Raw genomic sequence first — 284825 nt, 5'->3', positions numbered from 1 at the left:
ATTAACATGCATAATTGCGGATTCATAGGTGTATTTAACGTAGTACTCCCCCTCTCTCTCCCAAAGAATTAATTCTTAGAATTCGTGTCAATAAAAGTATCAATATTTATGATATAAAATGAGAATTTTATGATAAATCTAATGATACTAACTTGATACTATAAATTTTAGTATTTTTTTTTAAAAAAAAAAGTTAAAATTTGACTTAACATAACTCTAAAAAATTATTCTTTCGGGAACGGGGAAAGTACACGGACATATAATATTAGGCATATCTCGCGTAGATTGGAAACGAGATAAATATAGGTAAACCTCAAATGAAAAGGGGATCCCCACAAAATGAGCAGACCTCTCCTCCAGTATCTCATTCCGTTTTCGTATTTTTTCATAAATAAATAAATACATAAACGAGGCGAAATAAAAGTAGATAGAAACAGAACATGATGGAGCGGGATGAGATTTATTTCATTTGTTTTCATCCCTAATTAAAGATGAACTATGGATGTTTGATCTACATCCAACGGCCATGATGTTCAACCAAAAAACATGCACTTATTGTTTAGTTTCCCGACCAATGAATCTTTCGACACATGCATAAAGTATTAAATATAGATAAAAAACTAATTGAACAGTTTGGTTGTAAATCACAAGAAGAATCTTTTAAACCTAATTAGTTCATTAGTAATCATAATTACTATAGTAACTAACATGTGCTAATGACGGATTAATTATGTTTAATATAGAAACTCCTCTCTTCTTTTAATCTCCTTTCGCCACGAGATGAAATGAATTTAGGTGTCATGACACCACAGCCTTATCACCACAGCAGCTATTAGCCTATTATGCATCCCACAAATAATATGTTTGCACACATTAGACGTAGGGTATGCTTAGACCGGTATAAATATCATTGTCTCATGTGCTATCATCTATATCTGCACGCATTATGTTATAAAAATCATTATTGGTGAAAAAAAAAACACCCATACTACTGGATTAAAATCATGATAATAATACATAAGTAACTTCTCTTAGGCCTCAGTTATCTTGGAATGTGCCTAGAAATCATTTCAGCTTGATCAAGTCTATACAAATTAGTTAACCATTCTAGCTTGGAATCTTTGGACGAGATGGTTTTTGCACAACCGAAGGAGACCTTACACGGAGTTAACAAAACTGGGTCGCCGGTGGGACAAAGGCGAATTGTTTGGTGTCCGCCTAATAGCGCTTGTAGCCAACCTGCATTACACAACAAGTTGCCATCCTTTCCCTTCTAAGGATGGGGCAGGCTATATAGTATGTTGTTGCTGTGTCACTGCCTTCTAAGAAAAGCCATTTTTCTTTCCAAAGCAACAAAAAAGGGCCAATTTCGTACGAGTTGAAATAAAATCACATCTATGGAATGACGAGTCACATTTGTTTCACATGGATTTTGTCACGCGGAATCTCGGTCTTGTTTACATCCCGAAAATTTTTAATAAAAAGTTAATTAATTATATAGTTTGTATGTACTTTATTAGACGAATCTTTTAAAACTACTTAGTTTATGATTAAATAATAATTATTAAATATAAATAAAAGTATTACCGTAGTCGATGTGCGGGTCAGCAGCGGGTGGGACATCGCCTAAAAACTCGGGTCTTGTTTAGTTCCGAAAAGTGAAAAGTTTTTAGTACTGTAGTATTTTCGTTTGTTTGTGACAAATATTATACAATAATAAATTAACTAGGATCAAAAGATTCGTCTTGTGATTTACAGCTAAACTGTGTAATTAGTTTTTGTTTTCGTCTATATTTAATGTTTCATGCAGGTGCCACAAAATTCGATGTGACGGGAAATCTTGAAAACTTTTTGGTTTTTCAAGGTAAACTAAACAAGGCCTTGGTAACGAACAAAGTGGAGTGGCCGGGGCCACAAATTTTACGGTGGTGTGGCTCGACACGCGTGTCAGGGGACAGGGATAATTTTACACCGGCCAGCAGACACAGTACGTGGACATGGGTGTACAGATGTACACCCAATATTTTTGAGAAAAAATTAAGTCTTATGAATACACATGTATAATACGTATTTGATGCAAATAAGAGTTAAAAAGCCATGTCTTTTTTTCCTCCCGTGCACAATCTAGCTGGGTCGGCCTGCTAAGCCCAAAAAGAGAGCTTCACGGAGGGGAATCAGAGGGCAGAGACTAATAAGCACTGCCTCCGCCCGTCCAGTTCGTCGCCCTGTCTGCCAATTCGTAAAGAAAATCCCCTTCTGCGTCTGCGTGCCTCCGGCCGCTGTTGGGGAGAGGCTCGCCGCACTCCCCAGCAGTACGGTGAATCGTGAACCTTCTCACTCGGTGCCGTGAGAGGTTTGAGCTCCAACGGACAGTAGGCTCAACGGTAGGTGAAAACAGTGAATGCTCTCTCTCTCTTTATTAATGTCGGCGTGCTCCTTTTATAGGGCTCGGAAACCGACCTAAGACAGTTACAGATATGCCCCGTGACGGTGGGGGAATATTCCAGCATATTCGTACATCACAGTCTGCTGATCCCAAGTTACTTGCGTAATTTCACACTACAGGCTCTCCACGCGCTCCTCGTCCGGGGCTTCAGACTGTCGAACGATCGTATCCTTCGCCCGGCAGTCGATCCTTCGACTCTTCCGCGTCGAAGGTTCCGTGAGCTGGCTGAGTCGGAGGTTGCTCGGGTTGGCCACTTCGGAGGCCGCTCGGCTCAGATGCGCCGGAGGTTTATCTCCTCCGCCGCATCTCCCGAACATCCTTCGCCATAGGAAAGCTCGAAGGTTCCCCCCTTCTTCGTCCGCAGATCTCCGCCGGTGCTCCAGTCCCTGCATACGCTCAACATAGCGAGAGTCATGTCAACGTTAGCCTTTCTCAGGGTCCTCCGCATGCATCTGCACGGAGGTTTCCTGGGTGGAGGATAGCCTTAGACGCTACCAGGTCGGAGGTTACTCGGGTGAAGGATAACCTCAGACGCTACCAGGGGGAAGGATGCGGCCATTCCCCAACAGTTCCCCCCTTTTTGGGCTAATGGCACTCCTGCGGTCCATGTGCTAAAAAACACGCCACGCTGCGGAGGCTGCGAGCATGGTTGCTGCCTTCCCCCCTGGTGCGCAGGATGTGTTTGTTAGCGTCTTCGAAAAAATATTTCTTTTACCTAGCCATTTGTTTTGACAGGATCCTTCGATCATTGTTGTTTCTGATAGGCTGTTATCCTTCGCGCGTTAGAGTGCAAAGGGTATTATAGCCGTTGGAGTTAGCCGTTTGGGCTGGTGAATCGCAACGGTCAGGCCGAGTCCTCCGCTTTTAGCCGTTGGGCGCGGGGAATCGCAACGGCCGCGCGGTCGCAGCCCCCCCCCTATAAAAAGGGATGCTGGGGGGCTCTCAGCTCTCACCCCTGCCGCTCATTTCCTGCACATTTTCCTTCGCCACATTTGCTCGCACCGCTCGCGTGTGTTATTGCTGTGTTTAGTTCCTAAGTTTTGTCGGAGGATTTACGGTGGCTCATCTTCCTCCGCCGCGTCCTTCGAGGTCAGATTTTTCTGGTCCTTTGCGAAATTTTCTTAGTGTAAGGTCTGGGGGTTGGCTGCGGAGGTTTGAGGAGTGGATGCTTGAGGTGGCAGCAGCTCAAGACCTGGAGGAGACGTTGTCCGACGTCGAAGCTTCTGTTGGTGATCTGATCAGCGCGAAGGAGTTTGAGGAGATGGCTGCAATTACCTTTGAGTTTGGGGAGTCGACAGTGAGGACGGAGGATATCGCTGACATGGTTGAAGCGCGGTTTTTCAAGGATGGCCGTGCGAAGGCTCCTCCTGCGGGTCAGACGGTGCCTGCGCCTGAAGAGGGTTATGCTGTTGTATTCAGGGACTTTTTTACCTGCGGACTTCGGATGCCTCCGTACCATTTCCTTCGCGAGGTGATGGAGAGCTTCAACGTTGAGCTACAGCATTTCAGCCCCAATGGGATACTGACCCTTAGCAAGTTTTCATGGGCATGTGAATCCTACGGAGCCATGCCCCACATTGACACTTTTTGCTCATATTTCGAACTTCAGCGCCAGCCTAAGAAGGTGAAGGATGCCGAAGGTGTTGAGTGCATTGCGCAGTTTGGAAGCTGCGCGTTCATGCCGCGCCGCACAATGCCTGGGCCAAGGTGCGAGATCTCCTACTGCCAAAAGGGCAAGTGGGAGAAGGATTGGATGAGAGCCTGGTTCTACGTGAAGACCCCCGCTGCGTCGAGGACTTTGGATGATGGTAGCGTTGATAAGGTTTACCCTTACGCATCCTTGATGAAGGAGTTGAAGCCTGTCTCGAAGGTTGATCCTTCGAAACCGGTGTCGGAGGAGCAGCTTGAGGCGCGATTGGCCTGCGACAAGGCCTTTGCGCTGGCTTGCCGATACTCCGGAGGTCGGGACCTGGTCGAGGAGATGGTTGCAGCCGACTACTGGCCCCTTGGCCGCAGGACTGACGAGTTCACCATTGAAATGGTGCAAGTACCGGTCTTTGGTCCTCCGGAGGGGTTGCCGTTTCCTCGATTTGGCGCGGGTTTGCCGGAGGATGAGACGAAGGAATCTTTTCTTGACCGCGTGGAGGTTTCTGCTCGGAGGATAGTTGGAAAGATCTCAGAGAAGGAATACCTCCAGCGGAAGTCCGCACTTGGGACTATGCCGCGTTTCAATCGCGTTTTTGAAGAGTTGGGGATCGAGTATGAGGATTATGCCGTTCCTCCGGAGGTTCTGCTTGGCCTGGAGAAGAAGAAGGATTCATCCAAGGCCGTTGTCGCGGCGGAGGCTAAGAAAAGAAAGGGTTGTGGTGCTGTTAAGCAACTTGCGAAGAAGCGCAAGGCGGAGGTTGTGCTGGAGACTCCTTTGGAGTCTTCCTCTGCTCGCTCTTCTGCTGCCGAGTCTAACTCGGGGGCTTCTGTTCCTGCGGAGGTTGCTTCTGCTGGTGGAGTTCCTGAGGTTGAAGGCTCACGCGCGGTCTCTTCTGTACGCGCGCCTTTCGCGTCCCTTCTTGGGGAGGAATCTTCCGACGCGGAGGTCCCTGAGGCGAGTCCTGCGCGGGAGGCAAATCCTGCGGTGGCTGGGAGTCCTGCGCGGGAGGCTTTGGCTGGAGGAGGATCTCCGCCGAAGGGTGGGCAAGAGGAATCCAGTGATGAGGCAGAGTCTGTCTCTGTTCGAAGGATAAAGAGGGTGGAGGCTCCACCGCGTGCGGCTGGAGATGGTATAAACTCGTTGTACATGGGTAAAGATTTTATTTTTATTGATTCTTGTTTTTCTGCGTTTTTTGCTTGACTTGGTCTCATTTTTTTATTATTTTTCAGAGGATGTTTTTGCTGGGCTGGCTACCGCGGAGGAGTTAGCTAAAGGCGCCAGCGTTGCGCAGGAAGGACTTGCTGTTCCTCCGCGGCGTGAGCCCGCGCCTTCTGCGTTGGCAAGTAGGCCTTCGCCTGCTGACGTTATTGGTCCCGGTGAGTTTCTTCTTTTTTGTTCAACTAATTGGTTTGTTTTTTGGCATTTTATTCTAAGGTTTGTTTTTGTTTTGCGCAGGTGCTTCTGATCCTTCGATCACAGGTTGGACTGATGCCTTGCGCGAGGTTCATTCCTTGGTCGGAGGTTCGTTGTCTGGCCTCCGCCAAAGGTTTTTTGTTTCTTACGATGTTTTTTCTTACTTGTTTTTGCTTTACAGACCGTTTTCGTCAGAAGCTCCGCGGCATGGACTTTGACACGCTCCTTCGCGTGCAATATGAGCACCATAGCCTTGTACGTTTGTGATGTGTTATATTTTCCTTCGCCGTTTTTCGATCGGAGGTTGGTTGTAATTCTTATTTTTTGAGCAGGGTCATCACATGGCTGCCGCCTTGGAGGAGCGCTGCTCCCGGGAGGTTATTTGCCGGGACGAGGCTATTGGTGCTCTGAAGAAGGAGAACGAGACCTTGGAGGTTGAGAAGGCTCGCCTGACGGAGGAGGTTAAGGAGCTTTCTTCCGTCAGGCGGGAAATTGAGTCCCTGAGAAAGGAAAGGGATGACTACAAAACTGGGTCGGAGGTTCTAAAGAAGGAAAAAGAAGATGCTGAAGCTTCAGCGGCTGTCCTTCGCACGAGTGTCGCCAAGGCGGAGGTGGCTAGGGATTTGGCCATGCAGCGAGTCGAGAAGGCGGAGGACATTGCTGAACGCCTTCGCAAGGAGCTTGATGCTGAGCGGTTGTCTGCGGCTGAGTTGCAGACGCGCATGCAGAAGGCGGAAGCGGAGGCTGCAGCTATTGTTGAGCTCTATGCTGACTCGCTTGCGAAGTTCGGGGGTAGTACCTCTGCTCCTCCGCCCAACGGCGACGTTGGGGCTGGCCTAGCGTGGTTGAAGTCCCATATCCGCATGCTCCCTGACTTGGTCGGAGGAGCTGTTGATTTTGGGGCTTTGGCTGCGGTTAGCTCCTTCGCTCGACTTTTGCGGCGCGGAGGTTGTTCCCACGCCGGGGGGTTGCTAAGGTGGAGTTTGCCACGGTGGAGGATGTTGGCGAGGGCACCTCTAGCCTGCGCAAATCTGTCCGGAACTTCATCAGTTCGTTCTGGATTAGGTTTGGGCGGGCTGAGGCGAAGAAGATGGCGGAGGCTCGTCGCGCTGAGGTATTTTTGATTTGGTTTTTTCTTTTTGTATTTTGTTTTGCTGCTTTGCAATGTTACTTAAGATGGGTATTTTGTAGGAGATTGCGAAGAAGAAGGCTAAGGTTGACAAGGCCGGTCCTTCGCGTCCACCAAGCGAGGCGCATCCTCCGACCCAGGCTGAAGCGGAGGCTCGTGATGCTGGTGCCAAAGCTCCGGAGGGATCTGCTGCCAAGGTTCCAGAGCTGCCCGAGACTTCTGCTCCTCCTCCGCCTCAGGTGTGAGGCTTTTTAGTTTTTAGGTTTTTCTTAGTCTTTTTTGCGTCCAAGCATGTGACGCTTTTTTGTAACTAAGGCCGGAGGTTTTGCTTAATTTGTAAAGACTGTTGAAAATGTAATATATTGAGTTGTTTTCAGATAAGCCTTTGTTTTACACTTTGATCCTGCGCAGGTCTCTGGCGGAGGACCTGTGCAGGATCATTACATTACTCCCCTTTCAATTTTTTACAAAGGGATATATGTTTCTGGCGAATTGTGGGAGTACTGGCGAATTGCCTTCCCTAACATGAGGGTGGTGGATATGTTTGAGTTTGTTGGATATGACCTAGATGATGAACGATCTGAATTCGTCCGGTCGCTTGCGCGCCGAGGTTCATGGCCTCCGGCTTAGGTGGTTGTTTTTGCTTTATTTTTCGTTTATCGTAGGTTATGTGTATATTTCTTTGACAAGGTTTGTTGTTTTTACGCAGCCGCCATATCCTATCCTTCGCATCTTTGGTGAGAAGGATAGGGTACGCTGGGTGTCGGAGGTTTCCGAGGATTTGGCTGAGCCTTTTCTCCATGGTTATCCGGAGGTTCGAAAGCTTCGTAATACGTTTTGGTTTTATCCTTCGTAATACGTTTTGGTTTTGAAGTTGTTATTTTCTGCGCAGGTTGTGAGGTCTGCTCCGTTGGAAGATCTTCCTTCGAACTTTGTCGAAGGAAGTTACGTTACCCCGGTGACGTTCAAGCGTGGAGATCTGTATGCGAGGGGTTATCTAATTGACTGGTGGCGCCATAAGTATCCTACGCGTAGTATTGATGACTTAGTTGATTTCCTTGTTCGTGATTACTGCGATGATCTTAGGCTTTTTCCAGATTCGTATGTTAGAATTGTGCGAGGGTCTTAGAACCTTCGACGTTTGACGGTCGGAGGATGTTTCTCGTTTTTTGTTGTAAGCTTTTGTTATGTACATTGTATATGGTTAATAAAGATCAGACATTTTTACCACATGGTCTCCGCACCTTTTAACTTTATTTTTATTACAACCTTCGCGCTATAATGTTTATACATTGCAATGTCACGGTGGTGTTGATCCTAAGGATCTTTGTGTTGCTGTGGCCTGCTCGTGCTTGATGCTCGCTGTTGCGAAGGTGTTGTTGATTTTTTCTTTTGCAGAGGATAGTCGCTTATTGGCTTTGGAACCTTCGACGTTATAGGTGCGAAGGAGCCTCCGCTGAATTGTGCTACTTTTTCCCTTTGCTCGACTCCCATGGAGTGTTGTCGAGGAGAACCTTCGGGTATCTGAGTCGGAGGTTCTGAAGGGACGTTACGAGACTTCGTGCGATACCCTTCAGAGACCTCTGAGTCTGACTTCCATTGTTTCTGTTGTGGCTGTACACGACTTTGTGGTCGATGTTCATCACAACGCCGCAGTTCTAGTTTTACGAAGCTTCGTGCAATACAAACTTTTGTTGATGTTGTGAGGCTAACTCCTGCTTCCATGGTGGCCTGAGATTTTTGCTTTGTGATTGCTTGGTCTGCACTCGATGCTTGGGTCTTTGTATACTGATCCTGATTGAGGGTGGGGGAAAGGTGAGCCTGGTTTTATAGGCTTTCATGCATTTATTTTATGTACTCTGTTAGGTTGAAATTTATTATTGAGTTGTTGTGGTAGTTGGTTTTGTTGTACCTGACTGAGGGTTATTGAAGTTTTGTCTTATTTGCACGCTTTGCTTGTTGGGGGTCTGCTTAGAATAGCAGGATACCTTCGACCTTATTTTGGTGAAGGTTATGTGAATTTCGTTGAGGTTCATCTTGTAAATGTTAAGCCTCCGCTGCCTTTTGGCAAAAATAGTATGGTTCCTGATGCCTGATTGTCCTCAGGTCTTCGTCAGGTTTGAAGGTTTTGTTCCTTCTGGCCATGCTGTGATGCCTGAAGAGGACAGGACTTTTTCACTTTTTGGCCATGCTGTCCTTGCTGCCCGGCTCTTGGCTAGGTCTTCTGCTAAGGATTTGGTGTTTTTTTTTCACCTTTGAGGACATTCCAAGCTTTCTTAGCTTTTGGATGAAAGCTGTGGAGGGTCCTTGTGATCACGTGATGTTTTGTCGAATGCTACAGCCTCGTTGTTGGCTGTTTTTCGACTTTTGGGCTTTGGTTCTGGGGTGGATTCCTCTTTATATTTCAGAGGTTTTTACATAGGTTCTGCCTCGTTAAAAACCTCACCTCCTGGTAGGAGTACCCCTGTGAGGAAAAGAGTGCAGACCTTGGAATGCGAAAAAGTAGAGAAAAAGAAAACAAGCGTATTTAGGGATGTGGATGCCGCCGCTTATTTTGCAGGGGTCATCCTTACACTCAAATGTAAAATCTACGTAGATTGTCGATGTTCCACGTGTGGGTGGAGGTTCTACCTTCGAGGTCTTTCAGGTAGAAGGATCCCGACCTTCCCGCTTGTATTGCTGTATAAGGTCCTTCCCACTTGGGTTGCAATTTACCAGCGTTTGGGTGATCTCCTTTTTTCCTGAGCACCAGGTCCCCATTTTGTATGTCTTTTCGTACTACCTTGCGGTCTCTCCAATTCTTGGTTTCTTGTTGATACCTTGTAATGTTCTCCACTACCTCAAGTCTTATTGATTCTAAGGTTTCCTTGCAGTACTCTTCATCTTCAGCCAACTGCTGCTTCATGGAACGCAGGCTTTGGTGTTTGATTTCTTCGGGCAACATTGCCTCTTCCCCATACAAGAGCTTGAATGGAGTGAACCCAGTTGTTCTTGAAACTGTTGTGTTATGTGACCATACAACTCTTGGTAGTTCTTCAACCCATTTCCCCTTGCGTAGGTTGAGTAAGGTCTTGGAGATTGCGGAGAATATTGTTCTGTTTGCTCTCTCTACGGCCCCGTTTGACTCTGGGTGATAAACAGATGCGAAAGCAATTTTGGTTCCTATGTGGTGGCAGAATTCCTTGAAACTGTCTGAATCAAACTGCTTCCCGTTGTCAACTGTGAGCAAGCGTGGAACTCCGAATCTGCAGACTATGTTCTGCCAGAAAAATTTCCTGATTGTTTCAGAGGTTATGGTTGCCAATGGCTTAGCTTCGATCCATCTTGTGAAGTATTCGATGGCCACGACGGCGAATTTGTTTCCCCCCTGGGCAGTTGGCATTGGTCCTACCAGGTCCATTCCCCATCTCTGCAACGGCCATGATGCTGGTATGAGCTGAGTTAGTGCTGAAGGTCCTGACTGAATTGGTGAGAAGGTTTGGCAGGCTTTGCATGTCTTCACTATTTCTTCAGCATCTTTAATGTGAGTTGGCCAGTAGAAGCCTTGTCTTAATGCTTTAGCAGACAACGCGCGAGGTCCAATGTGAGACCCGCACATCCCAGAGTGTATCTCTTGCAGGAGTTCTCTGCCCTCGCTTTGTGATATGCATCTCAGCAAAGGTTGGACTACGCCTTTCTTGTACAGGATCCCGTCAATGGAGGTGTAATTCCTTGCTCTTGCCTCCATCCTCTTGGCTGTTGCTTCGTCATCTACAGCTGTCTCGCCTTTGAGGCAATCAGCTATTGCCTGCCTCCAATCTTCGCTTTCTGTCAGCAGGACTGAGCGAAAGGCTTTTGGCAACGATTCGGTTGCGGGTGTTGCAACAATCTGGTGGAAGGTTCCTTCTGGCAAGGGGGTGTTGTTGGCTGCTGCTTTCGCTAGCTCGTCTGCCTCGTAGTTTTCGGCTCTTGGAATGTACTGCAGAGTGAATCCCTTGAACCTTCTCTCCAGGCCTCTTACGACGGCCAGATATCTCGCCAGCTCCGGGTTGTGTGCTAGGTATTCCTTCTCCACTTGCCCTGCCACCACCTGGGAGTCTGTTTTGATGAGTAGGGTTTTTGCTCCCGAAGCCTTAGCTTTGTTCAGCCCGAGGATGAGACCTTCATACTCAGCTATGTTGTTTGTTGCTTTGAATTCGAGTCGTACAGCAAACTTTAGTTTGAGTCCAGATGGTGCGATTAGAACGGCTGCTGCTCCTGCTCCCGCTTGACCCCAGGCGCCATCTGTATACAGCGTCCACGGCTGATCGATTACCTTCTCCTCGTTTTTGTTCGAAGGTGTCCAATCTGCCATGAAGTCAGCCAGGGCTTGAGATTTGATGGAGGTTCTGGGGACATAGGTGATATCAAACTGTGATAGTTCGGCCGCCCATTTTCCTATACGTCCGGAAGCCTCTTTGTTCCTAAGGATATCACCCAATGGCTGTGAAGTGGGCACTTTAATCTCATGGCTTTGGAAGTAATGCTTGAGCTTCCTCGATGCACACAGGACCGCGTACGCGATTTTTTCTATTTCCGTGTAGTTCAGCTTTGCTCCTGACAGAGCTTCAGATACGTAGTAAACGGGTCTTTGCACCGTTCCCTTACTGTCGCTTGTCTCGTGCACCAGGACACCACTGACAGCGTGCTCGGAGGCAGCCACATACAGTAGTAGTGGGGTGTCTGGCTCAGGCACTGTTACCACCAGGTTGGTTGCAATGTAATTCTTGAGATGCCTGAAGGCCTCTGATTGTTCCGGACCCCATTCTGTTTTACCTTCTCCTCTCAGCACTTTGAAGAATGGGAGGCTCCGTTCTGCCGATCTTGATATGAATCTGTTGAGGGCTGCTATTCGACCAGTCAGTCTTTGCACTTCTTTCTTGTTTGAAGGTTCTGCCATTGACATGATTGCTTTTGTTTTGTCTGGGTTAGCTCTAATTCCTTCGGAGCTGATGATATATCCCAGCATTTTTCCCTTGCTGACCCCGAACACACACTTCTCCGGGTTAAGTTTCAGCCCGGCAGATCTAAGATTGACGAAGGTTTCCTGCAGGTCCTTGATATGATCTTCCTTGCGCTTACTCATGACGACAACATCGTCGACGTAGGCTATGATGTTTCTCTGTAGCTGACTTCCTAGAACCTTCCCCATCATTCTGGAGAAGGTTGCTCCAGCGTTTTTGAGACCTTCTGGCATTCTGGTGTAGCAATACGTGCCGAATGGGGTTGTGAAGCTTGCCTTTCCTTCGTCTTCTTTTTTGAGCCAAATTTGGTGGTAACCAGAGAAACAGTCCAGCAGTGAGAATCTCTGACAACCAGCTGCTTTGTCCACAGAGGTATCTATCCTTGGCAAGGGGAAGGAGTCTTTGACACAAGCTTTGTTGAGATCCGTAAAATCTATGCACATTCTCATTTTGCCATTTTTCTTGGGGACCAAGACCACATTTGCCAACCATTCCGGGTATATGACTTCTCTGATGACCTTTGCGTCCAGGAGTCTTTGTACCTCCGCCTTCGCGGCTAAGGTTCTTTCTTCAGACATTTTTCTCTGTCTCTGCTTCTTCGGCCTCATTCTCGGATCAATGTCTAGCGAATGCTCTATGATGTCTCTGCTGACTCCTTGCAGGTCAGTGGCACTCCAAGCGAAGATATCTTGGTTCTTTTGTAGCACGTCCAACAATTCGAGTTCCTCCTCTCTACCGAGGGTGGCTGAGATGGTGACCTTCTTATCTGGAACAGCTCCCTGCAGAGGGACACGTTTCGTTTCCTCCTGATCAGCCAGGTCTGTCTTCCCCCTTGGCATGTCTGGTGGCTGGGAAGCCTCTTGTTGCGTAGAGTCCACAGAGTTTATGTTCCGGAAGGACTTGTAGATTGCTTTCTCTATGTTCCTTGCCTCCTTTTGACTTCCGTGAACCGTGATCACTCTGTGCAAAGCCGGGATTTTCATGCACAGGTATCCCATATGGGCGGCCGCATTGAACTTGTTCAAGAACCCTCGCCCGAATATGGCGTTGTATGGGTAGTGCAGGTCTACCACGTCGAAGGTGACGTACTCTGTTCTTGCGTTCTCGGATGTGCCGAAGGATACGGGTAGGGCAACCTTCCCCAGGGCATGTATTTGCTTTCCTCCAAACCCGATCAAAGGTGATTCCGAAGGTTGGAGCTGGCTTCTGCTGAGCTTCATTTGGTCGAAGGTCCCGGCAAATATTATGTCTGCGGAACTTCCTGAATCCACTATGATCCTGCTTACTCCCCAACCCGCGACATTCGTTGTTATGACCAAGGCATCTGTGTGAGGGTAGCTTTCCAACCTTAGATCTTCCTCAGTGAAGGTTATTGGGGTTCTGGACCAATCAGTGCATCTCACTGGCCCTTGAACTGCAACGTTGTTGACGAGCCGGAGGTGATCCTTCTTCTGCTTCTTTGTCTGGAACTCCATTGAGGACCCCCCAGCTATTGGTAAGATCATTCCAATCGTGGGCAGGGGTGTATGAGGGCCGATCTGATTATCAGGGTGGGGTTCGGTTTTTGGTGGTGGTGGGGCTTGGAGTAGCTGTAGCTGGTTTGGGGGAGGAGGCAGTGACTGCTGGTGGGGTTGCGGGGTTTCGATGTACGTGATATGTGGAGGTCGTGGAGGGGCATAGTTTGGTGGAAGGTTGTGGTCCGCGGTTTGCTGGGCTGGGCGCCAAGCTGGTAGGAAGCTGGGATAGTAAGCGGAGGCTAGCGCGCTGGGCTGAAGTGGAGCTGGGTGCTGCTGGCTTGAACCTCCGACGTATGAATGGTAGAAGGTTTGAGGGAATGTGTGATTTACTTCCCGAGGTTGAGTAACTGGTATCGGAGGTTGCGGAGCTGACCTGCTCTTGATCCTCTCCTGAGTTTCTTTTGCATCTGGGCAATCTCTGGTGGAGTGACCCTTCTCCTCTCCATGGAAGAAACAATATTGTTTCCGTGGTCGCTGACTTTGATTTTTTCGCCATCCCGCATTTCGACCCCCTCTTCCGGCTTGATTGGGTATGCGTTCCGAGCTTCGCGCTTCCGCTGGTGGATGGTTATTTTCCGGCCTGTCATTTTTCGGTTGCTCGATATTCATCATCTGTCCACCAGCCTCTCGCTGTGGCCGGCGTTCATCCTGGCTGAGGTTCTTCTTCTGTGAGTTTCTATCATTGCTCTGCCTCTTCTGAGAGTTTTGGTCTTCCAACCTTTTGCGGTAGTCGTTGTCTGACCTGCAATACTTCTCAAACTCGTGGTACAGCTCGTGCATGGATGCTGGCTTTTCTCTGGCCAAATGAGCCGCGAAGGGCCCTATGCGAAGACCCTTGATGGCCGCTTCAATGGCAACCTCCTCCGGCACGCCGGGTGCTCTCGCCTTAGTCTGCACGAACCTTTGGAAGTACTCCCGCAGTGCCTCTCCCTGACTCTGGCGACACTGGAACAGGTCCGTGGAGGTTAGTGATTCAACTGCGAATCCCTGGAAATTCGCTAAAATCTTGTCTCGAAGGTTCTCCCATGAATAGATTGACCCGGGTCTCAGCATCGAGTACCATGCCAAGGCATCTCCCTCGGCTGCGATCACGAAGGATTTTGCCATCACAGTCTCGTTCCCTCCAGCTGAGGCCACGGCTGCCTCGAAACTCATCAGGAATTGGCGCGGATCGGCCTTTCCGCTGAATTTAGGGAGCGTGATAGGTTTGTAGGTCGTTGGCCAAGGCGAGGTCTGCAATCCTTCGGACAAAGGGGAACGAAGGTCCAACGTGCCCCGCAGCATGCCACCGTAGTTCGCCGGTTGCACATCTGATGTTGGGCCGGCGCCGGTCAGAGCAGCGGGCTGGATTGTCGGCTGAGGTGGAGGTTGCATGCTAAGGATTTCTGCCTGCAGGAGTGAAAGCTGCTGCCTGATCTCGGCCGCTTGCGTCGCGTCCACCGCTGCCTCTTGGCTGGCGGCGTAGGCGGCAGCGATCCGATCTCGCTCTTGCTGAAGGTTCTGCAATTGCGTTTGCAGCTGCTGGAGCTCTTGCGTGGCCGTGGGTTGCGCCGGGCCTGCGGCGGGAGGAGGTTCCTGGCGTGTTTCCGGCTGCTCGTTCTCTGGCTGCTCGCCCTCAGAACCTTCTCCCTCCACGGTCGCGTACGTGCTCCGCACGGCCCTCCTCGGCCTTCCTCTCCTGGAGGGCTCTGCCCGAGGTCTTGTGGTGCTTGCTCTCTTTCCAGCCATCGCAGGTTATACTTCGAGCCCCACGGTGGGCGCCAATGTTGGGGAGAGGCTCGCCGCACTCCCCAGCAGTACGGTGAATCGTGAACCTTCTCACTCGGTGCCGTGAGAGGTTTGAGCTCCAACGGACAGTAGGCTCAACGGTAGGTGAAAACAGTGAATGCTCTCTCTCTCTTTATTAATGTCGGCGTGCTCCTTTTATAGGGCTCGGAAACCGACCTAAGACAGTTACAGATATGCCCCGTGACGGTGGGGGAATATTCCAGCATATTCGTACATCACAGTCTGCTGATCCCAAGTTACTTGCGTAATTTCACACTACAGGCTCTCCACGCGCTCCTCGTCCGGGGCTTCAGACTGTCGAACGATCGTATCCTTCGCCCGGCAGTCGATCCTTCGACTCTTCCGCGTCGAAGGTTCCGTGAGCTGGCTGAGTCGGAGGTTGCTCGGGTTGGCCACTTCGGAGGCCGCTCGGCTCAGATGCGCCGGAGGTTTATCTCCTCCGCCGCATCTCCCGAACATCCTTCGCCATAGGAAAGCTCGAAGGTTCCCCCCTTCTTGGTCCGCAGATCTCCGCCGGTGCTCCAGTCCCTGCATACGCTCAACATAGCGAGAGTCATGTCAACGTTAGCCTTTCTCAGGGTCCTCCGCATGCATCTGCACGGAGGTTTCCTGGGTGGAGGATAGCCTTAGACGCTACCAGGTCGGAGGTTACTCGGGTGAAGGATAACCTCAGACGCTACCAGGGGGAAGGATGCGGCCATTCCCCAACAGCCGCCGCGGCGCCGCCTAGGGCTAGGGAAGACTAAATAGAGTTGTGCCTCTGTGTGTGCCGCCACCGGCATCCCGTCTGTAGTGTGTGCCGTTGTGGCGCTGCCTATCGCACCACCAGTTTCCGGTCGTCGTTGTGCCGCGGCGCCGGAGCAAGCAGCAACAGTTCAAACAGCAAGTTCAATACTACCACAGGTTAATGTTCTAGATATCTAGCTCTCAGTCGACAGTAATAGTTAAACAATGATCTGCTGATTTGTTTGTCAACATTCAGTCCTAAAGATTCATTAGCTTCTTTTGACAATGACAGCTTAGTAAAACTCGTAAAGATTTATTCCAAGGACTTCCCAAGCACTGACTTGAGGCGTCTAACGTATCAGTTTGATAGGTTTATTATTGATATGCGTGGCGATGAAAGATTTAGCAATGTCAAAAGTATTGCCGACCTTTCAGTTTTGCTTGTTGCAACAAATAAGCATGTCTTACACTCGTATGTCTACAAGCTTCTAAAATTAATCCTATTGCTACCCGTTGCAACTGCAAGTGTGGAAAGAGCATTTTCAGTGATGAACTTCATAAAGAACAAACTAAGAAATAACATGGTGGACTTGAATGATTGTCTGGTTATCTCTGTTGAGCAGCATTTTTTTCTATGTGTTGCTAATGAAGACATCATTTCTCGATTCCAAAAGCCGTCTCGTCGAATAAATTTGTAATATTCCTTTGTTAGTTGAAACTTTACAAATATTTTATGTATTATTAATTGATTTTACTAATGTACTCTGCTCTAGTAATGTTTGATTTAAATTGATGAATATTTAGCTTTATATATACCATAATAGTTTGGCTTTGATTAGTCTGTACATCCGATTTTCAATTTCTGCGTCCGCCACTGCCGGCCAGTGATGCGCGAGGGAGGGATTTGAGATTTGCTTTGTCGCCAGTCGTGAGTCGCTCGTGGCCCCACGCAGCCACGCTTGTTGTTTTTGTTTATTCCGGGCGTCGCCTTGCGCGCCAAACCACGTGGCCGGACCCCGGGCGCGCCGTTGCTGTTGCTGTTGCTGTACTGGGACATTCTTCATTGCTTTTTCTGCAGCCATGCTCGCAGCGCGAAAGCGTGCCGTGCCGTGCATGAGCGAGCGAGAACGGGACCAGCTGAGGTTGTTGGTAGTAGAGGTGACTGTGGGCACACACACACACACAAAAGGAACAGCACATTTATTTGTTTTTTCGTGGTTTCTGTCATGAGGAAATGCAAATTTCGTTAGGCCCAAGCACGAGAGGGACAGGAACTGGATGCGGAAAAGATCGTTAGGAATGGGGTCTCAAATCGTAAAAGACTTTTGGGGTGGGTGCATAGCGCCATAGCCTATAACATGACTGAATGACAGAATGAGGACATGACAATGACATGAGGTGCATGCCGGAATCGGGATCATAACTTTTTTACTTGATAAACCTCACCTAACTTTTATAAAAGTTCGCTTTTCCACTCTCAATTCTAAAATCGGACAAACCACCTCCCTCACATTTTCAAACCGTGCATTTTACCTTATTGGAGCAGTTTCAAAAGCAGTTTTGCTACGGGGAACGATGGTTTTGCTACAGTAGCGGTGATTTTGTCGTTTTCTTTTTTAATTATTTTGGCTGATTCTTTGAAAAATCATAGTAAATCACAAAAAAATCATAAAATGAAAAATCTATTTTTTTGGACTCCACATAAGTAGATTTATACAGTGAATATATAATATGGTATGCTTTAGCACAAAATTTTTGCTATAAAGGTTTTGTCTTTTTTTTATTTGGCTGAATCTTTGAAAAATCATAGTAAATCACAGAAAAATCATAGTAAATCATAGAAAAAACATAAAATAGAAAATATATTTTTTGGACTCCACATGTGTATATATACACAATGAACATATAATATCGATATGATTTAGTCCCGACAAAATAATTATAGAAGCTATATCTATGAATTATTTTAATTAATTACAAAAAAGCATAATCTAAAGCTACAACAAAAAATTGTATTAAAGCATATTATATTATATATATTTAATGTGTAGATATGCTCATGTGGAGTCTAACAAAGTTGGATTTTCAAATTTATGATTTTCTGTAATTTACTATAATTTTTCAAAGATTTAAACAAAATAAATTAAAAAAGAAAAAGACAAAACCTTTATAGCAAAAACTTTGTCCTAAAGCATACTATATTATACTATGTTCATTGTGTAGATCTACTTATGTGGAGTCCAACAAAATTAGATTTTATATTTTATGATTTTTCTGTGATTTACTATGATTTTTCAAAAATTCAGCCGAAATAATTAAAAAAGGAAAAAAAAATACAAAACCACTATCCCTGTTGCAAAACCGCCATTTACTATAGTAAAACTGTCTTCGAAACTACTTTAGGTAGATAAAATACATGATTTGAAATGGTAAGAGAGGTGGTTTGTCTAGTTTTAGAGTTGAGAGAGGAAAAGCTCACTTTCGTGAAAGTTGGAGGAGAAAAAGTAGATTTTTTTTTCTTTTACTTGCATCCGTTTGGCAAGGAGACGCATGCAGCCTCGTGTAGTCTGTTGTGTTGCATTGGTGTTCGGTGGCTGGCTGGACGTGCTATCATATTGACCACACCTTCCATCCACTTCTCAGTTCTCCTCTATCAACAAAGCACTGGTCATTTGTTGATCGCTAGCCCCTACTATATATAGCTAGCTAGCAATCCTAGAAGATAACAAGATAAGATACTGGCGATCTGATCCCTTCTTCATCCGTGCAAGTGCAAGTTTATCTTCAGTCAGTTTCATTCCCCAGAGATCGAAGTGACTTGTTATTACAAAATTTAAAAATAACAACGCTGCATTGCCAAGTCATAAGATGAAAGGAACAGGTATATAGGAATAGGCCTGAAATCATAAGATGCTCGCACTCCTAGCGACGATATAACAATTTTGCTCAATCATCGTTTACATTTAGATCATTGATATTTTTATTTTTATATATTTTTTAAAAAGAGCCATAGGAGACCAGCCATTGCAACAAAAAAAAAAAGGTTTGCAAATTGCGAGTTGCAACAATTATTGGATCATATTGCAGCCTCCTAGGAGTTTAGAATTCTTTAAAGAAAATCTTGAATAGTTTGTAATACTTGTAGTTTTGTGTCCATGATTTCTTCAAGGGCCACACATGCTTTGCACCTTGCGCCGAGGTAGACATGGGATTGACCCTCAGGCGTCAAAGAGTCAAGAAAACGGAGCAGCTGCCTAAAGTTAGGACTGCACCTGACCTTGCATTGTACTTTCACAGATCTTGAATTTGCTCTTAAGTCGCATCTGACCCCTAAACTTAATTAATATTTTTCACTGTCCTTTAAGGTTAGTGATAAAATAACTGGACAATTCCATTGGACTACATCACACAATATTCCCAATAACCAAAGCTATTTGAAATAAAATGAATTTCTGAGATCCTCATGGAAAACAACAAATCAACTCAGATTTTATGAATCTCATGGGAGGCTAAAAAAATTGTCGCAGTTGGTACATCAATTGGGCTTACCCATCCATGGTTCAATTTTGCATACACCAGACATGCTTACATATTGGTATCATAGTCTGCCAACATGCTTTGCTATGATAACAGATCCAAACCACCAAAAACATAATAAGCTTGAGAAATGTTCCATTATACACATTCAAGTCTGCCAACATGTTGCATTCACCTTTCAGTTAGCACAACCCTGATGCCCAAACCTGAACAAGTGACGCTCCTTAAGCTTTGAATTACATCACTGAAGACCAACTGAATTATTTGCACTATAATGTTCAGAAAGTCTACTTTGTGTTGAACCTTGAACCATATGAACTAGTAATACTGATCAATACCTGATGTTTCTTCACACTTGACTAAACATACTTTGCTTCTTGTGCCAAAGGACAACATCTTTGTAAGGCAAATCTCCCCCAAATATATCTAGAGCACTCCCAACAGTTACATCTACTCGACTTTTGCCTGCTTTCTTTATCCTCTCCAGGTCATCAATTGTTGACACACCCCCAGCATAAGTTACTGGGATCTATAGAGTCAAAGAAACAACTGTGAGCTTAGAAACATGAACAGAAAGACTAAAACATAAAGATATCTGCACAGAAATATATTAAAATTTCATTTGCTGATAATCTTCATGAGTTATCGCGCATGATAGTTTTTTGAACTCAATAGAAATAAGCATGGAAGGATGGCTAATCAACTTGACCGAGACCTGTAGAAAGACTAAAGAGAATTTAAATTATGACCACAGTCAAGTTAGTTTATTACTTTTGAAATATTTTTTTAAAATGAACACTTTTGAAATAATAATCACCATCACAAAATATTTGCTATAAAAAAGACAACAGGGGTATTTTTGCTTCCTATTTTGGTATAGTTTGCTGACAGCATAGCACAAGCTGTAAAATTAGTGAAGATTACAGCATGCAGTAAACAGTAGAAAAAATATATAAAGAACGAAAGGAAGATCCACAAAGAAAATCGGAAGTCCAAATTTAAAGTCTGTACGCACTGGTGAATGATGCCCCAATAGTTCCACAAGTTCCTCATCAATTCCTAACCTGTAATTCACATCCTAGCTTAAATCAGAATCAGGGTAATTGGACGATAGCAAATTTCACACTGCAGAGCAGGATTACCAACAAGATTTCAGCAGATAAGAAATCAAGTTTTGTTGAGTATTTAACATGGATGAATATGGAAATTAATTGGTTAATACAACGTTATAATCAATCCAAACAGAGAAATAGATCAAACTCTTGAACTACATTACACCCAAACAAAGAGCTAGGTTTTAGATCCCCTTGTACTATTACAATTAATAATGCCTTTTATTTATACTTCACTTTGTTGGTAGTTTATGTACCCCAACTTGCTAAGGCTTTTTTTGTTATTGTTGACACTCACAAAAAAGAGAGAGCACATGTAATATGTTTTTCATTTGTGTGCAGCAAATTAATTTCAATGGTAGGAGAAAATATATATCTATATAAAAAAGTTCAAAAAAGAAAGTATTTCTGAAATTCAAAATCTATATATAAAGACTGGTCCATCATATATATGTCAGAATAATTAGATGTGACAACTTGCAAAGCAATTTTGTCCCATATGGCCAATTCAACATTGCAATACGAATTTCCAACAGTAAAAGAAAGACTTGATAACAAGGAACGTGGTTGCACCTTTTGCCCTCCACATCAACACCATGAACCAAAAACTCATCTGCAAAGGCAGCGAGATATTCTAATGTTGGTTCATCCACAAACACATCACTGAACTTTTGCCACCTGTCAGTTACAATGGTATATCTGCCATCCTAACCAGGAACATATGGTTAGAAGATAATCAAAGATTGAAAGAGTGGAAAATAAGATGAAAAAGTGTCTGTAAAAGGAATATGCTTGTTTTCCTTCTCAGATTACAGTAAAGAAAATGCAATGAAGAGTAGCATTTGTGACCACAAAAAGAGTGCACACATAAGAATGCATCTACCACAGTTCAAATTAAATAGTTGAAATGCTTACATCACTCTATCTATTTCATTGCACTTTGCATATATTATTAGCATAGTTCAGCAAGTCACAACTCACAACCCCATACTGTTCACTTTGTTATTGATAATTTCAGTTTCACCAATGAAAAGAACCAAAACATGAATCTAGCATCATAAATGAAAATTAACATAATTGTCCTATGTACTTGGTACCTTTTTTCGACAGCTAAGGTCCAGCACAAGCTTCTGTTTCCCAACCAGCTTGACAAGTTTTCTTAGCCTTTCAGTGTTCATCTTGCCATCACTAAACACATACTACATAAAAAGACTTGAATACATGAGTTACAGATACTCAAATAATATACAAGGCAATCTGCAGTAAAAGCAAATTTCAGGCATGTTTGTGCAAAGAATAATATCCAACAATGATAACTATCAAACAAAGCAACAAATGCACAGGGGAGGGGGGGCTTTCACCTCCACATTAGAACAAGCTAGCTCAGGACTGTCATCGAAGGTTCTTAAGCAGAAGATACAGGTCTTATTAGCAGAGAATCATCAATACTAGCAGCTGAAAAGTGATAATATCATCTACTTGCACCAAAGTTCTAAGTGGCATCCAGAGATGGGGCTTACAGCAAGGATGGGCAACTAAGGGTATTGACCAAGCCATGGTAGGAATATTGACAAGCCCAATCTAGATTCTAGAATAGGGGCTGTCCAAGAATGGTGATAAAGTATTTCTTGACAGCAGCAATATGACTACAAACTTGCATGTCCATCGAGATGAAATTGAGGCAGCCAGGATGCTAATCACATTGGCATGAAGGAATAAACAAATTGTGGTGGTAGAAACTTGGACAAGAGAGTAGTAAGGAAGATGGGATGCATCAGCGACTGGAGATAGGATTTCTATAAATCTTGTCCTGACAAGATGCCAGCTTTTGTGGAAACAATGGTATCTTTAGACCAATGAAAGCAAATAGAAAATATAATGGAGATAGGCCCTAATTGTATCTTCACACACAAGTACAGATTAGCAAAAAAATATTTATACAATATGTCACATATAAAGAAAAAAGAGGACCAGATTTAGAGCATGAGCACGTACAGAGGTCACTATCACATGACTGGCCCCTTCATTAAGGTAAGACATTGCATTCTCCAAATTTATTCCACCTCCAAGTTGCAAACCACCTAGTATGATAGCCCACGTTTGTTGCAGTTTATCATGATGGCATCTCATGGCTTACAGCAGAAACAAACCATACTAAAGAAGAATCACTAGAAGATGTAACAGTCTCCATCACAAGAAGGCTGATGGCTGTGATGGTAGAGAATTAAACAAGCACAGGGCTGCGACTTTACCTTGTAATCTCACAGAAATTAGGGTTTCAATGAAGATAAGTGTAGCTGAACTGCTAAAGTACATTGAGTATCATCTAATACTACTAACAGCCTTTGAAAAAGCCTTCTACAAGGTGGGAGGCTAATTTGTTGATGTGTTAATCATCACCAGCCTAGCTTTATATCTACTTTTTATAGTAAAGGCCTATCAGAATGGCACTTAACAGAATGAACTTAATTGTTGTACAACAAGTACCACCTTTCTGTTCTGTAAATTTCATGATCCTCTACAAAGGTCGTATATTGACAAAATAAGTTCAACTGGTACATAATACAGTTTCTTGGACACCAAAAAACCGGTATGCATATGCAGAATCATCTTGTATCTAACTCTAACAAAACAAAAACCAGAGTCACCATAACAATTGAAAGACTGTGTCTATGTGCTTAAACTATTGCGTTGAATACAGATGATGAAATGAAATAAATATAATTTTTCATCTATCATCAGTCAGCTTATAGTGCTTTGTTAAAACCAAATTTACTTCCAGCTCTCATCAACAGGATAATTTTTGTAATTCTCAAAATTCTACCTGCTATTTCGATCTGCTATTTTTTAAAATAGAAACTTTGATTTTTATGCATTTTAGCATTTGCAACATCCAGAACACACAATAAGAGACAATGGGCAAACATTAAGTGCTACTACAAATAAGACTAATAAGAGCAAACAGCCAAACAACACAAGAGGCTAACCCAATGAGCAATCTCAGTTCATGCAGCAACTAGATAACAAATTCTCACCAGGATATGCACGTAGTGCCTCCAGTGCAGCAGCCTGGCTTGCAGGATCTGCGCCAAGCATTATAACATGTCCTCCAAGAAGTTCATCTTCCTTATAAAATTTTGCAAACTCTGCAGGAGATTTGTCTGATTCAAAGTTTGTCACAAGTTCCATGCCATCATTGGATGAATCCCGAAGAGTAGAGCCAACAATCTGTTTAACTTTCCCCTGAAGATTTTAAAACATTTCTCATAACATAAGCAGTTTTTTTTACTGCCACAGCCCACAGGTGTCTGAACTCTAAACTTAGATGACTACTGATTGCCACAATTTGGTAACTTTAGCACGAATAGTCCACAGCCCAACCACACCACAGGAAAGTAAAGAATATACGAGTCATAAAAATTAGCCATGGCATGACACAACTGGGGCACCAATTTACAATCATGTAGTAGTGTAGAGCTGACCACAGTATTTTTTTTTAATTTCACACGCATAAGTATAATATATCAGAACAAAGCAACAGGAACCATTTCTATGCACCTTGTGAATGTCGATGCATGGTCTGAAGCTAACGGCGGCGCACACAACGGCACGTCCTCCTGCCGTAACGCACAGCCAATTTATCTCAAGCCACAGACGACGGCAAAGCTAAAAGCAATACATAGTTACCTACCCGATGCGCCGCATTTCGCTGGGCGGACCGAAACCCATGAGCCCACCCAGCCGCGCCGCGCCGCCCACCGTGGAGACGGTACCCTCGCCGCCCATTTCGACGCCATCCTCCGTCACTGCGGTAGGAAGCGAATAGACATGAGCAGCAAAGCAAATTAGGAGCGCGAGCAAGTATGAGCCTCCAAGCCACCGATATGCAGACAGGAGCATATATGGATGAGATCATGAGAGACCATGCTTACCACCACAGGTGCCGCCGCCGACCAGCGGGATAGGGCAAGAGCGGCGGACCGGCTGTGGCGGTGGTGGTGGCGGTGGCGGTGGCGGCGGCGGCGCTTCAGTTTTCCGGTTCCGAGTAGTGGCGACTCCAAATTGTGGGACGATGTGTTAACTAATTTGAACGGTCATGATGCACCAGAAGATGGATCGGACGACTGAAACGTTTTTCACGGCTTTATTATTCTCGTGTCGCGGGGAAGAGAACTAGGCCTTGTTTAGTTCCAAAAAAATTTTGCAAAATTTTTCAGATTTCTTATCACATCGAATCTTTAGACACATGAATGAAGTACTAAATATAGATAAAAATAAAAACTAATTGCACAGTTTGGTCGGAATTGACGAGACAAATCTTTTGAGCCTAGTTAGTCCATGATTAGACAATATTTGTCAAATACAAACGAAAAAACTACAGTGTCCATTTTACAAAATATTTTGGAACTAAACAAAGCATCAGCACTAGCCCGCCCATTCAGAATCAGACTTCGCCTCACAACTCGACCTCGCCGCCGGCCGCCGCCGAAGGGAGCGGAGCAAGATGTTCTTCCACATCGTGCTGGAGCGGAACATGCAGCTGCACCCGCGGCACTTCGGGCCGCACCTCCGCGACAAGCTCGTCTCCAAGCTCATCAAGGATGTCGAGGGCACCTGCAGGTAGGGTTTCCCATCCCCTTCCTGAACCTGGCTAGGGCTACGGGGTGGAGGGCTTGGGCGGCGCTGAGATGGCATGCGGGTTTCTCTCGCTCTTGCCTTGCAGTGGGCGGCACGGGTTCGTTGTGGCGATCACGGGTGTGGAGGACATCGGCAAGGGGCTCATCCGAGAAGGCACGGGATACGTCACCTTCCCCGTCAAGTACCAGTGCGTCGTCTTCAGACCCTTCAAGGGCGAAATCCTCGAGGCTGTCGTCACCATGGTGAACAAGGTGGGGTGCCTACTTGCCTCCCGCTCCAGCCTGTACTTGCTTCGTTCGAATTGGATGTGAATTGTTGTGCTAAAAAGTGACAAGCTGGGTGGTTTGATGTTTAAACTTTGTGTGTTATTGACTCTGCAGATGGGTTTCTTTGCGGAGGCTGGGCCGGTGCAGATCTTTGTGTCCAACCATGTGAGTGATTTTGCTTGCTTGGAGCTGTTTCATAGTCTAAAATCTAAATGTTAAATGCTTAAAGAAGTTTCAGAATTGTTTCTGACCATTCTAGGAATTATAATATGCTTACTCACTCCTTTAGTCCTTCATCACTTTGATAAATATACATGGCTGACTTTTGTCACAGGATACGTGCATAAACATCTTGTTTTAAACAATTAATTAATGTCAATCAATACTGTTTTGTTGAGTAATGCTTTTTTCCTCTGCGCTATTCAATCGCAATGCAGTTGATTCCAGATGATATGGAGTTCCAATCGGGAGATGTGCCAAACTACACAACTTCTGATGGATCGGTATGCCTCTCTTCTATATAAAAGTAGTAGTTATGAGTCTTCTCATCATCTGTAACTAGTGCAGAAGTTTCTTCCTTTTTAAAATGCAATGACATTTAGGACAAGTTAATTAGTTAAAAAATGAAAAAAGAACATCATATATTTAAAAAAGGAGGGAGTAAACTTTTAAGCTCATCAAGTTTGCAGTAAACATAGACTATATTTCTGATGGATATTCATTGGATTATTGCTTTCTTATATGCTTTGCAAATTGTTTACTCTTGAGGATTTTGTGATATCTTGAAATAAGATTTTTTATGTTTTTTTATCCGTTTGCTACATCTGCATGTTACATCAATGTGTGGTTGCATTAACAATTATGGAGATATTTTGAAAAAGAGAGAGAGTAGTTGTGGCCTTGTGGGTATTGGGTATCATGGCGAGTCACAAACTAACTGTTCCTTTCAAAGCTCCTTGATGTAGCCATTTTGATGTGCTTATCTTAGTTGCTTGTTTGTTTACTCAGGTGAAAATTCAAAAAGAGAGTGAGGTGCGGCTGAAGATTATTGGTACTCGTGTCGATGCTACAGAGATTGTAAGCTTATTACTGTCTACATTGTTTACAGTAAAATCCAACTTTGAATGCTCTTTTTTTTTTTCCAACTTTTTGAGTATAGACCTGCAGATGGCAACCACATCACACGTTTTTTTGACAAGACGACAACATTGTGTGAACACACATAACATTTTGCAGTCGCTTTTCTAATATTCTTTTCTAAGATTATATGAACAACAAAGAACTTATGTCTAGTAAATAATAACTTTGATTAATGCCAGATTAATCAGCCATGAATGTCGGCATGCTTATTGTGCTGTTCTTTTGCCACGTAAAAATGTGATGTTCGTGTCCTGTATCTTAGTTTGGAACTGACTAGGCCTTAGATATAGCACTAGCCTAGAAGATTTTTGTATGCACTACATCTTCTTGTGCCAAGAACTTATTGTTTGTCCCTCGATAAAGCAGATTAGATAGCTGAAGAAAAGGGATATTTTCATTACAAAACTTCATTCTGCATTTGAATTCATACTTCGTGCCTTGTATCAGTTTAATGTTATACTTGTGCAATGTTCTAACGGTCCAATCTATGCTGTTGCAGTTTTGCATTGGTACAATAAAGGATGACTTTCTGGGTGTTATCAGCGATCCTGGTGCAGCTGTGTAAATGGTCTAAGAACCGAAATTGTACTCCAATGTTCTGACTTCTGAGTACTATAGCAGACTGCATGTGTAATCGGTGGTTTGTTAAAACCGTAATGGCTGTATGGACTGCATAACCTGTTGAGAATGATGTGCCTAGGACCTTGTTTAGCTTAACTAGTAAGCAACTCCAGCAATAGCCCTCAAATCAGAGCCCATATTTTTTGATTTGGGGCTTTCCTGCTTTTGTTTGATTTGTCTTGATTGCTTAGTTTTCTAGACTCGGCTCCAACCTGCCCTCTCCCCCACCGCGAGCCCTCAGCCTCAATGTCCTCTCCCCACTGCCTGCCCGGCTGCCCCGCAACCCACGTGCATATCCTCAACAACAAAAGTAGGATGGATCTTGCTAAAGGCCTTGTTTGATGCTCATGTATTCTTTGAATTTATGTGTGTTGGAGTGGTTTAGGTGTGTTTAGTTCCCCCAAAGAATACAAAATGCAAAATACCAACTACTTTGTAATGATGAAGTGTTTTTAAGTGGTGTTCAGTTTCATCCAAAATACAGAATTTCTTGTCCTCATTATGACCTCGTAAGGCTCTTTTGGGGTTTTTATTTGCCTCTTGATGCTAAAATCCAAAATAGAGAGTAGCCACCTCTTTGCTGAAATTTGTATAGTGTTTAGTTCTATCCAATTTAAATAAAAAATTTATTACCCTTATTGTGGCCACTTGAGGCTCTTTTGGTTTTTTTCTGGCCTCTTAATGCTAAAATCCAAAATAGAGAGTAGCCACCTTTTTACCAAAAAAATTATATGGTGTTTAACCCAAATTTTTTTAGAATAAAAGGGAAACTAAAACACCCCCTAAATTGTGTACAAAATCACTCGAGGAGATATATGGACATCCAAACAAAAGTCCTAAAGTTGTTCTAAACAACTATCACTATTGTAACATTTATGATTGTTCTAATGATTTGAATGCACAGTTATCATGAGTATCATTCACCCGAGCCATTTGTGCCTCCCAATGTTTTATCATAGCATTAGTCAAATACAAATAATTGATAGAATAACTCATACACAAATAGTTGTAGCTATCCTAACTAAAAAAGGAAGCTTTCATCAAGTTTATAGAAAAATATATTAACATCTAAAATATCATATATACATATACACCATTAAAATATATTTCATGGTGCATACAATGAATCTAAATTGACGTTGTAGATGTTTGTACAGTTTTCTATTAATTTGGTCAAAGTTAGAGACGTTTGACCTATGATAAACCTACTGTTCGCCTAAACAGCCGGTTTAAACACCGTGAAAACGCTACCCTGTTTTTGTTTAATCATCCGTCTAGCCCGTTTAATTGACCATTTAGCTCGTTTAATAGATTGTTTAGCTCGAATAATGGCTAAACGGTATATGACCGACTGTTTACCGTTTAGTGTACGTTTAGAAAAACATTAGATAGACCTAATACTATTTAGAATTTGGAACGGGTACGACAGAACTTGGGGACATAGTCGAGGCAATTCCCTTTCAAGGATATACACTGCCAAGGCAATTTCCTTTCAACAATATTCGCTTTCGCTCACATTTTGCCTAACTAGAAATTCCTAAAAAAAGCAATGCACGTGTATGAATGCGAGTAGTACGGGTGACACTCACGGCCTTAGAGCGATTTGTAATCGGCGACGCAGATGTCCTGGAGCATGTCGGGGTCGCCGGCGAGCAGCGGCATGGCGAGCGCCAGGAGGACGGCGTAGGCAGCGAGGAGAACGGCGAGGTGCTTGGAAGCCATGGTTCTCTACGTGATCGCTTTGTGACGGTGCAAGTGTGTGAGAAACGTCGATGGTTTGATGAGAAAATATGGGAGGCAGGGTGCTGGTATAGTGGTATTTATAGAGATCACACTCGATGCATGGAGCTGTTTCATTTAAGTCGATATATAAGTGCGATAAAACGGAGTAGGTAGCTTAGATGATGTACGCGTGAGCTTTTCTTTCGGTCTTTCACGCAGCGGTGATGTGAGTTGAGAGCGACAGTGATGAACACTCACATTAATTATGTAGTAGTGTAATTTCTCACGTCAAGTATGAATTGAAATCGTGACCGTACTTGTTTTATTTGTGCAAACTCTCTCACGCCTGCATTAATGTACTCTCGGCTCTCAGCTTATATATAAAAAGAAAAATGGTATCTTAATTCACTTGCTTTGTCCAAATTGTACCGTATTTTTTAGTAGCTTGTACACGTACTATTGTGTGCAGGATCACATATCTTTCCATTGCAGTATCTACTAGCGTGACTCGAGATACATGAAACTGGCTTTTAATTTAGGGCCGTTGCTACATTTCTGGTGCCTAAATTTTTAGGTAAGCATCTCCAACAGTTTGCTAAAATTTATTTGCCATATTTTAAGTTTTGGCAACTTGGTAAAAGATTTGACAAGTGAAAAAAATAACTATCTCCAATAGTTTGTCATTTAGACTTGCCAAATTAAAAGAAAAGAAGGCCCACACCCCAACTACCAACGCCCATCTATCTGTGGCCCGTGCCTGACGTCTAGACGTCGCCTCCGTGCGGCAGCAGATTTATTTAGCTTTCGAACACTTTGGACACTCTTTCACCTTGTTCAGTTCGCAAAATTTTTTGGATTTTGACACTGTAGCACTTTCGTTTTTATTTGACAAACATTGTCCAATTATAGAGTAACTGGACTTAAAAGATTCGTCTCGCGATTTACATATGAACTGTGCAATTAGTTTTTATTTTTATGTATATTTAATGCATTATACATGTGTCGTAAAATTCGATACGATAGAGAATCTTGAGAATTTTTGAAACTAAACAAGACAGCAGCACGCCAGCAGCAGCACGCCAGCAGCTCAGCAGCACGCCAGCAGCAGCACGTAGCTCAGCAGGGCAGCAGCACGCCAGCGGCTCAGCAGCAGGCAGCAGCAGCACGCCAGCAGCTCAGCAGCAGCAAGCACGGCAGCAGCTCGCAGCAACGAACGGCGCGGGGACGAGATACGTGGCGACTCCGCGCGTGTAGAAGTGCGTGTGCGGATGAGTAGGATAGCAAGTCCAGATTTTTGGCAAATATGTTTAGCAAACTGTTGGAGAGAGTTTTTATCATTAATTTGCCAAAATTTATGAGATAGCAAGTGTTTTAGCAAACTGTTGGAGATGCTCGTCAATTAAAAAGACAACTCACATGGGATAATTTGTATTTTTTCTACAGTCAAACAATAACCCAATTACATGTTGCATGAACAACAACAAAAAAAAGCACCTGAATACAATATAGGATAAGTGTTAATTTGTTGATGAATTCGACAACCAAAACTGTCTCATAAGCCATAACACTCTTAATAATTCCAGAGCTTAAATGCATGAGTGGATTAATAAGTAAATCTCAACCTATATCCTTTATACTTAAAAACTTAACCTCCACTAATAGACTTCTCTATGATTTCCTAAATCCACGCCAACCTGCCCCCTGGTAGCAACAAGCCACTTAATATAAATCGAACTACATCAAACCACACTAGATGCACCGGTGAAATGTCACGCAATTAAGCAGTTGCACCACATCCTTTTGTGCCATCACATGCCTTTTTTTCACTCTTCTAGTTTCGTGAGATATCACTACTACAAAACACACAATCCAATAATCCATGACGACATATCACTACCATACGATTTAAAAGCGATAGTGATATGGTAAGCAATGAGACCTTATCTTCTAGCTTTTTTATCTACATCTCGACATCATCTATGGCTTCTGATCTAGAAAGTTGCACTTGTCCGCCTTCTTCATCTAGACCTTCTTATTCTTCTTCAATTCCCAAGTCTTTACATTCATAGTCTTCACCAGAATCTGGATCATCCATGGCTTTCGGTTGGGTATTCATACTCATTGGCTTCATTGTCAGCATCAACATCCATGAATGGTGCTTCCACAAATCTCTCTCTCTCTCTCTCTCTCTCTCTCTCTCTCTCTCTGCCATGGTGCCACCCCCTTCTTCAACAATGGCACTAGACATATCTCTAAGCATGCTTTCTCATCAACCAAAACACGTAGTCTATTCTTCAGATCTTTCGTAGGAAAAAGCCAATGCAACCATCTTCAATAGTGCAGTGATCCTTTTAATGACCAACAACCTTTGGCAGTGATACCTTATTACGATCTATATATGATTGTTACTCCCTTACACCAACATAATGCATGTTTTTCCCATCATTTATAAGCTCTTGGTTGAAAAAGAACCCAATTCAATAACAACCAACATGCTCAACACATCCATCACAGAGACTACAAAATGTAATAAAACTAATTTAAGTCCTAAAATAGTACATCCATACTAACGAAGAACATTGCTTAAGCTAATCCCGATACATAAACATTACAAGTCTAAGCCATTTTAATAATCCCAAACACTAATCTAATTTAACCAATCTCCAATTAAACAATACACACTGCAAAAAAATCTAGCAAACCATTAATCAACTACAGCTACCCATTTCTTAATCCTAAAGATACCACATTGGACCCAATATCACCAATCCCAACTAAATCGAAAGGATTTAGGGTTCCCACCACCAGACGCTAGTACCCCAAGGCCAAGCTCCACCTCCGCCGTGCTCTAAGCTCAACTACTAGAAGGGGAATCATAGGTCATAGAGAGAGGATGGTGGCGACATGAAATGGAGGGCTGGAGTTAGGGTTATGAACGTGGTCAATTTGTTTTTGTATCTTACTACTAATTCAACAACTTGTCCACATGGGACAAGCTGACGTGGCACCACATACGAGAAAAATTGGATTGAAACCGGCCGGGCAAGTTGCAAATTAAAAGGAACGGTTTTCAGAGTTAATTGGAGAGGAACCAAAACTATTTTTGAGCGAGAAAATCAGACGATCACGAAAATTGCGGAGATTTCATCGGATGGCTAAATTAAACATGTCCGAATATCCATTCCGGAAATACAAACCACGTATAGAGAATTAATTTCTTTGGCAGTGTATATACTGTAGTATTTGGAAAGGTGCAAAGTGCAATAATTTGAGTCGCGCAGTAGTCTGCAAAGAATCGCCGATAGTTCACCACTTTATACGTACGCGACCACGACAACATTTACAAACGAATAAGGAATAATAAACACACGAATTTAGTTACCCAGAAAGCGCGCACACACACACGGCACGTGTGAAGAAGCCATAGCATCGATCGCGCTCGCACAGTCACACGCGCGCGCGCGCACACACACACCGATATTAATCATCACTGCCAAGATGACACATGCATGTATTTTTTTCCCAGCAAGTTCGTCGTCATCGCTCGCCTCAGTTAAACTCCGCCGATAGGCGTCTCCAGGATGACCGCGTGCGCGCCGGCGTGGAGCGACCCAGCGCAGAGCAGCTGCGTCGCCGTCGCGATGATGGTGAACGCCTCCAAGGTGCGCTGCGCACAGCAATTTCGTAGTCATCATTACACAAGCAAGGGAACTAACTGCAATGGATCAATTCGTAGGCGCCATTAATTATATGATCTGATTACCAGGCTGCCGGGCCTGACGCTGAGGCTGATCTCCTTGCAGGCGAGCCCCATGGCGAGGACGGTGAGCGTCCAGGTGACGAGGGAGGACGCCGCGGCGGACATCATGCTGGCGGGGTACCCCTGGCTGACGTCGTGCAGGCCGGCGAGCGAGGTGGCGATGCCCACGACGCCCGTGAGGAGCGCGAAGATGACGAAGAACCCCGTCGCCAGGTTGCCGATCGGGAAGTAGATCGGGAACAGCCGCACCGGCGGCCTCGCGCCCTTCACTGCACCAACACGCACGCATGCAGTCACTCACTACTACTGTTACACTCGCCGCGCCATGAACATTTGCTTGCGCGCGGCCGGCGACGTCGTACGTCGAAAACCAAAATACAGTGTGTCACTTACGCGAGTTCCTGCTCTCGTCGATGCTGTAGTTGATGGCCCAGCCGGCGATGACGGCGATGACGACGTACATGACGAGGTTGAGGAACAGGAGGGCGGACGCCATGGACCGGTGGGCGGCGGACGCCATGCCGCTGCCGGCTCTCGCTCGCGCTCGCGGACCGGCCGGCGGGAGGAGGGCAAGTTTGCTGGGGACAGTGCCGCTGTTGCGCTCTGGTTCTTGCGGTGCGTGTAGGCATCAGCGCGGCCCGTATATATGTATATCGCCTCCCGATTCGTGCGTGCTGGAAAGAGAAAGGATACGAGTAAGTACGAGGCTGCCAGCAGCATTTGGGCCGTTTCGTGGGTTGAAAGGCAAAGCAAAGGCAGCGGAGACGTCCGTCGCTTTTTTGCTATGTGCAAGGAACGCATCTCGTCTCCCGCTGCAGGTGGTGCATCGCAGATTCGCCCGCCGCCAGCTGCAATCCAATCCGCAGAAACAGGGCTATCCACGCACAACAGGTGTAAGTTTCGGTCTGCCTTGTTCTCGCGTATTCGTATCCATGGGTAGTAGGTACGGCTACTAGCCTACTCGGTAGCAGCCTAGCCCAAGCCCAAGCCCAAGCCCAATGCTTGCATGCCTCCATGAGACCATGATACATGGGGCATCATCAAATTTTAAACGCTTAACTTATGTATTAGTCCCTCCAAGGCTGCAACGAATCGACTTTTCCCCCTTAGATAGGGAAAAAAGAAAGTCGGTATCGTTTGAGGCTCTCAAGTTATGAACAGAATGCTAGGATAATTTGATTGGAACACACGATCGATGTTCTGTGAGCACTGAATATTGCTTCTTTGGTGCTGATTCTGGTCTAATAGCAATCATTGTACGCGACAAATCTATTGAATTATTACGAGTTCAGCTTATTCTTAAATCCATCTTTTGTAACCGACTAATAAAACTGTTTTTCTACTCTTTTCACACTATCCGTTGTAGTCTAGCTGGTTAGGATACTCGGCTCTCACCCGAGAGACCCGGGTTCGAGTCCCGGCAACGGAATTTTTCCTTCGCGCCCCTCTTTTTTGGCTGTATTTTTGTTAATCCTCCCCATATATTATATTTTTCTGTAACCCGACTGTGAAGGCGTAAAGCAAAAACTTCTACGTTCATTTTCAAATGCACTCGAGGGACAGTTAACAGTCGTATAGTTTCTGCACGCAACCTCAGAATGGAGCAGCTCAAAGGGTGGAATGGATGAATTATTTATTTCCACAATAGCTTCACCTCTAAATGACCAGTTTCAGTACTCTCTTTGCGCGCCCAATTTTTTATAATTCAATCATCAGACTGGCCACTCAAATACTGAGAACAACCGAGGATGGAGCTTGATACCTGATACACCTCTGGACAACACAACACTGCAAGCTGAGCTGACGATGGCGTGTAATTTATTCAGTGTTCAGACTAGCTACTATTCTCTCCGGAAGTCGTTTAGGACAACGGTATAGTCTCCGAATTCTAACTTTAACCTTTTGTTTTTATACATTAAAAAATTTGTATATATTATTTTATGAAAGTATTTTTTAATATAAATCTATTCATATGGTTTTCACATTTTCGATTCAACAACTTAAAATTATTTATAATTTATATTCTCAATGTTTGACTCAAACCTTGTCCAAAACGGTTTTCTTTCTAGGTATGGAGGGAGTACTCCTTTTAGTACCACTACAAGATTCCATGAGATGAGAGAGAGGCAGAGCTACTGCAGAGAGGCGTGTTCTTCCTAGCTGTAGATGCTTCCTAGATCCCTGCAGCTCTCTGGAACTGGAAGCTCTCACTCTCATGCTTCAGATGCTTGGTGAACCAGCTGGCCATGTCCTCTCGAGCTTCCTCCGCGGTCTTCACGGCGAACGGGTCACTGGAGTTGTATCTGCAGGCGAAACCATGGGGAACTCTCGGGAAAATCTTCACCATGTGGTCGATCTGCAACCACAGAATGAACGAATTTCACATGCATCAGGTATTGGACACCACTAGTCACACCACCAGCCAAGAGCTGATTGGCAGAAGTGCTAGTCAAAGTTGAAGCCAGACCAAATTAACCAGCCAGCTGAAACTGCAAACTCACCGCCTCGTTTTGCTCCAGGACACGCTGAAACTGTTGTACCAGCTGTGGCGGCGAACGCGTATCATATTCGCCTCCGAGTACCGCAATGTGGCATTTGATCTCTGTGCGTCAGATAAGCTCAAGTCAGAAAAATAAAAAGGTCCATCAAAAGTGTGGTGCATTTCTTTTCTACTACTCCCTTCATCCCAAATTGTAAGTCATTACAAGAATCTTCAGAGTCAAAGCATTTTCACGTTTGACCAAAATTATAGAGAAAAATACTAAGATTTATAACGTAAAGTGAGTATACTATAAAAATATAATTAAGAAAGAATCTAATGATACTTAGTTAGTACCATAATAATTATTATTTTATAATATAAATTTGATTAAACTTAGAAAAGTTTGACTCTTCAAGATTTTTGGAATGACTTAACAATTTGGGATGGAGGGAGTAGTACTGTAAGGCTGGAAGCGTACTCTTCATGTCATGGACAGTGACTAGGGAAGGATGAGAAATGACAACCGCTTGGATTTCATCCGTTTTCGCTAATTCGACAGCAACCTTGGCTGCAGAATGAGGGAAGAAGTGAGTCCATGTCATTTGGCTGAAAGCCAAAGAATGAATAACTGATGCATTTCCAGAAAACAATACACGGTCATGAGTTCATATGAAATTATGAATTAACTCACCACCCCAGCAGTAACCGCCGAACCCAACACTCTTCCCTTCCTTCGTCAGAGCAGCAATGAGCGGCTGGACCTTCTCAGCTGCGTCGGCCTGCAGAAGCAATGAACGAAGTGCAACATGAAGAATTAATTGCTGGGGTCACTGGGACAATGACTTATGCTCTTTAATTAAAAACAGTGATTAATTAAGGAGCCAAACCGGGGAGTGTGTCTTTATCCATTCCTCAAATGAGAACCCATCCTTGAAAGGATCGCGGTGCAGCAGATCGGGAACCACGACGTAGTAACCAAGAGCTGCGACTTGATCTGCTATTTGCCTGTTGTTGTAAACACACATGACACACACATAGAACTGTTGATTAACTTCCAATTTAAACAGAGGAACCACTCAAGTCAAGAAGCAAAATGATCATGATGCACACATGGTCGCACATCGTACCTTAGTTTCGGTGCCTCAAACCCTGCAACGAGGAGACCGAGATCAGCATTCGCAGTCGCTAAAGCTAGCTATCTACAGGGCGAGGGAGCACTGATGACTGACCGTAGTAGTCGGAGGCGAGGACGATGGCGCGGTGGGCGCGGCGTGAGCCGGTGAGGTAGGCCTCGACGCCGTGGAAGTCGGGCGCGGTCTGGCCCGCCTCGGCGCCCGTGACCGTCATGTCCGGCGGGTTGTCCAGGCACGACGTCGACGACGACGACGCTGCCCGCGCGGACGGGAGCACGAGCGGCGCGTTGGCTTCCTCGGCCGAGGCGAGCGCCGTGGAGGCGGCGAGGACGACGGCGAGCAGCAGCAGCAGCGACGACAACGACCCCTTGCCGGCGCGGGCCATGGCGATGGTTTCGGTGGCGGTTTCAGCTGTTCGCGGAAGTCCACGAGGCAGCTCGCGTCAGTGGCGTCGCGTGGTCTGGCGGAGATTGATTTGAGCGGGAGCCGGGTGGCTTGCTCTTTTTTTTTTTTAACTTCCATTACATCAAATGTTTAGAGCTCTCGTCACATCAAGTACTAAAGCTAAAAAATAATTTACAAGACGAATCTTTTAAATCTAATTAATCTATAATTAAATACTAATTATCAAATAAAATAAAAATACTATAATATCTATTAAACTTTAACCCTTCAACCAAACACCTCTAGCATGGTTATTGCCTAAACGACAAGGATCAGATCGGGCGCCGGGCGGGCCAAGAATCGTTTTCTGGTTAAACAAACAGCATGCTCACTATGCGTCACTGACACTCTTAAAAAAAACATAATAAACAACTAAGTTAAGTCTTAATATAGTACTACATCCACTCAACTTGAAGCATTGCTTAGCTAATACGACACATAAAAATTGCAGATCTAAGCCATTTTAATAAAACTGCACACTAATTAAACCAATCTCCAATTAAACAATGCATATTGCAAATGAAAAAGATATAACCAACCATTAATCAGTTGCAGCTACTCATTTCTTAATCCTAAAGCTATCACATCAGATCCAAGACCACCAATTAATCCCATCAAAAGGATTTTGTAACATCCCAGATTTTTACGTAAACCAAAAATACCAGCTTTTTATAATTTTTCATGTAATCGTGTGAAGCATATAGTTTTTAGGTCTAATTCGATCCTAACCCGATAACAAATCGTGGCATACATGTAGATTTGTTTATAGGCGAGTGCCCCTATTCGTGAGTCGGTTTGGAGTTTAGTCTTGTTTAGGGTTTTGAGTTTCTTTTGGAGTGCACAAATCCGTAGCAAAGTCTTCTCAAATCTCCGTTGAGCCTATCTCAAAGGCGAAGCGTATCCCTTCTCAACTTTTTCGTTGGAGTACGTCTCAAAACTCTATTGGATTTTATCCGATCTCTTTTGAACTCCTTTTGTTTTCATTCCATTGTGTTTAATAAGAATGGAAAAACCCTTTTCTAATTTCTTGGACCAACTCCTTTCTTCTCCCCTTCTTTCCACTTCTGGCCCAGTTGGCACCTCCCTTTTCTTTCGGCCCAGCCCCGGCCTCCAGCCCGCTCCCCTCCCCCGCCTCGCTCGGCCAGCGCAGACGCGGCCCAAGCAACCCCCGTCGGCCCAGCTCCTGTGCGCCCCCCTAGCCCTAAACCCTAGCGCGCTCCCAACCCCCGGCAAAGCCGCCGCCGCCGCTCGGTGGCAAGAGCACGAGCGCCCGCGCCCCCCCAGCTCCGTACCGCGCGCACCAGTGATGTCCGCCGCGTGTCCCGTCCCCGACACGGACATCGAGGATGGACGGCCATCCCCGAACCCTAGCCCTCGCGTGCCCTATAAAACGGGAGTCGCCTTGCCCCGCTCGCCACGGCGCCACCATCCTCGTCATCTCGCCCAGCCCCGTTCGCCACGGCGCCGCGCACGGACCCTGCCGTGGCCGCGCCGAGCCTCGTCCCCCCGCACCCACCACCGTCGAGCAAGAGCTCCGCGCCCTCGCCGAGCATCTGAGCCCCCAGAGCCATCCCGCCGACGCCGCTCTGCCTCCGCCCTGTTGCCGTCGCGACGCCACCGCTCTGTCAAGCCAAGGCCGAGTGCCACGTCCTCGACGCGCTCCAGCTCCAGGCCGCGAGCACCACCTCGTCGCACCCCACCGTTGCAGCAGGGTCGCGGCCGGGAGCAGCGCCACCATCGACGACCGAGCCCCGGCCGAACCCCGACGACCGTGGCCCGACCATGCCCCCGCGCACCTGCACCTCGGCATCAGCCGCGGCCGCGACCACGGCCGGCCGCGCAAACGCCACAGCACTGCCGAGCCCCCTTGGTGCCCCGTGACGCCAAGCACCGCCGCGCCTAGCCTCGACCACGACCGTGCCGCGTCGACCTCATCGAGCTCAGGGACCCTGGCACCGTTCTGCAGCACCATCGCCCACGACGCCGAGCCAGAGCTGCATCGTGATGTCGTCCTCGGCCACGCCACCGCTCCCGTCACCGTGAGCCGCCTCCGCGCCCACGACGACGCTCGGTGCTCCATCGAGCCGCGCCCATGGTGCCACCCTCGCCCGGCGACCTCGAAGCCCCAGCCCCGACGCCGACGCCGCCAAGCACCACCTCGCCCCCGACCCCGACGGAGCTCCCCATCGACCCCCGCACCCCGAGCATGACGACCACGACGACGCGCGGCTGCACGACTGACACGGCCACACCGCCGTCCTCTTCCTCGTCGCGACGCCAAGCAGCAGTAGGACCGCGGCCACGACCTCGCCCCGACGCACCTACGACCTCGACGCCGAGGCCCTTCACCAAGCATCGTGACCTCGTCCCATGAACACGTCCACGTCCGCGCTCAGGAGCCGCGACCACCGAGCGCGACGTCGAGCCCCGACGCGTCCCTGTCCTCACCACGGTCACCGCGTCAAGCTCCTGTCCATGTCTTCGCCAAGCCAAACCGCCGGTGAGCCACCAGTGCCCAATTCCCCTCCTTTTCCCCTTCCTGCGTTCACCTTGCTGAGACCGACCTTCGTGCCGTGTTCTTCCACTATCGTAGGGAAGCAGTGGCCTCGTTGTGCCTTTGCCGAAGATGTGACGCCTTCCCGATGCCTGCTGCACATCCCGACCAGCAGCAGGCTTGCAGCTGATCTACGCCCTTCCTCGTGTTCAGCAAGGTCGAACCTTGAACCTAGCCGACATCGTCTCCGACATCGGCAAAACCCTTGTCCTTTCTTGTATCTTTGTATAAACTTGTTATATGATTTATCTATGTCTATTTATGCCTGAGCCGTGCCTTCGTGCCGGTCTATTTATCCATCTGTTTATCTATCTCTGTAGGTCGCTATGGGAATGTGCTACTCCATTTTGTCTTTGTGTTGGTCGTGGCATTGTGGTTCCTTGTGCGTTGGTTCTTGAGTGTGTGTGTGTGTGTGTGTGTGCTGTCGTCTGTGAACCGTGCCTTCGAGCCGGTCGGGGAAATGGTAGTGTGTTTGATCATTTCGATCGTCGGATCGTCCCGCCGTGATCGTGATGCCGAGCGTAACTCATTTTCCTGTGTTTAGTTGACTCTCTAGTACTCGGATCGTTAGCGACCCTATTCGACCCACAGGCGTGGTCCCCATGGACTCGTCGTCGGTGCGCCTCCTACCCGCACTTGGCGAGCCACTCGTGACCTAGTTTAGTGGGAGGATTAGCGGACGATGATCGTGGGACTTACGAAAGCCAACTCGTTAGGTGGAGCTCATGGCCGCGAGTCGCCTCGCCATGGTCATCGGGCTTTACCTTGTTTCTCGCATGTTTATCTTATCCATCTCATATGCTTATGCCACCTAGACCCGGACATTTCCCTTAATTTCTGCGGTGACAACCGCATCGCCTGGAACTATAGGAATGACCCTGTGCCGATACAGAAGCACCTAGGTCGAGAAGTGTTATGAGTTGGAGTAGATCGTGGAGTCGTATCTATCCTTATCCAACCGTCATTCATTCCATGATGAGTTGGTTGAGAGAGTGCGGTCCTATTCTTCTCTCTTGCTATTAATCCTCATCGATCCAGTAAGATGTGGATTGATCCCCTTTTTCTTGGTTGATGTTTTGTTTTCATTCCCGCGATTCCCACCGTTGCTATGGCGAGTGGATCAATGGAAAGTGAAACCCGTGTCCCTTCTTGTCTTTTGGTTCTTCGTGCTTAAACTCTTGTATGCTTGTACCTATTCGACCGTAGCATTCTTTGGTTCTCGCGGTGACAACCGCACTGCTAAGAACCTTAGTGATGTCATAGTGCATTTAGTGCACCTAGGTTGTGGTACCCTACAAGTGGTTTGAGTACTCGTGTTCTTTGTGTGTCACTCTTTCTAATCCCCTGTCTCTTACCGTGGCGAGTGGATGGGAAGAAGTAGACGACTCCCCTTTTCTTCTCTCCTTGTTCCACCCTCTCTTGGCTCTCGTCAACTACAATGGCGTATGGATTGAGAGAGACCGGAACTTCTCGTGCTCGTAGTCTTTTCGATTCCCGTCGATATCTATGACACGGGTCGGAAGACTGTAAGCCATGGTGTTTACTTAGAATAAGTTTGGGTCTACGCCTTTGTTATTAAAGTCGTATAGGTTGCACAATCAACCCGGGAAGAATCGGCTAGGCTAAGACTCCAGCTTGTACTTAGTGAACAACCATTCTCATTTCTTTTAGCCCAGGGATCGGATATCCACCGAGAGGGCTAAGCCGTTTTCCGTTCGGTGCTCTTTTAGTGTAGTTGTTCTTCAGTGTTCTGTCGCCTTCGTCGTAGTCTTTCTAGGTCTAGTGGTCTGATTGTTTCGCCTTGTTTGACGTTTACGAGGTAGTTGCTTCGGTTAGCGTTGATTGGATCGGAACCAGTTGAAGGAAGGACATGTAGATACAAGAAAGACTTTGGATGAGAACAACTACAAGTGCTCTGAGGATCTTGGAAATATCACTCAACAGGTGCCACGTCCCACCCAACCTCGTAGAATCCTATTAGACATGCAATTTATAGATGCTAGTGCTTTACTTTTATGCAAATAAACTGTGATAGGTTGCATGGTAGAAATGCTTGTGAGCCATTGCCTTGTTGCAACCTATAACCCTCGCACACCCGTTGTTAGGTTAGATGCTTGCATACTACTTGCTACTGCTTCTACTATGCATTATATCTGTGATGTGCTGCAATGTGGGAGATTGGATGTGAGTGGATAAGGCATGTGGTGCTGATAACTAGAAAGAAATGGATAATGGATTTGGGGAGATCTTGGCGTGTGTCTTGGGTGTGTGGTGAGGGTCGAGTCGACCGAGCAGGATCTACGACGAGTCTTGGGACAAGTCTTGCCGGGGAACGCTACCTGGGCGTTCTCCATGAGAGATACCTGTGGCGGGTGCATGTGACAGGGAGAGGTCCCGGAGTGGAGTGTTTTCGTGGGACGAAGCACTGGGATGGGAGGTGTTGTTTAGCACGGGGTAGCCGGATGTCCCGTCGAGCGGGGCATCGGTTGGCCCCTCGTGAAGATGTCCTGTTCGGTTACCCTAAGGACTGACAGGTTCTGAGAACCGGTTCGTAGGAAGCCTTACACACCACTCACCTTATTATGGTGCGGGACGGATGTACGACCAGCTAGTGTGGTGCCACTACTACTAGGTTGATAGCGGATAGTGTAGGGAGGCACGGGCATGAGGACCCACACCCTCCTAAGACAGCGTAGTGACCCTTGGGGGCCCGGTACTATGCCTCACAGTCTCAGCATGCCAGTGGTACTCCGGTGTGGCCCCAGTCCTGAGTGGTAGGGTGGCATCGTGTTTAGTTGGAAGGCAGCCCGGTATCAGCCTAGACGAGCCGGATCGTCGACGATGGTGATCTTGTGGTTTGTGTAAACCTCTGCAGAGTTTGGTTGATCGATCGATACATATGCCGCCTTCTCGGCTATGGACCTTTCCTATGTTCCGCTTCGCTTGACTAGTGAGAGGAGTCCTTTCTACCTTCCCCTAGGTTTGTGTTGGATCCGGCGTTGGCCGTTGAGGCAAGGCACGAGCGGTCGTCGTACTTGCCGCCTAGAGAGTGAGAGTGTGGTGAGATGTGTGTGATGGGATGGATGAATGGATGTGTGGATGAGATGGATTAAAACTTGATGAATTATTATTATAAAATATTGATGAACTTGCATAGGAAAAACTACAACCATATATATAGGCCTCTTGATCTACCCCTTGCATTCCACTTACCACAAAGCTTACGCAAAAGCATAGGGTGGGAGCCAGTGGCCAGTACAAATCGTACTGAAAGTTGTTTAGCAGGTTTTGAACGAGGTCTATGATGATAACTATGGAGAATAGAAGGATTAGGTGGTCTCGTTCCTGCGCTCAAGTTTGGTTCAGAGATGAAGCTACGCCCGCTGATAAACTACGCCGACTCTGATGATTGCCCATGAAGGAGGGGCCTTCACCGCTAACGCGCTACATCGACTCTGATAAAAATCCTTGTGTGTTTCCACTAGAAAAACGATGTAATAGGCTTGTTAACCAAGAGTTGTAAAGTAAATGTGTTGTAATCTTGTTTTTCACGATTTATGACTATGATAACAGGTGATATATGATAATGTGATGGCTCAATTTCTGAATTATCACATTATAATTCGAATCTGTGGATTTTCCCCTTTGTGGAAAAATTTAGGTCGTTTCAGTTGGTATCAGAGCCATACTTGACCCTAGGACGAGACCATTAGTACCAAACACAAGTTTAGAAGCCAAACATTCTATCTTTTGTAGAGTTATAGATGCTAACACTTGTTTTCCCCCTCCGCCTTGAATTCTTCTTCTAACTGACCTCCCTGTTTCATAAAGTTGACCGTTGGAATCTTTTCCCATACTCGCTTACGCTAGATCGATAGTCATGTGAGACTATGAAGGTCTGTGAGTCACCTCAAGTCAACACTATGCATTAGGAGTTGTAATGTTGTTTGAGTGCTTGGATCTTATGTTGTTTCGTTTCTTCTACTTCTTGTTGTCTGAGTGTAGGTCATAGAACCTGTTTTATGCGAGAAAGACTCTGGATCCCGTCCAACATAGCCGGCTAAACCTAAGACCGTCCCGAAACTAGATAGGTGACCCCTGGCTAACAGAGCCGAAAAAGGGTGTAAAGCTGATGCATCATGTCTTGCCCATCTATTTCAAAACTGTTTTTGGCTTCCAACTAAACTTGTCTTCAAAGTTGCCCCTTGGGTTGAAAAATTTTCTCTCCTTTTGGTTAAAATATTCCCCACTTTTAACAAAAGCATCTCTATTTCAAATGGAAAAGTGTTTCAAAACTCTCTCAATATCTTCCCTTTTCACAAATAAAGCAATTTTAACTCCTTTCTCAACTCAATTTTATTCAAAAGCTATTTATGAAACAATTTAAAAACAAATCATCTTGCAAAAGGTGTGACAAAACCTCTTCCAAAAAAAATAAATAAATAAAATAAAAGTTTTGTTTTTTCATCAACAAAGTGGTTTTCAAACCAAAGAACTTTGGCTCAGTTTTGTTTTAAAGGTCTTTGATTTTATCTCAAGAGCCAAATTCCTTTTAAAATTCAACCTTGCCTTAAAAGAAAAAGGAATTTCCAGTGATTTATTAAACAAAAACCATTGCGAAAAGATTTTTGTTTGCGACCTTCCAAAAATTTAGCAAAAACAAAATGAACTTACAAGTTTTAAAAGAAAATGCTATTGTTGTTAAAGCTTTATCTTTCAAAAGAGAGAAATGATTTCTAATTATTTTCAAAACTAGTTTGTTTAATTCAAATAAAAGAGAGCAACACCTCATTTAGAAAACTAAAAGAGTTTCAAAGTCTCTTGATTTGAAATCTTTTACATCAAAAATCTTAAAATAATAATAATAAATAAATAAATAAATTTGGTTTTCAAAATTTGCGTTGATTTCAACCCTTTTCAAAAGCTCTTTTCAGTTTGAGCTCTCTTTAAAACCCCTTTCACTTTCTAAAACCGCTTTCACTCCATTTATGAAACCTGTTTTTCCGAAAAACATTCCATTCAAAAGCATTTTGCAAAAAGTGATGCATGAAAAATAGCTGTGAAAGCCAACAACCCTAGCTAACTTGAGCCTGCCCTACCCTTTGTTGACCGGATGCCACTCCTTGGAATAGTATCAAGCAAGCGAACAGGAAGGTTTGAGCACGATGATCTAGGCCAACTAACAATAGTCTCAACTTTGAAAGCTAGATGTTCATCAACCTGGTGCGATTCTTGGATACCCATCGCCTTGTTGTAAGAATTTGGATACCCAGCACCCGCGAGTGAGCCTTGGATACACCTGGAACATGACTCACTCCGTTTTTGGAAAAGGTTATTGGAGCGACCATACTGAAAGTGAAACAACTCAAAAGTAAGAAAAGCTTTGGGAACGACACCGCCTCTTCACCGACCGAGCAACGTCTTAATCTCGGGGACGAGATTCCTTTAAGGAGAGTGGACTGTAACATCCCAGATTTTTACGTAAACCAAAAATACGAGCTTTTTAAAATTTTTCATGTAATCGTGTGAAGCATATAGTTTTTAGGTCTAATTCGATCCTAACCCGCTAACAAATCGTGGCATACATGTAGATTTGTTTATAGGCGAGTGCCCCTGTTCGTGAGTCAGTTTGGAGTTTAGTCTTGTTTAGGGTTTTGAGTTTCTTTTGGAATGCACAAATCCGTATCAAAGTCTTCTCAAATCTCCGTTGAGCCTATCTCAAAGGCGAAGCGTATCCCTTCTCAACTTTTTCGTTGGAGTACGTCTCAAAACTCCATTGGATTTTATCTGATCTCTTTTGAACTCCTTTTGTTTTTATTCCATTGTGTTTAACCAAAAATGGAAAAACCCTTTTCTAATTTCTTGGACCAACTCCTTTCTTCTCCCATTCTTTCCACTTCTGGCCCAGTTGGCACCTCCCTTTTCTTTCGGCCCAGCCCCGGCCTCCAACCTGCTCCCCTCCCCCGCCTCGCTCGGCCCAGCGCAGACGCGGCCCAAGCAACCCCCGCCGGCCCAGCTCCTGTGCGCCCCCCTAGCCCTAAACCCTAGCGCGCTCCTAACCCCCGGCCAAGCCGCCGCCGCTCGGTGGCAAGACCACGAGCGCCCGCGCTCCCCTGCTCCGTACCGCGCGCACCCGTGATGTGCACCGCGTGTCCCGTCCCCGACACGGACGTCAAGGACGGACGGCCATCCCCGAACCCTAGCCCTCGCGTGCCCTATAAAATGGGAGCCGCTTTGCCCCGCTCGCCATGGCGCCGCCATCCTCGTCATCTCGCCCAGCCCCGTTCGCCACGGCACCGCGCACGGACCCTGTCGTGGCCGTGCCGAGCCTCGTCCCCCCGCACCCGCCGTCGAGCAGGAGCTCCGCGCCCTCGCCGAGCACCTGAGCCCCCAGAGCCATCTCGCCGACGCCGCTCTGCCTCCGCCCTGTTGCCGTCGCGACACCACCACTCTGTCAAGCCAAGGCCGAGCGCCACGTCCTCGACGCGCTCCTGCTCCAGGCCGCGAGCACCACCTCGTCGCACCCTACCGTTGCAGTAGGGTCGTGGCCGGGAGCAGCGCCACCATCGACGACCGAGCCCCGGCCGAACCGCGACGACCGCGGCACGACCTTGCCCCCATGCACCTGCACCTCGGCATCAGCCGCGGTTGCGACCACGGCCGGCCGCGCGAACGCCACAGCGCTGCTGAGCCACCTTGGTGCCCTGCGACGTCAAGCACCGCCGCGCCCAGCCTCGACCACGACCGTGCCGCGTCGACCTCATCGAGCTCAGGGACCCTAGCACCATTCTGCAGCACCATCGCCCACGACGCTGAGCTGGAGCTGCGTCGTGATGTCGTCCTCGGCCACGCCACCGCTCCGGTCACCATGAGACGCCTACGCACCCACGACGACGCTCGGTGCTCCATCAAGCCGTGCCCACGGTGCCACCCTCGCCCGGCGACCTCGAAGCCCCTGCCCCGACGCCGACGCCGCCAAGCACCACCTCACCCCCGACCCCGACGGAGCTCCCCATCGACCCTCGCTACGCGAGCATGACGACCACGACGACGCGCGGCTGCACGACTGACACGGCCGCACCGTCATCCTCTTCCTCGTCACGACGCCAAGCAGCAGTAGGACCGCGGCCACGACCTCGCCCCGACGCACCTACGACCTCGACGCCGAGGCCCTTCACCAAGCATCGTGACCTCGTCCCATGAACACGTCCACGTCCGCGCTCAGGAGCCGCGACCACCGAGCGCGACGTCGAGCCCCGACGCGTCCCTGTCCTCGCCACGGTCACCGCGTCAAGCTCCTGTCCATGTCTTCGCCAAGCCAAACCGCCGGTGAGCCACCAGTGCCCAATTCCCCTCCTTTTCCCCTTCCTGCGTTCACCTTGCTGAGACCGACCTTCGTGCCGTGTTCTTCCACTATCGCAGGGAAGCAGTGGCCTCGTTGTGCCTTTGCCGAAGATGTGACGCCTTCCCGATGCCTGCTGCACATCCCGACCAGCAGCAGGCTTGCAGCTGATCTACGCCCTTCCTCGTGTTCAGCAAGGTCGAACCTTGAACCTAGCCGACATCGTCTCCGACATCGGCAAAACCCTTGTCCTTTCTTGTATCTTTGTATAAACTTGTTATATGATTTATCTATGTCTATTTATGCCTGAGCCGTGCCTTCGTGCCGGTCTATTTATCCATCTGTTTATCTATCTCTGTAGGTCGCTATGGGAATGTGCTACTCCATTTTGTCTTTGTGTTGGTCGTGGCATTGTGGTTCCTTGTGCGTTGGTTCTTGAGTGTGTGTGTGTGTGTGTGTGTGCTGTCGTCTGTGAACCGTGCCTTCGAGCCGGTCGGGGAAATGGTAGTGTGTTTGATCATTTCGATCGTCGGATCGTCCCGCCGTGATCGTGATGCCGAGCGTAACTCATTTTCCTGTGTTTAGTTGACTCTCTAGTACTCGGATCGTTAGCGACCCTATTCGACCCACAGGCGTGGTCCCCATGGACTCGTCGTCGGTGCGCCTCCTACCCGCACTTGGCGAGCCACTCGTGACCTAGTTTAGTGGGAGGATTAGCGGACGATGATCGTGGGACTTACGAAAGCCAACTCGTTAGGTGGAGCTCATGGCCGCGAGTCGCCTCGCCATGGTCATCGGGCTTTACCTTGTTTCTCGCATGTTTATCTTATCCATCTCTTATGCCACCTAGACCCGGACATTTCCCTTAATTTCTGCGGTGACAACCGCATCGCCTGGAACTATAGGAATGACCCTGTGCCGATACAGAAGCACCTAGGTCGAGAAGTGTTATGAGTTGGAGTAGATCGTGGAGTCGTATCTATCCTTATCCAACCGTCATTCATTCCATGACGAGTTGGTTGAGAGAGTGCGGTCCTATTCTTCTCTCTTGCTATTAATCCTCGTCGATCCAGTAAGATGTGGATTGATCCCCTTTTGCTTGGTTGATGTTTTGTTTTCATTCTCGCGATTCCCACCGTTGCTATGGCGAGTGGATCAATGGAAAGTGAAACCTGTGTCCCTTCTTGTCTTTTGGTTCTTTGTGCTTAAACTCTTGTATGCTTGTACCTATTCGACCGTAGCATTTCTTTGGTTCTCGCAGTGACAACCGCACTGCTAAGAACCTTAGTGATGTCATAGTGCATTTAGTGCAACTAGGTTGTGGTACCCTACAAGTGGTTTGAGTACTCGTGTTCTTTGTGTGTCACTCTTTCTAATCCCCTGTCTCTTACCGTGGCGAGTGGATGGGAAGAAGTAGACGACTCCCCTTTTCTTCTCTCCTTGTTCTGTAACACCCTAGGTGTTAAGCATGCACTTAGTCTCACCAAAGCCATGCATAAGCATTCCATCAAGCATAAGCATCATGAGCATGACACTCTTGTCAAATTATGATTTGATGTGCTTCACTTCATGAGTTTAAATATGTTAAAAATATGATACTTGTTTCTAAAATAGTGAAATATTCAAATTAGGTTGCTTTAGGTGTAAGAAGAATTAAGAACATTTTTTGTGCAATTTTTGGAGCTATGGAAATTGAGAAATGGAAATTATACAAAAATATCCAAAAAGAATTTATTTAAAACCTAGAACTGAGTTTTAACTTGTAATTCAAATTCTGTTTGGAATTTGGTCTTGCTTGTTAAAGCAAAGTGGTAGAGTTTTTGTTTTGGAACAACTTTGTTTTTGGGAGCAAGAGGTGAAAATGATTTTAAATTGGTCCAAATGAATTTAGAAAGAATTTGGAGAAAAGAAATTTCAAAAAAAAAGGAAAGGGGGCAGGCGCTGCTGGGCCAACCCGCCTCCCTTCTGGCCCAGCTGGGCAGCGCGGCCCGCTCCCCCTCCCCTCTCTCCCGCGCGCGCGGCGCCCGCCTTGCTCCACCCGGCGCGGGCCACGTGGCGGCCGTACGCCGGCGTTGGACGCGCCGCGGCCGGCCTCCAACCCCCCTGGTCGGGACGCCGGCGCTGGCTCCCAGACCATTTCGCCCGTTCTGTCCCCCGCGCCCTCCTTCTCCTTCCTCCTCCGCTCGAACCGCGCCGCAGCAGCCGCTCCTCCACGCGCCATTGCCGGAGAGAGCTCCGCCGCTCGTCGCCGGCCACACCAGAGCATCAAGCTCGACGCCGAGAGCACCAGGGCACTCGCCGTCGCTAGGGTAAGCTCGTGCGAACGTTCTACCGAGGTGAGAGTCCGTCGAGCGTCGTGAATCGCTCGCCGGAGTTACCCTGAGCTCGCCGGAGTACTCCGCCGCGGCGGATCTAGCGTTTCCCTGCGTCTTTTCGCTCGTTCTCTGTTGCGCTAGGTCGGTAGGAAGGTGAGGAAGCTCGGAGAGGCGTTTGCGCACGCTCTACCGCGCCGGAGCAGCCTGGCCACGGCGAGCAGCGCCGCCGTGCCGCCATGCATGCTCGCCGGAGGTGTTCCGGCCGTCCTCTGGTCGATCCAAGGGTACCGCTGGGTGCGTCTTGCTGCGGGGAGCACGTTGGTGCTCACCCCGTGGCCGGAGACCTCACCGCCGGCGAGATCCGCTCGTCGGAGGTGAGCTCCCTCTCGGTCTCGCTGACTGGTGGGGTCGGGGACCCACTGTCAGTCGCAGGGGTACCCCGGTGGGTGTAGATCTGGGTGAGCGTAGCGTTTTTCGTCGGTTTTCTTGAAAAAGTGTTTTCCAGAAATTGATTTAAAGTTTGTAAAATCTATATCTTGAGTTCTACAGCTCCAAATTGAATGAAATAAATTTTGGTGTGCTCTATATTTCCAGATCTACAGTTTGATGTAATTGCATGTCATGTTGGAGCAACTTTTCTGTGTGAATATATTTTATCCATGATTTTGTTAAACTTGGAAAATGCATAGTAAATGAAATATGGCTCAGAAAAATGTGAAACTTGTTTTGCTGGCTCTGCATGTGTGTTTACTCACTGAGAAAATATTGTTACATATTATTTGGTGTATAAATGAATTTATGGTAATTTAAATGCTTGCATGGCAGTGCTTTATGATTTTTAATAATTAAATGGGTCATGCAATAAATCTGGAAAATTTTGTGGGTATTTCTTATGATATTAGATAAATTGTAAAAATATGAAATCTGTTGTTTGACACTTATATCACAGTAGGGTGATTATACTTGCCTTATTCATTAATCTTGTGATTTTTGTGGCTCAAAATAAGTAACCAAAAATTATGAAAAATTTACGGTAGACTTTATGATGAGCTAGTAGTCTCCTGTAATTTTTTTGGAATTTATTGATGAACAGAATTGCATGTGATTTTTAATGGGCTTAGAAATGAATAAAGAAAATTATGAATGGTTGTGTATGTGGGTTGAATGGACTAAGTTGGGTTTGGTGTATCTTTGAAGCATCATGTAGGTTGCTGATTTTATTTGAAAAATAATTATAGAAGAGATTGTAATAAATATTTGATTCAATTGTTTATTCTTGGATGATGTTGACTACCTTGTAATAAGCATGACCAAGTGCATTACCTATGCATCATAACATGACTCCTTTGGTACTCCCTCATGTAAGCATCCACTCGGGCATCTCGCACTCCCCTCATGAGCATGTATGCATCATACAGGCTCGCAGGAGAACGAGGTGGGAACCGAGGAACCCGAGGAGCTTCAGGAGCAGGAACCTCCGGAAGCACAGGAACCCGGAGAGGATTTGCAGGAGTGTCCGGATCACCGACCCAGCACGTTTGAGAAAGGCAAGCCCCGGAGCATTCTAAGTCTCCCTATTCTCGCTAACTTATATAAAGTGTTATACCTGTTCTACTGTATTGCATATTAAGTGATAGGAGTTGCCTGATACCGTTGCTGCATATGTACTCCTTGTTATCCCTGCTCGTTTATCTACCTTGTCCTATGTAGACAGGCGCGGAGTCTATGCTTAGCTTGCTTAGTCCGGTAGAAGTCGGGTGATGTCCTGTCACCTGCGAGATATAGGTGGATACCTGCTTGTTTAAGCAGTGGTTGCTTGGGGAAAGAAATAACCAAGTGTGGAATGTAATTGGAGACCGGGCAGGGTCTTATGGTGGGTTGACCATGGTGCCCCTGCCTGTGTCGATTAAGGACCGATCGTTGACGGCCCTCTTGTCATGTTGAACGCATGCCCCACACTTAGCTGGAAGGATAAGTCGTTCCGACCGCGAAGCCTGAACACTATCCGGGCCGGGAATCGAGCCGCCATGCGCTGTATTGGTGGTGGTTGAGGAGAACGACGAGGGCGCGGCGCGCAACCTTGGTATACCTTGGATACCTCGGTCGCCGGAACGGTCCTCGGGTACTGGCGGTGCCTGCCGAACCCGCGAATTGGTCCTGGATAGTGTAATACGGTGATCTGTAGCTCACTTGATCAGTGAGTGTGGTTTGTGTGGGGAATACCTCGCCAGCTGGTTAGAAATCGATTCGAATCGCCATCGCTCCTGGATAGTGAGCACTTGACATGAGCCCTGTCCTCGTAGTAAGGACTATGGAACACTTGGGTTATAATGAAACGGGTTTATGACTGCTGTGATGAGGTACTATCATAGTCTCATACTTGCTTGTAATAGCACAGGAGCAAACCTAGGTAATAGATAATGATACTTTCAACTTGAGCAGATTTAAAGAAGAAAAGATTTATGTAGGTTGGGTAATAAAACCTTGCGGTCTTTGCAAAATGGTTGTCAGCCACCCCACTAAATAGCCTTCATGATCCTTGATGAGTCTTTGTTTTAGGTTTATGACGGGTAAGTCTAGCTGAGTACCTTCTTGTACTCAGGGTTCTATTCCCATGTTGTTTTGCAGATGGTCAAATGTACTATGGTTATTGCATCCTCTGTCTGTACCCAGCTATGGGTGATGACTAGACCAAGGGCGATGGTCACTCCGTCTCTTCTTTTGCTTTTGTGGGAATGACCGAACTATGGCACTGTATTAGACTTATCGTGTGTGTTGTAATTTCAAACTATGAAGCTTCCGCTACTTGAAGAACTTGGTTTGTAATAACTTTAAGCACTCCGATGTATTTTATGAATGTTGAAATCTGGATGTGCTTGTGGATGGCGACCGCTAAACTTATTACGATCTTGGCTGTATATGTGATGTGTGGTTTGAAATCCTTCGAGATTTCACGGACTACCGGGATTATATGGGCTTAAGCGTGATAGTTCGACTATGCAAATGGTCACTATTAGGCTTAATCTCTTATAATTTGGTCGGTTCTGTTACAGCTGGCATCGGAGCAAGGTTTAGCGAGTTACTGTTCATAAGCACGTTCTAAACAAAATCTAAACCGGTCTGATGAAGGATTTTGGCAATTAATAAGGATCAAGGTGTTAAACTAAGTTTTGGGAAAATTATCTAGTGTGCCATGGTCATATCCTTTATGCCCAGTTAAGGACTCTAAGGTGGCTAGTTAAGTACTGACTTGGCGGTTAATGCATCATATTTTCATTTCGTCGCTCATACGGCGTGCAAATAGTATGAGTGCCATTCATTTGAGTGGTAATGTATGGATCAATTCTTCCTCTACGCCATGGTAAGTGGGAGTTGTGAGAGCATGATCGGATACACTGCCGGTCTAGGGAAGTGTTGTCAGGTGCTGTGTCATGCACACATGTTGGTGTGTCTTGGGAACAGTACCGCATGCTGGGAATTCCGTCCTGAGAGGCGATGCCGTCATTAGGGCGATGATGTGGGTAGTGACACGTCACATGCATGGACGGGTGTCTGTGTATGTGAAGTGTATAGTTTTAAATTTTGTTATGCACGACCATACTGTGGGTGGGCTGAAATGAGTTTTCTGCAGGTACCCTAACCACGTTCTTGCTTAGAACGCTAGTTACGTTATGGGAGAACGTTGTGTGCCACTGCGTATACCGCTTAGTGTTAACCTTTGTTTTCTAAGTTTGTGAGATCGTAAGTTCGTGCATGCATCATGTTCATTTCATATCATTGCTTACTTTCCCCCTTAATTTAATCTGTCCCAATTCTAAATAAAATAATTAAAGGTAATCCTCGCTCTTACCCACGGTATTCCATTTGCAGCAGATGGCACGCACTAGGCTCACAGCTCGCAAGTCCACTGGTGGGCGGGCCCCTCGCCGTCCGTTGGCAGCTAGGAGCTCGCGACATAAGAGCAAGTTCCTAGAGGAGTTTGGGATGCCCACTTTGCTTTGGACGGTGCTCAGTTCGATGGGGTATCCCGAAGGAAGGGAGCCTCGCTACTATTGGGATAAGGAGCCGCTTGGTGACGAGACCCTGGTGGGGATTGAGGCAGTTGTCCCTACCAGTGGAGGAGACCCTGCTTGGGGCGGCTGGGTGTACGAGTCCCGAGGTGTCACGCCTTTCCACGGTGCCAGCAGGGCAGCTTTCGCAGTTTTGAGGGACCTCATGGAGAGGTTTCCACAGGAGCTGGCCCACGCCTTCGCTCGGGTGTTTCCCCGGGGTGACCCTTACACTTCGGTGTGGGATCAGTCCGAGGTGAATGCTCTGGAGAGGAGTGCGGATGAGGACCAGCACAGTGACAGTGCAGCTATGAGTGCCATGTACGCGTTGATGAAGACCTATGGAGGCCTGGAGCGTTGTTTGGGTCGCTTTTCCGGGTCTCTTCTCACCGTCCAGGATGAGAAGCGTCGGTTGCAGCGTGAGTTTGACTCCGAGGATGAGAGGCTACAGGCAGAGTTGGCTCGTGTGACCAGAGAGAGAGACCAGGCAGTCCAGAAGAACAGTGAGCTGAGTCAGGACATGCTTGCAGTACGGGAGCAGAAGGACAGGGTGACTACTGCTCACAGGAACTGCGAGCGCATGCTAGTCCATGTGCTTGGACAGAGGAATGAAGCCTGGCACGAGGAGGACACTTTGAGGGCCCGACAGCTAGAGCTAGAGCAACACCTAGCTAATGCCGAGGAGTACAATGAGAACTTGCATGAGGAGATCCACCAGCTGCATAACCAGCTCCACCCTCACCACCTGCCTGGAGCAGCGGAGCTAGACTCTGAGGACGAGATGGACGCGGATCCCGAGATAGGAGCAGCTGCTAGTGGTGACGAGGATGAGGATGGCTCCGGCATGGACAGTGACCACAGCGAGTAGATGCTAGGGCTCTAGAGCTAGTCTTTCCTCTTTTGTGATGTATGTTGCGTGGCATGTCATGTACTTTTGGATCTGGGCTGTGTAGACTTTATGAGTTGATGCTGAAAGTCCAGTGTATGTATGCTGGCAAGTTGGATGTACGCGAACCTTGTTGCGTGAATGTTAAGTAATCTGTTAGTGATGTTGTGCGTGGATGATGAGTTGTTGTGCCTTTATTTATTGTGTGAATTTATTCCCTCAGTAAATTCAGTATGGCACGATTTTACACATTTTCTACCGATTGATGGCAACTCCTAACGATTGCTTATCATTGGCGTATGCAGATGGTACAAACACGTGGCGGGGGTGGCAGCAATCCGGGCCTTGGAGCAGGTACATCCGGAGGTGGGTCTCAACGGATTGAGGACAGAGCACCAACACCGCCACCACCACCGCCTCCCCCGTACACTGCGGATGTGTTTTTCGCGCAGTTTCTGGGAAGCCAACGCAACATGGAACAGATGCAGCGCAACATGGAAGAAGCTTTGCGCAACATAGCTGACAACACCCGTCGTGGAGATAATCAGGGTGGTCGGGAGGTCAACCAGTACAGTTCGTTCAAGGACTTCATGGATACCAAGCCACCAATCTTTAAGGAGGCCTTGGAACCACTCGAAGCAGATGAGTGGATCAACACTATGGAGCAGAAATTTCGTCTTCTCCGAATGACAGAAGAACTCAAGGCTGAGTATGCGGCACATCAGTTGCAAGGACCCGCTGGGATTTGGTGGTCCCATCACCGTACCACCTACCCAGAGGGGACACCAATCACCTGGAACCGCTTCACCACCGCTTTCTGGGGAAATTACATTCCTCCTGGTGTGGTTGAAATGAAGGTTGGGGAGTTCATGAGGCTGTCCCAAGGGACGAAATCTGTGAAAGAGTATCTACATGCCTTCAATAATCTTGCTCGCTATGCCCCCGAGTTTGTGAACACGGAGGCCAAGAAGATTGCTAGTTTCCAGAGGGGCTTGAATCCAAAGATGCTGAAGACCATGGGTACAGGGGCCAGGGCTACTTTCAATGCCTATATCAGTGACTGCCTGACCCAAGAGAACAATAACAACAACTACAGTGCATCCAAGTCACATAAAAGGGCTTTTGAAGCAGGATCATCCCAGTCCAGGGCACCAGTGGCAGGGCGACAGCAGTATCGTCCTCCTGCCCCGGGTGCTAGGTTCCGACCACCGCAGAGAAGGAACACCGGGCATCCAACACAGCAGAAGCCGTACAAGGTGGCGATAGCTCCTGCCAAGCCAAAGGCAATTCAAGCTGCAGCACCTGCCGTCAACAATGCGCCCAAGGGTCCATGTTATAACTGCCACAAGATGGGGCACTTTGCTAAGGAATGTCCCTACCCCAAGAGGCAGCAGCCAACATATCCAACTCGTGTGCATCATACCTCGATTGAGGAAATCCCGGAAGGAGAACCGGTAACAGCTCGTATGTTTTCTGTCAACCAACATCTTGCAGTTGTTTTGTTTGATTCTGGATCGTCGCATTCTTTCATGAGTCAAGCATTTGCACAAAAGCATAATCAACCAGTTACAGATCGGGGCTATGGCTACCGCATCAGCTCAGCAGGGGCAGATGTGTTGACCAATAGAGTGGTCCGAGGGGCAACCCTAGAGATAAGTGGCCGAGTCTTTCGGGTAAATCTAGTGGTCATGCCTGGGTTAGTTTTGGATGTTATCATGGGCATGAAATGGATGAGAGAATGGGATGCGGTCATAGATACTGGAAAGAGGATGTTATCTCTCAGAGAACCTCAGGGCAGTAACTCTTTTCAAGTACCTCTGCCCCGTCGTCTTGACTTTGCTAGCATCTCCTGTGCTACGCACGTGGTCCCTTTACCACAGATCCCAGTAGTCTGTGAGTTCCCCGATGTGTTTCCCGAGGAGTTACCAGGACTTCCCCCAGATAGGGAGGTAGAGTTTGTAATCGAGTTGATACCAGGTACAGCACCAATATCTAGAAGGCCGTACCGGATGCCACCAAACGAACTCGCAGAATTGAAGAAACAACTGAAGGAGTTACTAGAAAAAGGGTTCATCCGGCCCAGCTCGTCGGAATGGGGTTGTCCAGCGTTGTTTGTGAAAAAGAAGGATCAGTCGTTGCGCATGTGCGTGGACTATCGTCCACTCAATGCAGTGACAATCAAAAATAAGTATCCCTTGCCAAGGATTGACATCCTGTTTGATCAGTTATCCAAGGCAAGAGTGTTCTCTAAGATAGATTTGAGATCTGGGTATCACCAAATCAAGATTCGTCCGTAAGATATTCCGAAGACTGCTTTTTCCACCAGATATGGGTTGTACGAGTATCTTGTCATGTCCTTTGGGTTGACAAATGCTCCTGCATACTTTATGTATCTGATGAATTCAGTCTTTATGCCAGAATTGGACAAGTTTGTTGTGGTGTTTATCGATGATATTCTGGTATATTCAGAAAATGAGCAAGATCACGCCGAACATCTGAGAATCGTGCTGACACGATTACGAGAGCATCAGTTATATGCCAAGTTCAGCAAGTGTGAGTTCTGGTTGAAGGAAGTTCCGTTCCTAGGGCACATTTTGTTTGAAAAAGGGATTGCCGTAGATCCATCAAAAGTGCAGGAAGTCATGGACTGGAAGGCACCAACTTCTGTCTCGGAAGTTAGAAGTTTTCTTGGTCTGGCCGGGTATTATCGTCGTTTCATACCTGACTTCTCCAAGATTGCTAAGCCAATGACAAGTTTGCTACAAAAGGATCATAAGTTCGTCTGGACGGAAGGGTGTGAGTTAGCCTTCCGCACCTTGCGAAAGTTGCTAACCACTGCCCCCGTTCTGGCACAACCTAATATAGAGAAGCCTTTTGATGTGTTTTGTGACGCATCGAAGAGTGGCCTGGGGTGTGTGTTGATGCAAGATGGCAGGGTGATAGCTTATGCTTCCCGACAGTTGAGAAAGCATGAAGTCAACTATCCAACGCACGACCTTGAGTTAGCAGCAGTAGTACATGCTTTGAAGATCTGGAGACATTATCTGCTAGGAAATAAGTGTCACATTTATACCGATCATAAGAGCTTGAAGTACATCTTCACGCAGTCCGAGCTGAATATGAGGCAACGACGGTGGTTAGAGCTAATCAAGGACTATGACCTGGAAGTTCACTATCATCCAGGCAAGGCTAATGTAGTAGCAGATGCTCTAAGTCGTAAACCACACTGTCAAGTGGTTCAACCGTTGTTTGAAGATGGGTTCAATCTTATGCATCCTGAGGTCTTATGTCATATACAACTCAGTTGTTCACTCGAGAGTCAAGTCATTGAAGGTCAGAAAACAGACAAGGGTATTTTCCACATCAAAGAGAAGATCAAAGATGACCCAAAGACTCAGTTTCGGGTTGATGAGAAGGGGGTACTGTGGTTCCAACAGCGGTTAGTGGTCCCGAAAGATCGGGAGTTGAAGAATCGCATCATGGATGAAGCCCATCTCTCTAAGCTTTCTATTCATCCTAGCACCAGCAAAATGTATCAAGATCTAAGGCCCCACTTTTGGTGGACCAAGATGAAGAAAGAAATAGCAGCTTATGTGGCCCGTTGTGACACGTGTTGCAGAGTTAAGGCCATCCATATGAAACCTGCAGGTCTGTTGCAACCGTTATCAGTTCCGGAGTGGAAATGGGAAGAGGTCAGTATGGACTTTATCACGGGTTTACCAACCACAAGGAAGGGGAATGACTCGGTTTGGGTAATCATAGATCGATTGACCAAATCGGCCCATTTCATCCCTGTGAAGACTCGTTACCGACCTCCTGAGTATGCCGATATATATATGGCTGAGATCGTCAAATTGCATGGTATTCCCAAAACTATCATATCGGATAGAGGACCGCAGTTCACTGCTCACTTCTGGGAGCGCATGCATAAGAGCTTGGGGACCAGTCTGATAAGAAGCACGGCGTATCATCCCCAGACTTCAGGTCAAACCGAGAGGCTAAATCAAGTGTTAGAAGATATGCTGAGAGCCTGTGTGCTATCATCCAAGGGATCATGGGAATCGTGGTTACCTTTGGCTGAATTCTCCTACAATAATAGTTATCAAGAGAGCATCAAGATGGCCCCGTTTGAAGCTTTGTATGGTCGAAGATGTCGAACTCCGTTAAACTGGGTTGAACCTGGCGAAAGAAGATACTATGGTATCGACTTTGTGAATGATGCCGAGAAAAAGGTGCAGATTATACAGCAACATATGCAAGCAACGCAATCACGACAGAAGAGTTATGCTGATAAGAGAAGAAGGCCACTTGAATTCAACATAGGTGACTATGTGTACCTCAAGGTTACGCCAATGAAGAAAGTTCAACGTTTCCGAGTTCGAAGCAAGCTTGCACCCAGATATGTGGGACCGTACCAAGTGCTAGAGAGGAAAGGCCCAGTGGCCTATAAGATTCAGTTACCTGAAGAGATGAGCTCGATCTTTCTGGTCTTCCATGTGTCGCAACTACGGAAATGTTTGAAAGTGCGTGAGCAAAGAATTGAACCCCGAGGGATCAAAATAAAAGCAGACTTAGAGTATAAAGAGCAGCCAGTGGGAATCGTGGATACCAAGGAGCGAGTAACCCGAAACAGAATTGTCAGAACATATAAGGTGGTGTGGAGTCATCATGACGATAGGGATGCCACCTGGGAAACAGAGGATTACTTAAAAACAGTTTACCCAAAGTTTCATAAGAAATGGTTAGTAACCCAAAATCTCGGGACGAGATTTCCCTAAGGGGGGAAGGGCTGTAACACCCTAGGTGTTAAGCATGCACTTAGTCTCACCAAAGCCATGCATAAGCATTCCATCAAGCATAAGCATCATGAGCATGACACTCTTGTCAAATTATGATTTGATGTGCTTCACTTCATGAGTTTAAATATGTTAAAAATATGATACTTGTTTCTAAAATAGTGAAATATTCAAATTAGGTTGCTTTAGGTGTAAGAAGAATTAAGAATATTTTTTGTGCAATTTTTGGAGCTATGGAAATTGAGAAATGGAAATTATACAAAAATATCCAAAAAGAATTTATTTAAAACCTAGAACTGAGTTTTAACTTGTAATTCAAATTCTGTTTGGAATTTGGTCTTGCTTGTTAAAGCAAAGTGGTAGAGTTTTTGTTTTGGAACAACTTTGTTTTTGGGAGCAAGAGGTGAAAATGATTTTAAATTGGTCCAAATGAATTTAGAAAGAATTTGGAGAAAAGAAATTTCAAAAAAAAAAGGGAAAGGGGGCAGGCGCTGCTGGGCCAACCCGCCTCCCTTCTGGCCCAGCTGGGCAGCGCGGCCCGCTCCCCCTCCCCTCTCTCCCGCGCGCGCGGCGCCCGCCTTGCTCCACCCGGCGCCGGCCACGTGGCGGCCGTACGCCGGCGTTGGACGCGCCGCGGCCGGCCTCCAACCCCCTTGGTCGGGACGCCGGCGCTGGCTCCCAGACCATTTCGCCCGTTCTGTCCCCCGCGCCCTCCTTCTCCTTCCTCCTCCGCTCGAACCGCGCCGCAGCAGCCGCTCCTCCGCGCGCCATTGCCGGAGAGAGCTCCGCCGCTCGTCGCCGGCCACACCAGAGCATCAAGCTCGACGCCGAGAGCACCAGGGCACTCGCCGTCGCTAGGGTAAGCTCGTGCGAACGTTCTACCGAGGTGAGAGTCCGTCGAGCGTCGTGAATCGCTCGCCGGAGTTACCCCGAGCTCGCCGGAGTACTCCGCCGCGGCGGATCTAGCGTTTCCCTGCGTCTTTTCGCTCGTTCTCTGTTGCGCTAGGTCGGTAGGAAGGTGAGGAAGCTCGGAGAGGCGTTTGCGCACGCTCTACCGCGCCGGAGCAGCCTGGCCACGGCGAGCAGCGCCGCCGTGCCGCCATGCATGCTCGCCGGAGGTGTTCCGGCCGTCCTCTGGTCGATCCAAGGGTACCGCTGGGTGCGTCTTGCTGCGGGGAGCACGTTGGTGCTCACCCCGTGGCCGGAGACCTCACCGCCGGCGAGATCCGCTCGTCGGAGGTGAGCTCCCTCTCGGTCTCGCTGACTGGTGGGGTCGGGGACCCACTGTCAGTCGCAGGGGTACCCCGGTGGGTGTAGATCTGGGTGAGCGTAGCGTTTTTCGTCGGTTTTCTTGAAAAAGTGTTTTCCAGAAATTGATTTAAAGTTTGTAAAATCTATATCTTGAGTTCTACAGCTCCAAATTGAATGAAATAAATTTTGGTGTGCTCTATATTTCCAGATCTACAGTTTGATGTAATTGCATGTCATGTTGGAGCAACTTTTCTGTGTGAATATATTTTATCCATGATTTTGTTAAACTTGGAAAATGCATAGTAAATGAAATATGGCTCAGAAAAATGTGAAACTTGTTTTGCTGGCTCTGCATGTGTGTTTACTCACTGAGAAAATATTGTTACATATTATTTGGTGTATAAATGAATTTATGGTAATTTAAATGCTTGCATGGCAGTGCTTTATGATTTTTAATAATTAAATGGGTCATGCAATAAATCTGGAAAATTTTGTGGGTATTTCTTATGATATTAGATAAATTGTAAAAATATGAAATCTGTTGTTTGACACTTATATCACAGTAGGGTGATTATACTTGCCTTATTCATTAATCTTGTGATTTTTGTGGCTCAAAATAAGTAACCAAAAATTATGAAAAATTTACGGTAGACTTTATGATGAGCTAGTAGTCTCCTGTAATTTTTTTGGAATTTATTGATGAACAGAATTGCATGTGATTTTTAATGGGCTTAGAAATGAATAAAGAAAATTATGAATGGTTGTGTATGTGGGTTGAATGGACTAAGTTGGGTTTGGTGTATCTTTGAAGCATCATGTAGGTTGCTGATTTCATTTGAAAAATAATTATAGAAGAGATTGTAATAAATGTTTGATTCAATTGTTTATTCTTGGATGATGTTGACTACCTTGTAATAAGCATGACCAAGTACATTACCTATGCATCATAACATGACTCCTTTGGTACTCCCTCATGTAAGCATCCACTCGGGCATCTCGCACTCCCCTCATGAGCATGTATGCATCATACAGGCTCGCAGGAGAACGAGGTGGGAACCGAGGAACCCGAGGAGCTTCAGGAGCAGGAACCTCCGGAAGCACAGGAACCCGGAGAGGATTTGCAGGAGTGTCCGGATCACCGACCCAGCACGTTTGAGAAAGGCAAGCCCCGGAGCATTCTAAGTCTCCCTATTCTCGCTAACTTATATAAAGTGTTATACCTGTTCTACTGTATTGCATATTAAGTGATAGGAGTTGCCTGATACCGTTGCTGCATATGTACTCCTTGTTATCCCTGCTCGTTTATCTACCTTGTCCTATGTAGACAGGCGCGGAGTCTATGCTTAGCTTGCTTAGTCCGGTAGAAGTCGGGTGATGTCCTGTCACCTGCGAGATATAGGTGGATACCTGCTTGTTTAAGCAGTGGTTGCTTGGGGAAAGAAATAACCAAGTGTGGAATGTAATTGGAGACCGGGCAGGGTCTTATGGTGGGTTGACCATGGTGCCCCTGCCTGTGTCGATTAAGGACCGATCGTTGACGGCCCTCTTGTCATGTTGAACGCATGCCCCACACTTAGCTGGAAGGATAAGTCGTTCCGACTGCGAAGCCTGAACACTATCCGGGCCGGGAATCGAGCCGCCATGCGCTGTATTGGTGGTGGTTGAGGAGAACGACGAGGGCGCGGCGTGCAACCTTGGTATACCTTGGATACCTCGGTCGCCGGAACGGTCCTCGGGTACTGGCGGTGCCTGCCGAACCCGCGAATTGGTCCTGGATAGTGTAATACGGTGATCTGTAGCTCACTTGATCAGTGAGTGTGGTTTGTGTGGGGAATACCTCGCCAGCTGGTTAGAAATCGATTCGAATCGCCATCGCTCCTGGATAGTGAGCACTTGACATGAGCCCTGTCCTCGTAGTAAGGACTATGGAACACTTGGGTTATAATGAAACGGGTTTATGACTGCTGTGATGAGGTACTATCATAGTCTCATACTTGCTTGTAATAGCACAGGAGCAAACCTAGGTAATAGATAATGATACTTTCAACTTGAGCAGATTTAAAGAAGAAAAGATTTATGTAGGTTGGGTAATAAAACCTTGCGGTCTTTGCAAAATGGTTGTCAGCCACCCCACTAAATAGCCTTCATGATCCTTGATGAGTCTTTGTTTTAGGTTTATGACGGGTAAGTCTAGCTGAGTACCTTCTTGTACTCAGGGTTCTATTCCCATGTTGTTTTGCAGATGGTCAAATGTACTATGGTTATTGCATCCTCTGTCTGTACCCAGCTATGGGTGATGACTAGACCAAGGGCGATGGTCACTCCGTCTCTTCTTTTGCTTTTGTGGGAATGACCGAACTATGGCACTGTATTAGACTTATCGTGTGTGTTGTAATTTCAAACTATGAAGCTTCCGCTACTTGAAGAACTTGGTTTGTAATAACTTTAAGCACTCCGATGTATTTTATGAATGTTGAAATCTGGATGTGCTTGTGGATGGCGACCGCTAAACTTATTACGATCTTGGCTGTATATGTGATGTGTGGTTTGAAATCCTTCGAGATTTCACGGACTACCGGGATTATATGGGCTTAAGCGTGATAGTTCGACTATGCAAATGGTCACTATTAGGCTTAATCTCTTATAATTTGGTCGGTTCTGTTACATGTTCCACCCTCTCTTGGCTCTCGCCAACTACAATGGCGTATGGATTGAGAGAGACCGGAACTTCTCGTGCTCGTAGTCTTTTCGATTCCCGTCGATCTCTATGACACTTGGGTCCGAAGACTGTAAGCCGTGGTGTTTACTTAGAATAAGTTAGGGTCTACGCCTTTGTTATTAAAGTCGTATAGGTTGCACAATCAACCCGGGAAGAATCGGCCAGGCTAAGACTCCAGCTTGTACTTAGTGAACAACCATTCTCATTTCTTTTAGCCCAAGGATCGGATATCCACCGAGAGGGCTAAGCCGTTTTCCTTTCGGTGCTCTTTTAGTGTAGTTGTTCTTCAGTGTTCTGTCGCCTTCGTCGCAGTCTTTCTAGGTCTAGTGGTCTGATTGTTTTGCCTTGTTTGACGTTTACGAGGTAGTTGCTTCGTTTAGCGTTGATTGGATCGGAACCAGTTGAAGGAAGGACGTGCAGATAGAAGAAAGACTATGGATGAGAACAACTACAAGTGCTCTGAGGATCTTGGAAATATCACTCAACAGGTGCCACGTCCCACCCAACCTCGTAGAATCCTATTAGACATGCAATATTATAGATGCTAGTGCTTTACTTTTATGCAAATGAACTGTGATAGGTTGCATGGTAGAAATACTTGTGAGCCATTGCCTTGTTGCAACCTATAACCCTCGCACACCCGCTGTTAGGTTAGATGCTTGCATACTACTTGCTACTGCTTCTACTATGCATTATATCTGTGATGTGATGCAATGTGGGAGATTGGATGTGAGTGGATAAGTCATGTGGTGCCGATAACTAGAAAGAAATGGATAATGGATTTGGGGAGATCTTGGCGTGTGTCTTGGGTGTGTGGTGAGGGTCGAGTCGACCGAGCAGGATCTACGACGAGTCTTGGGACAAGTCTTGCCGGGGAACGCTACCTGGGCATTCTCCATGAGAGATACCTGTGGCGGGTACATGTGACATGGAGAGGTCCCGGAGTGGAGTGTCTTCGTGGGACGAAGCATCGGGATGGGAGGTGCTGTTTAGCACGGGGTAGCCGGATGTCCCGTCGAGCGGGGCATCGGTTGGCCCCTCGTGAAGATGTCCTGTTTGGTAACCCTAAGGACTGACAGGTTCTGAGAACCGGTTTGTAGGAAGCCTTACACGCCACTCGCCTTATTATGGTGTGGGATGGATGTACGACCAGCTAGTGCGGTGCCACTACTACTAGGTTGATAGCGGATAGTGTAGGGAGGTACGGACATGAGGACCCACACCCTCCTAAGACAGCGTAGTGACCCTTGGGGGCCCGGTACTACGCCTCACAGTCTCAGCATGCCGGTGGTACTCCGGTGTGGCCCCAGTCTTGAGTGGTTGGGTGGCATCGTGTTTAGTTGGAAGGCATCCCGGTATCAGCCTAGACGAGTGAGAGGAGTCCTTTCCTATGTTCCGCTTCGATACATATGCCGTCTTCTCGGCTATGGACCTTTCCTATGTTCCGCTTCGCTTGACTAGTGAGAGGAGTCCTTTCTACCTTCCCCTAGGTTTGTGTTGGATCCGGCGTTGGCCGTTGAGGCAAGGCACGAGCGGGAGTCGTACTTGCCGCCTAGAGAGTGAGAGTGTGGTGAGATGTGTGTGGTGGGATGGATGAATGGATGTGTGGATGAGATGGATTAAAACTTGATGAATTATTATTATAAAATATTGATGAACTTGCATAGGAAAAACTACAACCATATATATAGGCCTCTTGATCTACCCCTTGCATTCCACTTACCACAAAGCTTACGCAAAAGCATAGGGTGGTTGCCAGTGGCCAGTACAAATCGTACTGAAATTTGTTTAACAGGTTTTAAACGAGGTCTATGATGATAACTATGGAGAATAGAAGGATTAGGTGGTCTCGTTCCTGCGCTCAAGTTTGGTTCAGAGATGAAGCTACGCCCGCTGATAAACTACGCCGACTCTGATGATTTCCCGTGAAGGAGGGGCCTTCACCGCTGACGTGCTACATCGACTCTGATAAAAACCCGTGTGTGTTTCCGCTAGAAAAACGATGTAATAGGATTGTTAGCCAAGAGTTGTAAAGTAAATGTGTTGTAATCTTGTTTTTCACGATGTATGACTATGATAACAGCTGATATATGATAATGTGATGGCTCAATTTCTGAATTATCACATTATAATTCGAATCTGTGGATTTTCCCCTTTGTGGAAAAATCTAGGTCATTTTAGATTTGGGGTTCTTCTCACTAATCTCTGCAGCCGCCCACCATCGGACCCATGTACCATCGGACATGACATGATAGTGTTGGAAACAACGCCATGAAATTCTCCACTAAGGCTAGTCTCAATGTAAAATTTCACTTCCCAGTTTTCAAAACATGAAACAAAATATAAAATGAGTTTCATGCCACAATTTCATGGGTTATTTTATCCTTTCTGTGGGTCCCACCGCCCTCTTCTCTCTCCTCCCTACCGCAACTGCACCTGTGACGGATGATTTCGCGACCGCGAGAATGCCGACCATGGCGGGCGGGCCATGACCACGGCGGCCAGCGGGGAAGCACCTGCGATGGGCGGAGCCCGCGTCCGTGATGCCCTGCGGAGTGGCACCCGTGGAGGTCGGAGCTCCCGATCGGGGTAGAGCGACCGGAGCTCGGGAAGATTCCGCGACAATGGCGGGCGGGCCATGAGCCATGTCCTCGGCGGCCAGCGGAGCAGCACCAGCGATGGGCGGAGCCTGCGACAGCGACGGCCGACGGAGCAGCACCCGCGGAAGCCGGAGCTCTCGACCGGGGCACAGCGGCTGGAGCTCGCGATGGATCGATTTCCCAACAACGGCGAGCGGGCCGCGACTGCGGCGACTGGCGGAACCGTACCCGCGGCGGCCGGAGCTTACGACCGGGGCACAACAGCTAGAAGGGCGGTCATGGGCCAAGTTCCACCTCCGACTTGCTTCATGGCCCACTGCTAGAAGGGCGGTCATAGGTCCACACGGGCGCAGCCAGGATTTGAGCTAGGGAGCAATGGACAAAGTAAGGCCTTGTTCGTTTCTATCGGATCAACCTATTTCCAGGCCCATTCCAGATGGATTACTGCAGCCCGTTTTCAATCCAGATGGGAACTAAAATGTGTATTTGTTTTGGGCTGGCCTGGAATGAAAACTGGTCCGAAATAAAAAAAAATTCTAGTTCCCATGGCCTGGAATGAAACTAGAACTTCTACCATCCGGATCACTGGCCCAAGTGGAGGAATGAGTGGAGGAATTGGATCCACTTGATCTTGGCCCGGAACTGTTTAAAGGCAAGAATAGTTCCTGTGGAGCTAAACAAGGTCTAAAGTAAAAACGGATAGCCATGTCAGCTAGTTTTAATCTCAAATAATATAATATTTCACAAGTCTTAAACGAAACAAAATTAAATATCTATCAACTTAAATTTAGAATCACTAGTGACTGTTAATTGGGTATTGCTATGGTACACTCAAATAACTGTGGACCGTCGATCTAAGAATCAATTGTCAAATATTACCTCCAAAGAGGTAACAGGATATACAAGGAAAATATCTTCATATATATCTAATATGCATGCATGATTTAACTTTCCAAATATGATCTTGAGTTTTTAATAACATGGACGTGGACACATGATGGGGGGACACAGTTCACACATGTGCAGCCATATTTTATTTAATTGTATATATAATAACACAATAATTTATAATATGTGACTAAATGATTTTGTAAAATTTATTTAATTTGTTGGAACAGGAAATTTAAATTTGTTTTGTTTTGAACATTAAAAAAATGAAGCTTATTCAATTCATAGTGTACGTGATTGTAATGTAACATTTTTTTTATTGTAACGTGACCATGCCCAATTAATAAGAAACATAAAATAGCATATCTTGGAAAGTTGAATTTTGACTCCAAACCATCTCTTGCCCGATGATGGCCTTTCTTGAAGTTGTAATCGTTGACTGCAATAAAAAGGAAACAAATTGCATGTATACATGTAGATAAAAGGAAGTAATATATTATTTATTTTTCTTTTTATTATTACTTTATTTCTCTTAATATTTAAGGGCTCAGATTTATTTAAACTCTTACCTCTTACTAGGTAAGAGTTGTACCCCTGTTAATTAGATAAGAGAACGTAGGTGAATATCACTAGATGATTTATGATTTCTTGTTGCTGCAGCTGCTGTCAGCTAACATGAGATAATATGGATGGCAGCCGGGGATGTCAATTTGGACAGCGATGGCAGCGCGGCCGCGGCCACGACGGTGCGGTGTCCGGCAAACTAGCGATTAGCGAAGGAGACAATAGGAAGACGAATAGTTTGGCCAAGAAACAGAGGAAGCCAGTATCGTATAGTGTACTCCAAACAATAATGAAGGGAGCAGCAGCAGCTAGATTCGCATAGGCCTCAAATAGACAAATACAATTTACGTTTGGATTTTGGAAAGAATTAGAGGGGCTCAATAGCTAATACCTATGGAGTACATGTATACTCACTATATACTATAGGATTCATAGTGTGTCACGGGGGTGCCAGCCCCCATGCCCTCTCCCTCCGCCACTGCGGAGGAAGGGAGAGAGGATGATCTAGCAACCTAGCAAGACGATGTTTCCTTAAAAAAAACTAGGAAGCCGATGTATAGTTACTCTGATCATCTGCTGGAAGTGATCACTATATCAGTATATTAAGTTGTATGCACCGACCAGTTCAACCCAAAAGCTTAAGCTGATGAGAAGAGGTGGACAATTCACTTATATTCCAACACTCCCCCTCACATGGAGGCTCCCTCAGGCCTCAGACGTGAAATAGGAGCGAGCAGCAATTATTTTATTTAATTGCGCTAACCAGGATTCGAACTCGAGACCTCTGGCTTTGATACCATATTGAGTTGCATGCACCGACCAGTTCAACCCAAAAGCTTAAGCTGATGGGGACAGGTGGACAATTCACTTGTATTCCAACAATCAGAACCAAAAAGCCCGTACCCAAAGGCTAGATTGTGAGCATACTCCTATTGGGTAAGGGCATTTTAAAGTTTATTATAAACACAAATTCAAATGATATTAATTACGTATCATAAATACTAATAATTTTTTTATAAATATTTGATCAAATTTGAGTATGTTTGGCTTTTTTAGAAAGTAATGAAAAAAAGATACTTAAAAATGAACGGACGAAGGGACTAAGCAGCAAGCGCGGCCTGTGACAGATATTGAAAATTTAGGATACGAGTACATTGATCCATGATCCCTCCAAACCCAACATGTGGTCTTGTTTAGTTCCAAAAAATTTTAGAAAATCGATACTGTAGAACTTTCATTTGTATTTGATAAAAATTGTCCAATCATAGACTAACTAGACTCAAAAGATTCATCTCGTCAATTCCGACCAAACTATGTAATTAATTTTTATTTTTGTCTATATTTAATACTTCATACATGCGTCTAAAGATTCGATGGGATGAAGAATCAGAAAAAAATTTGCAAATTTTTTTGGAAACTAAACAAGTCCATGGTGCCCAGGCCCAGCGAAAGAGCCCGAGATGTTCCACGTTCAACGAACGTGGCAAAGTATCCACGTGCTCCTCTCATCTCAACCTCTCAAGGACATGGAGTGGACAGGAGGACAGTGCAACGAAGCAACGTGCGGCGACTTTGCTCCAGCGACGACAGAATCCATGTGTATAAAATGCCGGCAGTCCGCGCCTTACCCGGCAGCAAAGACCCAAAGTATGTCGACGTCAGGAGGAGCCCCGACCCCGAGCCGGCAGGCGACGACAGCGGCGGCAGTCCTGTGGCTGTGCGTCCTGGCCGCGGCGGTCGCGCTCGCGAGCGGCCAGCCGCAGTGCGGGTCGCAGGCCGGCGGCGCGACGTGCCGTGACTGCCTCTGCTGCAGCCAATTTGGCTTCTGCGGCGACACCTCCGCCTACTGCGGCGCCGGGTGCCAGAGCCAGTGCACCGGCTGCGGCCCGCCGGGCCCCGGCGTGGCGTCCGTGGTGCCGAGGGACCTCTTCGAGCGGCTCCTCCTCCACCGCAACGACGCGGCGTGCCCCGCTCGCGGGTTCTACACCTACGACGCGTTCCTCGCCGCCGCCGCCGCGTTCCCGGCCTTCGGCACGACGGGCGGCGACGAGCAGCGGAAGCGGGAGGTCGCCGCGTTCCTGGGCCAGACCTCCCACGAGACCACGGGCGGGTGGCCGACCGCCCCCGACGGGCCCTTCTCCTGGGGCTACTGCTTCAAGCAGGAGCGCAGTCCGCCGTCCGACTACTGCCAGCCCCGGCCGGAGTGGCCCTGCGCGCCCGGCAAGAAGTACTTCGGCCGCGGCCCCATCCAGATCTCCTTGTAAGCAACCAAACATGCACGCATTTCACTCGTCATCTTTGCATCATTGCATCCATTTCTGTCGCTTGATGTCGAGCTCATGCATGCCATGGCATCAGCAACTACAACTACGGCCCGGCGGGGAGAGCCATCGGCGTGGACCTGCTGAACAACCCGGACCTGGTGGCGACCGACCCCGTGGTATCCTTCAAGACGGCGCTGTGGTTCTGGATGACGGCGAGGGACAACAAGCCGTCGTGCCACGCGGTGATCACGGGGCAGTGGACGCCGACGGCGGCGGACAGGGCGGCCGGCCGGGGCGCGCCGGGGTACGGCGTGATCACCAACATCATCAACGGCGGGATCGAGTGCGGGCACGGGGCCGACCCCCGGGTGACGGACCGGATCGGGTTCTACAAGCGCTACTGCGATGTCTTCCGCATCGGCTACGGGAGCAACCTCGACTGCGACGGCCAGAGGCCGTTCAATAGCGCGGTGGCCGTTGAGCAGCTGGCGGCGCAGTGAAAACGTTGTTATAGAGAGTGGTGCCAGTGTGATCACCAGTAATCGACGAGCTTGCTACGTTATGGGTGGTGTGAGCGTCATTTTTCACCAATCGGCAAAACCACGGATGCCTGAATAAAAGTTTATGTAAAAACTGGTGCATGCCTCTCACCCACTCTTCAGCCTTGTTTAGATGCACCCAAAATTCTAAAAATTTACAAGATTTTCCATCACATTAAATCTTTAAACACATACACAGTTTGCCTATAATTTGTTTTAAGCATAATTGGTTTATGACTTTATGGTTAGACAATAATTATCAAATACAAACAAAATATTATAGTGTCGGCACAAGCACTACCTGTGTGCAGGGGCGGAGGCTCATGGAGGCAAAACTGGACTTTCGCCCCCCCCCCCCCCCCCCCCACCCCTCCTCTGTGCTTTGGTGCCTAGTAATCCTAGCTTTGGTAGATTGTAATGTCTTGAGTACTTACATACTGTAGCAACTATAGCTAGGAGCAGCAATGGTTTTGTCGATTTGTCCCTCCTTAATCTTGGTTCACCCTCTGCCACTGCCTGTGTGGGGAATGCGAAGATAATAAAACCAAGAGAAATTGAATTTTATCTTGATCCCAATATCAGATCAGTTTGAGCAGTCATCTTACATTTAGTTAGTAACTGTACGTGATCATACACTTAATCAGTAACTGTAGTTGTTACCCGTTAACTTCAAAAAATTTTGGTATCAAACAAGGCCTTCGTGAAAATGTTTCAGAGAAGTTGGCAAATAGCAGTCTCGTCATGCATCGGTTTCTTTGATCCATCAGATAGCTGAACCACACATTTTCGTTGGATATTATTCATGTGGACCCTTCTTTTTTTAATCATGTGGACCTACTCAACGAGTACAGATGTGAATGAACTACTAAAAGAATGCTCGTAGGAAAAAAAAAACAAATAACCTACACTTCAGTCTTCAGGGCTGCTAAGGATGCCAACTGATATGCATGTGGCTTTATTATTCTAGTGAGCAATCGGCGGCTAAACTTGCACGGAACACAGAAAAAAATCTAAGCAAACACTACCGCCCTCACGAACTTCATCACCGCTGGTTCAAAACGCCTCTTGACCGCCGGTTTTCGTTGTTCGCTAGTGAGAGTAGACAGTGATAATATTTCATATCTCCGCTGGTTCGAACCACTTCATCACCGCGCGCTGACATGTCATCACTTCAATAACAAAAATTACTATAAAAGTGGCATTATAAGAGGCCATATTCCTTACATAGTATAAATACCACAATCAAGTGGACTGCTAAAATACATAGCACGCATACGCAAGCAGAAGTTCAACTGTATAAAATAGAAATACATTATGGTTGCATAATGTTCATATCAGGAGCTTATTACATGGAGAACTGCCGCTACAGGTTTCAGTCCAGGTACTTATTGAACCAGTGGCTCATGTCTTGCAGAGCTTCCTTCGCACTTGCGACAGCGGATGCATCATCGTCGCTGTATCTCACAGCCCATCCATGCGCCACGCCAGGGAAAATTTTGACAAAGTGATCGATCTGCGGTGCAAAAAGAAATATTGGATGGAGAACTGATGAGGGCTTTTTTTTTTTTTTTGAGTTATAATGATAGAGGTCGAAAAGGTAAATACGATCACCTTGGTGGGGTTCAAAGTTCAAACAATCAGAAGTAACTACTCTATTACTAACACGTAATGCACGGCTGTGCTTTCTAAACAATGGATGAAGAAACAATAAAATACCTACTTAAGACAGACTGATTCTCTATTGGTAGTAAAAAAAAACATCAGAGCCAATTATTTCGGTACGCACAGAGTTTTGCATGCCAGTTTAATTCAGTGGAATCTGCACAATCTCATATACATGTAAAAATTCTAGCCCAAAGTAGATCAAGGTTTGAAAGATATTACTAGTACAACTTACCTCAGAGTTAGCTGAAAGAATTTGCCCGAACTGCTTTAACAATTCAGGCGGGGATGACCTATCGATTTCAGCTCCAAGTATGGAAATGGGACATTTGACCTCTGAGTATTAGATTAGATGATAGCATATCAATGCGTAATTCAAGCACTTGCAGTATTAGAACAACTTAACGGTGTCAGGGAAGAAACTCTTGCAAAATAATTGACCTTTGATATCATCGTCAGTTAGTAAAGAAGGGTGCAACAATACAGCAGCCTGGATCTCGTGAACTTTCGCCAGTTCCACAACCACCTTTGCTGAAAGAGAGATAAATAAACAAAATAATACTCACAAGGCATTTTTTTAGGTTGCAAAAAGCTCAAAATAAAATGTTGCGAAGAATCCTTCTTACCTCCCCAACAATAACCTGCAGCTCCAATTCTCGACACTCCCTTCTCCTTTATTGCAGCAATTACTGGTTTTGCCTCTTTAAATGCATTTTGCTGCTCATCACAAAAAATTGCTTTTGCTATCAAAAGAGACAATTTTGGGGCTAAGGATATATAAAATCACAGACTAAGGAAACAGTTGATCTAGAAAAGGAACTGTAGAAGTGCAGAAACAATTGTTGATTGTGAGGCCTTAATAATCATTGTCTCAACACTCGGATATGAAGCTATAAAGTTAAGTACATCCTTGGAGAGAGCATTAAAGTCATGGTGAGTGCTACCACCAGATAGAAAGATTTGCTTGTAACAAAATACCGTTCGCCAAAGGAACTATAGATGTCGTACGACATACTAAGCCATTATAGCCTATTTAATAAAATTCCAGTTTGCAACCCTCAATTATGAGCTAGGTCTATATTTAACCCTTCAACTACAAAATCATTCACTTTTCAACTCTCAACTATCAGAACAGTTTAATTTACAACCTTGCCTCAATTTAGAATGATTTTTGTGAGGTGGCATTGATGTGACAACATAATTAAAGGCCATATGTAGTATTTGAATTTTAAAACTTGAAAGCTATATAAATACTCCATCTAAAAAACAATGATATTCTAGTTTTGCTCTATGTCAAACTATCTTAGGTTTGATCAAATTTATACAAAAGAATCAAATATTTATAATACTAAATAAGTGTGATTAGATTCATCATGAAATATAGTTTCATGATGTACCTATTTGGTGTCATAAATGTTAATAATCTTCTCTACAAGCTTGGTCAAACTTGATAGTTTGACTTTTAAAATAAAGTTAAAGCATGTTTTTTTGAAGTAGATAGTAGTTTTACAAATAAAGTATATTAGGACCACCAAAATAGGCACTAAAGTACGTGTTTCAAACTAAATTAAAATGTTTTCATTATCTTGATCAAACTAAACTAAACTTTTCTATGTGCAATAGAACTCTACTAAAAGGATTAAAATCATTTACAAATTATTGAATTTTAAAAGCCATGCTTAAATTAGGAAAAATAACCCATCTACTCATGTTCTTCCACTAGCTAGATACCTTATTCAATACACTCTAATTATTGAATTTTAAAAACCATGCTCAAAATAGGCACTAAAGTACGTACATCTAATCAAAATTACTGATCTTTGTACACTCTTTCTACTTGTTTATTTTCCAACTCATTATAGATAGATACCTTGTAATCTCTATCCAATTATGATGAACTTATCAGTTACTCTATATATCAGCGTTATTATTATGTCTTAGATATATATATAGTAATTAATGCATGGAATGTATTGAGCTAAGGCCAGTCTCAATGCATAGTTTCATGACACGGTTACCAAGACTATAAACTAGGTAACCGAGCCATATGAGTTTCATAGAGATGAAACTCCTCTCTCATCTGATGAAACTCCTTCATTTAATGACCTTGCCAAGTCAGCAATTTTGCTTATGTGGCACCCTATTTAATATGCATGACACTCTCATGAAACATACATTGAGACTGGCCTAAATGGACAACTAAGCGGAATAGATGAACAATTCAATAAACATGCCCTACCACCATAGGGCCATGCGGGTGAACAGTGACATCATGTCAATGACATGTCTCCCAAAACTACCTCAAATTTCAGCTAAGGTTGAAAAGTGAGATTTTGATATTGAAGGGTTCAAAAAAAGTGAACATTTTGTGGGTGAAGGTTAAAGAGTGTTCTCAGCCCATAGTTGAGGGATGTAAATAGAATTTTATTTATTTATAAAATGATCATTCAAGTTGAAACATTTCTTTAGACACAGACCTTGGGAGTAGGGATGAAAACAGGAGCAATATTTCCCAAGATCAGTCCATTAAGAGGTTCAAATATGAATACGCATACATACATGAATCTGGGAATTTTATATTCTGACTGTATCTGAATCTGAATCTAAATCCGAACACATACTATCAATGCTGTAATACTGTAATTAAAAAAAAGTATTAGAATAAGGTTGAAGAGAAGACAAACCGGATTATGAGCCTGTATCCACATTCCAGGATTGCTGCTGCTGAGGTCATATGGATCCCCATGCAGGAAATCGGGCACCACAACAAAGTAACCGGACGAAGCAACTTGGTCGGCTATCTTCCTTCGCCAGATAAAAGTGTAACATCAGTTACTAGTAATTCATAACTAAAGCTAATGCAATTCAAACTCTAAACAACCCATTGGACAAATTTTAAACCCCACAGGGCCAGAGGCTCAGCAAAGAGATTAACTCTATGGTTTATAGCAACTACCCAGCTCAGACTAGAAGGTCAGCAGAGTGAGACTAGCAGAGCAGGTGCCCATTTTCTTTATGTGCTTTACTGATTTTTTTTTCCCCACCACTGCCAACAACTGATCCAAAAATTAAGATTTAACGAAAGAAAAGTAAAGGTAAATAGATCATCCATATTCATAGCGTACGTACCTCAGGTTTGGCGCTTCAAAACCTACAAAGAAAAACGGATTTTCAATGCCAGCAAATTAAACAAAAACACAAGAACTTTGAGGAAAGCTTGACTCGGGGGGCTCGAGGCAGCACGCGCGAGAGAGAGTACCGAAGGCGTCGGAGATGAGGACGACGGCCGCCTTGGACCCGGCGGAGCCGGTGATGTATGCCTTCTGCCCGCCGAAGTCGTCAACGACCTCGCCTCCTCCGCTGGCCGGCTCCAGCGCCGGCGGGTTCTCAAAGCAGTGCGAGCTTGTTGCCATGCTCTCACACAGTCACACAGTTCTTTGTTTAGTTTTGTTTGTGGATGGATGCTGTCTCGGCCTCTCGGGACGATGGGATATACATACAGTAGTTTATTGATATATATATGTATAGATAGATTTGAACCGCGAAGAGCTTTCGTTTGGAGAAAGTTAAAAGCTGACCGGCGGCGCGCGCAGACGAGATTCCGTGGTAGAAAATACTGAGTGCTGTGATCTCACTGCTGACGCAAGGTGCACTCTTGAGATAATGCGGGGTTTGAGTCTAGGGCCATGTTTAGTTCACCCTGAAAACCAAAAAGTTTTCAAAATTTTCCGTCACATCGAATCTTGTAGCACATGTATGAAACATTAAATATAGACGAAAACAAAAACTAACTATACAGTTTAGCTGTAAATCACGAGACGAATCTTTTGATCCTAGTTAATCTATGATTAGATAATATTTGTCACAAACAAACGAAAGTGCTACAGTACCGAAAATTTTTCACTTTTCGGAACTAAACAAGACCTAGGTTAATAATAATCATTCCGTTATAAATTATTTTAATGTTTCAAGGCACTTCAGTCAGTCACCGTTTCTTATCAATAGCTAAGGACTGATGTCAATATAATTTCTTCACAACTTAAAATATGCTATAAACTTGTCGTATTTTTGGGCCAAGTAATGACATATGAACAGTGGCATATATATATATATATATATATATATATATATATATATATAGAGAGAGAGAGAGAGAGAGAGAGAGAGACCAAAAAGACCCTTACTCAGGTCCATTGTTGAACTCTACTAACCAATTGTCGAGGCAGATGTATGGCGTTTGGAGTTGTCATTTGTGCACCCGTCCTTACTAGAAGGTAGTATCATCGCAAAAAAAAATTACGAGAAGGAGTAATATCTCCTTTCTCTTACTCGCTGACGTATTGTCATCATCTCTGTATCTCTTTGTGGTCTTTCCTATCTCGAACATCTTGTCCGTACCTTCTATGCACCCACACTGTCGGCCTGGCCCTAGCGGTGTGTCCAATTATAGCTCGCACGGTCACCCTGACTCTAGCCGCGTGCCCAATAATTAGATATAGAGTAGGGGTGGGCATTTAGGTATCTCGAAAATTTCGGAATAGATAATTTATGTATTACAAATTGCTACATGATTTTGGCCTAAAAATGTTTTACTCGAAGTTTTGGGTACTCGATAATTAGGATTCGAGTTTTACTTGATATACCCAACAAAATCAATAATTTAACTAGGAATCCAGTAACATTTTAAAGCAGTAAACAACAGTCCTTCAAATCATTTCATGTCTTCGTATCAATAATCAATAAGAAAACAATTATCAAGCTAGTACAGATCTATATTGAGCCTCCAAATGATAGATTTAAACTATATTGAATCACTGCATCCCTTAATATTAAGAAATAGAAGAGCAAAGATTTAAGATATTTTATGTAATTCAGGTTGTTCGGGCATAGGGGAAATTCACCCTAACTACCTGAATTAAATTTGGTTTTTATTACTATCTGAAACTATGATATAGTATTTCGGCTTCGGGTATTTCGGGTCCGAGTTCATATACTTCAGATTTGAGGGATATCGGATATTTTGCCTACGTATGGAGCGTCATATTTTGAGGAAAAGAACACAATCATTCTGACGAGATATCTTGCAAGTCTCTAGTATTATTCTACGCTGCTATCCCCTCTTCACCACAGCAACCAGACATGCACGAACGACCAAACCCGGTAGTCAGGCACTATCTTGAATTGCATCAGCAGTGAGATCACACTCAGCACCCTCACCACTTATCTTTTTTTTCTACAAAAATTCAGAGTCCAAGGGCGACTTGGCGTGAACATTCGCCTGCTCTCGCCGGCCGTCCGCTTCACTTGATGCCAGTCCTTGTCACTTGTCAGACTCCAGTCCAACTCCAACGGCAGCACTCTGCAATTAGGAAAAACTAAAGAACTGTTAGGATGGCGAGCTCGCACTGCTGGGAGAGCCCGCCGGCGCTGAACCCGGCCGGCGGAGTGGGTGAGGTCGTCGACGACTTCGGCGGACTCAAGGCCTACGTCGCCGGCTTGGCGGAGGCCAAAGCCGCCGTCATCCTCGTCTCCGACATCTTCGGTAATTGCCTGAGTTAAATTGCAAGGATCAAAGTCTTGTACTTTCCAAGATTCGCCTACAAGAATCACCCGAACTAATCCCCTTTATTACAGGGTTTGAGGCGCCAAAGCTGAGGTACCCTTCCTTTTTCCCCCCCTTGGATTTGTTACTTGCAGCACCATCGCCATGTAGTTGTTTTATTGAATTTAAAGCTCTTGCCCGTTCTCTGAAAGTGTGTATGGTCCCATCTCATCATATGCTAGTTTACACCTGATCTTGTATATGTTGTAGAAAATTCCTGCTAGAGACCTATTTTGCCTTCGCTAATCCCTAATTCTAGCCTTATAGGGACTGTTGTCAACAGAGAGAAAAAAATGTTTGTTAAGCGCATAAAAAAAAACAGTCAGACTTGGGTGTTTGCTGTAGCCAGTCTGGTGCAAATTGCTTCATCGCTTAGTGTTAGAATTCGGCCAAGGGTTCTTTGAATTGCAAGTAGTTGCTACAGCTTTCTAAACGTTTTTTTTTTTTGACACTGATGGTAAAAGTTTTTCTCATGAAGGAAGATAGCAGATAATGTTGCTTTGTCAGGTTACTTGGTTGTAGTGCCAGATTTCCTGCATGGGGATCCATTCGACCCCAGCAATCCCAATAATCGTGCAATGTGGTTGCAGGCACATTCTCCGGTATGTTGTATTCTGGATTTTTTCATCGACCTTTTGTTTATCACAGACCCAGGGCAGCTTGTTTCAGTGATCTTTTTTGGGTGGGTGAGTGGGAGAGAGGGGGAGGGGGGGTCTTGTCTAGCTAACTTCCATGACATTTGTAGGCTGAAAATTTCAGAAAGGCTACAAAAAATCACAACAAAAAAACTTCTGATATGGGCATCAAGAATGCTGTCAACTTGAATGACCATTTTGCACATACCTGCATAAAATGATTGAACAACTCTTCTTTTTTTATTGGCTACTAGCATGTAAGGGTTATTTTGAAGCAAAGTAATGCTTCTTGATGTTGGAGTCGTGTTAGGGGTTAGAGTAACTCCAACAACTTGGCTATTCTTGTTGTGGAGGCTATTTTACAACTTGTATAGCAGAAAAATAGGCTCCAACAGATGTGGTATTTGGTTTTGTAAAATAGAAAGTTGGCTATCTCTTGATTTTCGGTGGCCATATATAGCCAACCACTGGCACTAGCTATCTAATTTTGTAAGATAGCAAGGTTGTTGTGGACCTCTGTTTTTTAAGAAGTTATCTATTTTACAAAATGGTTAAATAATGAAATTTTAGCCAAACTCTTGGAGTTGCTCTTATGAGCACTTGCCTACTTGTTCCCTTTTGTCTCTCATTTTATACTGAGCACTGAGATTGATTCTTGTAACAGAAAAAGGCATTTGAAGAGGCAAAACCAGTAATTGCTGCTCTAAAGGAGAAGGGAGTGGCAATCATTGGGGCTGCAGGTTATTGCTGGGGAGGTAAATACAAATATTTGAATTGTTTTATTTGTTAGTAATACTTGAACATTTCTTTGTTGCAAATTAACTCAGTGCTAGTCCCTTCCTCTCTTTCTCCACACTAAGCCTTAGACACTTGATTGCACTACTTTTCAGCAAAGGTCGTTGTCGAGCTGGCAAAAGTTCACGAGATCCAGGCAGCTGTATTGTTACACCCGTCTTTACTTACTGTTGATGACATTAAAGGTCAAATATATTGTGATAGTTTTTCCCCTAACACGCTAAAACTGTTCTAACGCAAGAGCTGAAAATGCTTACTCTTTGATGTGCTATCTAATATTCAGAGATCAAATGCCCCATTTCTATACTTGGAGCTGAAATTGACAAAGCATCACCCCCAGAATTGTTGGAGGAGTTTGAGCAGATCCTGTCAGCAAACTCTGGGGTAAGTTCTGACATCGTTGAAACCTTGATTTTTAAGTTCGGACATTTACATGCATACCAGAGTATTCAGACTCCACTGTTAGATAAATTGCTCTATATATTTAAAACTCCATGCTAAAACTGTTCTAATGCGTATGAGTGCGATTGTGCGAAAGTATTTGGGGTTGAGCATATAGTTTTTATTATTTATCTGCAATGGAGGGATGTGTTCTTAAGTAAATGTTTACTTCATTCAAATCGTTTAATCTTCAAAACTGTGCAGTAAGGTTTAATATACAATAGAGGGTTCTCAATTCGTGAGCCCCCTGAAAGTATATTGTTTTCTGTTTTTTTTATTTTTTTGATTAAGCCCTTTCTCTGGCACTGCAATTCCTTAAGTCTTACTGCTTGAGTAACCATGTTAGCAGTCCACTCCTTCGGTTTTTTTTTCCTTCTCTATCCAAATTTGCTTCAAATATAAATTTCAATGTTAGGCCAACACAACAATTTGGACAACAATCATTTTATTTCAGCGTAATACTATTCTGTGCCATCAGTTCTCAATTGTTTTCATTTTGCTCCACAGATAGAGCACTCCGTCAAAATTTTCCCTGGCGTAGCGCATGGATGGGCTGTGAGATACAGTGACGATGATGTGGCTGCTGTGAGTAGTGCTGCGGAAGCTCTGCATGACATGACCCACTGGTTTAATAAATACCTGAAGTGAAATCTGAAGTTGTATCTTGAAATTTAAAGACGTCTTGACAGATCATCGTGTGACTGTACCAATTGTGTTTGTGGCCATTTTGGAGTTTGGACTTCCGTTTTCAGTTTATTTTTTTCTCGAATACGCAGGAAGTCTGCGCATCATTTTTATTAAGAAGGAACGAAATTAAGTACAAAGACCGGCTGGCCAGGCTGGCTGCTCAAACTGGGCTATATGATTGAAACAAAAGTTTTTAGTTTTTTTTTTTTTGCTTGAATAGCATGTACTCTATACTATAGCAAACCCCATGGCTGTTGTTTGATGTTTTAGCCATTGACTGAACTAAAATTAGTTCACATTTCAGGCCTTGTTTAGTTCCCACCGATTTGTCAAAAAAAAAAAGTTTCCACCGAAATCTAAAAAGTTTTCAATATTCCCCATCACATCGAATCTTGCGGCACATGCATAAAACACTAAATATAGATAAAAACAAAAACTAATTACACAGTTTGTCTGTAAATCATGAGATGAACCTTTTGAGCCTAATTAGTCTATGATTGGATAATATTTGTCAAATAAAAACGAAAATGCTACAGTACCAAAATCCGAAATCTTTTCGGAACTAAACAAGCAGTCAGTCTGTTTGCATTGCTTATGACACAAACTTTAAATCACTTTTGAAACCTGTGAAACCTCTCTATGATAAATATGTACGATAAACCTCTTATGATTGGTATGAACACCAGAATTTTTTTTTGGGAAAACTCAGCAAGAAAATACTGAGTAAATTAATTAGAGAGCAAATAAATAATACCAAAAAAAGAACAATAGGAAAAGAGGACAGACATCAAAATAAATTAAAGTGTGCAATCTGGAAGTGAGAAGGTGAAAAAATAAATGTCGGTCATTTTTTGTGAGAAAAAGGATCAAAGAAATCAGTAGTTCCATAAATGGTTGTTCCATGAGAAAAGAATGATTCATACTTCCATTTTGTTTAAGACATATGTGATATTCTTTTGTCAAAAAGGAATTAGAGACTTTCTTAATTTTCTTCCTCACATTTTTCTTCCAGACATTAAAGCTTTCAGAGAAACAATCGGACACTGCAGATTTCAGACCACTCAGTTACAATTTTTATTTACGAAAAAAAAATACATTTTACAGTGAGACAATGAAACCACTATTAGATTGCCAGCTTGCTACTCCTAGTCCTACACCCTTCATCTGACATATTGTTGCCAATAAGTGGACTCCCATATCATGTAACCTATAGTACAACATATCATGTTTCTTTCAATCAGAACATCATTGACAATTTGACACGAGATCATTGACAGTTTGACATGATTCGTTGCAATTGCAGCTCAGTCTCATCCTCGGACGACTGCAAACATGTTGGTTATCATGCTCGTGAGATGAGTTGAAAAACCATTAGAAGCTGCGAACAAAGCTGGAGACAGGTCTGGTCCACATGACATGCATCTTGGAACCAGGCTTGATCTGCATAGCTCTCTTTCACCTTCATCTAACTTTTGCTTCACTGAACTACCCTTGACAAGGCCATTTGTAACCTCGAACAAAATAGGGGGCTGTTTAGTTCCCAAGAATTTCAAAAATTTTCAAGATTTCCCATCGCATCGAACCTTGCGACACATGTATGGAGCATCAAATATAGATACAAAAATAACTAATTGCATAGTTCGCTTGTAATTTGCGAGACGAATCCTTTAAGCCTAGTTAGTCCATGGTTGAACAACAATTACCAAATATAAACGAAAGTGCTATAGAAGGTCTCGACGACAAGTCAATGGTCCTGTAGCTAGAGCCCAAGAAATGCGGGCGGCAAGGCCTTGTTTAGATGCGAAAAGATTTTTGGATTTCACTACTGTAGAGGATCAAAAGATCTGTCTCGTGATTTACAGGTAAACTGTGCAATTAGTTTTTATTTTCATCTATATTTAATATTTCATGCATGTGTTGAAAGATTCGATGTGATGGAAAATCTTGAAAACTTTTTGGTTTTTGGGGTGAACTAAACAAGGCCATGGTGAAAGCCGCTTCAGAGCTATCAAATATTGAAATCCAAACAGGAGATGGACAGAATGGCATGCTAGACAAAAGAGATAAATGTCATAGCATAGAGACCCGCTTTAAATTTAGTGGCATAGAGAAAGAAACTATTTTTCTTAATAACAAACGGGGAAAAGCCTTAATCCTCTCTAAAATAGTTTACCTCGTTTTATTATGGATTTAGCACAACCAATCTACTAATACAACCCTAAGACCATGAGAACTCTGAATGGCCTGACCACGCAAGCCCTAACACAGCAGATTCGATCTCAGGACATTGGAATATGCATTATTACAAGGCAGGATGCAATTGCAGAGTTCATTTCAGGTTCTTATTGAACCAGTCGAGCATGTCCGCAAAGGCTTCCTCAGCACTCTTCACGGCAGCTGCGTCGTCGTGGCTGTATCTCACGCTCCATCCATGCGCCACACCAGGGAAGATCTTGACAAAGTGACCAACCTGTGGGCCAGGAGAAAAAACAGTTCAAGATCAGAAGATCTACAAAAACAGTTCAATGAAAATTGGCAAAGAAGCACCCAGCATAATTTGGAAGGAATTATCGATGGCAGTGCATATGCACGAATGATGCATTTGGCACTAGAGGAATACTATTTTGGCTGATTCTGCAACTCAAGCAAATGATCTAGCTTGAGGTTTAAGTTGTTGAAAATGAGAACTTACCCCTGAGTTCACAGAAAGGACCTGCTCGAATTGCTTGACTAACTCTGGTGGGGACATTTTGTCAATCTCAGCTCCGAGTATAGAAATTGGGCATTTGACCTCTGATGTTATATTGGAAGATAGTAGAGTTAACAAATGAATCATTTGTAATAGAACAATGTTTGTGCATCTCCAGAATTCACAAGAAAGAAGTTTGACCTTTGATATCGTCAATGGTAACAAAAGAAGGGTGCAACAGTACAGCAGCTTGGATCTCATGAGCTTTTGCCAACTCCACAACAACCTTTGCTGCGAATTTGAGAGGAAAGCAAATGCTCAGCGGACCAAAGCTTCAGATGATAAGATGACGGTTACAGAACCACAGGTACAATGAAAAATGTTGCTTACCACCCCAGCAATACCCTGCAGCTCCAACAGCAGACACTCCCTTCTCCTTTAGAGTCGCAATAACTGGTTTTGCCTCTTCAAACCCTTTTTCCTAGCAAATAAATACCTTTTTCTGTTGATGAAATTTGTTCGGCAAAAGAAAGGAAGGAAACAATATGTGACAATCAAGGTTCCAAAATACGCTAGGCGCTAGGAAGGCGCTAGGCCAATTCCTAGCACCTAGATGGATTAAAGTTAGATTAAACATGACTAAGCATTTGTGCTTTTTTATTTGTTTTATTTTTTTTCTGGCAACACATATGGCTCATATTAGATGCCCAACTCTGATCTCAGAAGAATTGATAACACATTCAGGCAATTTTGATTCCAATTCTTACAAACTTGCAAAGAAGTAGTGAAGGGACTTGCAATTTTGATCCCCACACGTCATATTTCCCTGGCTCTTCCAGTTCCAGGTGCTTTTTTCCTGTCCGCCAGCCTGGGCGGTCACACATAACCCACCAAGCCAGCCAGGCAGACGCTTTTTCGCATTTCTGCGCCACTTAGGCACTACCTCATGCCTGCATGCACCGCCTAGACGTGTCCAGAGTTTTATTGGATGCTCAGGCCCTAAATGAGACGCTAGGGGTCCATTTGAGGTTTAGTGGACAGTAAATGTAAGTGTAGTTAGGTTTTTTAGAACCATGGTGTCAATTCCAACCCAATCCATGCTTTTACAAGAAACGGGTTAAGAGAAAATAATAATGATACCAAAGTACAAAGGTGCTTAGAATAGCCTTTTTAACTATTGCAATATAACTTGTGTCGTATCATCATTCACACACACTAAATATAAGAAACTCAGATTTGGAACCAGAGATGTAAATCTCATGGCACCATAAAGAATGTACTGTCAGTAAACAGTATGTATGCAGGTAGGAAATTCTACTTTAGTTCAATTTAAATGAGAAAGATCGTACTCAACAATTTGAATGCCAATATAATGGATGCTGTTAGATCATGTTTAGCGTCATCTGGATATTGACAGTTAGGAGTTTAAAACATTCTTTAACCACCTAATAATCCAGACAGTTAGGAGTTTAAACATTCTTTAACCACCTAATAACTTCTTCATTATCTCCTTAGTTTTTATTTCTCATCTGATCTGAATCATTGTAAATAGAAACAAGGTACAGCCAAATATTTACAGGAATCGTTCAGGGAATGGGCAGGGCACAACGAACCGGAGTATGTGACTTTAGCCACTCAGGGATGGGCTTCCCATTCTCAGGTACATAAGGATCCCCATGAAAGAAATCTGGTACCACAACAAAGTACCCTGACGAAGCAACCTTGTCGGCTATCTTCCTACATGAGATAAGACAAGAAAATACAATCAAAATCTGTTTGCAGGTGGCACTCAGTGATTATGATAAAATTTGGTAGCATTTAAAAGAGGACACAACAGGAGGTCATCATTAAACTTTAGTATTGGACTTTGGGAATGATTCTAAAAATACAACACAGTAAGAACACACGTCATCTGGTTCCAAAGTTTCTGAATAACAATCCAATGATCCATTTGCAAAAACACACAGGAAGAGTGCACGTGTAATATATGAAGCAATAAGCTATTTAGCTATTTAATAGGCTACTTACTAATAGTGAACGGTGAATAGTTGCTGTAGCTGTACTGTTATCTGATTTACAGGATTTTTTTTCCATCTTGTCACAACAAACTCCCAGAACCAGCAGGAGATGGTGACTTAACACCCACTGGCATAGGCTCCGAGTTGGATACAGCAACGCAGCAACATGGTACAAGTTTCACCACTATTCAGTGTCAACTAGAAGTCGAGCAAAATAATCAACAGTTTTTACTACCAGCCTAGACTGTACTAGCAGCACATAATCAACTGTCATTGATATCACATATCCCCTAATAAAGATTCACCAAGATTCACAATCTTTGGATGCAAGGGCGTTTGCAAAAAATAAATAATAATATTGATAATAATAAAGAACACAGGGTCAGGGGGGAAGTCCGTCACAAGGAGTGATACCTCAGAATCGGCGCTTCGAATCCTGCAAGAGGAGAAAGGCTTTTAGTACTTGTAATAACGTGTGACTACCCGAAGCGAAAGATCTCGAGGGGAAGCAGATTCGAAGGAAAAACGAAGCAAGTACCGAAGACGTCGGCGACGAGGACGACGGCGGCCTTGGAGTCCTCGGGGCCGGCGACGTAGGCCTTGAGCCCGCCGAAGCTGTCGACGACCTTGCCCTCCCCGCAGGCCGGGTTCAGGGCCGGCGGGTTATCGCAGCACTGAGAGCTCGCCATTCGTCCCTCTCCCGGTCCCTTCCCTCTCTCCCTCGGTTCGTGGTGGTTGGTGAGCTGAGGGCTGAGGGCTAGATGCGAGCAGAAGAGGCGAGACGGATGCAGCGGAAGAAGGACGATACAAATGGGGAACGGCAGGTCGGCACCGGGAGACCAGACGATGCCGTTGTCGTTTTGGAACTTTCTACCGAGGTCCGAGGGATAGCGAGCGGCGATTCGTTATTCCGAGCTACGTGGAGCCGGGCGGGCGGACGGCCGAGGGGAGGGCCGACGGCGAACGGAGAAGGACGGCGGGGCGGCACACGACGTGGACTGGAGACGGTTGGACACGAGTAGCGGATCTGGGTCGCGGGCCAACATACAAGTAACAAGTGGCCGCCGCTCTGCCGGTGTGGCCAGTCACCCGACCTCAGGGGGTCAAGGATCCACGCAAAGAGTCGTCGTGATTGGGAACCGGCGACACCACGTCTGTTTATGGCATAGCACGTGACGTCACTGCTGATCCAACTAATCGGTTGATCTTAGCATCTCCCAGAGCTTTTCATATTTTTATTTCCAAATATAGTGTTTGTATGAGGAGGAAAAAAGAAGTCATCTTAAAATTTTTCTATATTTCTATTTTAAAAGTTTTTTCTCAATACTTTTTCCTACAATTAGACTCATATTTTGTATCAGTAACCTTGAATTTGTTTCTGTGGACGTTTAAATTCTTCTACCAGATCTTTCTCTCTTACATTTTTCTCATCTGAAACTCTATCTTTCTTCCTTTTTACTAGATGGATCAGGAAACTCTAGATGTGTGCTCCTAGGTCGAGTGCATATATACGCCCTCGGAATAAATTTTTGCAAAGTTGGAAAAGATAGAAGGGAAGATGAGAGAGTATTTTTTTTCTTATTTTACCAAAAAGAATAAGGATGAAAAAATCGAATGACAAATTGTTGGAGATGCTTATAAAAAATTCGGTTAATCTGCTGCAACAGCTTTTTTTTTTGCACGGTAACATCTTGGAATGCAGAAATTTCATTCATACAAATTATATAATTTTGTTCTAAAAAATAGTTTATTTTAAAAAACACATACTCCGCAATAAATATAAAATTTTTCTACTCCTGTCCGTGAAAGCTTTGGTTCCTAAAATCTATGTCAGTCAATTTTTTTTAAGTTTGACCAACTTTATAGAGAAGAGCATCAATATCTATGACATAAAATGAGTATTCTATGATAAATCTAATGGTACTAATTTAGTACGATAAATCTTAGCGCTTTTTCTAAACATTCGGTCAAAGTTTAAAAAGTTTAAATTAAGACAACTTTAGAAATTGAAACTTTCAGAACAGAGGGAGTACATTCCAAAAAGAATATTGTAGACTTGTAGTTGCGGTTGATTGTGTTGTAGACATGTAGTTTCGGTTGTGTTCGTTCGCTTATCTTATTTGCCGTACTTTTTTCTGCCAGTCAATAGTATTTTTTTCTCACGATAAATCAACTGAAAAGTCATGGCTGAAAATATTGTTCGTTGCCGTGAGAAAAAAAATCCTGTTGGCTGGCAGAAAAAAGTACGGAGACATATAGTTTCGGTTGATTGTGTTGTGTGGACTTGTAGTTGCGATTGACTGTGAATTTGTAGTTTCTGTAAGCCAACAATATTTTTTTCTTACGATAAATCAGTGAACGGTATTTCCAGCCATGTGCTAGAGCGGCACAGCTTTTGTTAGCGGCATGTAAAAACTCCTAGACCTTTTTTTAAGATAAATGATAGTTTATATCGACTTCATCCACCAATTGGTAAATTAGAACAATTATTACAAAGTAGTCTTAGAACAAAATTTGATGGAAAAATTTCTAATGATTGTAAAGACCACACAAAAACATCCATACCCTCCTATAAGTTCACATCATGTAAAGAGGCAACAATTCTATATCAATCCCTTAGGTTTCTACCCACTAGATTCCAACAAAAAGAAATATTTAGTAGGATTGAGCTAAGTATTTTTGCTACAGAATATTGTTTTATTCTCATAATATTGAACAACTCGAGGAATTTGTCCCTAAGTGGTTGACTACCTAGCCAAATGTCAACCCAGAATCGGGTATGCATCCCGTCCTTCACCTTGAAAGACCCGAAACTCAAAAAAAAACTTGTTAAAACCAAAAAGTTTTCAAAATTCCTCGTCACATCGAATCTTTCGGCATATGCATGAAACATTAAATATAGACGAAAATAAAAACTAATTGCACAGTTTATCTATAAATCATGAGACGAATCTTTTGATCCTAGTTAGTCCATAATTAGACAATATTTGCCACAAACAAACGAAAGTGCTACAGTAGCAAAATCCAAAAATTTTTCGCATCTAAACAAGGCCAAAGTGTGTTTAACATTCATGAGACTTTTCTAGAAATGGGAGTCTGTTGTCTTTTTGACATAGCTCCCTATAGTCTTATCTTTGACATACTTGTTCCTCAAGAGTTCCTACCACATACCATCTTTATTTAATAATTTAAAAAGTCATTTACTCAACAAACATTTATTTTGTAAATCTAGATTTTGTATTCCTAAGCCACTTTTTAGTTTTGGTTGGCACAAAACTTTTTATTTAACTAATCTATATTTTTGTTTGTGTTGGTCATTCTATCGATAGAATTTTGATCTGTAACATTCAGTTTTTTCTAGCACTTCTTTTGAGATTTAAAAAAAGACATTATAAACATTGGTAGACTAGAAAGAACTGAGTTTATTAAAACTAAACGGCCTCCTATCCAGTGGCGGAGGGAAGGGGGGGCCTTCAACCAAGTGTTATGAAGTGCGAAGTCAACTTCAAGAAAGAATTAACTCTGCTTTGTTTCAGAGTTAGAAGACGCTCAGAAATTGCTTTTGTTCATTGGTTAGAGTCATGTAATTCTAAAAGTTCCCGTGGTTCTCGTTGTCCTGGGAGTGGATTCGTCCCCCTTCTTCCTCTCTTTTCTGGTTCCCTGAGACCTCTTAGTTCTAGTCCGCTTAGTTTAGTGTTCTTATCCAAAACTCTTGTAATCTCTGTATTTTCTACTTCCTTTTAATAAATTTCAGTAGGGGGCTTTGCCCCTCCTGTTCCTTTAAAAAAACATTCCCCGGCGAACAAACCAAGCAGATCCTTCACTCTTCTAGTCTTCTTCGCAGTTGTAGAGAAGTCGAGATAGCCCAACATAACAAAACATTGTTCAAAGGCACAGCAAGCTCATGAGAAAAAGAAAAAAATATTTATTTCTATTTTCATGTTATCTTTAAAGCAGTTCTTACCAATAGATGATACGCCGTACGCTTTCGCCTGAACCCAATCACGATGTACTACTACACTACTGCAATGATGCATTTGCAGATCCTGGCCGGAGAAGAGGGGGAGCTCTACTATACATCAAGGAACAAGGAATGTGAATTCGCTTTGGTTGATTTGATGGCCGACTCGATCCAGTGCATGGTGGATACCTCTATTACAAACCAGATTGCCAGGACTAGCTAGCTAGCTAGGAGGAGATCTTGTTGCCGCCGCACTGCGGGCCCATGAAGATGACGTGCTGCAAGGCCGGTCTGAGCGGCGTGGAGGAGCAGGACATGGCCGGGGTGGTCTTGGCGATGGGGATCAGCGACTGCACCACGTCCGTCATCAGCGGCCGGTACTCCGCCTTCGTCTGGATGCACATCGCGGCGATGGCGGCGACCTGCTACCAGTGGCACATGCCAGTTAATTAGATGTCGTAGTACTTGGTGCCATCGAACGGCTAATGATGAGCGGCATAATTGCAGAGTAAATGAGTACTAATAGATACTAGGTGAAGTAGCGTCAGACCTGGATCAGATCCTTCAGGGCAAACTGGCCTTTCAGGGCAGGGTCAACCATCTGCACGAGTTTCTGGCGATTCGTGAGTCGCGGAAGTGCCTGTGCAAACAAGAAGATCTTCAGTCGCCATGAGGACACAAAAAAACATACATGCAGCAAATATATTCTACAGTAGTAACGCACTGACCCAGGAAACCAGGACATGCTCTCCAGGCGGCCGCTGCGTGTCCACCGGTACGCGGCCGGTGAGCAGCTCCAGGAGCACAACCCCGTAGCTGTACACGTCCGACTTGGTCGTCAGCTTCCCCGTCGACGCGTACCTGCAACACAGCTAGCCTGCGATCATCAATCGACGCTACCACAAGCAAAAAGAAAAGGAGGCATGACAAGCTGCTGATCGGAAATAATGGCGCCATGGCGGCGGCGGCGGCGTGGTCGTCGTACTCTGGCGCGAGGTAGCCGGTGGTGCCGAGCACGCGGGTGACGACCTGCCCGTCGGCCTTGTTGGAGCCGACCTTGGCCATGCCGAAGTCGGAGACGCGGGCGCGGTAGTTGTGGTCCAGCAGGACGTTGCTGCAGTTGAAGTCGCGGTGGATCACGGCGGGGCTGCTGTGCTCGTGCAGGAACTCGAGCGCGCGCGCGCAGTCCAGCGCGATGCCCAGCCGCGTCTGCCAGTCCAGCGGCGGCGGCGGCGGCCGGGGCGGGTGGAGGTGGCTCTTGAGGCTGCCGTTGGGCATGTACTCGAACACCAGCAGCCGGTGGCTCTGGTCGGCGCAGTAGCCCAGCAGCCCCACCAGGTACGGCGAGTCCATCCGGCTCAGCAGGTCCACCTGCATTCAACAAAGACACATTGCTTTCTGTTACTGCCACCCCTGCAATGCAAATGCAATGCAATGCAGTGCGATCAAAAAGTCAAGTTCAGCTTTGCAGTGCAGGGTACACGAGTACTGTATGTACTCCCTACTTACAGCATGCTAGAAGTGTGAAACCTAAGCAAAGCAAGTAAGCAACGCATTGCTTCGACCCACATGGCACATGCTCGGGGTTAAATTCCTCGATGCAAAGAACTCACTGGCTAGATCTCGATCCTATATGCCGGTAAGCCGCTCTACTGATGGCATTAGCAGCACTGCGTCCTGTGCATCTGCACAAAAGTACACTAGTAACACGAGCACGATTCGTTGTACCAGTTACGTGTCAATGCATCAGCGTCACAGCCACCGTGCCCAGCGGACGGACTTCTATCGGTCGTTCGAGATACGGGACCATATGTCAGGCAATCAGACGGTGGCCAGCAGATTGATGTGTGCAGTGCAGTCGTGCACCGGGCAAGGGCCGCTGCGGTCCGTGCCCACCTAGCCCTGCGACACCTGCGGGTCAAGAAATAGCAGCATGCGTAAATGCATTGCCAGGTAGGATTACCATCCCTGCAGTCCCACACTCGCGGCAGCAGGGTACCAATCACAACATCTCTGTGGACGATATGTTTGCAGCTTTGCATCCATCTCTGAACGAGTCTACTTGAGAAGTCTTGTGCCCATTGGAACACTAATTTTGGCCCCATCTCATGATAACTGAACAGCCACTAGGGCCTGTTTGGATCTCTACTTCTAAACTCTAGAGCACTTTAGCTCAATTCTGATGTCTAATGTGAGGTGGGATATAGTTTATAACTAATTTTAGACCACCTGTTCAAAGAGGATGATCCAAACAAGCCGTTATTAGGCTGCGACCACCAAGTTTAATTGTAGGGTACGAATGAATCTGACAGGCATTCGTGGATACCGGCTTAAGAAGCCTACAATGCAGTGCCAAAGAAAAGGTTGGCCCATAACACGAATGATTGATTGCCCCTGTGTGAGCTTCCAAAATCTAGACCCAAACCTAGATTTTGCTCGTGACGTTTGTCTTTTGTCCCATGCATGCGAAGCTCCAACCCACAAATGTGAAGCCTAATGGATGGCCGAATCAGGACGCACAATGAAACACTGCATTCGTTAGCAAAACCCTTGCGCGTGACACTGACACGCCCTACCTACCAGAAGCGCTGCCGCGGCACCAGCCGCTGTTACCAGAAGCCCAGAAATGCGGGTGCAGCGGCAGCCCATCGACAGGACCGGATCGACAAGGCTCACGCGTCCCGCCCGCAACTAACCGGCGGCACGCAGTCACCCTCACCCACCGCGAAACGCAAACCTTTCCCGTGCCGCGGCAGTGCTGGTCCCGCGCGCAACGGACGAGCCCGACGCCATCCATCAGCCGGGCGCGCCGCGTCACGACGCCCACCAGGCTCAAGACAAGATGGAACAGTCTGTCACAGAAGCCCGGCTCCCAGTCACGCACGCACGCCCGCGCAGCAGGCAGGCAGGCAGCCTGCCTTCCAGGTTACGTCCCGGCGCCGTCCCAACGGCCGATCCCAGGCCAGGCACGCACACCAACCGCTGGAAGCTGGAACTCGAACTACCCCTGCTCGGTGCTCGCTGCGGCAACAGGTAAGGTTGGTACGAGCTGTACGCGAAGCGGAGCGCGACGTACGTCGTGGACGTGCACATGGACGGTGGCGTGAGCTGAAGGCGACGTGTGTGCGCGCGCCGGGCAGGGTGGAGAGTTGCTTGGCTTGATTGGCTTACCTCGATGCGGAACTCGCGCTCGCCCTGCCGCCGGTGGTCAAGCCTTAGCCGCTTGATGGCGGCGGTGGTGCCGTCGGCGAGCCGGCCGCGGAAGACCGCGCCGGAGGCGCCCCGCCCCACCACGTTGCACTCGCTGAACCCGTCCGTGGCGCGCTCCAGCTCCCGGTACGTGAACACCTGCGCGCCACGGCTCCGCGGCTGCGCAGCCGAGAACCCCACGAGACGGCCGGCGTATATGCACCCTGTGCCTGCCGCGCGTGGCCAGCAAAAGAGAAAAAAAAAACGATCCAGTCATGAGAAAAGATCGAACCCAATATTGCGACGGCCGGGCACACGGCGAACTCTGTAGTCGAGTAGCACTTACCGGCGGCGGCGTAGCCGCACCTGGTGTTATGGCTGCCGCAGCTGGACGGCGGTGCGCCCGGCTTGCCGTCGCCGCTGCAGCTGCCGCTGGCGTCCGCCTGGCGCGGCCTCGCCCGGCGTGTCACCGCCAGGATGACGGCCACGGCGACGAGCAGCACGAGGCCTATGGCCAGAGCCGAGACTGGCAGTATGGTGAAGAGCGGATTCGCCCGACCGCCGCCGCTGGCATGGTCCCCGCGCGGCGCCGGCCACGGGGAGAACGACGTCGTCCACGGCGCGAGCCGCGCGTCCGCGAGGTCGTCCGCGGCGATAGGGGATGGGGATGGTGCCGGTGCCGGTGGCGGCGAAGGCGGGGAGAACGCGTCCGCCATTCCGGCCGGCCGCCTTGGAGAGGATGGCCGGGTCTGTGGTACGTAGCCAGGACAGGGCAGTGGCCGGAGACGAGACGACACAGCGCGTGAACAGAGGGATAAGGAAGGCGACGAGCCGACGAGCGTACAGATATTAGCTTTGCTGCGACAAGGGGGTGCACAAGGAATTAGCGTAGAAGTAGAAACTCTCCCAATCTACTGCACTGTTACCCTTTTCCCTGTGGCTGCAGTGCACGCAGAGGGACGTGCGTGGTAATGGAACAGCAGCTGCCTTTTGGTATTGGTAGTACACGCTTGTACGGTTGTACTCCTGGCTTTGTGGCTCGTCCAACGAGCTGGCAATGGCGTCGACGATGGCCGCTCAATATTCACCGGTCACCGTGGCGTCGAGACGGCACTGATCAGTATAATGCAATCGATCTAGATTCTGCGTAGGTTTCTGTTCGATTTTTACGCCATGCACGGATCATTGTCTGGTGGCAATGATCGCGCCTTCGGACGGTTCTTCCGTTGTCGAAGTGTAAATGTATGGACCAGGTATGTGCACGGTGCCAAAATTATGAAACTTACTGCAAGGTTCTTCTTCTGACAGTAGATGCGACCATATCACGGGCCGTGATGGTTTTTACTCCTGCAATGGAGGAGCCTCTCCGACACGGCGAGCTATAAAAAAACGGTGCTTGCCCGGGGAAGTCAACCCGGCCGATCGGTGGGAAATCCCGGCGGGCAAGGCGCCAAAACGGCCGAAATCACATGCGGTTGCACCGGCTCGTGAGGTTCGTTTGTTTGCGCTCGCGCGCCGGCTTCTTGCAGTGAAAAGACGCTGGTCCAGTCTCCAGTCCAGACGGCCGGGTAGGAATAGTAGGATCGATGTCCCGGCCGGTATTTTCTGCCGTCTCTTGTAGCCAGGTGGGAATTTTGTACAGGTTCGTGCTCCAGGAATTTTGTGCACTCGTGTGCGCGGTTACCTGAGGCCTGTTTAGTGTACCAAAAAAATTTACAAAAAATTTCAGATTTCTCGTCACATCAAATCTTGCGGCGCATACATGGAACTCTAATTAGCCCATAATTAGACAATATTTGTGAAATACAAACGAAAGTGTTACAGAAACAAGGCCTGAATTGGTACTATTACTTACTAGCTGCATTCCATCATACCACTTCGAAATGACTTTTAAAATCCTTTTTAAATAACATAAGGGGCAAGGTAGCCATCCATCGTGCTCCGAAGGACACTTGATGGAATTGGGAGGGTGTTCAAGCAAATGACGCTACGAGTATGAACGTCGTACAGAAAATGACTTGTAATTCGTAAATAAAGGCATACGTGCACCTTTCGTGCAAACGATTTGCTTGAGTTGGTTTTTTCGTTACATCTGCTTAGAAAAGTTACAGAGAAATAAATGATGCTCCACGCAGTTATTAATTAGAGCACCAACTAGCAAATTCGTACTCGTACGCATTAGACGTTCCTCACACTATATTAAAAAAAATAAAGTTACACTTATGGTCGTGCTACCCAATCAGCGGTTGAAAATCTAGAGTGCCAGACATATCCTAAGGGCTTATTTAGATATTCTTGTATCAACCTCAATCCATATGGATTGGAGTGATTTGTGTGACATTTGAATTGAGGTGAATACATAGACATTCAAATAGAGTTAATGGAGAAAAATATGTCTCTATTAAGTAATGGGACCATTTTTTGGTGGAGATAATTCAATCATGAACTGCCTCTATAGTGTCTTGTGAACCAAGCTAACTCTGGAGATGGATCTTAACAGGAGCCAACCACGTCTACAAATTATTCTTTAGATGCAGCTGGCTTTATCAGCCATCTTTGAAAACGATTCAATTTTAGAGGCGGTTAGTGACACCAGTCGCCTCTAAAGAACCATTTGTAGAGGCGACCGACTTTAGAGCTGTCTCTAATAGAAATAAATATATATTAGCCCTCCTCGCTCACTTTGTCTCCTCTCCCAACCGCATCGCCTCCTCTCCCAAACCCTATCGCCTCCTCTCTTCCAAACCCTATCGCCCTTGTACTATGTAGGGTGCGCGACAATGTCGAACGAGAGGCGCAACTTCAACTCCAAAACCTATCCGCGCAACGAGCATGGCTAGTTTGCCCCGTCGAGTGGCGTTGGCTATGGAGGGGGTTCGATATCAACACATGGCGACCTCATTTACCTGCTCGACTTCAATGAAGAGGTGAAGCCCTTCGACCCCTTCGACATGCGCCTTGCCTTGTAGAGTGGCGATACCACCATGGGCAAGGCAAAGGTGAGAAGCCATCGACCACCATGGAGAAGGGCAAAGACACAACATCGTCGACCACCGCCAATCGAGGCAAAGGCGCGATAGCAGCGTCCACTACCTTGCAAAGGCACTAACACGAAGGATCTGATGCTGGCCACCAACAAGAATGATTCTTTTGAGCTCTACGAAGCGAGATAAATGGATGGCGACGTCGACACCGGCGTTGAAAGGCGGTGAATGGTGCGTTGTGGCTGCATGCTCACGCAAGAAGAAGGTTAGACTATTTTCTCCCCTATGTTAGGGTTAGGGTTTTAGAGTTTATCTTATATATGTTCGCATTACTGCTCTTAGTTTGTTAGGGTTTTAAGGCTAGGCTTATGCAAGTGTGTTCACTTTAGTGCTCTTAGTTTGTTAGGGTCTAGGCTTATGCATGTGTGTTTGCTTCACTACTCTTAATTCATGATAACTTGTTGCATTATTTATGTGGCAGTAGTACCTAACTTGTATGCTCATTCAAATCCTTTTATTTATGTGTTTCTCTTTAAAAGATTGGGTTCTCTCTTTAATGATTGTGTAAACATAATTATAAAATAACACTAGATCTCCTCTCCTCCTTTGATTTAAGCTCGGGCAAAGAATGTTATGAAATATAACTGTGTTGTCATGCTTTTGTAGACATGTGATGAAATATTCATACGGACGAGGTTGTATTAGTTTTTTTGTGGGTATTGTTCTTTTGTGTTGGATTTTCGCCCACTTGTATGATTACAAATTTTTGGTGTTTGTCTAGTCTAACTGATTTATTTTTAAAAAAATCCCACGACAACGCGCGTGGTATACTCTGAGTTCATATGTATGTGGTGGCAATAGTATTATTTGTTGGTATTGTTGTTTTGCCTTTAATCAGTTGGCATACGATGATACATTCATATGGATGAGGTGGCACTAGTTTCACAATTGTGATCTTCTACCTTTGTGATCATTTGTTGGTTATGGTTTTGTGCTCTTGTGAAGCTTGGCGAGGGTTCAAACTGTGACTTGAAGCGTATGCAAATCAACTAGAGCGAGCCATCAAGAAAGAAGCTCATGGAGACAATCTTGTTCAATAAGAATTCAACAATATGTAAATAGGTCATATATTCTTCAAGTGGTATACTTCTAGTAATCCTCACCTTTCAAGTAGTATCACTCAAGATCCATCCATTTTAAGTTGTAACAAAAATGACACCTAATTTGGGCCATGTTTAGTTTTGGTGGTTGATTGATAACATGACCAAACAGACTAATAAACTTTGCTAGTATACAAGGTTTAGTTTGTTTGGATTCAAGGATGTATTGGACTTATGCAATGTGAAGACTAAGTGATCAACACCTCAAAGAAGACCATGGAGTAGCTTAGAAAATTATACAAGACTTGTAAAAAGTTCAAGACAGTGATCAAAGCCCTAACAAAAGACATTCTAAAGAACAAAGGAAACTAAGCTACCCCCACATTCACTGGCGAATTGATGCCAAACACATGAGAGTGCATCAGGGAGAGAAGAATTAAGGGGCTATTTGGCAGAGCTTCACGCAGCTCTAGATCCCAAAAAATAGATTCACTTCCATTTTCCGGCCAAATGCTTGAGCTCCGTGAACTCCAGATCTGCTAATGTGGATCTCACTCCTAGATCCACCAAATCCAAGGAGCACCTCAAGGGGTGCTATGAAAACACTAAGTTCATAGAGTTGATGAAAAATACCCACCACTGCCATCCATTACACTAACATACCGGATGATTTGTTTTCTTTCACTATTTCACATGCTTTTCTTCCTCCCATCTCATGAGTGGCATCATGCCCAGACCATCACGCGTAGCAGCCCTACCATCACCGCTCGCTGCAAGCCGTCGGTCTCTACCCTACCATTGGCCTCCTAGGATGCCCACCGTCCCCTAACCTTGGTAGTTGCTATGCTAGTCATTGCACGTGTCACGTGCGTTGCTGGCCCACCGCCTAGAAGGCTAGCCATGGAAGGCAGTGCTGGAGCCTAGCCTATGCTATATCGGGAGGAGCGTGGTGCTACGATCTTTGCTAGGATGCCATGTCGTGTTGACCATGGGCCTCACTAGATGTGCTATGAGGACTATGGAGGGCACCACGGTCTTCACTAGGATGTCGCACCGTGCCACCCACGTGGGGAGGAGAATTGTGCTACGACAAGAGGAGTAGGGCATCACCGCGGGAGGAGCAAGGCGCTGCGCCACGTCGAGAGGAGCAGGGCACGCTGGCCACCACCACGGGATGTGCACAGGAGAAAGAAGCGAGAGGAATAAGATGTCTTTTTTTATATTTTAACCTTTCGTGTATGTTTCAATAATTATGTATGAGCCCATCTATAGTTGGAGCTCTACCATATAGTTTATGGGAGCTTAGCTCTATCATAGAGCTGCTCCATGATGGAGCACCTACTCCGAAGCTGTGCTTTCAAAGCTAGAGCCCTACCAAACATGCCTTGGTGAGGCAACTAAGAAGGAATGGAGCTCTGGTGTTTTCTAGAACGAATCCAAAGAGCAATAGAGAGGCACAAGAATCCTCTGGTAGCACTGGAGAAAGGGTGTCCAATGGTCAACAAATCCACTAGTCAAATTCTAATGGCCTGTCTACATACATCTCTCGACCATAGCTTTTATGACTTGCTCAACCTAGTGTGTGTGAACTAATTACATGTTCATCTCACATGAAAAACATTAGTCCACCTAAGGTTGCTACTCAATTACCAAAAATCAAACCCAAAAATTCTTTGAGGGGGGCATCATGTAATATCACTTAAGGTTGTCACTCAATTACCACACCCAGACCCAAAAATTCTTTGAGAGGCATCGTGTAACATCAATTACCAAAATCAAACCCACAAAATTATTTTAGAGGCATCCATAACATCATGCGTTCAAAATATGCTTGTATGGTTAACTTCATATGCAGAACGGGTCTGCATATGCGTAGCACCTCTCTTACACTTTTATTCTCGTTTTGTGTAAAAAGGTTAACCCAAAGGTGTTATATTTAGAACGACAAAGATTATAAGTTGACCCTCACCCTCCTAAACTTTTATCGTGGTACTGAACCCGTTCTGCATATGTGCCACCATGGGCTAGATGGGACACAATAGAACTACTACTGGCTTCTAACGGGCTGGGTTTACACACTCGCAAAGTGTCGTGGAGGCATTGGTTAGGTTGCCAAGGGAGGAGATGGTGGAAAATTGCACTTGTGAATTTTTAGTTATATAGATTAACCTTTTTGGCTGCACCAACAACACAACAACACTTGTGTGACAAAGCTATTTCGCCACATTAGTGTATACAATACGACAAACATACTGAACAACTCCAAGAGTCTCTTTATATCCTTTTAGTTGATGGGAATAGAGATTTTGGTGAAAGAAATAACCTTCGACAACTTGTTTAGTTAGATCTCAAAATATAGTCATGTCTATTCTAGAATTTTGCTAGCCAGAGAGGGGGGAACAATGTTGTCTCTTTAGAGTTTGGAGGATGGACAGACGTAGAGAACAATTTTTATTCAAGTGGTTCTTCAAATAATGATTTCGAAAATAAGTTTAAAAGAGATTCTTGAAGAAGCTCTGGCATGGCAGCTAGAATAGCATTGGACATGGAAGGTCTCATCTTGCCACGCTAAGATTGTCTGCTGATCCTGTCTAGTAATTAGTCATCTATTTCGATTCCTTTGTACAAGTACAACTATTACTATTGTTATATTATATGAGTTAATTGTATCAAGAAATATCACAAAACCACATTGTTTAAAAAATAATACACATAGATTTTTCAAATTAAAAGATAACTTTAGTATCCTAACCCTAAATGTAACTAATGGAGACATTTCACAAGAGGGAAACTAACCTTAAATGATCGACTCTTTTATAAAGGGTTTCAAATTGTTCTCTAAATAAGACGAATCTAGACATACACGTCTAAGGAGAAAGAGATGAGTTGGATGTAACCTTGGCGTTGTTCGTTTTATTCATACCAAAAAAATTGAGAAAGTTTGCAAGTAAAATCTATCAGCCATTTAAAATTTTTTCTCTCACATTATGATTTATCAGCTAAACGAGCAAAGTATTTGTTGGGTGTGAGCCACCCGTAAGGAGCATTGTGCCAAAATCCATGGGACATGTGATTTTGCAAGCAGGCCCACAACTCGGTTGCACAATCCACACACGATCTGATATGCAGTCGGCGTAGCCAGCGTAGATAAAAAAACTATGAGAGATTATTATCAAAATATCAATCAATTAGATAAAAGAATAAAAAATCATTTATTTTTCATTTTTACCTTTTCTGTCGAACACGACCCTACCGCGCCGGAATCACACTACTTGTTCCTTTTCGTAAAAAAGACTAGGAGAGGTCATTATTACCCATTGTTAAAACATCGATCATTAAATAAATATAAAAACTGTTTAAAATAAAAAAACTTTCGTTTTTTTTCCCATTTCTACATTTCTGTCGAACAGGACCCTACCGCGCCGGAATCGCACTGCTTGTGCCTTTTCCTCCTCCACAATCCGTCACGCTCTGCGCGCCGCCGTCGACCTATCGAATGGAGGCGGAGCAGCAAAAGCAGCCCCAGCGCCCGCGCCGCAAGGGGCAGAAGCGGAAGTTGGAGGACGAGGCATCCGCCGCCGCCGCCGCCGCCGCCGCCGCCGCGGTAGCCGCCGCCGCGTCCTCGCTCGGCAGCGCGGGCGCCGACGATGACAACGAGGAGGAGGACGGCTCGGCGGGCACCCCCGAGATCTGCTGCCGCCACTCCCACGCGGCGCTGGCCCGCGAGGTCCGCGTGCAGGTTGATGTCCTCGTCCGCTGCGCCTCTTCGTGGCGCCACGCCGACCGCGCCGCCGCCAAGCGCGCCACCCACGTCCTCGCTGAGCTCGCCAAAAACGGTAACCACCCTTCGCCAAACCTCACTCCGGCCGCGCCGATCCGTGCAACCGCATCCTTACCGAGTGGATCTGGTGGTTGTCAATTGAGCAGAGGAGGTTGTCAACGTGATTGTAGAGGGCGGCGCCGTGGCGGCCTTGGTGTGCCACCTAGAAGAGCCTGCTGTGGCGGCGCCAACGCAGGAGGAACAACAACTGCGGCCGTTTGAGCACGAGGTTGAGAAGGGCGCTGCCTTCGCTCTGGGCCTCCTAGCTGTAAAGGTTTTTTCATTAATTCCCTAATTGAGTTTTAGATGCACTTTTGGTACCAATGCAATTACTTGTATCATCGACAAATTTATGTTCTAAATAGGACTGTGAATTTTCAAGTTTCCTGTGGCATAGGATTACAAAGTTTAAGAACTTCAACTATCCCACATGTTGTATACAATAATTCAGAATGCCTAAACCTGTATCCTCGTATATCTGTATTTCTTGTAAAATACTGTAAGATCCAATGCCTTTGAATAGTTAGAATTAGAAAAACCTAGGAACTTCCAAGTCCTATATACTTGGTGCCTTTCTAGTCAGTCTCTAGTACCCTTCAGAAAAATTTAGGAACCTAAGATATCCTATAATCGTTCTAGTTCTGTAGGAATCTTTTAATAGTTGTGCTTTGAGCAATTGATGATTTACTCTTATGTACTTTTCATCAAATTACTATTGCTATGGTCAATAATCATTTATTCTGTGTTCACTGTAACAGCCTGAACATCAACAACTTATAGTTGATGCTGGTGCACTACCTCCTCTAGTGAAACTCTTGAAAAGGCAGAAAAATACTACAAATTCGAGGGTGGTTAATAGCGTTATCAAGAGAGCAGCTGATGCAATTACAAATCTTGCACATGAGAATAGCAACATCAAAACTAGCGTCAGGTATTGTTTTATGCCTCTTTGGTCATTTGATAACGTTTTCCTTCAGAAGTTTTCACTTGCTGAGGGTTTTGTTTTACTGCAGAATGGAAGGTGGAATCCCGCCACTTGTTGAATTGTTAGAATCGCAGGATCTTAAGGTGCAGAGGGCAGCTGCAGGTGCCTTGCGGACTTTAGCCTTTAAAAATGATGAAAATAAAACTCAGGTGAGATATCAAAATCAATGAAGGCTATAATTGTGTTTGATTTTGACATCTGAACTTGCATATGCCTTTTACACATACTCACGACATGGTGAATTCCTGTAATGCAGATTGTTCAATGCAATGCTTTGCCAACTTTGATCTTAATGCTGCGATCTGAAGATGCTGCAATTCACTATGAAGCAGTAAGTCCTTGTGCTATTCTCCAGTTTTGATATGAGGCACTGAATACTCTGATGTCAACTCCACTTCTCTAAGTGCACTTTCTCACACTGTTGAGATGTATTGTTTGATTGATTATGAGCAGGTTAATGTTGTTACAGATAAATGATCATATCATTTGAAATTGTGCCATTCTACAATTTTGCACAATCCTTAATCAGCATTTATCATTGCCGGGCCTTGTGAAATATAAAATTTTAATGCTCCATTTTGAAACTTAATGCTGGATCATAACACTGTACATTTAGTTGGGGAATTTCATGCTAGACCGTGCTTCATCCTCGATTACATGGACAATTTTGAATGTATTTCCAAAGTTGAATAAAAACTTAGTTTTGTTGGCTGTTAGCAGTTACTCCCTCCGTTCCAAATTGTAAGGTGTTTTGGCATTTCTAGATACATAGATTTTGCTACGTATCTATGTCTAAATACATAGTAAAATCAATGCATCTAGAAAAACCAAAATGTCTTATAATTTGGAACGGAGGGAGTACCTTACAGATATTATGTTGTCCTACAACACATTTATATCATAGGCTTTGCATAATTTATTCAATATTTCCTGCCATGTAAGATACTAAGATGCAGTTTGATTAATATTTTCTGATCCCGTTGATGAATTATGTTAATTTGCTTTCATGATTACCCTGAATTTGTGCACTGATATTGATCTATTACATATAGCCAACCTTAGCGAAACTACTAGCAGTGCATTTGGCAACTATTGGAAAGGGGCATGGGAATTGGTGGTGGGAGTTGTTGGAGCGAATTATGAGAATTTGATTTTAAGGCCTAATCACTTGTTTGGTTCATTTCTAAACTCTTACCCCCCAAACTCTCATTCCCTTGTACCAATTACCCCCAACCAAACGTGCTGTAGAGGTTATTGAATTGGCGAAGGTAAACATCTTGAATGCAATCAACACACTTTCTGTTTTTTTGTCAACTGGTGATAGACCTTAATGGCTGTATTAAGTTAGTTCAGGTGATCTTTGAGGCTGAAATTGAAGATTTGAAAACTTGCAATACACCCAAATAAGTTTGAGGGCCAGTGGTGCAGCCATGCAGGTTAAGCTGTATCATGGTGCATGTACATGGATGCTTGATGTATTAAATGTTTATTTGAATGCCTAAATGTGTGGCAAGTACTGAGACAACACTAGAAGGCTGAGGCTATTTACTACTTTGTTCCTGAAATATTTCAAAAAGTAATCTGCACCTGCTACTTGTAACATGTTTGCTAAGTAAACTTGATTGTAGAAGCTTATGCAAAACAAATAAATTGCATGAAACTGGTCCGAGGCTCTGAGTTACCTCCTTATATTGACTTGCTGTTCTATGCTCTTTTATCCGTTGAATAAACTTCTACATGGTGCAGGGTTACCTTTCTGTACTAACTTCCTTATCAATCCAACATGTTTGCTGATCAACTTTCATAGAATATCAGCACAATCTTGGATCTAATCTATTCATGATTTCTTTAACTTTATTGCAATGCACTCTAATGACTTTCCTCGACTGACATGTTAGGTTGGTGTCATTGGAAATTTGGTTCATTCATCACCAAACATCAAGAAGGAGGTTCTTAATGCAGGGGCACTACAACCTGTGATTGGATTATTAAGGTATGGTCATCATAGGGAAGTGCAGCTTTGTGAGGTGCATAAAGAACTTTGTAATTGTATATATTTGTTAGGTTCTGCTCCAATACTGATAGCATAGTTGTGCATGTTTTTATTGAATTATTATCACTAGCAAATATGCCCGTGTGTTGCAATGGGAAAAAGACTTTTTGTATAAAAGAGGAGAAAATAGTAAGGTTCTTAGCAGAAATGCCCGCGTGTTGCTATTGGAAAATACTAATTCTTTACATGAGAAAGGGGGACCAAAATAGATGCATATCTCCAAGTAGAATACTTATTGCAAAGGTACTCCTTCCATTCCAAAGGAATGAATGTAGACATGAAGGCTGCAACATGGTGCTCTAAGAACTCAAGCTGGTATGGGCCCAACCTAGTGTTCTAAATAAGGAATAAAACATTAAGTTTTTTGTATCCTAAAACATCACGTGTTCTGAAACGGAGGGAGTAAGATGGAAAAAAGGTAAATAAATGTCTCAAAAAGTTGGTCTGCTTCAAGGAGATCAGATAAGATCAGAGCTAAATTCTCATCCATGATGCTGTGGGTAAGTTTTTAGTGCAAGTTGAGTGAATGGCTTGGTAACAATCAACACTGCGAGTTTCTCTACATATGCATTACAGAGTAGAGTCTGATATTGATAAAGAGCTAGCTCCTTCGATTTTCATCTGTTAGTAGAGCCATCAAGAATTTCCATGCACCTACACTGGACCTACTTCTAAAATCTAGGAAACATGCCCCTTCTAAAATATAGTTGCTTGTGTGTTGATTCGACTCAATTAGCATCGATATGGTGGCTGGTTGATTGAGCAACACACATATTCATTGAGGCCAATAAACACACATTTATTGAGGCCAGTGTTCAATAATTGAATTAGATGTGAATCCGAAGAAACACAGATCGAAAAGGAGAAGAATTGCAGACCTCGCCATCAGGTTCCATGGGAGTGGGGTTGGCTGTGCTGCCTACGACTAGATCTCAACACCACTCGTTGATCGTGGAGGAAGCCAAACCTCTAGAGTCATGGACTCCATGGCCCATGGGCCTCCACTGCGACATGACAGATGCCTGGATCCGGTATCCCAGGTTGGAGGGGGAGGACGGAGCTTCCAATACTGCGCTATCGCAAGGAAGGCGAGGGGCATGCTAAGAAGCTCTACGCTTGGCCACAGAGCCGGTGCCGTCTTCTCACAGGTGTTCTCCAGATCTCCCACCGGTGGTCATGCTTCATGACTGTCGTGGGGCTAACGAACGTGTTGAAGGAGGTGTAGCAGGCAGGCGGATTCGTGAGCCAAGGGCGTGGTCTTGGACAGTTGGACGAAATTCATGATGCAGCATTGGACGAGATGGGGGAACATACGTTCATGCGTAGGGAGCGCTGGTGGGGCGATGAACGTATGAATGGGCTTGGTTGACGGACAAAATCCTGAGGAGAGAAACTTTTGCTCTTTAATACTCCCAATTGTCCAAAAAGAATGTAATTCTCTCTTCCCTAGGAGTCATACAATAAAAAGTTTGACCAAATATATTATACTAAAAAAATACTAACATTTATGATACAAAATATGTATCATTAGATTAAAATATATTTTTATAGTAAACCTAAATGGAAACATAAATGTTGATACTATTTTCTTTGAACTTAGTTAAACTTAAGAAAGTTTGACCTGTTTCAAATCTGGAATATACATTCTTTTTGGGACGGATGGAGTATTAGGTATAGATATATACTGCATCTTCTGTTGAGCATGCCTTACAAATGTTCTATTAGAGCATCTCCAACAGATTACTTATCCTGCATCCCCTAAAAGTCTATATAAGTGATCTGTTATTCGTAGTGTAGCTTTTTCTTCTCCTCCCAACAGATTACCAATACCTTTAAAGTGGATAGGGGAGAGGGAATGGATAGGGATTTTAAGTAGTTACTTAAAACTTTTAGGTATTGGAGATAGGATGAGTAATCTGTTGGAGCAACCACAATACCTTGTATTGCATATTTTTAGTATCAGGGATGAGATAAGTAATCTGTTGGAGATGCTCTAATTTTGAGGACACCAGTGTACATGAAGATTTAATGATTAAGCCAACCAAAACAATGCTGATTATTATATTTGAGCGTGGGCTAGGCCATTCCTAGTTCTATTCAGATCCTTGTCATTACCATGGCTTTGTCTTAAAGAGCGGGGGAGTAGATTGAACCCCGATTGTCCAGAAAACTCGCTGAAACCAGTTCAGTGAGGTATCCACATTTGGCGAGGGACTGGAATTTTGGGTGGGTGGCCTTCTTGTTGGGAAACTGTACCAACCAAGCGACTGGCTCCTTTCTCATCTCGTATTCTAGAATACCATCTTATTCAAATTTGTCATTGTTATTCAAGTTTTAAAGGGTGTTCTATGATTTGCTCTACACCAGCAGCTCACCTCAAGAATATCTGCTTGATGTATGAAACATTGTTTTTTTTTCAGCTCATGTTGTACAGAAAGCCAAAGAGAGGCTGCTTTGTTGCTAGGGCAATTTGCTTCGGCCGACTCAGATTGCAAGGTGCTTAATAAATGTGGAATACTTATTGTTTACATGTCTTCAGTAAATTTTGCGAATCTGCTGGTAGATTAGTCAAAAGTAAAGAAAGAATCGCACCTGAATTTGCATGGTTGTCTCTTCCACACCCCTCAGTTTGTAACTTACATTGTGAGCCCTTCTAACTTTGGACCCATTGTGGCATCAGCCCAAATCACCGTTAGCTACTTAGTTTAATTGATGGTGCTGGTGTGGCATCAAACATGGGCTATTATACTGGACTTTTTATTTTCATCGTCGCTTCCCTTTTCTTTTACATTGATCAATAAATCACTGACATGGATATGTAGATGATGCCATCAAATTGACTAATGATTTGACCAGTCAACAAAATATTTGTTTTTGCATGAGTCATTATTTATGGTGTACTCAACTGGTAGCCGTGTCTTCTTGTGAACAGTCCCTTATTGCAGTTAGGCATTATTTATGAATGTGACACTGTGACTTTCAATACCTTGTATATTTGGCAAATATTAGACTATCAACCCCCCCCCCCCCCCCCCCCCCCCCCCTTTTTTTTTTCAAGAAGTATTTATTTTGTATTACTTACTGTTCCATAATTTGATGGAATTTAGCCATCCATGTTATTTAGTTGTGATTGGAATGTATATTGCACATGTTTTAAGGTTATAGGCCAAAACCTGTGTCAACATGCCATGGAGAGCAGGTCCCATGTTTAATGCTCATGTCAACACAATTTGTATGTTAAGGTGATTTGGGCCAATGTTGCAAACAGACCTGAAGTTTAGGGGGCTAGCAAAGTAATTTGCAAGTTGAGGGAAGTTGGTGAGAGTGAGGCAACAACACAACTTTAAGGGCTAGTGGTGCAATTCTCTCTTTTTTCAGAAGTACTGGTGATTTACATATGTAACATTTAATTTATGTGTACTGTATGTTGGGATAGAAGTGAAATAAGTAGTAAAACCCATTTCTGGCCAAGCACATCAGGTGTGACAGATTCTCATTGCTGGGACTGTCTGGCGCCTTTTGAGATGATGCCTCATAGGGCCTACATCCTGCTGGCCAGTCCATGCATGACCTCGCTTATTCTCCTTGTTGCTCTTTTCCAACTATGCCTCTGCATCTCTTATTGTTGGTCTGATCTGGGTGCCACACAATCATGAATCCAGATTGGTGTGCCATATGGCAGCCTCTGCAACTGCCCTATTCGGCTGGCACACTTATCTTCTTTTGTCTAGTTAGTCCATCCTCACCCTGGTGTCTGCACGTGCCAAGTCCCAGCTCTGCCCTTACCTGCACTGCGTCTTCATCACTGTTCTTGGCAACAACACACCCTGGATTCTATGCTCAAGCTGAACCTAGCTCGGCTACCACATGCATTTCAATTGCTCCACCACTCCTGGCTTACACCACACCCTAAGCCCTCCCACACCAATAAATCATTGGATAAGATTTAAGTTTTTTCAGAAGTTAGTTTCTTTGTTGCAGAGGTAGGTTTTGCTTTATTTTTTTTAGATGTTTCCTTGGGAGATGGGAGAGGACAGCCATTGGGACCACTTGTTGTCTGTCCTTTGAGTGGATGGATGCAGAAGGTAGAAAAAGAATGAACTTAACAATTGAATATAATGTTCAGTATAAGGAAATCTAGAATGATAAATCTCATAATCTAAGGAATGACACAAAAGCAAAAAGATATAAGATGTTTTCTCCAGTTAATTCGTTTCTGAACTTGATAGATTAATATATATTTTTGTTTACAGGTCCATATTGTGCAAAGAGGTGCAGTCCGTCCACTAATTGAAATGCTACAGTCAGCTGATGTCCAACTCCGGGAGATGTCTGCTTTTGCACTTGGCAGGCTTGCCCAGGTTTAATTTTTATTTTTAATCTAACATATTTTTTTAATGTTTAAAGGTACTTTACTGTTTTCTACTCTAGAGAATCAGTGTAGGCAGTGAAATAAAAAACCACAGAAATTTTCTTGCTCTCTTACAAAATCCACACAATGTATAACTTTATCAAATTAGTTCCCTTGCTCCTCTGTTGATGGGAACTATATGTGGGGACTGGGGATGCAAAGACCATAATATGTTTAGGGCAAAACCATAGTGAGTTTGCTGGCACCACATGGACAGATTTCCAGATATGCTGGCTTATCCAGTCCATCCTAGACATGGACAGATTTCCAGATATGCTGGCTTCATGTAATCATCATGTTACTGGTGTCTGCATGTGCCAAGTCCCTTGCTTTGCACTGCATCTTCACCACTTATTGTCAACAACACACCCTGGGTGCTGCTGTGTTCAAGGTACTCTGGTACCACAAGCATTTCAATTGCTCTGCCAAGTAATTGAAGTTACACAGCTATTCTCCATACGTCGGAGCTCCTAGCCCACTGTACTGTAGCTTCCCTGCCATGGTCGAGCTCGCTTGCACTGCCATTCTCGTTGGTATAGGACATCACTGCTTCAATGAGTGTGCGGTTGAGCGCGCTGAGGTCCCATTGTCCTAGTGCGCAGGCAATCAGGGCAAGTCTATGCCGGACCCACCATTTTTGCTGCAGTCTTCTACCTGCCGTCAACCACCGGATTGGCACGCTCATGGCTGACCCGCTACTGGCCGCCATCGGACAAATTAAAACCATTCTCGGGTGGTGCTGGTAGCTCGTGGTCCCATCCATTGCCGCTGCTGAGTGCTCCCTTGGCTGAATCTGCCCCTCCACACCATACTTGTGCCTATGTTGATTTGGGGAAGAAAGAAGAGGAAGGAGATGATTCATGGGACACATGAGCCTTCGCGTCTCTGCCATGCACCCCTGCGTCCTTATGTCGTGTCACCAGGCCTTCGTCGAGGGCCACTGTCCCCTACGCTCATGCCGCTTGCCGGCACATGCGCTCACTGCCGCACACTGCCGCTCAGGGAATGGGGCAAGGAGAATGGAGGGAGGAGGGGCTAATTGCAAATTTCGTACCATGCTGACTGCTGACTCCACATGCCACATCAGATCTAAGGGCCAAACGAAGGGGTATGGACCTACTGTGAACCACATAAAGTTTATGGACCCAGAAATCAACTTTTAGAGTTGATGGGCCTAACAAAAACCCCCACATAAGTTAATGGAGTGCATTTAATTCTTTTTTTTTTGTAAGGGAATTATGTCTTTTAGTTTTTGCTCCACCATATGCTCTGACCACTAACCATGCCTATCTTAGCAGAACTTTTGAGCATTTGTAAGTCCTAAATGCTAGGTGACAACGTCCTAGCTTAGTTATCCTCCCTAGTCCAATGATGGGTGCTTGGAGCGTTCCCTGTGACTTTGGCCCCAGCTAATCGTCGATTATGTGCTAGGAGCTGGTCTGCTGTCTGACTATTAAAGACCCACTCTGTCAGTGGTACATTCTAGCAGAGTGATAATATTTGTGACGATTGCAACCAACCAAACATCGTAGCATATATTTTTCTTGTGAGATTGTTTGGCTAGTTTTATACAGAGTGCAATGCAGAGTGAACCATTTAAAAAGTTGACCCAGATACTCACTTGAGAGATTATGGACCCAGTTGAGTATCTGGGAAAAGTTTAACGATCCAACGCATTTTCGCTCTTTCATATCATATAATGTAAGGGGAAATCCCCATTCATCTTTACCTTTTACTTATGGTTAGTGGGGTTGTTTCTTTTTCTATCTTTCTTTCTTTTTTGTTTAGTTGCAACTCGTAATCTAATCTAAGGAGTCTTTTATCAGGACACACATAACCAAGCAGGTATTGCATATAATGGTGGTTTGGCGCCTTTGTTAAAACTTCTTGACTCAAAAAATGGATCGCTGCAACATAATGCTGCATTTGCCCTTTATGGAGTTGCAGATAATGAGGTAATTTACGATTTTTTTTTTCACAAAGTTTGCCATCTCTCTCAAATCTCCCTTTTCCACTTTTGGTTAATAATTCCACACTACATGTTCCTTTGTAATGGGATTAACTCATTTTTTTATATAAAATGTTTATCTTATATTTCTTATCTTCATTATTTTAGAAGCAAATCACTGTTCTTTCTTATAGGACTATGTATCTGACTTCATTAAAGTTGGAGGTGTCCAAAAGTTGCAAGATGGAGAATTTATTGTCCAGGTACATTGGCCTTCATTATATATTGGTCACTTTGTTGTGAATGCTTTTTATTAAGCTATTCTTAATTTCAGGCAACAAAGGACTGTGTGGCAAAAACATTGAAGAGGTTAGAGGAGAAGATAAATGGACGAGTAAGTTCTGCTTGCAAGGTTTCTGTATTTCGTTGTTTGTGATGTGCTTGACTTTAGTATTTATGAAGCTTGTTCCCATGTGATGGTTTACAGGTGTTGAAACACTTGCTTTATTTGATGCGAGTAGGAGAGAAATCTGTGCAAAGGCGTGTTGCTCTGGCTCTTGCACACCTTTGTGCCCCTGAAGATCAAAGAACAATTTTTATTGATAATAATGGTAAACAATTTTCCAACCGCTGAAAATTGTACCTTTTCATTTCCATTCTACTGTATGGTGTTCTTCATGAATTTAAATTGTGGGTCATCCAGGTCTCGACTTGCTTCTTGATCTTCTGATTTCCATGAGCTCAAAACATCAACAAGATGGCTCAGCAGCATTATACAAATTGGCCAACAAAGCAGCAGCACTTTCTCCCATGGATGCTGCTCCTCCATCCCCAACACCTCAGGTATGCAAAAGAATTATTAAATTTAAATTTACTTTGTATTACGTATGCTGTTTGAGTTGCAGTGACTTTATGAGCTGACTGTAATATGGTTAAAAATAGTATCACAATGGCATGATCTTCAGTGTGCTAGGATGCACATGAATTTATTTTGATTAATCATCGTGGAATGGTGCTTTGGTTGAACAAGGTATATAAGGGCCCAAACGAGTCCCTCGTAGTCCAACCTGTTGTGAATGACAGTGTGTACAACCTGCTGGAGGAAAATAAATGTTCCTCTGGCATAGGTTGTTCATTGCACTTAACTTGCAGCAGCTGGTGCCTAGCATTACTAAACATAGTTTCACTACTTGGTGGCAGAGAGTTAGCAAAAGAGTTAGCAAAGATCAAAGAAAAGGGGTTAGCACTCTCATCATCTTGGGTCCCTGGATGCCCTGGAAGCAGGGGAATGCGTGTGTGTTTGAGGGAGACTCTCCAGTGTCCCTACTACACCTAGAAACCTGAAGTTAGAAGCTCATCTCTGGACGCTTGCTGGGGCTTCCAAGCTACAGGATCTTGGGCTAAGTCAGTTGGAAACCTGAAGTTAGAAGCTCATCTTTGTTGTAACCCCCTTACCTTGGTCCTAGTAAGAGGGGCTTGTATGGACCATTTCTTTTCCCTATAGTACAAAGATATGCAGCTCTCCTGCATGTGCGATAAAAAAATATCATGTTGATAGTTTTATACTGCTTGGCATTGTGTTGAAAATTATGAAAGAATTTAGCTATCATCGGCATTTTTAACAAGATTTCCAAACACTGCCTGTATTTTGCTATCCTAAATAAAGTCATTGTTGCATTGTGGGATTTTTCCATCCTATTGTGCTGGTAATGGCTGAGGCACTGGCAATTGTTACTGAATTTATATTTCATTGCAGGTTTATCTTGGTGAGCAATACGTGAATAGTTCAACACTTTCAGACGTTACTTTCTTGGTAGAAGGTTGGTACTATTTCATGACCGTGATTTCATCAGTAGGTACTTTAAATAATTATTTTCTATCGTGTCCCAGATAATCTTAATCCCTTCTTCTACAGGAAAGCGCTTTTATGCACACAGAATTGCTTTGCTTGCTTCTTCAGATGCATTTCGTGCAATGTTTGATGGCGGGTACAGGGTGAGTTTTGACTTGCCACAACATAATGTACTTTTGCTGGTTTTAGTCTGTTGATCTCTTTCCGTAGTTGATATATTGCTGCTATATATAGTATGTTAGTTTTGAACAAACCTTGAATCTCATGTCTAATTCAAAGGTCATTTTCTTAACCAGGAAAAGGATGCAAGAGACATTGAAATTCCAAATATCAAATGGGAGGTCTTTGAACTCATGATGAGGTTAGTAAGTCGTTGACCTCCCTTCTCGTTTGGCCACGGTTCTGTTTCTGTTGATGAATCTGCAACTATTTTTCCTCTTTTATTTTTTTATGCCACTGTATGCTGGATTAAAGTCTGAAATCCTCTTTGGTTTTGCAGATTTATCTATACAGGGTCAGTGCAGGTTACCAGTGAAATTGCACAGGATCTTCTTAGAGCTGCGGATCAGTATCTCTTAGAAGGCCTCAAACGCCTATGTGAATATACTATTGCGAAGGTGACTAGAAAACCTACTCTCTATTCCTTGTTTAAACCGCATATTATATATATTAATTTGAATGCCATTATTTGCCTTGTAGGATGTGAATCTTGATAACGTATCTGACATGTATGACTTGTCCGAAGCCTTTCATGCCGTGTCACTGAGACATACATGCATCTTGTACATTCTGGAACATTTTAACAAGATCTGCACCAGAGCCGGGTACATTCTCTTGCTAATAACCTTTGATCTGAGACCAGTACGATTTCAAGTAACTCAAATATTAACACGCAATCTTGGCATGCAGTTCTCCACAGCTGATCCAGCGTGTCATTCCAGAGCTCCGCAATTTCCTAACCAAGGCACTGAGTTCATCAAGAAGTCCAAGCCCAAGCGACAGGAACTCGCAGATTTGATTTAAGTCCCAATTCATTGACACCGACGCCGTCATCTGACCAAAGTTTGCTGGAGATCCTGTACAGTAACGTTTCTGGCTCTGAGCGTTCGATGGTATCTATTGTGTGTACATGGTGGCCGGGTCCTTCAAATTAACATCAGCAGTGTAACAAACTTTTCTAAGATTTAGTAGAGGATATGGGTAAAGAGAACCTGTGTCTTAGTCATGCATCGAGCCATCGACCAGCTTACACTGGGATAGGCTGTAGTTGGATGTTCCTAATTCGTCGGTCCCAGCTTTGTTTCTGAGTTTAGTGTTTCTTTCCAGTTCACAGTTCAGTGTATGCCCCCATCTGTTTAATGTATGAAGCTTGAGCAAGTTAGAAATTGACCCCCGTAGTGATAAAGCTGTCCGTTAATCTCCTAGTGTGGAACCACCGTCTGGATTTACCGAGACAACAATGTAACATCATAGATGACATTAGATGCATGATCCGCTGGCTAATCCCGCAACTTTTCCTTAAAAAAATATTTCTACAAATCTTCGTTTTTAGAAAGTTATAAGGCTACAAACATAATTTTTATGTATAATATATATCGCGAGACATAACTAACATAACTGGGGGTGTTTAGTTCCTTTTTTTTTCCAAAAAGTTTTGAATTTTGTTCCATCATTTTGTACAACAGAACTGAACATCATGCGAATTTTTTTTGGCAAAAAAGTGGTTATTCTTCATTTTGAATTTTCACCCCAATGGACAAAAAAAAAACCAAAAGGAGCTTCAAGAGGCTCTCATGAAGGCAATAAATTCTGTATTTTGGATTCTGTATTTTGGATGGAACTAAACATGACCCTAAAAATTTTGCCATTTTGCATTTCATCATTTCAAAGTAGTTGGCATTTTGCATTTTGGATTCTATGGGGAACTAAACACCCCCCTTAGTCAATATGTTTTTTTTTTAAAATACTCTCTCCATACAACAACACGGTCTCCAAAGCCTAACTTTAACTCCTTGTTTCTATAAAAATATTTATCAAAAAATGGTATATGTATATTTTTACGAAAGTATTTTCAAGACAAAATCTATTTATATAGTTTTCACATTTTCAAACTTAACAACTTAAACGTTATTTATGATTTTTATTCCCAATGTTTGACTCAAAACTTGTCCAAAACAATTTTTTTATGGGTATAGAGAGAGTATACGTTATAGATGACTTGTATGATATATTTTATGAGACATAACTTATTAACATAACTTAGTCAATATGTTTTTACTATATGTTATAGATAACTTGTCATGGTAACATTTTTATATAACTTTGTAAGTCTAACTCTTGTTCATATGGCAAACTTACAACTTTTAATATAACTTTTACAAATTATAATATCATAACTTGTACACGTAAATTATTTTTGTTCAACGTATTTTTAAAAAACATATAATACAAAAAAGGAAAAAAGAAAGGGAAAAAACGAAATGCGAAAAAAAAGAAGTGAGAAAATAAATTGCGATAGAGAAAAGAAATAAAAATAATAATAAATGGAAAATGGTGAGAAAATCGAACGGACGTGGTCCTTGAACGTGACCATGCATAAATGGCTCTGACTGCAAGGCGAGAGAAATAGAGAAACATATATTAAGGTGATATGGAGCCTAATTCTTATTTTTGAGTTCCGTTATAATACACGGACGCATTTGCTAGTCAAACCTAATTACATTCTTCACTTAATTATTTATTTATAACTACTACTTCACGACAACTTTATATGATAAATACGTAAAACAAGATTCAAACTTCACAATCTTTGACTAATAATTGGTGAATAATTTTTAACTATTGTAATACAAATATAATTGATTAGATTTATGATAAAAAATACTATCAATGTTTATAATTTTATAATAATAAAAATTATAATATAGAATAAATGAGTGATCAATGACCGAACCATATTTAACTACACCTTGTAAACCGGACCGAGCAGAGAATCGTACTCCCTCAAAAAAATAAATTTCTAGAGTTGTCTTAAGTCAATTTTTTTAAAACTTTAACTAAATTTTTAAAAAATTACTAAAATTTATAGTATCCAATTAGTATTATTAAATTTATTATAGAATATATTTTTATATTATATGTATTTTATATCATAGATGTTACTATTTTTTATAAAGTTAGTTAAATTTAAAACAATTTGACCGATATGAATTTTAGAAATTAATTCTTTTATGAACGGAGGAGTAACTATATAAATGCTTTACCTTTTTCCTCTTTTGTCTCTGTCAGTCCGGATTCCTTCCACCGACACGGATATTTTGGACGTGGGAACCGCCACGAATATTTTGCTGCAACGGATAAGGAAGAACCAAACCGAAACGAAAGCGACTGCCCCGCTTTGAAGCTCGATTAAGCCGTGCGTGCTCTTCGTGCTTCGTCACATGGTGACATGGATTGCCACTACTTGTACTTGACCCGCCTTCTCTAACTACTTATTACCTACTGTACGTAATTATTACAACGTACTAATAAGTAAGTTTTAGTTAAGATGGCTTTTGTTTAGTCTTAAGAGACAGGCTACAAAACAGCCACATAATTGTGTGCCATATCCATCATTATCATGGGATAATGCCCACTATGGTGAACAGTGAGTGAGTGGCCCTTCTCCCTCTCAATACCCTCTCCCTCTCTCTCTCTCTCCTCTCTCCTCTCTCTCTCCTCGTGTGTGTGTAGCGCTGTGCGTCTTTGCATCCTCAGCATCCGGGGAGCGCCTGCTCGTTCTGGGGGGAAAGGACAGCGGCGACGGCGGGGAGGAGTTGGACCTGAAGCCCCGGATGCATTCTCCCGAGATACAGCTACACTGCTAGAGCACACTATGTAAGGAAATCTCTCTCTCTCTCTCTCTCTCTCTCTCTCTCTCTCTCTCCTGGTTTAGATCTCTAGCTACAGAACGTGCTAGTTAGCTAGCGGCGGAGGGCTCTCTCACTTGCTCCAATCTAGGCCTTGGGTCAAGATTCTGGCAACTGCTCAGGTACCCGCTGTGGTCTCTGTTCCCCTAATTTCGAGCAAGGTTTGTGCATTCGGTGTCGGTGCCGACAAAATCTAGGTGCGCAAAAGCAACGGGATTGCTCGATACTCTAGATTCGAAGGTCGTGTGGTGCGACCTTTCTGCGGGAAACGGTGTGAGATTTGTGCATCTCAACAGTTTTTTTGCTGTTCCGTGTGATTCCCCCCCCCCCTTTTTTTATTTTTATATAGCTAAAGATTTTGAAATAAAGGTGATGTTCTTCGGAACGGAAGATGATGCCAAAACAGGAGTTGGGTTTGTGTATATTTTTGGAACTATTTGCCTTTTTCTTTTCTTGTTTCATGTGAGGGAACGAAGCCCCTTCGTTCGGCTCAGGACCGTAGAGAACCATGCGCGCTATGCTTAAATCATGCTACATCTTTATTTTTCCTTTGCCTGCTATGGTTGGCGCTTGCCTACTTGGTGGTGCTGATTTAATTTGGACCAACCTCATGATGTTACTTGTCAGTTGTCTGTATGATTTTCACATGCATTCATAGAGAACAGCTAGACTTCACAATGGCCTTACAGTAGATCGGACGTAAAGAGAACAAAATTGCAGCAACCCATGTTCCTGCTCACAGCAACATATTTGGTAGCATTTTGTCGCAAAACGCATGGATTTGACATTTGACCCTGCATGGGAAACGATGAACCTATGAAGCTTTTGTGTGTGCTTGGATATTCAAAGTCTCTTATCCAAATTTAGTTGTTGTAATGTATGCATCAGTATCTAAGGCTTTTACTTATATTCCCCCTTTTATCAACAGAACGTTTGTTGAATACGAATTGCTTTGTCTTTACAGCACTAATGTTTGCCTATGACAATGGAGTCACCTACAACTGCCGCTGGTGATGAACTCGAGAGCTACTTGTCCTTGGGTTTGACAGTATCCTGCTCAGGGAAAGATAGTGCTGAGTTTCCAAAGGTTCTGTTGCTTCTCTCAGCGTATCTTGACAAGAAGGTTCAGGAGAATGAAGAGTTATTAGATTCCAGTAAAACAAAGGAGTCAACCACTATCTTTCATGGTCAGAGGGTGCCTGAACTTAGTATAAAGCTCTATGCAGAACGCATTTTCAAGTATGCAAAGTGCAGCCCATCTTGCTTTGTGCTGGGACTTATCTACATTGAGAGATATCTACAGCAACCAAACATTTACATGACGTCATTTAGTGTCCATCGCTTGCTTATTGCAAGTGTTGTTGTTGCTGCCAAATTCATAGATGATGCGTAAGGACCCACCATAACAGCTTTACAATTACATTTTCACATATGTACTTTGTATAAGAGTATGATCTTACATACTGTTAGGCTGTTAGCCATAGACTGATATCAGGTCTTCAGTAATGATACTGACCGCAGATGCAAACTCAACCTTAGAGTCAATAAACTAGCATCACTAGGAAATGTCCAAATATGATCTCTTATCATCCAGAACAACTTTACATGGTTTGTGGCCAGCTATCTTCTAGGGTATTTAAGCAATTTGCCTTCTTTATATTATATATGGAGTAAGAAATAAGAAGCCACTTTATCTCTAAATGCTAGACTGTTAGGCTGTTTGTGCATTCAGGTCTTCAGTACATTTTTTTGTTAAAGCACTAGTTAATAGGAATGCATCAGTCAATTAGTTGTAACAGGCGATAGGCCTATGGTGGAATTTAAGGAAAGGTGAAGATAAAGGGGCAGGTGTTGATGGCCAATATGCCCCAGATTATTAAGTGAATTCCACCCTGACTGTGGAAAATAAACTTATAACCACAGTTCAAATAAAAGAAAGCTGATATTGATCAAGGTTTTGTTTATTCCATAGTGAAAATAAACTGAAGAAAGTTTTCCAGTAACTTTTCTGGATACATTTTGTTTGCAGTTTTTTCAACAATGCATACTACGGGAGAGTTGGAGGAATTACCACAAGAGAGATGAATATGCTTGAACTGGATTTGTTGTTCAGTCTGGACTTCAGGCTCAAAGTGGATATAGAGACTTTTGGAAGCTACTGCTTGCAGTTGGAGAAGGAAGCTCTGGTTCTTGTTTTGGAGAGACCAATTCAGGTCCAAGCAGCCAACGTGACTAAACACCTGATTTGTAACAGCAGTGCCGATGAGACTTGCAAACACGAGCTCGTGCGGGAAAGGTACAGCAGTCAGGCTGTCCATGGTTGTAGCTGGTAAATCTGATTTGACAGAATAGTTTTGAAAAAGTGTGTGGGACCAAGGACTGATAATTCTTTTATTTGACATTTAAGAAGTTCAATTGTTCTGGTTAGTAGGGCTGTTCAAATTTTTCCGTAGTGAATTTGAGTTTGACTGGAGTCTGGCCACGCTGTTTAATTTGAAATCATCACGAATGTGATTGCCAGACCTGTTCGTGGCAGAATCTGGGTGTTCCGTGAATATGATTTAAAATTGCACAAGAGTTGTAAAGCAAGCGATTCTTAGTAATGAACAAATACAATCAACGACTTCCACGATCAATTTTAACATAGCTTTCTTGGTAACGAACAAATACAATCAACGACTTCCAAGACCGATGTTAACATATAGCTTTCTTAGTAACGAACAAATACAATCAACGACTTCCATGAACAGTTTTAACATAGCTTTCTTATCAACTAGAAAGAACTAAGCAGAATCACTTTAAAGATGCTGAAAAGAACATCGTTCTGTCCCAACACGGTTTCACTAAGAACACGACGCTTAAGGCACCATCATTCTCACCACACAGCAGCTCAGTTTGAACGTCCAAACCTTCGCTTCCAGAGTTAGAGGATAGATTGTCTTCTCTTGGTGTTGGGCACCCGCCGCGCTTTGGCGTGTATCCCCACAGCCACGTTCTCTCGCAGAGCTGCGTCGACAATGCTGATGCCCAAACCAGAAGTTGCCCGAACACGTGGAGGCGTAACTCTTTTCTGGATGCTGAAGCACAACTTCGCTGCGTTTGCAGGACCTCCTGCCGGTGCCATTCCAAGCTTCTGCTGCGGTGTGACCATTTTGTTCCACATGCCCACATTTGGAGGGCTTGTGAACTTGCTGCTGCTTCCGAAATCAAATCTCTTGAACTTTGATCCATCTGGGGTAGCATAAACAGGTCCACCACGTCCTGCTAGGGGTGTTCCTGGAACCAAATTCACACCAAGTGTGGCAACTGATCCTCTTGGCAGTCCAGATCCTCCTCTCTTCTCGTTTAGCACAGAAAAATGCTCCTTCACACAAGGCAGTATTGCGATGGATGATCGCCTCTTGGGCTGGATGGGGAGGACATGTCGCATCACCGGGGTAAGTGAAACGCGCCTTGCTTTGCCAACAGCCTTAGGATCATCCACAGGATTTGGTTTATTCATCGCCACAGGAATGTTCTCTTTGTTGTTAATTGTGGCAGCTTTGAGCCTCCATCTAGAAGGGCCTGAAGGTGGTACCAAGCTGTTATTCCTTCCCTGAGGTTGTCTCTGCCTCGTTGGAACAAGTGGCGGCCTCGAGGATCTAGCAGAATCCCTAGAAGCCCTCTTCACATTACCTAATTCATTTTCCAGCTCTCTAATCTGTACAGAGGAGTACATTTCATGAGTACAGGTTAGAATACACAGAGGGGACCAGTCTTTAGGAACTAGAAATAACTGACTCCTATTACTTACCCGTTGCTGATAATTTCTGCATGCTTGTTCAGCATCCTTCACCTGTTGCAAAACATTTTTTGTGTTTTTGTGTTAACATTTGATTCCATGACAGTAGGTATCCAGTAGGATCCAACCAAATCAATACAACGAGACTCGAGGAAATACCTTTTCATTTAGTGTCCTGAAGACATTCTCACGAGAAGCATGCTTGAGCTGCATCAGCTGCAAGCGTTGATTCAGCTGTGCATTTTCCTTTTCCTCGTGCCGTAGTTTTTCAGTCTGAAATAGATTTTATATAGTTATAATATAACCAAACTATATTGTCATAGCTATTCAGTGTGATTCGGGAGTCAAAATTACCATCTGCTTGAACTTTAAAGTTTCAGCTGGATCAACTTGCTTACGAGCAGGGCCATGTTCTACAGACCGGACTCTACTCGCAAAATTGAGTGAACTGAGAGTTTCTCCTGAATCCATAGAGCTTGGACTTATCTGCACAAACATTAGTGTCTTGCAATCTCCGCCTGTAAAAATGTTGAATGAGCAAGTTCATCACCTTGTCATTTTTTGGTACATTCTAGTACACTAATGAAATCAAATCAATAGGATATGAAACTTCATCAGTTAGATAAAAAGAACAGTGTAATTGCCACATAAGTAGTACAAGGAGAAAACTTACCTAAAGAGCTTTGGAGCAAATGAGTCAACTTGGAATTCCTAGTTGACAGAAAAAAAGGAATTGGAGGTGGTAAGACCAAGATAGTTTAAAGCAGCTAAGCAAAGTAGATACCTTAGTATGTAAATAGGACTAACCTGTATGGAATATGGGAATTTTTTGAGGCAAGGGCAGATATAACATCACCCAAGGCAGATAGTGATTTGTTGATGAACTGTGATTCTTTCAGCCTATCTCCTTCTACCCCAGTTTTAGCTATTCTCTCACTTCCAGCAAGATCAACTAGCCACATGTGGCTTCTGCTCGTCTGATAAGTCACCAAATTCTCGCTCCTAACAGTGACCCTAACCAAACTGCAAATAGAAATGATAATTGACAAAAACTTAATCTAAACGATAGGTGATCAATCTTACAAAATGGAAGTATATCATAGATTATGATTTTAATTAATTAGAACGAATAAATAACACACAAGGTGAAACACCAAAGCCCTCACCTGTGGGAGCGGCTGCTGAGTTCATTAGCATTGGTTGAGCCAACAGATCTATTTTGAGCACCAAACTTCAGTTTCTCCCAAACACCATCTATGTTATAAACTGGAGCCTCAACTAAACCATGAACTTCTTGTGTTCCATCAGCATTTTGCTTAATATCCAACCTTGAATTGCAACAAGATAACATGTTTAAGCAATGTATCTTTTCTCGCCAAAAGGAGAAAGGAAGGAATTGTACCTTTTTGATTGATCATTGCTCTCATCAAGAAGATCTCTGATCTTTTCGTTGTAAACTTCCAAGATGCTTACAGAAAATGTGTATGTAACAGATGCACTTCTTTTCTCTGAAATTCTGAACAGTTCTTCCAAAGCCCTATAATTTACACCCCTATTTTCTGGAATCCCTTCCATTGTGAAAGTTTTCCCCGTTCCTGTTTGCCCATATGCAAAGATGCAAACGTTGAAACCATCCATCACTGATCTAACAACAGGCACTGTTTCTGAAAAGACCGCCTCTGCACAAAAAGGTTGGAATATGATCGGTTAAATCCATCAAACTGAAACATGCATACTAATAGCATATTTGACAAGTCAGCTAGGTACAGTTTCAGTTAAATATACCTTGGTCATCCTCTGGGCCGAAAACATGGTCGAACTTATACGGCTTCCTTTCTTTTTCATTAGGGACAAACTGCAGCTCGGTCTCCTGTGACGGGTCAATCTCAACCACTGATACACACCCACGGGTGACCTCATCGGAGCTCAGAGGTCTGCATCTGCAGAACACCCTAATGTTACCTCTTAGCTCAATAAGCTCATTGTACAGACGCCGCCTCTCGGCACACTCATCTGTGTACTTCTTCTTCAGGCCATTATATCTGGGCTCACAGTCCTCAGAACACTTGACCACCGCCTTCTTGTACCTCTCCATGAGGTTGTTATACTTCTCCCCTACACACAAACAAAGACCAAATACCACAAATAACTATAGGAATGTTTCAAATACTTAAGCAAAGCATGTGTATGACAGTAGTGTGTACCTAGAAAGCGGATGGCAGCTGGGCGGTCAGGAGTACTAATCTCCTTCAGCCGTGGTGACAAGATAATAGAGTCCTCTCCTTGATTCCCAAACTCCTGAAGAAAAGGCACAGTGTAATCAGAAGCGAACAGCCCTATCATCTTTGCTCTTGAAACAAAGTTCAGCCATAATTGCGAATGGAGAAAAAAGAAATCAACATTTTGCTGCTCGGTTTCATGGCCTTCAAGATTTTTCTAATTCAATTTCTCTGATATGTCAGATATTTGTGAATCTATAATAAGCACGAGCAGGAATCTTGAGAATTCAAAATCGCGACAGCCACGAATTGGCATCCAAAGGAGCTCTCACCTCCATGAAGCTGCGGAGAGCCTCCCCTGCTCCTGCCATCGCCTCCTTCTTTGCCTCCTCCTCCTGCGCGACATCGCTGCCCACCGTGGCGTCCTCAACTGCGAACAATTTCCCCACCGTGAGACGGACAAAGCAAACCCTACTGGCCATCTCCTGCTAGCGTACGTCTAGACGAAGAGAACGAACCTGTAGCCTGCTGAGGCGACAGCGGCGGCGCGGGGTTCAGGTCTCCCCCAGGATCCGCGCACTCCACTGCTTCCCGCCCATCGTCATCTGGCAACCAAACACCAGGCCGTGTGAGGCGAAGAGACGCACGCCACGCCAACCGGGTACTCCCCAATAATAAAGGAACCCTACTCCTAGCCTGAGAACTAAGAAACAGTACCTCGCGTTTTCCGCGGCGGGGACGCGGCCGGCGCTGGTGAGGACGGCGGGGACGACGTGGCCGGCGCTGGTGAGGGCGGCGCCGAGGAGGATGCCCCCACGGCGACCGGATCCGGCTTCATCGCTGCGAGCTGGTGGTCGGAGGGCGGCGGCGAGGAGGAGGATGCCCCCGCGGCGACCGGATCCGGCTCCATTGCTGCGATCTGGTGGTCGGAAGGCGGCGGCGGCGGCGGCGAGGAGGAGGATGCCCCCGCCGCGGTGACCGGATCCGGCTCCATCGCTGCGATATGGTGGTCGGGGAAGAGGGGGATTCGCTCGCCGGATCTCGTTGATCTGGGGGGTCGGGGAGGCTGGCGAGGATGAGAATGAGACGCGGGGCCGGGAGGGGTTTGGGGAAGGAGCGCAGGATTCGAGTTTTGAATTGGACCGATCCGTTGGGGTTGGGGTTGGGGTTTGGCTGAAATGACCGTTGGAGAGGCCGCGCCCTTGCGGTGGGGTGGTGTGGAGCCGTCAGCCGTGGAGGCGGACGTTGCGGGGGAGCCGTAGCCGTGTGGACTGGATTTTTTTTTTTCTGTTTAAATTTAAATATAACCAATTTGTCAGTCGGCCATAGTGGATACGCTTGATTATGAGCAGAATTAGGTAAGAAATCCTACTCAATCTGCTGGATAATTTTTCTCTGGACCGTCATAGTGGTAGTGGGAGGAATTTTGCTGTTTACACCGGGCCTTGATTAACACTAAATTTTGCAAGATGACGATGTACCACGAGACTGCAACCCTATTTCACGAGAATTTTTGTGTCCCGAGAATCACGAGAAACGACATCAAATCAAACGAAATGGGAGAGGAATGTTTCTCACGATTGCCTAGAGGGCAGCTTCGAAGCGATTCTACTCCTTGGATCCCGATTGGCTACCGGGTAGCTTCGCGGCGATTCTGGTCTATTTTTTTTATATAAACAAAGACTACATAATCCTTTAAACTATGGTGGAATATTTTATCTCAAAACTATAAAACTAGATATTCTACCTTCTGACCTCAAAACCGGTCAAATAACCCCTAAAGTGGTTTTAGACGGTGGTTTGTCTTTTTTTATTTATTTTTACTGAATATTTAAAAAATCATAGAAAAATCATAAAATAAAAAATTCAATTTTGTTGGACTTTGAATGAGTAGATCTACATAATGAATATATAATATGGTATATTTTAGTATAAAGTTTTTGTTGTAACTTTAAATCTATGTTTTTCTATAATTAATAATAATAATTCATATATGTAGTTCATAAGATTCAATTATAGTAAAATTTTTATGGTGGGCTCATTATTGTATGCTTGAACTATAGTAAAAGTTTCATACCCATTGGATTACGTATAACTTAATTATAGATTTATTTGTCTTTATTCATGTTAAATCTATGCTTTATCTATAACTAAGTTATACATGATCCAATAAGTATGAAATTTTTACCATAGTTTAAGCATACAATAATGAGCCCACCATAAAAAATTTACCGTAATTGGACCATAGGAACTACATATATGAATTATTTGAATTAATTATAGAAAACATATATTTAAAGCTACAACAAAAAACTTTGTACTAAAGTATACCATATTATATATTCATTGTGTAGATCTACTTATCAGAAGTCCAATAAAATTGAATTTTTTATTTTATAATTTTTTTGTGATTTATTATGATTTTTCAAAAGTTTAGCAGAAATAAATAAAACAGAAAAAGAGAAAAATCACCCTCTAAAACCACTCGAGGGGGTTATTTGACTAGTTTTGAAAGTTCAGGGGTAGAATATCCGGTTTATAGTTTTGGGATGAAGTATTTTATCCTAGATAGTTTAGGAGTTATGTAGATTTTTTCTACTTTTTTATGCCTCCCGTACATGCTATCAATTTTAATTTTTAGTTACAATTCTTTTCTGATGTAACAAATTAAAATGGGTTGTATTTAAATTGTTCTTTGTCTAGCAAAAAATAGATTTTCTGGAACATTTTTTTATTTGTAATTTTTGTGTAAAAAAATCTTACAAATCATAATTCATCCTACTAGCCAAACAGTTTCATAAAATAATTCTGATTTATCTCCTAAAATGTTTCTTGAGAAAATCCATATTCAGAATCTAGATCTCTACCAAACACATCCTAAGTCAGGACAAAGAACTCATGGACACTATATCAAGCTAACAATTACTCCTTCTATTCCAAATTATAAGTTATTTTTTCGGCACATAACTTTTATTATGGGTCATACATGTTATATCTACATACATAGCAAAAAATATGAATTAAAAAACCCAAGTCATTTTGACTTTTTAGGTACATAATTTTTATTATGCACTTTTTTTTGAAACTGTTTTTATTATGCACTTAGATGTATGCTGTCTATATACATAGCAAAGGTTATGAATCTAAAATCCTAATGACGTATAATTTGGAACGGAGAGAGTAGCTATTAGTTCTTTTTTCCCCCTAGCTAACACATCTATTAGCTTTTTTTTTTTGGCTAACACATCTGATAGCTAATTATATGGATCCGAACATGATCTAAGAACTTGGGATAAGAACTAGTAGTACTCCTACTTACTAATTTCCTTTTACACGGAATTTCCCCGTCGATCATAGGAGTTTTTTATGCCAACGAAAGTGTTATGAACGCGGTGGATATTTGGGAGATAGATAACTAGGCCTTATGCTTTGCCAAGAGCTTGGGATAACTAGGCCTTATGCTTTGCCAAGAGCTTAAGAGAATGAGGGAGACTAGAATTGTTTCTTCATAATTCATTGCTTGATTTCCATTGTGCCTCATGGGCTGAATATAAAAGGTACATAGGACTAACACCTCTTATGCCTAGACAATATGGTACTATTCCTATAGACAAATAACTAAGAGAGACACTAATTAACACTAATGGGCTTAAGGCCCAACTAGGACACTTGCGCCCTATGGCGCCCCTCTTTATGCCCATGACATCTCCCCCGCCCTTGGAGACCCAGCTCGTCCTCGAGCTGGAGAGCTGACGCGAAATAGGGTTAAGCCTTTTACATCTCGGCTTCCCCTTTTTGTTGAATACTAAAATACAAGGATATCCACCTGGATCCCATGGGAAGAGCGCCTCTGCTGGCTTCATGTAGGCTGAAGGGTGGAGTGTGAAGCAGCTGGCTCTTATGCTGAAAGTGTCTAGCACCACGGCAGGCACAAGGATGAATGAGATAGCCTTTGATGCCTGATGCTGGATGCTGATGCGAGGTCGCTGCACTGGAAACGCCCATACTTGGACCTCCACTGCAATTGGAGCCGCAGGCCGTATCGGCGAGTCCGAGTGAATGAACACGTACGACAACGTCGAGCTGAGGAGCATGCGTATCTGCCGCACCAAGCGACGGACAAGCATTCCTCGCACTGCTGCCTGGAGGCGCACCGTTGCTTGCTCCTTCGATGCTTTTGTGGCACGAAGAGCCTGCGCTCGGCGACGTGCCAGGAGTCTCCGTGCTGCTGCCTGGAGACGTACAGCCGCCCGACATTCACGGTCCTTCTCCTTCGCGTTGATCAACTCCTTGATGCGATCCAGCTGCGTGAATATATCAGCAAAGATGCGGGAAGTGTCGTTGGTAGGAGGGGACACATGGTGGAGCAGGTCGGGGCAGAGGGGCGATGTGAAGCGCAGGTGCAGGAGCTCGGTGAAGCGACGCCACGCCGGGGTTCCTTCAGCGTGCTGGACTTGTAGGAACCAAACCCGGGCGTCATCTTCCAAATTACGGGAAACCAGCCATACCTTTTCTTCCTCCATGATGCGCTCTCGGCGGAAGTAGGAGTCGCACTGGTTGACGAAGGCCACAGGATCAGATTTCCCTGCAAATTTAGGAAAATCCATCGAGGCAAAGCGTGGCAGTGGCGGTGTGTTGTGGCGGATCTAGATCGATGATTGCGGCGGCGGCGGATGGTGGTGATGGGGCTGCGGCGCGGTGGCTGTGGTGATGGGGGTGCGGCGGCGGCTGGTGGCGTCGGCGCGGCACGATGGATGAGGTAGGCGACGCGGTGATCTGGATCGGTATCTTTTTTTTTTGAAATGGCTGATGGCGGATCGGAAGTGCTGGAGGATTCGGCTGATGGAGGATCGGAGGTGCTGGAGGAGGATCGCTGGACTCTATCGATACCAGATGTTATGAACGCGGTGGATATTTGGGAGATAGATAACTAGGCCTTATGCTTTGCCAAGAGCTTGGGATAACTAGGCCTTATGCTTTGCCAAGAGCTTAAGAGAATGAGGGAGACTAGAATTGTTTCTTCATAATTCATTGCTTGATTTCCATTGTGCCTCATGGGCTGAATATAAAAGGTACATAGGACTAACACCTCTTATGCCTAGACAATATGGTACTATTCCTATAGACAAATAACTAAGAGAGACACTAATTAACACTAATGGGCTTAAGGCCCAACTAGGACACTTGCGCCCTATGGCGCCCCTCTTTATGCCCATGACAGAAAGATGGAGTAAAGTTCTGGCAGAAAGAAATATTACGGGAATCCAGAATCCAGACTATATTTATACCCAGAGGTAGAAAGAAATATATGGGAATCAAGAATCCAGACCATTTATACCCAGAGGTTTACAGTATTGACTTGGTCCGGCTTCTCTGTCAGAAAATGAAATGAAAATTACCAGCAATGCCACAGACAAAGCAGTTTGTCCACATAAACATATTCTATTTTGTAAACTACAATACATCTATGCGTCATGCCAACTGACCAAGGAGAACAGAAAAACCAACAAAAATCTACTGAACTGCCTTGGCTGAACTGGCATCCCCCTTTGTGCCTCAGGATCAGATCACATCCAATCAACATAATCGGAGGATGATTTTGCTCCTCTTTTGGGCTTCCTGTACCTGTTATTCTCAAACTTCGCTTTCGAAAGGAGGGAATCCAGAACTGCTGCTTCAGCGATATCGTAAGGCGGCATCAACACACTGGGCATAATATCCACATGGGTGAGGATATATATAGATAGAAAAAAGATCAGGATATCTGACGCTAAACCAGGAAGCAGTAATATGTGGATAATACAATCCCTGTTTTTCTTGCTACTACCGCCTCCGTTTCAAATGATAGTTCATTTTAGCTTTGTGCTAAATCAGACTTCTCAATTTTGACCAAGTTTATAGAAAAATACATCAACATCTACAAGATCAAATTAGTTTTATTAAATTCTCCATGAAATGTCTTAATGGTGCATTTATTTGAATGTGTACATATTAATATAGTTTTCTAAAAAAATGATCAAACTTAGAGAAGTTTGACTTAGGACACTATAATAATATAATTTGATACAGGCGGTAATATAATTGTATTGTGTATAGCTATTATAATTTTTTACTTATTGCTTGTACCCAATCAGGATTTAGGTCCTGAACTCCCTCAACCTCAGTTTCGCTTATAAATCCTGTCTACTCATCCTGTTCAATTAACAAGTTCCTAAACTAATGGACAGCTCTAATATGAATTATTTTATGCCACCATGAAAGATATTAATGAAGTGTACAAATTTTTAATGTGACCTCTTTCACTGGTTCTAATTTAGTGTAGCATGATTTTTGTTTTGAAAACTGAAACATGAATTGTATGATCGGTTAATAGGGTGTTTAGCTTGAGGAATGAAGTATCCATCATCTCCTCACTCCGTACTTTTTTGTTTGATTTACAGAATGTGTCATGGGCATAAAGAGGGGCGCCGTAGGGCGCAAGTGTCCTAGTTGGGCCTTAAGCCCATTAGTGTTAATTAGTGTCTCTCATAGTTATTTGTCTATAGGAATAGTACCATATTGTCTAGGCACAAGAGGTGTTAGTCCTATGTACCTTTTATATTCAGCCCATGGGGCACAATGGAAAGCAAGCAATGAATTATGAAGAAACAATTCTAGCCTCCCTCAATCTCTCAAGCTCTTGGCAAAGCATAAGGCCTAGTTATCCCAAAGCTCTTGGCAAAGCATAAGGCCTAGCTATCCCAAAAATACCCACGACCATAACATCTGGTATCACGAGTCTGTCGATCCATCCACATCTGCTGCCAATCCTCTACATCAAAAAAAAAAAATCAATCCAGATCGCCGGCCGATCCATCTTCCACGGCCATCCACCACCACAGCCCCCAGCCGCCGCACCTCCCTCTCCATCAGCCACCGCCAACAGCAACTATCCCGTCGATCCCCTTTGTTTCCAAAAACAAAAAGATCAGCCGATCCTGGCAGCCAGCAGCAACATCACCTCAACCCTAACCACGCCGCCGCCGCTGCCCACTACGCGCCGCCACCACCACAGCCCAACCCCCACCACCATCTCGCGCAGCCACAACCCTGCTTCCAGCCGCTGAGCCAACTCTCCGATCCCGATCCGATCAGCACTATCCGCCGCCGATCCAGCAGGCGCGACCTCGACCCGTCGACGCCCGTACATGATGGAGTTCCCGCAGTTTGATGGAACCTCTGATCCGGAGGCCTTCATCAACCAGTGCGAGCTCTACTTCCGCCGGGAGCGCATCATGGTGGAAGAACGGGTACGGCTAGCTTCTCGCAATTTGAAAGCTGATGCCCGCGAGTGGTTCCGCCAAGTCACGCAAGATGAATACCCGGCATGGCGTCGCTTCACCGAGCTCCTGCAGCGGCGCTTCAAACCAACTCCGCGCCCCAATCCGCTCCACCGGCTGTCCCTTGGTGTCGACAACTGCCTGCGCAGCCTTGCGGAGATAACCGCACAGCTGGAACGCCTCCGGGTGCGTCTCGAGAAGGAGGACCGTGAACGCCGGGCAGCTGTACGCCTCCAGGCAGCAGCACGGGGACTCCTGGCACGTCGCCGAGCGCAGGCTCTTCGTGCCACAAAAGCATCAAAGGAGCAAGCAACGGTGCGCCTCCAGGCAGCAGTGCGAGGAATGCTTGTCCGTCGCATGGTGCGGCAGATACGCATGCTCTTCAGCTCGACGTTGTCGTACGTGTTCATCCACTCGGACTCGCCGATACGGCCTGCGGCTCCAATTGCAGTGGAGGTCCAAGTATGGGCGTTTCCAGTGCAGCGACCTCACATCAGCATCCAGCATCAGGCATCAAAGGCTATCTCATTCATCCTTGTGCCTGCCGTGGTGCTAGACACTTTCAGCATAAGAGCCAGCTGCTTCACACTCCACCCTTCAGTCTACATGAAGCCAGCAGAGGCACTCTTTCCATGGGATCCAGGTGGATATCCTTATATTTTAGTCTTCAATAAAAAGGGGAAGCCGAGATGTAAAAGGCTTAACCCTATTTCGCTTCAGTTCTCCAGCTCGAGGACGAGCTGGGTCTCCAAGGGCGGGGGAGATGTCATGGGCATAAAGAGGGGCGCCGTAGGGCGCAAGTGTCCTAGTTGGGCCTTAAGCCCATTAGTGTTAATTAGTGTCTCTCATATGTTAGTCGCTGGATCCTTGCTCTAGGAGTGAGCAGGATCCTTACTCTCATTGAGAGGATAGCACACTGAGTTGGGGCAATTTTCTGGGTTTATTTCTCACACAATGCTATGCCAACCTGAGGGGTTGGGGATACATATTTATAGGGCTGCTAACCAGCCAGCATATGCCAAGATGCTAGTCTAAGATGCTGTCCTACAGATGCTAACTGCTGTCCTAAAAGCAGTCAAGATGCTGTCCTACAGATGCTAACTGCTGTCCTAAAAGCAGCCAAGGATGCTGTCCTACACAAACCATGTGCTGCCTACAGCAGCCCACAACCACCAGCCAACAGAGACTTATCCATCATTCTCCCCCTAAGTCTTGTGTGGCTCCTTGTGGGGTAGCTGAGCCATCCCGATCCTGGTGCGAAATTCCTGGAACTTGACTTGCCCAAGGGACTTGGTCAGAAAGTCGGCGAGCTGATCTTGGGTGTTGATGTAGTTGGCCCGAACGCTCCCTTCCTCCAGGCAGCTCCTGATGAAGTGGTACCTCACCCGGATGTGCTTGCTGCGCTCATGGAAGACTGGATTCTTCGCCAAGGCCAAGTCAGACTTGCTGTCCACCCTGAGCTCCACTGCCTCTGCGTCTCTGCCAAGGAGATCGCCAAGCAGCCGAGCCAGCCACAGAGCCTGAGTAGAAGCGGTAGTGGCTGCGATGTATTCTGCCTCGCAGCTGGACAGAGCCACCACCTGCTGCTTGACCGACTGCCAGCTGATCGGACACTTGCCGAGGAAGAAGAGCGTCCCGCTGGTGCTCTTGCTCGTGTCGATGTCGCCGGCGTGGTCGCTGTCACTGTACCCGATGAAATGTGCCGCACCGGGGCACCTCGGGTAGTGCAGACCGTAGTCGGAGGTGCCCGCGACGTAGCGGAGGATCCTCTTGAAAGGTCCTAATATGGCTATAGGGGGGGTGAATAGCCTATTTAAAAAATTCTACAAACTCACTAGAGCAAAAGGTTAGTAAATAACAAAGCGAAGCTTTTTGCTCTAGCTCTAAAGAGGTGTTTGCAAGCCACCTACCTAACAATTCTAGTTGCTAAGATCTCTATGCACACAAGAACTAAGACTTTACAAGTTACACTAGAGAACTAAGCTACACAAGTCAAAGTAAGCAACTAAACTAATTACACTAGTTTGCGGTAAGTAAAGATAAGATGAGATATTTATACCGCCGTGTAGGGGATGAACCAATCACCAATATAAACAATCAAGCACCGGGAGAATGCCAATCAAACACAATTGAGACACCGATTTTTCTCCCGAGGTTCACGTGCTTGCCGGCACGCTACGTCCCCGTTGTGTCGACCAACACTTGGTGGTTCGGTGGCTAAGAGGTGTAGCACGAACCTCGTCCTCACTAGGACACCACAAGAACCTACCCACAAGTGAGGTAGCTCAATGACACGAGCAATCCACTAATGTTGCCTTTGGCTCTCCGCCGAGGTAGGCACAAACCTCTCACAATCACCGGGAGATGGCCACGAACAATCACCAACTCGTGCCAATCCTCCTCCGCTGCTCCAAGCCGTCTAGGTGGCGGCAACCACCAAGAGTAACAAGAAAACCGCAGCCAAATCGATCCCCAAGTGCCACTAGATGCAATCACTCAAGCAAATGCACTTGGAATCACTCCCAATCTCACAAAGATGTTTAATCTATGAAGGAGATGAGTGGGAGGAGTTTGCTTAGGCTCACAAGGATGTCAAGTATGTTAGAATGCCAAAAGTCTAAGCCCCAAGCCAGCCAAACACGTATTTATAGCCCCTCAAACAAATAGAGCCGTTGGCTCTTTCACTGGGCGAAATACGGGGTCACCGGACGCTCTTAAAGGGGCACCGGACACTCAACACCTGCGTCCGGTGCTCCAACGTCAGCCGAGTGTCAGAGTCTAACGGTAACCTGCAGAGCACCGGACGCTGAGCAGGTTGGCACCGGACGCGTCCGGTGCACACCGGACTCATGCGCAGAGAGCTTGTCAAACTCGCGACCTCACCGGACGCTAGGCACCGGACGGTCCGGTGCTCACCGGACTCGTGCGCAGAGAGGGTTTCAAAAACCCCTCACACCGGACGCGCACCACCGGACGCTCAAGCCAGCGTCCGGTGCCTATCGTCCGGTGCCTTACCCTAGCTGGGCCAGGCACTGTCTGCACACCGGACGCTCAGACACAGCGTCCGGTGCCACTAAGCCAGCGTCCGGTGCAGCGAGAAAACACTCCCGCAACTTCACCAAATTTCCCTCCGGCGCAATAGAAAATATGCACTTCATTTTCTCGAAAAGCGCCGAATCCCGCCGAGCTTGAGGAACCCATCCTCTCTCAACCCTTCAAACTTCAACTCCCTTCTCAAAGTGTGCCAACACCACAATATGTAAACCAACATGTGCACGTGTGTTAGCATTTTCACAATCATTTTCTTCGAAGGAGTTAAGTTAGCTCACTAGGTTCTAAATGCATGCACATGAACAATGACACCTAGTGGCACTTGATAACCGCTTAGCCAAAGAATTCCCCTCTTTATAGTACGGCTATCTATCCTAAATGTGATCACACCCTCTATGGTGTCTTGATCACCAAAACCAAAACCCTAAGCAATACCTTTGCCTTGATCTCCATAGGGTTTTGTTTTTCTCTTTCTTCTTTTTCAAGTTGAGCACTTGATCACCTTGTGGTCATCACCATCATCACCATGATCATCACTTGCTCCATCACTTGGCATGTACCAACCTCATTAAGTCTACACACACTTAGTATAGAGGTTAGTACTTAGGGTTTCATCAATTATCCAAAACCAAACTAGGGCTTTCACCTCTTCACGGCCTGCTGGTGCTCCGTCGTCGGTCACTGCATGAACCGGCTGACGTAGCCGACGGCGAACGCCAAGTCCGGTCGCGTGTGGACAAGGTAGCGAAGGCTGCCCACACTACGCCGGTACTGCGTCGCGTCCACCTCTTCCTCCGTACTCTCCCGACTCAGCCTCAGCCTCTCCTCCATAGGAGTGTGGGCTGGGTTGCAGCCGGTGAGACCGCCCAGCTCCACAATGCGCTTGGCGTAGGCTGTCTGGCGGAGAGAGGTGCCGGAGCTGTCCTGGTGGACCTCGATCCCCAGGTAGAAGGACAGAGGGCCCAAGTCGCTCATCTGGAAGGTCGCCCTCATCTTCTCCTTGAACGCCTCGATCTCCACCTCCTCGGTGCCGGTGATCACAAGATCATCGACGTAGACACCCACCAGCAGGGCCTTTCGTCCCTTGCCCCGCCGGTAGATGGCCGCCTCGTGCGGGCTTTGCTTGAAGCCCATCCCCTTAATTGTGGAATCCAGTTTGGCATTCCACGCCCTCGGTGCCTGCCGCAAGCCATAGAGGGCCTTGCGCAGACGAAGCACCTTGCCTTCCTTGCCGGGAATCACAAATCCAGGCGGCTGGTGCACGTAGACCTCCTCCGTCAAGTCGCCGTTAAGGAACGCCGACTTGACATCCATGTGATGGACACGCCAGCCCTCCTGGGCAGCTAGCGCAAGGAGAAGTCGCACGGACTCCATCCGTGCTACGGGGGCGAAGGCGTCGTCGAAATCGACCCCCTCCTGCTGCACGAAACCTCGAGCCACCAAGCGAGCCTTGTGCTTGACGATGGCACCGGCTTCATCCCTCTTCAGCTTGAACACCCACTTAAGGGTGATCGCGCGGTGACCACGAGGGAGATCAGCAAGCTCCCAAGTGCGGTTCTACTCGACCGCGTCCATCTCCTGCTGCATCGCGGCACGCCATGCCGCGTCTCCCTCCGCCTCAGCGAAGGAGCGAGGTTCACCGTCCTCATGTGCCAGGTGCAGCTCCGCCTCGAAGTCGTGTACCGCTAACCCAGGGACACGTTGGTTACCGAGGATGTTGTCCATGGTGCGGTAGCGTAGAGGCTCATCGTCGTGGTAGGCGTCGACGCGATCCTCGTCGCCGGACAGTGGAGTGGCGAACTCCACCGAACGCTGACGGACCAAAGCTGCTGGTGCCGACCTTGGAGTTGCCGGTGCCGGTGTAGGAGAGTGGGGAGCCGGTGCAGGAGTGCGTGGTGTAGCCGGTGGTGTTGGACTTGCTGGTGGTGAAGGCGGTGGTGGGCTCGCCGAAGCTGATGGCGAGCTAGGTGCCGGGGAGGGCGAGCTCGGTGAGGACGAGCTGCTAGCTCCCCCGGATCCCTCCAAGTGGACGTAGTCGACGACGAAGTCCCTGAGGGTCGAAGCCGAGCCGTCCTCCACCGCCTTGTCCCAAGTCCAGCCTCGCCCTTCATCGAACACGACGTCCCGGGAGATGCGGACGCGCTGTGTCACAGGGTCGAGGATGCGGTAGGCCTTGGCGCCCTCGGCGTAGCCGATGAGCACTCCTGGAGTGCTCCGGTCGTCGAGCTTGCCGACGTGAGTGAGCTCCTTGGCGAACGCCAGACAACCGAAGATGCGGAGGTGGCTCACCACCGGCTTGCGCCCATGCCAAGCCTCGTACGGCGTCATGCCGTCAAGCGCCTTGGTGGGCGAGCGGTTGAGGAGATGGACAGCGGTCATCACCGCCTCTCCCCAGTAGATCGCCGGCATCCCTCTCTGCTTGAGGAGGGCGCGGGCGGTGGCGACCACCGTCTGGTTGCGGCGCTCGACGACGCCGTTCTGCTGCGGGGTGCACGGCGCGGTGAAGTGGCGCTGGATCCCCTCGTCGGCGCAGTGCGCCGCGAACTCAGCCGTCGTGAACTCGCCGCCGTTGTCCGTGCGCAGCACCCGAAGCTTGCGGCCGCACTCCTTCTCCGCAGCAGCTTGGTGGTGCTTGATGGCGTCCGCGGCTGCCCCCTTGGTGTCGAGGAGGACAGCCCACATGTAGCGGGACGCGTCGTCGACGAGGAGGAGGAAGTAGCGTCGTCCTCCAGGTGTAGCCGGTGTCACGGGGCCGCAAAGGTCGCCGTGCACGAGCTCCAGCTTCTCCTTGGCGCGGAAGCTTGCTTGGCGGGGAAAGGGCAGCCGTCGCTGCTTGGTGAGGACGCAGGTGTCGCAGAACTGCTCCACGTGGTCGACGCACGGCATGCCCTGCACCATCTCCTTGTTGCCGAGCTGCTTTAGGGCCTCGAAGTTGAGGTGCCCAAAGCGCTCGTGCCACCGCCAGGCTTCATCGTCCCGCCGAGCTGCAAGGCAAAAAGGTTGCGCCACCTGTACGTGAAGGACGTAGAGGCGGTTGCTCCCCCTGTTCACCTTGGCGAGAAGTCGGTGACGAGGATCCCAAATGCGAAGCACGCCGTCCTTGATCTCCACGCGCGAGCCATTCTCATCCAGCTGTCCCAAGCTGATGATGGAGTTCCTCAGCGCGGGGATGTAGTAGACGCCGGTGAGCAGCCGATGCTCACCATTCTTGGCGACGAAGATTACGGAGCCGGCGCCCTTGATCTCTACGGCGGAGGCGTCCCCGAACTTGACGGAGCCTCGAACGTTGGAGTCGAGCTCGGAGAAGAACTCCCGCCGGCCTGTCATGTGGTGGGTGGCGCCGGTGTCGAGGCACCACCCATCGATCTTGTCGCTGCCGCCGGACCCGCTGCTGAGGAGGGCGTGTGCCTTGGCCTCGTCGAGGTGGAGAAGAGCCGCTGCAGCCGGTGCTGCTGGAGATGGCTCGGCGCTAGCATGTGCCATGAACAGAGCTGGCTGCTCCTCCTCCTCCGCCTGCGCGACGTGGGCCTGGGCGCGTCGTGGCTGCCTGCAGTCCTTAGCCCAATGGCCAGCAAGACCACAGTTCCTGCAGCAGTCATCTTGCGTCGGCTTGGGTTTTTCGGCGGCGGCGCCTTGGACACCTCCGCGGGCGCCTCCGTTGGCACGCCCTTGCGCCCCGGCCTGGGCGCCTTTGCGTGACTTGCCGCGCTTGCCACGCTTGCGGCTGGCTGCTGCAGAAGAAGGCTCCCCCTTCTTCTTGTCACCTTTCCCGGCAGCCCACTGCTCCCGGGTGAGAAGGAGCTTGGGCCCGAGGAGGGTTGTGGCTCGTCAATGTCGACGACCTTGAGGCGACCTATCGCCTCCTCGATCGACATCGTGGAGAGGTCTAGCAGGGACTCGATTGAGCGAGCCATCTGCTTGTACTTCTCGGGGACGCAGCGGAAGAGCTTCTCGACAGCTCTCTCCTCGCTGTAGGTGTTGTCACCAAACTGCACCACTTTCCGCAGCAAAGTGTTGAGACGGAGAGCAAAATCATCAACGTCCTCACCTGGCTTGAAGGCCAAGTCCTCCCACTCCTTACGGAGTTGCTGCAGTGTGGACTTGCGGGCGCGATCACTGCCGATGCGTGCTGCAGCAATGGCGTCCCAAGCATCCTTGGCAGTCCGCTTGCTGGTAAGCGAGAACTGCATCTCGGTCGGGACTGCAGCGATGAGGGCATTCAGTGCCCGTCGATCCTGGTCGTAGTCGACGTCGCCGTACCGGACTGCCTCCCACATGTGCAGCACCTGAAGTCTCACCTTCATCACCGCAGCCCACTCAACATAGTTGGTCTTGGTGAGGGTAGGCCACCCACCACCAGGGCCAACGTCCCTGGCAACAGCCTGGTACCCGTGGTAGCCACGGTACCGGTCCGGGGAGAGAGAGCCACGCGGCCTGCGAAGGCCGTGCTCTTCCTCGACCCGTCCACCGCCGTTGCCATGTGCGCCTCCTCCAGGAGCGTCGCCGGCTCCACCACGGTACCGGTCCGGGGAGAGAGAGCCACGCGGCCTGCGAAGGCCATGCTCTTCCTCGACCCGTCCACCGCTGTTGCCGTGCGCGCCTCCTCCAGGAACGCCGCCGGCGCCTTCACGCCTGTCTGGACTGCGGCCACGCTCGTGGGCGTGCACAGCTGCCCACTGCGCCGCTCGCCGGCGTGCTGCATCTCTCTCCAGCAGCTCCAGGTCTAGGTCAGCACTGTCATCAGCAGCGATGGAGCTGCTGTGACTGCTGCGCAGGTCCTCAACCTCCGCTGCCGCTGCACGCGCTGCATCTGCAGCTGCTGCTGCCTCCACCTCCGCTCTGGCTGCTGCCAGCTCCGCTTGGGCCAGCCTCGATGCCCTCGCTGCTGCTGCAGCGGTCGCTGCCGCTGCTCGCCTGCGCTCCTCTGCTGCAGCGAGGTCGGCCTCCTGCCGACGCCGCACGCTCGAGGTGCCCGAGTGCTGAGACTGCCCTTCTGCGGCCATTGCGCGCTGCTGCGCGGAGAGCAGAGGCAGCCGGAACAGCTGCTGCTGCCAGCCGGGGCTGCTGCGAGGCAGGGAGCTCGACTGGAGAAGGGATTGAGCAGGAAATGCTTAGGCTACAGGATACTACAGCTCTGATACCACTTGTTAGTCGCTGGATCCTTGCTCTAGGAGTGAGCAGGATCCTTACTCTCATTCAGAGGATAGCACACTGAGTTGGGGCAATTTTCTGGGTTTATTTCTCACACAATGCTATGCCAACCTGAGGGGTTGGGGATACATATTTATAGGGCTGCTAACCAGCCAGCATATGCCAAGATGCTAGTCTAAGATGCTAGTCTAAGATGCTGTCCTACAGATGCTAACTGCTGTCCTAAAAGCAGTCAAGATGCTGTCCTACAGATGCTAACTGCTGTCCTAAAAGCAGTCAAGGATGCTGTCCTACACAAGGACCATGTGCTGCCTACTGCAGCCCACAACCACCAGCCAACAGAGACTTATCCATCATCATAGTTATTTGTCTATAGGAATAGTACCATATTGTCTAGGCACAAGAGGTGTTAGTCCTATGTACCTTTTATATTCAGCCTATGGGGCACAATGGAAAGCAAGCAATGAATTATGTAGAAACAATTCTAGCCTCCCTCAATCTCTCAAGCTCTTGGCAAAGCATAAGGCCTAGTTATCCCAAAGCTCTTGGCAAAGCATAAGGCCTAGCTATCCCAAAAATACCCACGCTCTTGGCAAAGTATAAGGCCTAGTTATCCCAAAGCTCTTGGCAAAGCATAAGGCCTAGCTATTCCAAAAATACCCACGACCATAACAGAATGAAATGAGTTGATTCATCACCACCCTATTCCTCACAAACAAATAATTAGTACTAGTATGAGAAATAGAGTCATTCCACCAAATTTGACGAATGAGCTCATGATGCACCACCTCATCTAGAATCAGGTGGTTCCTTACCATAAATCAGCTCTTTACCATCATCCTAACTGACAAAAAAAAGTAGCTCATGAGAGAGGATATGTACCTAGCAAGAACATCCTCCAAAATAGTGCGTTGGCATGGTGTCACATAGTATATGCACTTTCTTGGACACTGCCCAACAGCAAGCTGAACAAGGTCATCTTCTCCATTACCTGCAAATAAAAGGGTTGAACTTTTTCTTAGAAAAGGTAAAGGTGTGGTCATACTTATAAACTGCTTAATGGAACTACTATGTGGGCCAATTAAGCCAAGTGGTTTTGGTGGACCTACCTTGAGATATTGCACGAGCTGTACCAATATCATCTGAAAATGAAAACACATGAGGTGCCCTTTTAACACAAGAATATGGGCATCCTGCAGTAGACATCAACAATTGTAATCTGTCAGATAAAGTTGACAAAATATGTCCATATGATTTGTGTTGAACAACTACACGAAAGGCCTATGTCCCCAATGTATAGGCTATAAAGTCTGTAAAAACTAGGAAAGTGAACAAACTCGGTTGCATCAAAGGAAGGAACACAATCCTATGTGTAATGTTCTGCTTCTAAATAAGGACTACAGCATTGTTCAACAAAAATAGGTACCTTGTGTGCCAGTTAGCACAGCATGGTGATTAATCTCTTATAGTTAGGGAGATTAGAAAAATGATAAACTTATGTGAAACTTTAGTTTTCTGGTGCCAATTCTGACACTAATACCTAATTCGAAGTTGGCAGCAAACCTTATTCTTATAACAATACTATGGTCAACAACAAGGCCGATTCACAAAACCTTCATCCTTAACACTGAAGCAATACAAGCACAAGTACCAGTGCCAATGCATAGAAGTTCATTGACAAATATGTCACGAGCTTCACACTCAGGTTCATCAAATGGGTCAACATTATTCCTGCACAATATTGTAACATAAGCACATGAGTAGGATTTCCTTGAGGCTACTGAAAAATAGATCCCTATTGTCTTAGTTTTCGATGCCTAAAAAAGCATTCACAAAAGCAGAAATTAGAAATTACAGTGTCATAATGAAATTGAAAAGTGGATAAAGAACATAAAATCCTCAATAGGTTTGGATTTTGGAATATGGATTGAGAGATGAGTTGGTAACTAAGCCCACTGATTAATTCCAGATTTTCCCCTTAAAAATATAACTGCCAGTTTGTTGAGTAGAACAAACCAAAATATATTTTCAGCACAAGCAACAAATGTACTTAACATGATGCATACTAGGTTTTACCTCATCCTCTTCTTATAAAGGAAGTGGCAATGGCAACTTATATGGTGCAAATCATGATTATATAATGGACCTTTCACTGCATACTATCTGCAATACCTATGAATCAAGTAGTTCTTATTCTTTTTCTCATATATTCTCCTCAGGCAACCCCATTGCTAGTGCAGAATTATCCAACTATTTTGATCCACAAATGTTTCAGAATTTGAGTGTACTGGTAGTTATTATAAAGTTTACCAGGAATAATTACAGCTCTTCAATTACTATGATCAAAACATATTCAGGATTGCCATGATAACTGCCAATTACAACCCAATCTATCACTGAAAATCCATAAGAAAGGAGGAGAGGCCCATTATTATTAAACAAGTGTATATAAAAGGTTCATAACATGATATGTCTAGAATGCAAGCTGATGGATGTATTCTCTACCTTTCAACCATCATTTCTTGGTTGCCAGATAACATCTGTGTGTGAAACAAAACAGTGTAACTAATAGTGATATGTAAGGTGAAAAAAATTAAGGAAACACTTCCTGACTCCCTCCAGTAAAAATCAACCAACTAAACATAGCCATGGATATTTCTATCGAACTTTAGATTGCACATAATCTTGTTTGTGGCTTTATCTCAAAAGTTCCTTCACAATTCTGAATCCTTTGAGGTCACATTTGCGCTGTGAATTGTAATTGTTTGATGATGTTTGATCGTGGTTATTATGATAGCATCCATAAGCACTTGTACAAAACACAAGTATAGTACACACAAGTAAAGTACACAGAGTTACCTGATAGGCCTCGATCACTCGCCTCATTATTAAATCTGCGTTTTCTGGGTCCTTGCAAACATCAGGATGGAATTCCTTCACCTGTACAGAGCTCCCAATGTTATGTCGTGGCAGTATTGTTAGACCAGAAAAATAGAAAGCAGCTTTGGCTTAGCAAAAGCTCACCTTACACCCCCACAGTTTATAACACAACAAAATGTTACTTATTCTTATGGAAATGTTTCTTTTTTAAAAAATATATACGTATAATAAGGAGAAGAGGGCATAATGCGAGTAAGTTGGACAATCTATGAGTTCCTTTTATACCGTGGCACTCGGTGCCTTCTTCCCCTAATCACAAAGTAACCAACACTCAAAAATGGTGGTTCCAAACACCAGGATTAAAGGAAATCATGGCGGTACATACGCAAGTTCTTTAGATACACTAGCAAGTAGCAATCGACTAAATCTCCCCATAAACAAGTGAGCGTTACTCTACCCGGGCGCGAAAGGCGGCCTTGAGTTGGGCGGCGGAGTAGAAGGCGGTGGTGGCGTCGAGGCCGAGGATCTGGAACGGCGTGGCGCGCGGATCCAGTATCTTCCCCGCCTCTCCCTCGAGGCCCCCACCGAGCGCCGAGACGCGCGGACGGCGGAGGGACGTGCTGCGCCGCGTAGACGGCGGCGGTGGCAGTGCCCTCGAGCCGCCGAACGGGGCCGCGTGGCCGCGCGACGGGAAAGACGATGCGACGGCGGACATCATCGCATTGCTGTAGCTTCTGATAGGCAGCGGCTCCCGCAGTTTCGCCGCTCGCGTGGCTGTGTGTGCCTGTGTGGTGATCGTCGACCGTCGCTGCCGGCGCCTACCGCGTGGCCGCGCGAGCGTCAGCGTGGTGCGTGTGGTGGTGCAGGTCACCACTTTTTATTATCGGTTACTCCCCAATCCCAATTTACAATCCATAAATGTTAGAGGGGGAAACGATCTCAAATTTAATCAAATTTATAAGGTAAGCTAAAAATATTTATAATACTAACTAAATATTATTAGATTCTTTATTAATTATATTTTCGTAGTATATTTTGATGTTATAAATTTTGTAATTTTTTTTATAAATTTAATCAAACTTAAGTTCAGTCTTTAAAATTCTTAAGATTTGTTATAATTAAGAATAGAGGGAGTAGCGTTTAAAAGATATACTACAGCATGCATAGCACCATCAGTAACGAGTGCAAATCTCACGTACTAGAATGTTGCGAACTCAATCAAATAATATTAGATTTAAATGTATATAAAAAGGAAATAATATTTATTATATAATAACTTAGTTCTGAAAAAAAAATCAATTTCTACGGTTGTCTTTTGACAAACTTTGGTAGCTAAATTTATATATAAAAAAGAGCATCAAAATCTATGGCACTAAATTAGTATACTGGATACATCCTAAACTATATTATCATGATATGCTTATTTGGTGTAACAGTCTTTTGTGCTTTTTCTATAAGTTTGGTCAAATATTAAAAAATAATTTAAGATGACTATAGAAATTGATTTTAATAAGGGATGGAGGGAGTACTAAATAAGTATCACAATATTCATCATGTGATATATTTTTAAGCAAAAATATTTGTATGTTGTAACGAGACATACAACTTGTTTTTTCAGGTGTATAAAACGTATACCAGAACAGAACAACACAACACGTTATGGATTAGATTTATTTAACTATTGCGCAGTGGCGAAGCTAGAGCAAATTTGAGGGTGGTGCACTTGCCTCGTGGGTGCATAAATATGTCTGTTGAGTGGTGCATGTATGGTGAAATTTTAGTCAATCTCACTGTTTTTATATTTCTTGGGTGGTGCATTAGCACCCACTGCTGCCTACCTACCTTCGCCCCTGCTATTGCGTCTGGCACATGTTATGTGTTCCACTATGCCTTAGCATCAATTTCAAATAATTAACTATTCAAAAATGTATTCGTCGGAGAAAAAATGCAAATCAAAATATCTAATAATTTAGGCCAAATAGGTTCGATCAATAGAGAGCCTGATCGGGCTAAACCTAAACCAAATAGGCCCATGTTTAAGTTGTATCATTCATCTATGTGAGCTACCGTAAAGAATCTGATACCGTAAAGAATCTTGTTTTAGTTCATCCCGAAGCTAAAAACTTTTTTAAAACTTTTCGTCGCATTGAATTTTGTGGCACATGCCTAGATCACCAAATATAGACGAAAACAAAAACTAATTGCACAACTTGTAAATCACGAGATGAATCTTTTGAGTGTTGTTGGTCCATAATTGAACAATAATTGGCAAATAAAAACAAAAATACTACAGTATCTAAAATTAAAAAAAAACTAAACTAAACAAGGCCTAAATCGTTTCTTTAGTTGCGGCGACGAGATGGTAATAAAATTATGTTTATTTAGCACACATGCATTGATGACTCCAATCAAGACCGAGCCCATGACCTCCCCATGCATCATGGTTCTATATCAACATAAAGAGTCTGTTTAGTTTCACCTTGCTAAATTTTAATAGCTAAACTATAAATTAAACTTTAGTTATTGGGTGTATGGTTTAAGTGACTAAAACAGGCCTTGTAGCCTTTTAGTCGGGATGTTTGGTTAAATGGGACTAAAAAGTGAAGTTTATCTCCATTTAGTCCAGTTTAACTCCCCTTAGAGCATCCCCAACCGTTTTGCAAATAGACTTTGCATTCATATATTTGCCAAAAAGTCCTAAAAACATCTATCCAATGGTTTGACAATTAGGCTTTGCATTTTTGTTAACTTGGCAAAAAGAAGAGAAGAATTGGCATATATGCCAGGCCCGTCCTCGGTTGGCATCTGAGAAACTCGTGCAAAGTCCGTAGCTCCGGTCGAGATCGCGCGTCTTCTGCGGCGGCGTCGCGCCGCCAGATTTTTGCAGAAACTTTCCATCGCCGGTTGGATGTGATCTCCAAACTCAGGCACGAGTCCAGCCGCCAAACTCCAGCTGCACGCCTTGATGCGGTCTCCTGCAAGATGGTCACAATTCTTTTTTTTTTGCCGGCAGGGACTACTGCAGCCGCCAAACTCTGGAAACGGCGCGTCGGCGGAAACTTTTTTGCCGTGAACATTCTCCAACGTGCACGAGGACGAGAAAAGCTCGGCAAAAAAATTTTATGGGTCTATAATTTTATCTTTTTCCAAGTGATTAATGCCAAACCATTGGAGATTGTCTTTTTTCACCTCTGCTATATTCTTTTGGGACTTGGCAAACTTTCTTATTTGCCAAACTAATTATGCAAAACGGTTGGGATGCTCTTAGGAGACTAAAGTTTGGCTTCTTTTAATCCATGTGCTTCCTAAAAATGACTAAATAAACTAAAGTTTAGCTGCTACCCAAACCAAACGAGACTTGTAGGAAAATTTCGTTTCCAAGTTCTTCGTGTAAAATTCATGTACAAACCAACACCACTGGGTCCAAAGCTCAAAAGGCAGCAAGGATTTTTGTAACCTTATATGCATAGGCTTGTTTGAATCCTGTTATCTTATGTATGACTAAAGTTTAGTGTCTAAACTAGTTGTTTAGATTAAAGTTTTCCACCTGAGAATTCGTTCAATCAAAAGCTTTGAAAATTAACGCGACGCACGGTTCTGATCGTGACCGTGCAATCGAGGATTCGATTCGAGGGTGCAAAACCGAAGCCGACGCTCCCGATGGAGCAAGTCACCCGCTAGAGGGAGCCGAGCGTTCCCGTCGTTGCCGCCGGCGGGCTGGAGGTAGGATTCCAATCCGCATCCCCCGAATCCCCCGCGGACCTCGACCCCTTCCCCCCGCCGCGCGACCGGCGGTCGCCGTCATGTCCCCCTCTCTCGCGCTGGCGCATTCCTCACTCCCGTTCCCTTCGCGCCGCGCGCTCCCCACCCAGCTGCCCCGCCGCCTCGCCCCCAAACACCCGTCCCCTTGTGCTTATGGTCTCCTCCTCGACGGTACGCTCCAGCGGCCGCTCCGCACGCCTCGACGCCTCGCCGTCTTCGCCAGTGCTTCGGCGGCGTCCGCTGTGGTCCCGCCGCATGGAGAGGGAGGTGGTGGCACGGCGGCGGGGCGGAAGCGCACGGGGTACCGGAACCGGTTCCTGGACCTGGCGCGGCTTGGGGCGGTGGCGGAGGGCTCGGCGGAGGCCTTCTTCCGCAGCGAGATCCGCCGCCGGCTGGCCGTCACTGCCGCGCTCATCGTGCTCAGCCGCGTGGGCTACTTCATCCCGCTCCCAGGGTTCGACCGCCGCCTCATCCCAGACTCTTACCTCAGCTTCTCCCCGCTTCCTGCAGGTCTATTCCATTCCTCCATCGGGTTACATGCTGGCGAGTTGTGCACGGGGTTTTGTTTGGGGAAGCTAATAGCCTCTAGTTCTACCTTCCTTTGTGCAGATGACCTAGGTGATTTCTCCTCAGAATTGAAGCTTTCGTTTTTCCAGCTGGGGATCAGTCATCAAATTTCAGCATCTATTGTCATGCAGGTTTGGTAATTCTTATCCTTTGGTCCCTGATGTGCTTATATATGCCACTTGCCAGTGACAAATTCTTGCATATTTTTTAGTTAATTCTTAATTTGTGCAATGAGCAAAGGAAAGTTTTTGAGTTGCGTTTCTTTAAAGAAAAAATGAAGTTTTATTCTGATCTCTACATAAGTTATGCACTCAACAAAAAATTATTACAAATTCAGGCTCTAGCTTATAAAAGCAAGCTCTTAAAAAGTTCATATAAGATGTAAAAAAGGATAGCAATCTAACAAGTAAGCCTATTTGCAGACCGCCACCATGTTTGGCAAAGTTCTCCATTGCCGCTGTCTAAGATGAACTAGAAACATATCCAATGAGTAGCCCTAAAAACAACCTGTAAATAAGAAGATAGTATCTTTTTGTCAAAAACCAAGTCATTCAGCAGAACCAAATAGACGAAATGATTGTGCTTGTTCCCACTTCCCACACAAACTTGAGAGCGCAAGTTTTGATCTACTTGCTGAAGCCAAGGAACAAAAAACTAACAGGGTTTCTTGGTGGGCGTAAACCAAAAGCACCAAACAAAGTGTGCTACGTGGCCATTGAAAAAAAAGATGTTGAATAGTTTCTTTTTTGTTGCAAAAGCAATAACTCTCATCACCTCTCCAATTGCGCTTTACAAGGTTATCTTTGGTTAAAGTTACACCCTTCAGAAACAACAAAATGAATATTTTAATTTTAACGGGTTACTTCAACCTCCATATTGCTTTCTAGAGGCATTGCAAGTTGGTTCACTAAGTATTTATACATTGATTGAACTGAGAAATATCCCTGGTTGTTGAGGTTCCACTTAATTGAATCTTGTTAGCAATCAAATTGCACAAATGCTATTCTTGAGACCAATTCATTCCACTTGGCTAGCTTGTCACAAACTAGTACTCTACCGAAAGTAAAATTAAGTGGTCTAGAACTAAAAACCTGAGCAACTGCAATACTTTTTTCCCCTAGCAATATTGTATATAGATGAGTATTGTTCTTTGAGAGCCAAGTTTTCAAACAATTTGTTCTCCCAGAACCTAACAAGGGCCCTATTATGCAATTTAAAAGAAGATAAATCTAGGAAACGATCTTTGAATTTCATAAGGCCTTACCAAAAGTGTGAATCTCTTGGTTTCCAATGTGTTCCTCTATACTTTTGTTTTTCAAATATTTCTTTCTAAGAAGTTATTGCCAAGCTCCATCTTCATTGATTAATATAAAGAGTGCTTGCTTAGCAAGCAATCATGTTGAGTCACAAGGTCTATGATTCCTAAGCCACCTTGTTCCTTTGGTAGGCATAAAACTCCCCATTTTGTCAGTCTATAACTCTTTATTTTTTCTTCTTATGGTTGTCCCCTTTGCCAAAAGAAATTAGATCTATATAAAATCTAACTTCTTGAGAATCTCTTTTGGTACTCCAAAGGACATCATATACATTGTTTGTGAGTTGCATGACATCAAGTCATACAATGGTGAAAGAGTTGTCTCAAAGTTCTAAATTTTTGCTTATGACACCTCTTTCTCTCACCTCCCTCTCTCATCACAAAATAATTCTATGTGGCACTGCATGAGATGACCTCCAAGACTGCTAATGTATCAATGTACTTGCCCTATGTAACACCCGGCCCAGGGCTTAATAGGATTAATAGGAGACTCATACCAACAAGTTGCAACTTCTTTTCCGGAAGCCCATCTCTAAAGAACTCTAAAGTTAAGCGTGCTTGGCCTGGAGAAATTTAGGGATGAGTGACTGGCCGGGAAGTTCTTCCCGGGTGCGCACGAGTGAGGACAAAGTGTCAAAAAAGACTGGTGTTGGTCCGTGAGGGCTGACTATGTCCTAGAAAAGCTGCCAGATATAAGCGGGCCTGGCCTCGTGGAGGCGGGACGTTACAGAATGGAATCAGAGCCTTCCTGGCTTTGGGTTGACTGACGAGGACGTTAGTCTCTTAAGGGGGTGAGGATGTAACACCCGGCGCAGGGCTTAATTCCGGAAGCCCATCTCCAAACAACTCTAAAGTTAAGTGTGCTTGGCCTAGAGAAATTTAGGGGGAGAAATTTAGGGATGGGGGTCGACTGGGAAGTTCTTCCTGGGTGCGCACGAGTGAGGACAAACTGTCAGAAAAGACTGGTGTTGGTCTGTGAGGGCTGACTATGTCCTAGAAAAGCTGCCAGATGTAAGCGGGCCCGGCCTCGTGGAGGCGGGACGTTACACCCTATTCTTACTACTATATCCAATTCCATGACCTTGGTTGATAAGTGAATCCTTAAACATGCACGTACTCTGCCAGAGTGCTTGACGCATAGGCCAGAAGCCCAGAATTTTGGTAGAGAAGCCCCCCCCACCCCCACCCCCCCCAAAAAAAAGAAAAACATTCAGAGTTGGTAAATTGCTATTTGAGGCTTGGAAATTGTTCGCACGTAAATCCTTAAGAAAGTTGTACCATGCATCCTTTAACATTTATCTATTTAGGTATATGAGCTCTAGTTTCAATAACTTAACACTTTAGGCCCCAAAGGTTGCTATATGTTTCACACTTTCGCTTTGCCTAATAAGCACAAGTTACATTGAGCAGAATACAGATCATTTTGGATCTACTCATGTTAGTTTACCAATCAATATGTTCCCTTTCACAGACCTAGTTGGAACACCACAAGTTAGACTCTTTTTATGGCATTTGATTTTTCATAAAAAATGCATCTTGTTATTTTGATACTGTTGTTACAATAACTGGTTTATTTTTATTGAAAATAAACATAACAAAAGGTATCTGTTTCAGGTTCTCTGTCATGTTCTTCCATCACTTGAAAAGCTCCGCAAGGAAGGATTAGACGGACATGAGAAGTTAAAAGGCTATATGTGTGTTTAGTTGTCTATCTTGAACAGTGAGACCAGTTTGTTTTCCCTGGAAATTATTTGGATTTTGACATACCATTTCATCTAGTTTGAATCCTTTCTTTTGTGTGTAGATGGTGGCTTTCTTTGTGTTTTGCAACTGTGGCTGCTTTTACTGTGTCATGCTATTCCCTGCAGTATTCAGTATATGCTGCAAGTTACAGGTAAACTACCTTTTGGTGCAAATTTATTTTCTTCAAAGTACTCCTTCCCCACAAGCATGCTGGCACGCGCCACCATCAGCTCATTGTTTTGTTCCTTTGTTTTTCATGCTGATGCATTATCAGCTGTAAGGGCAATAAGTAATTTGAGGGACCAAAGTTTTTATTAATCCTAATTTGTTTGAACAGTAGGAAATATGAATACTCATTTACTATGTTTACAGCTCTATTTATTTTTATTCTTTTGTTACAGGGTTAAGCATATAATTATAACAAGTCTTTTGCTTGTTCTTGGTGCAATGTCAATGACATGGATTTGTGACACCATAACAGAATCTGGATTTGGTAATACTTTACCTCATGCATATTTGTAATTTATTATAACCTGTCCATGCTCCGAATGTATTATGTCTAGTATGAACTTCTACACATATATCGATGCTGGGCATAATTAATTGTTTAGAAGAACCTTGATATGCTATATTTGTCTCGATACCAAATAAACTGAAACTATGAGAAAATATCTCTCTCTTTTTGTGTGTGTGTGTGGGGGGGGGGGGGGGGGGACAATTTTGTTTGCAGATCTATATTGTGGAAGGGCTCATGGATGTTTTAATGTATGGGGAGCTTCTCATTCCTGAAAGGCTAAAATAATTAATTAATTAATTATCTGCCTGTTATTTTTGGTGGCTGATCCTTTTGTTCCAACTACTTGATCTGCTGGTACTGGGCTCTTAAGAAAAAAACAAGCCATGTATTTGAGTTAGGAGTCATTGGCTTGATTGACGAGTCCAACATGAAACAGATGATAATGTTATTATTGATGTGTCTATCATGTTCTGCTTGGTTAGCATTTTTTTTTTGAAACCGCAGGAGAGCTGTGTTTCATTGCATTAAAGAGAAGGGGTGGTCCTCAACAGGTTCCTCACTCATATGGGGACCAAATATGAGTGAGGCAATTACACAAACTTAAAGCTCTTGCACATAGCAACACACAGGACTCAACCGCTCAACTGCCCTAGATTGCAATAGAAAGCCCTAGCCCCTGCAGTTTGTTTGCACCAGCCATGCGCCATAAGCTGTGCTCATCCTTCAGTTCACACAAAATCGTGTTAACTGAAGGAGAAGCCCCCTCAAACACACAAGCATTTCTATGTTTCCATATAATCCAGGCGCCAAAAATAATTAGAGTGTTCACTCCTTTTTTGTGCTCCTTTTTAACTCTTCTAATCGTCTTGTGCCACCAACCTACAAAGCTTGTGTGTTCATTGTTTCTTCTATATTTTTATTTGCAGGACATGGTTCATCTTTGATTATCTGTGTGGGAATTTTGACTGGCTACACAGATACACTACACAAGATGATAACTCAGTTTTCAGGTTAGCTCTCTGAACTTGAGCTTGTCAACTTTCTGTAATGCCTTTTTAATATGACTTCGTTTGGTGTTCATTTGTATTGCCTTGTTTCTTTCTGTAAGTGTTCTGGAACATATTTTCAGGGAATTATCCTGAAACCACACTGCCATACCTTCAGCTTTGGCCTGTACCCTCTTTATCTGTACGTTGGGAGTTTTAGTTTCTGTCATTTTCTTTGAAACAGGGAATTTTTCCTATTGTTGGCCTTACGTCTTGGGAGTAGCTGGAATTTTTATGATTCTCACCATGGGGGCTGTGCTGGTGACTGAAGGATGCAGGAAGATAAAACTTCAGTACTACGGATTTAAATTAGCTTCTGGTGCAGGGTAGAAATTTTTTTCTTTTGTGATTTATTTTTATATGATATCCGTACGAATAGTTTTACACTTTACTGTTTCGTCTTTCTTTGAATTTACAAGTGACATTCAGGTAACAATAGAACATATTAGTATTTCACTTGTTATAAATAATTTAATGTTAAACTGTTTCTTATTCTTTGTACTGCATTGTTTTTCAGATAAAATTAAATACTTGAGCCATTTCACCCTTCTTTTGTAGGAATGAAAGCACCCCAGTTACAGAGGTTGAGCCATATATCCCCTTCAACATCAATCCGACTGGAATGCAGCCCTTGCTTACAACCTCATACTTGCTAGCTTTTCCAAGCATCATGGCCAGGTAAACCATAGTGTGTTTCATTTCTGTCTATTCACTTCCCCTAACATTGTAATGTGGAATATTTGCAGTATTTTTGCCTCGCCCTTTTGGGAAAACTTGAGGGAAATTTTGAATCCAAAGACTTCAACTGGTGGTACTCCCTGGGTTTATTACTCGACATATGCTTTTCTTGTCTTCGTCTTCAATATTTTTGATATTGTAAGTTTGTGTCTCATTTTAATAACCATGTATACTTAAAAACTTCTAATGTCTGCAAAATTACTCTTGCTTCTAATATCTTCCACTTCACCAGTGGTTTACAAATTTTACATCTTATCTATCTACCTGCTTTTGCTAATCTTGCGTTTCAATAGCATGTGACAGCAAATCCTTATTCTTATGCCACTGTTGCTTGGGATATGAATATCCCCACAATTCCATTGATGTTCTACTTTCTGTATGTATTTAATGGCTACATCCTTTCAGATATATTTTCCCTAGTTCTCCATAAGCAATATCAGCATGCTTAAGGAAATGCCACCTGTTCACAAAGATTTAGCTTACATGTTTAATTTTAAGATACTTTCTTTCTTAGATTAAAAAAAAATTGTGCATTATATTATCTTGTGATTAAGGTTTTTTAATCTCTTATGGTTGCCTGTTATCTGTATGACTAGTAATTGTGGGACCAAGTACAACTCGCATATATGGAACACTGATGGACAATGCACATGGCAGAGATTATAATGATCTCAGTCCTATAGTGTCATAGCACTCAAGTTCTTAATATTTTCAGCAACTGATAGTCAGTTTATTGGGATGCATGCGTATTTGCACCTATTTTATCTGCGAAACTTTTGTTCCAGGCTAACTTACCCAAAGAGATATCTGATTACCTGAATAAGATGAGTGCGAGGGTACCAAGGATAAAGCCTGGAAGAGCAACAGTAGACTACCTTACAAAGATACAAACATCAACGCGTTTTTGGGGTAGGTGTCCTTGAAGAAATTTTACCACATTGTCAAATTTTGTTATGATTTATCCTCCTTCTGCACTTTGTGCCTTTTTCTCTAAGCAAAAAAAATAATCTCTTACATTCCAGGAGGTCTACTGCTAAGCTTGCTTGCAACTTCCTCTTTATTGCTTGACCGATATCTCAGGCAAATAAATGAAGGGTTTTCAATAGGGTTCACATCAGTCTTGATTATTGTGAGTACATCTCAGGCACACTTGTAACTTGTTACCATGAAAATTAGTTGTTGAACTGCAGCTATTAGGGCACTCACAATGCAGACTCTATCATAGAGTCTAAAATTATTTATTACCTCGAACAATGTGGACTTGGAGTCTAAATAAGACTTGGAGTCTTATTTTTTCTACCTCTTTCTTCAATAAATATGCTGCCACATCAGCAAAATACCATAAATAATATGTAATTAATTGCCTTGGACTCTGTGATAGAGTCTTGTATTGGGAGTGCCCTTATGCCATCTTCATCAGCCTTTTTTTGTCTATGTTGGCCTCTGCGGTGGTTTGCCATCTTGGAAATGGGAACAGATTCTAAAATTCTGAATTGTCCATACATGACCATGTGGCTTCAATTCTAATGCCTTCACAGAAGAATCTGAAATGTTTTTCCATATTTTTGTTTTATAATGTGAACCTCAACATACTGGAATCTATTCACTTAGACATTTAAGGCTAAGTTTGGATTTGATAATTATCCGCAAGTTTTGCATGCATTTAGTATAGCAATGAATTATGTGAAAAATGATGATTTCAGGTGGGCTCAATCATTGAGCTTAGAAGATCATATCAAGCGTACAATGTGATGCCAGCACTAAGCAAAGTTCTGAGGAGATATGGTGCTTAAGAGTATGTAAGCGCCTAAGCAGATACATTGGTGATGATGACACCATCCACTAGGTACTTCAACTTTTCTGCCAAGGTTTATCAATATTTGAGATAACCATAGTTTCCACTTTGGTCTTGTATAAAAAGCATGAATTGGAAATTTTTATGGGGTTACAGCTCGTGGTGTTGCAAGGTCGATTGGCCCAGACACTTGGCAGTTGGCAGTATAGCACGCAATGATGAGAAGCTTACCACTCAAGCTTCTGTTAGATTCAAAGATGGAAGCAACATGGCTTTACATCGGACTTTATTGACAAAAAGTGAAATGAGGAAACAACAAACATGTCCAGCAAAGCAAGGAACATGGTTTACGTTGGGTGTTTCGCTTTTGTGTATTTGTGCACCAGCAGGAAGTTATTGCAAGTGATCGAAAAACTTTGATATCCTAATCGATCGCCATGTTCCGGAAGGAAGGACCTCCACCGTTCAAATGCTCCGAAAGGAAGGACCATTCACAGCCCTTGCTCCTAAAGGAAGGATCACATATTTGTTAGTGTAGTCATGTTAGAGTGTACGTCTCGGGCTGAGTCGGTCTCGTCAAAGAGCTCTACAATGAAGTTCATTTTTGTTGTGCCTGTGAATGGCCAAAATCTCACTTTCATGCACGACTTTGATCGGATGGAGATTGTTTTTTTTTAATGTGGGTGGTTAGTCTCGAGGAAGCACTTTCATGCCGTCTTCGTTTAATACTACAAGCGGTTCACATTGCAGATCGAACGTCGTGTACCAGCATCGCCCAACTTGACTAAACAAATATTGTCTAATTATAGACTAATTAGATTGTGATTAGTTATTTTTTTATTTTATATTTAATGCTTCGTGTATATGCCGTAAGATTCGATGAGATGAAAAATCTATATAATTTTACAAAATTTTTTAAGTAAACAAGGCCTAATGGCTAGTTGGGTACTATCTACTATGGCCTGAACATTTAAGGCAAACCGTGTCGAACGAACGACTGTCATCGTTGCTGCTACAACATTTTCAGGTACGTGTCTGACTACAACGTTGTCAGCCCCGTCGTTACACTTTCCTCGCCAAAATCGTACGTGTGGGGGCACCGCGTGTCCACAGCACGCACCCGTCCGTCGACGGTTCCAACTTCCGAGCACCCTCCTCTCCTGCCCTCGCCATCGACGACGACGCAACAACACCGTCGTTGCCGTGGCCGCGCGCGCCGAGCACGAGCACGAGCACGAGCACGGCAGCCGCTTTGGTTAGCTCACCCTCTCCGCGGTCGTCGCGGCCACCGTCAGAGGCAACCGCCAACGCGCAACCTTGTGGGAAACGCACCCGGAAACACCGTAGGCAGAGCTGCCGTGAAAAGTCAATCCGCGACCTGCCCGTCCGTCCTGCCTTTCCCCTTCCGCTCGCCCGTCGCGTCAGACGACGGACTCCACCGCCCGCGACGACGCGCTCCGCCTGCCGTGCCTGCCCCCGCGACACGCCTAGTAAATCCCCCTCCCCCTGCGGAAGCGTCAGTCGACTCTCCGGGCCCCGCTCGCTTTCCCTCCTCGCGTGCTCGGCAACTACTCGGCGCCGCGCGGGGGCTCCATGGGCGCGTCATCCAGCCGCCGCCGCCGGGACGACTACTACCCGCCGCCGCACCACTACTCCTCCTACCCGCCCCCGCCGCCGCCGCCGCCGCACCACCACCACCCGCCGCCTCCCCCTCCGCCGCCGCACCACCGTCCTCCCCCTCCGCCGCCGCCCTCCTCGTACTACTACCACCCGCACCCGCCGCCCCCGCACGCGTACCACGGCCCGTGGCACCCCGCGCCCGCGCCGCCGCCGCAGCCGCAGCCGCCCGCGCTGACGGGGCCTCCGCCCGAGTTCGTGGAGCACCAGCAGGCGCAGAAGGTGAAGAATTACGTCAATCTGCACAAGGACACCATCAGGCTCGTGCCCGACGACGCTGACCCCGACCGCCGCCTCGTCGCCTTCACTTTCGACGCGATAACCGACGGCAGGTGAGGTCGGCTTGTGCTGGTGTTGCTACTGTATGTGTCTTAAAAACACTGTAATGTAATGGTAACGGTAGTGTTTGTTTTGTTTGGCCGACCTGAATTATGTGGCTACTGCACTGGAATTTGAGATTTATAATTTGCTTCATGTAGGTGGCTAATGATTAATAGAACTTAGCCAGTTACCGATTTTAGACCAAAGCTCATGACCTACCTTTCTTAGAAAGTCCAGTAATAAGATTGGCGATCCAGCAGCTTGGAAATAGAATACTAACAATGGAGCTATAAGACGAGGGATATGCTTTCGTTTAGCAAATTCTAGGTGGTTTATTACAATTGCTGACTTATTGTTTTGTATAATGCTTCAAGCTCGTAGATCAGTAATTGTTCTCCACTTCCATAATAAATTACTGAGAGAAAAGAAGCAGATGAATAGTTAAGTGAGACTAGAGTAGCACTTTCAGAAGTTTAATGACTTACCCAGAATGCTACTCCCTCCTTTCTTTTTTACATGTCACATTAGTCTTGCCCTAAGTCAAACATTATTACTTTTGACCATCCATTTAAAAAATTTCTTATAATTTCACAACATATTTATTTACATATTATGAAAGTATTTCTTATAGTGAATCTAAAAAATAAATCTTATGCCGTGAATCTATATAGTTTTTTTATATCGATGGCCAAAGATACAAATGTTTGACTTAGGACAAACCTAATACAACATGTAAAAAAGAACGGAGGGAGTATATGGGAAGAACAAGAATAGTTTAATTTTTCTTTTCTTCCTCAGGTTTATCATATTCTTATGTTTGTTATTCCTAGCTTAAAATTCTTTGCAATCTGAACTACAGATTACACGACTTCATGTTTAACCACAGTAACCACCACATTTTGTTTATATTGTTAGTGCAACCAGTGGTCAAAATCCTGTTGTTACTGCTGGGCAGTTTCTTTAGTTAGGTTGTTGAAATTTTAATAGAAAAATCAAATTTGGGATTGGACATGTAGCTGGTTGGCTACCAGCTCCTAGCAAATTTCTTTAGAAAAAATTGTTTAAGAGACTACTGAAAAATATTTCTTCAGAAAAATCACACATCATTTCCCTTTCGAACTAGTGCAGCATGGGTGGAAATGGCATTTTACTAAAAAATTCCAAGGGCTCAAGAGCTCTAGTGCTCAACAATGTCCACCTACTTACCTAGATAATAGATGCTATAAATAGCTATATTTAAAGAGTATCCATGCTTGTTTACTAGCTCTAGCTGCTGAGCACGAACTTGCAGCCATCAGGTACTGTGTAAAATCGTTTACGTCTACTTTTTGTAGTCCTAATTAGCTCAACCAGTTGTGCTTAAAGCCTAAACTTTTAGGCAGAAGGGGCATGTGGCAGCAGCTGAAAATTTGCCATGCATGCAACGCTGGTCTCCATTTCCATTTTGAGGAAGCAACTTCAATCTCCATTGCCAATATGGCTGCCTAGTCATGCTAGTTGCCATCCAAAAGGGCATAGTTGTCATTTTCTTTTAGGTTGTCGAGGACTTTCTTTGACTGTCTAGTCATCCTAGGCATTGCTCTCCTATTAATATGAGTGTTTAGTTACCATTTACATCAGTTGACACTTGAACTTGTCCATATCTTTTGCAGTGTGACTATATATTACTTTGCCAAGGAAGAAAAGGACTGTAGTTTTTCTTCAATATACCCAGAATTACAGACGCCAACAAAGATACCCTTCGAGAAAGGGTTGGCCCAAAGGTTTATCCAGCCCTCTGGATCTGGTGTTGACTTGGGATTCTTTTCTCTGGATGAGCTTTCGAGTTCGTCAGGGGAAGTGTTCCCACTTGTTGTTTATGCAGAAGCATATCCATCTCCAGAGGAAGGTGGCCCATCAGTAAACTCCACTCGTGCACAGATTACTCTTGCTGTTTTGGAGAAGCATAACAACGACCTTCAAGTCAAAGTTGTGAAGCAAATCTTGTGGATTGATGGCGTTAGGTATGAGCTACAGGAAATTTTTGGTATGGTCAACTCCACTGAATCAGATGTTGCCGATGCTGATGCTGATGACACGGGGAAGGAATGTGTTATCTGCTTGACAGAACCAAGAGACACTGCTGTTATGCCTTGTAGACATTTGGTAAGTACATGATTTGATGTATGTTCCTTTTATCTTCTAGATCTAGCTTTTGTTACCTTAGGTTTTATCTGATTGTTCCTTTCTTATCCAGTGTTTATGCAGTGAATGCGCAAAAACTCTACGATTTCAATCAAATAAATGCCCAATATGCAGACAGCCTGTTGAAAAACTGATGGAGATCAAAGTTAGAAGTTCTGAACCATAAAGGAGAGTTTGCTGGTATGAGTGGTATCGTTGCTGCTGCACTATGTTATGTAATTGTCCATAATCCTGTAACAACATCGATCTTGAAGTGTATAGTTCTGCTGATGGTTGTGAACTTGTGATGATGTGGTCTAGAAATGAACTGTGAAGACCTTCATTTGGCATTGGATCGCTTGGTTTTTCTTGTTATAGTACTCCTTCCGTCCCAAAACAGTATCTTTTTTGCTATGAATATGGACAAACATTTGTCAAGATTCATAGCAAAAACAACACTCTTTTTGGGACGGAGCGGCATCTGAAAAACTACCTTGTCAGAGTTTTGTGCCTTGACAAAGCTAATTTTACCCGTTTTTCACCCCTGGTCAATTATCATCTTTATGCTTTGCTTGACATAGACTTGCCTTTCCATGTTCCATGCCCGTTGTTGTCCTTCACATTTTACTGGTACTGTGATGTTGCAATTTCTTTCGTTTTCCGGGAAGTATCTCGGTGATGTTTCTGTCCAATGTATCTGGTAGTAAATCCTAGTAGTTGCATGATAGTTCAGTGAGCATAACAAAGCGTGTTTTTTTCCATATTTATTACTGTAACAATTTTATGTACTGCTTATATATCAACCAGGGTACAGCTCAATTGACTTGTGGTTGACCAACTATCTGGAATCTGGAGCAATGTTTTCAGGTCGTCCGATTAATCGCGATTAATCGTCCTGGTCGGTCTTGATTAGGAGGTCCGACCCGACCAGGTCGACCAGAAACCTGGTCGTCCGATTAGTCGTCCACTTATCGCGATTAATCGTCCGATTAGGACATGGACGACAAGGTTGTGTGCTCTGTTTTTGGGCTTTTTTGACTGGGCAGATATGTGGGGGGTATGGAGATGCTGTTGGTTGTCCCAGTTCTCCAGAAATAGTTAAGAAGGAGATGTTGGTTTACATAAAAAGAGTTGAAAATGAAGAGGAATGTTGGTTTACAGTAATGCAGTCTTGATGCTTCTTTTATTGTGTATAATATAGTGTATATATAGAGGTATATATATAGGTCGACCGGCTGATATGCCTGGACGACCAGGGACGACCAGGGGACGACCAGGGTCGATTAATCGACCTGGTCGCTGATTAATCACGATTAATCACCTGGTCGGTGGCTGGTCGACCAGGATCGACCAGCCGACCAGAAAACATTGATCTGGAGGTAAAAGCGGTATGCTGTGTTTCAGGTAAATTTTAACAAAAGCATCGCTTTTTAGGTCATCTGCTGCGCTGAAGTGTCAGGCTAGTGGAGCGAAAGGTGTGTAAAGTTCACTAGTGCACCTGAACCCAGCTTAAATATCCTTTGATCCTTCCATTAACCTGTTGCATCTGTACACAATTTTCGTAGCGAACTTGATAGCTGATAGGTTAGGTGCCATCTAGACAACTAGTTGATGTTTTCTGTGCAGTACAGCCACTCCTGATACGTACTAAAAAAAATATGAATGAAACTGGTGGTCTGCTCCCATAGTCCAGATTCCTGTGGTAAGCTTTGAAGATGCAAGATCCACTTGCCCTGGATCATATTACTTTGCCGTAAAGTTTTGCCCCTCTCTCTGTGAAGTGCAAGTGTGCAGCGGATGTTGGTTTTTCTTTTGGATCATTCAAAAATTTCTGTGTTTTATTTGAGTCAGAGGAGCATATGAAATAAATCCTGATCAAAACATATAACTAGTTCAGTACCACCAAAGTTTTGGCATAATTTCTACTTTTTCATCATTTTCCCTGTCTACGTGGAAAACCGAAATTACGGAGGTGTTTAGTTTCTCTTCTATTCCAAAAAATTTTAGATTTTGGTTCATTATTTTGCATAATGGAATTAAACATCACATAAAGTTTTTGACAAAAAAGGTGGTTATTCTCCATTTTGGATTTTAGCCTCAAGAGCAAAAAAAAAAGCCCAAAATAGCCTCAAGTGGTCCTCATGAGAGCAATAATTTTCGCATTTTAGATAGAACTAAACATAAACCTAAAACTTTCGGTATTTTGCATTCCATCATTCTAAAGTAGTTGGCATTTTGTATTTTGTATTTTATGGGAAACTAAACATCTCCTACATGATGATAACTCAAAATCGTCCCAACATATTTATTCCTAGCTTCGTTTGTTTCAAAATCGTCCCAACATATTTATTCCTAGCTTCGTTTGTTTCTGCTTTTCCACTCGCTATACATATTGTAGTTTGAATAGTGAGCTGAGATGATGCGTGGGAGGCGCTTCATCATGCTGACATATTACTGTATCGACTGTCTTCGAGAAATAAGGGATCTCTCTGCGTACCATTTGAATAACATCGTCATCTTTAGAGCCACTTTAGCAGTAGCCCTCAAATCCTGTGGCAGAACCTCCTGAATTAATTGGCCCACATGCACCCATCATTGTCTCAAAGACTTCTGATCGGCGTGCACGAGTTCCAAATGACTCAAGAAGTCTGTCGGGTGCCCTCGGAGGACCCCGAATCATCCACATTTTAACTCATACAGGATCAACATGGAGTTACCACAACATTACAATATTTGTTACAAAAATGACTTACATCAGAGTGCGGAAGATTTATAACTCAACTTACAACATATGATGGAATATAAACAACTAAATTTCCAAAAGGTGTGTATAGTAGCGGAAGCATCCTAGGTGAAGCTTCTAAGGTAGAAGAGGTGGATAAATCATGTCGCGCCCACCGACATGACCTCCATTAGCAGTCTAAGTCAGCACCTGCAACAGGGGTTATAAAACCCTGAGTACAAAAGTACTCAACAAGACTTAACCGACTAGAAAAGAGGTGAAGACTCAGGTATGCAGGCTATAGGGATTCAAGGTAAAGCTTTATCAAGATCAAGCATTTCTTTTGCATAAAATCTTACTAAGAGTAAAACCTACTTTCAAGTTTTAACTCAAGATCATCATTTATGACTAACCAAAACTATTATCAAACTTTCATAAACATACCACCTCTTTCTCTTACCAAAGATCCATTTATTACTACGATGATGGTGTGAGGATTGAGGCTCCATATCCGAGGAAACACGGCGATTCGAATCGATTAAACCCAGCTGGGGATTCAGTACCACACGACATATGTAGAACTTAATCTTGCATACGTCAACCTTTTCTATAGATCCTCCCATACAAGAACGGGTCCAGCGTCACCCGAGAGTACAGTACACCACCATCCTACAGCCAATCTAGATGTTTCCCGGTCATCTCAGATCCGTAAGGTGGGTACACGCTACTCTCGCCATCTCTCCACTCCCAGTACGCGGTTAGCCGTTCTCAAGTATCGGAATAGCTATAGGTAAGGCTTACCACCGCATGTGGGCTGTACTCAAAGGTCTCAATCACAACAGGCCAACAACGGTACGGTCCTTAATCGACACAGTTGGAGACACTACTTTAAGACTCCATTCTTAAAGCAAGTCCACCGACCGGTCTCAAGTTGAACATTATTGACCTTAAAAGTATTCCACAACAACCCTTCAAACTTTCTTATTTGAAAACTTATCTAATAAGCAGGGCTAAGCATACTAAGTATTTTCATAAAACAAGTATCAAGGTTAATATTGAAATCATCAAGGTAGATAATGCAGCAAGTAGGATTCACTCAACTCTTATTCACCTAATGCATCATATTAACTCAAGTGATATAAATAACTTTATGAAAATACAAGGATAGGGTTTAATGTCCGGGGCTTGCCTTGGCCGGAAGGGAAGTCCGACAACTCAGCAAAACCAGATGGATCCACAAACTCAGAAGCAACCCACTGAGGATCAGATTCCTCTGGAGCGTAGTCTACACGTAGAAGTGCATATGCATGATCAATGAGATGCTCATGACATGATAAAGACAGGTTACATGTTCTTGGATGATAACAACAAACATAACTACCTCGAGTACAACTTACCTTCACGGTATAGAAACAAACTAACTTAGCTATCAAAACATAGATTACTACTAAGCAAATTTTATCATCTTTATTAAACAAGGTTGTGTAGCTATCAGACAACAAAGATCATTTATGAAATAATCCATAACCAGGGAGCATATCATGCCAAGTAACCACTGGTTGTCAATCAATCCCAAAGATCAATCAAAACCTAAAATGATTAGGTTTTCTATTTATCTTAATCAATTCTTAATTAAATATTAATGGCAGTAATTAAGTATAACATCAAACAATAATTAAATGCCAAAGGTCATTAACCTTAATGACCTCAGGTCATCACACAATCCCAAAAGCACTCAAATTCTAATTTGGAAATTAAACTAATCATTATTTAAGTAAAGGCTAGCTAAAAACAATCAACTCTATTTGCACACATAACCAGGACAGCAGCATATATGCAACTTCATTCAACCATAATTAGAGATCCAAGCATCCAATAAAGGTGATATTAGACTTTCTGGGAAGCTTAGATAATTTTCTACAACTTTGTTATTATCTTCGAGAACTGATTTAATAGATAAAATGGCCAAACAGTATGAATAAACAATTCTGTCCAGACCTTAGACAGAATCAGACCTTAAGCTTCATAGATCTATAACCAGAGTTCTAGATCACCAAAATTCATGATCCATAACATTTTGGAAAGCTTATGAAAATTAATACAATTCATATTTTATCATGAAAGCATGATTCATAAGTTTAGTAGGTCGAAATTGCACAACTACAGAAACTGATCCAGGATTTGACAGAAAGGAACCATTTCTGAAACTTAAATTTAAACAGGCATAACTCAGAAACTATAGAGCCAAATGCCACCAAAATTTAACACCAGCTAGATACATGAATTCTATACTTTGTTATAGACAAGTTTCATATCCAACATTATTTACCTAGAGCAATTCATAATGCTCTAGAAATTGTCGAGAAACCACTAACATTTGAATTATAGAGAAATCATATTTCATTTATGTTCCAAACTTGAACCTGGGCAAAACCCAGCTCACCAACAGTTGAAATACATCAAAGGGATACTAGAAAACATCATGGCCATCCCTAAATAAATACTTTTCATGTCTTTATTTATTTATTTAGATAAATAGACAAAATAATAACCATATATCAAAAGTACACAGTAAATTCTGAGAAAACTACAGCAGCTCATATATGTTCTCCAAAGTCTACTGTATAAATTTCATGCCATTTGGATAAGTATAGCAATTTCTATGAAAAAGATAAATTTCCATCACAAGGAAGCATGTAACGACAAGATAAATAAGAAACTCAACAATTTATACAAACACATAGCTAAATTATGTATCTATATGTTATAACAACCTCATATAAAGGCAGAGGAACTGTATTTTACATTTATTCATTTTTAGTTTAATTGTAAACTATTTAATAAGCACTACACAAGATAAATTAATAACTTAATCATATGTCATCCAATGAATCTAAAAACTTAACCACAGCACATACACATAATCATTAGTCTACCGTAAAAGTTTCATCTTAAAAGAAGCTATACAACAATAGATATGAATTTCTTCCTTTTAAGCATAATTAAAAGACATAATTCATAACTAATTATTTTACTATAAAAATAGTCAGTTCCATATTTTTAATAAAAACTAGACATTTCAAGGAGCACAAAAAAATTTGGTTCACCAAAATTGGAGCTACCAAACTCTAGATATGAATTTTCAAAGATTCAACAAAACATCTACAAACAAGTCCTTATAGCACTATTCACCTGAGTCACGGTCTATGCAATTAGACCCCTGGAGAACTTCAAATTGTCGCGCGAAGTCCCTGGTCGCGAACTGGAAACAGAGCAGCTCGTCGGAGATCGCAGTTTCGGCGTTGGAGTGCTCGTCGGCGGCAGTGGAGCAGCGGGGGAGTTCACCTGGACTCACGCACACCCTCTGGTTCCCTCTACTTGGCCAGAGGTGGTCTGTGGAGGCATGGCCACGTGAACAGCGACACCGGCGGAACTCTGGACGGGGCTTAGGGGAAAACGTGGCGCTCCGGCTGCCGGGAAGGCGAGGAGAAGAGTTGGGGAGCATCGGGGACTCAGCACGACTTCGTCAAGCTGCTCAGAAGTGGTGGAGAAGCACAGAGGAGGGCTGACCACGGTGGCGGGTGGCAGCGGCGTTTCTGCCGGCTCCGGAGAGAAAGAAAGCCGGTCAGGGAATTGGAGATGGTGGAGGATGCCTTCAACTCGTCCATATCACGGTGACTTCAACCAAGCAGGCAGCTGCGTGTCAGCCATGCTCGAGGTGACGTGGGGAAGCAACGCCACCGAGCAGGGTCGCCGTGCCCTGCTCCCATTGGTGATGTACTGTAGCATTCTTATCCTCCCCTTTTCTATTTCCAAAATTACTTTTTATTTTGTATAAAAACACAGAAATCTACCAAAGCAAGAAATGTGCAGCACAAAATTGCCTACAACATTCATTTAAGACTCAAATTCAGATTTCGAAAGGAAGGTGATGAATTTAATCAAAACAGTTTGAATTTCAAATCTCAAATTGGGGAAATTCCAATTTTGAAATGGGGCATATTAGAAATTCTAAAATTACTTTTGATTTTTCTCAACAACTTGAAAAAATCCCAACATGAAAGTTGTTCAACTTTTTGAGCCCTACAACTTTCATGTTGACCATTTTTTAAAATTCCAAATAGATTTTGAATTGGAGATTCAAATTAGAAAAGGGGACACTTTCCGAAAATCTGTATTTTCAAAATTACTTTGAATTTTGCATTGAAACTTCAAAAACTCAAAACACCAAAGCTGTACATCTTGACAAGATCTCCAACTTTGCTTTTGAACACAACTTCAAATTTTGCTTGGTTTTTGAATTACATAAAAGGGGGCAAATCAGGGTTTTAAAATTAGGGTTTCCCCCCTTAAGCTCTCGGAAACTTTTCACACTAGGGTTTTAAATACCAACACAAGCATCCATACACAAAATAAGCACACTTTAATTCCTAAACACATTCAGCCAAATTAAACTTATTTTAAGTTGATGCATCATGATGTGCTTAACAAATATGCTTTGCAATGCTTATGATGACATGATCCATTTTTAGTGTTCGTAACATCAAGGATGTTACAAATCCTAACCCTCATTTTCAATTTGGTTGCCCACCCCACTTTTGTTATCCCAAATTTTGCTCCAACTCCAGCATTAGCACCCAAACAAAGCCCCCAAATTTATTTCCACAGCCACTGCCATGTGGGACTTGCCTGTCAATGTCTTTCCATCCCTCCCTCTTATCCTTGTTGTGTTCTGTCGGCTCCACTGCGTGCCACCAGAGAGAGGGAACCAAGGGAACCAAGGGCAGGAGCTTGCTCATCCCAGCGGCGAGCTGGGGGAGCAGCACACCGACGCCCATGGCCGGAGCCGCTCCTGCGCAATGAAGCACAACACACCCTTAGATTTGGCCGAGTGGGGGAGGAGAGAGGGATCCATGTCGCCACTAAAAAGGTCTATGGCCCTGCTCGGGGTTTGGTGGGAGGATTTTGGTGCGCCAACAAATTTAGGGTGTGTAGTAGGGGTCATACTGGAGTCTCAATGGAGGCTTCATGAAAGTTTCATACACATTAAATATACTGATATAGCATTATATTGATGAAGAGAGAGATGATGAGAGTTTTATGGGAGTAAAGATAGTTTCATGGAGATGAAATTCTTCTGCATTGTTTCCGAAATACAAGTGTTTTGGAAACTAAGCCATAAAACCTCCATTGAAACTGGTCTTATAGGCTGCTTGTACACTGTTATGAGATAAGCATATTGTTTGAGTGTACTCCCTCTATCAAAAAAGAACGTAATTCTCATTTTTTTAGAGTCAAATAATTAAAGTGTTGACCAAAACTATACAAAAATTACTAACATTTATGATATAAAATAAGTATCTTAGATTAAATACAGAATGTATTTTTATAGTAAATTTAATAAAAAAATTATTAATATTAATACTAGTTACTATAAATTTAATTAAATTTGAAATTATTTGAATAATATAAATATAATTATATTTTTTTAGGACAGAGGAAGTAGGTTACAATGATGGGTCAGCTTGTACCGAGTACCGACCATACTTGTGTCCCTTTGGGAAACACGTATAAAGGAACTTCTTTCAAATTTTTTTTGCAGATTCAAAAGACACGGTAGCCACATAAACACACGGCCAAAAATAATTCAACCTTGGAAAGTATTTAGAGTGTTGACATGGATTATTTATTAGAAAGTACTAAAAAAAGACATCTCCTCGTCCTATGGTTTTGAGAGAGTGATTTGGAATGTATTTAGATTGTTGACACCGACTATAGAATGTACTGTATAAAATAAAAGGACATCTCCTCGTGCTTCTGTTTTGTACAACTTCTAAGCTGTTTATGATCAAAATAAGCTGAAATCAACAACCCAATGACATGTAATTTTTTCGTTCAGATTTATTCCTACTACTCTCATTTGTACCAGAAAGTAGAAGGTAGATCAAACCAGTTCATTTGATCGCGCTTCTACTCTATTTAAGCAGTTTATCTGGGAAGCATTTTCTAGATAAGCAATGAGGGCCTAAGAAAGAAATATTACCTGCAGATGGTGTAACCTGCATCCATATCTTTTGGTACAGGAAATACGACATCCATCCGCAGTCCGCACAGAAAAGCACGTCATTTTAAGGGAAACTCTCCGTTGGCACAAACAAAAAATTTGCACATTCCTCTGCAAGGCAACGGTTCTGAAAATGAACATTCCGCGCTGCCGACCACCGGACCGACGGTGTGGCGACCGACGAAACGCTGAGGAACACCACGAATAATAACCGCACCCGCGTAGCTGGAGTTGCATCCGAGCACGAGCAGGGTGGATATGGGCATGTACGCACGGACGTGCGCTCGTCACTCGGCGGCACGCACCTGTCACCTCGTCACTGACAGCTCTTCGTTGTCCCCGTGATCCGTAACGCATGTTACCGGTGGCCCAAGTGTGCTGACGGGCTCCCCTTTCCCCGTCCCCGTCGCCGGTCGCGGTCAAGTTCAAGTAGCCGCGCAGCCATCCTGCTACTTGTACCTCGTCGCCACCCGCCCGCCGCAGCGGCTGCCGTATAGTACAACGAGCGGTCCCCGGCGCGTCGGCCGTAGCGCGCACCGGAGCCACACAATCCGCCCGCTCGCTGGTCGAGCGAAGTGGTCACTGGCTAGTGAAGCGGGTGGGGGCCTGCTCTACGGGCGCCCCCAGCTCCACATCGGATGCTGACATTCCCAAGCGAGTGGGGAGGAGCAGGAGCAGGAGCAGGTGGACGTGGAGCGCGCGCCGCCTCTGCCTGAGCCTGCCCCCGGCCCCCGCCCCGGCTCGCTCCAGTTTTCCTCATCCACCTGTGAGAACCTATCGGAATCCATCCCGTTACGGATAGGAGCAACCAAACCAAGCCAACCGACCCCGAGCGCCGTGATGGCAACCACTGTGGCGGGCACCGTGAGGCGACAGGTGGCCCGGTGAATTTCCAGCGATTCTGATTCTTCCGTCATGCCCTGCCTGCCTGCCTCGGGTCCTCTGGTGATTCCATTTAGGACGGACAGGCACCAATAATAATAATAGTTAGCACCACCTGGGTTGCCAATCAGTGTGCATCTCGCTCGCTTAGGGCCTTGTTTAGTTCCCCAAAAATTTTGCAAAATTTTTCAGATTCTCCGTCACATCAAATCTTTAGACGTATGCATGAAGTACTAAATATAGATAAAAATAAAAATAATTGCACAGTTTGGTCGGAATTGACGAGACGAATCTTTTGAGCCTAGTTAGTCCATGATTGAACAATATTTATCAAATACAAACGAAATTGCTACAGTGCTCATTTTGCCAAAAATTTTGGAACTAAACAAGGCCTAGGGCCTGTTTAGATTGGGGTTGAAAATTTTCTGGGTGTCACATTGGATGTGTCGGAAGAATGTCGGGAGGGGTTTTTAGAAACTAATAAAAAAACAAATTACATAGCTCGTCAGGAAACTGCAAGACAAATTTATTAAGCATAATTAATCTGTCATTAGCATATGTGGGTTACTGTAGCACTTAAGGCTAATCATGAAGTAACTAGGCTTAAAAGATTCATCTCGCGATTCTCAACTAAACTGTAGATTTAGTTTATTTTTTTATCTATATTTAATGTTCTATGCATGTGTCCAAAGATTCGATGGGATGGATGAAAAATTTTTGGGTGGGAAACTAAACAGGGCCTTATAGTACCACCAGTACTTGCTTACTGACGGCATGGCTGGACGTGACACGGTGCCTTTTTTGTTTCGCAACAGTTGATTGGTGTCAGTGCGTGGCCTACAAGAACATGCTAGTACCTGCTGATGTCTGATTTGATGCCGAGAGGAGTCCCAGGGAGCCTGAGGGGGGATAGGCAGGAGGACCGCGAGCGGCGGCAGGCGGTGCCTCCCCCTCCCGATCCGGACGGCCCCGTGCGGCCACCCTGGCGCCCATCGGGGCCATGTGGGCAGCGGAGATCCCGGGCCCCGGATCGCGGGTTCCACGACGGCTGGCTGCGCGGTGCCCGGCCCGTGCCTGGGCTTCGCTTCGGTGGCCGTCTCCGCGCCGGAGCAGCCTCATCCATCTGCTCGAGCTCCATCGGCAGGGGATGGATAATGCCGGACCCAGCCACACCACTCACTCTCTCGCACCTACAGGACATCCATCCATCGCCAGTCGTTAATGCCATGCACTCATGCCGCCGGTGTAGTGTAGTTGTGTACGCGCCGGCGCGCATATGATGGTTTCCTTCCCAGCGAAGGCTTGCTACTAGTAGTAGTAGTACTAATGGTTCATCATGCGATCCCTGTTCCGGTCACGCTCATGCAAAAAGCATATATAATGCCCTCCGGCGGCCAAGGATCAGATCAGACGACAGACAACGAGCGGTTCCGGTTCAAACTCGTCTGATCCCAGCAACCGGCCTACTATCACCCATGTCGGGCCGCATATGTCATCTAGGCCTTGTTTAGTTCCGAAAAATTTTGGGAAATCGACACTTTAGCACTTTCGTTTGTATTTGACAAATATTGTCTAATCATGTACTAACTAGGCTTAAAAGATTCGTCTCGTCAATTCCGACTAAACTGTGCAATTAGTTTATATTTTTGTCTAAAAAATCGATGTGACAGGAAATGTGAAAAATTTTACAAAATTTTCAGGCCTAGGCTCACTCGTAGCAGCTGCAACTGCGAGAAGGAAGCTCTCTGGACTCTGAGCACGGCACTCAACTCTCGCTTCACTTCTCCACAACACAGACAGGTGGGGCCTCGTCCATGCTAGAAAATATTTTAGGAGGAGCTGAATAAAATTGCTACATCAACTTAACTTTACTATGATCTTTCACAATGAAAAAAATATATTAACTTAGTCTTATATTAATTCACAAAATATATCTAAAAATAAAGATCTCAGTCCACACTACGTTATAAATTTGTGTCTAAAATTAGAAGAAAAATATTAGAATCTTATTGAATCAGCCTGCGTCCCATGGCTGGGATGGGCGCGCGCACTGAGACCGAGACCTGACCGCGGCGAGAACGGAGCGGATTGCGAACATGTGCAGGAGGGCCGCACCGCGGCCCCCTCCACATTCGTGGGGCCCACGACCTTTCCGGGGCAGGGATTGGGCCAGCTGCTCTGCTGGGCCCCATCCCCAGCCCTCAAACTGGTGACACCAGAAAAGGGGCCTTCGCTATTAAAGCCCCCGGCCGCTTCCTCCTTCGTCCGAGCGCAGCGCCAGCCTGAGGCCAGCCGCCGCGACATAACGCGAAGCCCTCGCTCTGCTCTCTGCTCTCTCCTCTCTCCTCTGCCCCCCAGTCTCTTCCTCCATTGCCGCCGCAGCTCTCCGAGCCGCGCGCCGCCGCCGCCGCCTAGGAAGTCAGCACAGCGCAGCAGCGTCAGGAAGGAAGGAAGAAGAAGAAGAATACCAGGACGATGGAGGTGGAGACGATGCTGGAGGACGACGTGTTCTTCGCCGAGCTCAGCAAGCGGATATCGCTGCTCATCACCGACGACGACGAGGGCGGCGCGGACTTCGCCGCCGCCGCGAAGTTCATCCCCGCCTCCGCCGCCGCGACGCCCCTCCCGGTGAGCCTCCGTTCCCTCCCCTCCTCTCCTTCAATCAAGCATGTGCGTGCACGTGTGTGTGCTCGTCAGTGGACCTGGCCCAGGCGAAGCCATAGCTTCTGTTGCCTGCGGCCTCGGAGCTTCTCGGTAGTTAGTTGGTTGGCTGTTGCAACTTGAACAACGAGCTCAAACCCCCCCAGCACATGGCTGCAATTGCACACAACCTCACCAAACGGCGTGGCCGTTCGTTCCGCTCACCCAATCCTATAAGCGCAGCACAAGAACAACTCACAAGGCTAGGGGAAAAAAACAGGGCATCTCGATCATCCTGGTCTAGTTGGGACCTCGGAGCAATTACTAGTACTGCAGCATCAGAACAACCTGGAGTACCTACAGGACACTTGCGCATGTGCATACGCGCAGGATTTTTTTTTTTTTGGAGGATAGCATTAGGAAGGCGGCGTACGGAACTAGAGCTACTCGCCGATACTACTCCCAATAAGTGCTGCAGCTGTATCTTTCGTAAATGGTAGTACTAGTCGTTTGAATTAGCGAGAGGTTATAGTCATTTAATAATATTTTTTTATTATAATAAATTAGTGAAAATATTAACGCACAGTACTGATCACTTTTTTTTAAGGAAATTGACCATTTTAGAGGTAGTACAAATGCTGCCCTCAGACTAGTCTAATAATATATATATACCTGCAGAAAAAATATGTTTGTGTCGGCCGTATAGTCATGGGTGCCACATACTACTGGTTCTGTCAGTAGTGTACAGTGGCAGTAGTATGCTATCTACTACTGCTACATACCGATCGAGCGATGAGTTGTTGATTCATCACACCGAGTCAATGACGGACTGGAACAGCTAATTTCGTGCGAGGCGTGAGCTAGCTAGCCCGACCGACCGGGCGGGCCCCAGCACGACCCAGGCCGCGCCCGTGACGTGCACAGGCGCGGCGTTGTCGCTGCTAGCTGCTAGTGTACGTGCCAGCAGCCGGTGTCCCTTTCCTTACCGTTCCTCAAGTAGAAACTTGCAAGGTACGCCTTCGATCCCTCCACGACACCACCAGCCGCCGCCGCCGCCACCACCACCACCGCGACACACGGCTGTCCGCGGCCCGCGTCGCGCTGCAGCTTAAAGCTATTCATGTTTGGTAATTGCTCTACGAGCATGTCTCTTAAGCCTCATCCCTGCTGCCGCACATGCGCTCTGTGCTTAGTATGAGTACCTCCAAAACTCCAGTTGATCGATCACCTTAATTATGTATACTACATGCTCCCCGTCCCCCGTACGCACACGGCGCTTAATTGTCCTACTATACTAGGAGTACTAATTAGCGTGGCTGGTGGCTCCAAAGCACTCGATTAGCAAGTTAACTACTCGATCGTCATCGCTAACCCGATTGCTGCCAAGACTAACCACCACTTGTGTACGTGGCTTCAAAACTTTTTTTATTAGCACAGCACTGTAGTATACCCTTGCAACGATAATTGATCCACCACGCTCTGCTAAGTTTGCATATGGCATGCCACATGCGATCCGTCGTCGTCGAGTCGATCAAGTGGCTGGCGAGTGGCGATCGATCGATGTTGCTTCGAGGCTTGGAGCAACGACCTTTATTAGTATTGCTTGCACACAACACCTCATCAATGCCATGCATCATGCATGCATGCGACCCCTGCCGGCCGGGCGTCGCTGTTGCTAGCAAGCAGCAGCAGTACTATCATCATATCATGAACGAACCGGTGTCGTTGTTGTTTAATTAATTAATCCTCTCCGATCCGGCCGGGCATCAGCTCGATCGATCTGTGACAAGATCCGGTGCCGAAATCTTTGCATGCACGCAAGTGGCATGGCCATCAGTCAGTCATGTTCCCGCCCGGCTACTGATGCTATCTACTAGTTGATACAGCTATCGGCCACCGATCGGTTTCCATTGTTTCTTTTTCATAGTATAGAATTTTATATGACTAAAAAACTTTGCCATGATCGCATCACATCATGTGCGACGACGGTGCGAGGCCGGCGTCGACACGAACTGCCAGCTAATTAACGGCCTGGATTGATTGGATTGGCTGTAACAAAAAGAAACTGCATGCAGGGGTTCGCAACGTCGCGCGGCGCCCATGTGCCATCGCAGCAGCAGCAGCAGCAGGATTGGGGCGCGTCGTTGCTGGCGCCACCGGCCTACGCGTTGTACCACCACGGCGCCAGCTACGGCGGGGCGGCGGCGGCGTGGCAGCAGCTGCAGCAGCAGTGCGGCAGCAAGGGCACCGGCGTCTTCATCCCGCGGTCCACGCCCGGGTCCGCGCACCCCAAGAAGAAGGGCAAGAACAGGGGCGCCGCCGCCGCCGCCGCCAAGGCCGCCGCGCGGGCGGCGCAGGCTGCCGGCGCGGGCGCGCCAACCAAGAAGCGCGCCTGATTTCTACTTGAGGAGAGAAGGGGAGAAAAAAAAGGAGGGCAAAAAAAGCACAACTACTAACTCCAGGATGCAGTGCAACACGGTGCTGAACGAAGTGCTCGTCGATCGGGATCAGCCGCATTAGCTTAATCTGTTTAATTAATTAATTAATTTTCAGTATTATTATTACTGCAATTCTTATATGGTAAATAATAAAACCACTGCCACTCCCCTGGGTTAAAAATGTACTATAATGTGAGCCCTAGGGGAGGACGACTGTGGGCTGCTGGGGCACCACGCCACACGAATAATCTCTGTGTATAGTATAAGCTAGCGGTTGGTGGTGCCGTAGTTTTCTTCTTTGCTAAGTCAATTTATTAATTGTTTTTTTTGTATTTTCCTTTCTTCCCCTCATTTTTGTAAGATGAAGAAATGAATTAATACTATGCGATTGGTGTACTACTACTAGTGCAGTGCAGTGCATGGTGAAGAGAGTGGAAATGTCAAATGTGCAATGATTGGTGTAGGAACACTAGCTTAGGTCTTGTTTAGTTTAAGAAAATTTTTATGTTTGGATATGAGTATGTTCGTTTGTATTTGATAATTATTGTCTAACTATAGATTAACTAGGGTTAAAAAATTTATCTTGTAAATTACAGATAAACTGTACAATTAATTATTTTTTATTTATATTTAATATTCTATGCATCTAAAGATTTGAGAGACATAAATCTTGAAAAAAATTGCAGCTAAACAAGGTCTTAACGTTTTGTTCACTTAAGCTTATCCTGCCAACAGTGTTAGCCGACAGTACTTCTCTATGCTGCGCTGCGGTTTCGCTCGTGGCATGTGCCAATGATGGTGGAGGGAATGGAATCACGCAGCCCAGGGCGAGGTCGTGCGTGCATGGATTCTATGGTGTCTTGGGGCATGTAGTACGCTGTACGAATCCAGATCCGGGAATGGCAGATGCTGCCGCCCCCCTGTAACATGGGAGCCTGTGCTGTGCGGCGGCTGGTTGGTTGGTTGGTGACGGTCGTCACGCCGCGACGTTCCAGCCAGCGCCAGGGGATCAGGGGACACGACACCGTACAGTACAGTCATGTGTGTCTGGTCTACAGACTAGGGCCTTGATTACTTCTAAAATATTTTACAAAATAAAAATTGTAGTATTTTCATTTATATTTAATAAATATTGTTAAATTATAGACTAATTAAGTTTAAAAGATTTGTTTTATAAATTATAGATAAATTATATAATTAGTTATTTTTTAATCTATATTTGGTGTTTTATACATATAACGTAAAATTTAATGTGATGAAAAATATGAAAAAATATTTTAGGAACTAAAACAATGCCTAGTAGTAGGTTTGGTGAGAATCTAGGGTAGCAAGGCAAGCATCGTCGGTGCCGATCCCGGTGCGGTGTGGATCCCGGGCGGGGCTCGGGATTGGAGCGAGGTCAACAGGTGTCGGGCGCCGCGATTGGAGGAGTACAGTACTTACGTGGGGAACATTTTTGCCATGGACAGCACGACGGCCATGCAACCATTTGACTTGTAATCGCAGCAACTCTTGCATGGAACCACATGGACTTTTCATTTCAAAAAGTGGGGACGTCGTCATGGCTCGTGAGCAATCGGATCAACGTTGGCTCGGTGGCTGCAGTCAGGTCATTGTCGCCACGATTACCATTGCCATTGATGAGAAAGGAGGCTCCCACCCTCTTGTTTTAGGCCTTGTTCAGTTTGCAAAAAATTTTTGGATTTCAACATTGTAGCACTTTCGTTTTTATTTGATAAATATTGTACAATCATGGAGCAACTAGGCTTAAAAGATTCGTCTCGCGATTTACAGATGAACTGTGCAATTAGTTTTTGTTTTTATATATATATATTTAATGCACCATGCATATGCCGCAAGATTCGATATGATTGGGAATCTCGAAAAATTTTGGGAACTAAACAAAGACACCGAAATTTTTTTCATCCATCTCATCGAATCTTTGGACACATGCATGAAACATTAAATGTAGATAAAAAAATAAACTAATTACACAGTTAGGTTCAAAATCGCGAGACAAATCTTTTAAGCCTAATTAGTTTATGGTTAACCTTAAGTGCTACAGTAACTCATATGTGCTAATGACAGATTAATTATGCTTAATAGATTTGTCTTGCAGTTTCCAAACGAGCCATGTAATTTGTTTTTTATTAGTTTATAAAAACCCCTTCCGACACAACCGATGTGACACTCAAAAAATTTTGATCTTCAATCTAAACAGGGCCTTAGGCACGTTTAGTTCCAAAAAGTTTTGCAAAAAGTTTCTCCCTAATATTGAATCTTGCGGCACATGTATGGAGCATTCAATATAGATAAAAATAATAATTAATTGCATAATTTACTTGTAATTTGCGATACAAATCTTTTGAGCCTAGTTAGTCCATGATTAAACAAATATTTGTCAAATACAAACAAAAGTGCTACAGTGTCCATTTTGCAAAACTTTTACGCTAGTCTGAAAAGTCATGGCTGAAAATACTGTTCGTTGATTATTACGAGAGAAAAACACTGTTGACTGGCATAAAAAGTACGACTTATAAGACAAACAAACACTCTAAACAAAACCTTACTAGTTACTAATATGAGAATAACTAGAAAGATTCCAGCGAACAGCACAAACAGGGGCGAAATCATCGGTTTTGATTAAGAGAGACTGAACAAACATACTTGTATTTTTAGTGCGATTAAATATACAAAATTATATGTTTAAAAAACTTTTTTAAAAAATTACACTATTTCCTACCAAAATCGTCATTTTTTTAAAAAAAATAGATGAAATCGATATTTTTATGCTTTAAATATCAATATTTATATAGGTATTAAAATAAATCACTGTGCTTGGAGGGTACTGCCCCTGCTAGCCCCTCTAGTTTCGCAGCACAAAAACTCTATTTGCTTAAACTCATTTATTAAATCTATCATATATTTAATAATATTTTTCTTTATATAATAAATTTGCGAATTAATCAAAGAGGCTCAATGAAAGAAAATCCCAGAGCAAGATGGGTAGCAGAAGCTTTTGCAGCAGAACGTAAGTGGGGAGAGTATGCGGCCTTTCTCTACCTTTGTTAGCGATTGGATCGGGTCGGTTCCGGCGGAGCATTTTTTTTTTAATTTTTGAATTATCTGGTGGAGCAGGAAATACTATACTTTTTTTTCAAAAAAAACTGGAAATACTATACTTGCAGTCTAGCACGATCTGGATTCTGGATTCTTGCAACGCAGGTCGTGTATTTTCGGCAGGGTTTAGAACAGCATTATGCCGACGGGCTGAGCCGAGGTTATACTTTATGGCCCATCTCGAGCACGTGGGAGGCCGATGATGGGCCCGTAAGTCCTGTTTCCTTCCTTCCTTATTTCACTGGGCGGCTGGAAACTTCTGGAGCAGGCCGCCAGGCTGAATTCACCCGTTTACTAGGCCGGTGCGAGTGGGCCTGCTCGTCTTCTCGGGGCTACCTACACCTACGTGCTGGGGGGCGATCTACTTTACGTCCCTCAACTTTTGCGAAAGTTTGATTTTCATCCCTAAACTTTAAAATCGGACAAAATACATCCCTCAACTTTTAAACCGTGCACATTACATCCTTGACCTGGTTTTGAAAGCGGTTTTACCTTTTTCTTTTTATTTATTTTGGCTGAATGTTTTTGAAAAATCACAGTAAATCACATAAAAATCATAAAATAGAAAACTCAATTTTGTTGAACTTCAGATCAGTAGATCTACACATTGAATATATAATATAGTATGTTCTAGTACAATTTTTTTTTAGATGCATCTTTAGATCTATGTTTTTCTGTAATTAATTAGACTAATTATAGCTACATTTTCTATGGTCTAACTGTGATGAAATTTATATGGTGAGCTAATTATTCTATGTTTGAGTTATAGTAAAAATTTTATACTCATTGAATCATGTATCACTTAGTTATAGATTTATTTAGGTTTATGCTTGTTAAATTATAATGAATCTATAGCTAAGTTATACATGATCTAATGAGTATGAATTTTTTACCGTAGTTTAAACATATAATAATTAGTCTAACATAAAAAATTCACCACAATTTGACCATACAAACTATAGCTATGAATTATTCTAATTAATTATAGAAAAAACAGTTCTAAAGCTACAATAAAAATTTTGTACTAAAGCATACTATATTATATGTTCACTATGTAGATCTACTTATCTGGAGTCCAGCAAAATCAGATTTACTATTTTATGAATTTTATGTGATTTACTATAATTTTACAAATATTCAGCCAAAATAAATAAAAATAAAAAAGACAAAACAGCCTTCAAAACCGCTCATAACCATGTCAGGGACGTAATATGCATGGTTTCAAAAATTGAGGGATGTATTTTACCCGATTTTAAAGTTCAGAGATGAAAAACAGATTTTTACGAAAGTTGAGTGACCTAGAGTGGACTTCTTCCTTCAGCCTTCTCCCGCTGAACATTAAGAGTATTTGTTTCATTTCTCCCTCTGCTGTCGCCGCTTTTGTTCTGATAATGAAGTCTGAGCTCCAGATGATCGGCGATTCACCGATCTTACGAAATGGCTCGAGCTGCCGAAGCACCGTCGTCCCTGCTTCGCGTCAGCGAATACTACGAGGAAACGGAGAACGCTACATGTGTTGGCACGGAGCATGATTTCATTGCATGCAGACTAGATCTTTTTTTTTTTCTGTCGGACACAGGAAGCTGGCGTTTATTCTGCGAGCGGAATAGCTAGGAAATTAATTAAGGCACTTTCGTTTGTTTGTGGCAAATATTATCTGATCATAGATTAACTAGAATTAAAAGATTTGTCTTGCGATTTACAGACAAACTATATAATTATTTTTTATTTTCGTCTATATTTAATGCTTCATGCATGTGCCGTAAGATTCGATGTGACAGCTTGAAAAACTTTTTGATTTTCATGGTGGCCTAAACCCAGGGAAAACGACGTCGGCCGGCCAGTCGACAGTCGGTGATCTAGCTACAGACTACAGTTCTTTTGTCTGTCTCCTCGTATCGTATATGGATCAAGCTAGTAGCCAGCTACGTACTCCACGCGGTTTCAGATCTGCCTCTGTATTGTTGGGATCGATCGACCATGTTGGTTGGAGTTAGGCCATGTTCAGTTCGTAAAAACTTGTGAAAAACGGCACTGTATCACTTTCGTTTTATTTGACAAACATTGTTCAATTATAGAGTAACAAGGCTCAAAAGATTTATCTCGCGGTTTACAGATGAACTGTGCAAATAATTTTTGTTTTCATGTATATTTAATGCTCCATGCATGTGCCGTAAGATTCGATGTGACGGGGAATCTTGAAAATTTTTGCGAACTAAACAAGGCCTTAGAGTGGCGTTTAGTGCTCAGCAGCCCATCTTTTGTTTGGCTGGGGACGACAATCATATCTGGAGCCAATTGTTGACCCCGGACGAAGCTTGTACTGTAGGGTGAAGCTTTGCCTCGGAATTGCATGCGTTGTTTGTCAATCTCCTGATGCTTGTCAGATATTAATAGCCGCTGTTGTTTACCGGGTCATAGGCCCATATAGGTTAGATCCTGTTTGCTAAGGCCCTGTTTAGACTGCAGATGAAAAATTTTTGAATGTCTTATCAAATGTGTCCGAAGGATGTCGGGAGGGGTTTTTAGAATTAATAAAAAAATAAATTACATAACTTGTCTGAAAACTGCAAGACAAATCTACTAAGCATAATTAATCTATCATTAGCACATGTGGGTTATTGTAGCACTTAATGCTAATCATGGACTAACTAGGCTTAAAAGATTCGTCTCGTGATTTTTAACCAAACTGTATAATTAGTTTATTTTTTTATCTAAATTTAATGTTCTATGCATATGTCAAAGATTTGATGGGATGGATGAAAATTTTTTAGATGGGAAACTAAACAGGGCCTAAAGATGCAGTTGAAAGAGATTTTTCAAGAGATGTTTCTAAAAATAGCCATAGAACGTTTCTTTCCATTTCTCCATAAAACCAGTAAAACAGGTGAATATGTTTCATACGAGCTCTACGACAGTATCTTTGTCAATGTCAAGGTACGTTGCTACACAAGCTAGGCTATGATGGTCCCGAATATAGGAATGTGAAAGATGCACATGCCACATTTGACGAGGGTGCGTGAACCTGCGAATTCCATCATATCCCTGTGTGCATGCTTTCAATTTTCACATGCATGTGGGTCGTGCTCTATTAGGGCCTTGTCTAGTTCCTGAACGAAAACATTTCGTGACACTGTAGCACTTTCGTTTATTTGTGGTAATTATTGTTCAATTATGAACTGACTAGGCTCAAAAGATTCGTCTCGTCAATTCTGACCAAACTGTGCAATTAGTTTTTATTTTCGTCTATATTTAGTATTCCATGCATGCGTCTAAAGATTCGATGTGACGGAGAATCTTGAAAATTTTTACGTTTTTGGTTGGAAGTAAACAAGGCCTAGGATAGGATGATGATCCAACCCGCGTGGGTGCTACACCTCTGTTATGTAGTCGGATTCACATTAATCCATATGTGTTGAGTGGATTGGAGTGGAACTTGAACTAAATTCTATCTCAACCGACACCAACACACATGGATTGAAGTGAATCCGACAACATTCAAACAATACCTTTAAGTGTGACAATAGGCACTCAACTCCACCTATTGTCATCTTTACTCCTGAATGGAAACACAGCTATATCGACTAATGATTCGACCGAGTTATTAACTTTTATCGTTGATGCTTCAATAGTTAATATAAAATATAAATATACGCTGTTCAGCTACACTACTTTAGCAGTATTTTTTATAAAGAAATAATGTTTTCTCTCATAACATTTCAATATCAACCTAGTATACCGGCTAATGGTCTGTCAGAAATTTTATAGTGGCTGACTGTTCGTGAGAAGGAGTAAAATTTAGACGATGAATTTTAATTTCAGATTAGAGAAGCAAGTGAACAAGCAAATATGACCTGTATATATGGTTACTGTGCATTCTTGTGTTGTGTATAAAGCTCCACAGCACTAGACAGTGTTGGGACTTTAAAGAAACCAACCAACATTACAACGGAGGACATGGCATTCTTTATTGCCCGCAGCAGATCTATTGATCTATCAACCACTCAGCACCGTATTATTCATTGAACCATGACAGGAATCATAGCACTATGCTAGTAGTAGTCCACAACGAGCAGGTTTGCACACCCATAAAGAGCAACGGTACCGGTTCTCTCAACTGTCCGTCGCATCGCACCCCACTTTTTTCCATTCTTTGATTGATTGATTCTTTCGTGAAACCACCTTTCCCTCCACTCACGTAATTAGGCATGGAAAGCCGGTTGACTACGTTGGCACTCGGTCGGTGCTCGCTTCTTCTTTCTCTGAGATGGGGCACTGGATGCCCATACCCTTTTCTCGTTTGAAAGAACACGAAAAAACTAAGAGGATTTAACGCATCGAGGCACAAAAGTGTGCTGCACTTGCAAATGCAGTTACACGCGTACTAGTACGGAGTACGGGCGGTAAAAAAACAGAAAGACGCGAAACTAGTGCTCCTGTTTCTGCCACTTTTTATACTGCGACCACCACCTACCGTGTGATCTGCCGAACTTTCCTTCCATTCCATTATTCCGTCTGCATGCAATAACCACTTGACAAGGGGCCTAGCCAACCAACAACAACCCCAAACCTACCACATTCACCCTCATCTCATGAATGCGCGAGCCGACCATTGGGGAGCTGGAAAAAATCGGCACAACTAGTTCCTTACCCAAAAATTTTATACACTTTTATTTGTTTGTAGTAATTACTATTTAATCATAGGTTAACTAGGCTCAAAAAATTCATCTCATAAATTTCGACCAAATTATACAATTAGTTTTTATTTTCGTTTATATTTAATTCTCTATGCATGCATTTAAAGATTTAATGTGAGGTAGAATTTTAAAAATTTTTAGATTTTAGGTGGAAGTAAACAAGGCCACAAAGAAACAAGCAACGAACGAACCACCCAAAACACCCGAGACAGACATCCTACTCCACCTCACTTCCATAGTGGCCGCGTTTGTTGGCAGCTAGGGGCAGCACGACACGCCGCCGCCACCTGCCGCGCTCCGATCTCCCCCGTCGATGCGCCGTGGCACCCGTGAGCCGAGGCCGCGCGGGCATCGGCGGATCAGCCGAACAGCGAGTCTAATAATACAGCTTATTTGTTGGTTGTAAAGTTTATTTGTAGCTTTTTTCAGCCTATTTAGGCCTTGTTTAGTTCACATTAAAACTAAAAACTTTTTAAGATTTCTCGTCACATCGAATCTTGCGGTACATACATAAAGCATTAAACATAGACAAAAATAAAAACTAGTTATACAGTTACCTATAAATCGTGAGATGAATCTTTTAAGCCTAGTTATTCTATGATTGGACAATGTTTGTCAAATAAAAACGAAAGTGCTACCGTTCCGAAAACCAAAAAGTTTTCGGAACTAAACAAGACCTTATACAATAGTTAGTTGTTCACTATTAATACACGGCTCACTTATCTCTCTCACAGAGTTTCTTAGTTTCTGTGCCTAAACTGACTATAAGATTACAGCCTGTTTTTTCTCTCTCTTCTCCCTTCTTTTTTTCACCTTATCATTTAGCCAGTTTACTTCTTGCGAGGGAGGAGGCGAGGCCTCGCACCGCACACCCAAGCAAAGGAAATGTGCGATGAGTCAGCCATCCAGCCAGACAGCCACTCAGAACTTGTTTACTTCCAAAATATTTTATAAAATTTTTTAGATTTTTTGTCATATCGAATTTTTAAACATATACATAAAGTATTAAAAATAGACGAAAACAAAAACTAATTACATCATTTGGTCAGAATTGACGAGACGAATATTTTAAGTCTAGTTAATTTATAATTAAATAATATTTGTTAAATAAAAACGAAATTGATATATTATCGATTTTCCAAAATTTTTTACAACTAAACAAGACCTCAGGTGGTCGTCGTCTCCTACCCTCGACCAACAGATGCAAGCGAGTGCGAGCCAGACAGACAGCCCGGGCCCAGCACCGCCTCGAAAGGCTGAAAGGGAGGCGTGCGTTGCGTGCTCGGACCCCGCCACGTGATCGCAATCGCATAGGAATAGGATCCTCTGCGTCCGCCGCCGCCGCAGATAGTAGTCCAACCAACTGTGGAAGAGAGACATGCCGCAACGGAAGCCAAAGCCGTGTTTAGTTCCTTATAAAAAAAATTCCTTATATAAAAAAATTCCGCAGATACTATTGTCTGTTTGTATGTAATTAATTTTTATTTTTACCTATATTTAATATTACATATATATGTCTAAAAATTTGTTGTGACAAAAATCTTGACAAATTTTAGATTTTTGAGAGAAAGTAAACAAGGCGGAGATCATTGCCGCCGCAGGACCGCGAGCATCTCAACCAAGGTCCTCTTGTGGGTGTCAAAGAATTCTAAAAGAAAAATTTAAGAGGTTTTTACATGTATGTTATTATAAAATATAGATTGATTTTATATTTTCCTATGAAATATAGATTGATTTTCTATAAATTTCAAAGGAAAAAAATCACGTTATAGTGTTTGGAATAAAGGAAAGTTGAGAAACCATATAGCAGTGGATAACATAGAAAATAGGAAATAACGGTTGCAAAAGAATCTTTACTCTCTCTATATATATGCTTGCTCATGTTCTTGTACTTTTCTCCTCTATTCCAAACAGTTCAAAGTATCCAGACACATGTTTTGAACGAGTATAGTTTTTCACTGTTCACTCTATCGTATTTGTGTGTTTTTCCCTATTTACTTTGTATTTCTTTCTTCTAAACAGACCTTCGCTGGTCTGAAAAGTTAAAGCTAAAATTACTACTGACTGATTATTGTAAGAGAAAAATACTGTTAGCTGGCAGAAAAAGTACGGCTGAAAAGAAAAAACGAACAGGCTCATATTGAGAAAGTTGATATAGGTGTACCTAATATTCATATAAAAAAAGACCCACATATATGTAGGAAAAAATGACTTAAAACGGATGTGACTGAAGAGATATAATTCCCCTTCAGTCTGACTACCAATTTATTATGGTCCATGTGTAATCGTTCATCCATCAATTTCAATCAAACACTGCTGTAAAACACATTCCTATTTTCTCTTTTATATATATATATATATATAAACTCAAAAAACACATTGCCTTTATCATCACGCCCAGTCTGACCTGATCTGTGTCGGCATCGTCCAGAGCAGCAAGTCCAAAAAAAACCCAAGCGGCAGGCAAGCGAAAACCTCCCGCCGCTGGCGTTCGCCTCGCCACCATCCCAAGCCGGCAATCCCATCCGACCCAGCCCCGCGGCCCGCGCTGCTCCCCGCGCGAGCGCGGCGCCCTCGCACACGCGGACGCATGCGACGCCACACCCGCGCCTAGCCCCAAGTAGCAACCCCAGCCCGGCAATGTCGCCGCCCCACTCGGCGCCCCACCAACACCCATCCCTCGCCGCCGGGGACGCCAAGAAGCAGCCGCACCTCGGGGCCGACCCCAACCCCAACAAGAAGGCCTCCTCCTGTTTCGGCGGCGGCGGCGGCGGCGACCACCACCACCACCCCAAGAAGCCCAGCCCCTCCGCAGCCAAGCTCGCGCTCGTGTCCTTCCTCGCCGTCATCCTCCTCCTCGCCGCCGACGCCTCCCTTACCGGCTTCGGCGCGCACCGCCGCCTGCGCCAGCAGTACCTGCATTATATCGGTGTTGGCGGAGGTGGCACCGACTCGCTCTCGTGGCTCTCCGTGCCAGACCACCCCAACTTCACCGACGACCTACTCGCTCGGTGGCTCGAGCCCGGGGGTTCCCCGTGCCGGGACGCGCGCACGGCGAACATCTCCGTCGGGGTTCTTGACGACGCCGCGGCGAGTGGGGAGGCCACCACTCTCGGCGCGGGCCAGATCCACGAGGTCACGTTCTGGGCGCTGGACGAGGCCGGGCAGCGCCGCTGCCTCGGCGGGGACTACTTCGAGGTCGACCTCTCCGGGGACGCCTGGAAGTCGCGGCCCCCCATCGTGGACCACGGCGACGGCTCCTACTCCTTCCGCCTCCAGGTCGCGCCGCGCTTCGCCGTCGGGGAGTTCCGCCTCACCGTCGTCCTCCTCTTCCGCAGCTTCGAGGGCCTCAAGTTCTCCTCCTCGAGGTTCAAGTACCGCGCCGAGCTGCGCCGCATCCCCCTCCTGTTCCGGCCCGACGATAACGCGTCGCTGCCGGCGCTGGAGACGTGCCGCGCGGCGGACTTCTCTCGCGACGTCTGGTCGGGACGGTGGACACGGCTCGCCAAGAATGACAGCTGCGAGGACGTCGACGCCGCGGGGCGGTACCGGTGCCTGGAGCCGGACCACCCGTGCGAGGCACCGTGGTGCGACGGGCCGCTCGGCGCGCTGGAGAGCAACGGCTGGGTGTACTCGGCGCACTGCTCCTTCAAGCTCTTTGCGGCCGATGCGGCGTGGCGGTGCCTTGACGGCAAGTGGCTCTTCTTCTGGGGCGACTCCAACCATGTCGACACCATCCGGAACCTCCTCACCTTCGTCCTCGGCATCACAGATACGTCCGCCGTGACGCGCCGGTTCGATGCAGTGTTCACCAATCCCAGTGGCGGGGCAGAGACTCTGAGGATCACGAGCATCTTCAACGGCCACTGGAACATGAGCATGAACTATCTTGGCTTGCATTCCCTCCGGAACAGAGGGTTCCGGCAGCTCATCCGGTCCTACTTCATGTCCGGTGATCGTGTCCCGGACGTTGTGGTCCTGAACTCTGGCCTGCACGATGGCTGCTACTGGACCAGCGTTCGCGCCTACACACAGGGTGCGGAATTTGCAGCACAGTTCTGGTCTGGAGTCATGGCCAAAGTCCGGGCTCATGGGCACGCCGTGCCTAGGGTGTTCTACCGCACGACGATCGCCACTGGTGGCTATGCTAGGGACCTGGCATTCAATCCAAACAAGATGGAGGCGTTCAATGGTGTGCTCGTTGAGAAGATGAGGCAGCACGGGGTGCTCACTGGTGGAGTCATTGACAATTTCGACATGACATTCCCATGGCACTACGACAACCGTTGCAATGACGGTGTGCACTACGGGCGTGCACCAGCGAGGCTTGTGTGGCGGGATGGCAAGATTGGGCACCAATACTTCGTGGACCTGATGCTGGGGCATGTGCTCCTCAATGCCATCTGCAATGGATGAGGATTGCTGGTTTCATGTTCTTCAAGTTTCAGGTGATCCAATTGTGTAAACTAAAATAGGATGGTTAGGGAACTGAAAATTTGTGGTGATGAGATATCGACACTTGGGTAGTGCTGTACGCGTGTAAATCTGATGGAGGCAGAGATGGCGAGGTTTAGCTGGAGCAATTTGTGTGGCAGAACATTTGATCTCTCAGCTAAGTGTATTGGCCTGATCTTGCTCAAGCAAGGAAGATCGAGTCCGGTCAGAGCTAGTGATGAGTGAAAGATCAGGCACATGTAAATATATATAGCATGACTATTTGAGAACATTCAATGCTGCACAAATTATGTAGGTCCAATTATATTGTTCAGTGCTAGTTTTTTGCTTCCGTATTAATGTTCAGTTCTGTCCATTGTTCTTTGTGATTGTGTCTTGCAACTATCAGGTATGCAAATATAGAAATGTTAACTGCTGGAGTGGACATGTGATAAGCAGAAAAGGCAGACAATGGAATTACTTTCTGAGTGCAAAGAGTAGTGATCAGAAATGTGATTCTAAAGCTTACTATGTGTTACCACTAAAAATTTCGTGATGCCATCGCAGTCTTACAATCTGGAAAGGATCCTTTTGTAATCTTAAGTTAGGTACTCTTAGCAACATGCTAAAAAGCACATCATATTATTGCCAAACAAAGAGGTTCATGAAGAGGCGCGCTCAATGCATATGTACGGTTGGATTGTATCCTAGTACACTACGAGTACTCTTCATGTCAGAATTGTATCCTACGGAAGTGCAGGTCAGTAAAATGTTATTCCCAGTTTGTTTCAACATTCATTTGTCTGACTTGAAGCGCAAACAAGGAGCACACACATATCTTCGGGTGTTGTTTATACACATGTCCCCATTTGGTGTTTCGAGTTAAGCAACAGTGATGAGTGGAGAATGGCCAGAGGAACCGGTGTCTTGCTTTGTGTGCAGTTCAGTCTTACTAGCTTCGTTTAAGAGCATGATTTGAGCCGACGGGTAGGCATTGCCTGAGGTATCGATATGCTTTGTTGTTGTCCCCCCGCCCCCCAGAAGGGCGGAGCTTATTCCTGTGCTATGACTTGTGACCAGAAACATGCTTGTGAACCCTGTATATCTCCTCGTTTAGATAAAAAAAGTTTTTGGATTTTAACATTGTAGCACTTTCATTTTTATTTGACAAATATTGTTCAATCATGGAGTACTTAGGCTTAAAAGATTCGTCTCGCGATTTACATTCGAACTGTGCAATTAGTTTTGGTGCAAAACCTTTTCTGAATCCGCTGTTGAAAAGCTTTGGCAAACATGCTAGTAGCATAGTTGCAATCAGATGACTGGCTGTAAAACATGCAGCAAGGCAGGTTCTCCTTTGGCCAAGTTCAGCACACCCAAATTCAGTTGGCTCAAATTGGCACATAAACATCCACACAAGGAAGTGGAGTGTAACACAGCCTGTTTCGCTTTTCCTGGTGTGACTCGAAAGTTTGGAACAAGGCAAGTATCCACGGCCACGGTGGAGTGCCTTCGGGTATTGTTCCCACAAAGGCTCCTATTTCGTTCTCTTCTTTCCCCACCTTGAGTGAAGCAACAGTTGATGACTAGAAGTCGATTCAGAACACAGAAAAGGCGAAAAGAAATGAGGATGTTCAAACGAATATAAACATGTGGTGTTGTTTTGTTTGCGTGTGTGCAGTTGTCATGCACCAGCGCTGCTCGCCTACTTGGAGTAGAGACTAGAGACCCTGAACATGAGCAGCAGACAGCCCAGGCATTAGACTATCTCCAACAATCGTCACCCAAAATACAAGACTCATTTGTCCTTTAGGTAGCGCTACAGTTAAAAGGTTCCATACCTATTTTTAGTCTTCTCCAACAACAAGACCTAAAAGACAACACTCTCTGCAAATGGGTCTCGAGGAGAGAGGATACCCAAATTTGGGTTATGCCTCTCCTGATACCTAAAATAGGTCTTCTGTATGGGTACTCTGTTGGAAACTATAGGTATTGTGTTGGAGACCCATTTTAGGTTTGGGTTTCCAAATGGGTCTCCTTGGAGATAGCCTTATTCCTGTGAACCCTTGCTCGTCTCCTACTAACGAGCAATGTAGTCAAATCAAATATACTAATGGCTGGCTGTGTGTCACCAGCAATGTAATCAAATATACTAATCAGCACGGACAGTGAGAGAATCTAGTGGCACCAAACGTCGACAGCCTAGCCGGATCTGGGCAGGACCAGGAGGAGACGACCGTCTTGAGTCATGCTCCGTGCATTCCAATATATATATATATATATATATATATAAATTTCCCTATATATATAATTCTAAATTTTAGATTTATCAAACCTTTCTGAGGGTCTATTTGGTTGGTGACCAAGACTTGCCACCTTCGGCAAACTGTGGTTGTCACGGAAAGTGTGGCAAACAAAATCAAAGCCACACTTATGGCAAGTTTTGCCATGAAGATGAGCTTATGACATGTGGGTTAGGGTGCTAAGAAAGTCTCGAATGTCATAGGTGTGGGAGTGTGACAGTGAACCAAACAGCTGCCGAAGAAAATGTTGCATGACTGACCTTTGGCATGGCAAGCTTTGGTCTTCAACCAAACATACTCTTAAGTTTGATCAAGTTTTTAGAAAAAACATCAACATTTATATCTCTAATTAGATTTAGTATGAAAATATATTTATGATTAATTTAATAATATTTATTTGGTATAATAAGTATATAGATTTGGTCAAACATTGTTTGACTCCTTGTGAAATAAGAGAGCGCTCTCTTTCTACCTTAGAGCAACTCTAGCAATAGCCCCCAAATCAGGGCCCCCATTCTTAAGTTAGGTGCTTTCCCTCATTTTTATTAGCCATCTATTTTGCATTTGCTCCAGCAGAAGCCCTTAAAATAAAGTCCTCAAATTCTCTTAATAGACACTGACTATTAGGACCCACCTGTCATCTTTAATTTCTCACCATTTGAGCTATTCGGGTCGAGGAAGGGGAAGGGCGGGCGGAGCCGTCGATCTAGTCGAGGAAGGGGAAGAGCGGGCAAAGCCGGCGATCTGGTCGAGGAAGGGGATGAAGGGCGGGCGGAGCCGTCGATCTAGTCGAGGAAGGGGAAGAGCGGGCAGAGCCGGTGATCTGGTCGAGGTAGGGGAAGGGCGTGCAGGGAAAGGAAAGGGCGGGCGGAGCCGGCGATCTGGTTGAGGAAGGGAAAGGGCGGGCGGAGCCAGCGATCTGGTCGAGGAAGGGGAAGGGAATACGGTTTCCGTACAGGCACGACAAGGAATTACAGGATGGGGGTTCTGGTATTGGGCCAACAGAAATTAGGTGTGCAGGAGAGATTTGGGTGCCATCACAAAATGGGGACTCTAGTAGGGTCCCTGTTGGAGATATGTTTTTGACCTGGGCATCCATGTTTAACTATGGGAGCTCAAGTAGAGACTATGGGGGCTCAAGTAGAGACTCTGCTGGAGTTGCTTTTACTGAGCCGTTTTATCGTGCGGTGGCAAGCAACATAGTGTAGGTGACACGAACAACAAACACACAATCAAACTTTCTTGGCACTGATTTACAGAGATAAAATATCACAACATGTAATTCATGTGTTAATGTGACACGAGATGATAAAGATGGTCTATTTGGTTGGTGGCCTAGCCAGGTAACCCCATGCAACTCCAATCCCAGACCATCAAAAATGGACACCTAGGATTGCTACCTCACCAGAAAGCTTTCTCACGGTTCAATCCAAATAGGTCTTAGAGTGCCTGCGAGGCCCATCTCAATAGCCTGAATAACAAGTGTGTAACAAAAAAGTTCACGTTACCTCCTTAAATTTCACGAAAGTTATAAGCAGTTTTTAAAGTATTTTTTTATTTATTTTAGCTTAATATTTAAAAAAATCATAAAATAGAAAATTTAATTTTTTTGACTCTACATGCGTAGATCTACAGAGTGCACATATAATATGATATACTTTGGTACAAAGTTTTTGTTGTGGTTTTAGATCTATGTTTTTCTGTAATTACTTAGAATAATCTATAGCTGCAGTTTGTATGGTCCAATTGTGATGAAAATTTTATGATGAGCTCATTAATGTATGATTAAACTGTAATAAAAAATTCATACTAATTGGATCATATATAGTTTAGTTGTAGATTTATTTATATTTAAAGCATAAAACTAAATAAAATCTATAACTAAGTTATACATGATCCATTGATTATGAAATTTTTTACTACAGTTTAACATATAATAATTAGCGCACTATAAAAATTTCACCATATTTAGACCATAGAAACTGCAGTTATGAATCTATTTAATTACATAAAAGTATAGATCTAAAGCTATGGTAAAAACTTTGTATTAAATTATACCATATTGTATGAGTAAAGTCCAGCAAAATTAGTTTTTTTCTATTTTATGATTTTTCTCTGATGTATTATAATTTTTAAAGATTCAGTTGAAATAAAAAAACAAAATTGTCCTCAAAACCACTTATAACAGGGCTAGAGAGGTAAGATGAACGGTTTTAAAAGTTGAGGAAAGTGTTTTGTCTAGTTTTAAAGTTCAGGAAAAAAAGCGGACTTCCACAAAAGTTAAGAGAGGGAGTGTAGATTTTCTCCAATCAAGTAGACGCAGTGCAGTCAGTTTTTTTTTATTTTATTTTACAACGAAACCGAGTACAGATGTACATTTTAAGGGGGAACTCAAAATCGACATATGTCATAGATTGATTGGAGTAAATTTTCTAAAATCTTACGTAAATGTTTTAAATTTGATATATCTGATTAAAGATGGACAACATTGTTGTGTTCAGACGCTACGATCCAATATTCCATGTACTCCACGTCAAGCTTCGTCCGTGAGTTGAGGACGTCGATGTTGAGCCGTGCGGTACTCTGTTGGCTGCTGGTATTCCTACTGCCAGCTTGGTCGTTTGTGATTTTTCTGGGCTGCGTCTTCTGCTGCATGCTGTTAATCTGTTATAGAATCTGTTTGCTGTTTACAGCTACAACCGTAGCTGCCGCTGCAGCAGGGAAAAAAAAAATCTGCAGCGAGAACACCCGATGTCTGTTTTTTTTTTTTTTTTTTTTTTTTTTTTTTGTGCTGGTGCTTGCCCGTGTGCCATTTGCCGGAGCCAACGCCTCGCATCCTCGGCAACAGATGTGCCTGTTGCACTTTCACAGCTGTTTTCCAGTGGGAATGAGGGAGGTGTTTAGTTCGTCGGTAGAAGACAATCCAATATTTGGCCCTTGATCTGCAAAAGGGCCAGTACGTTTGGTTTGGTTTTCCGTTTTCCCCACCCAGCGTGGTTAAATTGTAGTTTAGTTTTCTCTCTTTGCACGGTTAACTTAGTGCATTTCCATTTGTTGATTTTAGACCAGCCCAAAGCCTTATTCCGAATGTAATCAGATTCGCATTAATTCATATATGTTAGAATAGATTGAAGTAAAATTTAAATTGAATTTCACTAAAGAAGGTCTAATAAAAAATTCGTCGTGGTTTAAGATCAGAGAGCACAGTGGGCAAGTGGCAACATCTACAAAGGGTCCAAAATTCAAGGAATGCACCGGGGTCCGGGGGACTTTCTCCGAATAGCCGACCGGAATACGCTAGTCCTACTCTCTCATTTTACCTTTTCGAGCTACACATTTTTTTTTTATTATACACCTACATATCCATCGCGGCAAGAATTAGATATATAGAAACAAAAGTAAAGTTCACTGGCGGTTCTCTCTAAACTTGTAAATCAATCATTTAGCTTCTTAAATTTATTCATCTATATCATCTCAGTCTCTAAACTTACAAATCACTCGTTTAGGTCCTCAGACTTGTTTGACTGTAGCATCTAGGTCCTAAACATGCCGATCACTCGTTTAGGTCCTCAGAACTTATAGATTCAATATATATATTTATAGAAATATAAAAAATATAAATCTAATTTTGTTAGACTCCTGATAACATGTACTTTAAGTTAGAATAAAAAACCATCATGTATTTTCTATTTTTAACTCTATAGCTAAATGACTAAATAGTCACATATATTTTTGTAATTCCTAAAAATGTACTCCCTCCGTATCCATAAAGAAAGTCATTTAGGACAATGACATGGTCTCCAAAGCCTAACTTTGACTTCTTGTTTTTATAAAAATATTTATCAAAAATTGGTATATGTATATTTTTATGAAAGTATTTTTAAGACAAATCTATTTATATAGTTTTTATATTTCTAAACTCAACAACTTAAAAGTTATTCAAGATTTATATTCCCAATGTTTGACCCAAACCTTGTCAAAAATGACTTTTTTTGGGGGTATCGAGTAAGTATGTGCCTATTTAGTTATTGAACTATAGAGTTGAAAATAGAAAATACATGATGATTTCTTTTATTCTATTTTAATGTATGAGAAGTCTAACAAAATTCCTTTCTACACGTACATGTAGTTACTCTTATCTTCAATAAACTACATTGTGTATGTATTTATACTTGTTTATCAGTTTGAGTATGCTTATATACTCATATTAAGATACTCTAGATCTTAACACGCGAAAATTTTTCAAAAAAAATTAGATTTTAAATATATTACTAAACTGCCACTACTATATTATATACAATAAGTATAACCATATACTCTATGTATGTATGCATACTTATCATACATATCACTCTAGATGGTCTAGTATGATCATATATTTTGTCTATATACATTTCGTCCGGTCATATACACCTTAAATGTAGAGATATATAGATGAGAGTAACTACACGCGCGTGTAAAAAAAATGTGTCCTATATAAGTGCTATTCTACACTCTAGGTGTAGAATACTATTCTACACCGAACTGTTATACTGAACAAAATTCAATATCATTCAGTATTCATATTTCAGTATTTCGTGGTCCTAAGTGTATGGCTGGATGATACTGAACGTTGTTCAGTACTACTCAGTATTTTTTGTGCTCAGTTTTGACTTGCGGTGTAGAATAATATTCTACACCTAGGGTGTAGAATAACGCTATCGTGTGTTATATATATATATATATATATATATATATATATATATATTCAATTTACAAGTTTACAATATTTAACAACCAGGCTGACACAGCTAAATAGGTTTGAGGACATAAATGAGTGATTTGAATGTTTAGGGATTTAGATGACACAACCGAATAACTTGAAGGACCTAAATGAGCTATTTGAAAGTTTAAGGTCTAGAATGATAGATAAATAAGTTTAAGAATTTAAATGGTCGATTTATGAGTTCAGGAATTATGATAACATAGTTGATCTAGGCCTTGTTTAGTTTCGAAAAAATTTCGGATTTTGCTACTGTAGCACTTTCGCTTTTATTTGACAAATATTGTCTAATCATTAACTGATTAGGATCAAAAAATTCGTCTCGCGATTTATAGATAAATTGTGTAATTAGTTCTTATTTTCGTCTATATTTAATGCTTCATACATATGTCGTAAGATTCGATGTGACGGGAAATTTTGAAAACTTTTTGGATTTCAGGGTGAACTAAACAAGTCCCTAGTTCGAAAACCGTCGGTGCACTTTCCTGTAATAGAAAAATTCAAGACGAGGAGTAACTTTTAAGTTGGAACACTATACCTACGGGCTCATCAATTCTAGCCCAGCCCAGGTTGGAATATAGCTGCATGCAAACGGTCTATCAGGATTTTGTATCTCCTAAGAGCATTCTATGGGCCGAGTGAGCACACATTCCACGAAACTTTTTTCTAAATCAGTTTTCTGATGATAAGCCTTCGCTGCAAGCAAGGTCGCATAAGAAAAACATATTTCCACCGCTCTAAGCAGGATTTTAGATTTAGGCTGGTCAGTCAAATACTTTAAATTTAACTAAGTCTATAAAAATATAATATTTATATCTTCAAATAGATCTACTATGAAAGTATATTTTATGATAATTAGTCTAATAATATTTAGGCTCTGTTTAGATTGGAGATGAAAAATTTTTGCGTGTCATATTGGATGTTTCAGAAGGATGTCGGAAGGGGTTTTTAAAAACTAATAAAAAACAAATTACATAGCTCGTCTAAAAACTGCAAGACAAATCTATTAAGCATAATTAATCTGTCATTAGTACATGTGGGTTAATGTAGCACTTAAGGCTAATCATGGACTAACTAGGCTTAAAAGATTCGTCTCGCGATTTTCAACCAAACTGTGTAATTAGTTTATTTTTTATGTACATTTAATGTTCTATGCATGTGTCCAAAGATTTGATGGGATGGATGAAAATTTTTTAGGAAGAAAACTAAACAGGGTCTTATTTAGTATATCATAAATGTTAGTATTTTTTACATGAATTTAATAAAACCTGAAAGGATCTAATTGGCCTAGAGGAGGGGGTGAATAGGCGTATCTTAAAAACCTGAAACTCAAAAACTCAAGTTGCGGAAATCAAATGCCTGTCGGTACCACCGACAGTTTGGGCCGGTACTACTGGTGTCACACAGCCAGTACTACCGACGCAAACTGCTGGTACTACCGACTCCCTAAGACAGCTACGAAATCTGAGTATAAAGTGCTTAAATTTCAGATCTGAGTTTTACTCCACTTTCCTAAGCATAGAGGAGGATGTTGTTGGAGTTCCGTTAGCTCAATCCTTCACCAAACCGTAGATCGACCTTTGTTTACCTGTTGAAAGAAGGAAGAGAGAGAGGAACACAAAGAACACAAGCAAGGGTAGTCGAAGCTACCTCCACAGCAAGACAAGGTATTTTTCCCGAGGTTCGGCAATCTCCACTTAGGAGTACCTACGTCCCCGTTGTTGAGGTGACCATGAAGGTCTGACCACTTAGGTCTCCTCCTCAAGCAACCACAGAGGTTAGCTCGATGTTTCCACTAAGAATCAAAGGGTAATACAAAAACTTCGGGGTGCCCTCACAAATGAGTCAACACGGGCAACAACGAAGAACGCCTAGCCGGCTAGGGTTCCAAGAACCCAAGAGTAACAAACACAAACCAAACCGGCAAGGCGAGGAACGGAGTGCTCAAGTTGCAGATCGATGCTCCCAACTCTCTAATCTCACTTCTCTAGCTCGAATCTCTCAAGAAATGAAGTCTAGGAGCAAGAGGGAGAGAGAGAGTGGGTGAGCTAAAGCTTGGAGACTGTTTTCTCAGAGGTGGAGTAGCTGGAATAAGCAAGCCAACGGTTAGAAAAGAGGGGAAAGCTATTTATACTAGAGTACAGAACACTGGCCGGTACTACCGGTGCAAACACCGGTACCACCGGCGCCCCCAGATCTAAACGTGAGAAGGCTGAGAAAGATGCGAGAAAAAAGCCTACCGGTACTACCGGCCTTGGGCCGGTACTACCGGTGGAAGGCCGGTACCACCGGCAGTGCAAAATCTCGCAAAACATGAGTTCTGCGGGATTTTTGCCTGCCGGTACTACCAGCGTTTCACCGGTACTACCGGCGGTAGCCGGTACTACCGGTAGTTCAAATTCTCGCAAAACTCAGGAGTAGAGCTGGCACTGCCGGTACCACCGGAGGGCCGGTACTACCGGCTCACCCTGGCAGAGAAGGAACTTTCCCGAAGTTCGTGTGTGCAAGTGTGTCTCTCAAGCGCAAGACCTAAGTTGACCTGAGCACCTTTATCCTCATCTTACCGACTCAATTTGCATCCCTCTTGATAGTGCGGCGTTTCCTATAACTCAACCAAGAAATAAAACTAGGTAGCTTCTTGAGTTGAAACGTCGCTTGTATGAAGAAATTTTGGGGGTGCTGTGATTCACCAAATGCGTTTGTTTGATTCCATCAGTGAACTAACACCTGTAGATTACACTTGATAGACATGTTAGTTCCTAATTTGATTGTCATTAATTATCAAAACCCACACCGGGGGCGAATGCACTTACAAAACCTGAGATAAATTGACTAAGAAAAAAGGTTAGAGATACACTCTTTTTTAGACGGATCAGAGGGAGTACAATCATTAAAACACCATCTTTTAACATGCAAATTAATAGATTGATGCCGACACTGATCGGTTGCTTGCATTAGCTTTTGCCTATATTGAACCTTAAGTAGAATAATCTAAGATAGCATAAACATATGTAATGTCCTGGTGTGTATTTGATAAAATTATGTTTACTTATTAACATTTTGTTGCACGTAGTCACCAATATATTCTAGTTTAGGTCCCATGTTTTTAGTAAAGGTATGGGAGATGAGGATATTTCATTTTGTCTGTGCATCGCCTTGTGTAATACGACCCAATTAATATAGTTCACTAGCTAATGTAGCATTGGGTTTGCTTTGAGCACTATTCAAGTCTGCATAAGTGGATATTCAGGCAACCAAACATGAGCAAAATGCACTAATCAAGTGTAGATACATGCTAATGCAGGCAACCAATGAGACCCTATGTTGACAGAATCTGATGCTCTTGCTTATCAATCCATCCATCCTCAAGTTAAGGTGGCTCAACTTATTAACGTGTTTTAGGTTTCAGTTTATTTCAAAGGATACAAGTAACATTGATGATTGTATATTGTGGTATTTCCCTTCATTTTTTTTCACTGGGGCTTTAAGGGGATTTTCATGTTATATTGGTATTGCTTTGTTTTTCCCACATGATTTTCCAAAGATTTCTGACTGGTTAAACCTCAGCATAGAGTCAACCTCACTCTTCATGACTGGTTAAACCTCACTCTTCATGACTGGTTAAACCTCTGTTTACATTATTTGATGTTTTAGAGTTCCTAACAGAGAATAGAGATAAATTTTCATCTTGCCTTCAATTTTTCTTTTCTAAAGCCTTGTTTAGATCCAAAATTTTTTTGGATTTTGACACTGTAGCATTTTCGTTTTTATTTGACAAACATTATCCAATCATAGAGCAACTAGGCTTAAAAGATTCGTCTCGTGATTTATAAATAAACTGTGTAATTAGTTATCTTTTTATCTATATTTAATGTTTCATGCATGTGCCATAAGATTCGATGTGATGGAGAATCTTGTAAAGTTTTGAGTTTTTAGGTGTATCTAAACAAGGCCTAAACATAGGCAGTATGGATGGGAAAGCAAGTTAGTTAACGATGCAATTAGGGTCTGTTCAACGCTTATAGAGTACTTCATCGGTTCCAATTTATAAGTCACTTTAACTATTTTTTGTTTATCTATTATGCTATGTATCTAGACATATTATATCTAGATGCATAGAAAAATAAATATACCAAAAAAATTCAAAACGACTTATAATTTGAAATAAAGAGTACTTATGAAATGGAGTGAGAAAAATCCCATATCAATAAACGTCTCTAAAAATCTTAATCTAAATAGTAAATATATTTTAGCGACGCTTAAGGCCAGTCTCAATGCATGTTCATGAGAGTGTCATGCATATTAAATAGGATGCCACATAAGCAAAATTGCTGACTTAGCAGGGTCATTAAATGAAGGAGTTTCATCAGATGAGAACTTGTTTCATCCCCATAAAACTCATATGGCACGGTTACCTAGTTTATAGTCTTGGTAACAGTGTTACGAAATTATGCATTGATTGCCTAATAGGATCGGTAGTCTACGTGTGCATCGTTTCATGTGACAATTAAGCGCACCCGCCTCTTCAAGCGGCACAAGAGCCTGTTCAAGCTGGATCGAAAACAAAAAAAAGGTTCAAGCCGCGCTTCTGCTGTCCACAAGCGCTCGACTTGGTCCGACTCCACGTTAGCAGAAAACCAGCTCAACAACATGTAGCGGTCCATAAGCCTTCCAGCATTATACAGGCCCTCAAAGAAGGGTAACAGTAAAAAAAAAGTTAGTAACAAATGTCTGACTTTATAGATTGTAAATAAGGCTCAAACAATAACCGAAAAAGAGTACACGCGCACATAGTGGATCGTATCTTCTTTACCACTTGATTCATGCGGTAACATGCTAATAATCGATCGATTGTGTCGAGAAAAATCTCCTGCTACTTCTTCTCAATCCATCGATCCTCCGGTAGTGGTGACGGCGGACTCAGCGTCCGAGATATCTCCGCGTTTGGGTTTTGCGCCGACGTCCCGACCCGCCGCGCCGTCACGAGCCCTCCTCTGCCGCCGCCGGTGCCGTGGAGGCGGAGCCGCCACCGCATCCTCCTGCAGGTCCAGGAGGACCCGGCCGCACGACGCGCAGGACGCGAACTCGCCCTCCGCTCGGAGGCGGCGGACCGCGCCGCAGTGGCCACACCAGCACATCGCCGGCGGTGCCATCACCACGGCGTCGGATCGGAGGAGCACCTGGTCAACTCTCAACTCACCACGGCCGGGGAGGATTTTATTCAAGGGCTACATTATTTTTGGATGGTGGAATGGTTTTCGGGCGTCTGGCTCGGATTCAGATGCGATTACGGCTTGGCTAATACATCGTGTTGTTTTTTCGTCTGGCTCGAATTTGGAATGTGCCTCATCGATTTCGTGTTCCATATATATAGTGCACGGACGAGTCGCCGAGTCGGTATCCAAACCGAGTTTAAGGAAACTTGACGTCGTAGCTAAAGGTTTCTTGGCAGCCAAGGTTCCTGTATTACAACTCGATTGAAGATCCTCGTTGGTTCATCATCATCATATCATAAAATAATAATGCAACCTAATCCGGTAACCCAAATATTCTACGACCATGAAGCACCGCGTTAGATGCAAGCTACTCCTCCAAAAGCTTGGAGAGTCAAAAAAGAAAAAAAAATAAAGTTTGATCAAAATTATAGAAAAAAATATAAAAATTATAACATCAAATAGATATGTTAGAAAATATAAGTAATAAAGAATCTAATGGTAATTACTCCCTCCATTCCAAATTATAAGTCATTCCAAAAATCTTAGAGAGTCAAAGCATTTTCAAGTTTGACCAAAAATATAAAGAGAAATATAAAGATTTATGTCATAAAATAGGTACACTATAAAAATATAATTAATAAAGAATCTAATAATACTTGGTTGATACAAAAAATGTTATTATTTTACTATATAAATTTGGTCAAACTTAAAAAACTTTGACTCCTCCAAGATTCTTGAAATAACTAATAATTTGAAAAGGAGAGAGTAGTTGACATCATATAAATATTATTATCTTATCATATAAATTTGATTAAACTTAAAATTTGATTAAACTTTAACTCTCTAAAATTTTCAAACATGCTTATATAAATGTTATTATCTTATCATATATAAATTTGATTAAACTTGAAATATTTTGACTCTCCAAAATTTTTAGAATAACTTATAATTTGGGATACAGGAGTATTATCCAATATGGTCCACGTGGAATAATCTTTTCGTAGGAAAAATATAGCAACATGGTATTCTCAACTGGTTCACACTACGAGCATGTCCGTTTCGATCAAAAAAACATCTTATGAATAACTATATAAAGCCTAGTTATCTACGAATTTGAAGCATATATATAAAGCAGGTGCTACCGCCGGTGAGCGGTCATAGACAGATTCAAAAGTGGCTATTCTACTTTCGAAGCCCATAACTAAAAGGGGGAGGCGGAAGAGAAAGAATTCAACACTAATGTCCATGAGACCATGACACCAAAAGCACATCGCTCCTGTTGGAATTTACAACAATGAGTTCATCTGTATGTACCTCTTGCTATATAGCAAGAACCATAGGCTCTTCCAGCTTGATTCCGCGCGTTTTATCGGCTACGGTGCTCGACGCATTTTAGAGTTACCTCCTCTTTTCCAGAAGAGGCTCCACAAGGTTCACTTGTTTTGATGGGTTTGAATCACCCTCAGTGGGTTTCTTGAGAATTCCAGGAGGTTGCTGTCCTTGGCGATTCTGTGCTCCCTGAAGGTTCTACAAAATCAACAGGGTTAGTTAGTTAGTAATTCATTATAACTTTATGGTAATTTTGAATCAGTGATGAAAAGTTCAAACTAGTACAATATAAGACCACTACGAAATGCAAGTAGTAACTACACAAAGAATATCCAGACGTCTATACTAAAAAAGAAAGCATCTCCAGTGGATGTTCTGCTGGTCTACAAGTTTCCAGCCAAGAGACTATTATCGGCAGTTCATTTAACATGTGATTTCTTAAGTAACCAAAGCATATATTATTTATTATAAAAATACATTGCAAGAGATATATGAAATTACTGTCAGCTTCCTATGTAGTCAATAAATACTGTGTAAAAAGAATATGGGGCAAGAGATTAATGAGCAGCAAAACCATCAACAAACAGATGAGCACTTTTTGCGACACCTTCAAAGAACCCACAAAGCTTATCTAGAAGCTGAACTTAAAACAACCTCACTCAATTTGAATCTGTTGATTTTGTTGGTCAAGTCAATTCAAGGTGAAATTTGCCCATCAGATCTGCTGTTTAATTTCCTAGTGGATGAACATTCAACAGGTTGAACCACCTTTAATAACTTAATTCATAATAACAGATGGGATGAAACAAAATGTTTGGACAGGAACAAGTAGCATCCAACACTGCAATAGATGACTCAGGTGGCTGTCTGGTACCTAAACCAAGGACTTACATCTTCAAAAATTTTAATTAAGTTTTAACACCATGATAACAAACTGACACTACTGTGAATGCCAGATACCAAACTATTATTTTACAGCCTGCATGGGTTGTATTTTATATAACTGTACCAGAAAAGTTGTACTTACTGCAGCCTTTTGGCCTGTTAATCTCCTAACGGATGGAGCCCTTGCAACCGATGATGCAGCGGCAGCAGCAGCTACTCGGATCCTGTAAGGGAGTGAGATTGTGAGAATTAGTTGCTTTCTACTTAGCAGAAGTTGAGGAGTGACAGAAGAATACTAGTATATTTGAAGTTGAGACATACCTTTTATGAACATCAACATATTCATCAGTCTCATCCACTATTTCCTCCTGCAAAAGTAAAGAACTTAAACTGAGACATATCATATAAAAGGATAAAACCACCTCCCCAAGGAATAATACATTTTTACAACTTACCTGTAGGAGTTCTTCAAATACATCTTCAAGTGTGATGATACCAACGACCTCACCGTCCTCAATATCCTCTGATGACCTAGGCACTGCGTTTCCATTAACCTGCCTGTTATGTGGTCTTTCGATATCCACAACCACATTGTCTGCACTTTCTTCAGCATTAGATAACAAGGGAACAGTCAACTGTGCTGACCCAACTACTTCCCTGTTTGGTTCAGTTTTATCAGGGAGTGGTTCAGTTTTGGGTTTAGCCTTCACAACAGCAGCCATATGACTACTTCCTTTCTGAAACTCATTGAGTATATCATACAAAGGCATGTCTGAAGGAACCCTGGAAAAGGATTTATCAAATATTTGTCAGGAAGGAAACAGGTTAGCTTACAGGCATGATACAGCAAAGAAAATATTTCAAAACTCCACCACTGGAGCATGGTCTCAAGAGATAAAGATTCTAAAGCAAGAATATAATCCAACATATGAAGGGCATACCTTGGAATCCTTCTAATTGAAACAGCACTAACTGGCGTCTCAGTTTCAGCACGAACAGTCAAAAGACTCTTCACCTATTAATAAGTTCAAAACGTTTTGTTAGTTAAGGATACAAAATCACTGGATAATAATCAACAGCATCAATGAATCTTACCAATAGGAGACCGATGATGTTTTTAGGGTTCCCTGAGTATACAGGAACACGACTGTGACCACGGGCAAGAATTTTTCCAATAGCTTCCCTGTGAAAACCAATAAACCGATAGACTGTTGTAGTTTACAAAAGTTTCTACTGACAAAATACGAATAATATAATGCTATGGATATCTACTGTGCATAAATGTCTATTATTATCACATGAAACATCAAAATCTAGCATATTCTAAGTTTAGCTCTTCTACTAATACAATGATACGCAGCTCTCTTGCGTGTTCGAGAAAAAATATTTTAAGTTTAGCTTTGCAAATGTACAAAGAAACACCTATCAGGTACTACACAATGAGCTTGCAAGTTGCTAATATATATCAGAAAATACAAGATAGAACCATACAGGTGCTAGTCATGTCAAGTGTTCATTTCAACCTTAAAAAAAACTTAAGCACATGGAACAGATAATTTCTGCCCGCCCGACGACATAGGACAGACAAATGGTTATCCAGAACTAAATGTGTGACACAGACTCCGGAAAATATGAGATAGGATATCAGATGAGTGATATTTGTTTGGAGGTGTCCAATGATGAATATTCTAAAGAACGAAGGAAACCTATTGTAATTGCACTTAAGCACATAGTAATGATAGGCAATTGACACATATAAGCCGGTAGAAAATACTGGATGTCCTCTGTTAAACATCTTAGCAATCAGTATCTCCATAATCACTCCAATTGCCACCCCTACTGCCTACGTTGATTTCTTTCTTCCAAGACTTGCTTTGGCCTGAGGCTAACATAGGTTGCTACCTACATTATATAGTACTTTATTTTCTAGATATAGTACTTTATTTTCTAGCACATAGAACGCTGCAGCGCAGCTACCATTTATTTTCTTCCTAACTTCGTAAACTTCTCTTTCTCATCCAGGAAAGAAGCAAACGTTAACCTAACTATTTGCATCTTTCAATCTCAGTTTAATTAGTCTCCACTGTGTTAGTTAAGAGTTCTCAGCCCATTGATTGGTCCCAGCTCAGCCACTAGTAGATAGATGTCTGCCAATTATGCGGATAAAAAAGGGTCTACGATAGGAGCACTCTCCTGCCTCCTGGTAAACATCTTAGCAATCAGTATCTCCATAATCACTCCAATTGCCACCCCTACTGCCTAATATACCATGTTGGGATGCAAACGGAGTGCAGAATTTCCGTCCATCTGTATATCTTTGTTTCCTTCTTTCTTTTCCCTTCTTGCTAGCGGTTCATGTTGGGTTTCAGCTCTAGCCTACTGGCCTACCCCAACTTCTGTAGGACTAAGCTTTGTTGTTGTTGTTCTTGACCGTAAGTTTGCATAACAGTTAACAAATATGGGAGGGACAAGTGATTATTTGGCACTATCAGTCTTGATTCTGCCTCCAAGAAAAAAAAATGTTGGATAACACAAAAAATGAGTGGCATCAATCCTTATGTACTATGATCACAACCCTGACCATCACTACAGTAACCTAACTAGCAGTACTAAAATTATACACACAGATTTATGTCAATAGAGAATAGCAATGCAGTAAAACAGAAATGAATAACAGAACAAAATAAGAGCAAGCAGAGAGAAAATGAATTAAGACCAATAATAAGTAACATGAGCATGAGTTTGGTTTAATAAGCGGGTATGTATTATTACCAGTCCAACTTGGAATCCACATCTAGTGAGAAAGTTGACTCAATAGGTGTCATAGCTTCTGCAGCAGTCTGCACACACAGAGTAATAAGATTCCTGCCAAATACAACTAGATGCATTTAAGGTTCTGTAATTGTCAGCCAAATTAAGCGAACTTTTCATCAGTGTACAAGGTGCTGCAAAACCTGAATCACCATGTCACTTTGCTTTCTAAGCATTCAGCACATATATGAAATTGAACCTTGTACCAGATTCAACAAGGGAACTTGCAAGTTGTTTATTTGCACAAAAACTGCAACATGTGTTAAACCATTTCTAGTTGAGCACCATAGTAGTGAATTGGAAACTGTTGTATGCTTGCTTATAAACAAAAATACTCCCTCTGTCCCTGAAAGCTTCAATTTCTAGAGTTGTCTTAAGTCAAACTTTTTAAACTTTAACCAAATTTCTAGGAAAAAGACACTAAGATTTATAGTACCAAATTAGTACTATTAGATTTATCATAGAATATATTTTCATAAGATACTCATTTTATGTCATAGATATTGATACTCTTTTTTATAAGTTGGTCAAACTTAACTGGCACGGATTCTAGGAATTGAAGCTTCCAGGGACAGAGGGAGTAGGAGATACAGAGAATGAAACAAATACAGTGATAGTAGTTGGTCATGTATCTATTTTACCAGGGCCTAAGTATTGCCCATTGCGTTTTCTTTCAGTTTTACTCTGGTCATTAGGTTGCTGTAAAAGGCTTGCTTGGGGGTCAAGAAGATAAGACCCTTGGCAGCCAAGTTATCTAAGCATCTACTTTTCTGTTTTAGAACATGCCTTAGTCCTAGGGGTGGCTCACAGCCTATAAGAGCTGGAGTTGGGACAGGGGTTTTGTAACCAAGACTTCCACTTTGCAAATTCAATCAAAAGCCCATAGCAGGCAAACTGCCCTCTGGCTGTTACCAGAAAATTGTCTTGTGTTCACCAACATACAGATCTAAAACAGGATATTGGTACATATCCTAGTTCATTATTGAGAGGTAGCATATAAAAGACAAGAGAATCACAGCACATTTTTTTCTAATACCACCAAATTCATCCCAAAGAAACAACCATTTTACACAATAACAAGTGTAGTAGCTTCTGGATTTATACCAAGTTACCAACTTCATTTGGATCAGTGTTCCCTTGAGAAATAAGTATTACTTGTTTATCGGGAAAAGAAAAATAGGTCACATATTGTGAAGATGATGTACACCTTTTCGGTCAGGTCCAAGGCTCCACTTATGATTGTAGTCTCATCATGGGTGAGCTCTCCACCCTTGCCAGCCTGTTATGGTAGAAGCTCTAACTGTGACATAACCCTGGTTGAACATGAAAACTTCTAAAGCAGAGTGATATGATAATGTTACCTCTTTGCTATGGATTGAAACAAGAGCTTTCAACTGAGCTCGCCTAAAAAGTGCAGACTCATTGTGCCCAAGAGCACAGTCCAAGATCTGAGAAAGGCAGATTTCAATAACTTCAGCAACCAATCAATAGACCATAAATCAAGTAAAAAGAAATAAACAAAGGATTATTGAAGGGAAAAAATCCAAAGATGCATATGTTATAGATGCAATCAAATCATCTTTTACTAAACACACAGACATATACTATATTAACGTCCACATAAAACAGAATACAGACAGCCACTCAATTTAGTAAAATTGATATTCGACCTCAATGAGGTTGCCACATCATGCTAGAATCTGCTTTAAATCATCTGTACTGATTTGTATAAGAAATTGAATGCAGATTTTCAATGACAGGAACTTAGCATGTAGTATATAGTAGAAGGGCAACTTATCACAATTGGCTTTAGTAACAAAAGGTTGATACCTGATACACAAAAGGAGATATCAAGCTTCTACCTACTCTAACTTAATACAAAGTGTTAAGATAGAACTTCCAGTTACACCTGTGCTGCGGGCCAGTATGTAAGATAGTATCATCACTTGTTACAATCTTCATAAAATGCAGTTCACAATATAGGCGCTTGACAAAAGGTAGCAAAAGAAAATCACACATGCAACTCATCACTATGGAAAAGGAAGTGAGAAGTGAGAATTAGCATTACAACATGATGACATGGGATAAGGTTACAAGTTACAAGAAAGAGTTCACTGATCATTTAATCACCAATTAAATCTGAAAAATAGGAAACAGTTTGTAGAGTGCTGAATGTTCTACAGAACAATACATATTTTTTGTGGCTCCTATAAAAAGATCATGTTCCTTTTCAAGAACCAAGATCAGTAGATTGACAAATTTTTGAGGAATCAGTAAATTGATACTTACCAACAGAAACAGACAACAAATCAGGAATACATGTCAACATAAGGAGAAAGTAACTTCCATTAGAAGGAAATACAAGTGTGGAATCTGTACTGAGTATTTAATAAATGCACCACATAGTGAATTATTAGTACAAATACATCAACTAGCACCTTTACTATGTTCAAAGTTTGCATTAACTCATTTTCCTTGGAGGTAAAATAGCACTGTTTTCCAGTGTGTAGTAACTACTAAAAAAGAAATTCCCTTTTTCTGAGAGTATTAAACATGTTTAATACCATACAGAAACTGGCAATGTTGAAATTTTGCTTGAATAGAAGATAAATAACAAAAATTAAACTAGCTTTAGCTGTGAGGCCTATTGGTCATCAAATATCTCACATGCAAGTTACTGGAGTTTTCAAGAATGGCCGAAACCAAAATATCGGTCTGTAACTAGTACCAGCTAAGCCATACAACTGAACAAAAAGATGACTCTGAAGCGAAAGCTCAATCATAATGCAATTCACAAAATTTCAAAATACATGCCATGACAGGAGAGCATAGAGAATTACAGTACAGTAGGCACCTAGAAATGGATCATGTGATTTTGTTGATTTACCTTCCCAATAGGGTAAGAAATTGGATAGCAGATGACCATGAGAATGCGTACGAGCCATACAAAGTTAGCACCCACTGCCAGACCATATCTGGTACAGATTGCTTGCGGTATAACCTGGGTGTCAAAACACTACACTATCAGTCAAACCACACAATGAGCAAATAGTAAATTTTGGACATCAGATCAATACCTCTCCAAAGGCAAGAACAAATGTCACTGACAATATTACAGCAACAACAGGATGAAACATTCTGTCAAGAAATATAGGAAGTGCCTGCAAAGGTCGGAACGAGGTAAACAAAAAGCCAATGGTTAAAACAAAATAGGGTGCAAAAGATATCAGAAAAAAAAGTGACCTATGCCCCTACCTATCAACGAGTTTAGAATACAGAGTAAGGAATAAGGGTACATGAGTGTCAACTGAGTGAAAGAACACTCATATGAGAAGCTTGATAGTAGATTTAGGATACAGCAAATAATAGTGATCAGATATACATGCATCAATAACGATGCAGTTGGACTAACACCAACTGACCATGCTGCAGTTGGATGCTGAAAGAAACTAGTAGCAACAGAGAGAAATAAGCTTATATAGTGAATGCAATAGGTGCTATACTCTATCTTATCTAAACTTCATCAATTCCTAGTTTTCAAAATGTAAGAGAACCACAAACAGGATTACAAGAAATCATGGTGATATGGTGCCAAAAAAAAAAGTTGAACAGATAGGCACAACTTCAGAACACTATCCATCCCTCCCAATAATGAGTTAAAAGGTCAAAGTGTTGATGCCAGAATAATTCATTAGAAGGTTCAAACAGAAATTCTGATACTACCATACAATTTTTTAGCAAATGTATACACTTCTAGAGTACAAAATAGTGTGATAATGATATGATTGCAATCCAAATACTCTACCTCCATGGCAGCAGCATTACACAACAACAGGGTGACAAGAAGCTGGTGTTGCTTTTGAACAACTGGAAGGATGGCAGCTGCAGCAAACAAGGTAAATAAACAAAACATGAGTGGCAGCAGAAGCATCAATCAAAGGGAAAATTCAACAATTGAGCTGGACTTCAACAGGGAACAGCAATAGACTGCTGCTAACTTAATAATGAGATTAGGCAATGTGTACCAGTCAAAGTGACTAATCAGAATCATTGCTCGAGATGCTAAAAGCGGCAATGTGTAGCCAGTAAAAGTGACTAAGCAGAATTATTGCCACATCTACATGAACATTCGATGAACTGATAAAAAACAGAGATGCCCAGATATGCCATTTCCTTCAGTAACTATGGTGATTATCAGGTAAGAGTGTAAGACAACCAAAAGTGCACGCTACCCCAGTAAACAAACATGGCAAATCCAGGAAACTCCAGAGTGATCACTTTTTTTATGATTGTCCATTGCATACTATACTTCGACTTCCCACTTGTCTGATGTATCATTTCACATCTCACCAGAAAGAGGTGAATCTTAGAAAAGAACAAATCCCATCCACACTGCTTTTTCTTATTCCCTGACTACACCTTTTTTTGTTTGTTCTACTTTCCTTTCCAAACACTTCTGTATGTAAATAATATGTCAACATTAACATCACATTTTATCCTCACTGTCATTACCGCTACCTACAAAATCTAGCAGATCAACGATAGGGGCCAGAAAAAAATTCACCAGATACACCAAATACGCTCTGATGTTCAAAATTGCAGAGAAACTTGAGAATCCGATACAGTGTATGACGCTCTCATCCTCATTCCCTAATGTAACAAGTCACGACAGTGTGATCCCGCTACCAATATAACAAACCCGCTCATAGGACAGCAACCAGATCGAGCACAACGAGGTAACAGCAGGGAATGGACAGGGATTCGGATCGGACCAGCCTGAGCCTTCTCGGCGTCGGTGCCGCTGCGTTGGAGGATCTCCAGCTCGACGAGGCCGAGCGACATGAGCCCGAGTGTGAGCCCGGACATGATCCCGGCGAAGAGCACGAGGAAGCAGGAGATGCCCGCGTACGCCCACCACTCCAGCGACCCGAAGGCCGTGTCCTCCCCCTGCACGATCAACGCCATCGCGCCCACTCCCGCCGCCGCGGCCGCGCTCGACGCCGGCCGCGCCGTGGCCGCCACCACGCGCACCGCCGCCGCCAGGCTCACCGCCCGCGCCCTCCCCGCCGCCGCCGCCATCGCCCTCGGCCGAAGGATGAGTCAGAAACAGAGCCCGCCTCCCACGGCCCGATGCGTGGGCACCGTATAAGCAGGTCCCGCCGTCCAGGAAGGGGCGTTTAGGGAGGAAGAGGACAAGATGGCGCAGCGCGGTGGCCGCTGGATGCGACCGCGGCCAGACTGGGGGGCTGGCGGTCGATCGGACGGCTAGGGAGCTGCCACGTGGGCGTAACGGCGACACGTCGTCGTTGGCGTTCAGAGTTTGGAGTTTGGACGCCGTCGGGGTACCCGCTGCGTCTGCGCTCGAGTTTACGAAAGGGGCATGGAGAAAGGTAGGCTTTATGATGGCTTCGATTTGATAATAATGATGTGTGACTGTGACCCTGCATTGCAGTTAGCTGTCTTCCGTGTAGCGGATGTTGTCGTAAAAAAATACCTACTTTTACATATTGCGAACATCAATTGCACCATAGTTTTCTATCAAACAATTGTTTTCGAAATACAGTATAGCTACAAACACTCATGTTATGCGTCCCACATACTCTACACAAAAAGATTTTGATCTTGAATTTTTTTTGTTGTTGAATGATGTGAACTGCTAGGGACATTCAAACAAAGTTCTTGTTAACATGCAAGGGCACCTCCATGTGCTTATTTTGATTTACATGTATAGTGCAAGTCTTAAACTTTTTGACAAAGTAATGCATCTTTGCTATGTGACTTGTTAACATTCATGTATCGATTTTAGGTAGATCATAACACTCGACAACGGATGGCTTAACGACTGGGCTTTCAAAGTCAACTAAAAGGAAGGCTTTATTTAGTTCCGAAATTTTTTTGGCCTTAAGTATTGTAAGACTTTCGTTTTTATTTGATAATTATTATCTAATTATAGACTAACTAAGTTTAAAAGATTCATCTCACGATTTACAGACAATTGTACAATTAGTTTTTATTTTCGTCCATATTTAGTGTTTCATACACGTGCCGTAAGATTCGATGTGATGAAAAATCTTAAAAAAAATTAATTTTTAGGGTGAACTAAACAAGGCCGAAGTTACAAACGATGGAAGAAGAGATTGAAAAGACAAAAGAGAACCGAAGTCACCTTCCTCCTCTATTCAAGAGCTCCGTGTTTATTCTTTTTTATCTCCCTTTGATTCCTTGTTATTCAAGAGACTGTATTCTTGAACTATCAATTCTTCGTATTGTTGAGATTTGCAATATCTAGAATTGTGACAATTGATAGCAAGAGCCCTCAAATCCTTCACAAATTTGATCCTGTATTTTCCCCCATCATGCTCGTCAACATCATATGGCTCAGTCCTGAATCGAGTGGTCCACGCCTTCCACCATTGTTGACCCCATGGCTATCGATATTCTCTCCCATAATATGGAGAGGCTATGCGAATGATGGAGGCGAAGCTGGCGTCACACCTCATGTGTCAACTATTTCTTTAGTTCAATTATCATCGTCGCGACTGCTTTGCTAGAGTATTTCGATGTCAATGTCAATTGTTATGACGGAGAAGATCGCCAATAAGCATATGCATATGTCGTTGTCCATCTCCTATTTTTATGTTGCGAATCCATTGTCTGCATCTTCGTCGTCAACCATAACACATTGCTTTACTAGCGAGGTCGTATCCATGGCCATGTGTGCCATCATCGTTGTGAGTAGCACAACATCAATGTCGGAATCCTCCCTGACAACACCAGCTACCTCATCGGCGAATTCCACCACAATTGCCCCATAGAGGCACGTGGTGCATTAGAGAGAGAAAGGCGAGAGAGGGAAGAAGAAGAAATAGATAAAATGGACAAGACAAAAATGATATTTAGTATTGCTCTTTCTCCTCCTAAGCAATAAATAAATATTTTTAATAGACATGATGTCTTTCAGTAAATTTGTACAAACCAGAGTTCCTAGTAGCTAATTGAGCTTTTTTTATGTGCAACTGACATTATGAGGCCAATCTAAGTGAGGGTGCCAATCTAAGTGAGGGTTTCATGGTCCAGTTTTCAAAACACATATTTTTTAAAAAAGTGCAAAAAGTTTTGTCTCTATAAAACTTTTATACTTCCATGAAACTTTCATTATTTCTCTCTTTATCCATACACCGTTTGTGTCACATGTACTTAATGTACATAAAACTCTTATGAAACCCACTAAGACTGATCTGATTCCATCATCCAAATAGTCAGCGTGTTAGCTCGTGGCTAGTGAGTGGATGAAACTAGGACTATTTATTCACCATATATAGTAGCTTGTATTATAAAATTTGAATTTTCCATTGAATATAAAACTTGTATTTAAACTACAGTGCTCCATGAGATATGCATCTTTGTAAGTCTTTTTTTTTTGTTTGAAGCCATCTGAACTAAATGGTACAACCTTCATATGTTGGAGATGGCTTTAGGTTATCCTCAATGTTGGTTTCATGATATAGTTTCCAACGCATTCATATTTTAAAAATAGTATAGAACAATTTCATCCTCATAAATCTCTTTACTTTCATAAAACTCTTATCACGTCTCTCTTTATTAATATGGTGTTATATCAGCATATTTAATATCCATGAAACTAATATAATATGAATTTTATCTCCATTCTGAGTTTGTACGATAAAATTATGAATTTCTGCCATTGAATAGGAGAAATTTAAATGTCATCATTTCAACACGCGGACAATTTTCTACAATTCTTTTATCCAGCTAATTAATTTTTGGAAAAGAATATTAATGTATAGAAAATAAAAAAAACAGTCTCTGATTATTCAACGATGATCTGAAGAATCAGTGATTCCACTCTGTGTTTCCTCCCCTTCGAGCCACAGCTGCACTGCACAGGACTAGCTCGCAGTCCTCGCACGCATCTCGCCCCGCCAGTCGCCACAGCAGCGCAAGATGCAGCAGCGCGCGCCGCCTCTCCGCCTCCCCCTCCATCTCCTACTCCTCCTCGTCCCGGCCCTCGCCGAGGTTCCCGACCGCTACGCCTCCCCGCGTGCGGGCTCGGGCACCAGAACGAGGCTCAGTAATGCGCCGGCGCAGGTGTATCTTGACCCCACCTATCCGGTCCCGCGGCCCCCGCCGGCGGCGCCGATCTGCGTAGTGCCGGTGCTCTCCTACTCCTTCGCCAACACCTACGGCGCGCCCCCCGCAAAGGCCGCGTACGCGCCGCCGGCCGGGTGCCCTGCGCCCTGGTCCCTCGTCGTTCTCTCCTTCTCCGTCGCCATCGCCGGTGACCAGTACGACCGCGTCGCGGCCGTCTGGCTCGACGGCGCCGAGCTCCTCCGCACCACCACCGCCGAGCCCACCCCCGACGGCGTCCGCTGGACCGTCCGCAAGGACGTCACGCGCTACTCCGCGCTGCTCCGGTCCCCACCCGGCGGCGTGCTTTCTGTCATGCTGGAGAACCTCGTCAACGACGTGTACACCGGTGTATACAACGTCAGCGTGTCCTTCGAGTTCCACGGCGCCCCTGCTTACCTCGTCGACGACGCGGGGTCCTCCTCAGCTGCCGGCTCTGCGGACCCCGGCCAGGCGACACCAAAACTGCCGGCATCCTACTTCCAGCCGGCGGACCTGATCCTGCCAATCTCGGAGGGCACGGGCAACAGCAGCGGCTTCTGGTTCCGCATCCAGAACTCGTCGGATTCGCGGTCAAAGCTTGTGAGCATTCCGTCGAACACCTACCGCGCGGTCCTGGAGGTCTTCGTGTCCCCGCACTCAAACGACGAGTTCTGGTATTCCAACCCGCCGGACCTCTACATCCGCGAGAACAACCTCGCCACCGGACGGGGCAACGCCGCGTACCGCGAGGTCGTCGTGAGCGTGGACGGCCACTTCGCCGGCTCGTTCGTCCCGTTCCCCGTGATCTACACGGGCGGCATCAACCCGCTGTTCTGGCAGCCGGTGGCGGCGCTGGGCGCCTTCAACCTCCCGACCTACGACGTCGAGCTGACCCCGTTCCTGGGCCTCCTGGTCGACGGCAAGGCGCACGAGATCGTCCTAAGCGTAGTGGACGGCATCGCCGAGTGGCTCGTCGACGCCAACCTGCACCTATGGCTGGACCCCGCTTCGCCGAATGTGTCGGCCGCGCTCCGCCGGTACAGGACGCCGCGTCTGTCCATCACCCGCCGGTACTACACCCGGCGGCCGCTGGACGGGAGGTTCGAGATCCGAGCCAAGCGGAAGTCCCGGTTCAGCGGGTGGGTGAATTCGTCGTTCGGCAACTTCACGACGGACGTGGAGACGGAGCAGGAGGCGACGAGCCTGGTGGAGTTCACCAGCCAGGGCAGGAACAAGACGGTCCGGCTGCAGGTGGAGCAGGACACGGAGGTCGTCGTCCGGTCGTCGGAGACGCGGAAGGAGGTGGGCAAGGTGGAGACGGAGGCCAAGTACCCGCTGTGGCTGGAGATGGTGACGGAGGACGGCGAGAACGGCACCTACGTGATGCGGGCGAACCTGACGCACTCCCTGCGCGTCGAGACGGACGCCGAGGCCGAGGGGCTGTTCGATGCCGAGACGAAGGTGGCGGACGAGCAGGCCGCCGTGGGGTGGATGCTCGTCAGAGACCACGACGTGCTGGACGGGTCCGCCGCCACGACGCAGGCGTACAGGTACAGCGACGAGGCGGGGAAGTATGAGCGCGCCATCGATACGCTGGATGGTGCGGTGCTGAGCGACAACGTGACGGAGAGCTACCGGGCCTTGGGCTTGGCTTGGCTTGATGCTCGAGCTGGACCCGCGGAAGCTGCCATGGAATTGTGACGGGAAGCTGTTTGGAGTGACATTGCTGACGCTGCTATGCACTAGCTGTTCAACCGTGTTTTTCCCCGCAACAAATTAACTTTCAGCTATAGCTTATCAGCCAAGTGAACAGTATTATTGTGGTTGAGTGGCTGAGGCTTCTTCAGAATTGTGGTCGAGTGGCTGAGACTTATCAGCCAAGTCTAATCAGAATTGTGTTCTGAACTCTGAACTTCAGAGTGTGTTGATTACTACGGGCGATCGATGTTTTTGATATGTGTACATGTACGTCCAGTGTAATTTTGAACTTGCAATTGGATTGTTGCGGTTTTGCAAGGCTCCGTTTGGATCCTGGAATTGAAACTCGTTCCAGAAGCCGGTTCCTTGGAATTAGATTCAATGGGAAATAAGGTATGTAGAATTTGATTCAATTCAATTCTCTTGTTTCGGCATGAAATTCTTTCCTAAGAATCATTTTCGAATGTTGTTCGGATGATTAAAATCATGAAATCTCCAAAGACAACTCTCTATCTCTTGGCGCACAAAATCATGATATGACATCTCTGTCCTAACACAAGAAATCCCGTTCTTTCTCTCCATGGAACAAGCACGTTCTCTATTTACACAACACATTTCTCCATATATATTCCGGCGGCATGAAACTTTCTACCTATACACAATAACCATAATCTCTCTGTAAATAGCAAACATGATATATGTCTGTCTATATAAAACTCTCTATGCAACAACCCTGTATCTGCGTCCTTGTTTCTCTACAACAATGTGAAAATTGGAAGCTTTAGAAAGTGGAATGACTCATGCCTCCTTGATTCTATACAACAATTTGAAAAGAAAAGGGGAAGCTTTAGAAAGTGGAACAACGCGTCCATTTGCCCCCTTGTTCCTCTGCAAAAATGTGAAAATCGGCAAACATCAGGAGAACACAGAGAATAGGCATCATAACAGGAGCAAGAAAATAATACGGATGCAACCTCATTATGTCAAGGCTTACTGAAGATCTCTAAAAAGGAAGAACTGACAAGCTAATGACCAGAAACACAGATTAATTTTAAGAACAATTTATTAGTTCAGGGCACTATTGAGGTGAAAAATTCGTGTCCTTCAACTCGAATATTAACAAAAACTTCTATGAACTAATAAATTGTTCTTAAACCCGATTATACGGATGCAAAATTCGTGTCCTTCAACCCGACTAAGGGGTCACATATCATTAGAAAATTGTGCTACGAAAAAGAGCTCCAGGTTTCACCTGATAAGATTAGTATCCCGCAAGCAGGTAACTGATCGAACCAAACTAACAGACCCTCTTCACCAGAGGCTTTGGATGGCCGATCGACGCAAAAGGCATGGTTTACATGATCACGATACTTGTATCCTTTGTGGTCGGGCGGTTGAAACCTGCGATCACCTTCTAGCCGGCTATGTACTGGCCAGACAGCTCTAGTTCACAGTTCTTGCGCCTCTCGGCGTGTCTGCACTGGTGCCGGCGCCTGGCAGCCGGTTGGTGGACTGGTGGTTGCGCAGCAGGCTAAGTCTTCAAGGCGAAGTACGCCCGATGTTCGACTCCCTGGTGCTCCTTGTCGTCTGGATCCTCTGGAAGGAGAGGAATGACAGGACATTCAACGGGGAACTCTGCGATGGCCAGCAACTACTTTCCAAGCTATTGAGCGAGGCGCAAGACTGGGTGGCGGCCGACTTCAAGTGCCTATCCATGTTGTCCCCACTGCTGTTGCAATGTACCCTTGTCTTGTAATCGCTGCCTTCTGCTTCTCTGGCACCTATGGTGTTTTCTTTGCTGTCTCGTTGGCTGCTCGCCGACGGGTCCTGTTTGTGACTTTGTAACCGCTGTTATCCTCTTAATGAAATTCAGATGAACGACCCGATTGTGAAAAAATGTACTCGTGCAATGTTGTGAAGAGCCGAGAAGCGTGTCATGGTTAGCAAAGGCCAAAGCCGCACCCCACACACACACCAAAAAAAAAAGAGTCGTGCCGTTGGCGGTCGAGCGCCGATCCTGTTTTGACAATGACATCAAGTGTGCCCTCTCTGTCACAAAAAATCGTTATTGTTGATCTTTAGACATCTTATTTCATCATCTATTTTGTTAAATTGTTTATAAATATCATCTATTTTCATATAACTTATTTAATCATTAGAGATACTTTAATAATAATTTATGCTAAAATTTTGAATAAAACTAGATGTCAGTTCTTTTAGACGGAGGGGGTACGTTACATGGGGTTAGCCCGGGCCCGGGCAGACGTACAACCGTTCGGTGAGCGGCAGGAGGGGACGGGGTTGGCAGCCATGGCAGGCTCGCCGCCGAGTATTGCTCGGTATCCCGTACGGAATTAACGAGGCGCCAGGCACGGAACGGACTCCTCGATCCTCGTCTCTCGGCTCGGGCGCTCGGCCCACGCGCCAGCGCCAATAGGTCGCGCGTGCGTCTCCCCGGTTTCCTCATCGGGTTGCACCGCGCGTTGCGTGACCAGCTGTACCCTCCAATAAGTAGCCGCAGGCTCCGCCGTCCGGACGACGCTTCCCAAGCCAAGAACAAGAACCTCTCTAGTCTCCAGCTTCCTACCGGACTTCATAATCCACCCCCCTCTTCTCCACGAAAAATCCCAAGTCGATCGAAACACCTCCCCTTCCCTTCCCGGCGGCCGCGCCTGATCAAGTCGCGCACAGAAACCACGGGTGCGTCTTCTTCGTCTCAGGTCAGTCAGGATTGCTCCTCCCGTCTCTGCTGCCTGTTCCTCCTTGTTCTGGTGGGCGGCGGCGATCTCGATCGCCTTTAGTGACCATGCGTTTTCGTGTGTGACTTGCAGGGTGGGGGTCCGATGACGGGGGACGCCGTCTTGGACGGCCTCATGGAGGTCTTTCCGCAGGTGAGTGCACATTAATCCAGTTCATACCTGTTCCTATTCACTGATTGTGTCTGGACACGACGATGAGTAAGTAAGGTTTTTACTTGTGTTCTGTACTTCTGTTAAGCAAAACTTGGTGCGTGGTAGTTTATCTGAAGAGTTTTCTCAAGTTTGTCGTGGGTCCTCAACATATTCGACCTGTATGACATTACTTAGCTAAGAAGACAGTATTATATTGACCTTTTCTACCTATATAGAAAAACCTCGGGAACCAAATGGCTAGATCTATTCCGACGAGTAGGAAACGGCTTTTGACATAGCTTAAGTATGGATGAACTTCTAATAACATATGTTAACAGGGTGTGCATATATGTTTATTCAAACTTATATAAATACAATGGTTTTAGTTCATTATCTTTTATTGGTGCTAGATGCATCAGGAAAACCGAAACTTTTTCTTGAGTTGCTTGTACATAGGACAAATCAAGACCTGTCTAAAATATCCATTGATCTTGTCCTACTTAATGAAATACGTGTCACAATGACACGTTTGTGAAAATCTTGTTGTCGTCTTTATTCAAAGTAAGCAAAACTAGTTCAAGTGTGCCTTCTTATTGAATCTTCTATGCTCACACAGAGTTTGTAAAACATAGGCCTGATTCTACAGTTGTGACATGCTATTAACTCTTTGTCTTTACTTGCATGTGCTCTTAGAAATCCTATACCTGTTTCTAGGATCCTAATTTTGTATTTATATGCAGGTTGACTTCTCGACACTGATAGAAGTTTCCATACAGTTCAAGGATGACATTGATGCGGCTGCAGATTATATCATCCAGAATGTCGTCCCAAATATTGTCCCAGAGCCTAGTCATCCAAGCATAAATGAGGATTTGAATATTCATGGTGAATTCCCATCCTGTTCATTCATTTACTTGTTGCTTCCTTCAAAAATGTTTGGCAAAACAGCATTCAATATCTATTATTTACATCTTACTATGTTGCATGTTACTTTTGTTTAATTAAAACATGCCAACACCTACCTTTTTTTTATTCCATATCGTTCCTTAATTTTTCTTTTCATTTCATACGCTTCTTTTTTGTATTGACAAGTTCTCTCTCAGGAAATCAGCAGGCATTTGATGACACAAATACCCACTTAGGGCTTGATTCGTTTGGTAACAAAACAAATTCAAATTCTGTACAGTTTGACCTATCCAACAAAACCTCAGTTGAACAGAAAGATATCCTCACTGGATCATGTCCTAAAGTTTTTGATGTTCCATCAACATCTGGTCAGAACTGCATATCTGAAGAGTTCAGTTCCGGTCCTCTGCTAGCTGGTTCTCTGATGCAACACACCTATTCCGAGAGAAACCCTGAGCTTTCATCTGGAGGTGATGTGTCACATGATGGTGCTTCCCCTCAAGTGACTGTACAACCAAGCAGTTTTGTTAATCTCGAGTCTCTTGATAATGTTATTTCCAATGAACATTACAAAAAGGTAAATCTATTTTTGTTTTTTTGTTAAGTCAGATAACGTACTAACTTTTATAGTTGTACCAAGTGAAAGCTTCTACAGTCAATAAAAGTTGCAATACAGATGCTTACATTGATAAATGATCAATTTACAAAGTTCCACTTTTGGTTAGTTTATTTATTTTGTGTGTATATACTCATTTAATTATTAGTAATGTCATTATGTTGTTTACTCCATAGCATTGATTTGGATGCAACAAAGTCTTCATGCAGTTGACTGCAGGCATACATATATTATGTGCTCTTTGTAACTATAATACTAGAAACTACAGCTAATTGCCAACCTCTATTTTTGTATGGCCAGAATGCCCTGATGTCAAATGTCGTTGCAATAAGTGAAATGCTACAGGAGGTAGAGCTAAATGAAGAAAGCACAAAACGTGCTATTTCAGAAGCAAGCCAAGCTGGTAATGATATTCTTGTAAAGGTCGAGGAACTAAAAGAGATGACAACTCTTGCAGTTGAAGAAAACAACAAGGTTCTACAAGAAATAGTTTTGTTGGAGTGCTCCAACATTTGTTTTTTGTGGACTGCCAGATAAACTTATTTCTTTCCTTTTTATGTAGGTGGAAGGGGAGATTTTTGCTGAAAAATCTATTCTAGCAGCAGAAGCACAGGAGCTTCAATGTCGGTTGTCCAACATTTCTGAAGAAACAAAATTTTTTGTGCTGGCTATCGAGAAGGTAACTGTTTTATTGCACTGTTATTCATCTGTTTTTCCGAAAAAAAATTAAATGTACTTAATATCAACACTTTCCAGGTGAGTGTTAACTCCATTTCTTTTTGTGCACACATGAAACAGGCAACCCAAGATTCAAACCTGTAATTCTTTAATCTAAAAAAATACAGATTATGAACACACAGACCAATATTCAAACCTGTTATTCTTTGAATAACACTTAATCTAAATATTTGTAGATTATACCATGTAAACTTGGAATCATTGGATCCATATTTAAAAAATACTTCCCCACTTGTAATTGAAACACCCTTCTACTTAATGAAAATACGCGCAAGCCTTTTGCGTGATTGAGAAAAAAAATACTTTTATATAAAAAATGCCATGGTCATTAAAATTGTAATATATGAGGTATTAATGATCAAACTGTGATATTATAGACCCTTTCAAGTCAAACCACCTTATTACAAAAGTAAAATGAGGGATACTACTAGACAACATTACCAAACCTTAAGATTAGTTTCAAAATTACACTTTCATTTGGACCACAATTTCTGGTGCACTAGCTCCCTGATTTGTGCTTTCTATGGTCGCCAGTACTGGAAATGGTTCTAAGGCTTTAGCGCATGCCAAACCAATAGGCCATCTTTTTAATTTACTCCCTCTATTTCATATGAGTTGTCTTTAGCTTTGTCCAAAGTCAAACCTTAAAAGATTTATTTATATTTTTAGATTCACCATGAAAGTTGTCTTCATGGAGTATTATACAATTCGAATTTGTTAAACTATATGAATTGTTTTATGGAGTATTATACAATTCGAATTTGTCCAAAGTCAAACCTTAAAAGATTTAATTTGAAGTCGAGTGGGTATTGTTTCAGTTACCATTTGGACATTACTCTAGTCCAAGTCAGTTGGTGAATGGAAATTTGTTTCCACCACTAAGATGAGTTTATTCATGATACGATATGAATCTTTCCCAGTTCTTGACACCATAGTTTTATACGATTTTTTTAACATATGTTCGTTGTTCACACTTTCTTTAACTTACATGTATGTCATGTATATGCTATGATATGAAGATGCAAGATACTCTTCAAAGAAGACTTGCTGCTGCAGAAGCAGAAAGAGCAGCTGCTGAGAAGGCAAAACTTGAAAGAGAAGCATCAGCTCAGAAAAGTCTTATTGAACAGGAACTTCTACTCGAAGCAGCAAAGAACAAGTCTAAGAGGCTGGAACAGGAAGCACAGGAGAACGCAAAGGTAACAACTATATGGTGCCATAAAGGACCAAAACATTGACTTTTGATCATAGGTGCAGTGCTTGAGTCATGCTTAATAAACAATGGCTAATATGAGCTATTTTAATGATACAGCTGAGAGAGTTACTGACAGAGCGAGGACGTGTTGTGGATGCATTGCAGTAAGTGCTTTAAAAACTCTAGTTCATGGTCCTATCTATTGGAATGTTCCATTCTTGTCCTTCGTTTTTCTTTAAAATGTTGACATACAATTTTTTTTATCTCAGTGGGGAAATGCTTGGAATCTTTGACAGCATAACAAAGCTTAAGCTAAGAGTGGATAAACAGATTCCTGATGATGTAGAATGGCAACATATTTCATTGAGATTGTCTTCGTCCAACTTGGCTGTTGAAGAGGCAGTGCAACAAGTTCCATTGATCTCGTCAAGGTCTACTGTTGATGAAGCACAGCAACAAATTCCACCAGTCTTGTCTTGCTCGGCTTCTGATGAACAAGTGCAAGTAGTTTCACCGATCCTGTCTAGCTCCACTTTTGATGAACCGCTGCAACTAGTTTCACCGAGATTATCTAACTTGGTGAGATCAGCAAGATCGAACGGCAGCTTGGCTGAATCAGTCACGTCTAAAAGCAACTGGTCATCTGCTGTGGAATCTAGGATTGATGATTTTTCTTATGCCAGTTTTGGCTTAGATGATAGTTGGGATGTAGTCGATGATGACGAGACCAAGGAGTCCCCAGCTAGCATACCGATGCTGCTCTAGATTTAATTTGCTGGCATCTTCATCAAGATTAGCTAGAAGTGCCATAAGCCATAATTTTTTCTTGATGTCTAGGTTCTTCTATGAAGTCCTAAACTATATGGTTATTTCGATCTGGAACAAGCTGATGGATAATTCAGAGTCAGTATTCAAAGTTTGTGTCATTGTGCGGATGCGGTTATGTGACTGTTTCTTGCTGTTGTGATGTTTTGATGTCGTTTTCATATTGCTACCAATTGATGTTTGTTCATTCTGTTCTATGTCCCGTTTTGAGTAAGTAATTTGATTTCACTCGGCCAGCCAGTTGTAACTCTTACGGCCAAAGAAGCCTGCACAGCGAATGCCTAAGCTATTGCCCTGTCAAATCTTCCTGTCATAACATGGCTCTTTTGGGAGTTGCGGAGCACGTGAAGGAAGTGCAATACAAAGTTGAAGCGACCGCATAAATATCTCTAGTTTGATAATTGTGATTGTATTTGTATTGCTCTCCTACACCTGTTATCCCTATGTAATTGTGGCGTCAAACTAAACCCTTGGGGCTTGCCCCTCCACCCAACAGGTGTTCTTGAGATCTGTGGTAATCAAATCAAGTGAGGACCGTTTATCCCTCCATTGCATTCTAAAAAATAGAGCCAAAATTTCTTTCATTTTTTTTGCCCAGCCTCCTCTAACTAACTCCATAAATGTGGAAATGGTTTTTGTTTCTCTGGAGAGGGCTCCTAAACATGATTTGAATAGTCTAAATACTAAATCCAATCCTTAACCCTCCAAAGCCGAATCATGAGTCACGAGAGTCCCGTTCCTGTACCCCTTCTCTCCTTTCCAATCCCACATATTTAACCCTCTTCTTTCCTGATGCATCCTAGCATACTCTAAAACAATAACCCATAATATAGTTGATACACACAAGCTCTCTCACCAATTGCCGGTGAGCGTTGGTGGTATGGGGAAAATCCCTAGCTTGCTGTTGGGGCGTTACGAGCTCTGTAGGCTGCTTGGCAAGGGCACCTTCGCCAATGTGTACCACAAGTGCCACGTGGGCACCAGGACGGAGGTGCTCATCAACATCATGGACAAGGATCACCTGTCTAAGTTAGGCATTATGCAATAGCAGATCATGCGTGAGATTGGTACCATGCGACCGGTGCACCACCCCATGTCGTGCACATCCACGAGGTCATGGCCACTACACACATCCATTATATGGCCAAAAAGGGGAAAAATATTTTTGTTGCTTCTATCGCTCGGATTGGTCCATTGCTTATTCATATCTCTCGCTGAACCATGAAATTATCTGACGCTCTTGTCTTCCAACTGTTCTGCTTTAGTGCCTCCTCTCTCGTGCCTATGGCTCTGCAAGCCGCCGATGGGTGCGGACTTTCTATCGGGCAGTCATTGACGACATAGGATTCTATTTTTGTGTAACCACTAAGCACAGTTGAATAGGTCTAAAGACCGAATCCTAGCCTTAACCCTCTAAGTACAACTTACGAGTCACGAGAGTCCCGTTCCCATACCCTATCTCCCCTCTTGAGCCCCACATATTTAACCCTCTTCCTCCCTGATGCATCTTAGGCTGCCCTAAAAAATAAGAATCATACACACAAGCTCTCCCTCCGGTCGCCGGTGAGTGATGATGACATGGGAAAAATCCCTCACCTGCTATTGGGGCATCACGACCTCAGCAGGCTGCTCGGCAAGGGCACCTTTGCCAAGGCATACCACACGCGGAACATGGGCATCGAGGAGGTGGCCATCAAGATCATGGACAAGGATCACCTATCCAAGTTAGGCACAATGCAGTAGTAATTCATGCACAAGATTGATATCATGTGTTGGGTGCACTACTCCCACGTCATCCACGTCCTAGAGGTCATGGCCACCACTACACAACCATTGTGGGCAGAAAAAATAGGAAAACAAATATTTTTGTTGCTTCTATCACTCAGATGGGTCCATTGCTTATTCACGTAATCACGTCTCTCTTTGAACCATGAAATTATCCAATGCTTGTGCCTTCTGCCGGCGCCGGCCACTCCGCTTTAGCACCTCCTCCTCTCCTGCCTATGGCTCCAGGTGCTGCCAAGGGGTGCAGATCTTGTTCAACTATAGACTCTCTGCCATATAGCCATTGATGACTTAGGATTTCATTTTGTTGTAAACATTAAACGCGATCGAATAGGTCTAAAGATCAAATCCTAGCCTTAACCCTTCGTGTCCGACTCACGAGTCATGAGAGTTTATGTTCCCATACCCCATCTCCCCTCTCCACCCTTAACCCTCTAACTCCGACTCACGAGTCACGAGAGTCCCATTCCCGTAACCCATCTCCGCTCTCCATCCCCACATATTTAACCCCCTTCCTTCTTGATGTATCTTAGCCTGCACTAAAACAACAAGAATCCAGCTAAGACACATAGCTCTCCCGTCGCTAGTGGTTTCTAGCAGCATGGGGAAAATCCCTTACCTGCTGTAGGGGCATTATGAACTTGGCAGGCTGCTTGGAAAGGGCATCTTCACCAAGGTTGAAGGGTCGAGATGGCGGACTAGAGGGGGGGTGAATAGTCCTTTCTAAAACTTATCGCGCCGGCTAACCGAAACAAATGCGGAATTAAAACTATCGGTCTAGCCAAGACTACACCCCTCTATCTAAGTTCTCTAGCACCTTGAAAAGATCCTAAACAAGCAAACAAGGTGCTACCTTAGCAAGAGCTCACCTAACCAATTCTAGGAGCAAGGTCACACAAACCTATGCAACTAGTACTTTGCAAACTGGGGGAGCTCCTATTCAAACTAGTGAGGCAAAGCGCACAAAGCCTAAGCTCAATAGCAAGCTCAATAACAAGGCAACTAATGCCAAATTAGAGAGCGCAAATTACTTAGCTACACAAACTAAGCAATGTGACTAACAAGGTTACACAAACCAAATTAGTCACGCAAGGGAACTACTTCTAGCTACACAAGCAAGAAGGTAACTAGCAAGCTACACAAGCTAACTAATTACAAGAGCAACTTCACAAGCACAAGTATATGAATGTAAAAACAAGCTTGTGTTAGGGACTTGCAAACCAAAGGGAAGAACAAAGTTGACACGATGATTTTCTCCCGAGGTTCACTTGGTTGCCACCAAGCTACGTCCCCGTTGAGACAAGCTCCAAGGTTGCCGCCGGTCCTCTTGCTAGTGGTGACCCGCAAGTCACACTCTCCCACGTGGAGTGCTTACCACAAGCTCTAGCACTTGACCCGGCCGGACCACTTGTCGCTCTTCACGTCTCGCTCAACTAGAGTTGCTCTTCGCGATCCCCGTGGGGTGAGCACCGTACCCCTCACAATCTCTTCTCCGGAGCACCGCACAATCTCCTTGCGTGCTTCGACGGAGTCACAAGCCACCAAGCCGTCTAGGAGGTGGCAACCTCCAAGAGTAACAAGCACCACCGGCTTGCAACACGAACACCTAGTGCCATCTCTCAATGCAACGCACTTGAATCACTCATTCGCTATTGATTCACACTCATGCAAGCACAAGTGAGTTAGAGGCTTTTCTAGCTCTCCCCAAGCATGGACACTAAGTCCCAAGGGTGCTCAGCACCGGCCAAGGCCGGCCACCACTTCTATTTATAGCCCCAAGGGCTAAACTAGTCGTTGCCCCTTCACTGGGCAAAACACGTGAGCACCGGACGCTCTCAAGGAGCCACCGGACGCTCAACACCCAGCGTCCGGTGCTCAGCTGACCGCCACGTGTCACTAGCCGTGTGAAGTCGACCGTTGCCGCCAACGGCTACTTCGCACGCGAGCCTGCACAGCACCACCGGACGATGGGCACCGGACGGTCCGGTGCTCACCGGACTCGTGCGCAGAGAGTTTGTCAAACTCGCGACCTCACCGGACGCTAGGCACCGGACGGTCCGGTGCTCACCGGACTCGTGCGCAGAGAGGGTTGCAAAAACCCCTCACACCGGACGCTAACCACCGGACGCTCTCAGAGTTCGTCCGGTGCTTAACCCTAGCAGGGTCAAGCTCACCGGACGCTGAGGCCAGCGTCCGGTGCCTCCGCACTCAGCGTCCGGTGAGTGTTTCTCAGTGAGAAAACACTCCCGCGACTTCTCTAAAATTCCCACCAGCGCAATAGAAAATATACACTTATTTTTCTCAAAAGCGCCGAATCCCGAGAGAGAAACCCACACCTCTCTCAACCCTAGGAACACCACCTCCTTTGTAAAGTGTGCCAACACCAACAAGTGTACACCACCATGTGCATGTGTGTTAGCATTTTCACAAACAATTTCCCAAAGGAGTTAGCCTCTCAAACTTGCCACGCTACTCGATCCTAACACGTATGCAAAGTTAGATCGCTCAAGTGGCACTAGATGACCGATATGCAAACAAGTTTGCCCCTCTTGATAGTACGACCATCTATCCTAAATCCGGTCATAAACTTCTCTACACACCTATGACCGGTGAAATAGAAATGCCCTAGGTTATACCTTTGCCTTGCGCTTTCCATTCCATCTCCTCCAATGTTGATGCAACACATGCACCAACCAATCACCAAAAGATATGATCCACTTCATATCATCACGTGACCGTATTGGTTCATCGATCTTGACCTCACTTGCTCTTCACCGTTGCCTCGGTCCATCGGCGCCAAGTCTTGCTCAAGCTTCACCGTCACACGCGGTCCCTCGCTTCAAAGCCTCCGACTTGCCCTTCACTCTTGCAACCGGTCCATCAAGCCAAGCCTCATCTTGATCTTCTCCACCTTGGTCACATGACTCCATGTCATGTCTCATATGCAATGAGCTCCTCCATCATCACATAATCACCTGTGGACTAATCTCCTGTGTATCTCACATAAACACTATTAGTCCACCTAAGTTGTCACTCAATTACCAAAACCAAACAAGGACCTTTCAAAGGTGTACCATGCGTGCAAATTGGTCACCAGGGAAGAGGTGGCCATAAAGATCATGAACAAGGATCACCTATCCAAGGTAGGTGCCATGCGGTAGCAGATCATGCGCGAGATTGACGTCATGTGCTGAGTGTGCTAACCACATGTTGTGTGCATCATAGAGGACATAGCCACCCCTACACAGTAATTATGGCCAGAAAAAGTCAGGAAAACAATTTTTTTGTTGCTTCTATCACTAAGATTGGTCCATCGCTCATTCAGGTCTCTCTCAGAACCATAAAATTATCCAATGCTCCTGCCTTCTGGTAGTGGTGGCCAATCTGCTTTAGCGCCTCCTCATCTTGTGCCTGCGGCTCCGGTGCCGTTCGGCCACAGATACCGTTCGGCCACAGACTCTATCCCGAGTAGCCATCGATGACTTAAGATCCTGTTTTGGTGTTAACACTAAACATGATTCGAATAGGTCTAAAGATCAAATCCCAACATTAACACTCTGAGTCCGACTCATAAGTCACTATAGTCATGTTCCCATACCCCATCTCACCTCTTCACCCCCACATATTTGACCCTCTTCCTTCCTGATGTATCTTAGTCTGCCCTAAAACAATAAGAATCCAACTAATACACAGACATTGCCTCTCGTGTCACCGTTGAGCATTGGTGGCATGGGAAAAATACCTTGGCTACTGTTAGGGCATTACAAGCTCAATAGGCTGCTTGGTAAGGGCACCTTCTCCAAGGTGTTCCACTTATGCAACATGGGCACCGGGAAGAAGGTGGGGTGCACCACCCCCCACGTTGTGTGCATCCATGAGGTCATTGCCACCACTACACATCCATTATGGCTAGAAACAAAATGGAAAACGAAAATTTTTGTTGTTTGTCACTAGGATTGGTCCGTTGTTTATTTACACCTCTCTCTCAGAACTATGAAATTAACCGATGCTCCTGCCTTCTGATAGTGGTGGCCACTCTGCTTCAACATTTCTTTGTCTCGTGCCTATGGCTATGCCGTCGATGGGTAAGGATCTTGTTTGGCCACGAACTCTCTATCGGGTATCCATTGGTGACTTACTGAACATGATTCAAATAGGTCTAAAGACCAAATCCCACCCTTAACCCTCCAAGTTTGACTCACGAGTCACAAGAATCTTGTTCCCGTACCCTATCTCCTCTTTCCACCCCCCACATATTTAACCCTCTTCCTTCCTAATGCTTCTTAGGCTGCCCTAAAACAACAAGAATCCAATATACAGACAAGCGCTCTCTCTCTCTCTCTCTCTCTCTCTCTCTCTCTCTCTCCTAGTGCTGACGAGCGTTTGTGGCATGGGGACAATCCCTAGTCTACTGTTGGGGCATTACAAGCTCAACAGACTACTTAGAAATGGCACCTTCACCAATGTGTACAACACGTGCGCCGTGGGCACTAGGGATGAGGTGGCCATTAAGATCATGGATAGGGATCACGTGTCCAAGTTAAGCACTGTGTAGCAGCAGACCATGCGCGAGATTGATATCATGTGCCGAGTGCGCCACCCCCATGTTGTGTGCGTCCATGGCCACCACAGATAAATCACAATCTCAAAGTTGTAGACATGGACATGAAAATTGTGACTAACTTTCATTTTAATGTAATGGATAATTCTCATGTCTGCATCTAGATGTGTTAGATGGTTCCACACTACAATGAATAAGAATTTCATAGATGATATAAATTTCGCTGCAACGTATTACACGGCTGAGCAGAACCAGGTCCACCAAAAGCAGACCCAAAAGCTACAACCAGCTATTTTTGTTTCTATCTCTCTACACAACTAGGCTAGCTAGAGATCATGTTTATTTACCTGCATAAGGCCTTGTTTAATTCACCCCAAAAACTAAAAAATTTTCAAGATTTCTCGTCACATCGAATCTTGCAGCACATGCATGAAGCATTAAATATAGACGAAAAAAACTAATTGCACAGTTTACATGTAAATTACAAGATGAATCTTTTGATCCTAGTTACTCTATGATTAGATAATATTTGCCACAAACAAACGAAAGTGCTATAGTAGCGAAATCCAAAAAAAATCACATCTAAACAAGGCCTAAATATAAGTGCTTACCTTTGAATAGGATTGGGTAGAGCTATCACCCAGCAGTTCCCTTCTGATCATTTTCTAAATATTTTCACAAACACGATGAGTGCAGGATAAATTCAGAAAGGCAGTACCACGAGAAGGAAAGCAACGGTGTGTGAAGTAGGTGCGCACAACGGTAGACATGATAGAGGTGGCGTGTCGAGCAAGGCGGGCTTGGTGAGTGCATGCAAAGATGGGTGTCTGACTGGCGAGCGTGGAGCAGGCGGTTGCTGAGTTGAATGCGCATCTGTCGCCGCCATGGTTATCTTCGGCAAGCGCCGTGTCTAGCTCCGATGGCTTCGCCATCACAGTGGGCTCCCTCTCAATCCGTGTTCCTCTTCCTCTCGATCCTGCTCTTCACCCCCTCAATGAGTGTCTCCTCGTGCTGCTCGCAGCCCACCTCTTAGGCTGCCCACAGGGGCTCACCTTGCTACAGTGCGTCGGGATGGGCCTCGCCCTCTCCGTCGCCGCCGTGGTGTCTACACGCTCGTTGCCACAAACAAAGTCGGAGGGGTTAGGAGAAAAAGCAATGATGTGATGAAACAAGTGATCACATCACGCACTCACGAACGGAGCTGGCTAGGCCAAAGAAAAAACAAAATAAAACTCAATTTCATTTCGTGGGATGTAGGCTCTGGAGTGCTTTAAGCATCATGCCAGTTGCGCTCTAGAAACGTTTAGAAAAACAAACATGACATGCTGCACCAAAAGAACAATGTTCTGGCCACTATCCAAGTAAACAAACATGCTCATGTTGTATAGCAACATAGTTCCCACTTCTTAAGTCTCAAAATAACATGCTATATAATTGATATATATGATTATTGACTAAAGTATAAGCTATATGGTGATCATATCTGAGATTTGCTTGTACTGACTACTCATTATTCCCCCCATCTTACCTAGAGTTAGGTCTAGGATGTCTACACACTCGGCCATTGAAACTCACTATCATCTACATTAGCGTCTTTATATTTGGGATACAACACATCATCTAATTATGTCTAATGGCTATCTAGCCCTCACGTCACGGTCTAGACGGTCTAGCCATCTAGCCCAAATTAAAGTCTAGGAGCTAAACTGATTGTTAACCTCAAAACTAGCGTCTAAACACCTTCTAGATGGACTAGACTTGGATCTAAACACACTGGTTTTATATCACTTTACCATATTAAACCTTAATTTATTTTAAAATATATGAATATGGCTTTTATGTTAATCATATACAAATATCTAATAACTTGCGCTTGCACCCGTGAGCCTGGCTTTAAAGAAACAAATCTCGTTCTCGTTTCTCGAGAGCCAGGCTCACTAGCTGCAACCAAACGCTAGCTGCGCTGTTGCATCTAGGGAGGAGTCTGACTAGCTCATACACATAAACGACCAAACATATTGTAAATGGCTATATGTACCTATGCAAATGAGCATATTTGTCTGAGTCACCTTGTTGACTCTTCTGTCGCAGCTAGATTGCTACGAATTTGTTTTTTTTCTTATGAAAAATGCTTAGTTTATACTCTGTATTATCCTAATAAATACAGTTTAATATAATCGAGTCTTACAAAACAATAACCTCTTACCCTTCCAGAGGCACCACTCGTTGATCACAATGACGGGGCCGGCCGGCCGAGGTGGCGCCGTGGCGGCGGCATATCGCGAGCCGCGAGCGGCACCAGCCGCAGCCACGTCGTTGCCTAGCCGGAACCGACGGGAATGCGTCGGGATGCCCGGTGATGTCTGGTCGCCAGGCGCGCAACGTCGCCGGGGCCGGCCGACGATCTCCGGGCCCCATCAATCGTCGTGTGGCCGCGGCCAGCGAACAACCAACCGCTGAGAGCTTCACAGCGTCGGCCGTCGAGCGGCTTATATATTCTCGACACGCAACGCAACCCCTGCCTAATCAGACGGCTCAGCGTAACACACAGGAGCAGGGCGTCTCGGTCGCTTGTCCCTTCTGCCCTTCAACTCCAGGTATACGATTTGCATCGTTCTCTCGGTTCCGTTTCTCAACAGCCCTTACACAAAAGAGACCTAATTTGAAGTTTTGATAGTGCTATAGATAAAAGTTTTTATACTTATTTTTAGTTTTCTCCAACAACAAAATCTAAAAAAAAAATACTTCTTGCAAATGGCTCTCGAGGAGAGAGGATACTCATATTTGAGTTATGTTTCTCATGATACCTAAAATAGATCTTCGTATTCTGTTGGAGGCTATATAGGTATTGTGTTAGAGACCTATTTTAAGTTTAAGTATTCTGACAGGTCTTTGTCTTACAGTACTTTTCTTTTACAAGGAGAGTTTGGTCATCATCCATACGCTTGTTGGTCTAAATTTAAGCACTTGGCAGATCGTCCCATACAACCGACTGGTGCATGATCAAGATTCGATGCTGAAGTGAAATATGGATTCGGAAGAGTTTTTTTTGTCCCGATCTCATATGACACTCAAAATAGAAAGGAAAAATCTACCTTCGCTTGCATCTGTATTTGAGAGGAGTTGTTTAGCACCGTGAGAGCATTTAATTGTGCTTGTCGCAAAACTAGACTACCCGAAATTCTTTTTTACCGTTGAATGGTAATAACAGTAGAGTTGTGTGTGGTCCTAATACCCTGGATATATAAGATTATTAGGTTCGATCCTATACATGTTTTCGCTATATGGTACGTACCAAAATGCTTTATATAGATTTTTTTCCTTGCTTTTAGTTTCTATATCATGCCAAATTAATGGTGTTCACACATTTATCCAAAGGGTCTCAAAATTTCCGTAAGGTAAAATTTTGTTCACTTTGAAACATACATTTTGGCTCTGGAATATAAATGAATTGATGAGTACCTCACTCAGGCTACAAAGCTGCACGCCGAGGCTTTTTTTTTTCTCCAGAAAAGATCAACCGGTTGATTCGCTGGTTGTCATCAACCGGTTTTTGGGCCATGCGACGGAAGCAACGGCCTCCCCGCGCGTCCTCGGCTTCAGCATGCGCGCGTGTGCCCCGCGCCCTCGTGCGCGCGTCCTCGGCTTCAGCATACGCGCGTGCAATGCGGCCCTGTGCGTGCGTCCTGACACACGAATGTGAGCACAGAACACCCTGCTGCAGTCTCTCCTATCTCACCTCGTGTGGATTTTGTTTTAGTTTTTTGAAATGTCTAAAGAATTTATGAATAATTTGTCATATATTTCTCTGATGTCTAGAATCCATAGAAATAATTTGTAAATTTTTTGAAAGATTTAACATAGTTTTGTGTTATATTCCCAGATTACATCACTCTGTCCAATAAATTACACTAAAACATCAATGTAAATATAGTAATAAAACGGTGTAAATATATCTATAAAAAAGTTCAAGTGTATAGAAAAAAATTGGTTGATGGAAAGGGGTAAAACAACTGATTGTTAGGTAGACATCTCCTTTTTTTTTTCTTTGGCAAATCTTGTGAAAGCACGTATGCAAATCCTATCTTTATGATTATTTTTTAAGACTAAGCCAACAAATCCTTGATATTGATAAAGTCATCAAATGCTAATAACCATACAACATTGTTAAATTCTGAAAAATTTGCTTCCACGAGCCGTCAAACCCAGAATCTGAGTATGGAATCACCGGACGAGTGGTACACTAGTGTGAAACCCAAAACCCGATGGGTTTTTACCTTATTAGGGCATGAGTTTGGGTCAATTTCTCTACGAACGGGTTTGTTAATGGGTAAAAATCTAGACCTAGTGGGTTTATGGGCATGGGTCTGAGAATGTAGTATCCAAACCTGTAAACCCATGGGTTTTGTAAACCCGGTCTATGATAGCAAATAGTTTATATCTTCCCACCTAATCTATATATCACACACACTTTGTATAAATAAATTTTAGATAATATGATATGGAAATCAATTTTGAGTTAGTATTAGAAAAGATAGAGAAAAGAACAAAAGACAAGTATCCATCCATGACACATTTGTTTGAGGTGGTGTTGTCTACCTAGGTCTTAACAAGAAAAACGAGCCCACATCTATTTGTTTTTAGTTATTACTCACAACATGATGTTTTTAGTCTCATATCGCCAACTAGAGGAGAGAATGGTAGAATCTATACTATTTAATGATACCTAGGCAAGTAGTTGAAATCTATAATATTTTTCTCTTCTTAATTAGATTAGAAAGACAAATAGGTTGAACTACAGTTATATCTAGTAAATATCTATGAAATAAGTTTGAATTTTATTGATATTATGGGTGACCCATGGGTACCCGTGATCCGGCGAGTGGACATGGTGGACATGAGTTCAAACACAAAACTAAACCCTTGATATGTTATGTGTTTTTTAATGTACGGATTTTATTTTGGTAGGTATGAAATCTTTGTGGGCATGAGTTTAGGATGGCAAAACTCAGCAGGTTTTCGTTGCCATCTTGACACACTAGTGTTCTACTTTCAGTTATATAGTATGTCGCTAAAGGGACACTAGCTACTCTTTCTGCAGCAATAAACCTCGTGGATGGTCGGCTTCAACCTGTCATTTTCACTCTGCGCAGCGTAGCAAAACTACTAGCGGTCGTGGACGCGCCACGTTGCCAGGATCAAATAATTCGTTTGTGATGATAAATGACAACTAGTGAGCCTTTCTTTTTCCCGTTAATAATTAAACTAAAATCAGCTTAGCTCTGACTAGCTAGCATTTTGTACGAAAAAGAGGTGTGCTCTCTCTCGCCGGCCGGACTCCGCTTGAAGGAACTCAGCCCGCCGGCGGCCTGGTGAACAGAGGGTTCTGGTGGCATTGTCAGACTACTACTGCCTTATTGCTGCGAGTTTTCTCTCATATGATATAGCAGCACCAGGCACCAGCACCGTCGGAAATTATAGAGCAACGCTCTCAGATAAAAAAGAAAAAAACTCCAGATTGTTTGAAGGGGCCTGGCCTGAACTAAAGAAAATGCGGTTGTCGATTGTGTGGCAGTTCACTGTTGCTGTGTTGCTGCGTGTGTCGTACTAGGAAACAGAGGATCGATCGTCGCTGTGATGGGAATTTCGATTGATACATTTGGAGCCGTTCCTGGCCACACAGCAGCATTGTTATTATTACCCGCCAACAGTTTCAATTCGAGGGGTTATAAAGTGTCGGGCGCAGAATGAGGTTGCATTATCGTCGTTAATTCTCGTTATCATCGTCGACGGTGAGCAAGATTAGCTGACCGGCGGCTAAACCTAATAAACGCCCATGGGAGGAGGAGAGGAGGAGGAGGGGAAGAAGAAGAAGAAGCTGGAGAAGGTGCGGAACGCGGCGCGGCAGCAGGTCGGCAAGCTCGTGATCATCGCCGCCTGCCTCGCGCTGCTTGTCTGTGGCACCTGCACCTGCAGCCATCCGAAACGTACGTATACGTACATGTATATTCCGCAGCTTGCATGGCATTGCACACGGCCGTACGTGTGTGTGTGCGTGTATATATATATATATATATATATATATGCGCGCGCGCGTGCGTGCGTGCTGCCTTAACTTATACGTACGTACGTATATTTCCTCTTTCATTTTCTTCCGAGAGATCGTGCAATGCATGCGCGCTTGCGTGTAGCGGGCCGGCCGGTGTACGTAGGCGTGTACATCTCACCGATACGTACGTCATACGTGATGATTGATAGATACGAGTACTGGTATGCTGATACGTCATACGCGAATGGAATAAGAGCAATTAGAGTAACAATAACGTTGGTTCAACTTCAACATTAACACAATGGGCAAACATGATCGATCGATCCACATAAACTAAATATGGGGTCGTGTTTCATCCAAACATCTCTCTTCATTTTTTTTTCATGTTTACGAAGTTTCTCCTCCACATCATACCCTCAAATTCAACCTCATTCAATTTAAGATTGGCAACTTGAAGTATTGGGATGGATGGAGTGCCAAGCTACCAGAAGTAAAATCTTCTACCGATACTGTGTCATTAATTCTTTTTTGAAGAATCTGTATCATTAATTCTTGATGTATCAGTGTTATAATACGTAGTCTCAGGACTCAGGCGTATAAAGAATGCAATACCTAATTAAATAATCGTACGTGTTCATGCATTATGCAGTTCATCAAAAAAGATTTCGATCAGTTCAGGATATATAGCGCGAAATGCATGCAGCATATATACTCACTCACACGATTGATCATCAGCTAGTGCCTAGTGGAGGACGTCGATCGGCAATGGCGGCTACCGCGCCGCCAGCGAGATGCCTGCCGGCCGGCGGGGTAATAATGTGTGGTGGTGACGCACCGGTGGTTCGCGCGTATAGCTTGCGGCTCCAACACGGATATATATAGGCACCGTCGCACCGACGCGGCCGGCAAGAGAGAAGAACTAAAAAGATGGCAACGGATGGCAACGGGTACAAACCTTTTGTCATCCCAAACCCTATACCTATTAATATAAAATATGCCTACTAAAAAACTCATGACCCGTTACGGGTTTGATTTTATACCTAAACCCATGCCCATCGGATCACGGGTATTTAACAGGTTGCCCGTGCCCGTCACAACATGTCATAAGATGATCATCTAGTCAAGTGAGCAAGTCTACTCTATAGCGCACCAAAATACTTAAAGTTGAATCAATTGGTAAGGTGAGATTCATGTTATGTGTTATTACACCTCCGCACTAGAAATTTGCGAGTTGTGATAGAACACTCACCTCTAGCATGCACTGTGCCATGACCTTCTAATGCTCGGTGCCAACATCTGTCATATCTTTGAGTCCAGATGAACTAAGTGCATGCACTAAAACGCGCTAGCTAGCTGCAACTTTCACATAAGGAACTTCTACTAAAAAAAAGTATGGAGCATGCATGTTCTCTATTTCGTTTATTTTTCTTGCATTTTGTACTTTATGTACTAATTATATTGTTTGATGATATGGTGAACCGGGTTTAAAAAACCCATGGGTTTGTGGGTTTGGGTACTAACCCAGACCCATACCCATAAACCCGCTGGGTCTAGCTTTTGCTCCATTAACAAACCCACGGGTAGCAAAGTTGACCCATATCCTTATCCTAATAGAGCAAAAACCTATCGGGTTTTGAGTTTTGGGTACCAATTGCCATTTTTAAGAAGAACACAGCACGGCACGCAATGGAGCATGGGCTCTAATTCCACACGGGCCGGCCCTATTATTCACCAAGGCCCTACACCTGCCACGGTGGGCTAACCGAAGGAGGTTCTGCAAAATTGAAACTCATGCACCATGGAGCCGTCGAACTGATGATTTTTGTATAAATTCATTTTAGATAATACTCCAACAGAATATAATTTTCATTCTGGCCAGTCATAGTATTTTACAAAAGTTGATTATTGCATGATCGCAGGGAAGAAGAAAATCAAGAAACAGGATAAGACCAGCAACAGGTAAGGAAGTATAGCTAGGGCCATTGGTTTTGCATGCTCCACGCTGAGCTGCCTGGCCCAAACAAGCTTCCGGACGTTCGACTTTGGACATCTGAAAGCCAGGATCAGTTGCGGCGTGTGAATTAAACAAACACAAGACGTGTCAGAATCAAACGTATTAGAGCGATGCCAGGTGCCGACAGCAGATAGCTCCCTTACGCTGCCATCTACCTTCATGAACATTGCAAGCAAATATTTCTATGCTTTGCAATGATAGAAAAAAAATATTTCTATGCTTTGCAAGCAAATATCCTGTTCAGTTCCTAATTTCCTAGGAACTGAATTTACTGACATGGGGGAACCGAATTTACCGAAGTATATAAAATGTGCTGAGTTTAAGTGTTGTTATATTATTGATAGCACTATTTTAGTCTATTATATTATGTATTTGTGGTATTTTACTCTTATAGTCTTGTCGACTTTTATATGTATTTGGCACTATTATTCTTTGTGAAATCATGTCCAAATTATGTCAAAATTAGCTTTTGAACCTGCTATTAAATGTCCATGTGATCAGTTTGGTATTTTTCGGTAAATACCAAAACCGAACAAAAAAAATACCAAAATCGAATTTTCTCTGATTTTCAAAGGGAACCGATCAATACTTATTTTGTGAGGAACCGAATTTGTGTAAGAACCGATTTACAACATTAACTAGATTCATATGTACATTATTGAAATATACTTTGACAATGCATCTCTCTCTACATAGATACTGCAGATGCTATAATAACACATCAGGACAAAGCTACATATAACACCATATATAATTTAGAGTAAATTTTTATGGCGGCTCTTGAACTCGTCCACGTGTTCTCATTTAGGTCTTGATACTTCCAAATTATATATTCAGCTCCTAAAACTTGCCCTGACTTCCCATCCATGTTTCTATACTTTCAAATTGCACATTTAACTCCATAAACTTGCCCCAAGTTCTCATCCGAGTCCTATTATTTTCAAATTACACACTTAGGTCCCTAAATTTGTATTATTGTACCATTATGTCCCATCCAGCCTCGCACCATCTTCCTCATCTCTACCATGCCACACATGTTTGTCTGACCTGCATATATATAGCCATGTAGCACTGCACCATGCTTGCCCTATTACCCCGCGCTGCCTAAGTTGCATCGTCGGTGTGGTGCCATATATCCACATTACCATGCTAGGCCATATTATGCCCATTCGTGCCACCATGCCATGCTACACTCACCCCAATACGTTGTAGTGATGGCCCTACCATTGTTGATGGAGGTGAGGAAGGCTAGGACAATGGGGAACTAATTAAGTGCGAGGAGATGGCAAGAATGAATAGAGCTCATGCAAGATGGGAAGGAGGGAGGAGGTGCGGTAGGGCAAGCATGACCAAGTGCCATAGCACATCCTATGAAGCTAGGTGTTGGTATAAATTAACGCACATGGATAAATCCACAAGCACACGAATACCGCTATAGCTTTCATCTGGAGGTATTCCAAGTATCGTATTCATAGGAAAACATGTGAGATTAACTACGATCTAACTTAACCCTGAGTATCAACAAGACTTAAGAAAGTCGAGAGTGTAGAGGAGATCACTAAGGTCTTCTAATTCTAATCTCGGTAATAAGCTATGTATTCTATTGTTCTATCTAGGGAAAAGTCTTATAGGGAACACGTGCAAAGTATCTTCCCTACAAGTGATCTAAGTCCTACTAGGCCTATTAACGGGAGGTAGACTACAGAGGATTCAACGAAGCTATAAGGGTCACTTTCATGAGCTACCACTAATCCAAAAATAGGGTACCTCCTCGAGTAACCTGAGTCTAAGAACCATGCTTACTCTATGAATTATACTTTAACCTAAGGCCAATAGATTAAAGTAATCAAAAGATACTCACAAACCAGAGAACAATATAAACACGTTGCTTACCTAAATTAGAAGTTAATTACTAGAGAATCTCATATATAGGTTAACTTCTGCATAGGTACAAGCCATAGAGAGAGCACTGACAGGGCAGCACCTCCAAACTCTTCCCTCTCCATCTCTCTATTTCTAAAGACTAGATCCTAATAGGGACATATCTTCTCTTGATATGTAGCTGCCCTGAGAGGCTGGTCCTTTTATGGGACACTTCTCAATTGATCCTAACTAGAGAATATGAATTAGGGTTCCAGGATAACTTTAGGTAGGGGCTAGTATATATAGCCTAGAGCATGCAACGTGAGCCCTTGGAGGCAGTGGAAAACCGTCATACGAAGAAGAGGCTGACATCTTGGTCCCATAGGTGGATGAAAGCCCTAGTTTGGTTTTGGATAATTGATGAAACCCTAGTACTAACCTCTATGCTAAGTATGTGTAGACTTAATGAGGTTGGTCCATGCCAAGTGATGGAGCAAGTGATGATCATGGTGATGATGGTGATGACCACAAGATGATCAAGTGCTCAACTTGGAAAAGAAGAAAGAGAAAAACAAAACCCTATGGAGATCAAGGCAAAGGTATTGCTTAGGGTTTTGGTTTTGGTGATCAAGACACCATAGAGGGTGTGATCACATTTAGGATAGATAGCCGTACTATAAAGAGGGGAATTCTTTGGCTAAGCGGTTATCAAGTGCCACTAGGTGTCATTGTTTATGCGCATGCATTTAGAACCTAGTGAGCTAACTTATCTCCTTCGAAGAAAATGTTGTGAAAATGCTAACACACATGCACATGTTGGTTTACACTTTGTGGTGTTGGCACGCTTTGAGAAGGAGGTGGAGTTTGAAGGTTAGAGAGAGGATGGGTTCCTCTCTCCCTCCCGCCGAGCTTGCGAGGCGGGATTCAGCGCTTTTCGAGAAAATGAAGTGCATATTTTCTATTGCGCCGGTGGAAAATTGGAGAAGTCGCGGGAGTGTTTCTCGCTGAGAAAACACTCACCGGACGCTGGCTTCTGGAGCACCGGACGCTGCGTCCGAGCGTCCGGTGCAGACAGTGCCTGGCCCAGCTAGGGTAAGGCACCGGACGATAGGCACCGGACGCTGGCTTGAGCGTCCGGTGGTTAGCGTCCGGTGTGCGGGCGTTTTGCGACCCTCTCTGCGCATGGGTCCGGTGAGCACCGGACGCTGAGGGTGCGTCCGGTGGCTTGCGTCCGGTGACCCTGCGAGTTTGCGGAACTCTCTGCGCATGAGTCCGGTGCGCACCGGACCGTCCGGTGCTCACTTGCTCAGCGTCCGGTGCACTGCAGGTGACCGTTAGATTCTGACACGAGCGTGACACGTGGCTGACGTTGGAGCACCGGACGCTGGTGTTGAGCGTCCGGTGCCCCTTTAAGAGCGTCCGGTGACCCCGCAGTTCACCCAGTAAAAGAGCCAACGGCTCTATTTGTTTGAGGGGCTATAAATACGTGTTTGGCTGGCTTGGGGCATACACTCTTGGCATTCTAGCATACATAACATCCTTGTGAGCCTAAGCAAACACCTCCCACTCATCTCCTTCATAGATTATACATCTTTGTGAGTTTGGGAGTGATTCCAAGTGCATTTGCTTAAGTGATTGCATCTAGTGGCACTTGGGGATTGTCCTAGCTGCGGTTTTCTTGTTACTCTTGGTGGTTGCCGCCACCTAGACGGCTTGGAGCAGCGGAGGAGGATTGGCACGAGTTGGTGATTGTTCGTGGCCATCTCCCGGTGATTGTGAGGGGTCTTGTACCTTCCCCGGCGGAGAGCCGAAAGGTAACTCTAGTGGATTGCTCGTGTCATTGAGTTACCTCACTTGTGGGTTGGTTCTTGTGGTGTCCTAGTGAGGACGAGGTTCGTGCTACACCTCTTAGCCACCGAACCACCAAGTGTTGGTCGACACAACGGGGACGTAGCGTGCCGGCAAGCACGTGAACCTCGGGAGAAAAATCGGCGTTTCAATTGTGTTTGATTGGCATTCTCCCGGTGCTTGATTGTTTATATTGGTGATTGGTTCATCCCCTACTCGGTGGTATAATTATCTCATCCACTCTTTTACATTCCCGCAAACTAGAGTAGCGTACTTATTTGTATAGAAACTTTAGGTAGCTTTCTAGTGTAAGTAGTGACATAGCTCTTGCGTGCCTAGTGATTATATCAACTAGAATTGTTGGATAGGTGGCTTGCAAACACCTCATTAGAGCTAGAGCAAAAAGCTTCGCTTTGTTATTTACTAACCTCTTGCTCTAGTAAGTTTGTAGAATTTTTAAATAGGCTATTCACCCCCCCTCTAGCCATATTAGGATCTTTCAAGTGGTATCGGAGCCGTGGTCACCGTTTGTGAAGGCTTAACAACCTCGGTGCTCAAATTATGGCTCAAATAGTGTTCAACCATGTTGGGGGCAAACCACCATTCTTTGATGGCACAAGTTCCTTTGACTGCTGGAAGAGAAAAATGAAGATGTACCTTGGATCAATCAATGATAGAGTGTGGGAAGTCACGGAGAATGACTTTGTGATCCTTGACCCCGCCAACCCCACCGACAATGAGAGAGCAAACAAGCAATGTAACACCATGGCTCTCAACACAATTTATAATGGCATTGATTCAAAGGTGTTTGAACAAGTCAAAGATCTTGAGAAGGCAAGTGAAGTGTGGACAAGACTAGAAGAAACATATGAGGGCACTACAACGGTAAAAAGTGCCAAATTGTATATGCTCAAGGACAAGCTATCCAACTTCAAGATGAAGGATGATGAGTCTATACCGGAGATGTTCTATAGGCTCCAAGTCATCATCAATGATCTCAAGGGCCTTGGCGAGAAAGTGAAAGATGAGGACTTCATTCACAAGTTCTTGATGTGCTTGCCCAAGAGGTTCAAGACATTGAGAACAATCATCTTTAGAGGAGGATTGACCGGTGTATCTCCCAATGAGGTACTTGGAGATGTCATGACCGAAGATCAATACAATGACAATGATGATGATGAGGTCATGAAGAAGGATGATGATGACAAGAAGAAGAAGAGTGTAGCATTCAAAGCTAGCTCTTCATCCAAGAGCAAGAACAAGGGCAAGGCCAAGAAAGAAGAATCAAGTGATGAGGAGTGCTCCAATGATGATAGTGATGATGAAGCACTAGCACTCTTTGTCCGCAAGTTTGGCAAGATGATGAAGAAGAAGGGATACCATACAAGAAAGAGAAGGGACAACTCCAAGAACAAGGAATATGTGAGGCTATGCTACAAGTGCAAGAGTCCCGATCATATTGTGGCGGATTGTCCATACAATAGTGATCATGATGAGCATGAGAAGAAGAACAAGAAGGAGAAGAAAGAAAAGAAAGAAAAGAAGATGGTCTTCAAGAAGAAGAAGAAGGGTGGATCCTATGTTGTGACATGGGATAGTTATGCTTCTTCGGATGATGATTCTAGTGATGATGACAAGGCATCAAAGAAGAAGGCGCTTGCAAGCATTGCTATCAACAACAAGCCATCACTCTTCGACACTCCTTCATGCTTCATGGCCAAGGGCCACAAGGTACAAAATGATGAGAGTGAAAGTGAAAGTGAACATGAACATGATAGTGATAGTGATGATGAAAATGAATTCACTAATGAACAACTCATGGACATGTTAGAACAAGCCGATTCTCTCATTCAATCTAAAAACAAGAAGTGCAAAGAATTGGCCAAGAAGTTAAAAGCTCTTGAGCAATCCTTTGATGAGCTCAATGCTAATCATGAGAAGCTAGTGGAAGCCCATGAGAAGCTTGGCAAGGCTCACACCAAGCTTGAGAAAGCTCACTCCTTGTTGTTAGAAGAGAACAAGGAAAAGGTTGTTATATCATGTGATGTGGGCACAACATGTGACTTAATTAAAGAATCACCCAACCCACCTATTGTTGTTGCCACTAACTCTTCTTGTAGGTCTTCATCCACCACCACCAACTCTACCTCCACTTCTAGTGTTAGTGTCACTTGTGATGCTTCACTAAAAGTTGAGAATGAGACTCTCAAGAGAGAGGTGGATGAGCTCACTCACGCCCTAGGCAAGGCCTATGGTGGTGAGGCCCGCTTGCTAAAGTGCTTGGGTAGCCAAAGGTTTTCTCTCAACAAAGAGGGATTAGGCTATACCCCCAAGAAGGGCAAGAAAGCTTTTGCAACTCACAAGCCTAGCTTTGTGAAGAGCAATGGTCGGTATTGCAACAAATGTAAGCAAGTTGGGCACCTAGAGCTTAATTGTAATAAAATGAACAAGAACAAGAAAATTGCTAATGTACCTTACATTCCTTTTGATTCTTGTTATGTGCTTACCAAAGGTGAGAAGGGTGTGCATGCTAAGTTTGTTGGTACACCAATTGTGGGTCCAAAGAAGAAGGCCATTTGGGTACCAAAGAGCTTAGTCACTAACCTCCAAGGACCCAAACAAGTATGGGTACCTAAGAAACATTGATTTGTTTTGTAGGTAAACTATAAAGCCGGAGGAAGGCATTGGGTGCTTGATAGTGGGTGCACACAACACATGACCGGTGATTCAAGAATGTTCAATTCAATCAATCCAAATGATGACAATGGTGTTGATAGTATCACATTTGGTGACAATGGCAAAGGCAAGGTCAAAGGGCTTGGTAAAATTGCTATATCCAATGACTTGAGCATTTCTAATGTGCTACTAGTAGAGAGCTTGAACTTCAACTTGCTATCCGTAGCTCAACTTTGTGATCTTGGTTTCAAATGCATATTTGGAGTTGATGATGTAGAGATCATAAGTGTAGATGGCTCTAACTTAATATTCAAAGGCTTTAGATATGAGAATCTGTACTTGGTTGATTTCAATGCTAGTGAGGCTCAATTATCAACATGCTTGCTCACTAAATCTAGCATGGGTTGGTTATGGCATAGAAGGCTTGGTCATGTTGGAATGAAACAACTAAACAAGCTAGTCAAGCATGATCTTGTTAGAGGCTTGAAAGATGTCACATTTGAGAAAGACAAGCTTTGTAGTGCATGTCAAGCCGGAAAACAAGTTGGCAACACTCATCCAAAGAAAAGTATCATGAGTACATGCAAGGCATTTGAGTTTTTGCACATGGACTTATTTGGACCAACCACATACACAAGCATTGGTGGAAATAAATATGGATTTGTGATAGTGGATGATTTCACAAGATATACATGGGTATTCTTTCTTAGTGACAAAAGTGATGCTTTTGCAACCTTCAAATCATTTGTCAAGAGAGTACACAATGAGTTTGAAACAACCATCAAGAAAGTGAGAAGTGACAATGGAAGTGAATTCAAGAACACAAGAGTTGATGAGCTTTGTGATGAATTTGGCATTAGGCATCAATTCTCGGCCAAGTACACTCCACAATCAAATGGTCTTGTTGAGAGGAAGAATAGAACCTTGATTGACATGGCAAGATCAATGTTGAGTGAATACAATGTTAGTCATTCTTTTTGGGCCGAAGCAATCAACACGGCTTGCTACTATAGCAACCGACTTTATTGTCACCCAATGATGGAGAAGACTCCATATGAGCTCTTGAATGGAAGAAAGCCCAACATTGCATACTTTCGGGTTTTTGGTTGCAAATGCTATATATTAAAGAAAGGCACTAGATTGAGTAAATTTGAAAAGAAATGTGATGAAGGATTCATGCTTGGTTACTCCACTACTAGCAAAGCTTATAGAGTTTGGAATTTGGCTAGTGGTACTCTTGAGGAGGTGCATGATGTTGAGTTTGATGAAACAAATGGCTCTCAAGAGGAAGAAGAAAATCTAGATGATGTGAGAGGCACTCAATTGGCCGATGCAATGAAAAATATGGATATTGGTGATTTAAGGCCTAGAGAGGTGATTGATGAAGATGACAAAGATCAAGTGATTCCTACCTCTAATGTGCAAGCTTGTGGTTCACATGATCAAAATCAAGCTAGTACAAGTGGTACACAAGTGCAAGATCAACAAGCTAGTACATCATCTCATGATCAACCAAGTGCAAGCAATCAAGTGCAAATACTCCAACCAACAAATATTGCAAGAGATCATCCATTGGATCATATCATAGGTGACATTCAAAGAGGAGTGCAAACTAGATCAAGATTAGCATCATTTTGTGAGCATTTCTCCTTTGTGTCTCACATTGAGCCAAAGAAGATTGATGAAGCATTGAGAGATGTTGATTGGGTTAATGCTATGCATGAAGAGCTTAACAATTTCAAGAGAAATCGAGTATGGGAGTTAGTTGAGAGACCTAGTGATCATAATGTCATTGGTACTAGATGGGTCTTTCGCAACAAACAAGATCAAGATGGGATAGTTGTAAGGAACAAAGCAAGATTGGTAGCACAAGGTTACACTCAAGTTGAAGGTCTTGACTTTGGTGAAACATATGCCCCGGTTGCAAGATTGGAAGCAATTAGGATCTTGTTGGCCTATGCTTGTGCTCATAACATCAAGCTATACCAAATGGATGTCAAGAGTGCATTTCTCAATGGATATATCAATGAAGAAGTTTATGTTGAGCAACCTCCCGGTTTTGAAGATGACAAGAAACCTAACCATGTTTACAAGCTAAGAAAGGCATTGTATGGTTTGAAACAAGCACCAAGAGCATGGTATGAGAGATTGAGAGATTTCTTACTCTCTAAAGGTTTCAAGATGGGCAAGGTTGACACCACTCTCTTCACCAAGAAGATTGGCAAAGACTTGTTTGTGTTGCAAATCTATGTTGATGATATCATATTTGGATCAACCAATCAAGAATTTTGTGAAGAGTTTGGCAACATGATGGCTAATGAGTTTGAGATGTCAATGATTGGAGAGCTTAGCTACTTCCTTGGTCTTCAAATCAAGCAATTGAAGAATGGCACATTTGTGAGTCAAGGCAAATACATAAAAGACATGCTCAAGAAATTTGGTATGGATGATGCAAAAACAATTAGCACTCCAATGGGAACAAATGGAAGCCTAGATAATGATACAAGTGGAAATATGGTGGATCAAAAGTTGTATCGGTCTATGATTGGAAGCCTACTCTATGTGACCGCATCAAGACCGGATGTCATGTTTAGTGTATGCATGTGTGCAAGATTCCAAGCCTCACCAAGAGAAAGCCATTTGAAAGCAACAAAGAGAATATTGAGGTACTTGAAGCATACACAAAATGTTGGTTTGTGGTATCCCAAAGGTGCAAAGTTTGAACTTGTTGGATATTCCGATTCGGACTATGCGGGATGCAAAGTTGAAAGAAGAAGCACATCGGGCACATGTCAACTATTGGGAAGATCACTTGTCTCATGGTCCTCCAAGAAGCAAAATAGTGTTGCATTATCAACCGCCGAAGCGGAGTACATTGCGGCCGGTAGTTGTTGTGCACAAATCTTATGGATGAAGGCAACATTGAAGGACTTTGGAATCAACTTCAAACAAGTGCCCTTGCTATGTGACAATGAAAGTGCCGTGAAGCTCACCAACAATCCGGTTCAACACTCAAGAACAAAGCACATAGATGTCCGCCATCACTTCATAAGAGATCACCAACAAAAAGGGGACATTTGCATTGAGAGTATAGGCACGGATGATCAACTTGCCGATATATTCACCAAGCCACTTGATGAGAAGAGGTTTTGCAAGCTAAGGAATGAATTGAACATACTTGACTTCTCAAATATGTGTTGATGCACCCCCACTATATGACATGCCTCTCCTTCGAGCAAAGCAAAGTGAAATTGTTTGACATGTCATCCATCTTTGCTAAGGACTTGTTTAGTGCATCTAGACATTCCTTACATATCTTAGGATCATTCTTGAAAATCAAATGAATTTGATGCTTGTATGGTACCACTATTGCTTTTATGCTTGACTTGATCTAGTGGTACCATATGACATGTTTGTGGGCTTACAATCCTAGTGTTTGATCTAGAATATGAGCTATAAGTGTTAAACTCAACATGGTACAAGATAACCCTTATTTGGAGGTGTGAAGAAGCTTGTCCTTGGATCAAACCGAGTTAAATATCTTAGGCAAGTAATCTAGATTGAACAAATTTGGTAAAATGATCTCACTTCACATGGTCTCACACTAACCTTTCTAAAATTTGAGCTCACCTTTTGTGGTCTTTGATGACAAAGGGGGAGAAAATTTCCCAAAGATTTAAGATAGGGGAGTAAAGATTTAAGATAGGGGAGTAACATGATAAAAGAAGGGGATCAATTAAAATTTTGAAGCACACAAGTAGGGGGAGCAAGCTCATAAACTTGTATGTTGCATTTGAATGTGCATAACATATGGTTGCTTGCATTTGCATTAGCTTTAGAAGCTTTCTCTCTGATGCCTTGCTTGTGTGGTGTATGCTAGTTGTAGGCTTGATTGATGAAATGAAGAACTAGTATGCATAGATAGTGTAACTAGACTTTTAGTTGTTTCACAAGTGGTACTAGAACCTTGTTTATAATGTTGATCTCACGAGGTGTTCTAGTTTTGTGAATGTCAAGTTACTAATGGTGCTAAGGATGGTGTACATTGGCAACTCCGATTGGTATCACGCTTCAAAGGTCCATTCTTTACACCTTAGCATCATTTGGTAGAAATTGACTCCTATATTTCCTATTCAAGCATATGTGCATGCTTTCAAATCCAAACTCTTAGCACATATGTAGGGGGAGCAATTGCTATCAATTTGGGTTTATGAAACTTGTCCATAACCTTTGCACATGGTAAAATGCTTGGGCAAGCAACATGAATCCTAGAAAATTTTATTGAAAATCTTTGTAAAAAGGGTTGTCATCAATTACCAAAAAGGGGGAGATTGAAAGCCCTAGTTTGGTTTTGGATAATTGATGAAACCCTAGTACTAACCTCTATGCTAAGTATGTGTAGACTTAATGAGGTTGGTCCATGCCAAGTGATGGAGCAAGTGATGATCATGGTGATGATGGTGATGACCACAAGATGATCAAGTGCTCAACTTGGAAAAGAAGAAAGAGAAAAACAAAACCCTATGGAGATCAAGGCAAAGGTATTGCTTAGGGTTTTGGTTTTGGTGATCAAGACACCATAGAGGGTGTGATCACATTTAGGATAGATAGCCGTACTATAAAGAGGGGAATTCTTTGGCTAAGCGGTTATCAAGTGCCACTAGGTGTCATTGTTTATGCGCATGCATTTAGAACCTAGTGAGCTAACTTATCTCCTTCGAAGAAAATGTTGTGAAAATGCTAACACACATGCACATGTTGGTTTACACTTTGTGGTGTTGGCACGCTTTGAGAAGGAGGTGGAGTTTGAAGGTTAGAGAGAGGATGGGTTCCTCTCTCCCTCCCGCCGAGCTTGCGAGGCGGGATTCAGCGCTTTTCGAGAAAATGAAGTGCATATTTTCTATTGCGCCGGTGGAAAATTGGAGAAGTCGCGGGAGTGTTTCTCGCTGAGAAAACACTCACCGGACGCTGGCTTCTGGAGCACCGGACGCTGCGTCCGAGCGTCCGGTGCAGACAGTGCCTGGCCCAGCTAGGGTAAGGCACCGGACGATAGGCACCGGACGCTGGCTTGAGCGTCCGGTGGTTAGCGTCCGGTGTGCGGGCGTTTTGCGACCCTCTCTGCGCATGGGTCCGGTGAGCACCGGACGCTGAGGGTGCGTCCGGTGGCTTGCGTCCGGTGACCCTGCGAGTTTGCGGAACTCTCTGCGCATGAGTCCGGTGCGCACCGGACCGTCCGGTGCTCACTTGCTCAGCGTCCGGTGCACTGCAGGTGACCGTTAGATTCTGACACGAGCGTGACACGTGGCTGACGTTGGAGCACCGGACGCTGGTGTTGAGCGTCCGGTGCCCCTTTAAGAGCGTCCGGTGACCCCGCAGTTCACCCAGTAAAAGAGCCAACGGCTCTATTTGTTTGAGGGGCTATAAATACGTGTTTGGCTGGCTTGGGGCATACACTCTTGGCATTCTAGCATACATAACATCCTTGTGAGCCTAAGCAAACACCTCCCACTCATCTCCTTCATAGATTATACATCTTTGTGAGTTTGGGAGTGATTCCAAGTGCATTTGCTTAAGTGATTGCATCTAGTGGCACTTGGGGATTGTCCTAGCTGCGGTTTTCTTGTTACTCTTGGTGGTTGCCGCCACCTAGACGGCTTGGAGCAGCGGAGGAGGATTGGCACGAGTTGGTGATTGTTCGTGGCCATCTCCCGGTGATTGTGAGGGGTCTTGTACCTTCCCCGGCGGAGAGCCGAAAGGTAACTCTAGTGGATTGCTCGTGTCATTGAGTTACCTCACTTGTGGGTTGGTTCTTGTGGTGTCCTAGTGAGGACGAGGTTCGTGCTACACCTCTTAGCCACCGAACCACCAAGTGTTGGTCGACACAACGGGGACGTAGCGTGCCGGCAAGCACGTGAACCTCGGGAGAAAAATCGGCGTTTCAATTGTGTTTGATTGGCATTCTCCCGGTGCTTGATTGTTTATATTGGTGATTGGTTCATCCCCTACTCGGTGGTATAATTATCTCATCCACTCTTTTACATTCCCGCAAACTAGAGTAGCGTACTTATTTGTATAGAAACTTTAGGTAGCTTTCTAGTGTAAGTAGTGACATAGCTCTTGCGTGCCTAGTGATTATATCAACTAGAATTGTTGGATAGGTGGCTTGCAAACACCTCATTAGAGCTAGAGCAAAAAGCTTCGCTTTGTTATTTACTAACCTCTTGCTCTAGTAAGTTTGTAGAATTTTTAAATAGGCTATTCACCCCCCCTCTAGCCATATTAGGATCTTTCAGTGGACCAGCCTACTTCTAAGCCCATTTGCCTCCATCTTCGGTGGTTCGCCTTCTGGAGTGTTCTAGAGTCTTCCCATGTTGGTTTCATAGTGGAATTTTGTAATTTCCTTTAACAAATAGGTCCCCACAACGTGGAGTAGGCCAACCTTTGTGGCGACGCCGAACCACAGGATAATTTCTCGTGTCTCTTGTGATTGTTGCATCTATTACTTGTGTTTTATATAAATTCTAGGGATTGCACCCAATCTATAAATCCTTCATTGTTTAGGTGCAACCAACTGTTTAGATAGCTCAACATCCTCCCAAGGAAGGCTGGTATCTAAGTTGATCTATTTTCCATTCATTATTTTTTGTAATATGTCGATTGTTACTTTGTTATCCTAGAACCTCCATGTTTTCTTGGAGGTTCTGTGTTCTGACAGTTTGTTAAGTTAAAATTTTTTAGAAATGCCTATTCACCCCCTCTAGGCAACATCAAGGTCCTTTCACACCACCGCGCTAGGTAGCGGCTCGCAAGGCATCACTGCGCAGGGGTCAGGGGAAGAGGGCACATTGGGTGCCGCCTCATAGGCAAAGGAACTCACACCACCACCACCATGGGGCCTCGTCGGGGCCACACCCGCTGAAGGCAGGGAATGAGCTCGTGCCACCTCCGCCGGGGCTCCCGCGCGTGCCCGAGGTGGCAGCGGTGGAGCTCCTATGTGTTAATGCACTTTCTAATGATACGTAAGCAAGGTATTGTGGGTCCTTTATAAGCAACTCCTATTTACCGCTTTATCGCATTTCTTCTTGCACTTCCAACTTGAAGAGCAGCCCCAATCACAATGGTAAAATTGTGATTTTTTGGCAGGTCGAATCTCTCCTTGTTCCTCAGTAGCTCAGTGGTAGAGTGGTCGGCTATTAACTGACTGGTTGAGGTTTGAATCCTACTTGGAGAGATTTGATTCATTCCTTAATGTAAGAATAAAGAATTGAATTAAAAGGCTTGTCGAGACTTAAGTTGATATGCTACGCTGGCTATTGAATACATGGTCAATAAAAACGTCTCAACTTCAGTCCCTAGCAAAATATGAATACTCATGTCAAAATCAAAAACTTAGTAAAGTCTTTATTAGAGTCCTCAAATTTAGATGGACACACAAATGCTAAGAGCTCTAGGCAAGACCTAAAACGAGGTTTCTTCTGTTTTTGTGCGCATCTTTTCTTGCTTGCCCCTTCTCAGTCCGCCTGTGTGACTCTCTATGGCGATCGGGACTCCCACAACGACTCCCCTCGGCAATCACGACATGAAATCCCTCGGTGGCCGTGACCGCTACTCCCCCTACTGCCATGACTCCCCTATCGACCGTGACCAGCCACGATCTCCACTCCCCCGATGACCATCACTGCTACTCCCCTAGCAGCCATGACCACAACCGTGTTACTCCCTCATTGGCGACCGCGACCCCTTGGCAACCACGACTCCCCCGCGCTCCTAGCGACTGCGACTCCCCCTAATGGCCGATGCCCTTCCTCCCCGATTCATAGTGTATGCGACGAGAAAGTCCATGACAAGCGGGTCCAAGGTGTCATTCTTTGTTGAAGTGAGTTTGAGAGCTATTGATGAAGTGCAGCCCACAAAATAGAGTCCTCAAAACTAGGAGAGCCCTCAAATAAGATATAGGAGACCCGTTTTGAGGGCTATTCTTCAAGTTCATCTATATTGCTCGTATCATGTAGGCATATGTGGCTCCATTTGGCATAGTTCCTTCATCGGCTTTAGAATCTATTTGGATCTATTTTGTGTCAAACGCGGTAAAATAAAATAACTTCATCTAAGAAGTTTCATAAAACATGCTCTCACAGTGGATCGATGGGAAATGAAGCTCGAAATAGTAGCTTCACCTAGCTTCAACACGCTTTGATGGGCCTTGCGTGAGACTTTGTGAAAGCATGTTTTAAGAATCTCCACATGTAGAGTTGTTTTGTCAAATAATTCACCAAAGCAGCTCTAACTCTACCGGTAAAGCTGCTCAAAAAAATGCTTCACTAATGAAGTAGAGTTATGCCGAGCTCCGATCTAATTTTCATTTTACATATTCTCCCTCAATCTTAAATAACAACGCATCTATCTAATATTTTGAAAAATCAAATATTTTTAAATTTAGTCAAAAATTTAAAATATTAATACTTTTGATACATAATAAGTATCAATAAATTTTAAAAGTACTATTATAATAAACATGTTAGTAGATAGAAATGTTGCAAATATTTTTTTAATAAATTGTGTTAAATTTTTTATATATGTACTTTATCTCAAAATAAATTAACTTCTAGTTATGTATATAGACAAAATACATATTTAAGTATACAGTTAGTCTGACTTATTTTAGGATGGATGGAGCATATATATGATTCCATACATGTACATGTGGCCATATGGGGTAACGTGCACTCCAGTAGTTGTGTCCAATCACCCCACAGGTGGTTAGTTTAGGATCTGTTCCTATTCCTTAACATCAGTGGAGATCAAAGAGGACACATCACTCATACTGTCACGGTAACAGTTTTCCATTGGAAGCCACAAACTTTTTGTTGCTAAGATGTCTTATTCTGAGGGATAATTAGACGACAAGATGAGAGCACTGGATTGGCAGGCTATTAGGGTGCGAACACGAGGCCGATGCACTAATAATAAAACTTTGTGGCTTTTACATGAGTAGCTAACACTATTACATGAGTAGACAATTAAGTTGGCTGCAAATGATCAGCAACATATATATAGAGCCAGGCAGCTAACCCTGGCTCTATTATTAGCCAGCTCAAGGAATTTGGACCTAATAGTCCTAGGTATAATATGTGCTTGTTGCTATTAGACAAAAAGTTAAGGAGAGGGTTCATCAACGAGTCATGCCACGTTACGGAGCCATGCTTGTATTTCCATCCCAGCACCCTCCCAAAAATCACTACCAATGCAATGCCAGAAAAGGATTTTGAGACTGACATGCATAAAAAGGTGCTGTGGACTACTAATTTACCTGTGTATCTCATATGAGTGTTGTCAACCAGAATGGAATTGTTGTGTTTTGATCTATAGATGCTGATGCTGAAGGCTTGTTTTGAATGATCAGTTGCTAACTTTAATGATCTGTTACCTCTCCTTTGGTTCGTTTGGGACAAATTTGGAATTATTAAAACTTTCTGTTGGGTCTACCGACATATGCATGGGGAACCGTATACGTGTTCAGATTGAGGCTACAGCAGCTATGCATTTCAACTGGTATAAACTTGAGATGCACTATATATGCATCGTATTGATAAGGGATCCATGGCCGGCCCCTTTCTTATACTTGAAGCACTACTGTAAATTTGAACCACATAATATGAACAATTTTAAGCCCTAAGTAGTACTCCGTAAGCAAACAAACGACAAATATCTCCAGCAGTATTACAAGAAATTGTGGACCACCATCATCATGGTGATAATTCATCATCAGAAAAGATAGCCCAGCAAACCCCAGCTGTAACCTGAAAGTAGTAGCACAATCCGACCTGTTGTACTCGATCTCTCTGCAGTTTCAGCCTACGTGGCGAGCAGCATCTTCACTAGGAAGAGAGAGACGATCCAAGAGCGGGAGCTGGGTATATATATAGGGGTGTTTGGGACTGCTCTGCTCTACGTTTTTTAGCTCCGCTCTACGTTTTTTAGCCAAACGGTTTCAGCTCCACGCACTCAGTTCGAGGAAAAAAGGTGGAGTTGTGAGAGCACCTAAAAGATACTCCACAAACTCCAGTTTTTTGTGGAGTTGCTCCACAGTGGAGTTTATGAAGCAGAGTTTGTGGAGCAGTTTCAAACACCCCCATAGCTCTCAGCACCTAAGCTAAGGTTGATGCCAACTTTGCATGCCCAGTGAAGCCTAGCTAGCGCGCGCAGACACACAACATACATATATTCTACGTACTCTGCCTAGCTCATACCTAATCTCATCGATCTCCTCGATCATTCGCTATATGATCTAGCTATCTACCACTCGGCCAAGCTCGAGCTCGTAGGCTCATAGCTGCTGCAAATATGGCGGACAGGATGGAGGGTTCGAGGCTGGGGAGGCTGTGGAGCGCAGCCAAGGAGCAGAAGGTGAAGCTGTACATCATCAAGAAATGCATCGCCATGCTCATCTGCGGCTGTCCAAAGTGAGTATCCCTAAACCATTTGACTATGCTACTATTAACTAGAGCACTTTCAATTCTCCTCCCTCGGCGCAAACACATCTCATTAGATGCATGCAGTGGTGAAAGTGCTCTAATTAAAATGATACACATCCATAAAGCATCTATAGATGTACATTATATCAAAGGTTGGGACTTAAATTCAATCTAGAAAAAATCATATGAATATAACAAAATTAATGTATGTGTACAATAAGACAAAATTCTTATGATTTTGTCTTCTAGTATATATGTATAAATTGTTATTTTCATATGAATTTTTAGAAAATAATTTTTCATTTCAACTTTTGATGCAAGTCCTATACAGTATACAGCTATACTCCTGAGCAATGCTCGAATTTGAAATCAAGACTGTCTTATTGACAAACCTCCATGACGGATGTCAGTACTATATTTCATTGCATTTCCTTTTTTTTGTGTATGTAACATTTCGTTGCATTTCCTTGTGGGGAACTTATTTGCGTTAAAAAATCTGCACTCTTTTTTCATAAAAATCATTCCTTTGCTCTCCAACTGGTACGCATGAGATCCAGAGGGAAAGAGAGCCGCGTGGGGAGGGGAGGATTGGGGTGGTGGGGCTTTGCCTTCTCCCCGGCCTGTACTAGGGATGTTCAAAGTAGAACCTGGTCTTTTTTATCCCAGCACCATGTTATCACATCTGATTTATTATTACATAAAAATCAGGATCAGACATGTGCAGCTGTGTCGACATACTACAATCTTAGTAAAGGAGGAAAACAATGTCGATGCATTCTATTCTTTCTCTCCCAAATTATGTATTTGTTTCCTCCTTCACAGTGCTATTTTCAATAAAAGATTCAGGTCATGGGCGGTGCTACCTATGATCTACTGCATTACGGTGATTGGATTTTTTTCCCCTAAAACTATCCTGACTAAAACAGTGGACAAATTAATAAGGTTGCTTAACTTCATTTATTTTTTATTGGTCTCAGACAGTATCATTTTGTCTCAGGAAACTAGGCTGGTTGCATTCATGTATTGTTTCAGACAGTAATATTTTTGCCACTCATCTTACACTAAAATAAAAAGGATCAGACATATATGGAGCTTTTGTGTATGGTTATGCTATCATGGTTATTTCAGCTTGGATCATGCCCATGTGTTAGAGCAAGCATTTCTTTTTGTGACGAAGAGATAGGAACATTTGCCAAGAAAATTAGTCTATTTTGCTGCGTAGACATCTATTTTTGCAGGAACAATAACCCACGTCTCCTGATGGATTCATGATTTTTTTCAGCAAACATCATTGCTTTGATTGGGCAACAAATGCCATACAAGTAATCTTGAGCTTTGCCATTACTAAAAAATCACTTGCTAAAAGAATGCACTTGCCGGTGTCGAAGTAGCTGGACATTAGCTGAGATGCAAAAATAGTTTCCATGCTTGTTTCTGTCAGCAAAAATCTAATGAGCAAAAACAATGAACAGTCAGTTCAGGCTCTGTAAAGTATCTGCAGATGATATATCATTCTTTTCTTCTTGGCTATTGCAATATCACATTAAACCAAGATAATATCACTGTATTTGATATATCATTATATTGTTTTCTTCTTGGCTATTGCAATATCATTCTATGCTTAGAACAACACATACTACATCTGGTGTATCTTACCTTGTATTGTCTATTCTTTCTGGAAAGTAGTAAAGGAGGCAATGAATTACTTATACTCATTGTTAGATCTACAGAACTAAAATTGAACAATAGGGAGAAACCAAGGTTCAGTTTTCAAATACAATAGAGAGAATTACTTGTCATATATTTTCCTTTCATAATTTGAATTTCCGCATATATGAAAAGTTACTTAATGTGTTCCATAGCGTTAGCACGGACAATATACTACAATCTTAGTAAAGGAGGAAAACAATGAGTCGATGTATTGTATTCTTTATGTTCCAAGTTGTAAAATGTATTGATTTTCCTTGAAATATTTATTTTTACACGTATTTAGACATAGTATATATCTTAGAGCAAGACCAATAATATAGTCTTTGCTGTTTGTATGAACGCTTACATCCCATCTATATAATAGTTGACTTACCTATGACCTATCTCTCTCTCACACAAATTTCTTGCCTCTCTACATCAGTCACTTATAAGCTTACAACCTACTTCTCTTCTCTCTCTCCTCCACCCTTACATATAGCCCACCTGTAGTCATTTATTATACTAGCTCTAAGTGCATAGCAAAAGTTATAAATCTAGAGAACCAAAATGTATTACAATTTAGAATTGAGGGAGTAAAAATCAGGATCACATGTGCACTACACTAGATCCTTATATCCCTACCGGAATTAGGTTTGAGTGACAGAGAGTAATCAACAATGATGAGGCTGGCTTGCCACTGCCAATTCTTGACTCGGCAAAAGGCTAATATCACTATCGGTTCAACGCTGTCCTAACAGTAATAGCATCAGGATCACTGTTGTCAGCTCTACCATCTATGCGATAGTGATAACATGGGGGCTGCCAGTTCAGTGGCCTTAATCGGCAAAGACTTCTATCAACACATGAATTAGTGCAGCAATCTTTGCTTTACAAGTCCAAGTGGTCTACCAAAGATCAAATAAACTAGAGGCAATGCAAATGGGTTAGGACGATCCAAAGCAAAATGCAAATGATCATGTAATCCATGCAAGGTGGGCCTTAAACTTCCATAGTACATGCATATGAATACTGAGCAAGCTAGTAGTTGCTCCACGACTTGACTAAGAATACTGAGCAAGCTACACATAGCATATGTCAAAACATATATAATATAGAGCATGTAATCAGTGTCAATAAATAGAATTTGTACATGCTTTCATAGCATTCAACATTTCTTCGATAGGATGTGCTCCTTCCTATTAGGGAGATTTGTACAATCTCTCCAAGGGCTACCCACTCTAGCACCGATGATGAAATTGATATGAGATCCATCATGAAAATTGTTTGTCACATTATTAATTTGATGGAGTCCAAGAAACGTGTGCATCTTGAAGTTATCTAATTGGCTAAATTTCTATGACGGATTTCAAAAGGATGTTAGGATGTAACAAATCCTGAAAATCATAAATTGAGTAGAAGATAAGATTCTTTACTTTGGTTATAGCACCTAGTTTTCTAAAGAAAATCAAGCACTAGCTATATGTATATCTAGTCATGTCTGCAAGACACATATAGCAACCAATAGAGGATGGTTGACACATAAAGTCAATGTTTATTATATAATGATAATGTTTACATTAAGACTTACACCATGGAACGATTTTTCATCTTTTTTATAGTAGGACTCCACCATAGGGATGGCTGACTGGGGTACATGCGTTTTGTGTAACTCCTTAGAAGACTTATAACTTCCACCATCTGGTACCCATTCAAGTTTTTATTGAATTAAGCAAGTGTGAACATCATCATACTCAACAAGTATAACACAAGGTTATGTAAGGCTCAAAAGGCTAGATATGACTAAACTGCCTATGCACTTTTACTTGGTCATGTTTCACTATTAGAACCTGTGTTGCTAGGTTATACTTAAGTCCCAAAGTTAAATTGCTTAGAGATAATAGCAATATTCATCATAAACCAAATCATCCAAGTAATACCATGTAATCAGAAAGGTTACATGCCACTGATGAGCAAGAGCATGACTAATATATCAGTTTAAAGACACTCTACAGAGGTTGTATAACTTTACCCATGATTATTGATTCCCATATGCCAAGGGCCCATCAACCCTATATCGCATTTCCATGAACATGCAATAGAGTTTAACTACAAGCTTTTACCAGAGTCCCTCTAATAAGTTAGTAACTGCAAGGTTTTAGATTGATCTAGTAGATATAGGAACTCCCTACCACCATGGCACACTCCATCACACATAACATCCCCACCCTTTGGTGACCACTAAAAAGCTAAATAAGCTCAAAGTGCTAATATAGCACCAGAGCCATGTAATCCTTGTAGTTGTATTATAAGTCCTGGATTGTTGCTTTATAAGTGTTGGTATTTACCTAGTTCTCTAGCCCTCTTTGTCCTTAATTACTAAAAAGCACCATTAATTTCATCACTGCATAATCGATTAACCAAGACATGCATGATACCATTGGGAAGTTGTTTGGTTGTAGAATTGGTAACACAATGTAAAGGAATTAAAGTTGTTGACGTTATGGCAACACATAGGATGTGATCCGATTTCATTTCCATTTGCGTCAACATGGAGTTGGTTACTGCAAAGCTAAGCATAGTTATCCATATACGTAAACCCATAGGTAACAAGGATATAGGGTATCAAAGATACTAGTTAAAGGCCTTAAGATTTCATCATATTAGATCTATGTACATGAAAAGATAATTAAATAGTTATTAGGTAACAAAGAGTACTCATGTTACACTTGCCTTCTTTTTACACTTGCTTTTCACCCTGTGTGCAATTCCTCGGAGAAGAATCTTCATTTTTTATCTTCTACTCTTCATCATCTGATTCCAACACTTATGGATAACTCCCATTCTACTCAAGTACCAAGCACATATAAACATACAAGCAAACAAAAAGAGATAAAGAAGAATACACCAATCTAGCTACTTTTTTAAAAAAAAATAGTATATACTGACGCTAGGCCTTATTGCTACGGTTACGAGAGCACAAGTAACATCAAAAGTGGAGCTATAGTTAAAAAGAAATGGCTAATAGAATATTTACATTACAAATGAAAAGACTATATTCTTGATTTACTTTAGTTAAATAAAAATATGTAAAGAATACTTCAGAGAAATATCCTACATCTGAATTAAAAAGGACACTTTAGGATACCCTACTTCATATATGTAAGGACACTTTATTAGGGCACTCCCAATGCAGAAACCATCGTGGTTTCTATAGATATTAATTATAATGCCACCTAAGCATTTTGCTGATGTGGCAAGAGAGTTATTGAAGAGAGAGAGAGCAAAAATCATAGAAACTAGGTCTAAGTTAGAAACCATATCTACACAAAATCCAAGACATGAAGTGATATAATTGGTTAAGAATGGAGAGAGAATGAATATGATTGGGTAAAAAAATATTCTATAGAAACTATCTATTGGAACCATAGTTTCTATATATATAATGACTATAAAAATTAATACGTATAGAAACTACATATAGTTTCTAGCATTGGGATTGCGCTTAGGAAGTAAAAAGACAAACGGAAGAATTATTTTGCTCTTTTGTATAGATACACATATACTCCCTCTGTCTCAACTAGTAGTAATGTATTTATGTTTATGAGAGAACACGCCTTATATTATGGATATGAGTAAAAAGTGGTTACGTGTAATACCCGATTTTAAGGACAAAACCAGATATACACCATATGTGAGTTTTAAAAGCCAAATCTCACATATAGCTACAAATAAGGGGCAATATCAAAAGACAATGCATGCATTATATAACGTACATAATAAATCAGAGATAACCTTAAGCAGCTTATAGCGGAAGTATCTCCAAACTTCGGGTATTAACTTCACTCTACAGGATCCAACTGATTGGTTGATCACAAGCCCAAAACTTCTCCTGAGGTGTGGGGAAATTGCAAGAGTGAGCACATATCATACTCAACAAGTATAACCAGGGGTTCATGAGGCTAAAATGGCTGACACTTGTTTGACTGCATTTAGCTTTTATATGTAGATAGCATATTTAATCATTGGATAGCAAATATCAAGGTAGCATATTAAATCTCATAACCACATGATCAATGTATACAAGAATTAAGAATAACACATATAAACAACATAATAAACCATCATTTATTTTCATTAATCATGTTCATCAGAGTTCATCTATTCCGTCAGTTTTCCGGGCCGCCCGTATCCGTGGGCACGGCTAGTATACCAGATTTAACACTCTGCAGAGGTTGTACATCTTTACCCATGAGTCATGATTTACCCTTTCGCCCGAGGCCCGTCGACCTCTTGGCTCACTTCCAAGGAAAGCCGGCAGGGTTCACTATGAAGTCTTTCAAAGGTTCGTCTAACAAGTTAGGGCCGCAAGGTTTCCTTTGCGCGCAGATATAGAGCCCCCCTTCCGATGGCACAATGACTCGCAGCCTATACACATACAGATAGAAGCCACACTATACCCAAAACGGTTCAGCCCCTCCGCCCTTTCGGGTAACCTCTAACAAGCTAGAAAAGCTTACTCATACTTGACTAAAGCCAGAGCCATATAGCCCTCATGGTTGTACGAGTTGTCCCAGCTTTTGCCAAGGGATAAGTCCTTATGGAGGGTGAAGATCAATCCAGCAAAAGCCAGAGTTCTTTCCACCCTTTATATTCAAGTTGCTAGAAAGCTTATTTTATTGCTTATTGTATATTCAAATATTCATGTTACAAGATCATGGATTAATAATCAAGCACTAGCAAGAACTACCCAAATGCATATCTAAATAGGTAACAAGGAATTCAGGATAACAAACATCTATGATTTTGCTAAGGTCATCAAGGTGGACACATGCATATGATATATATTGTATTAATTGTGTATAGGTAACAAGGATGATCCCAAGTTATACTTGCCTTGATCAAAGCTCTCCTGAGCTTGCTGCTGGTCGTCAAAAGCTTGACCTCGATCACCAACGTAAAGCTCACCGACTAAACTCGATCATCAATCAACAACACGCAATCCAATGGAGACAATCATACACAAAGCAAACAAGCTATAATTAGAACAATACACCAAACAGTGGTAAATCAAAGATAAAAGTTTATGAAAATATTCTACGCAGCGCTACGATCACAGAAACATAAAGTTCACGAAAATCGGAGCTAAAACGGAGAAGTTATGAATTTTCTAAGATTTTATATAGAAAAATAATTAATTAATTAGGGTCACGAAAATTAAAAGTTTCAAACTGAGAAAACAATGTTACTAACATGTAGAGTTCATTAAAACGAATCCAACAAAATTTGAATGGACAAAAACGGAGTTAAAACGAATATTTTATGAGCAAAACAATTTAAGTGCCAATTTTGACTCAGTCTGCAAGAATACGCTTTCTAACTTGGAATACGGAAACTTGCACAGGGCGCCAAGGGTCGCGGGTTCAATTCCCGAGCTTTCCAGGGTCTCTTTAGAAAAATAGCCGGCCGAAAGGGTAACTTCTAATCTCATCCCTTGATCCTGCATCCGACGGTCACGCTCTATCCAGAGGAGAGCCAGACGGCGGGCGGCGGGCCTCCAGTGCCCCGACGCGGTGGCGCCATTGCCGGCGTCCCGTGCTCGGCGGCGCTAGTCGTTTCGTCGACTCAGGGCCTCCCAGGAAGAAGGAAATACACCGGAGGGCGGAGAAATTCACCGCGAATTCGTAGGAAAGCTTTGCTAGGGCCGAGGAGCAAGGAGGACTTGGTTTTGCGGCGGGGAAAAATGACGAACTCCGGCGAGATCTTGAGTTCCAAGTCGGGGCATCTAGGGTTGGGTTCCCTTGGGTTTTTGCGGCGCGGGTGGAAGAACGGACTTCGGGACGACCTAGGGAACCTTTATAGGGCTCGAGAAACCCAAATCCCACCGAACTCGGGATCGGCTGCCTTCCTGGAGAGTCCAGGTCGGCAACGGCGTGGGGAGGAAGAAGGAAAGAGGGGGGGGGGGACGACGCTGACCAGTGGGCCCGGACTGGCAGCGGCTCAGAGGCGTGGGACCAGGACGGCAGCGGCAGCGGAAAGGAGAGGGCGCGCTGCTGGCTGGGCCGACCCTGGTGTGGGCCGCAGTGGGAAGGAGGGAAGGGAGGGGTGTGCTGGTGGGCCGAGGTGCATGGGGGAGCAGGCCGCGCGGTGGGGGTGGAGTGGGCCTTCGGGCCGGAAATAGAGAGAGAAGGGGTTCTGTCTTTTTATTTTCTATTTGTTTTGTTTTCTTTTGTTTCTTTTTTTTTCAAAGTCTTTTCAAAACAGTTTTTTTTAAAAAAAATCACTTTGTAAATATTTTGACTTTGATCAAAACCACACATTGAATAAAACACATGCTCCATTATGAATGCAAAACCATGTTGCTAAGCTTATGGTAAATTTTAATTAAATGGAAAATATTATTTTTCTATATTTCATGAGCACAAAAGTACAAAAATTTAATTCATTTTGGCTCTATTTCCCAGAAAACAGGATTGAGGGAGTACATCTTGTATTTCGAATGAAGTGCGAACGCACGTGCATGCATGCCCCTAGTGGCCCGTTGTTCACCCTGTGTGCAAACACTAATTAAATAGTAATAATGTGGCCTAAAACTGTTGAATAAAAAATTAATGTAGCCTTTCAAAGATTGTGTGCTGAACCACTATATCTATATCTTCTCCTTTTGTGAGCTACTAGAGCTATTGCCCTGTTCTTTGATTGCCCGGTTGCCCCTTGCATGATATCAGTACTTTACAACATATTTATGCAGGTATATGGACCAGAGTGATCACAGTACCTAACTAATACTACTCATGTCACTCTATTTTAGTTACCAATATGCATGAAACCAATTCGGTACTCGTGCCCTAACAATGCTTGTTAATGCTAATAAATTAAACCTGCTGTGCCTGTGATAGATGTTGTATCGAGTCTCGGGTGGCACATTTGTATTGAGTACTAGTCTACTAGATTGAGAGTTTAGAGGGCAGTTAAAACTTTGTACATGTATTTTGCACATGTGGTAACCATTTTAAATAATGCCATAGACACTAATAATATCTGTCATATCGTATCACAAAAACATCTGCAGGCCGGAGATAAAGAGAAGAGGGCATCAACGACACTAGCCATCATCACCTCATATCAAAATCTTATTACTCCTTCAAGCTTGAAACAAAGCATGACTAGCTTGTTATATACCAGGGGGCAGAAGAAAAGCAATAGTTAATCAAGAATGGCATATATATGTGGGAATGAAAAAACGACTAGGAAAGGACCACTTTACCAAGTGTGCAACAACACTGTTATATATACATATAGTTCTCTCTCTCTCTCTCTCTGTATATATATATATATATATATATATATATATATATATAACTATTACTCTGTAGCTGGCTACAAAATAACTTATTTTGTAGCCACTTTGAGTTACGATAATTACTATATTAATTTACAAGATTATAGTATCTCCTTACTAAGTGGTTTACTATAATATTACGGTAAATATCCCCATGTGTTATAGTAACCCAACTATCGTAAATACGTATATATCCCCATGTGTTTCTTTTACACGTGCGTGTAGTTACTCTCATCTATATATCTCTAGATTTAAGGTGTATATGACCGGACGAAATGTATATAGACAAAGTATATGATCATACTAGACCATCTAGAGTGATATGTATGTTAAATATGCATGCATACATAGAGTATATGGTTATACTTATTGTATATAATATAGTAGTGACATTTTAGTAATATATTTAAAATATAATTTTTTTTGAAAAAAATTTCGCGTGGTAAGATCTAGAGTATCTTAATATGAGTATATAAACATACTTAAACCGATAAACAAATATGCACTACTGGAAACTCGTTCTTTGCCGAGGGCCTGAGGCTTTGCCGAGGGCCAAATCTCGGGCACTCGGCAAAGACCTTCTTTGCCGAGGGCCGCCAACTGAGGCCCTCGGCAAAGAAAAGCCCTCGGCAAAGACGCCTTTGCCGAGGGCCAGGCCCTCGACAAAGAAAGGCCCTCGGCAAAGACGCCCTCGGCAATTTTAGTGTGCTGAGTAACGGCAGCCGAGCCCCGTCAGCCTTTGCTGAGGGCCACCGGCCCTCGGCAAAGGTTTTTATTTTTTTTTTACAAAATTCTTTGCCGAGGGCCTTTCCGGTGGCCCTCGGCAAAGACCCCTTTGTCGAGGGCCAAGCTTAGCCCTCGGCAAAGATTTCTTTTTTTTTATTTTTGAGTTCAATTTTTTTTGGGCACAAATCACATTATTTTAAACACAATTTTAAAAATTGGCACAAATTTCAATTTTTTATATATATTTTTTGAATTTATTTCAATTCGTCGTAATTTTCACGCTATTATAAATTTGAACTACAGATGCATGATATAATTAACTGTAGTCTTTCAAAAAATGTTATTCATATTATTTGATGTGTGTGGAGTCCCTACGCACAAACTGGAATCAAATTCCGCGCAACTTTTACGCGTGACATGATTAGCCACTTCTCAGAAAATTGATTTAAAATTATATTAAATCTATATGAGGTCTAAAAATCACGAAACTTTACGAGGTTTCATATTGACACATGGGTAGGCTATGGTAAAAAATTCAATCGTTTTCGAGTAAGTTGCGACGTCAGATGTCCAATACCCAGACACTGTCTCTTATACACATCTCCACATGTGATCTACTCGAAAACGATTGAATTTTTTACCATAGCCTACACATGTGTGAATATGAAGCCTCGTCAAGTTTCGTGATTTTCAGACTTCGTATAGATTTAATATAATTTTAAATCAATTTTCCAAAAAGTGGCTCATCATGTCACGTGTAAAAAATGCACGGAATTTGATTTGAGTTTGTGCATAGGGACTCCACACACATCAAATAACATGAATAACATTTTTCTAAAGACTACAGTTAATTATTTCATGCACCTGCAGTTCAAATTTATAACCGCGGGAAAATTACGACGAATTGAAATAAATTCAAGAAATATATATAAAAATGTGAAATTTATGCCAATTTTTAAAATTGTATTTAAAACAATGTAATTTGTGTCAAAAAAAGATTTGACTCAAAAATCCAAAAAATAAAAAAATTCTTTGTCGAAGGCTAAGCATGCCCTCAGCAAAGGGGGTCTTTGCCGAGGGCAACAGAAAAAGCCCTCGACAAAAAATTTTATAAAGAAAAAAATTAAAACCCTTTGTCGAGGGCTTTGTTAAAAAAAAATTAAAACCCTTTGCCGAGGGCTTTGTTACCCTAGCTACCCGCGCCCTGCCTGGCCAAGGCCCAAATCGCAAAACACTTTCTCCCTGCCCCTGCTCACACGCCGCCGCCGCAAGCCCCACCGTGCGCGCGCCCGCCCGCCGCCGCCGCGCGCCTCCCCGCCCGCCGCCACGCGCTCCCCCGGCCGCGAGCACGCCCGCCCGCCGCCGCCGCGCTCCTGCCCGCCCGCCGCCGCGCGCCCCCGGCCGCACGGCCGTCTACGGCTTCGCCGCGGCTCCATGCTTGCCGTGGTTGCGTGGCATGGACACGGCCGCCTACGCCGCCAGTTCGTACTACTCCGACCGTCCGACGGCGGCGGCGGCGGTGGCGGCAGGAACAGCACTGGCAAGGAGGTGCACGAGGAGGTCCGCGGTCAGGGTGGTGATGGGGATGGCTTCCTCTCCTTGGTCAACTCCAGCTCCGGTGGTTATGGAGCGCCGCCGCCTCATCAGATCTCCGTCACACGGCAACCACCCGCATCGGCACCGGCGCCCGCCGCACTGGCTCCGGCGGCGTCTCCAGTGACGGTATGCAGCTCGTCTATCTAACAAATTAATTAATGGTCTCTCTATTTTCTTCTGTTTTCTGGTTGATTATAGTTCATTTGAGATACCTTATCTCTTTGATGATATTTGGGACAAAAACCCAAAAATTCACCTTGGTTTTAATCAGCACACCCTGTTCATTCTTGAAGCGCACTGTTTGTAGAGGAAATGACATACTAGCATGGACACTACTACAGTAGTATTACTTAGCTGATTGATTGTGCAACTACTGGATGAATGCCTCAAAAATCTATGTTTCGGGTGCCCATTAATCACAACTGAACTTGTAACTAATTCTTATTATTGCTGACTTGACACGCATGCCGAATTCACTGGGTTTTTTTTTACACACGACGAATTCATGGACGTATCTAGTAGGAAGACTACTCTCATTTATATCATCATGCCACCTTTTGGGCAGAGCATATGGCAAAGTATCTTACTTCCTGTACTAAACTTTTTCAGACCACTCATACTGAAGCAGAGTTTTTCACCGGTCAGTACTACTGCTGCAGATTAGCTTGCGCCGATCATTATCTACTTCTTTCGTCTCAAAAGCTTGTTATTCTCAATTTTCAATGAGAAACAATTTTAAATTTAACCAAATGTATACAAAAAAAGTACTAACATTTATAATAACGAATAAGTATCATCAGATTAACTGTAGAGTGTATTTTCATCACATACATAATTTGAAGTCATAAATATTAATGATTTAATCAAAACTAAGGAATCTTGACTCAATCTAAACCCAGAATACATCTTTAGTTGTACAAGAACCAGTCCACATCTGACCTATCTGCATTGCTATTAACATACCATTTCCCACCTATGTGCATTAGCCATTAGGTTCAGTCTAACCTTTGACTGCCACTGAAAATGGCATTTCACAATCACTGTGCCGGTGGAGCTTCTGTATCCTTTGATGGAGGGTCAAAATATGAATGCTAGTGTCACCTCGTTAGGGGTCATCAGGCAATGCCATGTTTTCAAAGCTTGTGTTTCATTTCTGGGTGTGCCATTTGACCTACACCGAATCAGTTACTTGTTACTACTAATCTCTGTTCAGTTCAGACCTTATTACTAAAATAAAATGTCATGCTGCTCACACTCACACATGAGCACATGACTAGACGACTAGGGGAGAAAGAAAACTGAGGGTTGTTTTCACACTTGACCTCATATTTGTGAGGTAAATCTCTGTTCTACTTCTACCAAGGGGTAACAAAATTAAAGAACACAGGTTTGTTTGCAGTTGCAGGTACGGTTAGGGGGGGGACTCAAAACAAGGATGGATTCTCTTCTCTGGCATTGGCGATGCTTTCACTTTACTAATGAAAGATTATTGCACATATAGAAGGCTAGGAGGTTGGAGCTGAACTTGTTGGATTATTGCATTGGATTTGATGAACTTGTTGTAATAAACATGTGAATGATGATGAACATGCTGAGACTTGTAATATGGTTATGATATTATGATTTGTGGTTCATAATTATGGTTGTGATATATTGTGAGAAATTGGATTATGCGTGATATATATATGTGATATATATATATATATATATATATATATATATATATACTATTAGGAGCTTAGGGCTTTCAATAGTTCCAAGAAGCCCCAATTCAAACGGCATCACCTGGTTACACCTAACCAGCCTTCCACTAGCATGATACAGCCGGACTGGCATGGGTGGGCCCTGCTTTGTCGTCGTTGGGTGGACACTATCAGCTCCTGCACGACAGGATAACCCCACGCGTGTTTTCAAATTCATTTGGGCCTTGTTTAGTTCTTAGAAAATTTTGCAAATTTTTCAGATTTTCCGTCACATCGAATCTTTAGACGCATGCATGGAGTATTAAATATAGACGAAAATAAAAACTAATTACACAATTCGGTCGAAATTGACGAGACGAATCTTTTGAGTCTAACTAGTTCATGATCGGATAATATTTGTCAAATACAAACGAAAGTGCTACAGTGTCGATTTTGTAAAAAATTTTGGAACTAAACAAGGTCTTGAATTGAATCCCCATCTTTCTCTCTCCTCTCGTTCTCTCCCCTCTCGCTCAGATCCACCCGTGCGAGCCCGCCTCCCAGCTCCATCGTCGTGTGTGACCGGTGCCGGTGACCTTGCCTGCGCCGCCGCTGCGCCGACCACCGCTGGATTTAACCTCGCGTGGGTGGTGGCTGCATCTGTGGCGAGCACGTTGCGAAGTGGGAGGTGCTCCGAGCTTGGGATTCGTCTGACTCGGCGGGGCTGGGATGGCCACCCCGTGCGGCAGATGGCAGCGGCTGGCCTGGCCGGCACGGCGGCGGTGCAGCCCTCCCCGTGGCTCGACCAAGCGCGGCGGGTGCTGCCTGCCTTGCGCGGCACACGGCCTGCCGGACGACGATAGCTTGATGGAGTGCATCCTCCATTCCCAACGGTGGCCTAAGCGCCCGTTCTCCCGACCGCGGCCACGGCGCCTTTCCTTTCCCCGACCCATAGCGGCGCGTGCCCTCCCCTTCTCCAACCTGCGGCGGCGCTGCCCTGACCCGCAGCGGCGGCGCTGCCCTGACCCGCGGCGGCGGCGGCGCCCTGTCCCCCACCGGTGGCAGCGCCGGCGTCCTCTAATGCCTGCCTCCACATATTGACCTCGAGAGCGGCTGCTCCGGCGACCACTCAGTGCACCGGGTGTTCATGGACTCCAGCGGCAAGCACTTGTGAGGTGCCCGTGACCCAAGCCGCTCCCCTGCCTCCAGGGCCTCCTCGTTAATGCCATTGCCTGGAACCGCAATCCATCACGGAAGGTGATTCCCGATCCCCTCCTCTCAATTCAATCATCATCATCATCTATTGGGTCCGTTCGTTCATTCATCGTTATCCGGCTGATTTTTGCTGCAGCATCGACCAAGGCGGTGATCCTAGGCACTTAGAGCGGCCAGATCTTCTAGATGGCCGTGGATGAGGCTGATAAGAGGGAGAAGTATGTGAAGCCGCTCCTCGAACTCACTAAGCAAAGGGAGGGCATCAAGGACCTACAGGTTTTCAGTGTCGATTGCTGGTACTAAATAGATTCTTCTCCTTTCACTGGATTGGGCTTGATTTGAGCAATGGGTTATGCAGATGGAGACTGGTGTGGTTGGAAATTCCACAAGATACTGTGTGATGGCTGTCACTCCGATCCCCACTGCCTTTACTTCTCTGATCAAGGTGTTTCTCTTTGGATTTGATGCTTCCTGTGTTGTGCTTGTTTGATCTGTTGATAGAAATTTCAGAAGAGTAGGGTGTTCTTTTTTTCCTTTCTTACAAAAAAAGTAATAGCTGAATTAACTGAATCCATAAATTCATGATGGATGAAATGAGATTTTGGAGTATCTGGACAGGTTGTGGATCTCATAGAGCAATAGTTTTGGTCACAAGACTTGTGATTCCTGGTCGCTAGTAATTATACTAGGATGCATAATTTTGATTGATGTTTTGTAACTCATGAGGATCTTGATCCGTGTGCACTTAAGTGGAGAAGGTGAAGCTTATTAACTCTCATAGCAGTAGTTTCTATGCTTGCGTTAGTGTCTGCTATAAAATTATAATCTTATTTTTTTGTTTCTATGCTTGATGAGTTAGCTTTTTATGCATTCAATTTATGTGTGTGATGTGATTTTAGCTGAAGTTGCTCTTAGCGAAGTATCTAGTCGGTTACTTTGCTTGCGTGCATAGTTTTCAACGCATGGTGAGACTATGTTTTCAGGCCTGATAAAAACATGTATTCATGTTTCTATGCACCCATTTGTCTAGCAGCTATCCTTGTATGGTTAAAAATTTTCTCTGTATGAGATTTCTGTCGATTTCAGTGGCTGATTGTGTGTTTGATGAAATGGTTTCTATGTAATTGGCTTCTGATTTTTTATTTACATCATAATTGCTTTCCTCCACTAAGCAACTAAGGTTTCTATGCATTGTAATTTCTATTTGATTCCTACTTGCTTCCTGGTGATGGCCGTCGTGCTACAGTCTGGTGATGGTCGGAGCTCGTAATTCAATGCATCCAATCGGGCATCACGTGCCTTGATTCAAATTTCAAATTGTGGATATTTGTATTGTGCATATTTTTCTAGCATTAGTGAGTTTCTATGTATATCAAAATTAGAAAATGAAGAGTTAATTAATGCTTGTTTTTTGGTGGAGGCACTCCAGATGGATGATTCTATGTGCCTCCATTTTTATTTTTATGCGCTCCGGGCCATGGCACTCATGAGGCGGTCCAGTGTATGACACAATCCACCAGCTACACATGCGAGGTGATAATATTTTCTTGTTGTTGTTTGATGAACTGATATGTGCTGCTTACTTGTTTCTAGGTAAGTTCCTGCGTTCTTCTCTGTAGATCCCAATTTCAAACCAATTTCCATTCCTTTTCTATTCTGACTATTCCACTCTAGGAGAATTAATTAATCATTGCTTGAACTGGAGCAGCAAGAATAAGAGGAAGAAGAGAGACACCTGGATGCATAGAAATTAAAATCTTATTTTAGGATGCATAAAAATTAAAATGTTAATTTTTTATGAATAGAAATAGACTTCTTTTTCATGTAAGCTTGAGGCTTTCTTCTATGCTTAACCTTGATACAGTATGAACAAAATTGGAAAATTATTTTTTGGGTGTATAGAAATTGAATTCTACTTGGATGCATAGAAACTTTTCGGATGTATTTAAAATGTTCAGATCTAGTCTTGACTCTATGAAATTTGATTGCTTGTATTTTTTTAGACTTGGAACACAGGGCTTGGCCCACCTCATTGGCTCCGACATGATGCCTCTGTGATGACTTCTGTGACTAGTTCTATATTTTTTTATTTTTTACTTGGTTACTATGGTTTCATGCCTAATTGTGTATGCATGATGAAATTGTGTTTTCATACCTGATAAAAAACTAGTATCATGTTTCTACGCACTACTCAGTGATTTATTGGAAGCATTCTAGCATTGCTGGCTGCAGAGGGTGCTCAACATTTCCACTTCTGTGATTTATTTTTTATATTTTTTCTATACATGTTGTATGATTATCCTCAGTCTTTCTATGCGTATACTCAAAACTTTCTCTGATTTGTTACTACTATTTTTATACATTGTTTGGAGCACATTTTATACATTTTGTTGTTGGTTGGGTGTTAAGATTTTTGCATGCTGATCCAAAGGAAAGATAATAGTTCTTATATTTGCATGTATAGATTTTGATGCATGGTGAAACTGTGATTATGCTTAGTTGTATTTGTTTCCACCCTAATTGATTTCAAATTCTAAATTTTGAAGAAGTCTTTATACATTGTGGAGCAGTCTTCTATGCACTGTTAGAACAATTCGACATATATTGTTTGAATAATTATCTCTATGTACCTACGTAGCCTTGGATTTTTAGTTCACATGCATTGTGGAGCACTTTTCTATGCATTGTTAGAATAATTATCTGCGCACAATTCTTCTATGCTTAGTTGTATGGGTTTTATCTGATTTTTGGTTGCAGCCTTGGATGAATAGGTGGTTTGCATGAAATGAAAAGCTATCAACGCAAGTAAGCAGAATTTCTATGCTTTGATTTTGATTTTTATGCATTTCTTTGCTATTATGTGCAATGAATAGGTTTTTGTGCAATTGACTTTGGATCTTTATGCTTCGTGGGTTCTATGCTTGATGAATTAAGATTTTACACATTCAGAACCATTCTGGTGGCAAGTCCATGCATGATGCAATCTATGGCCGCGGTGCTGGTAGTTCACGGTGGCGGCGCTAATGCGAATCAGCGGTGGTGGTCGGTTGGATGGAAGATAGCAAAGGAGCAGCGCGACACGACCAAGGATTTTTGCATTTTGTTTGTTGAATTTGGTGTTCTTATGCTTGTGTGCATAAGTTTCTATACACACAATAGAGCACTTCTATGCACTTTTGTATTTTTAATGCTTGTGAGCATAAGTTTCTATACATTGTTGGAGTAGGTCTATGTTGTTTTTATGCAACAAAAAATTCACTTTTTATTCATCAAATTACTAAATTCTATGTAATGTCGGCACGAAAAATATTTAAGTGTATCTTGATCATTGAATTTATAAATCTAGTCGTCTATCACGTGCTATTTTTAAAATTTTAAATTTTTGAGAAGGCGAGATCGTCTTTATGTTTTACGTGCGCGGTTCTCATGTTCTATGTGTTTCTATACATTGTTTCCTATATTACTTATGCATCCTCTCTAGAAAGCAAGGTGTGGATGGACGTGGTCATGATTTTTCAAATCAATAATATGCAGAAGGGAGGGTTTTTATACGACAATGAAATTATTTTTATTCACCAAACCACTAATTTCTATGCAACGTTGGCACCAAAAACTTTTCTACGCATTTTGACTATTTGATTCTATGCATCTAATCGTCATCACGTGCCATGATTCAAATCACGGTTGTGTCAGATGAAATGTCCATCTCGCGACTTTAGATGGTAACAAAATTAATTTTTATTCATCCAACCACTAACTTCTATATAACGTCAGCACCAAAAACTTTCTGTGCATCTTGACCATTGATTTTATGCATCCAATCGGCCATCATATACCATGATTCAAAAGTCAAAGTTTTGAGGAAGACGAGATCATCTCAATATTTTACACGTCCAGTATCTATGTTTTATGAGTTGTTCCTATATAGTTATACACCATATAGTGAGGAGCATGATATTGGTGGAGGCAGTTACGGTTGTTTCGTGGAATATCTATCTCGCAGAGGAGTTTTCATGCGATAACAAAATTAATTTTTATTCACCCAACAACTAATTTCTATGCAACATCGACGTAAAAACGTTTTTACGCATCTTGATACTTGATTCTACGCATCAAATCGGCGATTCAAATTTAAAATTTATGAATTTTAAATTTTTTTCAAAAAAATATTCACAATGGATCTTGAATCATGCACAAAAATATCAGGAGTTTAATGGTGAAAACCGTTTTTGAATCGAAAGCTTCATTGAGGAATTATTAAGAAAAAATGGACGAGATTAGAATGGATGCATACATGACTGCATGTGTCAGCTTGTGTCAGTACGTGTCAGGTGTAGTTAGGTGGAACGACTAACTCACAAAAATGTTTCTATGTGGTAACGAATTGATTTTAATTCATTGCAACCACTAGATTTTATACATTATCGGAATAAAAAACTTTCTGCGCAGTCTGATCTAGGATTTTATGCGTTCGATTGGTTGGGTCCCCAAGGGGTCCACCACCTGCGCGCATGTCAGCTTCGTAGTGGGTTAGGTGGGATGGCTGGCTGGGGTTCCAATAGCTATTTGTAGCCCTAGGCTCCACAGTGATTATAGTGTGCGCACTCTTTCTCAGCGGTGTATAATCAATGTTTTATCAGGTCAAAATAAATTAGTACACGTGTGCACATGATAGACCCCATATATATATATATATATATTATATATACTGTCACTACAGAAAACCAGACATTTGCCGACTGTCATATGCTTTGTCGAGTGTCAAAAGTCAGGCACTCGACAAAGAGGCTCTTTGCTGAGTGCCAAGCACTCGGCAAAAGTTAGCCCTCGGCAACAATTAACAGTGTTACACACCGTCATCCTTTGCCGAGTGCCAAATCTGGCACTCCGCAAAGATCTTTTTTTTGCCTCCAAACTTTTTCTACTGGCTTTACACTTTATTTTGAAGTGCATGTTTAAATTTGATATAATTCTCGATGTATTTCATATATATCTTTAATTTATTTCATTTAAACATATTTTTTTCTGAAAATACAATATTGAACTACATGTGCATCGAATCATAGAACTCAATAATTGGAAAAATAATATTCACAATACTTATTGTAGTTTGAGGTTGTTTCCAAGAGCACGTCCAAAATTTCAAACGTCTTATACACGAAACATGACCACAAAGTTACGGAAGAAATATATTTTAATTATATAAATTACAAATAAAGGCCAAAAATCTTAAAACCCAGCGACACGTCTTTACATCACATGTGGATGCCATGATAAAAATTTGAGAACATTTCACAAAAGTTGTCACGTACGTTAATTATAAACCTACACCCCTCACATGTGATCACATGTGAGGTGAAGTGAGAGGTGTAGGTTTATAATTATCGTACGTGACAACTTTCGTGAAATGTTCTCAAATTTTTATCATAGTATCTCATGTGATGTCAAGACGTGTTGCCAGGTTTCATATTTTTTAGACTTTATTTGTATTTTATATAATTAAAATGTATTTCTCCCATAAGTTTGTCGTCATATTTCGTGTATAACACTATTAAAATTTCGGGCTTGCTCTTGGAAACGGCCTCAAAGTACAATACGTATCGTGAATATCATTTTTGGAATAGTCGATGCACCTACAGTTAGAATTTCTATTATCCATAAAAATACATTTAAATGAAATAAATTAAATATATATATCAAATATGTCGACAAATATGCCAAAATTTAACATGTATGTTAAAATAAAAAAGAAAAGAAAATAGTTTGAAGGTCAAAAACAAAAAAAAACTTTGCCAAGTGCCTTAAGATGGCACTCGACAAAGGCAAATAAAACACCTTTGTCGAGTGCCCTATCGTGTGGCACTCGACAAAGAGTAAATACTTTTTTAAAAAATAAAATAGCCTTTGCCGAGTGTCGTATCACATGGCACTCAGTAAAGAATAAAGATTTTTTTAAAAATATTTTTTAATAAAATCTTTGTCGAGTGCCCTCAACTGACACTCGGCAAAGAGTTTTAGCTTTTTAAAAAAATTAATGGAAAAGCATTTTTTTTAAAAATATTTTTTATAAAAACTTCTTTGCGGAGTGCCCTACTATCGCACTCGGCAAAGAGTTTCGGTTTTTTAAAAAATAATGGAAAATCATTTTTCTAAAAAAAATATTTTTTTAAAAAAAAACTTTGCCGAGTGCCCTAATCTGGCACTCTGCAAAGACAGGACTTAAAGTCCAAAACCCGCCGAGCCAGCGCCCGAGCCCCCGTGCCCACGCCGGCGCCAGCGCCCGCCGCGCCCCTGACCCTAGCCCCCGTAGCCCGGCCCCGGCCGCCTCCGGCGCCGTCGCCTCGAACCCACCCCCGCCCGCGGCCCTACAGCGGCGCCCCGGCCCCGGCCGCCCCCGTCAACGACACCCCTGCCCTCGTCCGTGCCCCAGCTGCATCGTGCCCATCCCTAGCCCAACGCCCGCGCCCTGGTCTCGACCTCGGCTCGCACCCACCGCTCATCTCGTGCGCCCGCTCCATGAGGTATGGCCACGCTGTCGTACGTGGTAGTATTAAGAGTGAAAATATATCTGTGATTGCCGGCCATCATGTCGTGGTTGCTGGTCACCGTGTCGTGCTTGCTAGGCATTGTGCTGTTGTTTTTTCAGGTTTGTAACCTTATCGTGCAGGGTAGGTGCTGTCGAAATTTCAAGTTCTCACTGTGATATTTCTTTTTTTTTGCAGGTGAGCCTAGACGACCTCGGTCGTCTTCTTCGCCGTTGTGGATCACCGTGTCATCTTGCCACTGTATCGACTTGCCACAGCTTCGCTACCTAACTTCATCACCCTAGATATAACCTTTGTTCTCATATTGTTGTCATAGATCGGTGTAGCCTAGTTAGGTGTCTCCCATTCGAAAGAGATATGGTTATATATATATATATATATATATATATATATATATATATAATTGTATCTGTTCAGATTGTCCATGTTTTTTAGACAGCCCATGGATGCGTAGATAGGTTAGTTTTTATATTCTGCTCTGAGTCGAGATAGAGTTTTGACATAACCAACCTATTGTTCTCTGGATACACACTCTCCCTTCCAGGATGTGTATCGGGAGAACAGTGGGGAGGTATTGTCGAAGTTCTGTCTCGGATCAGAGTAGAGCATGGAAACCAACCTCGTTTACACATCCACGGGTGGGATTACGACATATCCTCACCTATTAGGTAGTAGGAACACCATGTAGCGGTTGATGATAGTTACATTACTTGTTGGTATATATATTAGAGGATGGATGACCATGAGTGGATGTACGTGGGCCACACAAGTCAGAGTGATTTCACCACTGAATGGATGGTAAAGACCAATAATTTCTTGGAACTAGCATTTGGCGAGTGTGCTAAAGGAGCGATTCTAGTTTTATGTCCCTACAATATATGTGCAAACAGAAAAATAAAAAACAAGGCGGACATGGGTAAACATCTTTTGAAGAATGGGTTTGTGCCAAACTATACTCGATGGGTCTATCATGGCGAAGCCCATCGCCTTAGAGAGGAGGTGGTGAGACCCCGCATGGAGCATTTGATGCTGGTGCGGGGGTAGCAGACATGTTAAATGACTTTCATGAAGCTTAGTATGCCGAAGGACATACAAAAGTGGAGATGGATGAAACTACAAAGGCGTTCTACGACATAATGTCTCAGCACAGAAACCCCTTCATGAGCACACAATGGTTTCTTAGCTAGATGCCATTAGACGCTTAATGGGGTTCAAGTCCAAGTGTAGCATGCATCGAGAACACTTCAACGGTTTGCTTATCGTGATTGGCAGCCTGCTGCCTCATGGCCACGTTCTATGTATATTCACAGAAACTCCTTCGTGCACTCAATATGCCATATGATCAGATGCATGCTTGTATGAAGCGGTGCGTTCTATTTAGGAAAGAATACAAGGATGCAAATTACCGTCGAAAGTGTAAATGCTCCAGGTACTTGGAGGTAGACTCTGGTGATGTCCAGAATAGACAACTTACGATCCCTGTGAAAATCCTAAGTTCTTTCCGTGCATACCGAGGCTTCAATGGATGTACATGACCGAGGAATTGGTGATACATATGTCGTGGCACAAGAATGGCAAACGTTACAATCCTGATAAGATGATACATTCGTCCAATGATGGAGCATGGACCCACTTTGATGGCATTCACCATAACAAAGCTAAAGAGCCTCGTAATGTACATGTTGCACTGACGACAGATGGGTTCAATCCTTATGGATTGATGGTTACCCCATACACATGTTGGCCCATGTTCGTTATCCCCCTTAATCTCCCCCCAGGCCTATGCTTTCAAAGTTAGAACATATTCTTGTCACTGATATTTCTACACCCGGGGAGTAATATGGGTGTGTACATGGAGCCTCTGATTGATGAATTGGTTAGTGCTTGGGAGGAAGGAGTATGGACATATGACCGAGCAACAAAGACAGGCTTCAAGATACACATTTGGTACCACTACTCCCTGCATGATTTCCTGGCCTATGGGATATTTTGTGCCTGGTGTGTTCACATGAAGTTCCCATGCCCAATATGCAAGGAATGTCTGAGGTTCATTTGGTTGCAGAAGGGTAGCAAGTATTCGTCATTCCACAAACATCATCAATTCCTCCCTCTTGACCATCCACTCGGATAAGACATCAAAAACTTTACGAAAGGTGCTGTAGTGAAAGACCCTCCACCGCAGATGATGCTTGGTGCTAAGGTTCATGCTAAGATAGATGCTCTTGTTCCTAGTGAACAAGGCAATGGTTTTGTGGTACGGTGAGGAACATATGTGGACTCATAAGTCTAGCTTGATAAGGCTCCCCTATTTTGATGACCTCCTTCTCCCACATAACATTGATGTAATGCACACTAAAAAGAATATCGCGGAGGCAGTTTGGGCAACCATCATGGAAACTGAAAAGTCAAAGGACAACCCTAAGGCAAGAGTGGACTTGGCAATATTATGCGATAGACCAAAGCAAGAGATGTAGCCTCCTAGAGGCGGCAAGACATGGAAGAGGCCTAAGGCTGATTTCGTCTTAGCCAAGAAACATAAGAGATAAGTACTTGAATGGATGTAGACGCTAATGTTCCCTGGTGGGTATGCAGCGAATCTTAGGAGGGGTTACTCTACGTGTGAACGGGATGAAGAGTCATGGCTACCACATATGGATTGAGCAGCTTCTTTCGGTGATGGTTCGAGGCTATGTCCCTCAGCATGTCTAGCTAGTGCTAGCAGAGTTGAGCTACTTCTTTCCTCCAGCTTTGTGCCAAGGAGTTATCTCAGACCATGATTGATGACTTGGAAAAAGTGGTGCCTGTGTTGCTCCGTAAGTTGGAGAAGATATTTCCACCTGGCTTCTTTAATCTGATGCAACATCTGATATTGCACCTCCCGTATGAAGCACAAATGGGGGGCCTGTGTAGGCCCATTGGTGTTATCCAATTGAGAGATATCTAAAGACTCTTTGAAAAAATGTAGAAATAAAGAAAAAATTGAGGCTTCCATTGCAGAGGCATACATTCTGGAGGAGGTGTCAAACTTCACAGAAAAATACTACGTCGAGAACCTTCCTAGCGTGCATAATCCACCTCCTCGTTACAATGCTAGTGAAAATGAATCCAACCTCAGCCTTTTCTAAGGTCAACTCAGAAGTGCAAGTGCATTGACCACTAAGACCTTGACACATGAAGAATGGCGTTGTATCATGCTATATGTGGTGAACAACCTTGACGAGGTGGCACCATACATTTGGGTAAGTTCTCAATGAACTTGTTTCAATAAGTCGTCTCTATTCGTCATCCAACCCCTTTGTTTCACGTTGGTATAGAGAGTTTCTTCATCGCTTCTAAAATCATTCAAGGGATCCTACCCCGCAGGAAGCTGATACCTTTCTTTCGAAAGGTGCGGGACCAGGGCGGCCCAATTTGATTTCTTGGTTCAAAAACAAGGTACCTTCCAAGTTAGCTTGTACTTAGTTTGACCTTCTAAGATGCTCATACGTTCCAATAATATAACAATCTATCCTACTCAACCTTGTTATGATGTCTATCAGTGGCGAGTTAAGACAGGTTGCAAACGGTTGTGCATATAGGGTCAAGTCATTTACCGGTTATGACGTGAATGGATACCGCTTTCACACAGCATTGCACGAGCAGAGTCGGCCCAATCGAAGAACCACAAATAGTGGTGTCTTTACGCCCGACACTGATGGCCTCGGCTATTATGGAAGAATTGAAGGAATATACGAACTTTCATTTGCAAATATTGTCGGTAGCAAACCTGTTAGTCCTATCATATTTAAATGCCATTGGATTGATCCTAGAGTAACGAGATGGACCTCTGATCTTGGGCTAGTCAAAATTCGATAGGATTCTATCTATCCATGAGATGATGTCTATATTATGGCTCAACAAGCAACACGGGTTTATTATACCTTATACGCATGCCAAACCAAAGAGCATCTTAACAGTTGGGCTGTTGTGCATAAGGTATGATCACATGGTAGACTACCTGTACCAAACAATAAAGATTACAACTTCAACACAAACACATATGACGAAGAGTTCTATCAACAAGAGGGGCTACAAGGGAGGTTCGAGATAGACTTAACCGAAGCGATAGGAATGGTTGTAGACAATGATAGGGTCGATGACGAGGACAATGGAGATGACGTGCAAAATGTCAAGGACTTACAAATGCTTGAGCGATTACGTTTAGGCAATGACAATGAAGATAACATTCCTCCTTCGGATAGTGTTGATTATTTTGACATGGTTGATAGTGATGATGAGACTTATGATCTAGCAAATCCTGATCATGAAGATTATTTTTAGTACATGCCGAGTGCCTACTGAAAGGACACTCGGCAAAGAATTTCAAAAAAAAATTATTTCTTTGCCGAGCGCCTCCTAGGAGGGCACTCGACAAAAAATTTTCAGAAAAAGAAATTCTTTGTCGAGTGCCCTCCCAGGAGACACTCGACAAAGCAACCAGTTACAAAATCGCTGTCACGGTAACTTTTCTTTGTCGAGGGTTCTCGGAGATACTCGGCAAAGAACCTTTTACCGAATGTCGAGGGTTTTTTGCCGAGTGCAATAGTGCCTAGCATGAATTGGGGATGATCTTCAGGGAGATTAAAACTAGAATGAATTTTGATTTTCTTTGCTGTAAAATTTCTAAGTGCTTCAAAGATTGTAATTCAATTGCTAATGTATTAGCCTCTTATGGTCTTAGATGTCTGCTCCTCATTTTTCAGCTCCTCTTCATGTTTTTTTAGCCAAATTCAGCTCCATGCACTCAGTTCGAGGAAAAAGGGTGAAGTTATGAGTGCACCTGAAGAGATATTTCACAAACTTTAGATTTTTATAGAACTGCTCCACGGTAAAGTTTATAGAGCAGAGTTTGTAGAGCAATCTCAAACACCACCTTAATCTATGGAAACATGTTTTCCTTAAAAAAAAAGGTTGTCAGTGCAACAGCAATACAGCATCACAGGTTCCGTTGCGACTGAAGACCGACGGGAGAAAAGACAGATAAATCAGGTTCAGAACCCAAATTGATAAAAGCACCATAAAGCAATATTTTACGTTCATATCTGAGAAAACGTAGATATCTTCAAAAAAGAAAACGCAGGTGTCAATTCAGGTCAGTGCAGGTTCTCCCTACTTGTCACGGGTGCCTCAGAAAACTGGAGGGTGAATATCACAACAAAATTTGCCATTTACATAGACCACGGCTTTCACCCTCACAGATGGGAAACCAGTTCATCACAAGCTAACTATCCAGCATGTCCACGCTAAAGTACCCGATGAATTCATCAATTCAATAAATTAAACAAGAACAGGCACCATCCCCAACTATCCTCACCTAAAGAGCTACTAGCCTATTACACATACCACAAAAAGGGTAGGACAGCACATGCATTACAACACTTGCAGACAGAGGGATATTACTGATCCTAACTCCTGTACATATTATCCATCTAATTGTTTCCCTGATCCTGCATCAATGACATCAGCCTCAGCTTTGAGTACATATCAAAAGAGGCGCTGGAGAAGTCGGTCAGAGCCCGGAACAACTCTGGCAGATGTGCCTTCAGGATCGAGAGGGACTTCTCCCTAACCTGCTTTGATAGCTTATTATGGGATTCAATCTCATCATCAAGCCTGCTCTTCAAGCTCTCCACCGCGAATTTCTTCTCTGTGACTGCATCCTTATGTCCTATCCCCTCGCCGCTCTCTGGATCAACGTCGGACGCTTTGCGCTGTGAATGCTTGTGGTACCAGTCCTCAAAAGCCCGGGCCTTACGCATGTACTCCCTACGAGTCTGCTCACAGGTCTCCTTCTGTTTCAACTCCTCATCTTGAACACCTAATATGGTATCCAAGACTGCTCGAAAAGTGACAATGGCTGTCTTGGCAAGATCATCAGGCAGCTTGGTTAGGTGCTCATTCCAGGCTTGAAGAAATGCTTTGATAGGAGGTTGTTGCATCCTGGGTGGCGATGTTACTTTCTCCTTCAAGCTGCTCTCTATGGGTATAAGGTTCAACTTCAACCAGCTATAGAGAGTATTTATGTATTCCTTTTGATAGTTCATGAGGTCAGTAAAATTTGTGATCCACTTATCTACAATATATCGCAGCTGCCGTGTGTGGCTGTGGTGATAATCACTTGTTTCAATTCTGGCATCAGAAATATCAACTAACTTCAGATTTAGGACAGTTTCCAACTGGTTTGCGTGATGCATGTGCATGTCCTCCCACATTTTTGCCATCCTGAAATGATAGCAGAAAATATAGATTATAAAAACTGTTGGGCTACTAGACCGTTCATTTAACAGAAATTAATAAACCAAACAAAGCGTGTAACAATATGTGATGCCAATAAAGAAACATAATTCCTGTCCATGCACAGCAAGTAAGCTTAAAATTGATTGTTACTGAATCAGAAGTGCTGCATACAGGGGTTCCACAAAAATTACATGCAACTATATCAAACACAGAAACGAAATGATGTATTGGTGTTCTAAAAAGTAAAAACAGTAAAACACATCTGAAAAGTTTAGTGTTTGTCATCATGCATGATAGGAGAAAAACAAGATCCAGATAAGGTACCGGTCAGCAAGATCCAATAGTCTTGGGTAAAGTTGATTATCACGGAGATGCTGAATTTCTGACACAGTTGAATCCATTGATTGCATATCAACTATGTATCTAGTATGCAAGTGCGTTACCGCAGCTTTTGTTTTCTCAAGAACCTCAATGGCAGCATTGTGTTTCTTTTGTCTATTTAACAAAGCAACCTTCCTCTGATACTCAAGCTTCATAATCTCACCAGCCTGTGCAGATGAGGACAAGGGAAAAATTTAGCAACAGCCATGTGGAAACTATACAGTTCAAATGCTTCAAATGAAACAAACATCAATGTCAAATTTATAACTATAACAGAGTTGCCTAATCCTTCTCTAATCAAGCAAAAATGTTACAGAAAACTTATGCAATCGGTACTATATTTTATTTCAGATATTAGGGAACATGTAAAAACATATTAATAAAGTGGTGTAGTGAATGCAAACTTCAAATTTTAAGACTACAATAAACAGATAGAAAATTGACACTGAACCTCCACTTCAAACTTTAAGATTACAATAGCCAGATAGAAATTTAGATGCCAAACCTCCATTCACATGATTGACCATATGTTCTATTCATATATTGCAACAAGTTATATTACTTTGATTATCTGCCATAATTTAAGTGTTATGATTAGTGCACTATTAAAAATTCCTTACTCACAAGCAGCATAACTACATAAAAGTTTATACTCCATAATTTGACATGACATATTTTTCAGTGGGTCTTCCACAGTACACTCAAAAGTGCCACACTTAGGCACAAAATCTTTAAATCACCTTTACGCACATGGCACATGTATGCCTGATAAAAGGCAGCAGCCACAGATGAGGTCAGAGGTTGAACCGTGCCCAACAAACAAGCCCACAGCATGTCTCATCGCAAACCATGTTGTTGGGCGCTACTGGGGTCTAGGACTCTTTCCCATCTGATCTACAGAAGCCACCTAAACGAACAATGATGGCATGCTTCATCTTCAACCACCATCTCCATGAGAACCGCCCAAACTAGGAGTCGAATAGAAGCAGTGAACTGCTGCCTCATCCTTTCCCTACCCCCCCCCCCCCCCCCCCACACACACACACACACACACACCTTTCCTCCTCTGCCTGTCCTTAATGATGGGCACTGATGCAATCAACGCTGTCGGCAAAATGATTCATGGAAGTAGTAAGGGGTCAAGGATAGCAGCAGATTCAGCAGTCCCACTCATGGTCACTCCAATTTTAGCTACTGGAAGCTCAATCCACTGGATTCCAGCATGACCATCCGGCGGGAAGTAGCTGGGCCAAGTGCTTCTGCACCATGTATCTTGCACTTGGGAGGCAAAGTTGTACACGTTGACAATGGTAGCATGGTGCACCTGGTTACTCCTTGAGGAGCTATTACTGTGCTGATCCTGTCTTAGTGCCTGGTCATGCACCTTTTGTGCTTTAAACTAGAGGAAGGCACCAGGACAGGCAATAAGTTGAAAACCAGTACATACTTGCAGCAGAAAATGGAAAAAAAATTGCAGGTGCACCAAACCAAATCTCCGCGTATTCTTATATTCCATAGAACCAGTACAGGATATAAAAGTTCATATTGCTACGTATAAAAAAACTAAGTAATGAGATGTACCTTCACTTCATCATAGAGCTTTTTCTCCCATGCTAAGATCTTATCTACTACAGTTGCCAAGGTCTCCAATTCATCATTTTCGAAGTCATCTTTCCCATCATCACCATTTTGCATTCCTTTGAAGGATCTATTCCATGTAATTATTTTCATGACTCTTGCAGAATGATCAATATGCCCTGTAAAAGTTATTGTGAACATGATCAAATGAGGGAGTGTAAGTAGACAGCTATATTACACTAAGTGCAAGTGAAGCATGGCAGAATGTATTTTTGATTATTTGAATAATGCTGAAGTAAATTAAAAGAATACAGCATAACTATTGATCCGCTGGTGCAATCATTTTATAGAAAAAATAGCAGAGGAGATTAAGGAGTCTTATGCATTTGGATACAAAATAATCAAAATAGCTATGCGATCTTCACTGTCAGTGATGACACATTTTAGTCCATTGGATCACATAGGAGAATGCATAAACATAAGAGGCCTCTAAACATAAATACATAATAAAAAGGCCTTCTTAACTATGTCACTAGAGTTTTGTTACTATGAAACAATAAGCCAAACTTGTCTCTCTTTTTTTAATTTTGTATAATAACAGATTAATTTGTATTATGCTAGGCGGCCAGGGGTGGCGCCTAGTGCCTGATTGCCAGCCAGGAAAGCTAAGTAGAAATCAGTTGATATGCACCAAAGTGGCACCTGGTGCCTAGGCAGGTAGAGGCTAGGCAGCTGATTTTTGAAACAGCTGAACAAGAAAGCGCACACAGGTGACTGATGGCGTCCACCATCATTTTCCCAAAGACAACTGAATACAAAAAATTTTACAACGATGGGAGACTAGAATGCAATGGAAGTAAAAATTAGTTACAACGATGAGGAAGAATTTCCAGCAGACCAGCATATGTGACCAGATGGAAGACAAAAATGGAGGTGCCTTTTGCACATGGGAACCTCATAATGACAAGGTGTCACACTATGCAGATAATTAATGAAAAACCACATAGTTACATAGTATTAACATACATATTCTGAATGCCATGTTTAGATAGAAAGCACTTAAATCTTCCCTGCTTGTATGCTAAAAGGAATGCACACTGATTATCCATCCTTAGTCACAATTAATATTTCACGTGTTATGCATATACAAATCAAACAGGTAATATAATTACTACCCACCACTATGATTCCTGTCCATGATTCTATATCTATAAAAGCACTGGCAGTTTTCATCAGCTATTAAAATCAAAAACATATCAGTGATAATTTAGCAACACAATACTATCAGTGATAATTTATTGTTCGTCTAAGAATTTGGTTTCTTCATAAGAAGATATCATATGCTTTATTCTCTTCATTCTTGTCAATTTTATTGAGCCCTTAGTTCACATTTTCACAATTGATCTAATCTGGTTTTGCCACTTCGCCATAAAAGAGAAAACACAGCCAAGATTATGAAGCTTACACACAGGACAAACTGTATAAAATTACATCTCCAAGTTCAGTACACAGTTACAATATGTCATCCATTGATCTAGATGCAGACTACCGTACTCCTTATGTAAGACAGAACAATAATGTAGCGATGGTGCACCAATGATTGTCCCAAAAACATTGTTCACAAACAGCTTCCTAGTAGTTACAAAACGTCTTGTACGCCCGCATGTTACCTGTTGGGGAAAATGGGATAGTGGAGTGTGGGAGCTCACTTGACTCTGCAACAGCCCCACCACCACCACCGACCTCTGAGACACTAGTTCTTGACCTCTATCTACCAAAGAATCCATCGCATCACTATCACCATCAGCAAAAATGGTTGTTTTTTTTTTGACAAATCCACAACAACAGACACAAAAGGCCACCTGGGAGACTAAACATCCAAAATTGGCACGTATGAGGGCACAATCAAGTCACTGACCTCGGTTGTCGGCGAAATTGGAGTGGTAATGCATCCTGTTGGCCTCCAGCGCCTTGGATACCTCACCGGCGCTCTCTGACGCCTTCAAGAACCTGTCGTCGATTTGTGCAAGCACGCGGAGGAGGTCGACACGCGGCATCTCGGCGTGGGCTACCTTACCCGCCTTACCACCGGTGACCAGTGTGACCGGCGGCGCCGACTCAGTGTGTTGATGGTGCGCCGCCTTAAGCTTCCCCTTTCCCTTCTTTTTGGACGAGTGCTTCGCCGGCATCGGGGGCAGAGACGCAGGTGGAGTGGCCATCTCCGGCGTCCGCGGCTCCTCCTCAAACTCCTCAGATAGCGGCACGACCGCTGGCGGCGGAGGAGAATGAGGCGGGCGCGGTGGCGATGGCGGGACGTACTTGTCTTCCTGCTCCGCCATGATCTCCTCGTCCATGGAGAAGAAATAGTCCCACGTGTCAACTCCGGCCTTCATCTCCGACGGGTGCGGGGGAGGCGGTGGCGGAGGCTGAGGAGTCACCGGCGTCTCCGGCGGCGGCGGCGACAAGGGCGGGGGCACCGGCGGGCGGTGGCGCAACCGCTGCCGACGGTCGTCGAGTTGGCCGTCATCCTCCTCTTCCTCCTCCCTCTCTTCCTCATCCTCGTCCTCGTCCTCCTCCCTAATGGAGTCGCTGCGCAGCATGCCGGGATTCTTGTTGCCGGACGACGGCGGCATCGGCATGCTGATGGAGCGGTGGATCTTCGCCGGCGACGGCGAGAAATCCGGCAGAGGCGGCGGCGGCGGCGGCAGCGAGTCGAGCGGCGGCGGCGGCGGCATTATCGCGTCGGCGCCCGACGCCGAGGCACCCGCAGCTGCCGCGCCGATCCCGCCCTGCGCGGCGACGGGCGCCGCCGTCTCGGCCGCCGCCTCCGGCGGCGGCTGCGGGGGCAAGCCCTCCCCGTGCGCGAACTCCGAGAGCGCGGCGCCGGTGTCCTTGAGCGAGGCGGCGTAGGCCGAGTGCGCGGCGGCGAAGGCGTTCCGCGCCGCGACGGCCGCCTTCATCAGCTGCCGCCGCTCCTTGCAGCGCGCCACCGCCTCCTCGTTCTCGATCCGCGACTGCGCGCACCCCATCTCGCCTCGTCTCCTCTCCCTCTCCTCTCCTCCGCAGCTCCGCTTCCCTTGCCCCACCACCTCACCTCACCGCATTGCGCCCCCCAAACCCAAACCCAAACCCCCGCAAGCAGAGCCGAGCAGAGCAGAAGCAAAGCGAAGCGGAGCAAGGCAGGCGGAGTGGGCGAGCAAGCGGGCGGGTGGTGGTGGTGGTGGATCTACCAAAAGAGAGGAGAGAAGAGTTGTTGCCCTGCCTGCCCCTCCTGCTGCTGCTCGCCCCGAGGCGAGGCGTGGTGGCAGCCAGCCGCTCGGTCGGCGTGACGACTGACGAGGGGCTCGGTGAGACGGGTGGAGTCCTACTCCTCACCCTCACTGCCCTTTCTGCTGTCTTGCCCTCTCACTGACACTTGGTCCCTACCTTCAGCGGGCCCGAAGCGTCAGGCACTGCGTGGGTCGCGATACGCGGCGCGGATGGGCCTGCTGGACCTCGGTCAGTGGTGGCAGTGCACCCGCGCGTGCCGCGCCACAGTGCTGTGTTTGTCCCCGTCCTCTGGCCTTTTGGGAGCGTGGGTGCTGCTCGCCTGCCGTTTTCGCTGGCGCTCGCGGCCCTCGCGCGGCTCACCGGCTGGGCTCTGGGCTCGGGCTGCTGCCTAGCCATAGGCGGTAAATACCGAGAATTTCCAGGGGCTTTTTTTTCCACGGTTTCACGCCGCACACTTTTTTGTCTGCTTTTCCCTGGCCCTGATTGAAGGCCCGGACCACGGCAGCCGCTTGGGGTCCGCTTGTCAGTGGCGGCGGTGCAGATCTTGGGGGGGATCGCGCGGTCCGCTCTGGTCTGTTGCGGGACAGCTTTGCTCGTGTGCTCACGGCCCACGGGGCGGCTGAGTGGCCCCACGTCACAGCCGCAGTGGGTGTTTCCTTGACCCCACAGGTCGGCCTCTGTGGGTGTACCTGGACACGTGCATCGTTCCCGCCGCGATGAGTTGTGTGTAGTTTAAAACCGAACGCTGTGTCCGTGCAACAACAACAACCCAACGGCTCCATGGAGTAGATGGCGCGCCGCGACCACTGTGGTCTGTGGCCTCAAGTGGCGGGCCGGGAAATCGTATGCGAAGGCAGCTTCGGCAAAGCCTTGTTTAGTTCAAAAAAATTTGTAAAATTTTTCAGATTCTCCGTCACATCGAATAGATTATTAAATATAGATAAAAATAAAAATTAATTACACAGTTTAATCGAAATTGACGAGACGAATCTTTTGAGCTTAGTTAGTTCATAATTGAACAATATTTATCAAATACAAACGAAAGTGCTACAGTGTTGATTTTTTAAAATTTTTGGGAACTAAACAAGGTGCAAGTTTGCCACCATAAAGATTAGGCAGCAGCTGTTTGGTCGAGAACCGGAGAAAGTTAGCTCGCCTACCCGGTCCGTAAAAAAAATACAATTTCCATTTTTCTATAAGCTACTCGCTCCGTCTTTAAAAAAAAGACAATTTTTGTAATCAACGTGGACATCACGCATTTGGGATGGAGGGAGCAATTTTTAAAAGTTTTTAGAGAAGGAAATATTTTTTTAAGTTTGATTAAAGTTATATCAAAAATACTGATACTTACGATATAAAATAGGAACTATGAAATATGTTTTCGTATTAATATTACCTAGGCCTTTTTTAGATGCACCTAAAATTCCAAAAGTTTATAATATTCTTAATCACATCGAATCTTCGGACACATATACGGAACATTAAATATAGATAAAAAATAATTAATTACATAGTTTGTCTGTAATTTGCAAGACGAATCTTTTGAGCCTAGTTAGTTTATGGTTGGACAATAATTATCAAATACAAATGAAAGTGCTACAGTATCAAACTTCAAAAACTTTTGGTATCTAAACAAGGCCTTACTAGGAGTATAAATTTGGTCAAACATATGCTAATTTGACTAGCATAATTCTCATAGTTGTTTTTTTAACCAGAACAACTCTCATAATTGTATTCTTTTTGGATCGGAAGGAGTAGGTAATAATCTCAAGCATCAGATTTTTAGTGGTCCATGATTGGATGAAGTTGTTTGGCTAGGGTCAGACGCTCTAACCAAATATGTCTTTTATTATTTTTTTTAGGTTTACTATAGATCTAGGTTTGAATGTTAGGATTAGACCCTGGCCAAACTCTAGGCATCGGAGATCCAACTCCAAGAAACCTTAATTATCTAAGTGCAACAAAACAGGTTTATATGTCTGAGTTTTGTGTGTCTAAAGGCCTGTTTTGTTCCCCTTGCTAAATTTTAGCTAGCTAAAATTATTTTAGCTACTCTTGGGTGACTAATGGAACTAAACTATTTTAGCTTTTTTTAGTCAATGTGTTTGGAACTTTAGCTACTAAAATGACTAAAGTTTAGCTAGCTAAAATTTAGCAAGGGTAACCAAACAGGGCCTAAGTCTAACCAAACAGGTCTTGTGTATGGCTAGTGTTGTGTGTCTGTGTCTAAGTAGTTGAAGTAAATGTATTTATTCTAATTCCCTTTAACAACGGTCCGCTCAATTAAAATGTTTTTCTTTTTTTTCCTATTCCCATCTCGTCCTCTCTTCTTTTTTTATTTTTTTAAATTACATGGTATAACACAGATACTCAAAACACATGCACAATCACTTCTATCAACACATGTACTCAAACTCTACCTCCTATGAGCATCTCCAAATAATTGAGCCGATAGATCACGAGATCCACAAAATCACCATACGCATCTCGCTGTCGACGTAGATATCGGCTACCCCTAAAAGCATAGTACCGCTAATCTTTGATTAAATTCAGAAAAATACAATCATTCATGCTAAGTTTAGAACTTAAACCCACATAAACAGGTTCCACCATAAGAACGCCAAACCAACTGATCTAGATCAGTTTGCTGTCAATTTTATCTCATTTTTCTAATTCTCCATCTCTAATCATGAATTTCACGCCTACTAGAGGTTCCTTTGGTTAGCTCATTCCGAGCCTAGAAATCATTTAAGTTTACTTGCTTATACATTAGGCTAACTGTTCCACTAGATTCTTTGCCAGGAGTCATTCCCTAATAACAAAATAGGTTGCGTCGAGTTGAATCCACCCCGATGCAAGTAGATGTGGAGGTTCTTCACTGCCAACACTGGTTATTACCCTCTTTTAACTCGTCCGTTTGTCAGCAGAGGTCCGACAAGACAAGCTAGAGTGCTACTGTCCAACGGCTGTTCACTAAACGCCCTTCGGAATCCTTCTAGGAATTTCATCATGTGCCGCCTCGTGTAATGGTCAAGACAGTAGACCTACCTTCTACCGAGTTATCTTTCACCATGGTTCCAGTTCTAAAATTTGATTACTTTGTTTCCTCACGCATGGCATAGTTATGTTAATTCCTGATTTGTGGTTTCCAATGCAAAATTAACACATTTTTTTTAACAATTGGGTTACACCTGTGTGTCAAACCGAAGTTCAGTTATGCACATCCTTGCCATGCAAATTGGAAAATGAAGCAAAAGTCATCATTGCCGAGGGACTATCTTGAATTTTGGATAGATTGCAGTAATAGGATTGATTTTACGTAACAATCTTCACTCTATTTGAATAAAATATACCAAAGATATTGTTGGCAACCATAAATAAAAAATTTAAGATCTTATATTCTTATTACATGAGGCCGTGCAGCCAACACCACCATATGGGCATGAATACTCTCCCGCACTAAGAATGACACTAACACCACCTTGTGGGCATGAACCTCCTCTCCTCCCACACTAAGGCCTTGTTTGGATGTTATCGTATTCACCTCAATCCACAAGTGTTAGGGTGGATCAAAGTGGAATTTAGTTTAAGTTCCACTCTAATCTATTTCAGCACATGTGGATTGATATAAATCCGGCTACATCCAAACAAGGTCTAAGAATGGCATCAAAACCACCTTGTGGGCATGAAACCTCCTCTCCTCCCACATTAAGAATGACAGCAACACCCTCCTGATTATCCAATGTGAACCAAAATGATAGCCGTTGTTGGAGCCTTGAACCTAGATAGAGTTGTATGGAGCAATGGTTCATGAAGGTGTATCGTTTTTTTTCCTACTTGGCCACAATGTCCATCTGCAAAAGGAAAATTCTTCATTTCTCTGTCCACATGTTAAGCCCGTCCATTCGATCCCAGTGGCTCAGACCATCACGATGTCACCCACCATCATCCAGCCACTTAAGCTTGACATTGGATAGCAACTGATTATCGCATTTGGTCAAGAGTAAAACATGCCATAGTTGATTATGATTCTTCTCATCAGCCAGAAGAAGACATGAATGCATTGTTCTCATGTAGGTGCAATGTCAAGTATAATGCTACCTTTATAACCAATGGAGGCAATAGAAAGAGTAAAACTGAAGACCTCCTTAGACTATAATCTCCCTCAAATATGAACCAAAACTATTGCTAAACTTAAAAAGAGACACAATGTAGAACCAAAACCAGTTTGACAAATGTTGTGTAATCCCTCAAAACTAAATCGATGTCATTTGACAAAGGCATCCGAACTGCACACCCCTTTTGTTTGAATTTCTGCAGCTTCAGTAAAGAGAGTTCTAAAAGCCAAAATAATCAACACATGTGAATTAATAGTGAGTCATTAATCAAAAATGTGTGGAACCTTTTTTCAGGCCAACCTATAGACTAACACATTTTAGATTAGACAGAGAAAAACCATAACAAAATGAGTTTGGATACTCAAGAGCTTCAGAATGTGGCAGGCTGGCAGAGTGAAACTTTATGTAGATTCAGTAAAACAAAGTGCAGAGGGAAGATGCACAAAACCTCAAATCTTACTCCTAATCCAATAATCTGTAGGCTACTCTGTGTGCTTTCAAATCATACTCACAAACTTGCAGCTCAGTTTCTAGCTAGCTGCATCAAACATTAAGTTTTCAGTGGCCAAATTGCCATATTTGGGGGCACTGATGGTAAATAAGAATGGATGAGTAAGATACATTCCAGGGCATTGCATTGTCTAGGTTAACAAAATCATTTATAGTAATTGTAAATAAAGTACCTATCTATGTAGAACAATTTCCAGGTAAAGTCGCATTCATTTGCAAGTGTTCCACATGCTCTCTACTTGCATGAAACTCAACTATACACAGATCCCATCATACAGCAATCAGTTGATCGATCTTGACAACATCAGTACATCATGAAGTGAGAAATCAAACCTCGGAAGGCTGCAAAGTGCATCAAGTTTTGTCTAGCAACACAACTTCACAACACATACCCACTACCCAGCTAGCCTAAACAGACAACTTAACACGAAAACTCCATAGCCAAAACACATAACAATGAAACACAACTAATACTGAGAAGTATGAAGCAAAGTGGAGAATGGCATGATCAGCAATTTTGTATGTTCATAACTCACCGCACAACTAAAGCAGAATGTACAGGTATATGAACATACCAAAACCATATTATATTCTCCTATCTCGACATTAGGCAGAACAATGTAAGCCATATTAATTGCTTGGACCATCTAAGAGATTGATAAACAATGAAAAACAAGGTATATTTCAAAGAAAGCATTCTTTAACTCACCCCAGCCCACCTGCCAAAAGTTTTAGCGCTAGGCAGAGTAACCAGGTGAACATTGTGGTCAGCCAGAGAGCCTTCACCAGCTTGACATAATCAGGCTGGTCACAGTCCTTGACAAGCACAGAAAGCTGAGCGGCATGCTCCTCGATGGCTTTGGCAGCCTCACTAAGACCCTTCACAAGGCCATCATGAGCACCCGACTTCTTCATGATGAGCTGCAAAGCACCCATCTCAGGTCCATCAGATCCCCAAGAACCGGGGTAGGTGCTTCAACTGCAGCTGTGGTCTCCTGGTCCCTGCCGAAGCACAAAATGATGGTTAACTGACGAGCTTCCTGTGTTGTATATGCATGTAGCAGTCACTAAAAAATCAAATTTGCAAATCAAATTTGCAACACAAATCCCCGTAGTGAATCACTAATACAGTTACTAAACAAACCACCAAAAACTAAAACCTAACAGAATCTACCATGGTTATGATTTGCAAAATATTAAGACTCATGTGGGTTGCCTTCCAGTGTTTCAACAGCAATCCCCAAATCAAAACCAGGGTAAGATAGCTGGGC

The 284825-nt window shown here is 43.7% G+C and overlaps 23 protein-coding genes, 1 long non-coding RNA gene and 1 other non-coding gene across 32 annotated transcripts; 15 read left to right on the top strand and 10 right to left on the bottom strand.

Moving 5' to 3' along the window:
* On the bottom strand, nt 19116-24431 carry LOC8085102 (1-(5-phosphoribosyl)-5-[(5-phosphoribosylamino)methylideneamino] imidazole-4-carboxamide isomerase, chloroplastic). Of its 4 annotated transcripts, none has more exons than XM_002439721.2 (10): nt 24231-24431; nt 23990-24104; nt 23857-23915; nt 23334-23541; nt 22294-22379; nt 21396-21497; nt 20872-21005; nt 20202-20250; nt 19525-19715; nt 19116-19441 (listed from the first exon to the last, which is right to left on the bottom strand). In XM_002439721.2, the coding sequence occupies exons 2-9, from the start codon at nt 24093-24095 to the stop codon at nt 19536-19538; spliced, it is 924 nt and encodes a 307-aa protein (XP_002439766.1). In that variant the 5' UTR covers nt 24096-24104; nt 24231-24431; the 3' UTR covers nt 19116-19441; nt 19525-19535. The 4 variants fall into 4 exon arrangements, with proteins under 4 accessions (XP_002439766.1, XP_021302540.1, XP_021302539.1 ...); XM_021446865.1 differs by having other exon boundaries at nt 19116-19392; nt 24231-24430; XM_021446864.1 differs by having other exon boundaries at nt 19116-19715; nt 24231-24429.
* On the top strand, nt 24720-27129 carry LOC8076875 (DNA-directed RNA polymerase II subunit RPB7). Its single transcript, XM_002441018.2, has 6 exons — nt 24720-24918; nt 25022-25187; nt 25317-25367; nt 25640-25705; nt 26211-26279; nt 26842-27129. The coding sequence occupies exons 1-6, from the start codon at nt 24803-24805 to the stop codon at nt 26905-26907; spliced, it is 534 nt and encodes a 177-aa protein (XP_002441063.1). The 5' UTR covers nt 24720-24802; the 3' UTR covers nt 26908-27129.
* LOC8076874 lies at nt 31889-33072 on the bottom strand. Its single transcript, XM_002439720.2, has 3 exons — nt 32839-33072; nt 32449-32714; nt 31889-32352 (listed from the first exon to the last, which is right to left on the bottom strand). The coding sequence occupies exons 1-3, from the start codon at nt 32963-32965 to the stop codon at nt 32239-32241; spliced, it is 507 nt and encodes a 168-aa protein (XP_002439765.1). The 5' UTR covers nt 32966-33072; the 3' UTR covers nt 31889-32238.
* TRNAE-CUC lies at nt 33802-33874 on the top strand. The gene has a single exon. It is a non-coding gene; the product is annotated as a tRNA-Glu (tRNA).
* LOC8085101 (endo-1,3;1,4-beta-D-glucanase) lies at nt 34512-36459 on the bottom strand. The gene is made up of 7 exons (XM_002439719.2): nt 36157-36459; nt 36055-36076; nt 35815-35932; nt 35619-35706; nt 35406-35495; nt 34947-35047; nt 34512-34801 (listed from the first exon to the last, which is right to left on the bottom strand). The coding sequence occupies exons 1-7, from the start codon at nt 36443-36445 to the stop codon at nt 34619-34621; spliced, it is 891 nt and encodes a 296-aa protein (XP_002439764.1). The 5' UTR covers nt 36446-36459; the 3' UTR covers nt 34512-34618.
* On the top strand, nt 68092-69444 carry LOC8076873 (chitinase 2). Its single transcript, XM_002441017.2, has 2 exons — nt 68092-68728; nt 68827-69444. Exons 1-2 carry the CDS (start codon nt 68118-68120, stop codon nt 69230-69232), a joined length of 1017 nt encoding a protein of 338 aa, XP_002441062.2. The 5' UTR covers nt 68092-68117; the 3' UTR covers nt 69233-69444.
* On the bottom strand, nt 70442-74448 carry LOC8085100 (endo-1,3;1,4-beta-D-glucanase). The gene is made up of 7 exons (XM_002439718.2): nt 74193-74448; nt 74063-74084; nt 73618-73738; nt 71560-71650; nt 71375-71464; nt 71169-71269; nt 70442-70784 (listed from the first exon to the last, which is right to left on the bottom strand). The coding sequence occupies exons 1-7, from the start codon at nt 74344-74346 to the stop codon at nt 70644-70646; spliced, it is 720 nt and encodes a 239-aa protein (XP_002439763.1). The 5' UTR covers nt 74347-74448; the 3' UTR covers nt 70442-70643.
* On the top strand, nt 76129-79300 carry LOC8076872 (endo-1,3;1,4-beta-D-glucanase). Its single transcript, XM_002441016.2, has 7 exons — nt 76129-76475; nt 76568-76589; nt 77014-77137; nt 77835-77925; nt 78061-78150; nt 78249-78349; nt 78914-79300. The coding sequence occupies exons 1-7, from the start codon at nt 76325-76327 to the stop codon at nt 79052-79054; spliced, it is 720 nt and encodes a 239-aa protein (XP_002441061.1). The 5' UTR covers nt 76129-76324; the 3' UTR covers nt 79055-79300.
* LOC8076871 (endo-1,3;1,4-beta-D-glucanase) lies at nt 81145-84925 on the bottom strand. The gene is made up of 7 exons (XM_002439717.2): nt 84339-84925; nt 84215-84236; nt 83396-83519; nt 82173-82263; nt 81984-82073; nt 81786-81886; nt 81145-81563 (listed from the first exon to the last, which is right to left on the bottom strand). Exons 1-7 carry the CDS (start codon nt 84487-84489, stop codon nt 81423-81425), a joined length of 720 nt encoding a protein of 239 aa, XP_002439762.1. The 5' UTR covers nt 84490-84925; the 3' UTR covers nt 81145-81422.
* On the bottom strand, nt 87706-91184 carry LOC8085099 (probable serine/threonine-protein kinase PBL7; the record flags this gene model as incomplete). Its single annotated transcript, XM_021448164.1, has 5 exons — nt 87706-88183; nt 88312-88401; nt 88490-88622; nt 88747-89132; nt 90933-91184. Coding segments are annotated over 5 exons (1056 nt in total), but the record flags the coding sequence as incomplete, so codon positions are not given.
* LOC110430035 lies at nt 91317-91752 on the top strand. Its single transcript, XM_021446882.1, has one exon. The coding sequence runs from the start codon at nt 91428-91430 to the stop codon at nt 91710-91712; it is 285 nt and encodes a 94-aa protein (XP_021302557.1). The 5' UTR covers nt 91317-91427; the 3' UTR covers nt 91713-91752.
* On the top strand, nt 98441-111492 carry LOC8085098 (ARM REPEAT PROTEIN INTERACTING WITH ABF2). Of its 3 annotated transcripts, XM_021447639.1 has the most exons (20): nt 98442-98611; nt 98642-98870; nt 98962-99128; nt 99613-99785; nt 99868-99988; nt 100096-100170; nt 101738-101832; nt 104313-104388; nt 106146-106253; nt 108130-108258; nt 108446-108514; nt 108586-108645; nt 108739-108862; nt 108955-109094; nt 110008-110071; nt 110167-110246; nt 110400-110464; nt 110603-110720; nt 110803-110927; nt 111013-111492. In XM_021447639.1, exons 1-20 carry the CDS (start codon nt 98531-98533, stop codon nt 111119-111121), a joined length of 2208 nt encoding a protein of 735 aa, XP_021303314.1. In that variant the 5' UTR covers nt 98442-98530; the 3' UTR covers nt 111122-111492. The 3 variants fall into 3 exon arrangements, with proteins under 3 accessions (XP_021303313.1, XP_021303314.1, XP_002441060.1); XM_021447638.1 differs by having other exon boundaries at nt 98441-98870; nt 98962-99122; XM_002441015.2 differs by having other exon boundaries at nt 98442-98870.
* Nucleotides 113719-116546, top strand: LOC8076870 (cyclin-P3-1). Of its 2 annotated transcripts, none has more exons than XM_002441014.2 (3): nt 113719-113979; nt 114976-115400; nt 116041-116546. In XM_002441014.2, exons 2-3 carry the CDS (start codon nt 114991-114993, stop codon nt 116342-116344), a joined length of 714 nt encoding a protein of 237 aa, XP_002441059.1. In that variant the 5' UTR covers nt 113719-113979; nt 114976-114990; the 3' UTR covers nt 116345-116546. The 2 variants fall into 2 exon arrangements, with proteins under 2 accessions (XP_002441059.1, XP_021303124.1); XM_021447449.1 differs by lacking the exon at nt 113719-113979 and adding an exon at nt 113998-114133.
* On the bottom strand, nt 116636-121583 carry LOC8076869 (kinesin-like protein KIN-14J). The gene is made up of 13 exons (XM_002439715.2): nt 120729-121583; nt 120530-120616; nt 120344-120441; nt 119997-120090; nt 119578-119907; nt 119195-119471; nt 118959-119120; nt 118600-118815; nt 118466-118503; nt 118147-118310; nt 117952-118065; nt 117805-117846; nt 116636-117711 (listed from the first exon to the last, which is right to left on the bottom strand). The coding sequence occupies exons 1-13, from the start codon at nt 121003-121005 to the stop codon at nt 116935-116937; spliced, it is 2676 nt and encodes an 891-aa protein (XP_002439760.2). The 5' UTR covers nt 121006-121583; the 3' UTR covers nt 116636-116934.
* LOC8085097 lies at nt 125319-139280 on the bottom strand. The gene is made up of 5 exons (XM_021447494.1): nt 138870-139280; nt 138392-138472; nt 136642-136725; nt 136415-136523; nt 125319-125717 (listed from the first exon to the last, which is right to left on the bottom strand). The coding sequence occupies exons 1-4, from the start codon at nt 139128-139130 to the stop codon at nt 136455-136457; spliced, it is 495 nt and encodes a 164-aa protein (XP_021303169.1). The 5' UTR covers nt 139131-139280; the 3' UTR covers nt 125319-125717; nt 136415-136454.
* On the top strand, nt 142028-150709 carry LOC8085096 (preprotein translocase subunit SCY2, chloroplastic). Its single transcript, XM_002441013.2, has 13 exons — nt 142028-142684; nt 142784-142872; nt 145671-145750; nt 145861-145950; nt 146201-146292; nt 147243-147326; nt 147547-147688; nt 147921-148040; nt 148109-148238; nt 148886-149009; nt 149123-149229; nt 149804-149946; nt 150052-150709. Exons 1-12 carry the CDS (start codon nt 142216-142218, stop codon nt 149891-149893), a joined length of 1617 nt encoding a protein of 538 aa, XP_002441058.2. The 5' UTR covers nt 142028-142215; the 3' UTR covers nt 149894-149946; nt 150052-150709.
* Nucleotides 151068-154436, top strand: LOC8085095 (probable E3 ubiquitin-protein ligase LUL3). Its single transcript, XM_002441012.2, has 3 exons — nt 151068-151904; nt 153546-154038; nt 154130-154436. Exons 1-3 carry the CDS (start codon nt 151489-151491, stop codon nt 154241-154243), a joined length of 1023 nt encoding a protein of 340 aa, XP_002441057.1. The 5' UTR covers nt 151068-151488; the 3' UTR covers nt 154244-154436.
* Nucleotides 165972-169247, top strand: LOC8085094. The gene is made up of 2 exons (XM_002441011.2): nt 165972-166352; nt 168440-169247. Exons 1-2 carry the CDS (start codon nt 166200-166202, stop codon nt 168758-168760), a joined length of 474 nt encoding a protein of 157 aa, XP_002441056.1. The 5' UTR covers nt 165972-166199; the 3' UTR covers nt 168761-169247.
* LOC8076868 lies at nt 179049-181427 on the top strand. Its single transcript, XM_021446831.1, has one exon. The coding sequence runs from the start codon at nt 179260-179262 to the stop codon at nt 181033-181035; it is 1776 nt and encodes a 591-aa protein (XP_021302506.1). The 5' UTR covers nt 179049-179259; the 3' UTR covers nt 181036-181427.
* Nucleotides 194311-203546, bottom strand: LOC8085093 (DUF21 domain-containing protein At4g14240). Its single transcript, XM_002439712.2, has 13 exons — nt 203132-203546; nt 202165-202241; nt 201437-201520; nt 201247-201360; nt 199721-199807; nt 199567-199638; nt 198321-198388; nt 196644-196731; nt 196490-196563; nt 196004-196331; nt 195870-195916; nt 195691-195772; nt 194311-194861 (listed from the first exon to the last, which is right to left on the bottom strand). The coding sequence occupies exons 1-13, from the start codon at nt 203436-203438 to the stop codon at nt 194733-194735; spliced, it is 1557 nt and encodes a 518-aa protein (XP_002439757.1). The 5' UTR covers nt 203439-203546; the 3' UTR covers nt 194311-194732.
* LOC8085092 (peptide-N4-(N-acetyl-beta-glucosaminyl)asparagine amidase A) lies at nt 206082-208576 on the top strand. Its single transcript, XM_002441009.2, has one exon. It carries the CDS (start codon nt 206325-206327, stop codon nt 208188-208190), a length of 1866 nt encoding a protein of 621 aa, XP_002441054.1. The 5' UTR covers nt 206082-206324; the 3' UTR covers nt 208191-208576.
* On the top strand, nt 210488-215459 carry LOC8076866. The gene is made up of 9 exons (XM_002441008.2): nt 210488-210907; nt 211019-211078; nt 211819-211963; nt 212182-212561; nt 212901-213074; nt 213163-213279; nt 214358-214537; nt 214651-214697; nt 214803-215459. The coding sequence occupies exons 2-9, from the start codon at nt 211031-211033 to the stop codon at nt 215296-215298; spliced, it is 1587 nt and encodes a 528-aa protein (XP_002441053.2). The 5' UTR covers nt 210488-210907; nt 211019-211030; the 3' UTR covers nt 215299-215459.
* LOC110430466 (taperin-like) lies at nt 256896-259360 on the top strand. The gene is made up of 3 exons (XM_021448163.1): nt 256896-256909; nt 257577-258105; nt 258589-259360. Exons 1-3 carry the CDS (start codon nt 256896-256898, stop codon nt 258703-258705), a joined length of 660 nt encoding a protein of 219 aa, XP_021303838.1. The 3' UTR covers nt 258706-259360.
* Nucleotides 260167-264229, top strand: LOC110430316. 2 transcript variants are annotated; one of them, XR_002447667.1, is made up of 6 exons: nt 260168-260918; nt 261013-261152; nt 261235-261321; nt 262306-262409; nt 262880-263681; nt 263826-264229. It is a non-coding gene; the product is annotated as an uncharacterized LOC110430316 (long non-coding RNA). The 2 variants fall into 2 exon arrangements; XR_002447666.1 differs by having other exon boundaries at nt 260167-260918; nt 262306-263681.
* On the bottom strand, nt 272584-278982 carry LOC8076865. Its single transcript, XM_021448323.1, has 4 exons — nt 277575-278982; nt 275660-275835; nt 274022-274245; nt 272584-273682 (listed from the first exon to the last, which is right to left on the bottom strand). Exons 1-4 carry the CDS (start codon nt 278683-278685, stop codon nt 272890-272892), a joined length of 2304 nt encoding a protein of 767 aa, XP_021303998.1. The 5' UTR covers nt 278686-278982; the 3' UTR covers nt 272584-272889.

This window comes from Sorghum bicolor, chromosome 9, assembly GCF_000003195.3.
Source record: "Sorghum bicolor cultivar BTx623 chromosome 9, Sorghum_bicolor_NCBIv3, whole genome shotgun sequence".
Lineage (NCBI taxonomy): Eukaryota > Viridiplantae > Streptophyta > Magnoliopsida > Poales > Poaceae > Sorghum > Sorghum bicolor.
Note: the sequence above shows the minus strand (reverse complement) of the source record. Positions and strands in the feature narration are given on the sequence as shown.

Coding starts and splice junctions, on each gene's coding strand:
- LOC8076870 (XM_002441014.2), top strand. CDS start 114,991: ATGACAATGGAGTCACCTACAACTGCCGCTGGTGATGAACTCGAGAGC. Junction 115,401..116,040: donor GCCAAATTCATAGATGATGC/GTAAGGACCCAC, acceptor TTTTGTTTGCAG/TTTTTTCAACAATGCATACT.
- LOC8085092 (XM_002441009.2), top strand. CDS start 206,325: ATGCAGCAGCGCGCGCCGCCTCTCCGCCTCCCCCTCCATCTCCTACTC.
- LOC8076868 (XM_021446831.1), top strand. CDS start 179,260: ATGTCGCCGCCCCACTCGGCGCCCCACCAACACCCATCCCTCGCCGCC.
- LOC8076872 (XM_002441016.2), top strand. CDS start 76,325: ATGGCGAGCTCGCACTGCTGGGAGAGCCCGCCGGCGCTGAACCCGGCC. Junction 77,926..78,060: donor TGCAGGTTATTGCTGGGGAG/GTAAATACAAAT, acceptor ACTACTTTTCAG/CAAAGGTCGTTGTCGAGCTG. Junction 78,350..78,913: donor TCCTGTCAGCAAACTCTGGG/GTAAGTTCTGAC, acceptor TTTGCTCCACAG/ATAGAGCACTCCGTCAAAAT.
- LOC8085098 (XM_002441015.2), top strand. CDS start 98,531: ATGGAGGCGGAGCAGCAAAAGCAGCCCCAGCGCCCGCGCCGCAAGGGG. Junction 101,833..104,312: donor CCTGTGATTGGATTATTAAG/GTATGGTCATCA, acceptor TTTTTTTTTCAG/CTCATGTTGTACAGAAAGCC. Junction 108,646..108,738: donor AGGAGAAGATAAATGGACGA/GTAAGTTCTGCT, acceptor GATGGTTTACAG/GTGTTGAAACACTTGCTTTA.
- LOC110430035 (XM_021446882.1), top strand. CDS start 91,428: ATGACGGCCACGGCGACGAGCAGCACGAGGCCTATGGCCAGAGCCGAG.
- LOC8076871 (XM_002439717.2), bottom strand. CDS start 84,489: ATGGCGAGCTCTCAGTGCTGCGATAACCCGCCGGCCCTGAACCCGGCC. Junction 84,237..84,338: donor CCTCGTCGCCGACGTCTTCG/GTACTTGCTTCG, acceptor CTCCTCTTGCAG/GATTCGAAGCGCCGATTCTG. Junction 81,887..81,983: donor TACCATTGACGATATCAAAG/GTCAAACTTCTT, acceptor ATATAACATCAG/AGGTCAAATGCCCAATTTCT.
- LOC8085093 (XM_002439712.2), bottom strand. CDS start 203,438: ATGGCGGCGGCGGCGGGGAGGGCGCGGGCGGTGAGCCTGGCGGCGGCG. Junction 201,521..202,164: donor GTAATGCTGCTGCCATGGAG/GTAGAGTATTTG, acceptor CGACCTTTGCAG/GCACTTCCTATATTTCTTGA. Junction 195,917..196,003: donor TATTTGAAGAACTCCTACAG/GTAAGTTGTAAA, acceptor TTACTTTTGCAG/GAGGAAATAGTGGATGAGAC.
- LOC8085097 (XM_021447494.1), bottom strand. CDS start 139,130: ATGATGTCCGCCGTCGCATCGTCTTTCCCGTCGCGCGGCCACGCGGCC. Junction 138,473..138,869: donor AGGCCGCCTTTCGCGCCCGG/GTAGAGTAACGC, acceptor AGCTCTGTACAG/GTGAAGGAATTCCATCCTGA. Junction 136,726..138,391: donor GAGTGATCGAGGCCTATCAG/GTAACTCTGTGT, acceptor TGTCTACTGCAG/GATGCCCATATTCTTGTGTT.
- LOC8076875 (XM_002441018.2), top strand. CDS start 24,803: ATGTTCTTCCACATCGTGCTGGAGCGGAACATGCAGCTGCACCCGCGG. Junction 25,188..25,316: donor TCGTCACCATGGTGAACAAG/GTGGGGTGCCTA, acceptor TTGACTCTGCAG/ATGGGTTTCTTTGCGGAGGC. Junction 25,706..26,210: donor ACACAACTTCTGATGGATCG/GTATGCCTCTCT, acceptor TTGTTTACTCAG/GTGAAAATTCAAAAAGAGAG.
- LOC8085096 (XM_002441013.2), top strand. CDS start 142,216: ATGTCCCCCTCTCTCGCGCTGGCGCATTCCTCACTCCCGTTCCCTTCG. Junction 148,041..148,108: donor TTTCCAAGCATCATGGCCAG/GTAAACCATAGT, acceptor GAATATTTGCAG/TATTTTTGCCTCGCCCTTTT. Junction 149,230..149,803: donor TCACATCAGTCTTGATTATT/GTGAGTACATCT, acceptor TGATGATTTCAG/GTGGGCTCAATCATTGAGCT.
- LOC8076869 (XM_002439715.2), bottom strand. CDS start 121,005: ATGGAGCCGGATCCGGTCACCGCGGCGGGGGCATCCTCCTCCTCGCCG. Junction 120,617..120,728: donor CCCGCCGCGGAAAACGCGAG/GTACTGTTTCTT, acceptor TTTGGTTGCCAG/ATGACGATGGGCGGGAAGCA. Junction 117,712..117,804: donor GCAGAAATTATCAGCAACGG/GTAAGTAATAGG, acceptor TCCTCTGTACAG/ATTAGAGAGCTGGAAAATGA.
- LOC8085101 (XM_002439719.2), bottom strand. CDS start 36,445: ATGGCCCGCGCCGGCAAGGGGTCGTTGTCGTCGCTGCTGCTGCTGCTC. Junction 35,707..35,814: donor GGATAAAGACACACTCCCCG/GTTTGGCTCCTT, acceptor TTGCTTCTGCAG/GCCGACGCAGCTGAGAAGGT. Junction 34,802..34,946: donor TCCTGGAGCAAAACGAGGCG/GTGAGTTTGCAG, acceptor CTGTGGTTGCAG/ATCGACCACATGGTGAAGAT.
- LOC8085095 (XM_002441012.2), top strand. CDS start 151,489: ATGGGCGCGTCATCCAGCCGCCGCCGCCGGGACGACTACTACCCGCCG. Junction 151,905..153,545: donor GACGCGATAACCGACGGCAG/GTGAGGTCGGCT, acceptor TATCTTTTGCAG/TGTGACTATATATTACTTTG. Junction 154,039..154,129: donor TTATGCCTTGTAGACATTTG/GTAAGTACATGA, acceptor TTTCTTATCCAG/TGTTTATGCAGTGAATGCGC.
- LOC110430466 (XM_021448163.1), top strand. Junction 258,106..258,588: donor CGGCGGCGTCTCCAGTGACG/GTATGCAGCTCG, acceptor AAACTTTTTCAG/ACCACTCATACTGAAGCAGA.
- LOC8085100 (XM_002439718.2), bottom strand. CDS start 74,346: ATGGCAACAAGCTCGCACTGCTTTGAGAACCCGCCGGCGCTGGAGCCG. Junction 71,465..71,559: donor TGCAGGTTATTGTTGGGGAG/GTAAGAAGGATT, acceptor TCTCTCTTTCAG/CAAAGGTGGTTGTGGAACTG. Junction 70,785..71,168: donor TTCTTTCAGCTAACTCTGAG/GTAAGTTGTACT, acceptor TTTGCACCGCAG/ATCGATCACTTTGTCAAAAT.
- LOC8076866 (XM_002441008.2), top strand. CDS start 211,031: ATGACGGGGGACGCCGTCTTGGACGGCCTCATGGAGGTCTTTCCGCAG. Junction 213,075..213,162: donor CAGTTGAAGAAAACAACAAG/GTTCTACAAGAA, acceptor CTTTTTATGTAG/GTGGAAGGGGAGATTTTTGC. Junction 214,538..214,650: donor AAGCACAGGAGAACGCAAAG/GTAACAACTATA, acceptor TTAATGATACAG/CTGAGAGAGTTACTGACAGA.
- LOC8085102 (XM_002439721.2), bottom strand. CDS start 24,095: ATGGCGTCGAAATGGGCGGCGAGGGTACCGTCTCCACGGTGGGCGGCG. Junction 23,916..23,989: donor AGCGAAATGCGGCGCATCGG/GTAGGTAACTAT, acceptor GCGTTACGGCAG/GAGGACGTGCCGTTGTGTGC. Junction 20,251..20,871: donor GTTGATGTGGAGGGCAAAAG/GTGCAACCACGT, acceptor TGTGAATTACAG/GTTAGGAATTGATGAGGAAC.
- LOC8076874 (XM_002439720.2), bottom strand. CDS start 32,965: ATGGCGTCCGCCGCCCACCGGTCCATGGCGTCCGCCCTCCTGTTCCTC. Junction 32,715..32,838: donor CGACGAGAGCAGGAACTCGC/GTAAGTGACACA, acceptor GTGTTGGTGCAG/TGAAGGGCGCGAGGCCGCCG. Junction 32,353..32,448: donor GCGTCAGGCCCGGCAGCCTG/GTAATCAGATCA, acceptor TGCTGTGCGCAG/CGCACCTTGGAGGCGTTCAC.
- LOC8085094 (XM_002441011.2), top strand. CDS start 166,200: ATGGAGGTGGAGACGATGCTGGAGGACGACGTGTTCTTCGCCGAGCTC. Junction 166,353..168,439: donor CCGCCGCGACGCCCCTCCCG/GTGAGCCTCCGT, acceptor AACTGCATGCAG/GGGTTCGCAACGTCGCGCGG.
- LOC8076865 (XM_021448323.1), bottom strand. CDS start 278,685: ATGGGGTGCGCGCAGTCGCGGATCGAGAACGAGGAGGCGGTGGCGCGC. Junction 275,836..277,574: donor CAATTTCGCCGACAACCGAG/GTCAGTGACTTG, acceptor TAACTTTTACAG/GGCATATTGATCATTCTGCA. Junction 274,246..275,659: donor AGCTCTATGATGAAGTGAAG/GTACATCTCATT, acceptor TCATCTGCACAG/GCTGGTGAGATTATGAAGCT.
- LOC8076873 (XM_002441017.2), top strand. CDS start 68,118: ATGTCGACGTCAGGAGGAGCCCCGACCCCGAGCCGGCAGGCGACGACA. Junction 68,729..68,826: donor GGCCCCATCCAGATCTCCTT/GTAAGCAACCAA, acceptor CCATGGCATCAG/CAACTACAACTACGGCCCGG.